Source organism: Prionailurus bengalensis, chromosome B1 (assembly GCF_016509475.1).
Source record: "Prionailurus bengalensis isolate Pbe53 chromosome B1, Fcat_Pben_1.1_paternal_pri, whole genome shotgun sequence".
Taxonomy (NCBI): Eukaryota; Metazoa; Chordata; class Mammalia; order Carnivora; family Felidae; genus Prionailurus; species Prionailurus bengalensis.
In genome coordinates, this window is record NC_057344.1 from 146052437 (window position 1) to 146340794 (window position 288358).

At 39.8% G+C, this 288358-nt stretch overlaps 5 protein-coding genes and 1 pseudogene across 6 annotated transcripts; 1 reads left to right on the forward strand and 5 right to left on the reverse strand.

The window, feature by feature from the left end:
* Positions 1–19511: 19511 nt before the first annotated feature.
* Positions 19512–40106, reverse strand: EREG (epiregulin). The gene is made up of 5 exons (XM_043572475.1): positions 39519–40106; positions 25956–26042; positions 23358–23481; positions 22588–22737; positions 19512–20373 (listed from the first exon to the last, which is right to left on the reverse strand). The coding sequence occupies exons 1-5, from the start codon at positions 39565–39567 to the stop codon at positions 20292–20294; spliced, it is 492 nt and encodes a 163-aa protein (XP_043428410.1). The 5' UTR covers positions 39568–40106; the 3' UTR covers positions 19512–20291.
* Positions 40107–69264: 29158 nt separating this feature from the next.
* On the reverse strand, positions 69265–79051 carry EPGN (epithelial mitogen). The gene is made up of 5 exons (XM_043572476.1): positions 78916–79051; positions 78238–78327; positions 75414–75534; positions 74523–74675; positions 69265–72891 (listed from the first exon to the last, which is right to left on the reverse strand). The coding sequence occupies exons 1-5, from the start codon at positions 78956–78958 to the stop codon at positions 72837–72839; spliced, it is 462 nt and encodes a 153-aa protein (XP_043428411.1). The 5' UTR covers positions 78959–79051; the 3' UTR covers positions 69265–72836.
* Positions 79052–84541: 5490 nt separating this feature from the next.
* Positions 84542–232698, reverse strand: MTHFD2L (methylenetetrahydrofolate dehydrogenase (NADP+ dependent) 2 like). Of its 2 annotated transcripts, XM_043572477.1 has the most exons (8): positions 232420–232698; positions 214147–214331; positions 213002–213124; positions 181540–181692; positions 180245–180352; positions 158290–158382; positions 113156–113281; positions 84542–86077 (listed from the first exon to the last, which is right to left on the reverse strand). In XM_043572477.1, exons 1-8 carry the CDS (start codon positions 232560–232562, stop codon positions 85965–85967), a joined length of 1044 nt encoding a protein of 347 aa, XP_043428412.1. In that variant the 5' UTR covers positions 232563–232698; the 3' UTR covers positions 84542–85964. The 2 variants fall into 2 exon arrangements, with proteins under 2 accessions (XP_043428412.1, XP_043428413.1); XM_043572478.1 differs by lacking the exons at positions 84542–86077; positions 113156–113281; positions 158290–158382; ... (2 more) ...; positions 213002–213124; positions 214147–214331 and adding an exon at positions 229930–230577 and having other exon boundaries at positions 232420–232669.
* On the forward strand, positions 113607–115771 carry LOC122467438 (annotated as a pseudogene).
* A 32450-nt stretch (positions 232699–265148) lies between the features above and the next one.
* LOC122478797 (growth-regulated alpha protein-like) lies at positions 265149–267321 on the reverse strand. Its single transcript, XM_043572479.1, has 4 exons — positions 267118–267321; positions 266889–267012; positions 266697–266780; positions 265149–265899 (listed from the first exon to the last, which is right to left on the reverse strand). The coding sequence occupies exons 1-4, from the start codon at positions 267203–267205 to the stop codon at positions 265884–265886; spliced, it is 312 nt and encodes a 103-aa protein (XP_043428414.1). The 5' UTR covers positions 267206–267321; the 3' UTR covers positions 265149–265883.
* A 9689-nt stretch (positions 267322–277010) lies between these two features.
* LOC122478798 (growth-regulated alpha protein-like) lies at positions 277011–279019 on the reverse strand. The gene is made up of 4 exons (XM_043572480.1): positions 278822–279019; positions 278606–278729; positions 278415–278498; positions 277011–277643 (listed from the first exon to the last, which is right to left on the reverse strand). Exons 1-4 carry the CDS (start codon positions 278907–278909, stop codon positions 277628–277630), a joined length of 312 nt encoding a protein of 103 aa, XP_043428415.1. The 5' UTR covers positions 278910–279019; the 3' UTR covers positions 277011–277627.
* Between the last annotated feature and the right edge of the window lie 9339 nt (positions 279020–288358).

Here is a 288358-nt window from a genome sequence, read left to right on the forward strand (position 1 = left end):
TGCAGTCAAGGCGCAAGTTACTCAGGATGTAACTCTTGAGTAAAGTAAGGGCATTTATGGTTTTTCTTCATTTCTCCTCCTTCTTGCCCAGGGCAGTTTTGAAATGAGAAGAGCCCGTGAGCCTGATCTGCAAATCTCCTGTCTTCAGATTGTGTGATAGCCCCAATGCTTCTCTGAAGATGACCAATAATTTCCCTTGAAGAGGAATACAGGACTTAGTCTTTGCTTAAAGGGATGATAAACTAGCATCTGACACTGAAGCCGTTTGGGAGAGGGAGAATCTTTATTAACAGCAGGCATTTGGAGGCTCCTCCTAGTCACTTCTTCAACTTGACATAACCTGAGAAAAAGCCACTTTTATTCTCCTCCGAATTGTCCATGGGAGACTGTTACACGTGCACGCATTTAATTTTATGTTAATTGTATGTTAAATGTTTTCTCATGCCAAGACTTCTTCGCAATATGTCCATTTCAAGCATCGCAGGTGTAAATCACCAGTTCAGATAGAAGCTTTAGGCAAAGTCCTTCCAATGGGGAAATGAAAACATAGATTACCTGGCAAACTGAGGCATTTATATCATCTGTTAAGATTTCAAGTTTCTGTTCTAAGCATTGTTAATGCATTCCTTTGCTTGTGCTTTTTAAGTCCACTGTGTGAGGAAGCTTGAAGTAATAGAAAGTTGTTCATTTAAAATAATAGAAGGAGTGCAATGATCCAACACAGACTAACTCTTGACTTCCTCTTAGCAAAGGAAAAGGCACCTGTCCTTGCGTTTTTTGGCTTGTCCCCGTCGGGAGCTCTGCTGTGGCCTGTCAGTAGGGACATAAGACATTGGAGTAGTCCTGGAAGTTGAAATCTTCGCATTTTATTCATTCCCTGGAATGTAAGTTCCATGAAAACAGGATCTGTGGGTATAAGGTTCATGGATCTAGAAAGCCCAGAGAGAAGCAAGCACAGTAGTCCTCACCAGTGTTCACCAAAGCAAAGGGGATTATCCAGGCCCTTATGCAAGAGAAATTTATTGAACACTAACCAAGTAAAAACGCTTATCGAGCACTCGTGTAGAATACAAAGATAAATAAGATACAGAAGTTAACCTTAAGGAATTTCTAGTTTATTAGAGGAATTAAGAAAGGGTTAAAATAAATGATGATACAAAGCGGAAAATGATAGGCAATATTGAAAGGTATTGATTTTGTAGTTTGTAATTATTTTCAAAATATGTCCATGCCTGTTTAATATGATGTACTGTTTAATATATGTCCATATACTGTTTCAAATATATGTACTGTTTACAGTACATCAAATGATGTACTGTTTAATATACTGTCCATATACTGTTTCAAAATATGTCCATACCTGTTTAATATGATATAATATAATGTACTGCATGCTCAATAAGTGTGAAGAGTTATTATAGTTATAAATACCTTTGTTGTCTCTGAAGAGATCCAATGTTGGAGCCACTGCTTCAAGAGACGTCTTCCTCCTGGATTTCTTCAGCTTTCTAAAGAGAAGACGCAGACAATTTACAAAACCACCATCTTGACCTGGCTGCACATTTAGAATCATCCTCGGAGTTCTTAAAACTCCCAGGGTTCAAGGCAGCACCCAGATCAATAAAGACTAAATCTCCGGTGGGGGCATCCAAGCACCTGTACTTTATAAAGCGCATCAAGTGATTCTGTTGGTTGAGACTATTGTTTCTCATCCTGTCTGCACATAAGCATCCCAAGGAGCTTCCTACCAAATTTCACCCCAAGAGATGTTAATTAATTTGTTTGGAGTAGGACCTATGCGTAGACATATTTTTGAAATCTCTCTTTTTTAAAAGTTTTAATTTAAATTCCACTTAACACACAATATAATATTAGTTTCAGGTGTACAATATAGTGATTCAACCCTTCCACGCATCACCCAGTGGTCATCACCACAAGTGCACTACTTAATGGCCGTCACCTATTTAAGCCATCCCCCACCCACCTCTGCTTTGGTAACTATCAGTTTGTTCTCTATTAAGTCTGTTTCTTGGTTTGTCTCTCTCCCTCTCCACCCCCCCCTGCTCCCCCCCCCCCCGCTTTGCTCATTTGTTTTGTTTCTTAAATTCTGCATATGAGTGAAATCATTGTCTTTCTCTGACTGACTTATTTCACTAAGCACTGTATTCTGTAGCTCCAGCCATGTCATTGCAAATGGCAAGATTTCCTTCTTTTTTACAGCTGAGTAATATTCCATTGTGTGTGTGTGTGTGTGTGTGTGTGTGTGTGTGTGTGTATACCCCCCCCACACACATATATGTATACCATATATGATTTTAGCCATTCTGACAGATGTGAAGTGATATCTCATTGTAGTTTTGATTTATATTTCCCTCATGATCAGTGATGTTAAGCATCTTTTCATGTGTCTGTTAGCCATCTGGATGTCTTCTTTGAAAACAATGTCTATTCATGTCTTCTGCCCATTTTTAATTTGATTATTTGTTTGGGGGTGTTGAGTTTTATAAGTTCTTTATACATTTCGGGTATTAACTCTTTATCAGGTATGTCATTTATAAATATCTTCTCCCATTCCATCAGTTGCCTTTTAGTTTTGTTGATTGTTTCCTTTACTGTGCAGAAGCTTTTTATTTTGATGAAGTCCCAATAGTTTATTTTTGCTTTTATTTCCCTTCCCTCAGGAGGCATATCTACTAAGAAGGTGCTGTGATCAATGTCAAAGAAGTTACTGCTTCTGTTCTCTTCTAGGATTTTTATGGTTTCATGTATTAAATTCAATAGTAATGTGCACCCAGGGTTGATTTGCACAGAGCTAGGGAATAACAAAAAATTATAGCTAATTGCAGAGAAAACATGGTTTTTGTCACTGGCTATTGTCACTGGTCAACTGTAAGAACTAAGTAATATCCAGTTTAAGAGACTACTCTGTTTAACTAATTTTTCCCAGTTTTAAGTGAACATGAGGATGATCAGAGAGGATTTCTATCCCTGAACCTTTGACAGGTTGGGCCTGGGCAGGCAAGAAGACTATCCTGGAATTCTTGGCCCTATGAGCTGGCATGGTCACTCTTAGTCATCCCTCTTTGATGGAAAACGTCCGGGCATGAATAGCGTGCAAGCTTGTGGGATCATTTCAACACAGATGTCACCACCTATACAAACCACCATCTGGGAAGGAAATTTATTTACCCCTCGCACATCTTACATGGATAGGACAAAAAATTGTGTATTTCAACTATCATTTGTTTGTAAATACTCCTGTTGTGTAATTCATGATACAGTTTGGAAATTTCTCGGATTATCAGTTTCTCAGAACTATGGATGTAAGTGGATCCTTCTGATGCATTATATGACCTGTTTATAAAAAGGAAGTATTGCAAAATCGAATGCTCATTGGAAAACTCAGATACCTTCCACAAAAGGCAAAATTACCAACTTTAGGGGTGCCTAAGCTTAGTGGGTTAAGCATCTGACTCTTGGTTTCAGCTCAGGTCATGATCTCATGGTTTGTGAGATCGAGCCCCACGTTGGATTTTATACTGACAGCATGGTGCCTCCTTGGGATTATCTCTCTTCCTCTCTCTCTGTCCCTCTCCTGCTCATTCTCTCTCTCTCCTCTCAAAATAAACAAACAAACAAATATTTTAAAAAATTACCAACTTTAATTTTAAAATTTAAACAATAGTATGCTGGCTTTCCAATCCTGAGAGTCTGTGTGACTTAAATGTAGAACAGTGGACTAAATGCAAGGTGAAGGGAAAGGTGGAATAATTATGGAAAGATGATGCTAAATGATATCCGCAGAAATTCTAGTGCTTTTGGAGAAAAGAAGTGACTCAGCCCTTGGCATTTAACTCATTTAATTTGGATCACTTAATATAAGATTTTTCTTATGCCTTCAAATAATTTCACATTTCCGTTCAAATGAGTCACATGAGGGATAGCCTCGGGCAGTTTATTTTGCTAGAATTTTTAAATTATTTTTATTTTTTTAGTTCAGCTCCACTTGGACAAAATCTGACCACTAACGGTGGATTATGACTACCGAAATCTTCCTTGGAGAACACGATTTTGATGAGAAATGGAATCCAAGGTAGCAGTGCCTTCATTGGGGCTTTTGTTCAACTTTCTTGCATGTCTTCTGAGGATAGCCTCAAATACCAGCACTGTTGCTCTGACAGTGACACATTCCAAACCAGCCTGAGAAAAATGAAAGACGGATGTCATGAGTCGGCTCCTCCTGACCAGCTATGGCCTCCCCTGAGAACAGTCTTTCTTTAGGTAGAAGAGAAGATCGCACACAGGTACTGGCTATCCCTTGGACGTGTTATCCATATAATTCTCACCACGACCCCAGAAGTTGGGAGAGATAATTATACTGACTTTTAAAGAGTAGAAAACAAAAATTATTTGAAATGACTACTATATATGCTTTTTAAATTTTTCATCGCATTAAGTTTATAGATGTGAGTATGTAATTTGAAAACAATTTACATCTATATTTTAGACGATTCATCGTACTCAGATCCTCAGATGAGCCCATACCAAGCAAACTACTTGTCAGCTAAGTGAATTACAGGCTTTGGGGGAAAAAAAAATTAGACGTAGGAAGAAAGAAAATCTGTGAAATACTGGACTCAAATACAGATCTACAATGTAAATCAAACCTACTTGGATAAAGGGATCACAAATCATGTGTCGTATATTCTACTACTTTGAAAAGCTACCTTGTCCATTGATATCCCACCATCTCTCTTCTTGAATGCATTTTTCATTTCCAAAGCTGGGCACAATTTAGGGTCTTGCTACTCATCCGAGCTGACAATCTAAACCCCTTCATCTGGAAGAAGAGAATAAAGAGATTAGCAATCGAGGTCCTTATTATAGCTGTTGAGCAGTGGCTCCTATAAAACGTGCTCGTGCAGGAGGACACTGCTGGTGGCGTGGCTTGGCTCTCAGGACAGCACAACATCTTTCACGTGGCCTTAAGGTTCTACTTCATCTGCCCACTTCACCATTCTGATACCCCACCATCCGCCTCCCTCCAGTCTAGACTCTGATCGCACAGCCAACCTTTTCAATGTGATGTTGTAGGCAAGTAGGAGATTATGAAGATTATAGGGTGTTCTTTGACTCACTGGGAGAGGTGGGGAGGAAACAGGACTTGCCATTTGACTGTAATACATGTTGATTTAATCCCTTTTTTAAATAGTGCTTAGAGCTCTCATGAGCTCACAGGGAAACATTTAATGAAAACCAGGATTTTTCTTCTAGTTCGTGGAAGAACTATGCATAGCTCTTAGACTAGCAAAGGTAGCTGGGAATGTCCGCGGCACAGAGATATTATGTACCTTTCACGCTAATTTCCATGCGAGTTTATGTGAGTTCTTTCTTGGATCAATTTTTTTAGTGTAATATCATATATGCCTATTGTAGAAATCTGTAAACTATGTAAATGACTTTTTACAAAATTCATATTCCCACACTCCAGAGATAATCAATAGCCACCTGATTTTTACTTATTTCCCTCCTTTCTCTCTCTTCCCCTTCCTCTTCCCCCATTTTCTTTTTCTCGCTTTCTCAAAAGTGGCATGGCATCAAATAAGTAGTGAGGAAATAAGCGATCTGATCTCCCTTCAAGAAAGAGTGTCCTGATTAGCTGGAGGGCGTGCAGCCCTCAGACAGAAGCCTCTTTGACGTCTGCCACAGTGCTGGACAGGGACACTGTCCACAGGCAGGTCTGGCCAAGGCTATGCACCGCAATGGGTACTAGGGCCTGCCCTTTTGGCCTCATGTGGGACTCCTCTACAAGCAATCTCGGAACCAGAGCCCCTTGTTGGCCTGGCTGAGACTCTCTCGGCATTGAACCACAGGCTGAGGATCTCCTCTTCTCTAGTCTTTCTTCCCTCTCGGGAGAGATGCCAGACCCACAGTGCCATCTGAAGTCTCTCCCCAGTTCCCCTAGTCCCTCTCCTTTGTCTTTCAAAGACATTATCCTGCCCCCAAATCTTTTCTTCCCAGAAAACCCAGTCAACACAGTTTTATGCCTTCATTCTCTTGCTTAACATTAAATTGTGAGTCCTTCCCAATGACATTAGAATATTTTCAGAAACAGCATTTTCATTTTATGGGTTCATTGTATAGATAGATAAAATGTTCCCAACTTTTTGCAATCCTAAATTCAATGATATGACAAGCATCCTTGTTCAGATTCTCTACATGAATTTGAGGACTATTTCTTCAGAATGGATTCCTCAAAGTGTAATTACCAGCGTAAGCTTGCTAAGTTGTGCAAAACAGATTTTCAAAAGGACAGTATGAACACACCTTCTGACCAGTGTATTTCCCATTAATTGAAACTTTATGTGGTACCTAAGGTTGTGCTCTTTAAAATAGCATTTCAGTTAATAACTTTATCAGTAACTCTCTGTTCACATTCCTGGTTTTTAATCCCTCCAGCTCCTGTTTTCATGGGTTTTCTTATAACCTTACATGAAGCACTGAACTTCCTCTTGCCCATTCCTGATCTCCAGCCTCTAAAGTGAAAGAACAAGCCCTCTGGGGAGCACTGAGTCTTTTCTACTCCCACTCGATGACAGGGCACCAGAGAAACAGGTCAATATGATGTTCTGCAAACTCAGGGATTCCAAGGAGACCCAATGCCTCACTAAGAGGAAATGCTTCATCTATCATCTTCCACCAGCTCAGCAGGATCTGGAAAAGTTGTGCATTTCTCTGCTTTCTCCTGCTCAGGAGCACTTCTAACAAAAGATTAATGAAGCAATGCTCGGGGCCTGGGTGGCTCAGTCAGTTGAGTGTCTGACTCTTGATTTAGGCTCAGGTTACAATCTCATGGTCATGGGACTGAGCCCCGCATCGGGCTCCCTGCTGAGCATGGAACCTGCTTGAGATTCTCTCTCTCTCTCCCTCTCTCTCTCTGTCCTCCCACTCCCTCTCAAAAGAAAGAAAGACAGAGAAAGAAAGAAAGAAAGAAAGAAAGAAAGAAAGAAAGGCTGAAAATTTACCAGAAACCCAAAGTACAAAAGCACAGCTGACTTAATTATATGGATGAGAAAAACAATTCACCCCAGAGGTACAATTAATCCTTATAGTAGCCTTTTGAGGTGGATTACTATAAAGATGAAGAAATGGAGGCACAGAGAGGTTTGGTGACATGGCCAAGTTCGCAGGTTAAGTAAGACGCCCAAGGTACCAGAGCCTTGCCTGGATCTCAGTTAGTCTGGATTGTGAGCATGTTCCCTTAATCCCTTTACTGAAATGACATGAGAGGACTCTTCCTGTAATTTATAAACCTGGTGATAGAACAAGGATTCATAAATTCATACTGATTAAAAATAAATAAATAAAGCTTTAGGAAAAGCTCTTCCTTACTATGGAATGCCAAATAATAAATGTAGAAGCAATGACAGGTTGGAAAAATCATCAGTGGATGCTAAAACTAGTGGTGAGATTTTGATGAGAAATAGTGCATTTTTTTAAATGTTTATTCATATTTGAGAGACAGAGAGAGACAGAGCATGGCAGGGAAGGGGCAGAGAGGGGGAGACACAGAATCGGAAACAGGCTCCAGGCTCCGAGCTGTCAGCACAGAGCCCGACGCGGGGCTCGAACTCACAGACTGTGAGATCATGACCTGAGCTGAAGTCGGATGCTCAACCGACTGAGCCCAAACATAGCCCATAGCATTAACATAGCCCAAACGTATCTCCCACAAACTAGTTATTAATTAGGAAGGGAAAAATAGTACCTGCAGTAGAGAAATCTACAGGATAAATGGTACCTTAACTAAGTGATCAAAGTTAATACCACAAACATTGAGATAAGTTAATATCCTGTGGTTCCTAATATAATGTACCACGAGAAACACACTACTGCTTCCGGCATATTCCTTCTGAAGATACGTAACTTGAATTTAATCATGAACCAACACCAGAAAATTCTAAAATGAAGGACATTTTAGAAAATAGCTATACCGTCCTCTTTACAAAGTCAAGATCAAGAAGCTGAGGAACTGTTCCAAATTAAAGGAAATTAAAGAGACTTGAAAACAAAATGCAGTATACGATCCTGTATTAAATTCTGGACCAAAACGACTAAAAAGAGAAAGAAAGAACCATAGGAGGCATTATTAGGACAATTGACAAATCTGAATATGGAAGGAATATCAGGCAATAGTATGTAGATATTAAATTTCTTGATTTTGATAACTTGACTGTGGTTATGTAAAGAATATCCTTATTCTTAGGAAATAAATACTGAAATATTTAGAGGCAGAGGCGCAAGCTATCTGGGACTTTTCTCATGCTGTTCAGAGAGAAGAAACGATGGCAGAAGGGGAATGGAAAGCTTTCAGGTTAACTCATGACTGAACCACTTGCCAAAGTCTTCTATTGACATTAAGAAATTTATCATCTTGGGGCGCCTGGGTGGCGCAGTCGGTTGAGCGTCCGACTTCAGCCAGGTCACGATCTCGCAGTCCGGGAGTTCGAGCCCCCCATCAGGCTCTGGGCTGATGGCTCAGAGCCTGGAGCCTGTTTCCGATTCTGTGTCTCCCTCTCTCTCTGCCCCTCCCCCGTTCATGCTCTGTCTCTCTCTGTCTCAAAAATAAATAAACGTTGGAAAAAAAAAATTTTTTTTAAATAAAAAAAATAAAAAAAAAAGAAATTTATCATCTGAAATTAAAAAATAACTGTTGAGGCTTGTATTAAAGGAAAACTTTATAAGTATCTAACTTGATTCCAGTAATCTCACTTTTGCATATTTATTCTAAAGAAATAACCATGGAGAGGCACAATGGCTTTGTCACAGAGATACTCATCAAAATTGGTATACAATTTTGGAAAATTATAAACAACGTACACATCTAATAATAGCTTTGTTTTAAGATTATACAGTCACTGAAATGCTATTTAATATTTACTGACTTGTAAAAATGCCATTATTAAGTGGTAAAAACAAGATGCAAGATGGCATACACAGAGTGACTCGATTTCTGCATGTAGATGTACATACACATACACCCACAACCCCAGGCCCATAAAAGACTTCAAAACTATAAATTAAAACGCTACTGTGGTCATTTTAAGGTGTACAGAAAAAGGTAACTTTTAAACTTATTTTTACTTGAATTTTACAGTACTGTGAAAATTTGCTAAAAACAAATAAGTTACTTTGTAATTAAAAACAATAATTATAGGGGCGCCTGGGTGGCGCAGTCGGTTAAGCATCGGACTTCAGCCAGGTCACGATCTCATGGTCCGTGAGTTCGAGCCCCACGTCAGGCTCTGGGCTGATGGCTCGGAACCTGGAGCCTGTTTCCGATTCTGTGTCTCCCTCTGTCTCTGCCCCTCCCCCGTTCATGCTCTGTCTCTCTCTGTCCCAAAAATAAATAAAAAAAGTTGAAAAAAAAATTAAAAAAATAAACCAATAATTATAAAGACAAAGAAAGAGTACATCTTTTAAAAAGAGATAACCACAAATTTTAATAAAACCCCTGTTCTTTTCACATACCGCCCTACTATATTCCATAGGTTCTTTCCAACTACACAAGGCCCTGCTGCTGAATTTGGTGAGTGACATTCAGAACATGACTCCTAAACTCCTCCTTTAGTGGAACATGAAAGGAGGTCATTGAAAGGAAGTGGGCACTGGTTGACCCATTAACTGAACCCAGACAATCGTAGGTTCCTCACACCCTTCCCTGTCCTGGGAATGTACATTCTGCCCACAATTTACAAGGATGAGAGAACAAGACGTTGTTGAAACCATCTGGACTGAATATGCAAGTAAACCTATTTAAGACATCTCTATACACTTTTAAGATTCAGGCAGATGAGGGGCACTTGGGTGGTAGTTGAGCATCCAACTCTTGATTTGGGATCGGGTCATGAGGCCAGTGTCGTGGGATCAAGCCCTATGTGGGACTCCACACTCAGTGTGGAGCCTGTTTAATGTTTCTCTCCCTCTCTCTCTCTCTCTCTTTCTCCCTCCTTCTGCCCCTCTCCTCTACTTGTGCTCTCTCTCTCTCTCTGTCTGAAAAAAAAAAAAAAGAAAAAAAAGATTCTGGCAGGTGATGGTGGAGAACTACTCAATACATGTCTGCCCAAGACGAGCCCCATATGTAAGTTCCCTTGCCGATTAAACCTGCTACCTACGAGTCTGGAATGGTCTACCTCTCTTCCTTCAGTCTGTCCTTGCCCTTCGTGTATAGGGGCCAGTTTTCAAACCAACATGGGGAAATTCTTTTACCATTGTTGTAAACTGATATAGGTAGGGCTGTTACAAAGGGGGCAATGTCTATTGAATTTGTTTCCTGATGAAAAAATCGAGCTTGAAGCCAAATGTTGCACATTCAGACAAGAAAACGCACTATGACTCATGACGATCTGTGAAAAAGCCACACTTTCATTATATGCTAAATTTTCATTTTCTCAATGTCAAGGACTTTTAAAATAACTCGATTGTTTCTCTTGTGATGTGATTTCCAAAGTTAGTTTCTTTCATGTTTCGGAGGACCTAAATTTCAGATGGAATGGACCTAGATTCAGAAAATATATCTGTGATATTTAAGGTTTTGTTTCTTTGTCATTCGACTCTAGATGTATTTATTTGTAATTTTATCTGCACATTGCTACACAAACTATCCACATTTTGTGTATGTGCACATGTGTTTGAGTGTACCTAAAAAGGCAGACACTGTCTGTTACAGTCTTGGTTTGGGGCTGTTTTCCAATCTAGGTTGGTCCTAAGAAGGAATCACTCCTTACATTATTATATCAGTGGCACATGTTGAGCCCTTCTACTAAGTACCACAGAATGACAAGTGGCCAGGAAACAAATATACATTAAACATAGAAATACTAGAGATTGGGTCCCAATTTCTGAAATAGTATTATAGAGACAATGGTCAATCAGAGAGCCTGAAGCACAGATTAAGAAGGCAGAAACATGGCATTTTATTTCAACTACAAACCCTTGCCAGGTTTCCCAGTCTGTGACATCAAGGAGAGCAAATTGTTACCTCTGAGAAGTCATCTATGATTTGTAGCCATTAATTCCAAACCTCCTACTTAAGATTCTTCAATTACATGATCCTACCAACAGATCAGGAGCTATCGTGTACACTGGGGAAGGAACAAACTCTCAATAGAGCTACCGTGCATGTTCTCCAGTTCAACCTTCTGTTCCATAGCCCAACCCATGCTCTAGAAAGAGGCCCTACCCAATGATTAGGGGCCAATTTCTATTCCCACAGCCAGATTCTCCTCCTGTAATCTAGACTTCATCTTATGTAAGCACATGACTCACATGCACGGGTCCGTTTCCTGGAATTTGGGGTGGGAGCCAACTCTCAGTTATCTGCAGCATGAAATCCATCAGTGATTCCCAACTTCCATTTTAACCAGTAACGTTAACCTCTTCTATGATCTCCATGTTCTTTTACTACTGATTTTAATGAACACAGAAAAGGCCAGAGAGAAAAGCATAGGGTCTGGTAAATCAAAAGGCCGTATGATCATTGAACAGTTGGGCACTTGCCATTTCCATTCTGTTTCACAGCCCAGATTCTAGATAAGCATTTTCTACCAGCAGCCATGGCCAACTCTTTCCATCTAGTGCAATCTGGCCTCTATCTTCACCATCCTCTGAAAACACTTTTTTAGCCTTCATGACATTCAGAAGTCAAAACCAGTGGCCTTTTTCCTCCTTCTCAGTTTTTTTCTAGGTTCTTTTGTACTGGACAGTGTTGACTATTGCTGTAAATCTTGGCTTTTTATTCTTCTGATCTTCATGTCACTGTGTCTCTTAGTTTTGCTCTTTTGGTTGTAACCATCAGCAAGTCCTGTTGATACGAAGTACGTTCTAAATACAGCTGGAGGTCAACCACTTCTCATCACCTCCACTACTGACATCCTTGTCCTAGCCACGCTATCATTTAAGCAGGTGACAAAAATTACCCTCTACCTTATCTTCCAGGTTTGCCTTGCCTCTCTAGTCTATTTTCCACAGAGCAGACTGACTGGTCTTGTAGACATGCAAGTTATGTCACCACCCCATCCCTTACCCTTTAATGACTTACTGCATTTTTTTTTCAACGTTTATTTATTTTTTGGGACCGAGAGAGACAGAGCATGAACGGGGGAGGGGCAGAGAGAGAGGGAGACACAGAATCGGAAACAGGCTCCAGGCTCTGAGCCATCAGCCCAGAGCCTGACGCGGGGCTCGAACTCACAGACCGCGAGATCGTGACCTGGCTGAAGTCGGACGCTTAACCAACTGCACCACCCAGGTGCCCCAACCCTCACTCCTTTCAAGTGCTTAACTTGAAACGTTTCTCTGGCTTCAGCTATAGTTCCTGTGATGGGAGTTCCTACCGTCGCATCTTTAGTGCAGCCCATACAGCCAAGCTCTCCACTGGGGAGGCAGCTCTCAGTGGCTGGAAATTTGGCCTGAGACTCAGGAGAGCTGGCCTCGAGTGTAAGTTCTGTGACTTCGCTCGCTTTGTGACTCGGAGCAAGCCACAACCTTTCGGGAGACCAAATTCTCTCGTAGGTAATAATTTATTCCTCTCTACCTTCCATCTCAGATAGTGCTTTAAAACGAAGAGTTAGTAAAAGTGAAAGTGTTTTGTCAGTTATAAAACAGTACATACCATTTTGAGGTGCTTTCAAATACTTCAAATATGCCATTTATACATGCCCACCCTGCTGTTTTCGTAGATTCAACATCAAGTAGATTAATTTCCTATTTCCCAAACTGAATGCTGACTTTGTTTTCTTTCATTGGGCACAGGTATCACTAAGCACGTCTCGTTCTCCTGTGATGTGTCTACAATTTTCCTCCTGCTCTCTCTTCTCCCAGACATAATCTTACTCGAAGGTTTCTTCCGTGTGCATCTAGGTAGGCCATTAGAACACCATTCGTTGATCTCTCTATTTCCAGCCTTTCTCTCAGTCTTCTCAAATAATCTCATTCCGATCTTCCCCAAATTGGATTGGATTTCTATTACTGCTCTCACAAATTGCCGCAAATTTAGCAGCTTAAAGCAATGAAATTTATGGTCTTACGGATCCGTAGATCAGAAGTTCAACACGAGCCTCACCTGTCTCGTGTCAAGGTATTGGCACCAGGTAAATATCAAGGTGTCACCCTGCTAGATTCTTCCCTGGGGTTTCTGGGGGAGCATTCATATCCTTGTCTTTTCAAGTCACCTACATTTCTTGGCTTGCAGCTCCCTTCCTTTGTTTTCAAAGCCAGCAACTGTGGGTCAAGTCCTTCTGAGATCACAGCTCTCTAACCACAGATAGGAAGAGTTCCCAGCTTGTAAGAACTCAGAGGATTAGATTCGGCCCACTGGGCTAATCCAATGTCATCTCCCCTTCTCAGGGTCTATAACCTTAATCATATTGCACTGTTCCTTTTGCCATGTAAGATAATATATTCACAGGTTCTGCGGACTAGGACACGTACATCTTTGGGGAATAAGCGGTCTTATTCTGCTTACCACACCAGTTTAATGGTGTCACTCCCCTGACCAAGAGATAATGTAAAGTTTATCTTCCTGGTATGGCTTTGAAGGTCCTTCAAATTAAATTCTTAGCAATCCTAAAATAAAGATCCTGTACTACCGTTAGGATATTCTCCCCGACATACCTTAAACGTGCTATGATTTTCCTAGTGTTTTTGCCGATTATTCTTTCATTTGACACGTCCTACAATCCTTCCCTTGCTATCAAAGTCTCGTCAATTTTCCAGCCCAGATAAAGTCCCACCTCCTCAATAAAAGCTCCCCCACTGATGCCACCTTTTTCTAATGGTTTGATATGATACTGTTTAGTTTATGTGGTGGACTTCTGGGTTTGTTCAGAATTCATTCAATCTTCCTCTGGTAGCAGCACGCTGGTTTTCCTTTGGAAGAAAACTGTTTCCTATTAGATTAAAAACTCAGTGGTTTCTTGGGGCGCCTGGGTGGCGCAGTCGGTTAAGCGTCCGACTTCAGCCAGGTCATGATCTCGCGGTCCGTGAGTTCGAGCCCCGCGTCAGGCTCTGGGCTGATGGCTCGGAGCCTGGAGCCTGTTTCCGATTCTGTGTCTCCCTCTCTCTCTGCCCCTCCCCCGTTCATGCTCTGTCTCTCTCTGTCCCAAAAATAAATAAAAAACGTTGAAAAAAAAATTAAAAAAAAAAAACAAAAAACAAAAAACTCAGTGGTTTCTCAAGTAAAATGAATTGCCCTCCTGGTCAAGGGATGAGCTCATGATTCCAGCTAATCTCTCTAGAGCACAGACACCCAAAAAGTAAAAATGCTTGGAGTTCACACTTTCTAGAAGCAGCACATTGCTCACAAAATCATCAGAACTTCCTCAGCATTTTGGCTTTTACTTTAATTCCGCCAAATTCCCCACATCCTTCCTACACGTTTTTCCTTGGGTAAGCCAGAATCATTTTCTGTTTCATAAAAATCAAACTCTAACTGCTAAAGCCTTACTGTTCTTTAAATGTACTCGTAACTCCAAATTCTCTTTTTCATAAAACTACAGTATATTTTACATGTCTCTCAAACACTCCCCAATCCCTTGTATATTACTACACACAGAAATTCCTTTCCATAAATATTGGTTGACTACTTCATAAAGTACTGATTTTTTTTTCAGAATGTGAATTGCTCCTGGTAGCAAGTTGAGAACAAGGAACATTACATGTCTTTCCTTGATATCAATCCTGCCTTTTCCAGAAGGGGAAATGGAAAATCATTTCTCCCTCCTGATAGATGGATTGAAAGGGTCACAACTCCACTGACTGTGTTTTTTATGTATATTTCCTATATCCCCAATGTATTCTATTATGTGGTCACATGGTCCCCACCTATTTAGCATGTAATGACCCATTCCCTAAACGAGCCTAAGCTGTGCTTATTTTTTTAATAGGTACATTGCACTTCAGGCTCATATGAAGTGTTTGGAAGACTTTTCCCAAATATTTCTCTGAAATTCAGATAAGTTGAATGGACTCTCTGTGTTTGGTTTCATATGATGAGTGGTTACCATTAGTTGGAGACCAGACAGGATATTGAAAAGATCCCCATGTTTTATGTCTCCTTCTTAAGAAATCCATGTTAGAACCTAATGAACAGTGCTAATGTTTTATAATGTTCTGTGGCCATTTGGGGAGATATATGTTCTAGATTTGACCAAAGTCAATTTCAGGGACTATAATCTTCTCCTTTTGAAAATTGTGATAATCTAACTCTGGTTCCCTGGAACTTTTTTTTTTTTTTTGCATAATCTCTTCAAAATCAATGATTTTGACATTGTTCTAAAAAGTTTAGAGTAATCCCTCTGAAATCTCTTTCAGCACCTCAGCACCTCCAGAAGATCATACCAGGTTTTTGACCCAAGGTAGGATGTGATTGAATTGAACTGAGATGGGAAAATTTTAGAAGCAACAGTGTTTTAGGGGAATATCAGTTACTAAACATGTTCCTTTTGAATGTCCAATGGATATCCAAGTGGAAATGTTACATAGACAGTTGGATGAAGAAGTCTAAGACTCAGAGGAAGTATCAAGGCTGGGAATAATTATATACAGATGATAATTAAAGACACAGACTTTATGAAATAAAGTAGTGAGTGGCTGTATACAGAAAAAAAGTTCCAAGATTGAAATCAGGGGGCATGCCAGATCAGTGATGGGGAACAGGAGATATTAAGGAAGATCCAGCCTGAGACTGAGCAGCAGGTGAAAAGCCAGTTGAATGTCGTGTCCTAGAAGCCAAGTGAAAAAAGTATTTCGAGGAGTTCTTTTTCTTAACTCTCTGGGTTCTCAGACTTTGAACAGGGTCAATCTGAGGGGTCGGTGAGATCTCAGACTTTGAACAGGGTCAATCAATGTGAGGGTTCTGTGAGATTCATTTTACAAAAATTTTTGTTTCTCCCAAGAATATTCTAAACCACCTCTGAGACTTCACTCACCTGATGGCTCTGCTGCCTCTGACATGGCCAGAGTTGCTGTGGAATGGGGAATCAGGAGACCTTATTACTCATGCCAACTCTACTTTTTCCTACCACTGTGACTCTGAACAAATTACGTTTTATCTCCCTATGAAATGGTCCTAGCTATGCCTCCCTACCCTATCCATAGGCCAATGAAATGATCCAAGGAGCTAATAGGGGGGTAGAGTATTCTGTGGGTTGTTGAAGTATGTACAAGGATACCATCACTGTAACTGGGGTCCAGCAGGACCAATATTTCTTGCTCTGAAGGCCCAGGGAAGCCAAGTCTCTTGGTTGGCGGATGCTAAGGGAATCATGAAACACATTCTGGCTCACGTGTCCTTTCATAAATTACTTCTCAGTAGGGTATCTTTTCCTTTTAGAAATACCTTTTTAAAAATAGTCTTTAAATATATTCTTTAAAAAGATAATAACAGCTGGGGCGCCTGGGTGTCTCAGTCGGTTGAGCGCCTGACTTTGGCTCAGGTCATGATGTCACTGTTGGTGAGTTCAAGCCCCCTCAGAGCCTGCTTCAGATCCACTGTCCCTCAGATCCTCTGTCCCCCTCCCTCTCTGCCCCTCCTCGGCTTGCACTCTCTCTCAGAAAAAAAAAAAAAACTAAAAAAATAATAACCACTAAAATTTTATAATTAATGCAACTCCTTTTATTTCAAAAATCTTCATTGTGGTAGGCCATAAGTGCAATAAATTTATAAGCTGCTTTCCCAAACTAAGACCTTTATCTTTCTATATTTAGAAGTCTCTATATCTAAACACATTGTAGTTCTATCACTGCTTTTAGGCCCTCCAATTTATTATGGAAAAAAAGAAAAGAGAGAGAGAGACGGTATTTATCAGCGAAACTCCTTTGTGCATGATACTTAATGCATTTTTATTTTTCAGTTGTCTTTTTTTCCAGTTCCCAACAAAAATAAATAACCATTAACAATATCTTGTAAAGTAGCTATATTCTCCTTCAATATCTTAAGGTACACAATTATCAAAGCTGATATTGAACACAAACAAATTGATACAATTCAGTACTCTGATAAAATCCATTGTCAAATAAGTTAAACTGCATGCAATACAACTTTATGGTCCATAGCATCTTCAATATAAACTGCATACCAAAATGGCTCTTCAAACTTAAAAAGTGCAATTACAGAGTGCAAAAACAGCAAAGAGGAAAAATACACTATCTTACACTTAACCTCATCCAGTTTGATTAACGGGTATGCTTTAGATAAAATTACTCTTTTGCTAGAACAGTAAAAAAGTACACTGCTCATGCAAGTTGTTACTCCCCTTCTCCCATGTGCATAAGAATAGAAAAAAAATCAGAAAATATTGAGCAGCCAGTTAAACACATTTTTTCCCTCCAAAGTCTACAGAGTGGATATAGGAGCAAAAATGACCACGTGGATCAGACATGAGCTTTGAAAAATCAGATTATTGAATTCAACAGAAATTAGAAACTGATACATATATCTCTAGCATGAAAATTGGTTCGATGCCTGACAGCACGTATTCTCAGTACTTTGGAGATATATAGAGAAATATGTATCGTGAGAAATCTGTAAAGCAAGAAAGATAGACGAAACATGAGCCCAAATCTTTCCATTGTTGGAAATTTGAGCTGATGACAATCATCATCGATACCTGCTCAGCATCATCCTCATTAAAACAATTACTTCTGACATATTGTCACCCGCAAAAAGCAATCTGGGTCACATCCTTTCATTATTTAATATACATTTATAAACAAAGATTTAACTTTTATAGGGGTTAGTTTTTTAAGCATTCGTAAGCAAAGATTAAAAACACCCCCAAACTACTTACAATTTGTTACTTAGTAAGGACTGAGACGTTTAAGATAAACCAATATAACCCTCTTTGGTAAGCAAAATAAGTGAATTGCTATTGATATCTTGGTAAGTCAGTACATTTTCTTTGACACCGACAAGATCACTTAGAGTAAGCAGACTTCATTTACATCTAGTAGGCGTCAGTAACAATGTGTAGGACTTAAAATGTATTCTTACACAGCACTTTTGATTTCAGCTATATTAAAAGGGAAATGGAAATATCCTTTTAGGTCTGAAAGTTTTATTTCTTTTTTTTAATGTTTATGTATTTATTTTGAGAGAAAGAGAGAGAGAGAGTAGGGCTTAAGTTTTATGTGCTGTTGAATGGGCAACAAATGACTACAATTCTATGAATGAGCTCATGTGTCCATGTGTATTTGCATATGAATTTGTATATTACATAAATATGTTTGCTTATATATATGCTTAAGTTTTATGTGCTGTTGAATGGGCAACAAATGACTACAATTCTATGAATGAGCTCATGTGTCCATGTGTATTTGCATATGAATTTGTATATTACATAAATATGTTTGCTTATATATATGCATATTTTAGCACACACGCACACACACACACACACACACACACACACGTGTTTTTCCTCTAATAGTGAGGGACCAGATCCAACACTTTAGAAAAGAGTCATGTGAGAGCACCATGGTACAAATAAAGGGATACATATGGTGGCAAGTCCTGGCACCTAGCACTTCAGAAGTCAGCTGCTGTTTATTTTCTCTTTGTTGCCCTAGCACCTGCCAGGAAAAAAGGTGGACAAAGAGGAGACCCTGCCTAACAAGGTGTGTGATCCTGAGGGACTCTACCCAAAGGTCTAGTATTCCAAGAGGCAGTGTCCCCTGAGACCTGGAGGGGTTGACAGCTGTGGTTCCTCACGCGGTTGCCCCCAACTACCCTTAGTAACGCAACGAGACCATGGGCTCAAGCACAGGAGGAATCTTCATCTTTTCCAAAAAAATAAACAAAAGACAGCAAGCAGGGCCCTGGTTTCACCTCAGTGTCCAAAAGAAGGCATGGTTAAGTCTCTAAATTTTAAAAGTTTTCAAATGAATTTGTTCATTTGGGAAAATACATTATGGTCTATATTTCTTATTGTTTTCCACTTCCTACATCAGGATATGATTTTACACATTTAATCTTAAATTCTAGAAGGAGCTACTTACTGCATTGTTTTAAATTAAAACTCTGTTGCATAGAAGATGAAATAACCATATTTTCCATCTTTAAACAATATACAGAATTACTGTCTTAGACTTTAAAATAATGATTAGTCCATCAAATTTTGGACTACGATTTAATCTTAGAATTCTTGGGGCGCCTGGGTGGCTCAGTCGGTTAGATGCCCGACTTCAGCTCAGGTCATGATCTCGTGGTTTGTGAGTTCGAGCCCCATGTCGGGCTCTGGGCTGACGGCTCGGAGCCTGGAGCCTGCTTCGGATTCTGTGTCTCCCTCTCTCTCTGCCCCTCCCCTACTCACACTCTGTCTCTCTCTCTCCTTCAAAACTAAACATTAAAAAAAAAATAAAAAAAAAAATCTTAGAATTCTCAAAGTCCCTATGAAAACAAATACTTTTAAAAAGAAGCCCAAATTTTGGCTTCAAGTGTGGATTTTTTTTTCAATTTTCTCATGAACATATGTTTCTCAAGAAACATCGTGAAGCTAGAAAACACCTACTATTTACATAAAAGATGGCATAAAATGAAGTTGTCGATTCCTTTAATGCAAGAAGAATCTGCAGCTGGGTGACTCGTGTCCACAGTTGTGAGCTGGCAGAGGGCACTGTCCACTTGCCCTCCAGGCCAGTCACCATGGAATCAGAGCTGAGGGTAGGGACTGAAGGATACAGCCCTCCTGGGTCTACTTCGTTCCCCGCGTGTAGTGCTTAGCACATGATATAGACTCGCTTCTCCCCAATTCCCATTGCATTAGTGTTTTAATACATGACACAGTGGTGCCACGCCATACATCAAACTGTGATACAGTCAAATCAATTATCGCTCATGTGAGGAGTAGGAAAATATTCACTCGATTTGACCATATATATTTAGGCTTAACAGGAATCTGTCATTTGCTGACCCTTCCTGAGTGATGAACTGGACATCGCTCACTCCTAAGCATTGTGTAGCTGGCAAATGAGCTTTGAAGCTAAAGCATTTGGCCCAGGAAATTATTTCTTACAAAAATAGGACTTCTTTCTATATTATATATTTTGTATACATTATACATTAGCAAATAGTCTGTCAAAAATAAAACAAAAATAAAAAACTTTTCCAAGTATATTAAAAATGCACCATTGTTGACTTAACACATGATCCAACATAAATATTATTAATAAAATAGGAATATTAACATAGTCAGGCACGCTGCGCATCCCTGCCCATAGCTGGACGGCAGCATTCAGACTTGTGGCAAAGCTGGATCCCCTGACGTCACCCTTTCGTATTCCTTCTTTGGTTCTTTACTCTTTTGATTTCTGTACCTAGAAATATTCAGAAATTGAAACTGTTAGCACTGTAGTTAACAGTGAGAAGAACAAAGTATGCTAACAAAACAAACCAACATATGGACTCAAAAGAAACATCAGCACAGTGTTTCCAAAATGACAAAAGTCAACAGATTTAGGTTGGGCAAGAGAAAAAAAAAAGAGGGAGAAGGGGTAGTATTCTGTGGTCAAACAATTTGGGGAGGAAATGATGAAACACAGTTAAAGGACTCTTCAGAGGTTTTAACATGTCCTGAAAATTACAAAATTCCAGGAAAGCATGTGACCATATTTAAGCCTGGGTGTTTTATTCTCTGTCTCTCTTTCTCTTTCTCTCTCATTTCTGTTTCTTTCCTTTCCCTTCTTTCTCTCAATCTCTCCCTCTGTCTTTTCTTCCTTCTTTTTTCTTCCTTCCTTCCTTCTTTGCTTCCCTCCCTCCCTCCCTCCCTTCCCTTTCTTCTTTTTCCCTTCCCTTCCCTCCCCTCCCTTCCTTTCTCCTTCCTTCCTTCCTTCTTTCCTTGGTTCTTTCGTTCCTTCCTTCCTTCTAGAAAACTAGTATGTGAATACCATACTACATCATTACATTCTATCCATCACATTGATACAATGTTATCACCAAAAGCAATTAGAATAACTTATTATTTATCAAGCACTAATTAGTGGCTGACAATGCCCTAAGTGCTGTACATTCATTACTCATTCTATTCTCACATTCTCACATTGCCATTATCATCCTCCTTTTATAGATGATGACAGTGAAATACCAATGGGTTACATAAGGTCAAGTTCTGCCAGCTAGGATTCAGAATCTTCATTCATTCATTCGTTTGTTCAAGCTATCCTCCTAATATTTTGAATCCATTTTCTACCCATTTCGGAGATGGGGCATGTAGCCTTGAGGAAACTGCACGTTTATGCTTAGTGGAGGAATACAATTTGAAAGCTTTTGTTTAGACACAGACACAGTTCTGCCACTTGCCAACTATAGGAGCGGAGGCATGTCAAATGACCTCTCTAGGTCTCATTTCCCCAATCTTTATAAAGGAAAGGATTGTAGTCAAAGATCTTTTAGGGGTATTTCAGTTTTAGTAGAGTTCAGATCTGTGATCATAACTAATTAGGAAGGCGTTTTAATTTGATGAATACTTAGAATCAATCATGGGCAAAATAAATTTAATCTTATAAAAGTAGCACGCTTCCCGACCTTCAAAAGTAGAAGCACATTGCTTTCAGCAAACAAACAGAATGACATCCACTCAGATCTTCACTGAAAAATTTGTACCAGCTCCAAAATAAGAAGGATTTCATGGAGACAGTTCAAGGCAGCTGTTATTAACTAATTCACACTGTTCCCAGACCCTGGTCTTAAACCCCAAAACACAACCAACAGTCTGATACACTGTCAGTAATTTCAAAACTCATTGTATTTTTTTTTTTCTCAGTGATCAGCCTCTGTCAGTATAGTATTATACAACAGGGTGGGGTGTCACTGTTCTGGGAGACGGGAAAAGTAACCTCTTAACAACTGTCTGGAAATTCCTGTCTACAGGTCTGCCTTAAACTTTAAAATCCTAAGCCTCTAGGGTTATTAATTTACAAAGCACATGCTTTATGAAACACAAAATTTAACCTAATAATTGAATACAAATGGTTAAACATAACATTGACATTATGCCTTATGGTTCCTTTAACATGCATGATAATACTCAATGCTGAAAATGGTCCTGTCATTAATGTAGGAGATTTCTATCTGTATATTATAGAAGAAAGAACTGATACTCTAAGCTTGGCTTGTACAGCTTATAGAGACAATAAATAGCAGAGCTAATATTAGAGTCAAATCCATATGATCTGCCACGGAAACTTCTTTTTTGTAAATATCATCAGTGGGGGCGCCTGAGTGGCTCAGTTGGTTAAGCCTCAAACTTTGGCTCAGGTCATGATCTCACAGCTTGTGAGTTCTAGACCCACAAAGGGCTCTGTGCTGACAGCCCAGAGCCTGAAGCCTGCTTCAAATTCTGTGTCTCCAACTCTCTCCGCCCCTCCCCCCTTAGAAATAAATGTTTTAAAAAATTAAAAAAATACGTATCATCTGTGCAGAGTCCATCGTATCCCTCTAAATAACACTTTGTCCATAGTCTTACCCAGTTTTTTAGCCTGCATTGTATAAACATAATACGTAGAAGCAAAGTGCAGAAACCACCGGCTTACCATCTGCAGAAGTAGTATATGGAACCGGCAACGATGACGAGAAACAAGAAAACGAGAATCACAGTCAAAGCGACATATTCTTTGCTCAAGGGCTGTTGGACGGTTAAAAAGAAGTGCTCGCAGCGGACCCCAGTGTAACCCACTTCACACCTACAGGAACATGGGAGAGAAAGATCGGTTATTTAAAAAAGAAATTATCATTAAGAATTCGTTTTGTAAGGAGTCGTCTCACACTGTGATACGGGAAACCAACGAGGGTTGCTGACAGCTGTAAAGAGGAATTCAAAGACTGGCCTCAGAGCCGGGCCCACATTGATATCAGAGCTCCACACAGCTCTCAGCTTAACTGTGGTGCTAAGTGACAGGCTGGCCCAGCTGCCAGGGTGGCTGACAACCCACAAGGGGGTTTGGAAAGTTTTCGTAGGGTGGAGGTGCATTTTGTCTTAATCAGTTCAATCAATCCTTAAAACAGGGGCTGATGTAGAAGTCCAGTGGAAAGACTAAAAGCAGAACCACCTTCATGGTCTATGAGAAGGAGGCATCAAAGCCTACCCGACTCTGTACCCTGGAAATATTGGTACAATTTGAGAGCTACTGTTTCTTCCAGAACTTAAAAAAAAAAACATGCTTAATAACGTTACTAATAGCACATATAACTGCATGCTAATAGTATGTATAAACTACAGCCCCTGGAAACACATCAACTTCAAACAATTTAAAAAAAAAAAAGAGTATACGTCTAAAAAACACTTTTTTTTTTTGCGTATTACCTGCAATAATTTTCACTCATGTCCACCAGGTAGATGCACTGCCCATGCAAACAGAAGCCATTCATGTCAGAGCCACACTTTGTTATTGACACTTGAGCCACACGTGGATTGTCTTCTGTCTGAACTGTGAAGGAAATGGAAAGTTGGGTATATTCCGCTGCCTTCTTCGAAGCATGAATCACCCTTTCATATAGTCATTGCTGAGCTATTGTAGCAAAGCAGGGCAGGTACTAATCAGTCGAGGAGACTTTTCAGGATTAAGTCCCTCTAGTTATCACAGTTCCTAGGCCAGTAAACAAACATTTGACCCCTAAGGAGAAGGACCAACAGACTAAACAAACAAAATAAGACCTAGGCATCTAATTCACAAAGGATAATCTTGAAGGATAGAAAAGGAAAGTTTACGACACACAAAAATCATTACCCTCCAACGTTATTCACTTAACCCAAATGTGTCTGATGTTTTTCAAATCTCAAAATAATTCTGCAGTTCATTACTCCAAACGCAACTGCAAACTGAAACCATTAATTAGTTCAAGAGAGCAAAGTTTTAGAGTGGGTTTTCTTTATTTTATTTATTAACTAACTCACACTGTTCCCATACCCTGGCCCTAACCCTAAAACACAGCCAACAGGCTGATATACCATCAGTAGTTTCAAAACTCATTGTATTTTTTTTCTCAGTAATCAGCCTCTGTCAATACAGTATTGTACGACAGGGTGGGGTGTGAGTGTTTTGGGGGAGTGCAAAAAAGTCAAAGATCTTTTAGGAAGGCATGTTTTGGTGTATACTCCCAAATTTTTGAGGGTACCATCAAAGAAATCAACCAAAGCCTCCCCAACATCTGTAACCATGAGAACTGAACTAGACAAATTTTGACTTCCAAATGCCCGGGGCTGGGCAAACACAACAGTGAAAATAGAAGCCTTTTTAGAAGTAGTGTTGCAACCTGTACGTAAAATTCATTTTAGGATTTTTAGTTACTGAAATGTGAAGGATGCTTATGAAATAATCAAACAATAGCATCCTGATTGTAATACTCCTGCTGAAAGAAATAAACAAGCAAACAATAACAAAAAAAGGGAGGGAGGCAGACCAAACTTCTAAAGAGTCCAGTGATGAAGGAAGAAAAGAGAACAGAAATACTAATCCAAAGGAATGCATACGTCCCAATGTTGATAGCAGGGCTATCTACAATTGCCAAACTATGGAAACAGCCCAAGTGTCCATCGACTGATGAATGGATAAAGATGCGGCATACACACACACACACACACACACACACACACACTGGAGTGTTACTCAGCCATAAAAAAGAATGAAATCTTGCCATTTGCAGCAACGTGGACGGAGCTAGAGGCTATCATGCTAAGTGAAGAAAGTCAGTCAGAGAAAGACAAGTACCATATGAATTCACTCATATGTGGGATTTAAGAAACAAAACAAATGAGCAAAGGGAAAAAAGAGAGAGAGAGAGAGGCAAACCAAGAAACAGACTCTTTATACAGAACGAACTGATAGGAGGTGGGTGGGGGATGGGCAAAATAGGTGGTGGGGATTAAGGAGGGCACTTGTGATGAGCACTGAGTGTTATAGGGAAGTACTGAATCACTATATTGTACACCTGAAACTGATCTTACACTGTATGTCCACTAACTGAAATTTAAATAGAAACTTAAAAAAAAAAAAAAAAACCTAAATAGTGGAGGCATAACAAAAAGGAGGGTAAGAGAGAAGGTAAAATTATTGTGGGAAATACCCTGGTTCCTCAGGATAACCTTCGACTCAATATTCAGACTGAGTCTAAAGTAGAGCTCTCTTGAACCACATCCAGAGTCCTCAGGGGTCCCCGAGGAAAATAGACTATGCATGACTTCTCTCTGTGTTCCTATGCCTATGCACAGTGTTTGGCATGTATTAAGTACTCCATAAATATTTTCTGAATGAACGTTGTAACTGAAAGAAAGGACATCATTTGTTCCTTTTACAAAAAAATAACAAAATATATTGATTATCTACTGTGTACCAGGTTAAATTTGCCTACTTTGCCTGGGATCTAATCTCTAACAATGGTTTCACAGCAAAGTTCTAGGGAATGGCCAAAGGGCATCTGATTTTCCTTGTCCTATCTCTTTAAGATCTACTCATTCCAGAGAACTAGATGCCCACTCCCTCTCCCACCAGTTATTCTTTTATATCGTTTTTCCAGATCTAGTTCATAAATAAGGTGCTAAAAAAATTATCAGTATTATTATTTAAAAGTTTATTTATTTTTGAGAGAGAGAGAGAGAACACAAGTGAAGGACGGACAGAGAGAGAGAGGGTGAGAGAGAATCCCAAGCAGGCTCAGTGCTGTCAGCACAGAGCCCGACTCAGGGCTGGATCCCATGAACCAGGCGATCATGACCTGAGCTGAAAGCAAGAGTCAGACGCTCAAGTGACTGAGCCACTCAGCAACCCCCCCCCACAATTATTTTGTTAACACAGAAGCTGTTCCTCTCCCCTTTCTCTACACTGTCACATATTTGTAGTCTTTGAGTTCATTTCTGTTAAGAATGTGTGACCTTCCGGGGCAGCACTGGCAAAGCCGGGCTCACCTAAAGCTGTACAGTTATCTTCGGATTCTCCTGGGATGCATGAAGGAATCACGGTGGTGCCGAAAACTGCTTGGAGAAGATGGCAACCTAATAACGGGGGGAAACCAAATATATAAACAGTGCTTCAAAAAAAGAAAGCTTGATCAGAGTTTCATGTAACCACACTACTTATAGGGTTGTTTTAATGATTTCAAGAATTTGATCCATTGAAACCATAAAAGAAACTGATTTGTAAAAACAGGAAATAATTGAAAATCAATGAGCCCCCAGCTCTCGGTCTAGGGGTAAAAACCTTGGCATGACATTCCTAATTTCAGATTTGCCCTGTTCCCAGGGTCAAAGACCTGATTTTGAAATTTGATTTCCTAGAAGCTTAGCAACAGAAATTGTAGAGACTTTCCACTATTTTGCTCCATGATGTGTTTGGAGCAATGCTCCAAGATAGAGCTTATTACACACGCATACACACACACACACACACACACACACACACACAAAGGCTTAACTGACAATCAGTTTCTATTTACAGTAACAACTAAACAGGACTCTCAACCATCGATATGTTCCTTTGTTGATTTAAGTGCCCAGCTTACTGTTTGCATTGTATTATGCACAAAAGTAGATTTTAATTAATAAAATGTAATCTAAGTAAAGCCAGAATCTATCTTATCTAACGTGGGAGCGAACATACACGCTAGATGAACCACTGAGCCCTAGAATCCAGTTTCTGTCAGCCCAGTAAAAGTTTGAACAAGGCATTTCATCGTGTGTCCCCACTTGATAGGCCAATGTTCGAAAACAGGCTCTGGAATGACTTAAGTAGTTTCTGAATTCCATAGAAAGTGTGAGAAGAGTCCTTTCCATTGCACAGATGTTTACTGAAGAGGGTTTAGCTGCTTCTGTCAGGACTCAGGCATTTGCACTTCACCCCTCTTTCTAGGCTAGACGAGTAACTTATATAGTAAATACTAATGGTGGTGATGCAGTTGTGGATAGCAGTTAACATTTCTTGAGCATGTACTATATGCAGGCGTGGCTCTTGTCCTCTTTATCTATATTATCTCATTTAATCCACCCAGTGACTCTTTGAAGAAGCTACTACTGTTATCCCCACTAAGCCTATGATAAAACTGAGACTTAAGGAGTTTAAGTAACTTTCCCAAGGGTACATAGCAATGTTGTTAATGGGCCACATTATAGAACCTGGAAAGGGGCAATGATACAGACATCACACAGACAAACCAGGGTAAATATGATTGAAGCAGAGTATTTTACTGCTCTAGGGAGGCAACCAAGTGTGATGGAAAGGCAATCCTGGGGGAAAACTTGGGTTATGTGATTTTGGACAAATTAATTAGTTTCTCCGGCTCTAGATTTCCCCCACCTTACAGAGTTTGGGGGCGAATTAAATTAAATGATCTTTTTCCAAAATGCCTAACACACCAGAGACTCTCACAAATGTTCCAGGATACTCAGGGTCTAGCCTCTAGTTTTAGCAGTATGTGTGCGTAGTGCCCTCTCCTGGTCTATAACAAGATTACAAATCTCTTTGTAATTTGATATTTTAAAGTATGATTTAATCCAAGTAATAAAAGATCTTATCTTATTTTTTTTCTCGATCAGAGGAGACATGGATATGTTAAACATACTGCATATTATTGCTAAAAACTACATTACACATCTGCATCATAGCTTCTAATTTCATAAGTTTCAAACTAGACCCTTAGAACAATCCTATGAAGTAGTTAGTAGCCCCCCCAAATTTAACATCAGGGAAGTTAAATTAAATGTCTTGTCCAAGACCGATTACATAGTAAGCGTAGAAAATAAGAGTTGGAATCTATGTTTGGACAGCAAGTCTCATAATCTTCCAATGATTTGACAATGCCTTTTTTGAAAAGTTTAGAACTATCTCCTTCCCACCCCATATTTCTCCTACAATATAAATAACTGCTTCAGTTGCTCATAAAGGAAAAAAAATCATCTTTCTTAAATAACAAAAAACTCCTAAAGTCTGGATTTCATTGTCATTTGAACAGAGATAGAAAAAGATAATTTGTTCCACACAGATTTTTAATATTTATTTTTGGGAGAGAGAGAGAGAGAGAGAGAGAGAGAGAGAATGCACTCGTGAGGGAGGGGCAGAGAGAGAGGGACAGAGGATCCAAATGGGCTCTGTGCTGAGGGGCTGGAACTCGGGATCCCTGAGATCATGACCTGAGCTGAAGTCAGACGTTTAACCGACTGAACCACCCAGGTGCCCCTCTCTATATATCTCTTTATGAAGAATGAGCCATCATCTAGGCCAGCTTTGTTCCACTTCTCAATATAATTTGGCCATGCATTTTCCTATGGCAGAATTAAACCCTTTAACTTATACAGTCCGCTCAACACAAACAGGAGCTCTAGCTGTGTGTTTTTACATTCTTGGTGCCGGTCTTCCTCCATGCTTCTTCATCTGAGGAAGGCTTTGGAGAAAACGTTACCAGTGCTCCTACCAAGAACTTCGCCCGTCAGCCCCATCCACCGTGCAAACACACATTGGAAGCTCATTTCTCTATCCTTTGTGGAAATCAGAAACTAGCCTTTCCTGTTTGGATCTGCTTACACCTGCAATCTGCAACTATTATAGAATTCAGCTAATTGTTTTGGGGTGTTGCTTCTTAGTCTTTTTTTTTTTTTAAGGTTTTTAGTAGTTGTTAGTTTTTCCACTGTTGGAAACTTTGTTCCACCTGGTCAGGCCACAGGTGACATATTTGTCCTTGTGAATTAAAGAATGTTCAGTGCAGGGCGTGTCTCCACAAAAACTGGGCTCTGGTAACCTGTGACGCTCCCTTGGACATCGTCCACCGCTCGGGATGGTTTCTGCGAGACTAGCTCTCGCTGCATGAATTGAACATCCGGGTCTTTTACAGACGAACTGGTAAATAATTTTAAATGCTTTCCTCAAATGAAAGACTGCAGCTCCATCATGGATGTACATAGCCAAGAAAATAGCAAAATTGGTTCTAAAGCTGTGTCCCTCTGCATAGCTCTGTTTCTTTGAAAGAATGATTCTCGAGCTTCTGTCAAGTTCGTCTCTGCTCCAGGCCCTTGCAAACTCGAGTAGGTGGAGCTGATCAAAATATTTAAAAAGGGAACCCATGGAGAAGTCTGATATCCACCACCTTGTCACCCTTAGGAAACACTACTCATTACTTCAAAGTCAGACAGGGAAGGAATAGACGCTAAAGTCATATACATACATTTCCTTATCTTACAGGGTTATTCCCTGCCGTTAGTGTTATTTGAACAATGATGGTCTATGATTCTATTGCAAATATTGTATTTGAGTTTTTGATTCTTGACCATGGGTCTCTGCTAAGAAAATAATTCACTAGGATATTAAGGATTTTGGATAGTGTCAGTGTGTCCAGAAAACAGATCTGGTGACAAGCCGTACGTCGGTAACTGAAGTATAGAGGAACTGCGTGCAAGGTGGGATGGGGCAGACGATCTGTAAACTCAAAACGGTCTCTTGGCACTCTGTTTCAAGAAATGCAAGGAAAGTCAAATTTCCATCAGAGGCTATTATTTCTGTCAAATTTCCCAAATGAGTTTTAGGAATTTGATGCACACCTGCTCCTCTCTGTACCTTCACCTTTCAGAGATTGTGTTTCAATGAAATCTCGAAGGTGCCAGCAGGAAGTGGTGTAGGTGATTCACAGGATACAAATCACCTCTACTCAGTGAGTCAGGGCCGAGCCCACATCCTTACACAATATTGGGGCACCGTGCGTGGGAGAAGAAGTTTGAGGATCATTATCTGAATGGGGGTAGCACGAAATGCCATGGGCCCTGAGGCGCTAAGAAGTGCTTGCCCAACAGTCAGGAGGAACGCCAGATGTAGAAAATGTCTTTCTTACTGCATGGGGTTTCCTTCACCTTGCTTCCTTACGGCTACACCGAGGGGCTCAATTAAAAGGAGGCTGGGATTTGGGGATTGGCTGACCAAGCCGATACTGCAAAGTCAAGGGCAATTCTCCAGGAGAAAATGGCTTTCCTGAATAGCAATGAAGCAAAGAAAAATGACCCCAAATAAAATGAGGTAGGTTACAGAATGAAAGAAATCATCTTATTTTCCCAATTTAACCTTTCATAATATTTAGACCAGAACGGTAAACTCATAATGAATCATGATATTTGCCCATCCCAAGCAGGTATCAAAATCCGCTTTGTTCACGCTTTTGGTGTGGTCACGTGCCTACCCTGCTCACGGACTGTTAGTTTTGTACCTTCTTCCATGGCAGTCTATAATTTTAGAATTTGTCTGTAACATGGTAGGCTTGTTAGGTCTTGTATAATTTCAAAGAGTGAAAATGCTTTCACCATTTCCAGATGCCTTGTTGTTTAAAATTAAAATTTACTATTAGATAAGGTGTGGCTTCACCTTGGCTAAAATAACTATAAACTCTTTATCATGTCAGATCCCAAAAAGAACTCTGTCAGTATTTTTGAACATAGTCTCCTTCCCAGAGAACTACATGAAAAGAGAGAGAGACAGAGGGAATATAAACCTTGCCTTTTTCCAGAAATCATTCTCTTCCTACAGCTTTTCAGTGCTAACCTCATAACTAAGCTTCATTAAAAAATAAATGTAGGGGTGCCTGGGTGGCTCAATCGGTGGGGTGTTCGACTCCAGCTCAGGTCATGATCTCGCCATTCATGAGTTCGAGCCCTGCGCTGGGCTCTGTGCTGACAGCTCAGAGCCTGGAGCCTGCTTCAGATCTGTGTCTCCCTCTCTCTCTGCCCCTCCCCTGCTCTCACTCTATCTTTCTCAAAAATAAATAAACATAAAAAAATAATAAATGTAAAAACCAACTATAACTGTTCAAATAAACAGGATGAAACCAGAAGTTGATACATAATAACAAGTTACAAATAAGTATTTTTTTTAAGTTTATTTATGAGAGAGAGAGAGAGAGAGAGAGAGGAGGGGAGAAAGGGGGAGAGAGAGAAAGAATCCTAAGTAGGCTCCATGCTGTCAGCACAGAGCTCAATGTGGGGTTCAATGTCATGAACTGTGAGATCATGACCCGAGCCAAAACCAAGAGTCAGGAACTTAACCGACTGAGCCACCCAGGTGCCCCAAATTAGTATCTCTTTTAATTTTGAGTCTTAAAAGGTCGCCATAGGATCTTCCTTGCCAAATGCAAGAAAAGATTTATTAGGCCATGCTTTTTAATTCATAGGCATGAAATAACACTCGTTAATTCTAGTAGTAATTCCTAAATCATACTTCAATGTTCTCATATATTTTAGTCATCATACAATACCATACTTAAAGCTATTCAGTTGAGAAGCAGTGAGTTAAAATGTGAAGGTATAGTTTACTTCACCCTAAAAATGGATTTAAAGATGAATATCTTATTCACAATGGAAGTATTCTCATAATGCAGGAGAATGCATATCAACTCTTGTGGAAAAGGTACAATTTATACTAACCTGGGTGTTTGGAATTTTTTGATGAAGAGCTCTAAATGTGGGACTTGCATTCCTTAAAAGCCAAAGTTTTGGGGTGCCTGGGTGGCTCAGTCGGTTAAGCGGCCGACTTTGGCTGAGGTCACGATCTCGCGGTCCGTGAGTTCGAGCCCCGTGTCGGGCTCTGTGCTGACAGCTCAGAGCCTGGAGCCTGTTTCTGATTCTGTGTCTCCCTCTCTCTCTGACCCTCCCCCGTTCATGCTCTGTCTCTCTCTGTCTCAAAAATAAATAAACGTTAAAAAAAATTTTTTTTAAAAAGCCAAAGTTTCATCTCTAGAGTATTCCAAATCTCCTATTGAAACTATTTTTTTTCTTTAAGTTGTTACGTGGGAAGTATTTTTATGACCCTGTCTGCCTCTACTCCCTTTCATCTTACTTCTCACACCTATCCCTACTGATCCAATTCAGAAATGTAAATTACTATCACATTACTGTCTCAGAAGAAAGACCTCGGAAAGGAACAACCGTCTGTACTCTATAACTGTTCGCCATGAGCCTTCTTTTCATTATGGCCATATTATGGCCTGAAGCTTTGAATGCTTAACGGCGTTTTTAGAAGCACATTGGCTATCATAGCATTCATTCTTTATAGATGCCTACTGGCAAAAATGAATTTGCCAAAACACAGAGCTTTTATAAGTGACCATCAAGAAAGAAAGGAGAGAACAAATACATAAAAGGTAATTTTTAAAGCCTCAAAGTTAATTATACTTCATGCACAGGAACTGTGTAATGTAAGCAGCACATAGAAGCTGCTAAGAAATTTTATTTTGTGAAAATACATTTTTTTTTTTTGGTTAACTTGGGGGACTTCAACTTCAGTGAAAAGCCCATTTGCATCGGTAGTGTGATAGGAAGGTGGAAAGGGCTTAGTTATACTCTATAAATGGAAAAGCAGGGGGTAGCTTACTTACTTTTAGTAACCATATATGTCAAATTCCATAAATATTGAGATTTTTCTCTATGCAAGAGATTGGACAAAATGCTGACAGGAAAATTAATGCAAAAGACATAGTTTCTGTCCTCAACAGAGTTAATAGGCTAGAGACCTGGTGGGGAGAAGCAAGGAGAGAAGTGAGAGGTGATGCCAAGTTCCTGAAAATACCAAGGATGGTGATGCCATTAAAAGAGTAGAAAACATAGGCAGGGCAACAGTTTGTGGTGGCATTTGCAGCTAGGGGGCATGAAGGGGAGACACAATGAATAAAGGAATTTGAGATCGTATTTCATATATTACCTGTTTTTATTTATGAGGCATTTGGGAATACAGTTCTTTTTTTAAAGTTTGTTTATTTATTTTGAAAGAGAGAGAGAGAGAGGGAGGGAGAGGGAACACGAGCAAGAGAGGGGCAGAGAGAGAGAGAGATTGAGAATCCAAGCTGGCTCCACACTGTCAGCACAGAGCCCAAACCCATGAACCACAAGATCATGACCTGAGCCAAAGAGTCAGAGTCTGATACTCAACTGACTGAGCCACCCATGTGCCCTGGGAATATAGTTCTTAGATAAAAGAATAAGAATGGATTTGTGGAGTCTATTTGAAAGTCATATGTGGAAATACGACCTTTAAAGGCATAGGAGTGATTCAGACGTTCCAAGGTAAATCACATGGAATGGAAAATAATAGCACTTTGGGAAATGGGTGATGAGGAATGGATAGAAATGGCCAAGAAAACTGGAGAAAAAAAATAAGTTCAGTGTTGTGGGATCCAAGAGAGCACTGAGTTTTAAAAGGAGGCATGGGGTGGTCCGCAACACAGTGATTGTAGAAAGTCATTCATCATGATGAATGGCTCCATCGTAAATAAGATTCACCTTTATTCAACGCAACTCGTGCTAAATCAGCAATAAAAATTGCTAACTGGATTTTTTTTTAAACACCAGCATTGATTTTGTATTTGCACCTACCATTAATATTAATTTTACTTGTCTTGGCAACTCGAGCACTAATTCAAACTGTGAATTATGAGTGGCAATGTGTTATAGCAATGGAAAATACATTAAGCTTGTGGTTCTCAACCTGGAGTAATATTGTCACCTGGGGAACATTTGGCAATGTCTGGAGACATTGTTGTCACAACTGCGTAGGTGCTACTGACATCTAGTGGGTAGAGACCAGAGTTGCTGCTCAACTCCCTGCAATACACAGGAGAGCCCACAACAAAGAATTAGCTAGTCCATACTGTAAATAGAGCCAAGGCTGAAAAAAACCCCTGCACTAGACCTGTTAGGTATGGAGTCCACCTCTAGCTCAGATAATACTTTTATCCCACTGTAGCTCCTGCAACTGAGTTTCCTTATCTCTGAAAACAGAGACCTAAGGAGTGGAGTGGACTGGGGAGGGGGTGGGAGGAGATGGACCTTTTAGATTACTCTAAGGTTCCTTTCATTTCTAAAACAATACTTCTCTTTCTCTTACTAACTATCCATCATCCAGTCATATACTGCTCAGTCCCTCTCTCTTGTTCTCCCTCTCTCTCTCTCTCTCTCTCTCTCATACACACACACACACACACACACACACACAGTGCAGATATACTTAAATTTTATTAGGTATACCGTCAGTGAACACAGACTATATTAAGTGTTAGAAATGAGAAAAATAGGGAAGAAAAAATACTAAACTTTATTATTAAACACACTGAATTTTCAAAAACTATTGCATAGTCTCCAAATATTTTGCTTCTCAGACACATTTTCAAAAGACAGCTTCGAGTTCGACACATAGTGATGAGAACTTTGAATAAAGTACCATCCTAATCGTCCATCCAACAAACCTGTACTGAGTGTTGAAAATAAGTCAGTCATGAAGTGGATGGTCAAAGAGGAACACGGTACCAGTAAGGCGACTTGGGGCTGACACAGACTTACAATGGGACTTAAAAAGGGCAGGACCCAGGATGGGCGTGGTGCAAAGGAGGCAGAGGTAGGTGGCACATTTATTTTGGAGTGGTGGGAGAAAGGAGGAGGGGGGTAACTGAGAAGGTTTGATACTTCTCTCCAGTCTTTTTTTTTTAAGTTTATTTATTTGTTTTGAGAGAGAAAAAGAGAATATGAGCGAGGGAGGGACAGAGAGAGGGGGAGAGAGAGAATTCCAAGCAGACTCCGTGCCACCAGCACGGAGCCCGACATGGCACACGAACCATGAGATCACGACCTGAGCCCAAATCAAGAGCTGGAGGCTTAACGGACTGAGCTGCCCAGGTGCCCCACTTCTCTTCAGTCTTAAAAGGTGAGTAAAGCTTTCGCCAAAAGGGAAGTGTGAGCTGGGGCACAGTAGAGGGCACAGCATATTCAAGCATGGAACCTTACACACTGGGTTACTCACTTCTTTTTAAGTCTGTTTTCTCACTTGAAAACTGGGAATATTAATACATTTCCCAGCCTAAAGGGAGTTATTGTAAGGATGCAACGAGGCTTTTTCTAAGAAAGCACTTGATGATGGTGATAATGGTGATAACAGCTCTAATTTTAAAAGTGCTTTTTATTATTTTATAATATCATCAGAGTAATTAGATTTGTATACAATTACCTGACAACATAGCTGCTATGATCTCCATTTTACAGATGAGAAAACTGAGGCTCAGAGAGGAATAAATCTTTCTGAAAGTATGAAATAAAGGAACAGAGGTATGGAAACTGTCTTCCATACACAATGTCTCTTGACTCAAAACTATAATATTTGACATATGTAAACATGTGTGTGTTTATATATAAGTATGAGAGGGGGGCTTTTTCCCCTCCTTGGGGGAAAGTTATGTTTATATTCAGGAGATATATATATATATATACACATATATATATGTGTGTGTGTATACATATATATATATCAGAATATATATCAGATATATATATCATATATATCAGAATATATATCAGATATATATCAGATATATATATCATATATATATCAGATATATAACATATATATATATTTATATCAGATATATATATATCAGAATATAACTCAGTTATATTCAGGAGGAGTTATATTTAACTCACTTTCATGCCTCAAATTTAAAATTCAGGATTTTGGGGCGCCTGGGTGGCTCAGTCGGTTGAGTGTCTGACTTGGGCTCAGGTCATGATCTCGCAGTCTGTGAGTTCGAGCCCCGCGTCGGGCTCTGTGCTGACAGCTCAGAGCCTGGAGCCTGCTTCATTCGGATTCTGTGTCTCCCTCTCTGTCTCTCTGCCCCTCCCCTGCTCATGCTGTCTCTCTCTCTCTCTCTCTCTCTCTCTGTCAAAAATAAATAAACATTAAAAAAAATTTTTTTAATTCAGGATTTTGACCTAAGAAATTAAGGGTTAACATTTTTTTCCATGACAATTATCAAAGCATCTTGTATATTGTAAATAGTAGCCTGGTTAACGAAATCATGACTTTAACCTAGAATGTCACTGAATCTTCATTGGCCCTATCATTAGACACCCAATTTTACATAAACCGTATCACCAGAGGACACGGAGTCTGTTACGTTACTTCATTTTTTGCAAAGGTTCCAGAATTGCCATGCCAAGGTGATGGCTGCGAGGATCATTCTCCCTAAGAATCCCTCCTATTACAGCTTTGGGGAATCTTCCCATTCTCGTCCAAAGCAATGGTCCCCACGGCAGTTGCAGCCATGTTACTTAGGCAATTTGCGTAGGCCAATACCCAGAGCGAAGACTGACAGGTGTGGAAACCACACCTTCACTTCCAGTCTCTGTGAAGGGGATTTCTTCCATGTCATTTGCATCTCTCAGCTTATCATGAACTAGGAAATGGAAGATTCTTGGGCAAAAAATGGACAGAAGGCATTCAAGTTCATTTTTTCCAAAACGAGTTGGTGCGTATTGTACTTTTTTCTTCCAAGGAAGTATGTTTATTTTCTCACTGTTGGCAGAGATGTGCTATAGATTAGATTAGATTCCATCTTAGTTCCTTACTGGTATTATGTTAAATTCACTATAATATAAAAAGATACCGGGAATGAAAAAAGGCATAAGTATGCTTCTCCTTACCTATACGTCTAGGTACATGCAGAAATAAGGCCTCAGTTGATTGGTATAATGACTCCTTGGGAATAAAAGTCATTTCCTAGAAATTGCATTCATTAAAGATGCTGAATGTCGGGTAAGTAAAAATTCAACATATTTTAGCACCACTTAAGAAAACAGTGACATGTTTTCTGGGCTTGATTTTGAGTGACACCTTACAGATACCATCTTTGTACATATGCTTGTCCCGATAACGGATTCTAAGACTTGGGGCAGCCTCCAGACTACTCTGAAACATCTTTATTAGAACCTGTGATTTTTATTATGCTCCTGATGATCCTGAGACCCTCTGGCTCCTCCCACATCGCTCCCCAAAGACCATGCCATTGACTATCATCTCTAAGTCCTTGTAAGGTATTTGACTTCACTTAGGGTTAGTCTCTTCATTTGTCACAGGGCTAATCACACCTACCTCACAGAGTGATTTTAAGGAATAAATGAGATGATTGTGCATAAAGCACTCGACACACAACGTGGTAGCATTTGGTAACTGTCCGTATCTTTCCCAACTCCTGGATTTGGGCCCCCGTGCTGAACCACACACCCCAATTACCCAAATTGTTTATATGGTAAGATGATGGAGGAAGGCAGACAGGTGATGCCAATACTCAGGCAGTTCAGAAACTCTCAGGGTCAACAGGAAAGATCCGAGACGAGCCAATGTCTCACTGAGACGTGTGCTGCTTATATTTTCAGGAAAGAATGCTTATTCTGCTCAATTCTCTGTCGTTGTGCAGTGAAGTAGGACTAAACTATCTTAGAGATGGCATTCGGGAACATGCTCAAAAGCGCATCTGGGTATCAGTGAAAATGCCGGATTTTAGATTAAGAGCCTTTCTAAACATTAGCTGCAGAACTCAAGATAAAAATTTCTCCTCTTTGTTCTGGGCCAATCACAAGATTAGAAATGATAGTTCAGCTCTAAAACGGCAGATTACTTATAAATGTGTTATCTAGTTTGGGGAATCTCAACCATGTACTTAGTATTGAGTAAGCTAAAAGTGCTGACAAATCCAGGTGTGACCTTCGTCAGTTGAGCCCTGCTTTTCTACAGGAACTTGGGTCACACTTTCCGGGTATATAAAGCAAGAACATCAATATCAAATACTTATAAAATTTAAAAGTAACCAATTGATTGTATGAATGTGTAGCAGTTTAAATCTGCACGTGTTGGAGGCAGAGGATGAAACTGAAGGCATCTATATTTTTTCCACAGTCATACACATACTTTCCACCAAAAAAAGCAGGAACAAAATATTTGCTGAAGTCTGAACTAATCTTTGGAAGAACAGGCATTTGGGAAAAGTATTTCTAGGTAATCTTTCATTGGGGGTGGGAGTCCATTTCAAAAATACCAGGTGGCCTTGTCTTTTGTTACATATGCTTTAGAATAAGACTATCGGACTTGCATACCTGATTAGAGTTTAGAGATATGACAGAGAACTTCAAACAGGAACTTTCCTAGTGGCAGAGAAATATCTAAACAAACTGGGAAAACAGAAACTGACCTAGCTCATTTGGAAATGGGCTTGGCGGCTGATGAAATAGGTGAACTATAATTAAGTAATGCAATAAAGGAGTTAAACACTTTCATGACAACAAAAACACACACAACACACTCTCTAGGTGGGTAGTCACCAGGTTATTCATAGGCTCTTGCTGTCTCAAATTAGAATATTCAATGAGTGGCCCAGAACAGACACTTGCATTGTTCCCAGGCAGCCCTACAGGCGGAAAGAAAAAAAAGCACGGAGCCTTTCTGACCTCTAGGTTCATTTCTAGCTCTAGGAAGACAGTTCCCCTTTCCAATTGTATTTTTTTCACAGACCCTTCAAAGCAAAGATAGCCAAGCCAAATCATTTACTGAGAATCTTCTAGCAAATCACTCTTAGCACAGTTTTGGCAGAAACCACAGACCCAGTTTCTACTTCAGTTCCTAAACTTGTACAAGTAACTTCCAACTATGCATAGTATGCATGTCATTAGGTCTCCCAAGCCCTGAGATAAGGCGTGTCGAAATAATAATTTAACTGTCACATCCTGCATAGGTAGAGTTAATTTGTTAGGGGAATTTGCCCCATTGCAACCCCAGAAGGAATGTGCGGCTGGCAACTTTTATTTCCTTATTAAGGTTTTCCTATACACCTCCAAATCCCTCTTGAAATTTAAGGAATTAGAGAGAAACGATATATTTTTTTTTCAAACCAGAAAGTTTACAAAGGATCCCCTTCGCCCCCTCCCCCCCCCCCCCATCCGCAAGAACTAAATCATCTCAAATAGACAGGCATCCAACTCATCAATTTCAGGCTATGGGGTGCAATAAACAGCAAGAGAAAATTGCCTGACCGGTCTCCCGCAGTGCAGGCTGGGGGGCGTGGGGGTCCAAGGGCTGGAAACAGCTCCAGGACCCGCCCATGTCCCTCCAGCTTCTCGGACGCCAGACCACGTTTTAATTCCGTGGCGCCTGGAGCTCCAGCAAAGCTGCCACCTGCGTGCACCAGCGCCCCCGTGAACAACCAGACATGACAGAGAAAACCGAGGGCGAGACCGGAGGAAAAGCGCTTCTCTCCAAAAGGTCTCTTTTGCCCGGGTCCGGTCTCTACTCCCGCCCTTTGACCCGGTCCCCACCCGCCCCCCTCCAACAAGAAAGAACAGAACTTGAAATGTTAACAGTGCTTTCCCGGCCTCTGGATTTCCAGAACCGGCAACGTTTCTAAAGAAAGAAACAAAAACTTTGCAACGTCGTCTGTGGTCTGTTAGCGAGCTGCATTAATTCAGGCATAACATTTGTGGCAATGGTTAATTCATCGATGAAAGGCGTTTTTAACACCGATATCCCCCTTTCCCATCCCACCCCAATCGGTCCCCGGCTTGAGGACAAGACGGACTCGCGGAACCGCAGACGTCATTTTAAACGGGGTGCACTTCACCCTGGGGGGGGGAGGGGAGGGGGGAGCTCCGGGCTTCAGCGAGCCCCGCGGAGGGGAGGCGCGGGCGGGGTCTTACCCAGGCACAGCAGCAGCGCGGGGACGCGGCCCCCGCGTCGCGCCTCCATTGTCCTTCCCGCGGGGAGCAGGGAGCGGCGGCGCGGGCGCTCGGGCAGGGCAGCGGGCGGCGGCGCGGGGAGAGCGCGGGGCTGCGGCTGGAGCGCGTCGGGGAGCCCGGAGCGGTCGCGCGCCACGGCCGCGTCTCTCTGCCACCCGGTCTGTCCGGCAAGTGAGCTCAGCCGGCCGGCGCTGCCACCTTTATAGTTGTGGGGAGGGCCCTCGGGCCGGAGGACACACTAGCGGGGTGAGGTAGAAAGAGTCCAGAGTTTCATAACAGGTCCGGGGGAGGAGCGGCCGGAGACTGTCCGGATGTCATCCTGTCATCCTCCCTTTCTGAGCACCTGAGAGTGCTTGAGGAATTTAAAAAAAAAAAAAAAAAAAAAAAGCCCTTCTGCTTAGCCGGGGACTACTCCCCAAACTTTTCCATCCCCATCTCCGACCTCTGCGGGAGGAGGTGGGGAGCGTGGACCAGATGGATCGGTTTGCTCGGTGGGGTCACCTGCCCAGGAGCGGATGGTGTTAGCCGCTTGGGTGACAGGCCTAACTTGAATCAAAGTCAGTCTTCCAGCCAGGACTGGCGTTGGTCCAGCGTGCGCTTTTGGAGAGCCGCGCGTGCCAGTGAGTGACTTGTGGTCATCCCTGAGGTTTGTCAGTGGCTCAAGAGTCCTCCTGGCCTGTATTCGCCACTGCCCGGAAGCGCCTTTCGTGTCCCCACTCTCCTTCCCTGCAGCTCCGCTTCCAGCGTGGTGCCGGCATTTACAGCTTCCAAGTCTAGTCATGAACAGAAACCCTAAATGATCCGATCTCTGTCCAGTTTGCTGTCCATCAGGCTGCCGCTTTTGATTTTGCTTCAGCAGATTGCGCCTTAATCCTCTCACTTCCCTCTACAAACTCTGCGTGAGCCACAGACCTGCCGCAGTGTGGACCAAACCAGTCTTTTCAAACTCGGCTTCCCGCTGGTATACCAGACGAATTGTCTCTCAGCTCTGCTGGGCTGCAAAACTCTCCTCCTGCCTCTGCTGATGGGGTCACAGTTTGGGGCAATGACGGCCTTTTACTGGAGCTGGCCAAGTCCTTCTCCTCTTGCTGTTTCTCCAGAAGGGCCTGGACTTCTTGAGCCAACGGGGATCTCTTTTCGCTCTGATCTCTCATAGCTTGTATTGTTTTTCTTCCCCCGGAGGTTCATAGAATTCTAGATCTCATACTTCACACGTGGTGAAACTACTTTGTGTTGGGTTTTTGGTTTGTTTTCTTGTTTGTGAGTGTTATGTTTAGATCTGTATGAATACATAAATTGTCTTACTTTTCCTTGTATTTCCCTGTAGGGCATAAGAAGTGAGTCAATTTAGCGGTGATGAAAACATATTTGAATAGAAAATGGAATCTGCTGGATGGTGAGAGCCCCTTACCTTTCTACGGTTTTTTTTTTGTTTTGTTTTCTTGTTGTTCCTTTCCTTTTCTGTTTTGTTTGTTTGTTCGTTTTGACTTTTTTCTTCCTCACCCCAAGGGGTGCCTGGTAAGGTCCAGAACTCTCCTGTTGGCAACAACTCCTTCATCCCCCAGGAATGAAGCTCACGGGTCTTGCATTTAGGCTGTCTGCATGTGAATCCCTGGACAAGTTCTTTAATCTCCCTCAGTTTCCTCATATGTAAAACAAGGATAATAATAGTATCTAACTCATAGGAAGATAATGAAAGTGCTTCCCACAGTGCCTAGCACAGAGTTCACATGTGTTAAAAATACTTACGATTGCACGTAAATACTGATGCATAGCATGATAGTACTTGGACAGTATTCATGACTTAAATGAATTAATGACCAGCAGGATAGAGATAAGATTTGGGGTTCCTAAGTCTAGCTTCTGAATCTACCCAGAAACGAGCAGTAAGTGACCTCTCACCTAACTGGTCTTTGGTAAAAGAACTCGTGGAACCAAGAAAAGATGATCCTGGCGGGGCGCCTGGGTGGCGCAGTCGGTTAAGTGTCCGACTTCAGCCAGGTCAGGATCTCGCGGTCCGCGAGTTCGAGCCCCGCGTCAGGCTCTGGGCTGATGGCTCGGAGCCTGGAGCCTGTTTCCGATTCTGTGTCTCCCTCTCTCTCTGCCCCTCCCCCGTTCATGCTCTGTCTCTCTGTCCCCAAAATAAAATAAACGTTGAAAAAAAAATTAAAAAAAAAAAAAAAAAAGATGATCCTGGCAATGCGTTAGTTTCATGGAGCGTTGAGAGCGATCCCAAGTTCGGTAAATTAGAATTTGGAAAAGGGACCACTGGCTACATAATGCCTTTTAAAGTTTTCCACCTGGTCTCTGGAAAAGAAATAGCTCTAGTGTCTAAAAAACTAGAGCAAAACTTGAAAGAATGGGGTGTCACCTGGAAATGTTTCCTTATTCTGCACACAGATGCTGTCAGATACTTGCAAGGAGTGACAGGAAGAGGAATTTTATTAGTCCTGATTAATGTCCTGTTTCATCAAATACAGTGTTGCGCTTTGCGCTCAAAAGAAGGACGGGGTGGGAACGCGTTGGGGAGAATGGGGTCATGCTGCAACAGTCAACTCTGTGGCATTGACATGTGGGGAGGAATTTTTTCACTTTGTAGCTGCTGCCTTGCAAGCATGAGATATCATCGTGAAAAAATCCCTGTGCGTATCCCAAAATTTTCCATGGCAGCGAGCTCTTCTCTGCGCTGATTTCACACGGCGTGAAGAAATCTCTTCTTTATTGCTTCTATGTTTACTCAATTTTCTAGCCATTAGTTTTTGAGAATGACTCCGTCATGACACATCAGGGAATATCTGCCACTGCCTCCGCAAAACAGTCTTCTTCTTTTTTTTTTTTTTTAAATAATTGGGAACAATTTTCATTAATCGTTCATTTAAATATATATACATGGTATGAAGTACAATCATGATTCCTCTTAAAGGCACAAGACATATTTGAAGATGGAACAGTTTGGGAAGACAATACTCAAGTCATAGGGAGTTTTTTAGCTAGGAGGTTACTTACAGACATCAGATCAGCAATTCTCAATCTGAGAGTCCTCGTGATTGTTTTTCCAAGGGGTTGGTAAATCTAAATACCATCTATAGACTAAATATATAATATATCTATCTAAAGCTGTTTTAATGTATTGAGGTTCTATTGTGATTTTTAAAATACATTCATTTTATTTTTTTTTTAATTTTTTTTTTCAACGTTTATTTATTTTTGGGACACAGAGAGACAGAGCATGAACGGGGGAGGGGCAGAGAGAGAGGGAGACACAGAATCGGAAACAGGCTCCAGGCTCTGAGCCATCAGCCCAGAGCCCGACGCGGGGCTCGAACTCATGCACCGCGAGATCGTGACCTGGCTGAAATCGGACGCTTAACCGACTGCGCCACCCAGGCGCCCCAAATACATTCATTTTAAATTGATCCTGAGTTCAAGGTGGCTTGATGCCATATGTTTTTCAGTTGACACATAACAATCATGTAACTGCCATCAGGCGGGGAATATGTTACAATAATAATGTCTGTACATGAGAAGGGGATCCTTTTAGAAGAAGTGAGGACATCTGGACTGGCATATACATACAGGCCCAAACTGGTGTTAGGACTACAGACTGCAGCCAGGGCGAGTCCTGGGCCCAAACAGAGAGCCAAACGTCTAGCCTCAGACAAGAACTTGGAAAATTCGCAATTCTTTGATCTCTTGCTTTTTCCTTCAGGTTAGGGCTGTCTGGGACTGCAACTGGCACTTGTTTATTATGAGATCACTGCTTTTCAAACTGACAACTAAGGATACCTACTCTGGTGAATTAGCTTTTATATAACACAGGATGTTTAAAGTTGTTTATTAGCTAGTCCTTCGCAAAAACCACTGGGATGGGACGGTATCGGATTGCTTTTCTACAGGGAAAGCATTGACAAATACAGGAAAAGTGTCCAAGATCTGATTGTTAAGTTTAATACTTAAAATTGGAGGCATCGAACATGAATTCTGTTCTGTCGGATGCCAATTTTTGGAAAAACCCATTTTATTCGAAACTTAATCATCTGGGGCCTTTTTAACAAGTTCCATTTAAATGAAGAATTTATGTTTTTTAACGATAAGTATTTAAATATATGTTTAAATTAAATAATATAAAGTACAGAAAAAGCACAAATTTCCGAGCAAAATTCTGGACTCCCTATTTCCCCATAACCTTCACAAGACAGTGACTGCTTTGCTTTTCTCCTTAACCAAAAATCAACGGACTACAGTGCTATTTAGGGACGTGTCTCATTTGTTTTTGTGTTCAGCAAATATTTACTGAACGTCTCTGTAATGGTATTATTACATTATTACATGATATAGGTAGATAGAGATACAGAGATATATCCCTAAATCCAAAGAACTTTTAATCGACTTAAGAGATAAAAGAGAGAAAAGGAGGAACATATATTGAATGTAGTGATATTCTTTTTTATTTAAATAGCCTCTATCATAGGCTTTTAAAAAAAGTGTCTTTTTCCTCTGGATTAATCCATTCTTAATACACAAGTAGTGTAAGAATTCAAAATGGAAAGTTCCCTTGTTTATGTTTCATTGTATAATTAAAGAAGTAGAAAAACTTAGATATTAAGGCATTTGGGTGGCTCAGTCAGCTAAGCATCCAACTTCAGCTCAGGTCATGATTTTGCAGTTTGTGAGTTTGAGCCCCATGTCAGGCTCTGTGCTGACAGCTCAGAGCCTGGAGCCTGCTTTGGATTCTGTGTGTGTGTGTCTCTCTCTTTGCCCCTCCCCCTCTCAGAAGAGGGGCTCTGTCTCTCTCTCAAGAATAAATAAACATTAAAAAAAATAGATGTTGGGGCGCCTGGGTGGCTCAGTCGGTTAAGCGTCCAACTTCGGCTCAGGTCATGATCTCACGGTCCGTGAGTTCGAGCCCCGCGTTGGGCTCTGTGCTGACAGCTCAGAGCCTGGAGCCTGCTTCAGATTCTGTGTCTCCCTCTCTCTCTGACCCTCCCCCGTTTATGCTCTGTCTTTCTCTGTCTCAAAAATAAACATTAAAAAAAAAAGAAAATTAAAAAAAAATAGATGTTGAGAACATTTTAAAGTCTACTAAATAGTAAATTATATTTTCTCATTGACCAGATAATTTGAGGTTTTTCTTAAATTAAAAGTGATTTTGCATTTGCAACTACATGGATGGAACTGGAGGGTATTATGCTAAGTGAAATTAGTCAGAGAAAGACAAATATTATGTGACTTCACTCATATGAGGACTTTAAGAGAAAAAACAGATGAACATAAGGGAAGGGAAACAAAAATCATATAAAAACAGGGAGGGGGACAAAACAGAAGAGACTCATAAATATGGAGAACAGAGGGTTACTGGAGGGGGGGTGGGAGGGGGGATGGGCTAAATGGGTAAGGGGCATTAAGGAATCTACTCCTGAAATCACTGTTGCCCTATATGCTAACTAATTTGGATGTAAATTAAAAAAAATGTAATTAGGGGCGCCTGGGTGGCTCAGTCGGTTGAGCATCCGACCTCAGCTCAGGTCATGATCTCACGGTCCGTGAGTTCGAGCCCCGCAGCAGGCTCTGTGCTGACAGCTCAGAGCCTGGAGCCTGTTTCAGATTCTGTGTCTCCCTCTCTCTGACCCTCTCCCATTCATGCTCTGTCTCTCTCTGTCTCAAAAATAAATAAACGTTAAAAAAAATGTGATTAAAATATTTTTTTAAATGTGGAAAAAAAAAAGAAAAAAAATTAAAAATGATTCTGGAGCACCTGGCTGGCTCAGTCAGTAGAGCATGCGACTCTCTTGATCTTGGGGTTGTGAGTTCAAGCCCACGTTGGGTGAAGAGATTACATAAAAATAAAATTTAAAAACAAGTGATTCCAACATATTTGAAAATGTGCATGTCTTTTAAATGTTGAATGGGTGGTGTGTATGGCTAATTAACTGATTAGGTGAGTAGAGTCACTAAAAACAATATCTTCTGTTTGTGTTTTAACTTAGATTCAGAACTATAGGTGGAAAGGAACATGAAAGGAGTTCATATTTGCTCTTAAATCTAAATGAGATGTGCCTAATAATGTTACTAATAATAGCAACAAATATTCGTATCTAACATTTCTAATTCACTAGGGAGCTTAAAATACATTTGCTTACTTATTCCTCAAAATAACCCTATATTTTATTCCATTTTACAGATGAGACTAAGGCAAAAAAAATATTAAGAATTAGTCCAAGGCCCTTCAGCTTATAAACAACAGAGACAGGATTCAAATGAGACTGACTCTAGCCAGCACTAAACTTCACCACACATTACGTTGGTTTTACCTGTAGCTAGTGCACCGAAACTGCAGGGTTTGCTCTATGTGCGATGCTCTCATATATTTTCATTAAAATCGACGTTTCTGGGGGGCACCTGGCTGGCTCAGTCAGTTAAGAGTCTGACTTTAGCTCAGGTCATGATCTCGCGGTTCGTGAGTTCAAGCCCCGCATTGGGCTCTGTGCTGACAGCAGAGAGCCTGCTTTGGATCCTCTGTCTCTCTCTCTCTCTCTTTCGCTCTCTGCCCCTTCCTGACTGCCTCTCTCTCTCTATCTCAAAATAAGTAAATAAACTTAAAAAAAATCCACATTTCTGGGGTTCTCTAGTCTCAGATTACTTACAAAGAGTATTCATATCCCTTTGTGGATAGTTTTGATACTCTTCCATTAGGAATAACGTTCTATGTTGTCATTTTCCCTTGAGAAGAAAATCATGTGTACCAGTCTCCCAGCGTCCAATGCCAAAGCATTTGTTAGTCTTACTTTTTTATTGTTCATTGTGCTTATGAAAAACATTTTATTCTAAAAATGTCACATTAAAATGCCATCCGGGAATCTCATCAACAGAATCCTCTGAAAAGTCGTTCAATAATCACAGAATGTAAAAAGTTCCAGATACTGTTTGATCTTAGGAACCGGCTGTTTCTGAGGCTGCTACTTCTCCTTCTCGTTTTTGCCCCAAGTTGTGCCCTAATAATAGATCTTCCCCTCCCATCACTTATGCATGCCCACAGAGCATTAATTACACACGTAGTGATGATGAATTAGAAATGCAGCTATCCTATTTAAAGCACTGCTGTTTCATGTTTGACTAACACCTAGTTGCAGGGAATGATACGTTGTCTACAGCCAGGCTGCTATTCCCCTTCAACTTTTTAGCGTCAAAATGTTAACTTTCGTAGTCGTTGGTTCAACAATCAGTTTATATTTGGTCATTCAACAAACATTTTATGTCTCTTATGACCACAGATCAGCCTTTAAGGAACTTTGCATTGTACTGCTAAGCCATTTGTGTGATTATTGCATGATTACATACAGATTTACATGGTTTTATGAGTTCTAATGTTAATGTTCATTGCAGATGTGGAAAGAAAGACGAAATATACACGAGAGACATTTTAGCTTGAAACTCTCTTGTCTTTCCATCTCCCAAAGACACCTGAATTACGTTCTAAATTGAAGTCTCCATAAACATTACCTAGGATGGCCGAATTTATGCAGACCCTGGGGGTAAACATATCTAGGAGGCAGAGTGGAATGCCTCAAAAGTCCTGGGAGTGTTTTATGATTGGTACTTTTTTCTCTGTTTAGCACTACCACTAACAGACAAGTAAAAATTGCTAGTAATAATAAAACAATAGCTATTAAAGTCTTTGATTTTATTGTATTGTATGTCACTGGGAATATTTGACTTAGAAAATATCACCAATAAAACTACACATAAATAAGATTATATACTATCTTGCAATGCACCTTTTCTATAAAGAATTATTTATGTAAATCGTTAATATTTTGCTGTTTGGCTGGCTAGACACACATTCTCACCCATGGCTGTACTTGAAAATCATTTGGTCAGGTTCAGAAAAAGTAGATGCTAAGGCCTTATCTTCTCAGAGATTCCGATTCATTTGGTTTTGGAAGGGCCTCAAATAAGTGTATTTTTACAAACAGCCTGATGCTTTAACTAAAACATGGAAAGAGAGAAATAATACCAAAGCACATATTTTAGACCCAAGTTCTCGTCCTGACTGAAAATAAACTGTTGAGTGGTCTTGTATAGGTAATTTAACTATTCTGGGCCAGACTCTTCTCATCCTTAAAATGCAAGTTTGAACTTCAGGATCTCTAATGGAATGGCTTTCTATGACCTCTGAAATACGGTACTAAGATGTAACCACAGTTTTATTATCTCTGGATTATATGTGCCTTTTAGCATTGAGCAATTTTAGGCAAGTGTGCAAAGGCATTGGCTTAAATATCCTAGAGTGATAGCAGAGATAATGCCCTCAGGATATGCAAAAGTAGTTCATCTTATAAACAGGCTTCTCCAGTTTTCTAAAATCGTGTCTCAATCTCCCCTGGATCTTTGCTTAGGCCTTGTTTTCCTTTTATTAAAAAAATTTCTTCCTCCCTTTGCTCACAACTTAAGAATCGTGAGCTCCACCAAAACAAAACCAAAACAAAAAAGAGTGGGAATTTAGAAACTAGAAAATCTAGACTATATTCATATAATTTCACTGATATGTGGAATTTAAGAAACAAAACAGATGAACATAGGAGAAGAGGGGAAAAAAGAGAGAAGGAAGCAAACGATAAGAGACTCTTAACTATAGAGGACAAACTGAGGATTGCTGGAGGGAGGTGGGTAGGGAATGGGCTAAATGGGCGATGGGCATTAAGGAGGACTCTTGTTGGGATGAGCACTGGGTGTTATAAGTTATTGATGACTCACTAAATTCTACTCCTGAAACCAACCTTACACTATACATTAACTAACTAGAATTCAAATAAAAACTTGAAATAAAAAAGTTTGTAAGTAGTTTTCAAAACAATAAAAAATAAAGGGGACTGTATTGTGTTATGACCCAAACCCTATATAGAGAAAGTTTCACCCTTTCTGTTGGAAAAAAAAACCCCGTAAAACTTGGAGCCAGTTCTTCCTGTCTTTCGCTCATCTCAGTATCTTCACGGGACTCAAATGAGATAATGTTGAATAAAATCGTGGTATTAATTGTTAATTTTAATAAATATCAGACATGTATTTAGTGCCAGGATATATAGCAAAGTCACACGAGCTTAAAGGACGGCCACGCCAGTGCTGCATTCCCAAAGCAGAAAGAAGTGGGAGTTACAGAGACAACGCAGATGCGTGGGTGAGACAGTAGGAATGGAGGAAGAGATTTGGCAATAATGAGGTCACTGGTAACCTTTCAGGAGAAAGTTCAGTAGAATGGCGAGGACAGAAGTCAATACCAAATATTGCTCTCGGAAATGTGTTGTCTGTGAGTCTCAACATGGGAATACTTACAGCCTCTCATAAGTCGTCAGAACTAAGCGTAAAAGCCGTGCGGTAGAGATGAATCATTCTTCCACGTGGGCCTTTCTTTAATCCCCACGGTATTCCAATGAATGAGACAGAGAAGCTGCTGCTAGTGGGTTTCACTCTGACACACATTTCTTATCTTTTCCTTATTGATTTTGGACGGAAACATCCCAAATAATTTTTCTTTCAATATTCCGTAGCTCTAAGAAGCTCTCCTTATACATTGCAATAGGCAGATTAGGGACCAAGCGATGTTCTGCGATGCTGAGATTCTATACTTGTTATCTCACTCACTCCTTATTTAAATTTATGGGTCTCGCTTCTTATTTACTTTTTTCCCCACCTATCCCTATTCCACTATTTGTGTGTGGGGGGGGGGAGAAATATACAACGGATATTTTACATACAAATATATTTATATGCATATAGAGTATTCTGTTTTATCTTCAGTAGGGGCAATAGTTGCCTCTAGAGAAACAGACATATGTCAACATCCTCAGTCTTTTTATGATGCTGTGGAATATAAACTGATTTGGATTTCAGAATGACGTAAGATCAGAAAAATGATGACATGAAAGGAATATCAGTTTTATGACTCTTGGATGATACCCTGAAGTTACTGTGTCTGTTGGGCCATAAATCTAGACTCTGAATCCTTCAGAACTGCTGTCATCTCACCAAGCCACTCTACAAATTCCCTGGAAAAGGATTAATTTTCCTTCCTCTAAAGATACCTCCTAACACATACCTATTTGTGAAATCCGGTTATCTTTCTACCTTTGTACTAGAGGAAAGAGTATTTCAGATCTTCTCTTCTTGGCTTACTGCAGCTTCTGTGTGCCTAAGAGTTTATGAAAAATGAAGTTAAATAAAACCCAAAATCTCACCAGAAGAAAACCTGACTTGTGTGGGTTGTTTTTTTTTTTTTTTAATTTTTAGATTTGTTTTAACGTTTATTTCTGAGAGAGAGAGAGCGAGAGAGCACAAACAGGGGGAGGGGCAGAGAAAGAGGGAGACACAGAATCTGAAGCAGGCTCCAGGCTCTGAGCTGTCAGCACAGAGCCTTAGGCGGGGCTTGAACCCACCAACTGTGAGCTCATGACCTGAGCTGAAGTCGGTCACTTAACTGACTGAGCCACCCAGGAGCCCCGAAACCCAGAGTTCTACATGAATCTTGAGCCAATTTCCTAGGGGCCTGCTGTACTCCTCCTAGACGACAGAGTGTGTCTTTGGATTTGGAAAGCATATCACCCACATAATAGTGAGGTTCCAAAAGGAATGGCTGCAAACAGCCCTTCTCTCTGCAACTACCCTGTGCTGCTAGTCCCCTGGTTGACATTATGGCACCCAAAGATGAAACCTTCTGGCCTTTGTTACAATATCTGTGGTACCACAAACATTGTGGTACATGCATTTGCTTCTTTGCTTCATGCATTTGCTTCTTTGCTTCTCCCACTAAAAAATAAATTCTATGAGCAAAGGATCAACAATTATGCTTATGGAGTAATTCACATGCCAGGTCATGCTCTAAACACAAAGTTAAAAATTTTAGAACATTGCCTGGCATGTATAAGTTACTCAGTAAATATTGACTACTGTTATTCTTAGTGGTGATTCAAAAATTGTATTCTCTTTTTTAATTTTATTTATGTATTTTTTAATGTTTATTTATTTTTGAGCAAGAGAGACAGAGTGAGAGCGGGGCGTGGGGCAGAGAGAGGGGGAGATACAGAATCTGAAGCAGGCTTCAGGCTCTGTGCTGTCAGCACAGAGCCCGACGTAGGGCTCAAACTCATGAACCACGAGATCGTGATCGGAGACGAAGTCAGACACTTAACCGACTGAGCCACCCAGGCCTCCCTTTTCTATTTTATTTTTAAGTAATCTCTCCACCCAATGTGGGGCTCAAACCTACAACCCCGAGATCAAGAGTCTATGCTCTACTGACTGAGCTATTCAGGCCCCCATAAAATGTGTATTCGCAATACCAAATTCTAATACTCTTGAAATCAAAATGATGTCTAAGTTGTGTTTGGATAACTTGTTGTCTCTAGTTTAGTGTCTTGCATACGGTAGGGACCAAATACATACTTGCTGAATGAATTTGTTGATTACCAAAGCTGAATTCCACATTATACATTATAGGAAGAGAAGGAAATTATGTTGGGACTCAGTTGTCCTATATTTGGTAGTGATCAGCCATTACGATGTTAATAATTATTGCCATTGCAATTCCTATTATATTAATGATGGGCATATTATCTCAGCTAGCTCCTGGACCAGTTTTGTTAGACACCTGTGAATCAGATTTAGGGCTGATGGTAAGGAAGACCTGACCATTAAACAGGCTTCTTAACAATACCTCTCTGCTTTCATCTGTACCCCTCACAATGCCATATGATGGGTTAGGTGTGAACAACCAAAAGCCTATTGATCCGAAGAAATACTGCAAGCAATCTTCAGAGTCTGCTGCCTGTTGAAGACTCTGTGACATCTTGAATCACGCTGAGAACGGGTCAGAGACGAGATGAGCTGTTTTCAGAAAACACTACAGCTTAAGGAGCCAAGGGACCGCTTCTATTGGCACCCCACCAATTAGGAGGTCCACCGACACAAGGTCGTGTGTCCCATATTAAAAAGACCTGTTGACATTTGGACGTCCCCTACTATGAAAATTCACAGAGGAATGATTCTGAGACCGAAAAGATGAACATATCTTCAATGTTATTAAGAGAAGTGGCATCACTAACTCCATGGATTAACCAACTTATTGTTATTGCCACTTTTTACATTTTCCCCTACTTATAACTGGAAGCAATAGGATCACCATGTTTAAAAGATATTGTGGGTCTTCAGTAAGCATGTTTAGAACTGCGCTGGGCTCACTGTAAGAATTCTGTCAAGTTTAGCCACTTGGTGTGTAGCAACTTGGAAACTGTAAAGGGTGCACAGTTTTTATTGTTTTTAAAAAGACCGAGATGGGATAAAAGGCTAATGTGATGCAGTAAACCCATGGTATTTGACTGGTTAATAATTTAAGCGTGACTGCTAATGTTCAGTCCCAAAGGTAGGAACTCGGAGTAATTTGTAATTTTACCTATTCATGAATTTCAATTGCTAGTACTGTTGGTCTTGCATGCGAGATGAATCTTTTCTCTGGAGAGTGTGCCCCAAAACACTGCCCTCAGCATCTGACACCTCCTGTAATTACATAGTCATTACCTCTTTTTCTAATAAGCACTATAAGGACAAGGATGATGCCTGTCTTATTTCTAGAGCCTAACACAATGTTAAAAATAGCTGGGGCGTCTGGGTGGCTCAATTGGTTGAGCGTCCAACTTGGCTCAGGTCATGATCTCCCAGTTTGTGGGTTCGAGCCCTGCGTCAGGCTCTGTGCTGACAGCTCGGAGCCTGGAGCCTGCTTCAGATTCTGTGTCTCCCTCTCTCTCTGCCCCTCCCCGGCTCATGCTCTGTCTGCCTCTTTCTCAAAAATAAAAACATTAGAAAAAAATTTTAAAGTAGCTACAAATTATGGCACATGGCAGCTTCTATGCTAAGAGCTTATATAATTGACATCAATTAGTATCTCATCCAATACAACATCTCTTCAAAGTTGGCACTATTATTGCAACAGATTATTGTTCAAAAATGTTCACTCCCCTACCCCCATTTTCATGTGTAGAAGGTACTTTCCTTTTGATTGTGGGTGCAGCCATATGACTTGCTGGGACAAATGGGATGGAAGCAGATGTGATTCAAGCTGAGGCTCAAGAAGCAGGCTCACAGATGTACTTGCTCCCTGGCCATCTCTGCCATTATCACGACAAACAATTCCTGGTCTAGCCACTGGTCCCAGGAGAAGGGTGACAGACATGTGGAACAGAGAGCCAAGTCTCCAGCCAAAACCACTCAGGATCATCCCACCTCCCGACAAATTCCAGATATTAGGGAGCCCATCCCAAATCAATAGAACTTCCCGGCACCCCATAGAGGCACTGTAGCCTACAAATTTTAGTAAGTTTTATTTTTATTTTCACTTAGGTCAAAATTGTTTTAATTTTACCTGAGACTTCTTTGACTTGTGTGTCATTTAGAAGTGTGTTATGGGGCACCTGGGTGGCTCAGTTGCTTAAGCATCCATCTTCAGCTCAGGTCATGATCTCATGGTCTGTGAATTCGAGCCCAGCATCAGGTTCTGTGCTGACAGCTCAGAGCCTGGAGCCTGTTTGAGATTCTGTGTCTCCCTCACTCTGCTCCTCCCCAGCTCACACTCTGTTTTTCTCTCTCTCACAAACATTAGGGGCGCCTGGGTGGCTCAGTCGGTTAAGCGTCCGACTTCAGCTCAGGTCACGATCTCGCAGTCCGTGAGTTCGAGCCCCATGTCGGGCTCTGGGCTGATGGCTCAGAGCCTGGAGCCTGCCTCCGATTCTGTGTCTCCCTCCTTCTGCTCCTCCCCTGCTCTCTCTCTCTCTCTCTAAGAAATAAATAAATATTAAAAAAAAATCTAAAAAAACCTGCAGGTTAACTAATATTGGCTACAAATACTCATTACATTTTTTTCCTTTACATTTAAACCTTAGTCACAGACCACATGATTTTATTGCTGGCTTTAAAATATAACAATTTTTACAGACAATTATTTTACATCTACAGGGTCACTATTTTTGCATACCTTTACCATCTCTGCCAGTTAAACTAATTGTGTTGGTTTTGTCAGTTTTGAGTGAGAATAATTTTGCACTATCAAGATAAAAAAACGATATCATTTGAAACAGAATAGATCATGATGCGTGTCATGGGCTGAATTTTGTCTCTCCAAAATTTGTTGCGTTGACATCCTAACCCTCAGGACCCCAGCATGTGACTATTTGGAAATAAAGTCTTTCAAGAGGTGATTAAGATGAGGCCCTTAGGGTGGGCCCCAATCCAATCTGGCTGGAAGCCTTACAGGAAGAGGAAGTTTGGAAACAGGGAGAGACATCAGATATAGCCATGGGCACAGAGAACATGTGAGGACATGGCAGGAAGGCAAGCCCAGGTCAGAGACCTCAGAAGAAACCAAACCTGCCAATACCTTGATCTTGGATCTACAGAACTATGAGAAAGGAAATCTCTTCTGTTCAGCTACCCAATCTGTGGTATTCTGTTATGGCAGCCTTAACACACAAATACAGATTTGATTCCTACAAACCACTAAGAGGAAGGTACAACTATAATTTTTTATTTATTGTTATTTTATAGAGAAAAGGAAACAAAACAAAACAACTAAAGCACAGGAGCCAGAGTTTGAACACAGCAGGAAAGGATCAGAACCTTGTCTTTGACCTCCAAGCTTTCTTCCCCCTGGTACACTATGCAATGCTATTAAAATAATATTTATATTATACATATTTATTTTATTGTCTCATTGAGTATATTGTTATGGGAGGAAAAAACATATAAGTTATGGGAAGAAAAAAAACAAGAAAAGCAACAGAGAAAAAAATGCAGCTTTGGAACATCCATAAGAAAAATATTTCCACTGAGCAGATAAAAACCATGACGATACATTGCCATAAACTTGCATTGCTTAGAGTAATAATCAAAGTTCACACAGATAACATGGAAGGCCTCAGGGCCTGTGTGGAGGCAACAGAATGACTGGAGGCATGTTGTCAGCACTCAAGAAAAATTACAGAAGATAAGTAAACTTTTGTATGAATGAACACCTTTTTGAAATAGAAAAAAAAGACAATATGCTTAAAACACGTAGGGGACATAGAGCACAGAATTGAGAAACAAAAGTAAATTAATACTTGTATTATATATATATAATATTATAATATATTATAATATATAATATATAATATATTATAATATTATATAATATATATGTTATATTATATTATATTTATATAATATATATTATATGTATATAATGTATATTATATATGTATATAATATATATTATAAATATATATAATATATATTATAAATATATATAATATATATTATATATATAATATATATAAATATATATAATATATAAAAATATATATAATATATATAAATATATATTATATTTATATAATATATATAATATATATTATATATAATTATATATTATATATTATATATTATATATTATATATTATATATAATAATTATATATTATTATATATTATATTATATATTATTATATATTATAATTATATATTATTATATATATTATATATACACACAATATATATAATATATTGTGTGTATATATAATATATATAATATATAATTATATATAATATAATATATTGTTTGTATATATAATATATAATATATTATAATATATTATAATATATTATAATATATAACATATAATATATATAATATTATATATATTATATACTATATATACACACAATATATATAATATATATCATATTATATATATATTATATATAATATTATATATATATAATACTTGTGTATATAAACAAAATTAAAATAATTACTGAGCTGAAAATCTTCATTTGTTTAAATTTTACATTAATGATAAAGAGTAGAGACACTATGGTATTTTGAATTAACCTCTCCACAGAGAATCACTAGAAAAACTGGAGCAAAATGAAAGAAGGCATTTATCTGAAGGCATCAGACAGCTGGCCAGGCAGTAAGGAATTGATCCCCACTTATGAGGGAGGGTGGTGAGCCCCACTTTGGACTGCTCTTCCCTCTGGATGATTCCCGACACAGAAAATAGAGGATGAGGGACTGAACGGGGCTATTGTCTTGCTTAGAAGTACAGGAACAAAAATTAGATTTTAGAACCAAAAAGGAGGTTCCTTGTTACCACATGTCCAGACTTTCATTTGAGACTTGAAGAGTTACATCCTACTAGTAAAGAAAGAACCAGAAATACACCAGGTCTCATATTTTACAGTCAAAGAAACCAGTACACAGAGAGGTTAAATAATTTGCCAAAGGTCCTACAATTACTAGTAGCAGAACTGGTATTTGAACCTGGGTAGTTGGGCTCCAGAGGTCATGCTTTTTATTATCATATTACAGAATTAAGTCTGCATAATATTGATACCCAAATCCAACAACGACAGCAGAAATGAAACTTGAGACCAATTTCATATAAAAATTTTGATACAATAATCTCAAAACAACCCAGAAAACAAAATTCAGCAGCACATTAAAAGAATGTTATAAGACTGGTCACCTGGGTGGCTCAGTCGGTTAAGTGTCTGACTTCAGCCCAGGTCATGATCTCACAGTTTGTGAGTTCAAGCCCCACATCGGGCTCTATGCTGACAGCTCAGAGCCTGGAGCCTGCTCTGGATTCTGTCTCCCTCTCTCTCTGTCCCTCCCCAGCTTTTACGCACTCTCTCTCTCTCAAAAGTAAACAAATAAACATTAAAAAAAAATTTTAAAGAATGCTATAAGAGAAGCAGGTGTGATTCAGACTAACAGTGCAAAGAGGATTTACCATGAAGAAAAGTATCAATTCAATTCAAAATATTAATACAATAAGGGCAAAATCTCAATAATATCCGTAGGTATTGAAAGTTATTTTTATAAAACATAATATCCATTTTTATTTTGAAAATACTCTTAATAAAACATAAATAAAAATATGTTTTAATTATACATAGATGAACTCAAGAGTCCCTATCATGTTAATGGAAAACACAAGATATATTCATACTAAAGTTGTAAATGAGACAAATTATTACTGGCTAGTATAATTATCAGTATTAGATCAGAGAAAGAAATAAGAGGCAAAATATTTGAATAGTGTGAGGTAAATTATCATTACTAATAGAATAAATTCTTTTATAGTTTTAAAAAACAAGAGAATTGCCTTATAAATTATTGTGATCAAAGAGACCTTTTAGTAAGATGGCTGACACAAATATGATATACAAAATTGTATGGCCTTTCTATATAGAATCAACAAACAGAATATGAAATGGGAGAAGATCCAAGTTATAGTAATACCAGTATGATTTTTAATGTTTATGAATAACTTTAACAAGAAATGTGCAAGAGCTCTGTGAACAAAATATGAAAATGCTATTATTAGATATAACAGAAGACTTGAATCAATTGGAAGATGCACCCTAATCTTGGATAGAAATACTCAAGATCTTAAATACATAAATTCTCTCTAAAATAAGGCCATGCATTTGATACAATCACAACAAAGTAACAATATTGCAATTTTTAAAAGAGACTAAGTAAATCAATGACAGGAAACAGAATCCAAAGACAGGAAGCACTGTGGGAGTAGTCTAGAATATTAAGGTAACATTGCAGATCAGTGCATAAGAACAGAGATTACTCAATAAATATTGAGAAATCCAAAAAGGCATTTAAATAATAAATAACTTTATTTACTTACTCCTTGCACTAAAACAAGTTTTAGATGGATTAAGTTTTAAGCCATAAGAGTCCTAGAGAGCACCAGGAAAGCTTTTCTTTTCTTTTCTTTTTTCTTTCCTTTTCTTTTCTTTTCTTTTCTTTTCTTTTCTTTCCTTTTTTCTTTTTCTTTTTCTTTTCCCTGGTTGTTTTGTTTTGTAACCTCCAAGTGAAGGCTGCATTAAGTATGAAAAAGGAAACAGAAATCATAAGATAAAAGATGGATAAATTCAACAACATGTAATGTTACAGGTATCAAAAAGCGCCATAAATATTTTAAAGACAAACGACAAATATTTGCAAGATATGTCTAAAACAAAGGGCTGCTTTTCTATAAATGGTGCCTATTACTGACTAATGGTGTGGGCCCTTGGGCTGATAAAGAAATGGAAATAATAATATATTTTAAATATAGGAAGAGATGTGCCTTTGAACTAGCAATCCCACTTTTAAGAACCAGCAACTTCATTTCCAGGAACTTATCCTTCCATATTTTCCATATGCTTCCATTTCTGTAACCAGGTGTGCATTCAAGGATGGTCCTTGCAGCCCTATTTGTTGTGATGAAACTAGAGGCAATGTAAATATTCATCGAGTAAAGACTAGTTAATTAATATGGTGAAGCTCTGGAATAAATGATGTAGGCTTAGATGTACTTGCATGAAAAAATCTGCAAAGATATAGCGTTAGATAAAAAACAAAAACTAGTATATATAGTATGGTTTGGTTAACTTGTAACCTAGAGATCCAAAATGTTTGTTTTAAAAACTATACTTGTTAAAATATTTACTGCAGCAAACTATTCACTTATGCTTGTCATAGAAAACTAATGTGAAATAAACCCATTATGTAGGATATCATTGAATTTCTGTAATCTCAGTTATACCCAAGTGGTTTGAGTACACTTTTTAGAAAACATTAACATCTTTTGTGGCTGAGTGTCTTTATTTTGTTCTATTAAATGGGGTAGAGTTCCATGGGAACATTGATTTTACCTAATTTCATTTCATTTCATTTCATTCCATTGTATAATAATCTGTTTCTCTGATGGGAAATTTGCTGGAATTCTGATTGGCTTCTTTAGACAATCTATCTTCTTTTCTTGGCAAATTTGAAGAGTTTTTGGTCTTTCATGTTCTGTAGCAATTGTGATTTGTTTAGGTGTGGATTTGTTTTCACTCATTATCTAAAGAGCAGGCATACATCTTCAATGTGAAGGTTCATGTCCTGCTTTGGCTTTGGAAGCCTTTAGCCATTATTTCTTGAATATTTTCTCTGACCTAGGCTTTCTTTCTGGATCTCATATTAGACTTATTTTGAAAGTTTTCATGCTTTACACATCTTTTTTTTCTCTGTGCTACATTCTAGATGATTTCTTCCAATCCTCCCTCCGCTTCGCTGATTCTCTTTGATGTGCCCAAACTACTGATTACTCTAGCTACAGGATTGTTTTTAATCTCAAAGACTGTATTTAAGATTTTCACTTGTCTAATTTTTCAATTCCTGGATCTTATTTTATGATTTCTTTTATTTCTTTGAACAATTTAAGCTACGTATTTTAAAAAGCCTTTTAGATCACACATCCTCTACTTAGGTATTAATTCTACATTTCGTGGTTCTGTGAACTCTCTTCTCTGATATTCTTCATATGTTTTATAGTTTTGCTGCATGAGGTCATCTTAATGGAAAATATGTTCTCTAGAAGGCCATCATATACAACTGGCTATGAGACCTCTTTGTAAGGCATTATGATGAACTCTGCTTAGGTACAATTAGGGCCCTAGGTTTTTAGTCTTTCTCTTTTGCCTTACACTCAATTTCTCGGCTTGGGATTCCCATACTATATGAGCAATGTGATTTCAGGCCCCTGTACCTTTATTTAGTATATATTCAAGCTCTGTTTTCTTGAAATCAATTCTGTTTCTACTCACAGCCTAAATTGGGTATTTTTCCATCGACCAAGATCCTGGCTGTCTGGTGGAACTTGTCTAGTCCTTGTACATAAATTGAGCAAAGCTTTTCTAGCTCAGGGCTCTAAACATTTACCCAGAAGATCTTAACATCCGAGGCCCTAAAACATATATCTATTATAGATGCTTATCCTTTTCTTCCCCTATAGCTTCAACTTCTGCTCCATGGCTCTGAGATCACTCTCTTTTTGATACATAATGATAACCATTTCTTTCTACTGAGTTCAGTGATGCAACAGCAATTTCTGACACTGAACTCATTTTCCAGGTTAAAATATAAGCATAACATGATGCATTTGTGATGATACCGGAAACCATAGGAAAATAACTTTACAAAGTTATGCTTTGAACCCCAGTGATGGCATCAGATTCTGCCGCTGTGCTAAGTGAGAAATATGACAGATCTGTAATGCATACTTTTGTTGTGACAGAGTTGTATTAATGGTAAATGATCATTCTCACTGAGGGGATATTATTGAAGTTCAACTTGTCTCACTTTGTACTTCAAAGTTTTCAAAGTACTTCAAAATAGAACTGATTGTTGAATAGTCACCTGTATTTTTGAAATGATTTGACTTGGATAACATGATATGCAATGAAGGAGAAATTACCAAGATGAATAGGCTGAAAGGCAACAATTCGACACAAAAGAAAGTGTAGAACATTCTCAGTGCCGCACCACGGGATTTGACATCGATTTACATGTCAGCACATTTTCAGATCTATTCTGAAAAGGAAATTTTCCCCTCATTTATTGTGGTGAAAGTGACACTAATCACATTTTATTTGGCCTGACAGTCCCACATTAATAAGAATTAGCATATGAAAAACTTTACATAGATGACACATAGGAAAAGTCATGATACATAATTTTTACCTCAATAAGATTTGTTTCCTGTTTTATTCATGCTGCTGCTCAACAAGTTAGAACAAATGTACTCATGTAATTTTGAAGCCAAAAAAATAAATCCTGTGGTTAAATTTTACATAAACATCTCTTTCCACATCCTTTGAACAAGAGGTTTTAAAAGCAATCTGTTTGAGGGGTACCTGGGTGGCTTAGTCGGTTAAGCACTTAAGCATCTGACTCTTGACCTCAGCTCAGATCAGGATCTCGTGGTTCATGGGATTGAGTCCTGTGTCGGGCTCTGTGCTGACAGTGTGGAGTTTGATAGGGATTCTCTTTCTCCCTCTCTCTCTCCCCTCCTCCTACAAATACATTTAAAAAGGAAAACATTAAAAACACTAAAACATTAAAAAAGAGCAACCTGTTTGAAAATCTTTGATGCTAAACCTTTCAAATTTGTTCCTATTTTCTAAGAACATAAAGAAAACATGACAGAGTTAGAAGCAATAGTCTCCTTGCAAAGAAAACGCTTTTATTTTCTGTTTTTCATCTCTGCTATCAAAGATCTCCAGGATGCCTGGGTGGCTCCGTCAGTTAAGTGTCTGACTCTTGATTTCAGCTCAGGTCATGATTTCATGGTTCTTAAGATTGAGTCCCATGTAGGGGCGCCTGGGTGGCTCAGTTGGTTAAGCGGCCGACTTCGGTTCAGGTCATGATCTCACAACTCGTGAGTTCGAGCCCCGCGTCGGGCTCTGTGCTGACAGCTCAGAGCCTGGAGCCTGTTTCAGATTCTGTGTCTCCCTCTCTCTGACCCTCCCCCGTTCATGCTCTGTCTCTCTCTATCTCAGAAATAAATAAACATTAAAAAAAATTTAAAAAAAAGATTGAGTCCCATGTCAATTGGGATTCTCTCTCTCCCTATCTCTCTGGCCCTCTCCTGCTCTCTTTTTTCTCTATCCATCTCAAAATCAATAAACTTAAAGAAAAAATATCTCTAACAGTGTGTTTCTATGACTAAGTGGGACTGGGGAGGGGTACGTACAGTACCATGAAAAGTATCGATTGCTAGGCACTGCCTCCTGGAATTCTGATTCTCTTAGTCTGTGTTGGAGTCCCCAGATCTGCATTTTAATGAATGTCTCTTCCACATGATTCCTGTGCTCACTAAAGTTTGAAACAAAAATACTAATTGGAAGGGATACATGCACTTTAATGTCTATAGCAGCATTATCAATAATAGCCAAATTATGGAAGAGCCCAAATGCCCATAAACTGATGAATGGATAAGGAAGAAGCGGAATACACACACACACACACACACACACACACACACACACACTGGAATGTGACTCATATAAAAGAATGAAATCTTGCCATTTGCAATGATGTGGTCGGAGCTAGAGTGTAATATGTTAAACAAAATAGAGAAAAACAAATACCATACGATTTCATTCATATGTGGAATTCAAGAAACAAAACAGATAAACATAGTGAGGGGGAAAAAAAAGAGGCAAACCAGAAAACAAACCCTTAACTGTAGAGAACAAACTGAGGGTTGCTGGAGGGGAGGTGCACAGGGGGAAGGATTAAATGGGTGATGGATACTAAGGAGGGCACTTATTGTGATGAGCACTGGGTGTTGTATATTGTGCACCTGAAACTAATATTATACTGTATGTTAACTAACCGAATTTAAATAAAAACTTGAAAAAGAAAAAAACAAAAAGACAAAATATATCATCCTGCAATTTAAAACTCATACACTATAGGGGCACCTGGGGGGCTCAGTTGGTTAAGCGTCCACCTTTGGCTCAGGTCATGATCTTATGGGTTTGTGGTTTCGAGCCCCAGTCGGGGTCTCCGCTGACAGCAGGGAGCCTGCTTTGGATCCTCTGTTTCCCTTTCTGCCCCTCTCTGCCTCTCTGCTCGTCCCCTGCTCACGCTTGCTCTCTTTATCTCTCAAGAAATAAATAACAATAAATAAATATTTAAAACTAATTAAGTAAATGAATAAATAAAATTTATATGTTCTATGCTAGATCTGCAAAATTGAATTAGGAAAATACCAAGAACATTTTTTTCAGGGGGAAACGGTACCAAGGAAGTGATTAAAATGTGAATGAATATAAAGAAGTATGTGTGAACCACAGGGATTTTGATAATGAATCAACCTTAACATATCTGATGGGAATAATTTACTGATGGATTAGGTAAAAAAAAAAATACACAAATTACTAGAATTTTTAATTTACTTGAATTCAAGTAATATGATTCCTAGAATATTATTGGCAGAAATTAACTCATAAAGTAAATGGTTGAAATTACACAATCAAATTTATTATTCATGAAAGCATTTATATTAGGTGATTGAGCAGTCTTAAAAATTTTATTTGTCAAATAAGCCAGCTTTTAAACTTAATGTTATTAAGATAAGCCATGAATTCACTTCCTCTTTTTAGTTTTTTAAAAAATTCATTGTTGGAATATTCTTTTTTTTTTTAATTTTTTTTTCAACGTTTATTTATTTTTGGGACAGAGAGAGACAGAGCATGAACGGGTGAAGGGCAGAGAGAGAGGGAGACACAGAATGGGAAACAGGCTCCAGGCTCTGAGCCATCAGCCCAGAGCCCGACGCGGGGCTCGAACTCACGGACTGCGAGATCGTGACCTGGCTGAAGTCGGACGCTTAACCGACTGCGCCACCCAGGCGCCCCATTGTTGCAATATTCTTACTTTTTAATCATTATGGTTAATGGAGAAAGCAAGTATTCAATTTTAGGTTTGAAAATTGATAGGCACCTTTGGTCCTCTGTACTGCATATGAATAGAACAAGTTTTCAGAGTCTTCTTATTTTATTGCTTCTTAATTAATTTTTATTTTCTTACACACTTGTTGAAAACAAAAATATTAAAAGCACTGTAATTTTATTTATTTATTTATTTGTTTATTTATTTATTTTCCAAAGGTTATTTATTTTTGAGAGAGACAGAGACACGCAAGTGGGGGAGGGGCAGAGAAAGGAGAGAGAGAATCCCAAGCAGACTCTGCACTATCAGCACAGAGCCCGATGGGGGACATGAACTCACGAAACTGTGAGATCGTGACCTGAGCCAAAATCAAGAGTTGGACGCTTAACCGACTGAGCCACCCAGGCACCCCTAAAACTACTGTAATTTTAATAAATGTCAGCATTTACCCGCACCCATCAGTCACATGTAGAGAAGCACGAAGCAAACACTTTAAGACAAGGGGAGTCCAACTACAGTGCACAGTGGCTTTGAGGTGGGACATCCCATCAGAAATTCTGCATAATCATCTTTATCCATACATGTAAACATTGCATGTTTTTCCCAATCAATACCAAGGATACCAGAAAACTCTTTAAAATGTCTTCAGTTGTTTCACCATAAAGAGTTCACAAATGTGTATCTTTACAAACATCATCCACAAATTTCACAACAATGTGCAGCAATTAAATTCTCTGCTTCCATCCAATCTTAAGATTAAACAAAATTGGATTGAGCTCAATCTTTTAATCGTTTGCTTACTATTAAAATGTGAGCTGTTTTATGAAGGTACCTTCATCGGCTTGGCCTGTTTGTGGCTGCATGAGCAATGCGGGGGCTCCATAAAATATTCTCTGGTTATATCCGATTTACTGTTCAATGTGGCTCTGAAATTGACTTTGAAGGCAACGTTAAACAATTGTAATTTGGTCCTCTGACTGGGTTTTCTATTCTACCTAGTTAAGACTTCTTTCTTTGAAGCTGTGAAATAAATGGAGGATTTTTTTCAAGTACGCATCATGGTTTTGAAACACACAGTAAGGGGCACCTGGTGGCCCAGTCAGTGGAGCATCCGACTTGAGCTGGGGTCATGATCTCAAGGTTCAAGAGTTAGAGCCCCACATTGGGTCCTCTGTTGTCACCTCAGAGCCTGCTTGGGATCCTCTGTCCCTTTCTCTCTCTGCCCCTCCCCATTCATGCTCTCTCTCTCAAAAATAAAAAATAAAAATAAAATACACAGCAAGATGGATGATTTTGTGCATTTGTATCTTTCGGTTTTCTTTTTCTTTTTTTTAAAAAGTTTTTTTTAACTGTTTATTTTTGAGCGAGCAAGCAAGAGAGAGAGAGCTGGGGAGGGGCAGAGAGAGAGAGAGAGGGAGACACAGAATCCGAAGCAGGCTCTAGGCTCTGAGCTGTCAGCACAGAGCCTGACATGGGGCTTGAGCCCAGGAACCATGAGATCTGACCTGAACCAAAGTTGGGTGTTTGATTGAGCCACCCAGGCGCCTCTCTCTTTGGTTTTTCTCACCAAAGAAACACCAATATTTTGGATCATTTGCAGCTTCACGGCAACAAGGCTGACCTTCGGTTGAGCATCTAAGTGTCTCTTACACTTTGTAGATGTGCTGCTCCCGCTTGCCACTGTTGGTTCACAGTTTGTGATTGACAGCCTGCTCTCAATGGCTTCACTTTCAAGTTCAATGCAGGAGGCAAACTTTTTTTTTTTTCTTTATGCATCATTTGAAGCCTTTTTTTTTTTTTTTAATTTTTTTTTCTCAACGTTTATTTATTTTTGGGACAGAGAGAGACAGAGCATGAACGGGGGAGGGGCAGTGAGAGAGGGAGACACAGAATCGGAAACAGGCTCCAGGCTCTGAGCCATCAGCCCAGAGCCTGACGCGGGGCTCGAACTCCCAGACCGCGAGATCGTGACCTGGCTGAAGTCGGCACTTAACCGACTGCGCCACCCAGGCGCCCCCATTTGAAGCCTTTTGAACAAAAGCAACAGTCTCCTCAGAGGGTGAAAAAAAAAAAGAGGAAGAGAATAAATCACTATGAAAGGAAGGAAAATCAGAACTCTTTTCCCATTAGTACTACAGTAAGTCAGTAATGTTTGGGGGAAAGCCATCTTAGTGTTAATTTAACATTAGTGTTAATTTAAGAAGAGTCATGAGGTCGTCTATCCATTTAGAGCCCAGCAAAGGAAGGAACAAATGTTGTGATACCAAGTTTGTCTGAGAGAACTTGGATCCATAGTAACATGGGCCCTTGGAATTATGCCCTTTTTAAAAAAAAATTTTTTTTAATGTTTATTTATTTTTGAGAGAGAGAGACAGAGTGTGAGTGGGTGAGAGTCAGAGAGAGAGAGACACACACAGAATCTGAAGCAGATTCCAGACTCCGAGCTGTCAGCACAGAGCCCGATGGAGGGCTCAAACTCACAAACCACATATCATGACCTGAGCCAAAGTCGGACGCTTAACTGACTGAGCCACCCAGGCACCCCTGAATTATGTCCTTGCCACTGCTGTAAAATTTTACTTGGGGAAATGAGAGCTTTTGTAATTCTCCTTTAGTGCCTAATATAATCAGAATACTTCGCGTGCCTGATAATTATAATTCAGTTTTAGTTTGAGAGACAAAAGTTGTGGTATTTCAAGGTAGTTCTGTTTGAAAGCGTATTTTGAAAACATCCATTTGTTCCAACATAAACGGACAATTCGACCATTATAAGGATTCTGTGTTTGCTCATGCATGATTTCAGCTAATAGAACTGCTAGGTGAGCGGTCCCTGGGTGGCTCAGTCAGTTAAGTGACTGACTTTGGTTTTGGCTCAGGTCGTGATCTTGCCGTTCTTGAGTCCGAACCCGGAGTCAGGCTCTTTGCTGATAGGGTGGCCCCAGCTTGGGATTCTCTCTCCCTCTCTCTCTGCCCCTCCGCACTCATGCACTCTCACACGCGTGCTCTCTCCCTCTCTCTCTCAAAATAAGTAAACTTAAAAAGAAAAGAACTGCTAGATGAAGCCACAAAGCCGCTGCGCGAGCTGCATGGGCTGCTCAAAATACACACACGGGCCTGGATCGCAAACATCAACCGGCTACCTTGGTTCACGTTTGTGTCACAAGCTACCCTCATCCACATCTGCTGGTACAATTCTCTGTCCCGTTTGTATAACGCTTCCTCCATCATTTGACAATGATTCACCATCCACTCTCCTGACACCCACTTCCGCAAGCAACGGCTTATGTTCTTCAAGAGAGAGCGCCCTATATACTGAGGCGTTGATTTCTTAACCATTTAAAATGTAGGAACTGCGCTGTGGGTTTTGGTGGATTTCTTTTTTTTTTTTCACGTGTCACTGACAGTTTTCGAGCGTCATACCCCTAACCTCAGTTTTCCTGTGAGCACTATGGTTTTTGTTGCTCAATTTTACAGTGTGAGGATTTTTAGGAAGGCATTTGTCCCATTATAATAAAACCAACCGTAATGAGTAACAATACAAGCTTCAACAGAAGTTACAAATATTAAGTAATTATAAGTAATATTTATTGAATGAGCTCCGTGTCCTAGATTTTTACATATATTAGCCATCTAGTTGAACTTAGTCTTAAAATGACCCTAGGGAGGTGTAGTTGTTATCCCCAGTTTATAATAAGATTTAGTGCAGCTCAATAATTTATTCCCCATCACAGAACCAATAAACAGTTGGGATTCAAAGCCCAGCTCTCTTAGGTTGCAGATCCTGCTTCAAACTACAGGGCCAAGCGACAGCCATGGTCTAAGTCGTGTGCCTAGGGAATAAGGCCTTGAAGTTGGCCAGCCTTGGGGTCAAATCCAGGTTCACCACTTACTAGCTGCATAGTATTAAGCAAGTTACGTCAGCTTTCTAAATTCAGTTTTCTAATCTGAAAAATGGAAGGCGATCATAACAAAAGAGCTAATATTTATTGAGCACTTACTATTTCTCCCAAAACACTTTAGGAGATAAGTATCGTCCCCTTTCTACAAAGGACAAAACTCAGGCGTAGAAAAGTTAAAGAATCTGATCACAGTGGCACAGCTAGTAAGGGGGTGGAGCTGGGGGGTAAGCCTCAGTCTGTTTTCCCGAACCACTCTTCACCGTAACCCCCAACAAAACCTTCCTCCTGGCTGCTGTCTCTGAGGGTTAATAGGGAGGCTGTAAATAAATGACTCAACACTGTGCCCAGTCTAAGGCATGAATTTAGCGAATGAAGTCAGTTATTATTACCACTGGCAGTTAGGCAGGAGCAAAAATCATTATAAAACAAGGTAAAATGTAAACGCTGCTTGGTTTGGGACGCGAAAACGTTGGGGGAGGCGGGGTGTAAATATCCAGGGAGTTCAAAGCAGGAAAATGGGGTATCTGTGACTAGGCAGACAGAGATGGAGAGATAATACATGTAGAGCAAACGGCAGAGACCCTAACTAACATAGATAGGAACTGTGAGTCTGTTCCGGGAACAGAGGGCAGCTGAGGGATGGTCTGTGTAAGGAATGCTGGAAGGGTAGATGAGAAAGAGAGACCACCTGAGTGTCCCTAGGGAGGGCCTCCCACTGCCAGGAGAGGAGTCTCGGCCAAACATGGGGCACGCTGGGGAGTCAGTTTGGTCTTTGAGCAGGGAGGTAACATAAGCAGGGTTGAGCTCCGAGGAAACAAATCCGATTAGGATTACAGCAGAGAATGACCGAGGGCGTGGGCAGGGCAGAGTGTCTGAGTCATCAGACGCCTCCCCTGCCAGCTTCCAGGTGAGTGTGGGTTCTCCTGACGAGCACATTCCTGGGCGACCTGGCCTCTCGTGTTCCTTTATGGCTTGTTCAGTGTGCGGTGCAACAAGGCCCTCTGCAGGCAGCCTGCCGGCTAGACTCAGAGGAACTGAGATGAGGCAGGATCTTACAATTCACCCAGTCGAAGAACCAAGGTTGTAGACCGTGGAGGCCCATAGAAACCCTGACGAAGCAGCACTGTGACAGAAGCAGGCTAGGTGTGGAGAGCACACTTCTGACCAAAGCAATGGAAGCGTGGGGGACCAGCGCTCTGTATCCTCTGTGTTCCAAAAGCAGCTTAAAAAGCTAGTTTCTTTTTATAGGAAAATATCTTGTTCTCTAAATGTAATCTTGTTTTAAAGGAAACACCATGAAGGTCAAAGGAAATGAATCTGCAGGCTGAATCTGCCGTAGGGGCTGCGTGTTTTTCACATACCACTTTCAACCAGGGACGCGATGGAGAGATGGTCCTTAGAGTCTAACAGACAAGAATATCATGTGTGGAGGTTCCCAACAGAGTGAAATAAGCAGGCAGCTGGACCAGATCACAGGTCGTTCAAGTGTCCATCCCCCGCGGAGGGTTTTTTAGTGGTGCTTCCAATTTTTGCTCCTCGCTTAGACCGCTGCCATTGGCCATCTTTCTTCAAAATGTTTGTGGGACTCGGGGTAGGGTTGTGTGCGTGACATGGCGGGAAGGAAGTTGATGAGATTTGTCTGTGGATGGGAAAACCACTCAGTCCCCATCCCCTCACCAAACCAAGCCAGGTGTACCCCAGTTAGGGGACCGGTACCAGAGAACCCTTGTTCACAGCCTGGGGTCAAGTGTTTGCAAGTAACCTCTTCATCCCCTGAGTCCTGAAGATAAACCAGGGTCTATTTACAGTCCACAGTCTCTCCCTGGAACGTACATTCATCTGTCAGCGGGCACTTAAAGGCTGTTCTGGCCCCACCCTCAGGATGGTATGCATATCTTAATAATCAGCAGATGACAGCAGGGAATTTTTGTGGTTGATCCATGACCAAGGTTATTATTTCATACATTCTAAAGAAAGGAGCTTTTTTTCATTTGCGTGCAAACCACTTGGGTATTATCTCTAAGCTCATCAAGAAGCCAACTATTAACATTAAGATTTTCCATAACATTTAAGGAAGCATTCTCAGAGTTTAGATGAGGGACTTGAGCGTAAGACCTACCTGGCTCAGTTCTAGGCTCTGCCACCGAAAGGCTAAAGTGACCTTGAAAAAGCAATAGCCTTTTCTCCGAGCCTCAATTCCATACAGGTGTGGATTAATTAAAATAATGCTAATAATGCTTTTCAAGCATTGTAAGTGCTCATAAGTGATCGCTGTATTACACCATTTAACTTGATTTGTGAGGAGACTTAGTATTGAATCAAAATTTTCGGGCAATTTTAAAGATCTGTAGATGCCATTCTTTCCAAAAAGATGTAAAGCCTCATTACCATCCTCTTAAAGATCAAAAGCACTGCTAGTTTGATACCTGCTTGACTGCGGTCCTAACCAAATTTCAATCTAAGTGATTTATGCTCCAATAATATCCGAGACACAAGAATTATAAAGAAAGGTCATGAGATATAGTAGCGATAAGACCTGACGAAACAATGCGATTCCCCCTCGTTACCGTATAATCATATTCCTCATCTTTATGGGATGTTTCTTTGGAGGCTGTGGGTGTTGCCCACAATTTGGAATCTCCATCATGTTTAGTGAAGTAGAAGGGTAGTACTCGTTTATTCACGTGGATATTCTCCAGGGGGCCTAGCCTTTGAATCCCGAGGAAATGAATGGCTTAGGCTCTCGTAGTCTGAACTGTGCATTCCTGAATTGAATAATTAACAGAAATTTGCAGCTGAATTTGGAAGATCTGCTTCTGACCGTGCTACTGAATAGGGCCGCACCGAGGCTTGGACAGAAATGTGGACTCACCCAGGTTAGCAGTGCCAGTCTCTGACAAATTAAATTTCAACACCTCCGGTTCATCTTGGCAGATGCTCGTAACCTGATGTCATGCAGCCATGATGTAAGCCAGAAAGAGTGGTATTTTGCAATAGAGAGATTCTGGTAACCCTTCCCATGAATGTGGGTTGCAGGATATCAATATTTACATCACACTACAGAGAGTTTGTTACATTTTGCAACGCAAGAAGTTAGGTGGCTTACTCATGGTCTTCTGCAGAGACAAACTGCCCTTATGCCCAACATCAAAAGCTTAGATTGCTGATGTTTGCCTTGTTATTTTCTGAAGACACTTTCTCAATTACATATAATGAATGGAAATCTCCTTGACATCACCAAAATGGACATTTCCGAATTAAAGGATTAGATTTGTATTGTGGCCAGAAACACTAAAAGATAATCTATGTTATAATTTCATCTACTTCCGGGATTATAAAAAACATAACATACAAAAAAGTAATTTGGGATGGGGCACCTGGCTGGCTGAGACAGGAGAGCATGTGACTCTTGATCTCGGGGTCGTGAGTTCAAACCCCATGTTGGGTATAGAGATTACTTTAAAAAAAAAAGTAATTTGGGGAAAGAAGATACAATAACAAGTAATTATACTTTTCTCTGTGAATTTACTGGCTCACATATGTTTGAAATTATGGTGTTTGCCCTCACCCTTATCATGCTCCGAATGTCAATTAATGAAGCACTTATGAATATTGATGACTTAAGGACGTGTTCTCAGAGATTGAAGGGTAGATATCTAAAGAAGACAAAATGGGAAATGAATGAAATCGGTGAACCCCTTATCCTGCTTGATTTAGTCCAAGGTGCCAGAAACATGTTTTCCTTTCTTTCCTGAATGATCCACACCAACTAATAATTCATGACTGATAGCTGGAAACGTAATCTTGATGCCAAGGGCTTCCCTGGCAGGCTTTTCTCAGGATCTTGCACAGGAAAAAAACAGAAGATAAAGAAGTTTGCAGAACATCTTGTATTTATATGCATTGTCTCACATGTGTAAATATTGCCACAGGAATGCCAGAGATTCCTCTCTGCAAAATGAATTCTAGGCTTCAGGGGACCAGACGATTACTTTGTATGACAGACCACCAACAGATGGCTTCTCATAAGCCACATTCTAAATGTCTGTATGGTCTCACGGGGGGGATTTTATACTGTTAATGCACACTCTTCCACACTGAAAAACTCAGAATCCCTATTGGTTTCTGTTTTGGTTTGGCAATCTGGACATTTTAATTCTCTGTCTGGTGTTTCTTAGTTTCAATTATATTGTGTTTACAGTTTAGAAATATTTATAGACAGCAGATATTTATAACTTTTTAGGTTATCACCTCTCCAGACTCCAGCATTAGTTCCTCTTTCCTTTCATCAAGAGGCAGTCCTTAATTAAGCTTTATTGTCTCTTCCTGGACTCTCCCCAGCGTTTTAACACCTTTTTGAAAAGCTCGGGAAGATCATAGCTTTCTAGGTGCGGTCGCTGGAGTCACTGGGAGGAAACTTCACCTCCCCACTTTTTGGTATGATGTAACCTTTGCATACTTTGTGAGGACAAGCAGAAAATGCTGACGTGTAATTCATCGGCATTAAATTCCTTATGAAGGAAAAACAAAGCTGGCGAAATGCCTTCTACTCAAAGGAAAGCAGAATGTAAAGTTTTGTTTAGGAGCGAATGGAAAAGTCATTACAGAAGTGAAAGTCTTGTTACCATTGTAGGAACATTCACGTTTGATCCTCCTTTAACCCATCTTGTGATCAGAATTGTTTTGCTTATCTACATCGCAATGGAGAAAAAATAAGGTCCATAGTATTAGACTGAATCCGAGAGAAAATTGGTAGATATTCTTCTTCTTCAATTCCATGTTTCACTTCCTCTAAAGACAAAATTTTAAACGATTGTTTTGCAAACCAAACACTCAAATAGACACCTAAGATGATATCCGGTGGTGTGTTTTGGGGTTCGATGGGGCGTGGGGGACAGAGGTGGTGTTGAGAATAATTCCACTTGTGGGACAAATATGGAAAACTTTCTCTTGACCCCCAGTCAAACTCTAAAAACTAGCAGGGCCTTGTAGAAGATACAACCAAAGCCTGAAGAAATTAAAGGACCTGCACGAGGATAATTCTACTGATGTGGAAGAGGTATGATTAAAGAGGAAGGGACCCTAATTCCCAAGTGGGGATTTCTATCATTGTTCATTTTCTCTCGCTATGTGCAAATCTGCTATCAAGCGTTCAGAAATGGCGGAGAAAGTTTCCACAGGTCGTCGGCTGGTGAAACAATTCCTATGTCCGATTCTTCAGTTTCTATTTTAGGGCCGATGGTAGAATTTTATTTATTAGTAGAATTCTAGAATTTCAGGCCAAATGGATAGTCACCAGGTAATTCCACTAACAATAGGAAGAGGTGATGAACATAAACATTAGGGGACCACTGAGTCCGACACAAGGTTTTATAATCCATGCAGAAACAGAAATGTTTCACCTACTCAGGGCTCAATATCCAGATAGCTTTTAGTCATCAAAAACTCTTCAACTCATTCCACATTTCACAGATACAGGCTACACAGTGTTGTCACGAGCTGGGTATGATTTATGTTTGCCTTGGACATTCCATTTTCTTTTCCCTGGTTTAGGCTTCAGGCACACGCTTGCATCGCTGGAGGTGCCATAACACTGACCTCATCCTAGCATTAGACACCATGAAAGCAGCATGTTTGGGACTAGGTCCGTAGCGCAGTGATCTAAACTGCCTGTGGTAGGCAGCACGTGAAGAACCCAAGCTTGGCATTGCTTTGGCTTGCTGCAAGGTTGGTAATTATTCCCATGAAAATTCACATCTGACGTGGTCAGAAGCATGAAGCTCAGTCTTTCTGCAGTAAGAACAATAACCACACAACAGCAACAAACCCAGAGTAGGACTATGAACTTGACTTCTGTCACAGTAGCTTGTTCGCTCGATTCCCATGGCACCCTAACGATGGCAAAGTCTGAAGACCAACGTTGAAGTTTATTCTCTCATTTCATCACGATCCCAACTTCCTTTATTTTCGAGTCCAGTCAGGTTGGGAAGTTTTGTTGTTTCATTGGAAGATTTCGATTTGGGGCCCACTGATTTTTATACACGCCTCACGAAAATTTCTTACGAAGGCCTCACAGTGGTCTTCCTCCAGAACAGATGTTGTAAGGTGATTTCAATTTTAGACACCTAAAAGAGAACATTGGTTTCCGTGTGAATTGGACGGCTGCTCGTATGGTTTATTGAGAATGATATATATGCTATGGTACAACAGTTGCTCTTGGTTCTCCACCCAGGTCCCCTTTCCCCACTGGTGGGCCCATCCCCCATTGGCTATGCATGTTAACTGGCTCAGAGCCAGATCCTTCTCCAGAGGATTGCCCTTGGCTAACAGAGCACCTAGCCTGAAGATCCCTGGGAGATTCCAAGCTCTCACCTCCTTTCCCACCAGGAGCATACTGCTACCCATGCTTGATGACACAGGGCACTAAAACCAAGATCCCTCACCTTCTTGGGAAAGGTCTACTGTGCCATCCATATCCTAGATCTCCCTGTGGAATCCAGCTGAGGCCACGTCTTTGCTCACTGTCTTCCTTTGCTCTGGTTTTTCTTACTCCATTACAGGGTTCACCTTTAGAGCACTCCCTCAGCCAATGACTTGCACAAGAATCCCCATCTTAGGTTTTGCTTCTAAGGAACTTGACCTCAGACAGCTGTCTTGTTAGCATTAAAAGGCCTGACTTCCTTCCCCCCCCCCCCCCTCATTCTTGGTCTCTTAGGCAATTGATGTAACAGATTTTATCTCAATTTATCTACAATTGACATAACAGAGGTTATTCTAAGATACAGTTATTAAGCAAGCAAACCTTTTCTTATTTTGCACACTCATCTTGGTCATTTTAAAAACGACAACTTACTTAGTAGGCTACAACAAAGGAAATGTGTTTGCGCTTTTTCCTTTAATGTATCTCACATTATTTCTTGACTTTATCCAAGTTACATGGATTTCAGAAAAAATCACCAGTGTGGAGAAAATAGAAATTAGAACACACAAGTAACTTATACTTGTGGATCAAGCTTATTGTTTTAGGTTTTTAGCAGTAGACAGAATCTCCTGTATAAACACTCAGCGGATGTCTGAAAAGAAAGTGGCCCATGTTTGTCATCCATTTTCATTCATTTAGTACTCATTTCTAGAACTGTTCGTTCAACACATATTTGCTGGGTGTCTACTGTGTGCCAGACATGGTATTTATCACTGATACATAACTGTGAACAAGATACACTTAATCTCTACTCTTGTGGGGCTTGCTGTCCTCCTTACTCATAACTTCGACGTAGGCAGAGAGAGACGAGGTTGAAGGGAAACCGTAAATTGGAGCTATTCTATTGCAATTTCAGGTAGATTTTTACTGCTTGTCTATGTTTATAAGAAAAAGCACCAGGGGCGCCTGGGTGGAGCAGTCGGTTAAGCGTCCGACTTCAGCCAGGTCACGATCTCGCGGTCCGGGAGTTCGAGCCCCGCGTCGGGCTCTGGGCTGATGGCTCGGAGCCTGGAGCCTGTTTCTGATTCTGTGTCTCCCTCTCTCTCTGCCCCTCCCCCGTTCATGCTCTGTCTCTCTCTGTACCAAAAATAAACGTTGAAAAAAAAAATTAAAAAAAAAAAAAAAGCACCAAAACAAATCTATGTAGGAAGTTGCCAAATTTGCCGCCATTTTTCACTAAAAAATTCTACATGTCAGTGTTTGGTACGATGTAGGGACTCCATAAATATTCATTAAGTGAACAAGTGCCCAGTGACTTAATATTTTTTTTCATACCTCTTTGTTATGTAGCAGTAAAAAATAGCAAGAAAACCACTTAATAATAATCCAACACCAATCCCAATTGCAATGTATTTTTCATAAGAATCCACAGCATATGAAGTTAAGGTCAAGTGTTCACACCTTTCTCCAGTATAACCAGTAAAACACCTTTAAAGAAAAAAAAAAGAAAAGAATGCATAATTTGAAAACTCAGAGTGATAGAAATTCAAAGAAATGGCCAATTTCAAAGAATGACACATTTCAATAAAAAGTAAGTAATTTAAAGAGGAAAACACCAAATGGAAGCCAACTGCTAAATGTATCGAAGAAGCTATGTATTTTACAATAATCAATTCATTAAAGCCCCGTAGTAATGTAACTCCCCTCATTGGTAGAAGGGAAAGGTAGCTGCTTGCATGAGTTGATCCAGAAAATTATTAACCTACTCTTTCGTAGGAGATTGCCCAGAAACCAATGATCATAAAAATAGTACTTAATTGTTCTAGAAGTTTATATTCCTGAAGTGTTTTTGCTATAGTCTATTTCATCTCATCCTGTAATCAACCCCGTGATTAACTCAGAATCCTCTTCGCAGGTTGCTAAAACACACGTTTGCATTCAGGAGTCTTGAGGTAGGGCATAAGCTTCTGCATTTCTGACAAGCTCCCAGGTTACACAGAAGCTGCTAATGTGGGAACTGTATTTTTGAGTAATGTGGGTTAGGTAGTTTGGAAAAAGACTCCTTAGATATTCAAATATAGTGAGTCATGTTCAGATGATGTACCCTTTTTGCAAGATAAGAGAGAGGTGTGTGGAAATGTACTAGGTGAAACACATAGAAACACTAGGTGAAACACAAATGCATCTCCTCCCATCTCTAGGACTTGGAAAGTTCTTTGCAATTACCTGCAGATGGCTTTTTCCAGCTCATGGTGGAATGCACAAACACCATTGATGCAGTAACTATTGTGGTCTTCCAGGCAAGGATGTGAGAACTTCAAGGCTATGGGCCCTTCTGTGTAGTCAGCTAGGAGAAGGACATACAATATGAACAGATGAAGGGGGTCACACTTTTATAGTAGGTTTGTTACACACGTGTAAAGAGACCTTTAATTTGAAGAATATTCTTTGGGTGCTCTGCCATTTAAACTATTGGCTGATTCCAACAGCAGGCTATATTCACAAAGGTTAGGTTAATATCATTTGGACACATCACTAATTAATTAGGGGATGGAGGTGGATTGATTGTTCTATTCTCTAGAAGCTACGTAATAAGGTAGAGATACAAGGTGGCCAAAAGGTGGCAGCATTGATTCTCATTTTAGCAGGCTGTGTTGAGCAAGTCTCCCCAAAAGTATGCCCAAATACGAATAAACGTAGAAGATCGCACCCAATTTTTCATTCTCCCCTTTACACCCGAGAGTCTGCACTTAGGAAACTTGGATTTACAGAGCTAATGAACTTGATTTCTCTTCATTCCCCCAAAGAAGACGAGAATTGCCTGCTTCTTCTTCTGTGGACTACCACTGAGAAGGTAACTGCAAAAGGAAGCACTTCAGTGCCGCATTTCAGAAGAGGCATTGTTATGACCTATACAAGAACCAGAAACAAGTTATGGCTCAAGCTGCACCTAGTTGAGACAACATCTTTGAATATTAATTGGCAATCTTACTCAGTTAAAGATACATTACGAGACAGTGGGAAATGCCCTAGAAACAGAATGAGAAAATCTGGGTTTTGACTTCTAACACTGTGCAAACGACCACATCTGGCAAAACTTTTGTGCTCAAGTGTCCAGAAGCCTCTGCATGGGAAGCTTCCTCTTGGGAAGCTGTGTTTTGGCAAAACGAATACATTTCAGGATGTTTACTCCTCATTCCCTGATATACTGAAGACATATACCTATGCCACCCTTGGGGTATATTCAGTGGGGATGACCCTTGGTTAAAGCTGCATAATTGGGTCCTTTCTGGTAAAAATTTAATTACCGATCTTTAAATTTGTCCCAGGCAGAATCAGTAGTGTTTTATGAATAAACATACGTCCCCGTCTTTAGTTATCATGTTACATCATATTTGCCTTTGCTAAGTAGATTCACAGAATCCTACTTACTTGTTTTAAGGGGAAAAAATCTAAAAAGGCATGTATTTTTTATATTGAAAATACTAAATCTTAGGTACTAAGCCACCAATAAGACACTGTGCCACATAACTCCATGTCGATTAAGAACACACAATATTACCTTAAAATTTGCCTTTGTCTTGTTGAGTGTGGAGTTGTGAATCTAGCGTCTCATTTTAATAATTAACTCTCAGCCCGTGAGAATTTCCCATGATAAACGGGGCTAGGTTCTTCCTGCTACAAGACTAAATTAATCAAATTAGCCAAGCCTGAACCAGGATTTGCTAGGAAATGTGAGAACTGGAAGATACCTCCAAAGAAAGAATGTGCCAGAGAGACTCCTCTTTCCTCTAAAAAGAATATTAGTTTTAAGTTTATGAAAAATTTCCTAAGATACTGGATGCAGATATTTGGAGTAAATTTAAAAATGGAAAAACTGAGGTTCTCTATCAAGAAAGCAAAGGACAACTGTAGAGATGATATACTTGATCCCCTGTTTTCCATTATTATTATCTGTAACTTGGAAATCTTGCCTTGCATTTCATTGTTAAGGACGTAAGAAGGTGGTGCTGTGTGCACTGTTCCCAAGTCAATCACTGAAAGGAAAGTCTACTTGAATTTTCTACCGTATTATCTTCCAATGAAGATCTTTTCCTCTTTGCTCAGAGGCTCAGAAGACATGAAGACGTTGGCTAAAAATGATCCTAAAGCTCACACGGAGTTTGTTTTGCAAACGGATAGACATTTAAAACTCAAACTGGCAGAATATTTTAAGTAGATGTTTTAATTTAAAATTATTGGTAAAATGAGGCATGTTGAAATATTACTATCTTTCATATTCAGAAACAAAGTATCTGACATGATCTTCTTTTATTTGCCTGGCTCTGAGCATAAGCTATGGCGTTTCCTGTGTCCTGTCACATCACCAATCTTCACAAGAGGGGGTGGTGATTTGGGTGAGAATCATAACCACCCGGTACACAGGTCTTGGCAGGTAACAAACCTTCCAAGTTCACCTCTGAGAGTTCAAACAGGTTAGAAAAAAATACTGATGCTCGCTCAACAGCAGCCAGAAGCTATTCTAATAATAACAGTAATAGCAATAATACAGGAAAAGAAACACACCATCACCATAACAACAAAAATTGGGTACACGTGATTAGGAAACAGAGCATATGTTAAAACAACAACAAAAATCCCCCAAAACAAAACAAGAAAAATGATCTTTCCGAAGATGGATTAAGTCTTCGCCTTGTCCTAATTTCTTCGGCTGCAAAGTCATAGTCACAGATTAAAATATGATACCAAAATATCAGTCATCACAAATGCCCATATGGGGACAAACTGCCTCGGGACACAACTGGATTATTGGGGACCAAGCTGGAGTCAAGCAGAAGGCAATTTTTAAAAGGCATGTCTTTGCTCGCACTTTTACCTGTCACGTCTATTTCACAGCATCCTGCTTAAAGAGTTGAATGTCTAATAATAAAATGCACATTAAAAGATTTCCAGTGTTGCTTTTGATCACAATCCGAATTTCTCTCAAAAGGTAAAAAAAAAAAAAAAAAAAAAAAAAATCACTGAAAATACAAAAGTGTGAAGAAAATACCTTCTGTTTTGTTAACTGTCCAGTTGCTTTGTTGGGTTGTGTTTGAAGGTGTTCCAGTCACGGCTGCCTCTTCAGTCAATGCTGTCATTGCTATATGAAGGGGTGGGGGGGGTGGGGGGGGGGGGGGTGGGGGGGTGGGAGGGAAAGGATGTTTAGCAGGTGAGCCTCCTTCTATGTGCAAGCAACAGATGGAAAGTTATGGACAAGCAACAGATCAAAAGTGATTCTTACTCTGCTTATTCTCACTTTTGTTCTTTTCCCCATCGATGTACATTTGAAAAGCATAACCTGATTAGGGCAGTTTCCCGACAGTTTCTCATCCATACCTACTTCCCCGACTACCTTCTCATTCCAGAAAATAGAAATACATTCATTTTTAAGAGCACGTGGATTCATTTATATACTAATTCAATCGCAAGGATGCTATGGCATAGTGGTTAAAATGTATCAACTGCTCTTCGGTTACAGAAAGCAAGCATACAGGTCTCAAAAAAGGGGGTAGCATAATCTGTTAGGAGTCTGTATTACATAATAAAACTCAATTAATTCACAGGTGGCTTGTGCTGTTCTTTGTCGTGACGAACGGCGGTTAAAAGCCAACTTCTCACTAAAACAGAACAAATCCTATTCATAGTTTACATTGATACAAAATTAACAAGACAAAAACAAACTTCCTACCTTTGAATAAGAGATAGACTGATATTGGCACTCCGAAAGCCATTTCCAGCTGTTGTTAAACAGTATCTTTCTTATCCTCCCAGACTGACGGGTGGAAGGTTTTTATTGAGCTCTCCCGAGTCTTTCTTGCATTTATATTTCATGAAGCGTCACCTGCCGTTCTTACCAATCAAAAAAATATGTACTTTTGGCAGGAGCTGTAGGTAAAGCCCTCGAGGCGCTCACACACTTATTTAGGATACCTGCGTTATCTAGCAATGTGATCAAGTTTTCTTTTGAAACACTGGTTTCCTGTTACCTGTGGGCATAATCGTGTATGTAAAAGTACTTAAAACAACAAAAAAGAATCTAAATTCAGGAAAGGCCCCATTGCTGTGAACAGAATTGTACCGAGCTCCAAAGTTACTAGGAATTTACATAGGATTCCAACAAGGGGGAGTTCTGATAATTTGCAAACCAGGAAACAGCATAACCTGTAAATGAATCAAACATCTCTGAAACTGCAGTCAGTTACACCACCTCTCAGTACAGACTGTGTTCTATTGCAAATCAAGATATTTTGTAATTTAGCCACGGGGGGGGGGGGGGGCGGGGATTAAATTTGTGTTAAAAACAGAGGATTAATATTCCATTTTATTTTTTGCTACTCCATGTTGCTATTTTCAAGCTCTGTAAGGACAATTATTTTTAATAGCATAACATTTGCTTTTATGTCATTCTGCCATTTAAGATTTTTTGAATAAATGGAATGTGCTACCCATCTCCTTAGGACTACAATGCTCCAATTTGTGTTCCAATGATTAGGCTAGATAGAGCCAGTAAAGTACCAAGATGGTGGTGATGATGATGTCTCCACTAAGATAAACTATTTAGGTTTTGAATTTTTTTTTTAACGTTTATTTATTTTTGAGACAGACAGAGCATGAACGGGGGAGGGGCAGAGAGAGAGGGAGACACAGAATCTGAAACAGGCTCCAGGCTCTGAGCCATCAGCACAGAGCCTGACGCGGGGCTTGAACTCACGAACCGCGAGATCATGACCTGAGCCAAAGTCGGACACTTAACCGACTGAGCCACCCAGGCGCCCCAAAATATTTAGGTTTTGTATGTCTAGTGAATAAAAAATTGTATTTGTTTTTTTATTTTTGAGAGAGAGAGAGAGAGAGAGAGAGAGAGAGAAGAGTGTGAGTTGGGGAGAAGGGCAGAGGAAGAGACAGAATCCTGAGCAGACTCCACACTCTGTAGAGACCGAGGCGGGGGCTCAATCCCACGACCCTGGGATGGAGACATGAGCCGTTGGACGCTCAATTGACTGAGCCACCCAGGTGCCCCCAATGAATAGAAAGTGTTAAATTCTACACAACATTCAAATTGTTCTCACTGTTAATCTAGCTGTAATTATGAAAGTGCCATTTTAACGGCCGACACATGTGATTATTGCTATTAGATTTTGTGACTGTAAGAGCTTCCCATAAATTTTCACCTGCCCCAGATTATTATGAAGAACTTATGTAAATGTGTTGTACTGTGGTGGTGTTGTGCTTTTTCGCCAGGAATTTCAATTGCTCATGTTTTCGGTATCTTGAAAACCCGTTTAAGATAGGTTACCACTTGTATCGTGTCCATCCAGCAAATTTGGTTTACCAGAACAGATCTCTTTCGCTATTGAAATATGAGTTTGGCTTTAGAAATCACACAAGAATGAGCTTGTTGAACTCATTATAACTTGGGCAATCACCACAGGAGTCATCATTTTAAAGTTAAAAGAAGATACAGCACTTGGCTCACTTCAAATGGGCCTGCATTTTGTATTTCTACTTTTGTGGGTTTTTTTTTTTTTAACGTGATTATTAAGATAATTTCCGGATAAATGTTTTTCCCGGGACAATACTATTTGAGTTATAAATCAAATAAGCATGCTCTGCACCTCTGGCATGAATTTAAGATGAAAACATTTACAAGGGGTTAAAGAAGCCATTAGAACCAATAGCAGTTTTTGGAGGGAGATGCTAGGCCCAATGTGAAATATCTTTATTTGTAAGGTTGGGATATAGGACTATAGCCATGTTGGTTATAACTGTTAACTGGAGTTTGCATAGAGCTTTGTGTTTTGCAGGGTTTTCACGCACATCTCGAGTATTTCTTCAGTGGTCCTGGTCCCAACAAATTCAGTGCCTAACATATAATATGTACCTAATGACTCCATCTTGAGTGAATAAAATAATAAACAGTAGGCCTTCTATCTAGTCCCTTGTGACAACTGAGGAATGGAGACCCGAAAGAATTAAGTGACTTACCAAAGGACATGTCCTAGAGTCAGGACTGGGATCCATGTTCAGATTCCAGATCACATGTCCTTTCTATTTTCCCAGCCGTGTTCTCTGGTAGGAATCTGTAGACTGATCCCAGAGAAATTCTCTGAATTATGTCCTAAAATCAAACCTGAAATAAGTTACCTCTATCCTAAGAATCTAAATATGAAATGAACTGTGACTTTCATTCACATTTGGGCTGAGAGGCATGGACCATGCTCTTTCCTGATGTTTCCCTGCTCTGGTGAATCAGGCCATATAACACAGGCCTACCACTTTATTGAAGGCTCATAGCAGAAAATAGCTCTAGTCACCTCACGTGGATCTTTCCTCCAGGACTCCTACTGATGGATCCCACTTACACTCTCTTCAGGAGAGTCTCCTGCCTTGGCTTCTTCAGTCTCCTCACAAAAAGTCCTTTCCCCAATCCTGAAGAATGGGGAGATGGGTATTGTAAGGTGGCCTCACTGATGCCTTCATTCATTCTCGACACACAGTGGATCAGGTTGGAAAGAGAAAGGGGAAAGAAGGCTAAGCACTTCAGCACCCCACCGTCAATTTTCCCTCCTTCCATTTTTTCGGTCTTTTTAATTTATTCATCTCTCTTCTCTTGTCGTACCATCTCTGAAAGTGTCTTCTCTTCCCCGCCCTTCCTTTCTTTCCCCTCCCTTCCCCTCCCTTCCTTCCCTACTCCTCCCTTTCCCTCCCTTCCTTTTGTTTCTTTCCCTCTCCTTTCTTTTCTTTTCTTTCTTTCTTCTTTCTTTCTTTCTTTCTTTCTTTCTTTCTTTCTTTCTCTTTCACTAACTCCACCAAAATCTGTTGCTAGACATTGGCAGGAAATGCTCATCAGGCCATTGTTTTCTCTCTCTCTCAACTCATTCTGTTGATTCTCATGGAGGCAGTTGTCATTCATTCAATCATTCATTTATTCATTCATAAAATATTGAATGCCCACAACATCCATGGCCCTGGGCTGGGTGTGATGTTAGCAAGAAAATTGGACAAATCGTTCATGGACTCTCACCTCAAGGACCTAAAGGGAGTTAAGGAAGGCACAGACATAACTACAGGACTGGGTAAGAACTGATAAGTGCCATGACTGTGTGCAGAAATGGCTATGAGAGTTCAGGGATGGGATTGAGGCAAATTCTCAAGGCAGTTTCATGGACAAGTTTCATGTGAAATTTAAATATCAAGTGAGATTTAGATGTGTAATAAGAGAGAAGATTCCAGGTGGGGGAGGGCACTGACGGAGGCAACATGGTGGAATGAAAAGAGTGAGCTCTGGCTCCCATCATGCCAGGCCTTGCTTCGAATTCCAATTCCACATCTACTCTCCATTTAGCCCTGGCCAAGGCTTTTTAATAACTCCAAGGGTCAACTTCCCCATGTATAAAATAGAGATTGTCAATAACAACAACAACAAAAGTAAAGCATTTAGCACATGATGGTGCTCTCTTAAGGAGAGCTTTTATTACCAAACAACAGTAGAAAGACACAAGCTATGTATAATGGTCAAGAAGATCAGAGTTTAGTGATGAACACACTTCACGAAGTCCTGAATTTTCATCACTAGTCATGAGTTCTTATTCTCTTCCCAGACTGATGTTAAGTCAGGGCTTCTATTTCTGGATTCTGTCATCACCTCACACTCAACATGTCTTAAAGTGAACATATCTCTTCTCCAGCATCAGCTCCCCTTTACAACTTCCTCGTGTTAACCAAAGAAATCATCTTCCACGCTCTAATTACAATTCTCCTAACTTATGAAACATGGTCTGAATTATCCAGGCTGTCTCTAATCTATCTCTGCATACTTATCCAGCTGTATTTCCACCACTCTCTTAACCTCTCTAACACACACTTTTCATTTTAGTCTGACTGTGACTCTTACTTTCACACACACACACACACACACACACACACACACACACATATATATATGTATATATCTGCTAAACCCCTTCTCACCTCTATCTTTGTATTACTATTCAACCCCCCTTAATTCTTCAGGGTCCTTTTTACAGATAGTTGCAGAAGGAAGTTACTTCTCCAAAGCCCCTCTACATGGCTAACATATGTCTACCTTTTATGCACCCCAAATATCCATAAATAAGATCATGGTACAAATGAACCAACTTCATCTCCTTTATGTGTTGACAAAGGCTTCCTTCTTGACTGAACTTGAATCAGTTGCCTGTGAGTCCTCTTCTCAACCAGGCCTGCTGAGCCCAGTTGTAGCAAAGGATCCTGCTAAGTGAGTTTATAGAGAACCCCCCCCCCAACCCTATATATTATCAAGTTCCCCATGTTCCACCCTTGATATCTGGCCTGCCTTTAGCAAGAATCCTGGTAAGCTAGTTTAGCAAGAATCCCCCCACCCTTGAAATCTAGTCAAGTTTCTCTTATAGTAATTTTGTACCTACTGATCCCTCTGCTCATTGGATATAGACCCATAGCTACCTTTGCTGTATTTGGAGTTCAGTTCAATCTTCTCTGCTGCAATAGTCTTTTTTCTTTCAGTGTTTATTTATTTATTTTGAGGGGTGGGGAGGAAGCACAAGTGGAGGAGAGGTAGGGAGAAGGAGAGGCAGAATCCCAGGCCCACTCTGCACTATCAGCACAGAGCCTGATGTAGGGCTTGAACTCACGAACCGTGAGATCATGACCTGAGCCGAGATCAAGAGTTGGATGCTTAACTGACTGAGCCACCCAGGCGCCCCACAATAGTCTTGATCCCATAACAATAGTCTTAGATAAAGTCTTCCTTACTATTTTTAACAGATGTCAGAATAATTTTTCTTTTACAGTATTTTAGTCTCTAGAAAGTCTCACTCCTGGATTTTAGCCCAACCAAAGGGTAAAAACCTTCCAAAATTAATTCCTCTTGCACTTTGAGGGTTTGGGGTGGTACTCTCAAAACCACAGACTTCACCTTTTCCCATGTACATGTATTTTGGGTCATTTTGTCTGTTTGGGGGAATTTGGGGTCCATATGAATAAAACAGGCCCTTTCTGAAATGTTTGCTTGGGAGCTTTGAAATTAAACTTCTTTTGGGGTTATCAGGCCAAGACTGGTCTGGACCGATGGTAGAATGGGCTATAGACCCTTTTCTTGCATGTTTAAAAAACTTGTGCATTTCCCCAGCATGCTGCAAAGAAATAGGTAATAATTCTACTCCTGAAACCAATATTACACTGTATGTCAACTAACTGGAATATAAATAAAACCTTGAAACTACAAAAAAAAAATAGGTAACAAATATATGAACAAAAAAAACTTATAAATGTCTTAAGGAAAAAGAAGACAGGTATTCTTCAAATCGCTTTTATTATACAGTTGAAATATTAATTATAAGCCTCTAGTCTATTTTCACACAATTGATCAGGAGCACACACTGATAAAGCATGCACTGGGCAAGAATCATGGTTGGTACATTAACACACTGGGATAAGGCATGAAAACAATACAATTATGTGCTTAGGGTAGTTTCAAAATCGCCTTCAACTGACATTCAGTGTTATTTCCTAATTTAAATTGTGTTAGAAATATGGTATCTACTTTGAAAACCAAATGCTGTAACAGAAGAGGGAAGAACTGTGGGCAAGAGAGTGGTAGATTTCTAGTTATAGGCTAAGGTTTAGCTTTGGCATATTGTGTCATATTTTCCTATTACTTTCTGAATCTGTGAACAGCCATTTGTTCTTTAATGACGTCCTTGCTCATACTATATCCTATTTTTCTAATATTTGTTTTCTATGTCTGTTTTGGGATTTTTTCCATTATTCCTCAAGGAAGAGATTATCCAAATATTTCTCTGGAAGGAGAAAGAAATTACACCTTAACCTAACTTATTCCTATTAGGCTTTTACTATCGCAAGCAGTCATTTACAGTTTGAAATGATCATGCCTTTTTAAAAAAAATTTTTTTAAATGTTTATTTATTTTTGAGAGAGACAGAACATGAGCCGGGAGGGGCAGAGAGAGAGGGAGACACAGAATCTGAAGCAGGCTCCAGGCTCTGAGCTGTCAGCACAGAGCCTGACGCGGGGCTCAAACCCACCAACCGTGAGATCATGACCTGAGCCAAAGTCAGACACTTAGCCAACTAAGCCACCCAGGCACCCCTGATCATTACCTTTCCAAGTAGCACTGCGTATTTTGCTTTCTTCGTTTATTTTTCTTTCCTTGAATAGAGTGTCATTTCTCATTAAGGTACCTCATAGGATCCATTTATGAGATATACAAGATCAAGATTTTATTTTTACTGTTTTATCTTTCTTTTACAAGTAAGCTCTTTTTCAGCATATGAGGCACATAAAATATATAAAAATTGAGCATGCTTATGTCCAAACCTAAATTACAATTTATGAGGGCACCCATTTGGCTGACAAGACATTTGTTGAAAACATACTTTGTGTGATATTTGTGTCAAAAATATATTCATTTATTATGAGCCCTTTATTGTTTAATATTATGAACAAATAGTATTCACAAAATAAACCGTTGTTACCAAAGTTTTCATTGGAATTATTTTGTTTTATCCTAAAACTCAAAATCTGTTAGCAGGAAATGCATAAAGTCATATGAATCATCTGGTCCAGTATGATTCCATCCATGAAAAAATAAATACAATGTAGAAATAAATAGCTTTGTAGTAAAATATAAAGGTGTTTACACCCTTTGTCAAATAAATAAATAGCATGACTTCAGTTTGCTTCATTCTTTCAGGTGAATTAGTAAATGAGTTTTTTAGCTGCCAGAAGGGTGTTCTTCAGAAGCATTGCCACTGTCATGGGTCCGACGCCTCCTGGAACTGGAGTGATATAGCTAGCCTTCTTCTTAACAGCTGATGGAGAAAACAGAAAGCCATCTTTATTTTTAAGTTTTTTTTTTTTTTCTGAGAATACGGTATTTTTAAACATACTGAACTATTAAAAGACAAACTGAGATACATAAAAAATTTTTTTCAGATTTTATTTTTTGGTGGTGGGGGGCACCTAGGTGGCTCAGTCGGTAAAGAATCCAACTCTTGATTTTGGCTGGGGTCATGATCTCAAGGTTGGTGGGACTGAGCCCTGCATCAGGCTCTGTGCTGACAGCATGGAGCCTACTTGAGATCCTCTCTCTCTCTCTCTCTCTTTGCCCCTCCCCGACTAGCATGTTGCTCTCTCTCTCTTAAAAAATAAATAAACATGATAAAAAGATTTTATTTAAAATTTTTAAAGTAATCTCTACATTCAGCGTGAGGGCTCGACCTTACAACCCTGCGATCAAGAGTCATACCCTACCAAGTGAGCCAGCCAGACACCCCTAAAATTTTTAAAGTTTATTGGAGTATTTACCAATTCGAATTGGACAACAACAAACTGGAAGTGGTCAGGAGTGCTCCACCAACAAGGAGCTAGCTAGAGATTTGTAACAGAAGAGGCAGAAACAAAGCAAGGTCATTATTGATTGGCTACAACTTAAAGCCTAATCGGTGTTGGTGACTGGTCGTTCTTAGGTTTTGATTTTGTAACCTGGAGGCATTTATAGGCTTAGATTTTGGTTTGCTTACACACGCTGCCATGGCATTAGAGCCATATGAGTCTAACAGCCTCCTTGTTTAACTAATTAAACAGAATAGAGTGGATTTTTCTGCATTACACATATCACTCTAACAACGTCGAAACATTTTTAGAATGAAGTAGGCTAGAAACACTCACACACTTAGATAAACAATCCTGTGTGTGATGTCTAATCATCCTAAGACTGTAGGTTGAATTTCCATGCAGTTGGTTTGACATGATAAAAATCCATAATCCATGATTGACCCAACTACCTGTAATTCTCATTAACTACTCCTAAAATACATGCTATTGGTCACAAAGGGGGAAGAGGACATAGACAGTTCAGCACACGCCATTTGTTAAATTGGAAAATTCCTGTTGTAACAACAGCATCATTTATGTGTGGATAATACATTCCAGTGCAAGTCTAATAAAAATCATCAAACATATCTGAACTACTGAGCATATACACATAGTCCTGTTCTAAGGTATGCAGACTTCTATTCAGTGAATAGACTCAAAGAAAATGACAGAGAACTTTCAGCAAGTTTTATTTAAGAATGTTTTCACACCCACATTATTACACATGAATGGCTCCATACTTTGACCTGCTGGTTTAGTGCTTCACCATGTGAATATGAACAATGAAGTTTTCCCAGATAACTTACAAAATTAGCATAGACAATGCTTCTTCAACGCACACTCTGGCATTCTTAATCACAAGTTATTTAAGATATATTGCCTTTTACAAGTTTGCTCGTATGTGCTTCCATATGAATCAAAAGTAACAGATCTTAAGTATTACTTACTATTATAGTATTAGACTTTGTAGACCTTAAGTATTATTTTTGTACAATTTATATTGCCTTCTTGAAATAGGGTTTGTAAAATTTACATTTATCTTACTTGAAGTTAGTAGTACACAAGCAAAGGAATAATATTCTTTTACTTGAAGAAAAGTCCAAATAGGCTTAAAGACATCACAAAAAGAAAAATAGTCTAGCTAGTATGTATTATCAACCTTCTCATGGTATGTAACCAAGAGGAGATAAGAATACTTATGATTTGGAAAGTAGTAGATTAGTTTTCCAAAAAGCCTCTCTACACATGAACGTGCCATTTCCCTCACCACACTTCTATCCAACGTCAAACACTCGGCTAGGTCAACAGCCATTTCACAAATAGCCGTGAATTATCAATACTTTCTTCTTGCACTCTAGCTATTCCTTCCAACTGGAATATTCTTCTACTTTATCCATATAAGAAAAATCCTTATTATTCTTTAAAAGCCAATACAATGTTACCTGTGCATGATTTTTCTCAAAAACTTCCCCCTCCAACGTTGACTTCAAAGCCCCACCATCTGGGTTCCCAGTAACCTTATACATTACTCCGTTATGGAACTTAACACACTGTGGTGTCTGTCCCCTCAACTAGACCCTAGCACCTGGAAGGGAGAAACCAAGCCTTGACAGCTGTTGCTGTCGCCATTGTTTTCAATCTCAAGAGTCTCTCCATGCACAGATTAGCCATTTGGTAAATTTTGTTAAGGTGAACTCAATAGCCCTTGAAATTTAAAATCTAAAATCAATTTGCAGGAATGTGTCAGAGGATGCAAACAATTTAGTTCATGCTAATTTACTAAAAAACTCAAGCTACTAATTTGCTTGATCATGACAAACTCCATTTTTTTACTATTTTTTAAAGTTTATTTGTTTATTTTGAGAGAGGGAGAAAAAGAATGAGTGGGGGGAGGGTGAGAGAGAGAGGGTGAGAGAGAGAATCCCAAGCAAGGTCCGCACCGTCAGCGTGGAGCCCGATGCAGGGCTTGAACTCACAAACTGTGAGATCATGACCTGAGCTGAAATCAAGAGTTGGATGCTTAACTGACAGAGCTACCCAGTCACCCTTACTTTGTGATAAGGTGACCTAGTAGCATGACCAGTGCCTTCCAGGACCTTTTCGATAGACTAGGAAAAGCCATGCCTTTAAAATATCAGCAGATCTCTAGAAGAAATGTACTACATTACCTCTATTTACACTGATTGTATAGAAAATCATGTATTTGTAAAGTACTAACTTTGAAACATTAATGGTTAAAAATAAAAGACTACTGAATGATGTGGTAAATGAAGAATCAAGTATAAACTAAATCTTCAATGGAAAACAAAATGGTTCATTTCACAATCAACAAGTGGATAAAATTCATTGTGTCAGGGAATCTGCTGTGGGTAAATAGTCATTTTTATATAATTTGGTTTTCAACTTGGAAAGGTAAAGCAGCTTGGAATTATGTGTATATAAAAAATAGTAATAACCCTCAGCTATTGAGTAATACTGAGTAATACTCTCAGTTGAGTACCTACTTCTTGCCAAAAACTTTATATATATTATTTGAATAATTCACATTGAATTATTACTTCATTTTAATAGATGGAGAAAGTATGTCTCCCCGAAGTTAAAGTGACTTACCACTCCCTTGTATGGTAGAGACATTATTTACAGCTAGGTTTGAAACATTCCATGATGCCATCATTCCACCCCATAACCCCGTGCAACTGCATTACCATGACCCGAATAAATATAAATATCCCAAGAAAGACTCAGGTGCCAAAAATGAACTCAGTTTTCTCAAAGGGGGAGGAGGATCGTCTGAGAAAAGAAACAAAGCGGAAAGTCCGAATAAAACATTTTCCTGCATATTTCCTGTGAGTCCTCACAGCTCGTCGTCTTTGAATTACGTCCAGCACATCAAATTACACAGCTGGCTTAGCAGTCTGAACTGCTTTCTTCCTGGGCGTCAGATCAGATAAACCACGGGTCTGCTCAGGTATCATGACACTCCTCTTCCAAATTATGTTTTTCACAATATGCTTACCATTGCATTCTTCTGCTCCAAAAAGTGAGGTTTGGAATGTTGGGAGAGGGAAGGGGAATGAGCTGTTGCGCAAAATAATACCTGCTGGAAATCTGGAGCTTATGTCTGCTTTTTTTTTTTTTTTACAAGTTTTCCTGGTAAAAACTAACACACACATATTTTGTCCTGCCTATTACTTCATAGAAATACACTATGTGATGGGTAGTGGGCCTTCACCTGATATGGGCTAGGGGTTCTCTGGACGTTCATAAGCATTCAGTTGCATCAGCTCTGTACATTACTCACTAAGCAAAGGATTATGATATCACTATGAACACACACCTGACTATCCAAGTCCTTGCTTCAAATATTTTTTATCTCTGAAATAAAGTGGATGAATATGAAAATGAAGTCGGTATAGTCACGAGAGGCCAACTGTGAGGAGTTTGATTGAAAAAAAAAAACATCTTGGGTGTTTATCCCTTTTGATTTGATTTTCATGAGAATCTACATCTGAGAAAGAAATATAACTGTATCTGCTGTTGGCTAGTGTTAATGTATTGTCTATTTACATAACAACCAGGATACGGAAATACTGATTTCTCAAGAAAGGTAGGGAATTTTCATTGGCAAATGCCAGTGGGTACAGATGCCAATGCTTAAAAGCATTTCTATAGTCTAATGATTTTGCATGACTATTGCAGAGCTGTCCTACACAACATATTTATGAAGTCTCAGAAGTGGCTTCTGAGCTAAAATTAGTCATGTGAGAAAGAGTTAAACTCAATACGTTTGATGCTCTGAAAAGCATCTTCCCCAATCATGTCTGCAAGAGAGTAAGTTAACAAGCATTACATCACCAGAATAATCTCTCATTGGCTGGTCTTTCCCTGAGGGCAGACAAAGGTTTGCACTTGCTCATAGAAGATGATGCTTTTAAAGATTAATCCTATTCTGTGCGGGGGGGGGGGGGGGGGGGGGGGGGGGGGGGGGGGGTCGGGGGGAGTGGACGTTCTATATGCTCTATTGAAAAGAATTATAGAAGCACTTTAAGGCAGTAATTTCCTTCAGAGACTTATTTACTCTGTGTTTAGGTGTGAGGGAGTATGTGTGTATGTTAAGGGAAATGCCAAATATTCTGGATGTATGAGAACAAGGTTCAGGCTCCCCCTCTGCTATCCAAAAGTAGAGCATTCCTATGAAAACTTTCATAAGTCAAAATGGTATGAAGCTGAGGCAGATACTATTAATTTGTATGGAAAAAAATGTGAGCATTCCCAGACCTAAAAACAAACAAATGAACAAACAAACACACCTCTCTGGCTTTTCTGACACCTTAGGACATATTTTGCTAACAGGTGCACAAAATAAATGAAGATAAGCATAGATGCTCACAGACACAGTTCAAAGCTATGGCGGCTGGATGTTGCATTGTTCCCGAGGAAGGAGCTTGGTGGGGCCGCTCTCCCAGCTCAGGGTGCACACTGCCTCTGTAATGCTCACTGCAAAACAAATGCTGAACGTTTTTCGTTTTGCCCTTTTTTTTTTTTTCCAGAAAAGCTAAAATCCTTGTTGGATTTCTTTCACTTAGGAAAAACAGATACTAACGTAGGTTTTTTTGTAAAAGCAAAGTGGCAACATGAACATTCAACCAGCGGGGGAGCATGCATTAGATCTTGATCAGTATCCGGATTTTCATGAGAGGCTCAGGGATGGCAAAACCAGGTTGAGATTCAATTTTGTGAAGTTAACACTATTTCAGAGTTACTGAAACTGTTGGACAATGGAGGCAAATAAAACAATCATCAAATCCTATTGTTATCTGCATGGAATTTGCTCTGGGGAATGAGATTCAGATGGAAATGAGTTGGTCCTGGTTAAAGCAAGTATCTGAAAATAAAGACTATTTTGAAGAAAGGCAACAATTAGCATGACAATCTATTTGAATGACCTCCCTATAAACTTCAGACACTGCAAAGGAAATGCTATAGATTTCCTTGAGGATGATTTAGAATATTAGAGAGTCCACATTCAGTTGTATAGCAAGAAAAGAGATGACCATTTAAAATCAGTTATTTGAGTTGCAAGATTTGCCTCTGTACATACTACTCTCTTTCTTTGACATACCCTTTCTGCATTTCCTCACCTGATGAATATTTATTCTTCCCTTGCAGATTTAGTTAAATGTCACTTCCTCTGTGGTGCTCATTAACTCCCCAGGCTGAGTTCACTCATCGATCCATGAAACTTAGCAGTGATTTTCAATTCGCAGTCACAACATATGCTGGAGTCTCCTGAGAAAAGCAGTCAAACTACATCCACTTTCTCCCACCTCATGATGTTAGGGCACACCACTAAGAATCATTGCTGAAGTGAGAGAGATTTCTAATAGTGGTTGTGTGAGGGAGAGGGTGTCATACATGTTAACAGCAGCAAAGAGAAAGTTTAAAACATGGTTGAAATTCATTGCTTCATTAAGGATACTTCACTTGGGGACCTCCAGGTCTCCCAGTCAGGCCCCAGGCAAACCCTGATGTGCAAATGCTTGAATCACAGTTGCTAATGCCCCATCCATCAAAGCAAGTTACAGGGTCAAACTCAGATTTGAAAGTCTGGGGATAAGGATGTTGGTAAAGTTGCGTCACCGAAGAGATGGATATATGGGGACAGAAGAAATGTTTACTCATTTTCTTATAATCTACTGTAGTAGTCTTTGGGTTTAGAAATGAAATCTCTAACCTGCTGCCAGATTTATTCTTTAAAACATAGAGTAGATCATTTCAGCTTTGGAACATTTGATGAATCTTCACCATCTCCAGGATAAAGTATAAATTCTTTGTTGTGGCTGTTAAGGTCCTTTATGATCTGGCCCTACATCTGTGTCTTGCATTATTTCTGAATACTTGCATATTTTCCTAACTTATTCACTGTTCCCACACTGGCTACAGATTGGCCCAGATAGAATCACCACAAATGTTTCTGGAGAAAGATGGCAGCCATAGTCACTGTCCCTTGGAACTTACAGTGTAACTGGGTGAGAGATATTAAAAATATAATCACCTAAATGATCACTGAACTATGGCTATGAAATGTACTACAAATGTGAATGTTAGGAGGGAGGACCTGAGCACTACACGCATTTGTGGTATTTATCTATGCCAAGTCCAGAAACATGAAGGATAAATCAATGTTTCCATGGGAAATGGAGAGGTGGGGAGTAGACAGTGTTCTTGGCAGGGGGGAACCATGTCTGTGACAAAGGTGGAAAGAAGCCTCCCTCGGGTTGGAAACGTGGCAAGAAGGCCAGGGGGGCTGACATGTAGAGTGAAGAGGAAGAGTCCTGCTCATGTAGAACCTAGAATAAAATGTTAATAATTTTAGATATTAACCTAAGAGCAATGGTTAAAGTACTTTTAAAATTTGAGGAAAAAATACATTCTGAGGCAAGATAAGATCAGATGGGGAAACTGTCTGTTTTGTATTGGCACATTTCTCAAATGAGTTTATCATCAGGGGTGGAGGAAAGGGAGATAAACAAAAAGTAGGAACATCGACTAAAATGTGTAGGATGGTAATAAATGCTGGTTGTATGCGAGTGACTCAAGGAGGGAACAGGAATCAGATATGGGCATCAGAGAAAGATTTGTAAAGTGACAGAAGAGCTTCAAGATCTGATGGATGCCAGCGTGTTAAGAAAAAGGAGAGAATACAATGCGGACATAAGGGAATAGTAAAAGCAAAGGAGGTTTGATCCGACAATGAACTTGATGCAAAGGAGGAGCTGACAGAAGTTCGTCACGATGGAAGTACATGAGGAAAACAGAGTAGATGAGGCAGGGGAGGTGGACACGGGCTACATGACCCAGAGGTGAGGAGTCAGGACACTTAGGTTGGGTGATGACAGCTGTAGTTATTGTGTCCAGATGAATAAGCTTTTAGGAAAGACCGTGAATGAACACACTTCTATATGTAGGAATAGCCAGTTCTGCAAAATGAGAAGTCGGGAGTGAAAAATGTATACAATTTAATAGTTTTTAAATCAGGTAACTAAACTATGGAGACATTCATGTTGTATTTTCATAAAGTTTTAGGTCCCTGAATGTCATTAAATTATTATCCAAGACATCTTTTTTTGTTTTTGTTTTTGAAAGAGAGAGAGAGAGAGAGAGAGAGAATGGGAAAGAGGGAATGGCAGAGGGAGAGGGAGAGAGAATCTAAAGCAGCCTCCACATCCAGCACGGAGCCCAACATGGGCTGGATTTCAAGACTACAAGATCATGACCCAAGCTGAAATCAAGAGTCAGGCACTTAACCGACTGAGCCACCCACGCGCCTCCTCCCCCCAAGAAATCCTTTTGTAGTCTGAGATCTGGAATTTGACCTGTTGTGTTCCTTTTTCTCCACCATGTGGATGACTGCTTTTTTTTCAGTTACTGGCTTCAGATTTCTAAAGCAAAGAATTAAGATCGGCGCGCTTGACATCTTTTCCATTATTCTTACTTGAAGACAACTACGCTTCAAGGTCAGGACTAGAGCCAGAACTATGGAACAGAGGTTGTTTCATGTTTCCAATTTGAGGGGATGACAGGGATGATGGAAGAAACTAGGTGCCCAGTCCAAGGTGTGGAAAGATTACTCACGAAGGATACGAGTAGCAACTTAAGAGACATCAAAATGCCCTTTAACAACTTAGGTAAGAATAAAAGAAAATGTATGGGATCGTTAATCTTTGGTACCAGCAATGCATGCCTCATGACAGTGTGTCTCTGGCTTGTATGTTTATTTCCCCTGGAAACTTTACGTTCTCAGGTTCCTAGCGTCTGGACTTAATAATCCAAACTCTCACCTAAGATACTTTGTTAGGAAGACTCAATAATTCTTTGGCAGATAGTGAATTTCTGCTTCAGCACATTATATACTACTCCAAAGGTTCCAACTAATAGAGTTTCAGAGATACCTACACTATTAATTTTGCTATTATGGCTTGGAAATTGTATATTCTGGCAAAGCCAAAGAATATATTTGTGCTTTATAAATGTATTTTTGGATGGAGGATGAGAAACCGGTGTCTCAGGTTCCTGCAATATTGTTTTATCTCTCTTTGTATTTTGTCCAGTTCTCTGTCATTCTTAAGGAAGTACTCTACGGCCATGTCAGATTTGCAACAATGCCACAAATAATTTAAAACAATTTTTTTTAATGTTTATTTATTTTTGAGAGAGAGAGCATGAGTGGTGGAGGGGGAAGAGAGAGAGGGAGACACAGAATCCGAAACCGGCTCCAGGCTCTGAGCTGTCAGCACAGAGACTGACACGGGGTTTGAACTCATAAATTGCAAGACCACGACCTGAGCCAAAGTTGGATGCTCAACCGACTGGGCCACCCAGGAGCCCCTGCCACAAATAATTTTTAAAACCAACTTCCTTCCCCAAAAGGAAAAGGAATGATTCCTTATGTGTGGCAAGACGGCAGATGGAAATTTTCTTGTTTCTCTCATATGAATTTCACCAGTCTAGTATACATGGGTAATTGTCTAAATTAAATGCTTAGAGAATTTTCCCATGCTTCTAAATGCAGGCCATTTAGACATGACCTCTATACACATCCACTATAATGAAGTGGAGACAAGCTTCAGGAAAATGAAGTACATGAATAACAACCAGAAAAACCTGACTGGCATAGGACTGGAAAAATAGTATGACTCAGGCGGTAATATGGAAAACACTCCACTTTCTCATACAGTTGATATAAAAATGACACTTAAGAGCATTTGATGGTGAACCAGAGAGAGTAAAGGGCTCCTTGACAAGTGAATGGCTCACCATTGAACTCTTGCAAGGCAACAAGGAATCAGATGCCCCAAAGGTAATTTACTATGCTTCCTCTTGCATTTATCTGGTTGGCTGATTCTGGGGTTTCTACAAGATTTCTACATGTATGAGGACATTCATTATCACAGCACCCTTTGGGGCACTAATGGGATGGACAGGATTAATGTCCTGATGGATTACAAGAGAAAGAGACACTGATCCACATTTCTATACAAAGTGCATTGGCTTCAGTAGTTTGGTGGGCTGCATTTAGATCAATGCATCCCTCACCTATTTATAACGCTATCTGTATGTGTAGGGTGGCTAAGCCTTTTTTTCCTTTACTTTTCTCCTTACATTAAATCAAATCTCTATATACCCAGCGACCTGTCTCATAGATGTGAATACCAAAAAGTACTGCTCAGACCACCCAGAAGGCATTCGATGGGACCAAATAGCAAATCAATCACCAAATGAAAATTTGAAATTGCTTTCTGTGAACTCTGTCTATGACCCATCAGTGGAACCTCCTTTCTGACCATGGAGGGTGTCAGCTACCATTGCCAATTTCCATTTTGGTAGGCCAGAGTAAGGATCACTGCCATGTATGTTTCTAGTACTCTACCAAAAAGACTAACAATATGTCCTTTTCATGACTTCTTTAAAAGAAACATAATCGTCACTTACTCCTGTCATTCTTCCCAGTCCTTTTTCTTCAAACCACTGAACATTCCTATCATACAGTGACACATCTGTAAACTAGATGGGTTGTTTGGAGCATCCTCCAAATCTCCTGGCAAGGCCTTAATGTTGGTATCCTGCCATAATCAACCCAAGATAGTAGGAGATAAAATATCCTTCCATCGATATTTGTATTGTAATATGGGGTCCTGACAAGCAACTACAAAAAAAAAAAAATCTCATCATTAGGTGTAAAAGAAGAGAGACTTACAGAATCACTGGGCACTTCTCTTGTTCCTGTGGATGTCCTTTTTATGTTTTGACTTTATTCTCTATAAAGGTAGGTTGCTCGATGTCAAATACAACCTTCTAAAAAGATCTTTAAAGCTGACCTGATTTCAAAGATCCAGACTTCGCAATGAGCATTGTGTCGTAAATTGTAAGCATGTTGTGAGCCACAGTGGGGGCAGCTGGCTCACTGATAGAGATCTCACAGTGACCATTACTACTTGTTTTATGAAATGAGCTGCATGGGCACTATGACCACAGCATTAGTAACAGTCTCTCTCAAAGAAGCTTTTGCAAATTTCCATCAACTTTTTCGAAATGATTGGAAGAAATCACCTCTGGGTTAAAGTGTTAGGCCTTCCCTTATACTTGAGCTGGATTTGGGGGCTACCTTGTAATTACCTACCACAAAGTTGATATCTTGAGTCAGATTGACCATATTGTTATGAACTGAATGTGTGGGTACCTCCAAAATTTCTATGTTAAAATCCTAATCTAGGATGCGATGGAATTAGGAGGTGGGACTTTGGGAGGTGATTAAGTCATGAGGGTGGAGCCCTCAAGAATGGAACTCATGATTTTTTTTTTTTAATTTTTTTTCAACGTTTTTATTTATTTTTGGGACAGAGAGAGACAGAGTCAGACGCTTAACCGACTGCGCCACCCAGGCGCCCCATGGAACTCATGCTTTTATTGAAAAGACTCCACAGAGCTCTCTCACTCGTTGCACCAGATGAGGATACAATGAGAAGTTAGCTGTCCGTAACCCAGGAGAGGGTCCTCATCCGAATCCGACTATGGTGGCACTGTGATCTTGGACTTACTCCATCCAGAACTACAAGAAAATAAATGCTATTGTTTCAGCCACCCAGTCTGTGGTAATTTGTTATGGCAGACTGAACTAACATACGTATCATCAAATTAAATGATTAACACTGAAAATCGTGTTGGTAACTTTTTTTTACAATAGTAATAATAATAATAATAATAATAAAGTGATCAAGTTGTTCAAAACTAGTGCCATTTCCTTAGAAACTGGCAATACTCTCTGACTTTCCCATCTCGTATAACACACACTTGGTAGTAAGTAGTGCCAAACCATTTCCAAAAGATGCTTACTTTAAAATAAAACAGATGAGGGGCGCCTGGGTGGCTCAGTCGGTTGGGCGGCCGGCTTCGGCTCAGGTCATGATTTCACGGTCCGTGAGTTCGAGCCCCGCGTCGGGCTCTGTGCTGACCGCTCAGAGCCTGGAGCCTGTTTCAGATTCTGTGTCTCCCTCTCTCTGACCCTCCCCCATTCATGCTCTGTCTCTCTCTGTCTCAAAAATAAATAAAAGTTAAAAAAAATTAAAATAAAATAAAACAGATGAACATAGGCGAAGGAAAAAAAAGAGAGAGGGAGGCAAACCATAGAGACGCTTAACTACAGGGAACAAAATGAGGGCAGCTGGAGGGGAGGTGGGTAGGAGATGGGTTAGATGGATGGTGGGTATAAAGGAGGGCACTCACGATGAGCACTGAGTGCCAGAAGTAAGTGACAATTTACTAAATCCCACTCCTGAAACTAATATTGCACTGTATATTAACCTACTGGAATTTAAATAAAAACTTGAGACATCACTTTTTTTTTAAATTTTTTTTAATCTTTATTTTTGAGAGAGAGAGACAGGGTGCGAGCGGAGGAGGAACAGAGAGAGAGGGAGACGCAGAATCTGAAGCAGGCTCCAGGCTCTGAGCCGACAGCACAAAGCCCGATGTGGAGCTCGAACTCATGGATTGTGAGATCATGACCTGAGCTGAAGTTGGACGCTTAACCGACCTGAGCCGCTCAGGTGTCCCAAAAGAACCTCACTTTAACATGTAATCTGGAGAATATAAATTCCATGAGAGCAGGAACTTTATATTGTGCATGGCTATATCCCCAGTACCTTGAAGATACGTTGAATGAGAAATGTGTGTTGAGTAAATCCACGAATGTCTCAGTGGACGTATTATTACTAGATCTGGATTGTTGTAGGTTAATAATATGTTTGATGCCACCTCAAGTGGCAGCTTTTGTTCCCATTAAGGCAACTTTAAGGAATTACTCCTGTAATGTAATTGTAACACTAGAGATTTATAAGTACAGAGGATGATCATACATGTGACCCGTGGTATGACTAAGAAGGAGAAAACCTGCTGTGGGATGGAGATACAAAAGGAATACAGGGCAAGAAGCTTACCTTACAGAGGCATACAAGGCAGGAGGGAACAACCAAGTGAAAGTACAAGGTAGTACAGAAGCAAGAACAAAATGAACAAGGCAGGTAAGACCTTCCATGGGAGTTTGGAGAAGATGGGGATAAGCATGAGTGCCTTCAAGTTGATTCATATGATATTGAGGTGAAGAACAGACTTGACCAGAAGAGAGTGGAGGTCAGAAAAGCAGTGAGGAGCAGGATGGTAACTGCAACGCGAAGTTAGGTGCTTCTGGATTAGTACCAAAGTGAGACTGGAGAGAAAAGGCAAACAATGAGCATACACACAAACACACACACATACTGTCTTCTGCCAGGGACCATACTCAGCAAGCTACATACATTAGCTCATGTGAGGTGATTATTTCGCATAATCTTCATAACAACTTTATAAGATAGGCATTATTATCTGTTTTTCAGATGATAAAATCAAGTCTCAGAGAGGTGAAGGGATTTGCCTAAGATCATAATTGTTTTATGCAACAGAACTAGGATTCATCCCTAAGTCAGCCTGACTCCAAATTGAAATCGTTTTAAGAAAGATTGGACACAATCTACGAAGAGCACGGACAGAAAAGGTAACCCTCAGGGTTCAAAGGTGAAATACTATGCATACACAAGAGATCTGTGGTAAAAGAAGGGAAAATGTAGATTAAAAGCTGTTTTAAAAGCACTCCAAGGTTTTAGTTCCACATCTAGTAGTTTCTTAGAAAATGGTACTATATAATTCTAGACCCCCGTTTGTCCTCATATTTTGACTACGGGGTTGGAAGTTTGAGGAATAATTCTGACCAGATAGAGTCCCAAATTACAGACTCCCTTTTGTGGTAGGAGGGATTTCCTGTCAAGTAGAGATGCTTGGAAAAATGCAAAGTAAGCCTCCAGCTGCTTGGGGCACAATTCACAATTGTTTACAGGGTCATACTTCCCTACTTCAACAATGTTGAGCTACTTTTGAGTACAAAAGACCTTTTGCAATTTTTCTTCTTTGCCTTTGATCCGCTCTTTCTCACCTGGAGAGAGCCCCTTCTTCTCCCTCTGCCCCCTCTCCACCTTATATACGCACACTTAGGTGAAATTCATTCATCTTTTCAGACTCATCTCAAAAGGGTTCTAGAACTGGCACCTTCGCTCTTGCTCATTTGAAAACTCTTGGAGTCATAATTGATTCTTCTCTTTCTTTTATATCTAATCATTCAGCCAATCATTCCGACCCTTCCTTTAAATTATATCTACCATCTAACCACCTGTTAACATTTTCACCCATTACCACGCTGGTCCACACCCCATCTTGGATAATTTCTTTCTTGGATAATTACAATAGTCTCTTAACAGGTATCCTATTTATATCCCAGTCTCTCTAAGGTCTACTTGATATTCAGTAGCCTTGCTACTTTACTTTACTTTACTGTAAAATCCAAATTCCTTTCCATGGCCTCTAAGGACCTACATGATATGGCATCCCTGCTGCTACCTCTTGGACTTTATTCCCCCTGATTCGTCCCCTTATTTACTCTGTTCCAGTTACAATGGTCTTATGGCAGCTCATGAAAGCCATTAGGCATGCTGATCCTCTAAATCTTCACACTTTCTGCTCTGCGTGGGGGGATATTCCTCTCCCATAAATCCACAGCTCCCTCTGTCACTTTGTTCAGGTTGGCAGCGAGTCTTCCCTGAACACCCTCTTTAGCGACCTTACTCTATTAATTCTCTAGCCCCCCTTATCTGGTTTTATTTTTGTAACACCAAACACTGCTTAATATATTACATGGATGTGTACGCATTTGTTTATTATCTGTCTTCTCCAACCTGATGTAAGCTACCTGCGGGTTAGGACTTTGCCTATTTAGATTATCGTTGCATCTCAAATGCCTGTCACAATGCCTGACACATAATATCCCTTCAACCCCTACTGCATCCCAGCCTCAGCCCTGCTCTGGCTTCCAGGAATTCCTGAGAGGGCCATGGGTGGCTCCTTCCCTTCTCACTGTGCTCGTCAGTGCTATTTGCAAAGGGCTCTTGTGAGGGGCCAGAGAAGCCCCTCAGACTGTACAGTGCTGGGAATCATGGGACAAGAACAAAAAATCATTGGCAGGAAATGTAGGCTCAGCTGTTGGGACCCCTGCAAGGCTGGGGTGTACCATTCTTGATGTAGTTTAAGAAAAGAGCAGGTTGTAAGATGGACAGATGAACCAGCCCAAGATCTGGGCCTTCTCCTTTTCCTTAATGTCCAGGGCAAGTCAGGTTAGGAGCTCCCTTTCCCTCCCTCCCTAGGACCATCCTCTCCCCATCCACACATTTCTCCCAAAGTTTGAGCACGGACTCTCATGAAAACTGTTCCCTCCAGTAGTTCAATGAGCTGGTGTTGGTCCTGTGTCATTCCTCTACTGCCTACAGGGTGGGATAAGCTAGCTCCAGGAGGACACTTGGCCACACTGCTCTCCCAGCCTATCCATGGGAGGGTGCACACAGAACCCCATGGGAGGCTCCAAAGAGCAAGCAGGGCACTGAGGAGCAGAGAGCAAACAAATAACACTGGGAGGGGAAGGCCCTACCCATGCCCTAGTCCCCACTGTGTCCCAGCCTGAACTTAAGATCCCCCGCACTGTCGTTTTTTTTTTTTTAATTTTTAAAATTGAGATATCATTTATATAAAACATTGTGTAAGTTTAAAATGTACAACAGATTAATTCGATACATTTATATACTGCAATATGATTACCATCATAGCTTTATTTAATACCTGTATCACACCACATAATTATCATTTCTTTTTTGTGGGAAAATACTTAAGATCTAGTATTGTAGCAATTTTGAAGTATATAATATAGTATTGTTGACTAGATTCACTATGATGTGCGTGAGTTCCAGAACTTATTCATTTTCTAGTTGCAAGTTTGTACCCTTTAACAGCATCTTCCCAGCTTCCCCCCACCCCCGCCCCCAGCCCCCGGTAACTACCATTCTACTCTGTTTCTACAAATTTGGCTTTTTCAGATTCCACGTATAAGTAATACCACACAGCATTTGTCTTTGTCTGACTTATCTCAATAAGCATAACGCCCTCAAGGTCCATCCATGTCGTCACAAATGGCAGGATTTCCCTCTTGCTCATGGCTGAAAATATTCAATTGAATATATATATATGCCACATCTTCTTTACCCTTTCATCTACTGATTGACACTTTTGTTTCCGTATCTTGGCTATTGTGAATAATGCTGCAACAAACATGATTACATAGATCTCTTTTTGATATCTTGTTCTCATTTCCTTTGGATGTATACCCAGAAGTGGGATTGCTGGATCATAAAATCAACATGCAGAGGGGCACCTGGGTGGTTCAGTCGGTTAAACCTCTGACTTCGGCTCAGGTTATGATCTCATGGTTCATGAGTTCAAGCCCTACATTGGGCTCTCTGCTGTCAGCACAGAGCCTGCTTCAGATCCTCTGTCTCTCTGTTTCTCTGCTCCTCCCCCCCTTGTGCACGTGCATGCTCTCTCTCTCTCAAAAATAAAAATAAAACATTAAAAACAATTAAGAGAAATAACATCAACATAAAGAAATTGGTGTTATTTCTATACACTAACAGTAAAATATATGAAAAAAAATAAAGAAAACGATCCCATTTGCAACAGCATCAAAAGCAATAAAATACTTAGGAATAAATTTAACTCAGGAAATGAAGAATCTTTACAATGGAAATTACATGGCTTTGAAGAAGAAAATTGAAGAGGACACACGCAAAAAATGGAAAGATATCCCATGTTCATGGACTGGGAGAATTAATAGTGTTAAATTATCCATATTACCCAAAGCCATTTATAGATTCAGTGGCATTTGTCATAGAAATGGAAAAAAAAAATGTATGAGGCCACTAAAGACATTGAATAGTCAATAGCAATACCGAGAAAAAAGAACAAAGCTAGAAGCATCACACTTCCTGATTTCAAACTATACCAGAAAGCTAGAGTAATTAAGACATTATGGTACTGGCATAAAAACAGACACATAGAACCAATGGAACCAAGTAGAAAGCATAGAAATAAACCCCTGAATGCAAGGTCAACCATTATTTGACAAGGGAGCCAAGAACACTTAGTGGGGAAAGGATACTTTGTTCAGTAAATAGTGTTGGGAGAACTAACTACATGTAGAAAAATGAAATTGAACCCATATCCAATACTACTTATAAAAATTAAGTCCAAATTAATGAACTTAAATATAAAAACCAACACTATAAAATTTCTAGAAGAAAACATAGGGGAAAAGTTCCTTGATATTGGTCTTAGGAATGATTTTTTTTTTTTGATATGACACCAAAAGCAAAGAAAACAAAAGCAAAAATCAACAAGCAGGACTACTTCAAGCAAAAAAGGCATCTGCACAGCAAAAGAAACAGTCAACAAAATGAGAAGGCAACATACAGAATAGGAGAAAATATTTGTAAATCATATATCACATAAGGGGTTATTACCCCCAAATACCTTATCAAAAATACTTGAGGAATTCAAACAACTTATTACAAAAAACAAACAATCCAATTAAAAAATGGACAGAGGACATAAAAAGACATTTTTCCAAAGAACACATCCAAATGACCAACCAGTACATGGAAAGATGCTCAACATCACTAGTTATCAGCGAAAATACCAGGCTGGGCATACACACAAAAACTTTAGTACTCGAACCAGGAGACATGCAGAGTCTATGTGGGCCCTGAGCCCAGGAACAGCAGATGGGACTTTCTAATAGGCTTTCCCCTAGTTCCTGCAGGTTTCACTAGAGCTTACTTAAAGTACCACTGCCCTCACTACTGGAGTCTCTCTGGGGTATGCCTGGCCAAGGCCCTTGGTCTCTAGCTGAGCCCCACAGCAGCAGCAATAGCTCCATTTCTTAGGGTTGGGGACCCTGGGTCCACTGCAGATGCCCACCCTGAGGCCTTCAGCCCTACCTCTCGTTCAAACGACCCAATTTAGTCAAGGCTGGCCTGTCTCTGCTATTACCCTATCTATCTGGGATCTTAGTATCACCCGCTCTGACCTACCCTGGGACACTTTGGGAACCCTTGCTCAAGAAGCAGGTCACCTGGGGCCAGTTTGTGCCACAGCAAGACCAGAAGGGGCAGAAGGAAGCTCAGGGACCACCTAGCTGGCTCCCTTCCCAGCAGACCCCAAGTAGACCTCATGCTCTCCTGCCGTGTCTCACTTTGTGGGTTTCTCTTTCTTTTCTGGTCATAGCAGGTGGTAACTTGCATGTCTTTCCTATTCAGGATGAGTTGCAGATGGTGGCTGAGTCAAGGCAGGTATCTAGATCTTCTCCCCTAGCTATGTTTCCAAGTCGTGAACATATTGTATGACATACATTTCAGTAAAAAAGTATGACTCAAAGAATTTGAAGGGCTATACTGAAAACATCAGTAATGACCAGGAGATCAAAAGTAAGGTCAGTAAAGAGACATGAAAGTGGAAACCACAAAGGGACCTGATATAATTTTCAATATTGCATGAAGTCGTCAAAAAGTGTCTTGTCTTTACCGATGATTGAATAATAAAAATGAGTTTAATTAGAACTGAAGACATTTTGGTGAGATTGTACTATCTACACTTTGCAACAAAACAAAACAAAACAACAACAAAATATATATATATATATATATATATATATATATATATATATTTCGAGAGTGCAAGCAAGCAGGGGAGGGGCAGGAGAGGGAGAGAGAGAGTCTTAAGTAGGCTCCACACTTAGTGTATATATTTCATATACAGAGTTCAGAGTTAGTATTGTAAGATCTGACCCAAGACATGACTTCACTGACATGAGGCATCCACTGACCCCACAGGAAAGAGTTAATACGTGGATCATGTTTTGAAACTGACTAAAAAAGCAATGAGGTATTCACAACTAAAAGAATTCAGGGTAGACTGAATGGTATGTAGATGCTGGATGAGGAAATCTCTATGTGTTTTTGTCTCTGTCTCTGTCTCTCTTTTGTCAAGAGACTAGTCTTCAAGTTCTTATGCACAGAATGGATCATTATTCATCCAAGTATGACTTCCCATCTAGAGCCTGTGGATTCCACATTCTTTTTGCTCCCACATAGAGTAGCCATGTGGCTATATTCAGGTCAATAGGATGCTCGCAGAAGTGATGCATACAACTTTCAGTTCAATTTTCTTAAAGGTAAAGTCACATGCCCTCGTCTCTCTTTTACCTTTCGATGGAAGAAAACATGGATGAGCAGGCAATTCAATTTCAACTGTGTGGATAAGAAGAGGGTTCAGGTGGAACAGTGTTATGGGCTGAATTGTGACTCCCCCAAATTCATATGTTGAAGTCCTAACCATCAGTCCCTCAGAATGTCACCATATTTGGAGATAGGGTCTTTACAGAGGTAATTAAGAGGAGGCCATTAGAGTGGACCCTAATCCAAGACGACTAGTGTCCTTACAGGAAGAGACAATTTGAACACAGACATGTACAGAGGAAAGACAAAGTGAAGACAGGGAGAAGTTGGCCATCTACAAGTCAAGGAGAGAGAAGCCGCAGATGAAATAACCCTGGGGACACTTTGATCTCTGACTTCTAGCCTCCAGATTTGTGAGAAATAAATTTCTGTTTAAGCCATGCAGTGTTTGGAACTTACTTATGGCAGTTTTATCAAACGAACACAAACAGCAAGATGGATGAAAACAGTCTCCCTGAATGAAGAAGGGCTGTCTAACTCCATAGACTTTTGTAGAAGACAGCTAAGCTATCTTGGAGCTCAGGTATTTTGCCATTCCTTTGTTACAGCAGCCTCATCTATCATCTGGTATAATACTGAGAGAGGGGAAAAATAGAAACAACTGATCATTTAACAAAGAGACAGAGTGAGGCAAATTATGATATATTCACTAAACATAACCAGGAACCAGGACTTATGGGTGGAAAATGGCTGATAAAAATCTAAGGGTATAAGACATATTCCTCAAGCAACATAAAATACGCAGACGCAAAACATCTGGAAGCAACTATAGTTTAAAAAAAATTGCTTGTGTTAGAGTAGGCCCTCTTTTCCATATAATGTGGCTTCTTTACTTTTATAATTTAAATTGGTTTCATCAACACTGGAATGTACCTTTAGACTTAGCTCTGTGATTTCTATGTAGTCCTATACCTGTAGGGCAGCAGAGAGGATCACTCTTGGACATCAGCCCCACCTATTCGGACTCTGAGAAAAGAGCCTACCTGTTGTTCCTGCCTCTCTCCTTCCTTCTTCAGCAGTTCTTTCCAGCATCATTCTATTCCCTGTTTTGGTACAGACCAGTGAGTGGAGAGGTGTGGTCAGGAATGGAAGACAGGGAGGAGAGATGGTAAAGAACAAGGAGCAGACAATTCAGTCCCTTTCATTCCATTGCAATCCCTGAAGAATTCATCATAAAACTGAAGCAAAGCTATTAAAAGCTTCAGAAGACTACAGAAACATCTGCGTGGTAGCTAGGAGGTGCAAATGGGGCCCGAGAACTCGCCAATGTGAACCAGGTTAGCCTGGATTAACAGCACGGGAAGTCATTAATTAGATTGTTCAGTTCACCAAATCCATTCAGAGAACTGCTGTCATAAAAGCAGCACAATTATGAGCTTGTCCAAGACTACAGACTACTTTCCAGTCAGAAGAAGCAATTTACAACTCATACCACATAATCTCTTGTTTCCATCTTATGAGGACACAGTCTTACTTGTTAGAAATGTATGAAGTTTCTCTCAAAGCTACTAATAGAAAATGACCAGGGGAAAGTAGACAGGTTCCACTGTTGTTATTATTTTTTTTAATCTGTATAGGAAATCTAAATTTTTCAGATAAATTACTTGTTGCATGATTGTTAGTTATTACAAAGAATTCTTAGACATACGAAATAATTTTTATCACAGATGCTTTTTAAAATACTGGTCTTCTTCTACTGCTTTAAATTAGAAGGGAGAGACATATTCAGGTAATGGAAGGGGAAAGGTGGTACCTGTCAGAGGCTGGAAGCAATGATGTACCATCTTGAATTCTATGACCGAGGATCAATTCAAACCAAAATAGCATTTCAATTCAGTAATAACTTTAAGGCCCCATTAACTCCTCAAGGGACCCAGAGAGGAATGGTATTGAAGAAAGGTCCTAACTTGGATCTATTATCAAGAAAAGCACCAGTGTGGATTCCCTAGGAAAGGTGCTAAGCCAAGCATACCTGCAACCCTCAACAACATACCTGGGTAGTAATCCTGAGACACTATAATCAAACACAATTGAACAGTCACATAGTAGAGGCGATCACGGCATTGGATCTGAATTTGAACTCTATGACCACTAATTTCCCTAGACATAGAGATAAATATGGGCAGTGCTCACTTTTCACAGTAGCAGAAAAAAAAACAAAAACATACAAATGACTGTGCAAGCTGAAACAGCGCAGAGCAATTTTAATAATCATTGGAGGATATTACATTTGTTCAGTAACCTTTAAAAATGTTGGTGAAAACATTAAAAATTCTCTCTCTATGGTTTATAAACGTATAGGGAATTGAAAATAGTAAAACATTCATTTAGTATGTGATAATTTATTTAAAACATTAAAGACATTGAGTATTAAAGCCTTTTATTTATTTGTAAAAACTTATCAAGAGTAGTTTGAACAATTTTTGTGTTCTTCTGGTCACATACCATGCAGTATACGGTGAGCATCTTTCCTATGCCTTGGTGAATTTCAGATTCCTTTCCAAATTTGGATCAGCTTCTAACATTTTGTATTTGCATGTTAATGCCATTAAATATATCTGAGAGTTCTTTTATTTATTTTATTTATTTATTTTAAATGTTTGATTATTTTTGAGAGAGAGACAGAGCACGAGCAGGAGAAGGGCAGAGAGAGAAAGAATCTGAAGCAGGCTCCAGGCTCTGAACTGTCAGCACAGAGCCAGACGTGGGGCTTGAACCCACAAACTGTGAGATCATGACTGGAGCCAAGGTCAGACGCTTAACCCACTGAGCCATCCGGGCACCGCTCTGAGAGTTCTTTTTATGTGAAGTTTTATGCCAGGGTCACTTCCTCTGGGACACTGTTGTCCTTTTAGCAGCAACTACTTTTCTCATTTACATGGAGAACTTCACCTTTGCTAAGTTCCTCTGGCTCCATATCCAGAATCTGTCAGCATTATCACTTTTTATATCTTTGCTGGCAATTCCCTCTGTTTGTGATCTACTTTTATAAAATGTCATGTGGTTTATTAGTGGGAAAAAAGGAGTCAATAGAACTACACACTTCACTGAACTGAGTAAGATGTCCCATGAACAATCACCAACAGATTTAGGAGAAGTGATGTCATTGGCCGCAGATCACTGTGCATATTTGTTATTTGCATAATGATTTCTACATTGAAGAGCTGGCAGAAAAGTTTGCACTTAATGCAGTTATAGGTAATATAGCAAACTAACTGAAATTCAAACCACTCTGTTGCAGGATTGGTGTTATTTAACTAAACCATGGTAACTGATATCTGTGCATATCAGAACCACATAGAGTGAGGACAAACACTGATACTCTTGTCTAGACACTTTTAAAACTTGCTATTGTATATATCCTAGGGGGAACATAAAAGAAATAACTTCATGTCTTAAAAGGAAGTATTGGGGCACCTGGGTGGCTCAGTCGGTTAAGCATCTGACTCTTGGTTTCAGCTTGGGTCATGATCTCATGATTCGTGAAATTGAGCCTCTCTGACAGCACAGAGCCCGCTTGGGGTTCTCTCTCCCTCCCTGTCTCTGTCTCTCTGTCTCTCTCTCTCACAAACACACACACAAAATAAACTTTAAAAAAAGAAAAATGAAAGTATTAACATAGTTAAATACAGAATAGTGAAGACAAAGCAGGGTAGAAATTCCAAATGCCTGGCTATGAACACACAGTGTCCCATTATGTGTCATCTCTGGGCAAAGATGCCCAGGCTTTGTGTGCCTCTGTTAAATGGGGGATAATAACAATACCTTATACGGCTACCTTATAGGGCTATCATAAGAATTAAATGAATAATTTAGGGGTATAAATTTAGGGGTATAAAAGGCTGAGAATGGTAACCACCTCTCAAACGCCAACTACTATTATCACTGAATAAAGAATAATTCCAAATGACCTGAGAAGAGGGTTTCCCCATGTAAGAAAGCCTTTCCTACCTTCCTTACTCTCTGCATAATTTTCTACTAGATTTGCCTGCCTCCTCTCTAAGAATATTGGCAATTTTGTGACCAAGGTGGAAGGGAGTTGTTGGAGGAATGGTGGAGGGAGGGACAATTATTTCCCTCTAGGCCACCAGCTCAGGAAGGGCCATTTGACTCTATTCTGGGCTCAGGAGAAGGAGAATGAAGAAAGAAGGAAGCAGAGAAAAAAGTGAGAACAGGAAACCCTAGAAGATGAAGGAAGACGTAGTCTGGAGACAACTGTATTTACACCAAAACCAAAACCTGACATTAGCAACAAAAAGAAATATTTAGGATGATTTATGTCTCCTTCCATCAAGAACTATAGTAAAGGGTGATGCAAGCCTCATGCTGTATCTGATACAAAATAGCACTCAGAGGAGAGGCGTCTGATTCAAAATTGAGGCCAAAACATCTAATAATAAAGATTACACGTAGGCATCCATATTTTCTTAGAAAGAAAATAGATACAAACGACTCCTGGTTTCACAAATCACTGAATTTGCAAATATTTACATATTTCTAATATTTCTCAAATGGGGTCCATGAATGAAATTATTCTTTAAAAATCATTCCCACCAACGGCCACCCTGTTTCCTTTATTCGAAAGCTGAAAATGTCTGCAAGGACAATTTACTTTAACATTTGACTTTACCTACACCCATTTGTTTATCTTGGCTATACAGTAAGAGGGAAATGTTCACCGATACTCACAAAGCAGCCACACTTTCCCTCTGGCAACCTGAAGCCACGGCTGCCTACAAGTTTTACGGCATAACCCAAGTTGGAGTTCCTCCCTTGCAGCCGAGGGATCATCCCTCACCTCAGGTTAAGTCCCGATGAAGAACCTGAAGAGCAACATGTCAAAACCTATCATTTGCATGTTCCTCCGGGTGGCTGAGTCACGGCCTCACTGGCAAGGTCTTCTTTACCAAGTCCAGGTCTTCCTTAGGGCCCTGGTTCTGTGATCCAGGGGGTGAGCAAGGGTAATATTATCAATAAGATGGGCGTGGCCTTATGACAGAAGCAGAAAAGCCTGACCTACCCAAAGTTTCTGTGTTTCTACATAACCGTTTGGTAGCACTCAGCTGGATGTCCAAGATGCAGCACACACAAGGGCTGGAAGGAGCCACTCCTGTCACTGCTACCATTTAACCGATAACACCACTGACGGCCAGGGAGGCTGCAAAGTTCCTGGGTTACGATGCAGGTCTAAAACACCTCTCTGTCTCCCAGCCCAATGCACTTGCCTGTTTATCTTACGTCTTTGTTTCTCTTTGTCATTTCCCTTTTTTATTTCATTATATACCTAGATATGCATAACTGCAGTTCAGTTTAACAGATTCCTCCAAATGGAATGGTACGCGATCTGAAGTGCATATTCGTGTGTGACTAAACATACGCGCACACTCCCAAAAGCTCATTTTTAGTGTTTTTATAATACCCCACAAGCAAAAAACATTCTTAGCTAAACATAAGAATGCGTGGAAATGCTTTGAGACCAATGAACAATTATACGAGAGAAGGGTCTCAAAGGATGTGTTGCACTGCTGGGTAAGTTTGCTCTACGAGCAGAGTCAAGGTTGCGAACTGCAAACATCTCTACTTTTCTTGCCTCGAGCTGGCTATCACGTTCTGTCTGTGCCATCTGGGTGCACCAGAAGCGTACGGTGATTTTGCAATAAACACGTGGTAACTGTAATGTCACCAAGAAGCAGAATGACAGTGCAAAAATAAAGAGAAAAAACGAGGTCAGGTTTTAAAACGAAATGTATCCTTACCCTTTGAAGTTGAGAAATTCACATAAATTATTGATATCTGATATTACCGATTGAACATGACAAGTGAAATAAAGAAATGAGGTCACTTCCTGAGGAGTTCAGCACGTACACGTAACACGCACATGTACACAGACAGCCAGCCGTGGTTACCCGCAGGGATCCCCCTGCTGACCTGAATCTCCATCACTGGCAGGGACCTTGCGAATGACCGCCTACAAGAGCAGTGTGCTGTCGGTACCTTGCTCTTATTCACCATTCTGTCCCCAGAATGTATTGCTGCACTTGTGTCCTCAGGTTTTCCTTTCTTTCTTTCTTTCTTTCTTTCTTTCTTTCTTTCTTTCTTTCTTAGCACCAGGCTCAGATTGCCTACGTGCTACAACCTGCAATCTCACAAACATGGGACCAATACCCTAGAACACTTGGGTGCCTGCATGTTAGGTTTCATTCAACACCATGCTAGGACTTCGGTAAATCATTGCCTGATGACCAGATTCCAAGAGGAAATGTACAATTGGAATTATTTTAAAAATCACATCATCTAGGGGTGCCTGGGTGGCTCAGTCGGTTAAGCGTCTGACTTCGGCTCAGGTCATGATCACACGGTCTGTGAGTTGGAGCCCCGAGTTGGGCTTGTGCTGACAGCTGAGAGCCTGGAACCTGCTTGGATTCTGTGTCTCCCTCTCTCTCTGCCCCTCCCCCACTCACACTCTGTCTCTCTCAAAAATAAACATTAAAATTTTTTTTTAAAAATCCTGTCATCTATTATTCCTTTTAGTTTATCTATAAAGACACACCTATGGCTGATAAAGTTCTTGACATGGCCCTGCTTTTTTGGCCAAATGATTAATCTAATATATATGTATATATTAGATTTCTAATATGAAAATACCTCCATTTACTAAATTTATATCTTATTGGACAACTAAGGATTCCTAGATTATACTGAAAATCTGAATGCATCAAGTATCTGACAAAGATATGGAAGTAAAATTGGATTAGGGGTCAGGTATCTAAAACTATCTGTGTAGGGGCTCAGTAGAGATAAGGCATTGAGTTACAACTGTTTTTTGTTACTACATATTTGCTGCCTTATCCCCTTCAATGGCCATAGAAATGTTATCCTAGTTCCTCTTCCTCATCCTCTTTAAAATACAAGTGAGGAATGTTGACTTGAATTATCCAGGTAACTCTCCAGATCTGAAATATAGTTAGGATTAGCAAACACACCCCAAGATGCCTTCTGGCTTTAAGAGTGAATGGCTGAAATTTTGGAAAAAGCCTAAATGTCCATCAACTGATGAATGGATAAAGAAATTGTGGTTTATATACACAATGGAGTACTACAGGGCAATGAGAAAGAATGAAATATGGCCTTTTGTAGCAACGTGGACGGAACTGGAGAGTGTGATGCTAAGTGAAATAAGCCATACAGAGAAAGACAGATACCATATGTTTTCACTCTTATGTGGATCCTGAGAAACTTAACAGAAACCCATGGGGGAAGGGGAAGGAAAAAAAAGAAAAAAAGACTGGGAGAGAGCCAAAGCATAACAGACTCTGAAAAACTGAGAACAAACTGAGGGCTGATGGGGGGGTGGGAGGGAGGGGAGGGTAGGTGATGGGCATTGAAGAGGGAATCTTTTGGGATGAGCACTGGGTGTTGTATGGAAACCAATTTGACAATAAATTTCATATAATAAAAAAATAAAAAATAAATAAAATGTGCCTCAAAAAACAAAAAAGAGTGAATGGCTGAATATATAGCATGGATAGCAAAGTACAGAGACACTCCAAAAAAAGTAAAAATAATGCCTGGTACAGAAGGCCAGCTGCATTCTTTCACTAAAAACCTGCAAAACCTGTACTATAAGGAACTTAATCTTTTTTTTTTTAATGTTTATTTATTTTTGAGAGAGAGACAGAGCATGAGTGGGTGAGGGACAGAGAGAGAGGGAGCACAGAATCTGAAGTGGGCTCCAGGCTCCAAGCTGTCAGCACAGAAGCCAACATGGGGCTCAAACTTGCGAACTGAACCGGGAGATGGTGACCTGAGCAGAAGTCTGATGCTGAACCGAATGAGCCACCCAAGTGCCCCTAATATAAAACTAAATATTAATGGTGTAATTGTATTTTCCTCCCAAGAAGTGAGAGAAGGAAAGAAGGAAGAAGGGAAGAAAGACAGGCAGGGAGGATAGGAAGGAGGGAGGGAAGAGGGAGGGAAAAAGGGAGGGAAGGAAGGAGGAAGGAAGGAAGGAAGGAAGGAAGGAAGGAAGGAAGGAAGGTAGGAAGGCAGGAAGGCAGGAAGGCAGGAAGGCAGGCAGGAAGGAAGGAAGGAAGGAAATATGGAAGTGACTAAACTTTTGCCTCAGAGGAAACAGGTGTAATGATTATCAACTTAATAATGCTTGCATCAAATACAAGTTTCTCTTTCTACCATAAAAACACGCAAAGTAGAATCTTTCATTTTCTTCACTTATCAAAAGAGGTAGTTTATTACCTTCAAAGTCCACATCTCCAACCAGTTTTGTCTTTCCTGTCACTGGGTCATGGACATAGTTGATACCCACGTCAATTACAGCAGCACCTTCTTTAACCATATCAGATGTGATCAACTTAGGAATACCTGAAAGCAAAACACAGTTGTAAAACACTCTGGAAAATATTTAAACTTTGTCCTTGAGCATACCAAAGGTTTATACAGCTAATGTTTTGTTGTCATGGCTTTAAAAAAATATACAACAGACACTGTTTCTAGGAAGAGACCAACGGCACTTGATCATTTCCGATGAAGCAGAAGAATAAAGGCAGCACATGGGGGCTTCTGTGCTTAAAATCCTACCTGGATTTACCCTTTCACCTCAGAGATTGCTATCAGATTTCTCCAGATGGATATCCACTAGAGTCGCATCCTTGTATATTTCACATACTATAAATAGCATAGGGACATCATGGCTATGAAACAGGCTCCTGTTGAGGTTGGGTGGAATGAAAACTACTTGGAAATTGGAGGTAGAGACAAAGAAGGGTGAGGTGGGGTGGGGGTGGGTTGGATAAAAAGAAAAAAATGAAGTGAAAATAATTTAAATGCTCAGGGTGGTGGTAAACTTTAAAGTGCCACACACATAGTGGTATCCTATCAACTCCAAACATGAAGTGTTATTTTGAGCTTTCTTCTTATTTTTTCTTTGCTTCTTTGATTCATTATGTCTGTATATGACTTGGAAAGGTATAAGATATACTAAACTCTACTATTTCTCCATTGCAGTTGGAAAGATCGCTCTACAGAGAGCTTACATCACCATGCATTTTCTATAATTATTTTCAAACTTTATTTCAAGTACAACAGCACCAGCTAACAATGGTTAATGTTCCAGTTATTTTTGTTAATAATTAAAAACCATTCCTAAGCTTAGTGACTTAAAATATTTTATTATTACATTTCGTGGTTCTGTGGGATGACTGAGCTCAGCTGGATGGATCTTCACTGGAGTCTTTCACATAGTTGGACTCAGACAGTGGCTGAGGCTGGAGTCACCTCAAAATGTGACTAGGCTGGTTGTCCAAGATGGCTCACTCACATGGCTATAGTTGTTGCTCATAGTTGGCGGAGCTCAGTTGGGGCTGTCAACTGGGGCATACAGGCATGGACTCTCCTGTGGCTTGGGCTTCCCACAGCCTAGCGTCTGGCTTCCAAGAGTCAGTGCTCCAAGAGACAGGAAGCAGAAGTTGCCGGTCACTTAAGCCTAGAACCTGGGAGCTGGCACAATATCATTTCTGTCATATTCTATCAGTCAAGCAGTGACAGAATCTAGTTAGATTTAAGAGGACAGACAGAAACTCCATTTCTCAGTGGGAGGAAAATAAAAGATTTTGTGGCCATCTTCAGTCTATCACAATGCTTCTGGTGGACACCGTGTCTTGCAGGTGATTTACTCATTTTCACATTCTACATCCTTTGCATGAAAAGGACTCAGTGTTGTGTTGTCAGAGGCTTTCTTCTACCTAAATTATCCACTTACGCATTCCAGATGGCATATGATTTTTAGTACAATTAAGATTTTAATGGCTATAAAGAAACAGTCAGTGCTAAAATAGATGTAGCTACCTGATACATTCCTTAGTCACATAATAATATAACCAATGAGGCATCAATGTTTGAGATATGTTTTTTTCTCATGCTTTCCTACTCTAGCCCATAGAACTTCTTTTTATCAGTTCTAGCATAGACATTGAGTATTGTTCTACAGATAGTAATAAAATCCCATTTTTTTCTTGGAATCCAATAGAAAAAGAAAACCTAGCCTTTTGGCTCCCTGAGCAGTGCCATGGCAATCTGAAGAACAAGCACCTTAAGAAAGGCAGCATAAAGGGAGCCAAGAAGAAAGTGATTGATCCATTTTATAAGAAAGGTGGGTATAATGTGAAAGCGCCAGCTGTGTTCAATATAAAAAATATTGGAAAAACACTAGTTATAAGAACTCAAAGAACCAAAATAGGATCTGATGGCCTCAATGGTCATGTTTTTGAAGTGAGCCTTGCTGGTCTGCAGAATGATGAAACTGGATTTAGAAAAATTCAATCTAATTACTGAGGATTTTAGGGCCCAAACTGCCTGACTAATTTCCATAGCATGGATCTTACCCGTGACAAAATGTATTCCATGGTAAAAAAAAAAAAAAAGGCAGACTATGATTGAAGCCCATGTTGATGTCAAGATTACTGATGGTTATTTGCTTCATCTACTTTGTGTTGGTTTTACTAAAAACTGAGACAATCAGATTCGGAAGACCTCTTATGCTCAGCACCAACAGGTCCACCAAATTCAGAAAAAGATGACAGAGATCATGACCCGAGAGGTGCAGACAAATGACTTGAAAGAAATGGCCAATAAATTGATTGCAGATAGCATCAGAAAAGACATAGCATCAGAAAAGCCTTATCAATCTATTTATCCACTCCATGATATCTTTGTCAGAAAAGTCAAAGTGCTGAAGAAGCTCAAGTTTGAATTGGGAAAGCTCATGGAGCTTCATGGGGAAGGTAGTAGTTCTGGCAAAGCTGCTGAGGACGAGACCAGTGCTATATTGAACGAGCTGATGGATATGAGTCTTAAACAGTCCAAGAGCTGTTCAAAATTCAGACATTTAGTGGTGACAAAAAGTCTTATGTGTGATGTTTAATTATCGATCATTCTTTTTAAATAATCTAAGCTTGGTGAATTCGATGTTCCGATGTGAACTTCTCTGAGTTGTTGTTTGGATTTTATCCATTGCTCTTAGTTACTAAAGAGCTCTGAAAGGGTAGTGATCTATTTTAAGCTGTAGTGATCCGGATGCAAGGTTTATAGATGGTTAATAAAATCTTTTCTTTTTTTAGAAAAGCCATAAGTTGATTATAGATAGCTGCAGAAAATATTTTTAAGATGAAAATGTTGATGAAATAATTACTAAAATCCAGCTTTTGAGAAAGATCCAGATTTCTCTCTCGATTGTAATAGTTCATTACATTTGCTCTGAGAATATCAGACTGGCACTAACAAATGCACAATTTTCAAAATAGAGATAAATGTGAGCTTGATTTTAATTGTTAGGAAAATTAAATAATAGAAAAACCTTAAATATGTGTTTATTTTTTTCTGATGATGACATCACATATGTCCACTGTAGAAAATCTAGAAAAAATCTAAAAGTTTAAGATAAAAATAAAAATCACTATAATCATGCCATTCAAAGATAATAAGTATATTTTTATTGTATTTCTTTCTAGGATTTCAAAATATTTGTATATTAGATATAAAATATGATACCTATAACTTTGCTTATATTGTGACTATAAATCCTACCATTTTGCCATTAAAGTTAAATTATGAACATTTTTCCATTTTATCAATTATTTGAAATTTAAAACCTACATGAAATAATTTATCACATGGATTATCATAATAAGTTATGCAGTCCTGAACTCTAATATTTTGCTATCATAATTAAAGGTGGTGATGACCACTTATGTTCAGAAAACTACAGATGGTTTCTTAGTTGCAGCATCAAATTTGACAAAGTTTTTCACTGAACCCTTATTTACACGATGGAAAACTGTGGGTTGGATGAAAGCTCCAATTGGTACAATCCTGGATAGTTAAATAACGTATTCCAAAACTATTGGTCAATGCATCTGTAGGAAGGTCTGCAGAGGTCTTCCATGAAAAGTATTTGTCAGTACCATTTTCCAAATTTTTAATAAAGAACTTGGAAGAACACACTGTCACTGTTACGGTTATTTTATCTTTGTTTTCCTCCAGGTCTATTTTCTGCCTTTCTCTGCTCTCGTCTATGCCAGCGGCAGGGCTAATCCTTAAAGAGGTCTTGTGTGCTACCTATATCTCCTGGAACCCTGTGACAGCCTTGAGGACAAGCTCAAGCTAGCCTACTGGAGGATATAAATCCTGTGGAGGGAAGCTGAGTCATTTCAGCTGAGGCCATCCTACAGGAGTCAGACTCTAGCTAACCACCAGCTGAAGGCAGATGCTTGAGCAAGCCCAGTCAAGATCAGAAGAAACAAGCCACGGTCACTGTAACTGACCAGCTGAACCCAAATTCATGGGAAATAAAAAAAAAAGGGGGGATTCTTTAAGGTGATTGAGTTAGTTTTGTTTTTGTTTTTCTTAACACAGCAATAGCTGCATAGCCCTATATTTGTAAATGAACAAAATTGGAAAGAATAGGTAATAGGTAGCCCACTTTGGAATGATGGACTATACAAGTTGCAAGAAAAATTTAAAAGGGGATAAATGTATAATTCTGACCAGGTGCTTTACTTGACTAAAAGCTCATTAAAAACTATTAGGCTACTCTAAGACAAACAGTGTCCAGATATAAGGATATAATGTTTTCCTCTATATTTTTAGCAGACTCTCTCTGGAGTCATTGGTTACATCCAGGGGCTGGTCTAGAGAAGGATAATTAGAATGTATCTAGAACTCATGCCATATGGAGCAAGTGCTATCAGACTAGTTGGTTTAATTGCTTACTACCAGTCTGCAACAGGGTAAAAAAGCTTCTGCACAATGTAAAACAACTATATCACTAAACACATTGTTTGATTCAGGTAGCTTTATTTATTCATAGCAATGTTTTTTTCAGTGAAGTATGTTGACTTATGTTCTGGTGCAGCGCCTTATCTTGTTGTGGACCTAAGGTTCCCAGAGGTAAGAAAGAGTCATGGACTAATACTGGTCCACACACTGAATACCTCTGAAATAGAATGGTTGAATAAACTCAGGTTGCCTATCTAAGGAAAAACAAAACAAACAAAAACAACTGAAAACGAAAGCAGAACCCAATAATCATGGTCGTGTTGTCAATATGTTAAATGAAGAGTAGATTTACTCTACATGTTTGCAGAAAGAAAAATGAAAGAATGAGGGAACAAAGGAAATAACTTTCAGCTCATAATAGAGAATATTTTAAGAATAAGAAAACACTACAGAAAAAGAAACTGTATACTGCCCTTATTCCTCACTAGAAATATTTACTATAGGGTAAAGGAAGAATTAATTAATTAATGTCTTCCATTTCTATGATTTAAACATTGTCTTTTTGTGTCATCAAATTAAATGTTCTTTTCTTTCGTCTCTCAACTAATTCATTTCTGATCCTTGCAGACTTCTAAAAAATTTTTTTAACGTTTATTTATTTTTTGGGGGGGGGGCAGGGAGAGGGCATGCGGTGGAGGGGCAGAGAGGGAGACAAAGAACTCGAAGCATGCTCCAGACTCTGTGCTTGAGCCAAGAGCCCCATGCCAGGCTCGAATGAACTCATGAACTGCAAAATCATGACCTGAGTCAAAGTTGGCCACTTAACCCACTGAGCCACCCAAGCAACACTGATCCTTGTACTCTTCTGACCCTATCATAGAAATAATACAGATTTTACTCAATGCTGGAATTATAACAAATGGACATTCGAAATCTGTTTTAGATATCTTAAATACTCTAAGTCATCCATCTACATTGTTGTCTTGTAGAGGCAAATGATTGGAAGTATAAAGTTGTCCATTAATTACATTTTTAAAGGCACTGAAAAGAAATTTCTTAGACATGATATATTTAGTTCTCCAAGTATACAAATACAATATATTTACATTCTTACTGTTTGATAACAGTGAAGTAGAATTAAAATCCATTTAAATATTTAGTAAATATTTAAATATCAGTAGGTTTTTAATGCCATTAGTATGTGGAGTCAGATCGTTCTTTTTTTTTTTACATTTTGTTAAATTTGCAAATGAACAGTGATTTCAACTATTTCCTATGAGATTTATTTATTTACTTATTTCTTACATTTTGCCAAGATAATTCCATGGAAACCTATCCTTAAATCTTATATAATTTGAAGGCTCAAGCATTATATGTGAGAACCGAAACCATCCACACCCACATAGCTTACTGTATACATTAATATGACTTTACTATTCCACTGTTTTCATCAACATGACTTTATTATTCTAGAAAACCCTTGCTCAGAAAGGTAGAAGCTACATATAATTTCACTGTCTCTGGAAGTTACTAAAAAACTCATTTAAATTATCATCAAGTTGTTTGACTTTTCCATGGGTAGTCTCAAACGGCTGTTTGTTCTCCAAGACTCTTGAAACCCCTTGCTTCAAAACCCTCTCCCTGTTGTACCCACCAATCCCTGTTATGCTCCTTACCCAATCCTGAGCAAGTCTCTGCATTAAAAAACTTGCTTTAAAACAAATTTTCAACCTCTAAGCATCTCAGCTTTGCTTCTATGCCACAAGACCCTACTCAGATAAATAGGCTCTTGGGGTGGGGGTGGGGGCGGGAATCACTGATTTGAGGAATTTGATGATTTCTGTGGCATAAATACTCCTCTATGGCATAAATATCCCTACCACGACTGACTTCAAGATAGCAAGTGACATCACTGAACGCAGAGGTAGAAAGAGATGCTCAGAATCAACCTTCACAGGTTGGCTGATGGTAGAGAGCTCTGGTGCACATGGCTCCTAAAAGACTGCCAAGACAGTGTTTTCCCATGCTTCTGTAATCATAAGCTCAGGTTTGTCTTATCAATGGGCTGTTTGGGTGTTCAGGGAGAGCCAGTATTCAACAACATTGCGGATCCATGAAGATTTCCTCTGTTACCACTCTTAACATTCAAGACCTCAACTCAGAAACCACAGGTGCCTCTGTGGCCCCTTGAGTCTCTTGCTATGATAGAAAACTGTTTGTCTCTCTAACAAGAATGATAAGGTAAGTCTAGTAATAAGTCTGAAATTTGGTTTATTTTCTTAAAGCTCCCCAAATGCTGAATTTATTTCATTTTTTTTATGAATAAGGAACCCTTTTTAGGAATCCTTTGATTACCCAGTTAAAAATCTTTTATCCTTAGTGGAAATTGGTCTTATTACTTGCAATACAATTTGTCTATATCTGTTATTTATTGTTGTATGTCTATATAGGAGAGGTTCACAGGAGAGGTGTGAGTAACCTGGACAAATCCATTCTTCAAACTGACCCTGAGGCCTGAAAAATTCAAAATATGTCTTTTGAACTTTGGAAAATCCTATGGAAAAACTTTGCCTCAGGTCACTAAGCACAATTTTATAGGAACTTTCCTCAGTCTTGTTTCATCTGTGAAATCTCCTGAAACCTTTCTCTCTGGGGAGAATGGCCTATTGGTCAGGTTTGCAGCTGGAGATGGGCCAGCCATTAGACTTGGGGGGCTAAGACATGAGGTATATAAGTAGTACTTTCAACTGACCAGTCCCAGACTCTCCTGGATTTGCCTCAGTCTAAACCCAATACCATCTTCCCCATTTGATGTACACTCCTGCTTCTTACACATGTTTACACCATATCCCAAATTCTTTAAAACAAAATTTTTTAACGTTTATTTATTATTGAGAAGTAGAGAGAGACAGAGCATTAGCATGGGAGGGGCAGAGAGAAGGGGAGACACAGAATCTGAAGCAGGCTCCAGGCTCTGAGCTGTCAGCACAGAGCCCAACATGGGGCTCGAACTCACAAACCATGAGATCATGACCTGAGCTGAAGTCAGACACTTAACTGACAGAGCCACCCAGGCACCCCAACCATATCCCAAATTCTTATACTTACCTTTCTAGATGGCATCATTTCACCAAGGATAATTTAGAATTATAATAGCCATTCTGAAGAACTTTTGAGGTGAATAAAAGTGTTCATTGGAGAGATGTCTTAGAACATACAGGGAATACAATTCCACACATCCAGTGGTCTGCATTTTTTTTAAATTTTTAATGTTTTATTTATTTATGAGACAGAGACAGAGCATGAGCAGGGGAGGGGCAGAGAGAGAGGGAGACACAGAATCCAAAGCAGGATCCAGGCTCCGAGCTGTTGCAGAGCCCGACACGGGGCTCGAACTCACAAACCGCGAGATCATGACCTGAGCCAAACTCTTAACTGACTGAGCCACCCAGGCGCCCCTGATCTGCATTTTTTAATGTTTTGAGGAAGTATCCAAAAGTATTCAGATTCCAAAACTGTTCCCTTAAAAGATGTCTTCACCATGACAAACAAAATGGAAAAACCTAAAAATGGTCTCTCTTCTAGATTCCTTCAAATCTCAGCACAATCCTAATAGCCTTCATCCTATTATTCCTCTTTCCTCAGCTATTTCCCCCATTTTCTTCTGACTTATTCCTTTCACTCCTGGCTGGCCAGAAACCCCCAAAATGCAGTTGCCTTGAAAAGTTAAATCCCCCTCAGAACAGGGAAAACTACTTTGTTTTAAGATCTAGTCTTATTCTGAGCTGAAAGTCAATGTTAAAGATTTTCCAAAACCTAGTCAGCTAACATTTGCAGAGGATTTAATAATAGTTTTAGGAACAAATAATTCAGTACTCCCAAATATATATCAAACAGTATATATATTCACATACAAAAGAAGTGGAGGGGCGCCTGGGTGGCTCAGTTGGTTAAGCATCCGACTTCAGCTCAGGTCATGATCTCACGGTCCGGGAGTTCGAGCCCCGCGTCGGGCTCTGTGCTGACAGCTCAGAGCCTGGAGCCTGTTTCGGATTCTGTGTCTCCCTTTCTCTCTGACCCTCCCCTGTTCATGCTCTGTCTCTCTCTGTCTCAAAAATAAATAAATGTTAAAAAAAATTAAAACAAAAAGAAGTGGATAGAAAGGTAGAATTCAAAACTCTAAATCGCATAAGAAATCAAAGGAAATTAGATAAATTGTATATATTTGACAAGGTCTTCTGGAAACTATCCCTAAAATTATTCCTGTGAACATAGACTGGATTCTTACCCAGTCTTATAAGTAAAGAAAGGATCTGTCCATTGGGGAATTCAGTGACAAGCTCTTTGTCTTTAGACAGAATTCAGAAGTAACTCCTGATGCAGATGTAGGGAGCTCTCTGTTAACTTTTTGTGAATAACCTTAAGCTTGAAATAGGAGATTTAAACACAGGAAAAACCACAGTGGGAAACAGCCCCAATGCCAGACTTCCAGCACCTTTCTGAATATTTTGGAAGGGCTGAAGAACAAAACCAGAATAAGACTTGGAATAAATTTATAGCCTTACAAGGAAAACAATCAGACACTTCCAATCATTAAACACAAAGAGGGAGTCGCTTGGTAAAGACATCTGTAGAGACGATAAACAGAAAAAAAAAAAAAACATTGACAAGAAAAGAAAAAAGAAGAGAAGAGAAAAAGAAATCTTAAAGAAAGGAAACAATGTACTTGGTTATTTGAGGAAGAGGAGGAGGAGGAATCAAATTCCCAATCTCCCATTTTCCCTCAAATTCGCAAGGAGAAAGTTCTCACGAATGTTAAGGGACAATCTTTTGCTTGATTTGAGCACTACTTTCTGCCATTTTTATTCAACGTCTCCCTTGGAGTAAATGAGTTACTCAGGTGGTGAGTGTCTACTAATCCTCAGACATTCGGCACGTCCTGGCCCAGAGCAGGGGTACAATCTTTCCTCTGTGACAGCACACCTCTAACTTGATAAGGAGGGATGCAGTCTGAATATGGACTTTCCGGCAGATTAATGACATTTTGATGGTCTCTTTTTTAAAACCCCTGAAAACTCCCTATTCATAATGCGGCCACAGTTCACTTGACTATTGACTTAGATTTACTGGTACCTGTGTGTCTAACTCAAACCCAAACTGAAGATCTCAAAGAGGTGCCACAGTTTTCGTGGATGACACTTCTATGACATTGGCACGATTAATGAGGCTGAGCCCACCAAGGTTCACACTGACCTCTTTAAATCTCTATCTAAATTTACATAATACTCCTTAAAAAATTTTTTTAACATTTACTCATTTTTGAGAGAGAGAGAGAGAGAAAGAGAGAGAGAGAGAGAGAGAGAGAGAGAGAGAGAGAGAGAATGAGCAGGGGAGGGGCAGAAAGAAAGTGGGAGACAGAATCTGAAGCAGGCTCCAGGCTCTTAGTTGTCAGCACAGAGCCCAACACCGGGCTCAATCAAACCCACAAGCCAGGAGATCATGACTTGAGCTGAAGTCGGACCCTTAACCAACTGAGCCACCCAGGCACTCCACATAATACTCTCTTAAAGCACAAGCTAAAGTAATAAAGTAAGTGAATAAACAATTAACTAATAGAGAATGGACTGATTTTTTTTTTATTAAATTTTTTTTTCAATGTTTATTTATTTTTGGGACAGAGAGAGACAGAGCATGAACGGGCGAGGGGCAGAGAGAGAGGGAAACACAGAATCGGAAACAGGCTCCAGGCTCTGAGCCATCAGCCCAGAGCCCGACGCGGGGCTCGAACTCACGGACCGCGAGATCGTGACCTGGCTGAAGTCGGACGCTTAACCGACTGCGCCACCCAGGCGCCCCTGGACTGATTTTTAAAATATTCATTCTCCTAGTTAAAAATCCCAGTGGGTGAGGATATAGATTCATTCAGGATTTTAGAGTCACAAGTAGAATATTCATCCCCTGGTCCCTGTAGTAGCAAACTCAAATTCTATTTTGTCTTTGTGCTTCCTCAGGCAATATATTTTAGTTTTAGATCTGTATTGTGTTTTCTTGAGAGTCCCTTTAGATCACAATAATCAATACTTATTCGTCTTCTTCTGAAATTATCAACACTATACCTATCTGGGCCATTATGCCCAGGGTTTACTAAAGCACCTCACTTTTCATTAAGTTCTCAACCAGGGCCTAAAGAATTCAAAACTTCCCTGGAATTCTGCTCTTTTATTCAGATGAAGATTCAGGGCAGTACATATATGTCAGAAGGTATGAGTCAGAAGCTGAATTTGAAGTTTCTAACAGTTCAAAGTACTTTTACATTACGCTGGTCCATCAGTGCATGTATTCCTGAAGTCCATACGACAGAAGAAACATTGTAAGTACAATAAACCAGCTATTGGAATTTACAGAAGCATTTGCTGTCGTGACCTCCCACCTTGATACTTAGTAGTTTTCAAAACTCATATGGGCCGGTCTGAGTTCCTGAGGAAACATTTCAATTCTCTATTCTGGGGTATTTAGTAAAAAATGAAATTTAATTGTTATGTACTTAAAATGTCATCATTAAAAAATTCTAGCTTTCAAATATAATTACACGCCAAAGCCCAAGGCAGGTTTGGAAGCCTGCCAATTAATCCCAAGCCAGTCAATCCATCTATGAATAGATTTCTGACAGAAAACAAGACCTATTAGTAATACAAATTTTCAGAAATAACTGGGAAAATTATTTTAGGGGGAAGTATTCCCATCAGAAAATTTAGTGAGAGGATTTCTGATTTATCTAAGATTTCTCAGTTGTGGGTAGAAAATCTCCTTGATTGATAAGTAGACTAACCCATGGGTTATCTACACAAGATCATGATATTTCAAAAGTTAGGGCTTTCTTATTAGGTGACCGCAAATCTGTTATTGTGTATTCCTTATATGACAGACATGAAAGAAATCACCAGTGTTATCTTACCAAACTATAATGACTAAACATAACATCTTACAAACAATGCCAATACCTAAAGCACACACAGAGCATACCAGTATACTCTAGGAGCTAAGTTCACCCTGATATGAAAGTGTAAACATTACCCTTTGTGCAAGTCTGAGGCTATATCCTTATTAATTAGAACCCCAGCTGGGTATTTTTGGATGCCTATTTGACAATCTCAGAATCGAGTTCGCATGAGTTAAAAAAAAAAAAAAAATCCTTTCCTTAGGAATCCTATCATGGTCATCTTCAAGTCTTTATAAAATGGCTCAGTCAAGGCACCCTGATAAAAGGAAGCACCATATTTACACATCCATTTAATTAGTAGAGTTCAAAGGGCTGTGCAAACATTATCTAATTAAACTTCACAACAATTCAGTGAAGCAAGAGAAGGTTTACCCATTATCCTCATTCACAGAAGAGAGATTTTGAGGTGCTGAGAGGCCAAATGATTTCTTAGTTTCACAATGATGAGTCAGAGGTGAGGCTGGGAACAAAACCAGAACTCTTTTTCAGATATAAAAGTAACACCATGGAAATGCTTATTCAGGTGGATTACTCCTTCAGCTGGAAGCTGTCCTACTACATGAATAACAAGAGTAATTGCAGTGGAATTTGTATGAATGTATATGTTTCTTTGTAGATTAGAAAAACTTTCTTCAGCATTATTTGCTTTGGAGACAGTCCTATGGTGGCTAAATGCATCCTTACTAAATAGAACCTATAATACTAGTAAGAGGACTTCAGTATCTTCCCCCCAGAAGTCCCCCTGTTATGTCTAGGAATCCTCAAGAAGTATTTATAAACTAGTGACTCAGTGGCAATGGCCACAGAGTATATCTTCTTTTTCTCTGGTTTCTTTGTTTCCTATTGGATGTTTGTTTGGCTATGACGCCTATCATTAGAATACCGTCCATAACAAGAACAATTTCTGGATGCTTGCAAAGCTTCTTGGGATGCCAGAACAGTGCCAGATTCCTTACAGCACTGAGGGGCCACCAGGGCCCTGCTCTGTGCCATACTTGATCATTTAGGAGGATGGAATCCCTTTGTTCCCAGAAATTCACAGGATCACTCTTGAGTAGTTCCATTAGCTTCTGCCTTGGATCTTTTCTCTGCAAAATCCAGTGAACCTGTGAGGGCTGGATGCATGCGTCTCTTCCTTTCACCAACCGAACCTTGTTCCCTTCAAATAGACATTGGTGCATCCGGGGCATGAGCAGGGACTGGAGAGCAGTGGGGGTAATAGGCGAGGGTCTACATTACTAACCACCATGCTGTGGACAGAGTATTAAAGTCAAATGAAATAGGCTTCAAACATTTGTAATCCTTTCTTTAAAGGAAAAATGTTTACGAAGCTCAGTATGTAAAATGATCAAAGCGAGGAGAGATGTACCAGTTGAAAAGAGCAGATGGAGGGAGGGGCTCTACCGCCAGCCAACAGCCCCTTAGGTTTCCCAGAGTCAAATGTGAAAACCAGTGAGTACAATTCCTTTGCTTTAAGGACGTAGCTCCTGAAGGCCGCATGGTCTAGATAAGGCATACAAATGACCCGACATTCAGGAAACACAAACCATTTTTTCACAATCCCTCTAATTCCCTTTGTCTGTAGCGCTAATCTTCCCTTCTCCTGTCTTGTTATGTACTCGTCTCCGCCTGTCAGTAGCCAATATTGTGGCTGGACGAGCCCTTGTAGATTTTATTATGACTGTAAGACACCCTCAGCAATAACCATCATGCAACTTCGAGAAAAAGAAAAGTGTATTATTTGTAAGAGCTGGAAATTGCATAGCACACCAGGGGGCACACGCTGAGATCACGGGCAGGGAGAGAATGCACAGGCCTGGCATTCTGCTTTTATTGTGATCAACGGTAGGGGCCTAGGGTTTCCTGGGCTCACTCTTTATCGGAAGTTAATTTGCGTTATTGTTATAAGTTATTGTGAAGTTAAAACACAAGAGTGGGAATTCAAAGTTCTGGAAGAGAAAATGTAAACAGCCCAAATGCTCAGTTATCAAGGTCAACCAAGATCTCTAAAACAAAGAACTCTGGCAGGGAGAGGCAGCCTGGCTCTTTATCTAGTAGCTGGCGAGGTGTTTACTTGAGATAGCCATCTTTGAAATGGATGCCTCTTTGAATCAAAGCTCTTGGGCCTAACTTATTCGGCACTTGTATTACAAAAAGAAAAGCCAACTACCTATCAGGGCTTCTGCTACACACGTCCTTTGAGCCTTCCAGCAGCAGCTGAGACAATCTGTGCTTATTGATTCAGAGAAGTGATGCAGACAAGAAAGGGAACAGAGAAGAACTTCCTCTCTGGCTCCTGGATTTCAAAAGACTAACACTTAGGGAGGACAGAGGGACTCAAGCTAGAAAACGAAAGGGCCAAATATAAAGTCAGGATAGTTGGAAGAGGTGATGAGAGCTTAGATTTAAGAGGTTCCAAGGGAAAGGAATGTGCCTTGGGCCGTGTCTTGGGCGGTTGGCAAAAAACCCAGTATTGGTTTGGGATGTCCAAGAACAAACGAATCTTTTCCTCATAGTCTGGGTAGCGGGTGAGAAGGTGTCATGGCCCCAAATTCTTAAATGGATGCAAGAGGAGCCTAGGAAGATGCCTTAGAAACTTTTTAAGAGTTTCCTAGAGCAAAGTTATAAAGCCACTGGAAACAAAAGGACCAGCCTATGTGTAGACAGTTGGCCAAGGACCAGATGAGATGAAGGACAGCTCACCGGCCACATATCCCAATTAGGTAAACTGCATTTCTTCCTCATCTACCACACAAGGTACTGCTCTAGAAATCTTGCTGCTAGACAAATGTTGATAAAGAGAATATTAAATGTGGCAGATGGTACAATATGTCAAATTACTATTTTACTACTATATATTTAGGATTACCCACGACAAAAATACTAGCCACGGCAAATTTTAAGCGCTTGTCAAGTTTCCTCTGTTGCTTGGCCAATATCTAAGACTCAGGTTCAAATCCCAGGCTGTACAGATAAAACCTTAGGGAACCTTGGAGAAGTGCCTATTTCAGTCTCAGTTTCTCTATCTACATATCTAGAATAATAACAACTTCATAAAAGTGGCTAGAGAAGTAAATGAAATGATGTATATAAAGTACTTAGCACATGGCCTGACATATTAGAAAATACCCAATACATGCTCAGGAAATGCCAAAGTTATTCACAGATTATCCTGGACAAAAAAAAAAAAAATTGGAAGAGGAGAAAGCTACTGTATATGCACATGTTATGTTTAATGTGGTATTGACAGAGCAGGCAGTTAGTTAGACATGAGCTGGGGGCCAGGACAGTGATCAATAGGTTACATTTTAGAAGCCTGGGGGGCACACCATCATACCTTAAATGCTTGGGTACACCACACCTTGACCTTGTGGCTTCCAAGACCCCAGGGCTAAGAGATCAAGAGCCACAGGTGCAAAAAAAAATATGCGCTCTCTTCTTCCACCTCTGCCAAGGTAACCCTTAGACTCATTATAATGCATTTGCATTGTGATTTCAGCCCCCACCCAAGGCTGTCATGACAGTTGCTGTACAAACCTTGTAGGGTCAGAAACTCTGCCCTCCAACCTGTAGGAGGGGTCCCCCAAGTGATTAGAAGCAGCCTCCATTACAGATGCCCCATCCCTGACCTGAGACCCTGTTCACTTAAAAGGAAAGGACCCCTATAGCCTCAGAGAAGTTGCCACCCCAAGTGGGCATGAGCAGTGGTGGGGCGGAGAGAGGGACAGAGAGAAAGAATCCCAAGCAGGCTCCACGCTGCCAGCCCAGAGCTAGACTTGAACCCACAAACCGTGAGATCATGACCTGAGCCAAAACCAACAGTCAGACGCTTAACCCACTGAACCACACAGGCACACGGGACTCTCCTCCTTGAGAGTGTACAGTCCCTAATAAACTGCTTTGTGCTTGCTACTTTCCTCCTGGCTGTCTTTATTTGAGTGCAAATCCTCACGTAAATCTTTCCTGGGGAATCCAAGGACAGAAAGATCCATTCACACAACACAGCCTATCTCACTGGTAAGAGTATTTTTCAAACTGTGAGTGGTGACCCATTAATGAGTCATGAAACAATCCAGGGGCAATCAGCCTTTTTTTTTTTTTTTTTGAAAAAAAGGAATAGCATAGCATGATGTGGCACTGCATCAATCAAAGAGCAAAACACGCAGTAAGGGTAAGTAATCCATCATAAAAATTTGTCTTATTTTATATATACGTATGTAAGTATATATTAAGTCATGAAATGTATTATATATTGCATTAAAGGCCCTGATTCTTTATCACCATTCCCCCTGTATTCGAACTCCTTACCATGTGACTTTGCAGTTGCTTCATTTAAGAGGTGAAGTCTATTTTTCACGCTCTGGACCTAAGCCTGGCCAAGGGAATCAATCTGACCAATAGAATGAGATAGAATTGACAATGTGCCAGTTCAAAACCTAGCCTCGAAGGTCTTCGTATTGCCACTTGTGCTTTGGCAACCCTGCAATCACTGTGAGGTCACATCTGGGCCTGTTTGCTGGTCCTAGGTTAAGGAGGAGACACGCATGGAACAGCTACAACACGTCACTCCAGCCCAGAGTAGAGTGGAGCCTTCAGGAGACTTGACGACACATAAGTAAGCCAGTCAACCTAGAAATACACAAATGAATCAATCTGAGATCAGATGAGCCTCGTCCAGCAGACCAGGCTCCCAGCAAACCACAGACTTGTGAGTGAAAATAATGACTGTTGTCTTAAGCCACTGAGTTTTGGCATGACTGTTCTGCAGCAATAGTGTGAACTAAAACAAATAAATTGGTCGTAATTAAAATGCTTGAAAGACACAGATTAGAAATGGATGCATATTCTATCAATTATAATGGGCACTGAATTTTTTTTCCAATGGCTCAGGTCATGATCTCACGGTTGGTAGGTTTGAGCCTGCATAGGGCTCTGCACTGACAGCATGCAGCCTGCTTGGGATTTTTTTCTCTCCCTCTCTCTCTGTCCCTCCCCCACTCATGTGCTCTCTCTCCAAATAAACAAATAAACTTCAAAATTCTTTTAGGGGTGCCTGGGTGGCTCAGTCGTTTGAGCATCCGACTTCGGCTCAGGTCATGATCTCCCAGTTTGTGAATTTGAGCCCTACATCGGGCCCTGTGCTGACAGCTCAGAGCCTGCTTCAGGTTATGTGTCTCCTTCTCTCTCTACCCCTCCCCACCACGCTCTGTCTCTCTCTCTCTCTCTCAAAAAAAAAAAATAATAATAAATAAACATTAAAAAAAATTTTTTAAGTGGTCAGAAGGCAGTCTTTGCCTTATTCTTGATCATATGGGGGAATGCATTCATGCTTTTACTGGAAAGTATGATGTTGGCTGTAAGGTTTTGATAAATGCTATTTACCAGGTTGAGGAAGTCCCCTTCTCACTCTGCTCAGAGGTTTTTTGTGTAATGAATGATGGATTTGGTCAAATGTGATTTTTAAGAATATTGAGATGATGATGATGATGATGATGATGATGATGATGATTGTTTGGTTTTAGTTTGTTAAAATGGTGAATTACATGGATTGATTTTCTAATGTGAGACCAATCTTGCACTTTTCTGTGGTAAACAAAACTCAATTTGGTCACGATGTATTATACCCTTTAATATATTACATTAAATTTGGATAAGTTTTGTTCAGAATATTTGCATCTATATTCATGAAAGTTATTGGTCTGTAATTTTCTTGTGATATATTTGTCTAGTTTGGTGTCAGAGTAATGGTGGCCAATTGGAAAGTGTTCCTTATTTTTCAGTTTTCTGGAAGAGTTGGTATAGAGTCGAAATGGTAATATTTGTTCCTTAAATGCTAAGTAAAATTCACCAGTGAAACCATTTGGACATCAAGATTTCTTTGTGGGAGGAACTTTATAAATGTAATCCTTTTGATAAATATACAGCTATTTTAGGTTCTAGATTTCTTTTTGTTTGTTTGTTTTAATATTTTTTTTTAATTTATTTTGAGGGAGAGAGAGACTGAGCTGGGGGAGGGACAGAGAGGGAGAGAGAAATCCCAAGCAGTCTCTGTACTGTCAGCATATAGCCCTATGCAGGGCTTGAACCCACAAACCATGAGATCATGACCTTAGCTGATGGATGCTCAACTGATTGAACCACCAAGGTGCCTTAGATTTCTTCTTGAGTAAGTTTTGGTATCTCATGTCTTTCAAAAAATTGGTCCATTTCATCTAACTTGTTAAATTCATTGGCATATATTTTGTCATCATACTCCTTTGTTATCCTTTTAACATCTGTAGAATTTATAATTATATTAACTCTCTTATTTCTAATATTGGTCATTTATATTTTCTATTTTTTCCCCCTAATCAGTCTGGCTAGAGGTATGTCAACTACCTAGATTTTCTATGTGTTCTACCCAACACACTGTGAATCTTGAGTTTTTCCAGTCTGGATAGGAGAAATAGGTACTACTCCTGGTCCTATGTAGGTGCTGGGCACTATTCTCTCTATTCCTTTCAGGTGGTACCTTCTCTGCCATGGATAGTTTCCTTATATACATGCACCCTGAGTACTTAAGAGTGACCCTCTGAAATCCAGGTTCTCTCTCTGTGCAGCCTCTCCTCTTTAGTATTGTGTCCTGTGAACCTCAGTCGTGATGGTCTTCCCAGACTCTCAGCTCGTTCTCCTCTGCTCAGAGAGTCCAGCATGCTTTGCCGGGGCCACCCCCATCCCATCCCATGGCACAGCCTTGAAACCCTCATGCCAGTCAGATGGGGCAATCAAAGAGCTCACCTCATTTGTTTCCTGTGTCTCAGGGATCACTTTTCTAAGTTGCTGAATGTCTAGTGAATGTAAATTGTTTTTTCATATATCTTGTCATCTTTGTTTTTGTTTTTGTATTTCAGTTGTCTCAGGCAAGAAACAACCCCTGTTCCCACGTCTTGGTCAGAAGCAGAGTCTCATGATTATATGACTATAGGTGAATACATTTTTATAAGGAAGGTTCACACCAATACCTATAAACCTAGATTATTCCTTTCAAGTGTCATCCACTGTGTGTATGCACACCATTTTATTTATCTATTCCTCTACTGGTAAACACTTGTGCCATTTTCAGTTGTTCGCTATTAAAATAAACAACAGGAAACATTTATGTATGTATAGACAGATTTCCCTTTAGACATAAAAAAACGAGATATCTAGGTCATACGCAAATGCACATTTTGAGATTTACTGGTATTTTCACATTACCTTCTGGAGTGACTGAAGTGAAACATACCTTCAGCAGTGTATACAAGTATATGCTTTCCTACATTCTTGCCAACAATTAACATCATCGGATTTTTTTATTCTTTGCCAATCTGATGTGTGAAAAAGTGTCTCATCTTGTTTGGGTCTGCATTTGTCTGCATTAGTGACACTGAGCAATTTTCATGTTTACTGACCATTTAAACATCTTCTATAAATCACCTTTTTAAAATGTCCATTTATTTATATTGAGAGAGAGAGCATGCACATAGGTGGGCAAGCAGAGGGGAGGCACAGAGAAAGAGGGAGAGAATGAATCCCAAGCAGGCTCTGGGCTATCAGTGCAGAGATGGATGCAGGGCGTGAGCCCATGAACTGTGAGATCATGACCTGAGTTGGATCCTTGCCTAACTGAGCCATCCAGGTGCCCCTAAATCACCCTTTTTAAAACTAGGCTTTTGTATGTTCCATAATCATTAATTTTTTTTTAATGTTTATTTATTTTTGAGAGAGACAGATACAGAGTGTGAGCAGGGGAGGGGCAGAGAGAGAGGGAGACACAGAACCTGAAGCACGCTCCAGGCTCTGAGCTGTCAGCACAGAGCCCCATGCAGGGCTCTAACTGATGAACTACAAGATTAAGACCTGAGCCGAAGTCGGCGTTTAACCCACTGAGCTACCCAGGTGCCCCCATAATCATTTTAAAAAATTATTTATGAGATTGTTCCTTGCCATGGTAAATCCTTCTGTCACCATGGGCTACAGGGGGGCTTTCTGAGAGACCTGAGCTCACTGGCCCCATGCACTACATTGTCTTCTCATAAGACTCAGGGTAATGCAATTTCTGGCCAGGAAACAAGGGCAGGATCATGGCATTCCCCAGTGTATTCGGATGGAAGCTGGTAATAAAATCAGGTACAACTCTAAGAGGAGACATGGGAACGGTCTATAAGCTGGGTCTATAAGGAATCACACAAGAAATGGCACATGTATTTGTGCTGTATAAGGTCCCTTGCTCCTATCATATCACTCTGTAACATCACGTCTACCTGGATGATAGAACATGCTTTATTGGGAATACGATTTTCCTCTATTTCTATGCTTTTGCAATACTAGATTGGTTTAGTGATAAACACGTGAGGGCTTTTGTTTGGATAATAAATAAAATTTAAAATGTATTTGCATATGCTGGATATAATGCAAGTATTTTGTTACAATATAATGCTTGTATTTTAACTTCGTTTAATGGGCACCTTGTTCTATAGGTTTTAAAAATTTAATGTGTTGAATTGTGTCAAGATTTTGCTGATTTTCACTTCTGTTTGTATCTGTGTGTCTGTGTGTATCTTTTCCAAGGAAGTTTTACCTGCTCTTAACTCATGAAGATATTTTCCTGTTAAATTCTCCAGTAACTTATTTTATTTATTATTATTACTTTATTCTCCTATTCCATCCGTAATTAATTTTTACATATAGTGTAGGATAAGAATCTAATTGGAATTTTTTTTCCTAAATGGGAAGTCAATTGTTCTAACACTATTATATTGAATTATTTCCCTCAGTGTTTAATGACCATACCTTATTTCATACATGTATATGTGTGTGTTTCTGGGTTTTTAAATTTCCTCTCCTCTTCTCCTTTCCCTTTCTTCTCTTCCCACAAATCAGTTTGTATAAGACACAATTATGTATTCTTTAAAGAATAGAAATTTTCTCAAAATCATTTACTACTTATATTTTTTAATATGAAGAACTCTACCATTTCTATTTTTTAAATATTTAATAGCTTAATCAGAGTTCCTACTCCTTGAGTTAGTTTTGGCCATTTTTCCCCCTTGGGTTTAAAAATAGTATCTAGGTTTTAAATTTAGTGGCATAAATTTATTTATATATTTTTTTTATTATAAAATGTTTCACAATCTCATAGTTACACACAATGAAACATTTTCTGATGTTATTTTCTGTGCCATTTCTCTCTCTCTCTCTCTCTCTCTCTCTTTTTTCTTTTCTTGCCCCTAACTTTGCTCCTAATGACTACTTTACATATGTCCATGAAAATTTTGGTGTATTCTAGTACAGATTATAAATTTATTTTAGTCAGTCTTCCTCTCTTGGTATCATACCCAGTTTGTGGGCTCCACTAATTGTCAATTGATTGCTCCATTGTCTCAAGAATACCTTGGGGGAATGAATTGCTCTACAGTCTGATTCAGTTAGATTTAAACTTCTTTACAGGGATAGTCTTTGAGGCCAGTCTTTTGTTCTACTGGCAGGAGGTGTTCTCTTTGCTTTATTTTTCCTTGTTTTTCTCCATTAAACATAGAGCTGATCTGTGGTTTAACAAGTTGCTCTGAAGGACTATCAGCCTCCTCTCAAGTTGTCTGCCACCAAAATCTCCACAATTTTTAACAGTGCCTTTAGGCTTGAACTTCCTTACAATCACTCCAGATAAAGTCATTTCCCTTAGAAAGAACTATGTTGCTCTCTGTTCTTACAGCCTGACTTTCCCCCTAGACAAAATCTCTGAGCCACTCCTCCAGACCTGAGGATGGGGACAGTGAGTTTCAAAGAAGAGCCAGACACTCTGAAGATCTGAACTGATGTGGTTTTCTTGGTCCCATACTTTTACTCACCCTTCACAATCTCTCTCCACGCAAATCCTGTAATATTGTTGATTGGAAATTTTATTTCCAACTTATCAACCACGTTAAATTGAATGATTAATGTTATTTTATACAGTCAGCACTCAGACAGACATATTTTTAGAGGAGAGCTCACTTTTACATCTTATCTTCTACTACTGTCTGGGAGACTCATTCTAAAGGAGATAAACTTTCTGAGTCCTTATATACCTGGAAATTTCTTTATTTCACTATCACTTCTGAGTGATAGTTTGGCTAGGTACAAATTTCTAAATTAAAACATTTATTTCTCCTAAAATTTTTGAAGATATTACTCTATGGTTTTCTGTAATCCAAAGCCATTGATAAGTAATCAGTCTTCAGTCAGATCCTTGTTCATTTGTAGCTACTCTCTTTTACCCTTGTAAATCTTAGCATTGGTAATGTACTGAAGTTTTTAAAATTTTTTTTTAACATTTATTTTATTTTTGAGACAGAGAGAGGAGGGTCAGAGAAAGAGGGAGACACAGAATTTGAAACAGGCTCCAGGCTCTGAGCTGTCAGCAAGAGCCTGACGCGGGGCTTGAACTCACGGACCGCGAGATCATGACCTGAGCCGAAGTCGGCCGCTTAACCGACTGAGCCACCCAGGCGTCCTGGTAATGTACTGAAGTTTTAATACTACGTGTCTAAGTATAAATATTGTGCTTTAATATTTCTCATCACTTAGCAAATTTTTTCAAACTCCTATTTGTCTATAGTTTCATAAAATTATCAATCTTCCTTTGAGATGTTGTCTACATTATGCCTACTGTCCTTTCCTTGAGGAGTTTCTTAATTTATCAGCCATACTCCAAGCCATATTTTCTAGCTCTTTAATTCTTTGTGTTAAATTGTGGGATAAGTTCATTTTATTATCCCAGCGGGTTCATTTTTCTGCTATGTTTGTTGTATTCAGTCTTCTTTTATAGTTTTATTTTTAATTTCAATAACTATATTTTTATCTTCAGTGTTTCTAATCATTAATTTTTTACAATTATCTGTTCTTGTTGCATAATCCCATATTCTTGTTTTTAAAGTTTCATTCTCCTCTCATGGCTATAATCTCTTATCTTGCTAATGGCATCAAAAGTGCTTATTCTGTGGGTGCCTGGGTGGTTCAGTCAATTAAACCTCTGACTTTGGCTCAGGTCATGATCTCACAGTTTGTGAGTTTGAGCCCCATGTCAGCACAGAGCCTGCTTCAGTCCTCTGTCTCCCTCTCTCTCTGCCCTTCCCCTGCTCCTGCTCTCTCTCTGTCTCTCAAAAATAAAATAAATACATTAAAAAATAAAAAAGTGCTTATTTTGAAGTCCTTTTTTGGTTGTGCTCATATGCCTATTTTCCTTACTGTCAGCTTTTCTGTTCACCAAGTTTGCTGTCTGTCCATATTGTCTTTGTGAAGTGCCTAGGCAGTCATTTTCCATGGGATATCTCCTCCGAGGGCCTCCTAGGGCATCTCTTACAGCAAGTCTGTGGTGGCCTCTGCATAGGCTCTATTGGCAGTCTGACTCCCCTGCAAGCCTGGCACTCAAGGCTGCACTCTTCAAGTTCCATTTCCAGACTTGCTCCTGCTAAGGCTCAGCTCCAGACTCCCATATCTATACAAGCTGTGCTACAAGAGACCCAAGCTAAATGGCAGGAGGTACTGCTATCCTAAGCTCAGCTGAGAGAGTAGAAAGTAGGTGGCATCTTTCCCAGCACGCAGTTTTACACAAGTTGCACACATGTGGCCCTGAGTTATGTACACAACTTGTGTGGGCATAAGATGCCAGCGCCTTTTCCCCAGCATTCACCTGGGTCCCAACCCTTTCTTGCCTATGGACTGACTTCATAGCTCAGACTGCTCTGAACTTTATTTGTTCCCCATTGCTTGTTTCTTTTAGGGAAATATACTTACTCCAGTCTACAGAGATCTCTCTTTCTTGTTTTCTAGAAAAACTATGTTTATTAATTTGAAAAAATGTTTTGCTCTGATGTTTGAGCTTGTAGCAGATAGGATAGGGTGACTTTCAGCATGTACTCAATGCACCATTATTGACCAGAAAATCATACAAATAATTTCTTTACATAAAATGTTCTATATTATCTAGGGCACCTGGGTGACTCAGTCGGTTAAGCGTCCAACTCTTGGTTTCAGCTCAGGTCATGATTTCATGGTTTTGTGAGTTTCAGCCCCGCATTGGGCCCTGTGCTGACAGGGAAGAGCCTGCTTGGGATTCTCTGTCTCTCTCTGTCTCTCTCTCTGCCTCTCCCCCACTCACGCTGTCTCTGTCTCTGTCTCTCTCAAAATGAATAAACTTTTTAAAAATTTCTATATTATCAACAATATAATATATACCGCATCTATAACATATAAGTCATAAAATATGCAGAAATATAAGTTCCCATACATACAGAAAAATCTTACCTAATGGAGAAGTAGGTTTTAAAATGAAAAAAAATTTTTAAGGGTACTATGCTGGAAAACAATCTACTGCCTCTCAGTGAATCCAACATGACTGGTTTTCTCTCCAGTACTTGATCAGATCAGTTTCTCTGGTTGATAACAGAGGTGACGGCTGGCTCAGGTTTAGGGGACATATTGAATGAAAAATAAACCATATCTTTCATCTCAAAACTCACATATAATGCAGCATGATGCCTGAGTTCTAAGAGACAGATAGGAACTGAGATTGTACGAAGGCAGAGCGTATTCATATTTCTATTTTATGTTCACTCTTAGGCATAACCTAATTAAATAGAATGCCAAGTACTATAGCCTGCATTATTTAAAATACTATTTCTCACTCATATTTTTTAGTCTTTCTGTTGCTTTAAAAATTTATATAGGTTAAGTGCAAGTACTATGCAATTCACCTTACCATATGTTTGTTGTGCTATATTAGCGATCTCATGTATTTCAAAGGAAATACTTGAGCATTTACTATGGGGTGTCAGTGCGCATAGTTTCAACCATTAGGGAGATCGCATGAGTTGTGGTAACTGGACAACCCAAGAACGTAAGCACTCCCCCCAGATATCTGACTTATATTCAGGAGAGTACTTTCTTGCATAGCAGCACCTAAACCATTTTTAACCAACCAAAATCAAAGTCGAGAAGCACAACATCAACAAAAAAACCTGCAGAAAATTCTAAACAGCCAGGGCACTGAATTAAAGTCAGGAATTCTTAGATCTGGGACGTGGTACATAAGAATGTATATGTATGCATGTAGGAGTATGACCCAAGATAAACATATGACTATTTGGATATCACATGCAAAATACGAGTTATGAATATCTACTCCCTAAGAACACTTTGGATATAAATATTTCATAAAATATTCACTAATTAATTATTCCCAGCATATAATACACTTATTCGCCTGTCATTCATCTACTTGACAGGCACTTATTGATGGTTTGTTATGCATTATGCTCTGTATGGATGCTCATCATTCAAAAATTAAGAAAAATACATGGTCTGTTTTTAGGGGTTCATGATCAAACAAGAGACTCAGGCAAGTGTAACAGAATATGGCACTGTGATGTAGAAATGTGCAGGATGTGGAGGAAAATCAATCAGGGAGGGAACCTCTACCCTCGCCTGTGGTAGTGAAGGTTTATTTTCCAGTGCACCGTGATGATTCTGAGATGCCTTGAAGTGTGTAAGGCAAAAGGGTGAGAAAAGCTGTTCTAAAGAGAGGTACCCAGCTCTACAAACAAATATGAACTTCCAATGAACTTCATAGGTTTAAGGAAATGGAAAAGAGTTTAAGATTGTTAGTCTAGGGTGTGTGTTTAAGGCAGTGACTGGAGATGATGCCTCAGTTTGAATACGACCACCACATGATACAGAAGATATTTTATTTCCCACTGTGCACTTAGGAGAAGAGAAAGGCTGATTCTCATTCAACTGATCCCATTCCAGTTCAGGCATATCCTGAATTAGCAAGAGACTTGTTTCTCCATTGAAATTACCAGAAGTAGTAATTACTAGTTTCATGAAACATTCAATTCTTGGGGGAGGGGAAAAACTATGGCTGGGTGTATCCAACGATCCAGAGGGATAAGCATGACCGAGTCCCTGTGGAGAGGACTGAGGAGCCTCTGAGGGACAACCCACCCAGGTATGCACATTAGAATCATCTGGGGAGCTTTAAACATCCTCACTGATAGGCTGCTGTCAGAATTTCTGTGGGTGCAGCATAGGTATCAGCACTTTGAAGTTCCTCAGTTGGTTCAAATATGTGGCCAAGGTTGAGATCCTGCTCTAAAGAAAGAAGTCAGGTGTTCAGATGGGCTTATGCCAGCATAGTATTTATTGTTAGGGGAGAGATGAGTCTAAGTAGATCTTCGTGTTCTTAATTCAGATCGGTTCTACATTCTCCCACAGAGTCCATTCAGGGCCACTGGAGAGGGAGAAGCCACAAATAAACAATGGCAAGGGCTTTTTCCTTAAAAATCCCACAGTAGGCATGTCTGGGAGGCTCAGTCAGTTAAGTCTCTGATTTCAGCTCAGGTCACAATCTCACAGTTTGTGAGTTCAAGCCCTGAATCAGGCTCTGCGCTGACAGCTCAGAGCCTGAAGCCTGCTTCAGATTCTCTCTCTCTCTCTCTCTCTCTCTCTCTCTTCCTGCCCCTCCCCTACTCACACTCTGTCTCTGTCTCTCTCTCAAAAATAAATAAACATTAAAAAAACTGTATGGTAAGTTTTGTGCCCTCTCAGAAAGAGTGCTGCGAAGAGGCATTCTTTTCCATTTTGCAATAGAACATCACGTACTTCTCCCTTGAGGGCTCCAGCATACCTAGGATGAGATGTGCAGTCAAGAGACCATGTCTGGCCATGGTGGCAGGAAATATGGAATCTCATACCATATGAACGTGTTGTGGGAAGAGGGTGATAAGGGGGTTGAAGCAGAAGAGAACACTGTGTAAAAACTGATTGGATGTGTTCGGTAGTATAAAAACCCAAAAGAGACTCAAAACAATGGCAAAAGTGTGAGGCATAATCAAAAAGAATTACACATGGCATCTCTAAAGCTTTAGTACTACAGGGAAAATATCTACATAGGAAATATTTTCATTATTTCAACAGATATTTGCTGAATAGCCACGATGTGCCAGGTACTATAGTAGGTGAAGGAGATAAGGTAATAGACAAGACAGACAAAACTCTGTTCCCTAATAGAACTGACATTTTCATAGAGAGAATAGCTAATAAATACATAGATACATAATACAATGTCTGCTGATGATAAGTGCAGGAAACAAAACTAAAAGATTGCTATTTTTAGACAGGTGTCTCTAAACATATGCCATTTGAACAGAGACATGGATGGAAAGGGTGTTACTAGGCAAATTAGTGGTTTGAGAAACTTTTTGGTTTCAAGACTACTTTCCATTCTTAGAAATTACTGAAGACCCCAAAGAGTTTTGCTTATACAACTTACATCCATTGATTGTACCACATAAGCAATTTAAACTGATAGATTATTTAAATATTTCTTTAATTCTTCGAGAAAAAAAGACAATAATAAACCTATTACATGTTAAAATAAGCAATAAAATTTATTTAAAATAACTATATATCCTAAAACTAAAAAAAATAAATAAATTAGTGAGAAGAGAGGCACTGTTTTATAATTTTGATAATCTTTTAACGTCCAGCTTAGTAGAAGACGGCTGGATTCTCATATCTGCTTCTGTATTTGGCCCCACACCCATACATAGTTGGAAAAGGGAGAAGTGTTGTATTAGCCTTTTAAGATGATTGTGGTTGTCTTTCTTTGAATGTATGGCAAAACATGACAAGGAATAATTTCTCAAAGATCAGTTTCAATGTGGAACTGAAGCCATTTCAATAAGCTCTCCATACTCTGTAATATTGAAGTCCAATAGTGGTCTATCTTGCATTTTGAATGAATTTAGTGACATCATGCATTGCTTATTTGGAAGACATTATTTCATGGAGTTAGACAGATCTTCCAAATGTTGTCACCTATTATTATACAATAAAAATATCCTATCTGTTAATATCACCATTGATCTCATGAGAAGAAAATGTTATATTGGGAAGCTGTCAAGCTTACAGCAGAAACACTCTTTTTTGCCACATTTTGATTTCTATCAAACTATCGCCTAACCTAAAGGGCTAGTACATAACTACCATAACTACTATAACTGCCCCGGGTGCCTTTTGTACCCCCTGTTAGTCTTTGCTTTGATATCTCCCTTCCCACTAACAAGAGCAGACCGTTGATTCATTTCCTGCAAAGCTTTCCATAGAAGGGTCTCTCTCTATCAGTAGGCACAGACCTCCCCACCCCATCCATCTTTCTGGTCTAAAGTTCATATCACTTCCCAACAGATTGGAAAGACTGTGTTGATAAATATAACTAATGATCGCACCCTTCACTGGAGACCCCACCCACCCCCGACAAATAAGGAGTGGCCTTAATCATATAATCATGTAACAACAGTTGAAACAAATAGTAACAAGATTGTTCTGTCACGCCTATCAACAAACTGAATGGTGTCACTTTTAATTCTGGTCCTCCATGAAGCATAAAAACACTATCATTAAACAGTGACCAAGGCCAAACCTCAGAGAGCCCACTGCCATAGAGGAGCTTGGGGTGTAGGCCAAAGTCAGTAAAGGATGGGCACTTTGAGAAAATGAAGAAAGCTCTCTGTTCTCTTAGGGATTTAATGGGTGGCTCTGTTACCCTGCCTACAGCTTTGTTTTCGGAGAATTGCTAGTTGTTTATTACATGCTTTGTGATGTAAGGACCAAACAAAAAATAGGGGTAACGTGTTCATATTTGTTTAGAAACACTAAAAATATGCAGAGCGTGGTGTTCTGAAAAGGTCTGAGATGAAAGCAAGGAAATCACATGGATCGTTTTTTAATTAAAATAAAAAATGCTCATTAAAAACAAACAAGATGACACTACATACCAAAAAAGGGCCAATGTTCATTTTAAAGAATGAACAAAATCCACAAAAGTGGGTTTGAGAAAGCTTCAAGACTTTGTGGGAAAGTTCCTGTGCTGCCATAACAGCCCCCTCCCCAGGCAGTCTACCAGGAGCGCGAGGAGACATTCGGCTGACAATTGCAAGTTCGAGAGTCACTGACAGAGCCCCTGTCTCCAGGGGACGCGAATGCACTGTGTGGAACAGACTTGTAAAACTGAAACACACTGCAATAAAAATGTACCAGATGGGGCGCCTGGGTGGCTCAGCCAGTTGGGCATCTGACTTTGGCTCAGGTTGTGATCTCGAGGTTCGTGAGTTTGAGCCTCACATCGGGCTCTGTGCTGACAGCACAGAGCCTACTTCAGATCCTCTTTCTAGACGCTCTCTCTGCCCCTCCCCTCTTCACCCTCACTCGCTTTCTCTCTCAAAATTAACTAATAAACATTTAAAAATATATATATACCAGATGTACTAGCTGAAGGTGGTAAAGGGAAAGAAAACTGCAAGGGTCTTTCTTGCCAATTATTAACAAACCCTTGAAAAGCATATGCCAGTCAAATAGCCATTTCCTCTGGGATGTCCTCTGGGGCTACACTGATCTTGATAGTAGGTCAAGTCCCTGTCTATATATGGATCTGTGGCCCTGCATTTCCTCACCAATTTTCAAATTTTGCCATTACATTTGCATGTTGTTACTTGATTAATATCTATTTAAACTATAAGCTCCGTGAAGGTAGAAACTAAGTAGTTTCGTTGTGCAACCAGCACCTAACAGTTCCTGGCACTACTAGGCACTCAATAAATGTGTTGGGTTGATAAAGGGAGGGAGGTAGAGTGTAGCTTTACACCAGCTTGATGTGTCCATCCTTGGAGGTGGCACATTAATCTAATTGGGAGAAAGACAAAAGGGAAAGAGTCCCATTGGAAAATAGGAGAATTATCAAGGCTTCTGTCCTGTATACCTGAACTTGGTAAAGAGGAGTTAATAGGAGAAGGCAATTGAATACAGTTCAGTAATCACATATCGGACATCTTCAGATAACAGATAAATCCTCAGAATTCAAAGTATTTTTTTAATGTTTGTTTGTTTGTTTGTTTAGTTATTTATTTATTTATTTTGAGAGAGGTAGAGAGCTAGCAGGGGAGAGACAGAGAAAGAGGGGGACAGAGAATCCCAAGCAGGTTCCACACTGTTAACGGAGAGCGCCAGGCAGGGCTCAAACTCAGGAACCATGAGATCATGAGCTGAGCTGAAACCAAGAGGCGGACGCTTAACCGAGTGAGCCATCCAGGCGCCCCTCGAAGTATTCTTTATGAGATAAATTTCTTTTCTCTTGGTAGTCGGGAGGAAAGAGCCTCCAAGAGGACAGTAAACATTGAAAAGTTTCTCTCATTTGTGCCTTATCATTTAATTGGCTTGGCTGGCACTGCAGGGCTATAGAGAAGGAACAAGAAGGTGAAACAGCTCGAAGTGTCTCTGCAGGTCTTGGGAGTGTCTTACCGGGCTGCGACAGCAAGGACAGCAGGAGGGGAAAGAGAAATGAGTGGAAATTCCAGGAGTTTCAAATCCCAAATCCCGGGGGGAAATGTGGATGTATGCTAGTTACTCCGCTCCATGTGGCATAACAGGACTCAGTAAGGTCTGAGTAATTCTTCATGTGGGAAAACAGAATGATATTGACAACTCGACATTGGGAACTAGTAGTTACCCTGCAGGTAGTCAGCTTGGCCATCTGGTCTGCACAAGCATGCCATCTGACTCATTGGAAAGAACTTAGACCCTGGAGGCAAACAGATCTCCACCTTGACAACTATAAATTGTGTGATCTTACACTAATGGTAAGATTATATTCCACATTTACAAAAATAAGCACCATAACACTTCCTACCCCTTGGCCTAGGTTTGCTGTAAAAGTAAAATTAAGTAGAGGAAAGCACAGAGCATGCTGCCTGGCATACAGTAGCATTCAATGAATGACAACTGCCTTTGGCTTCTCAGCTTTCTAATGAAAATCTCAAACACAATACGAATCTTGTGTTATACACAGCTTTACTAACAATAAATGACTGTAAGTGACCTTCTTTCTATGTAAATAAAACATCTGTCTTTTTTTTATGAGTCACTTCAAACCTCTTATTTTTTTCTCCAAAAAAAAAAAATCAAGGTATAATTAATTTTCAAAAATAAATGTCATTGCTAATCTCCTTTTGGCAATTCTAGCCATTCAATTTAGTTTCTGAGTATCTCTAGCCATTACGGTTGGGTAAAAAACAAATTCTGCTGAAAGGATCACACATAAATGAACTAAAATTGCCCTGATTTGACCTGTTTTAGCCACTATTGTATTGGGACAATGATCTCCGCTAATTTTAGGAAACCAATGTCATAATTAGTGAATCATTATTTTTTGTCTCTTTGAGGTTGGGGGGAAGCTTTCTTTTCTTTACATAATTATTCTAAGATTAGCAATATACCAACCAGTTTCCATCTAGAGTTTATAGGCCAGAATCCCTAATGAGGTACATTTGATGATAAGAAAAGATAAGCATTGGGTGTTATATGTAAGTGATGAATCACTGAATTCTACTCCTGAAATCAATACTGCACTGAATGTTAACTAACTAGAATTTAAATAAAAATTTGAAGAAAAAAAGGGAACTATGTAATGAATATGCAAAAATAAATAATGGGTAAAAAAAAATCTTGACTTGATAAATTAATTCCTTGGCCATCAGAGTCATACAAAAAATGTACCAGGAGGTTAAGTTTTTCCAGTGGAAACACATCTTTTACTAGAAACAAATATGGGTCTTTGACAAAAAAAAAAAAAAAAGAAGAAGATGAGGGGATAATGTTGCCGTTTTTAAACAGATTATTAATTTCTAAAGAATGTTAGCATCACTCCACGAGAGTACGTTCTTCATCATGACCACCCATGAAAGGGACATATATGGCAGGGCTGCGTTTCACAAAAGCAGAACTAGAAAAAAGATGTAGTGATACTCCACTCAGCTGAGGAAAATGCCAAGGTTTTTTTTTTTGTTTTTTTGTTTTTTTGTTTTTTTGCTATCTGAATACATGAATGTGAAATGTTATTTACTCCAGAGACTTATAGAATTATAGCCCCCACTCTGCAGGCTTTGCAAATTCAAACACATGCTCGATTTTTGCCTGCCTTAAGTTCGTCCCTTTGGTTCTAGTAAAAAAGTGTTACTAATAAAACGTGGAGTGTGACCAACATAATGACAAAGTCTCGAGAAACTGCTCTGCATGCTGGATGCCTGCTCTTGCAATTACTGTAGCACCTGCATGTAAGATAAAGCAAATAAACAAGGAAGGTAAAAGCATGCCCCACTTCCCCAAATCATGGCAGGAACAGCCAAAAGCAGAATGGAGAATCAAGATTGGAAGCTCTAGAGTAAGATGTGGTTCGCAGTCTTGGTTCATATGACCACGGACAAATCAATTCACTTGCAGTCTCAACTTTTTGCATCTATTCTACAAGGATAGTAACCTTACTCACCTGCTAGGGATGTTGTGAGATTCAAATAATATAATGTTTCAGAAATGCGTAAGAAGTAGTTGCCATTATTAATATTAAAATAAATATTATGAACACTGGGGCGCTGGGCTGGTTCAGTCAGTGGAGTACGTGACACTTGATCTTGGGGTTGTAAGTTCAAGCCCCGTGTTGGGTGTAGAGATTGTGACTAAAATCTCAAAGGGGTGCCTGGGTGGCTCAGTCGGTTAAGCGGCCGACTTCGGCTCAGGTCATGATCTCGCAGTCCGTGAGTTCAAGCCCCGCAGTGGGCTCTGTGCTGACAGCTCAGAGCCTGGAGCCTGTTTCAGATTCTGTCTCCCTCTCTCTGACCCTCCCCCGTTCATGCTCTGTCTCTCTCTGTCTCAAAAATAAATAGATGTAAAAAAAAAAATTTTTTAAAAAAGAAAAAAGTAAAATGAAATAAAAATTATAAACACTGATTTTTAAATAAATAAAATGATGAAATGCCTATACTGAAAACTTTCCATTCAAAGATTATTTTAAATTTATTTTTGATAATCACTACATTAAAAAAAAAATCTCAGAGTGCCTGGGTGGCTCAGTCAGTTAAGTGAAGGACTCCAGCTCAGGTCATGATTTCAGGGTTCATGAGTTTGAGCCCCACACTGGGCTCTCTGCTGTCAGCACTGAGCCCGCTTCAGATCCTCTGTCTCCCTCTCTCTCTGCCCCTCTCTTGTTCTTGTGCACTTTCAATCTCTCTCTCTCTCAAAAATAAATAAACATTAAAAAATATCATAGGGGTGCATGGGTGGCTCAGTTCATTGAGCATCCGACTTCAGCTCAGGTCATGATCTCATGGTTTGTGGGTTTGAGCCCCGTGTCAGGGTCTGTGTTGACAGCTCAGAGCCTGGAGCCTGCTTCATATTCTGTGTCTCCCTCTCTCTCTGCCCCTCCCCCACTCATGCTCTGTCTCTCTTCAAAAATAAATAAACATTAAAATTTTTTTTTTAAATATCATAATACTCAGAAACATGAGAATGTGTTAATTATTTAATGTTATAGAAAAAAAATCTGTGAATATCCTTGTACATCTTTTTAAGAAACATCAGGAACTAGCTAGTGCTAGAGATAAATCTGATAAATTTGAAACTTAAATAGGTTTTCCTAATGTTTAAAATATTTATATAAGGGGAATGGGATGCCTGGGTGGCTCAGTGGGTTAAGTGTCTGACTCTTGATTTGAGCTCAGATTGTGATCTCATGGTGGTGAGATCAAGGTGGGTGTAGGGTTTTATGCTGAGCGTAGAGCCTGCCTGGGATTCTCTCCCTGTCTCTCTGCCCCTCCCCAATTTGTGTGTGCACACACTCTCTCCCTCAAAATAAATAAACATTTTTAAAAATAATAGAATATTTATACAAGGGCAAAAAAATATGAGTAAATGTGCCCACATTTATTGCAAAGCTTGCTAGAGTTAAAAATCTGGATCTGCCCTCAGCTGACTATAGAAGAAGGAGGTATTGATGATATGTGAGTAGCCCCGGGGTCATGAGGCAAGGAGAACTTCAGCAGCAGGGAATGTTCAAGACAGAAGGTAGGAAATACAAGGAGGGCAGGGAGAGCTTTTCCGTTCCTATCTCTTTCCCTCATATTCTTGCCCCACTCTGTTCTCTTGGTGCTAATTGAAACTTAGATGACTTCTTTCTACTATATATTTGAAAATGAATTTAAAAGCCACAGTCACCCTCAGTTTCAGCATCCCCAGCTCTTTCCATTTCCTATTTCTCTTTTTTTAATACGCCTTATTGAGATATAATTTATACCTCATACCATTCATCCAGTCACATCTCTTTTCATTTCTTCTTTTCTCCCACGAAAAGCCACTTAATGAGCATATGTGGCACTTTGTAGGAGATGAGCCATTTCAGTTTAGCAAACTGCTCCTCCGTTCCTCCACAGTAAAAGGTCAACAGCCTCAGAAGACAAACGGACAGCCGGCAGAATCTTGCCAGGAACAGGTAAGATTCTCAATCATGTCAATATTTTTTTATTTCCTTCATAATTATAAAATCGATATGTCTTGAGGATAATTTACATGGAGAATTCAGAGAAAGCTGAAAAAGGAATCCACATTTATCTATCACTTATTAACCATTCGCCAGAAGTAACTACTCCATTCAAATTGTACTTTTTCTTCCCTCTTTGTTTTTCTGTCAGTGTGTGTGTGTGTGTGTGTGTGTGTGTGTGTTCCTATTTGGATTTCTATCATAGATGCAATCTAATATAATTATTTTCAAGTATAATTGCCCGTAAGAATTCCCTTTTATAACTAGACCGTCATTCAGAGTAAGTATTCCCATGTTGTTGGATGCTTAGGCTGTTTCCAACTTTTGGCTGTCAGAGATGAATCTGTGATGGAGATCTTTGAATATCATCTCAGTAAGCCTCCTTACAATTCTCTTTAGGATAAATTCCTACATGCAGTGTTTTGGAAGCTGAGATAATGTCCATTCACAAGCTTCTATCCAAAACAAGTTTTTAACTCTACTTATTGGTATTTGAAGAAATTTACCCCAGTTTACTATCTAGTGCCCATGGTAAACGAGTGGCATTTTCTGAGTTCTTTCCCAGCCACTCAGTATTCCTTTGCAGAGCTTCCACAAAAGTCGGAAAATTTATAAGAGGGGGGAAATGCCTTCAAATCTTTTCTTATTCAAAAAAAGTAAGTTTGGGGTGATATCTTAGTGACCTAAAATAACTCATGGTACTCTTAGTATACAAGAGGCAATCTTCATTCATTTTGACATGGAATACCACATTATTTCACCACAAATATCCTCACCAACTATCCTGGGAAGAATGTATATTATAATGTATCCCTTGTTGTGTGTGTGTGTCTATGTGTTGTGTGTGTGCGTGTGTGTGTGTGTGTGTGTGTGTGTGTGTGTGTTATAGAGACAAGAAACCATCCTGGTTATTTTAAAAATAAGTGTTAAGTATGAATTATGTAACGCAATAGAAACTCAATAGAAGTATTATTGAAATGCACCTGCCTTTTTCTTGCAGTGTGATATCTGATCCCTGATATTGATGACTACCTTGATTTAATGGGCACATGTAAGGATATTAAGGCTGAATTACCTGCAATCGGCACACTCAGAGAAGCACTATGCGTATTTGAATTCGTTCCAAGCACAGGCATAAAGCCCACATTCATGCATAGTACTCATTAATCCTCAGGTTTTGTAACAAGGGTAAGTCATTCTAAACTAAGCAATTATTAATTAGCCAAGTCAGAAATAAATTTGGGGTAAATGCACTTAGGTGTGGGATGAAGAGCCAGGGCCAGAAACTTTTCTCTGACCATATAAATGGGTAAAAAGAAAGGACTTTCATAGAAAGCTGCCTGAGGAGATCTATGCCAACAGAGTGCTTCCTTACTTCTTATCGCTCCCCTTCGGAAACGAAGCCACACCTAAAGCAGGTAGCCAAGCGCACAGTCAGGTCACCCATTTCAAACACCGCCTCTGTGTGGAGTATTACACGAGTGTTGATATGTGACATTTTGATCCCGGAATTTTTTTTTCCAATTTTCGCTTTTCCTGGATGAGGTGAATGGATGTTATTGCAAAGCCACAACGAATAATGACCGACTGTAGATCTAATGAAATCATTTCACTTTCTGCCAGTCAACACATGTTTGGAGGAGACATCCCACAATACCACACAGTCGGAATCTACCACAGGAATGATGACTTCACCAAAGAAGGGCTCATATTGTTACCCACACTAGAAGGGAAAGCTGCAATATTTTCTTGTTCTTTCACTGCAGACAGTCATCGTTTCTCAGTTGTCTCTCTGCCTCCTCCCTGCCTTACCTTTGAATTCTGCAGGTGCAAGCTCTGAGTCAAGGGTGCTGATGGAATGCCATATTAAGCCTTCGGGAAGTGGAACAGCCCCAAACAAGGTATTACGGAGAATCTAAGGCTGCATGGACCTGACAGAGATCATCTGCTTCTATGAAGGCCCTCCTCGACTTCTAGGAAAAAGGCTTTCAACCAAGCACCTGAATTCTAAAGGAGGAAGCTTATTCATTCCACAGCGAGTTTTCTAGTCCCCAGTGCAAAGCTCTTCACTAGGTACAAAAACTACAAAGGTAAATAAGACACGGTCCTGGCTAATGGAGGTCACAATACAGCAGGAGTCACTTTCAATGCTGTCCCTGTAATTCTCACTATTCTGCCCTCATCACTTATCTCATCGAGGTCCTCTGTATTTCCATTCCCCTTCTTCTCTTTTATTACATTTTACACTTCAAAACTTGTGCCCCCCCCCCCCCATCTTCAACTCCTCCCAAACCTGCTTCCTCTCCATGTACGCTCCCTCATCAATGGTCACACCGTATGCCCAGGATACGAAGACAGAAAAACTTTCTCGTCTACCTTCTGTTTCTCTGTCTCACTTTCAGCTACTGCTGTATTAGTTTAGGGCCACGTCAGTGCTACTTCCAGCCTCGTCCCTGCCCAGAGGCTACCAGAGTAACCATTCTAGAATTTAAATATGATTATGTTACTCCAATACCTACAACTATTTAAAAGTTGCCCCCCGCCGGTAGGATAAAATCCAAATCCCTTCATGTATTCTGCTCTCTGGCCTTTCCTAAATACTCAGCTTCATCATTCACCACTCGCAGACAGACATCTATCATTTTGACAGGCATCTAATATTTTCTTTGATATGTGCATAGTTGTTTTTCAGCTCTAAGCTCCCAGAGGTCGCCTTCTCTTATATTCTGCCCAGTGACTTTCTGTTCATGCTGTGGCTGGGGCCCAGTTCTACCCGTTCATCTTCAAAACCAGTGAAGCAGGGCTCATTCCTCCTCAGTGGTGCTCTCTCTCTGTCGCTCTTGGTCTGGGTCTCAGTCTTGGTCTCTTCCTCTATATCTGTCTCTGTCTTTCCCTCTCTCTGTGTGTCTCCATCCTTCTTGGTCTCTGTCTCTCTATCTCTCTGCCTCAGTCTCTATCTCTCTTGGGTCTCTGTTTCTCTCTCTCTCTTTCTCCATTTCCCTTTTTCCAGATGATGGATAGACAGACACACACACACACACACACACACACACACACACACACCTCTAATATTATGTTAGTGAACCGTACTTTACTAATTTGTTTGTACATCTTTTCCTCTGCTAGACTCCGAACTTCTCAAGAGCTGGAATTATATTTTATGCATCTTTGTTTCCCAGCACCTGATGTAGGGCCTAATATATGCAGTGGCAAAATATGTGTTGATATATCAGACTTACATACCACAGCACTGTTTATAATAGCAATAAATTAGAAGTAACATGCATATCTATCAACAGAAAATGGATACTCAGTCAACTGAGTATCACACAGATAGTGCTACCTCTAGAACATAACACTAATAGCATAACATTAAATAATAATTAATAAATAACATTAATCAGAACAAAACAAGTTGCAGAAACGTACAGCATGTAGAAATTAAAAAACATCTCTAAGCCAAAACATAAGAGACTCTTAAAAACTGAGAACAAACTGAGGGTCGATGGGGGGTGGGAGGGAGGGGAGGGTGGGTGATGGGTATTGAGGAGGGCACCTTTTGGGATGAGCACTGGGTGTTGTATGGAAACCAATTTGACAATAAACTTCATATATTGGAAAAAAAATAAAAAAAATTAAAAACATCTCTAATGATATTCAGGTTTGAAAATCTGGTTGGTAGGTGTTAACGTTGTTCTTCTGCTCACTTTGATGTGCATTTTTAAATGATGCGCATTTTTAATACTTCATAATGTAAATTTTTTTAAAGACCTGGCCATGAAAACCTAACAGAGATAATGCCAATGGCTAGAGACATTATCTTGAAAGGATTCTTCCTCCCTGTGATCCACATAGATGCAACCCAGTAGAATTAGCTCTAAATGACATTATCATTTAACAATTCAAGATATATTTCAAAGAAAATCTCTATTTCTCCATAATAAAGATAGATCTTTGATCTAATTGCTCTTCACTGAAGTACCCTTAGATATTGCTGCTCAACACTTGTTTTGCTCAAGAAAATCAGGAAGTAGAAAAACATGTAAAGGAAAGAACCTCCAAAGAAAGATCAATCTCTGCTTCCCACATACTGATATCAGCTAAAAACACTTGGTGACGAAAAGATCATAACCCCTTTTGTCACAAGTCTGTGCAATCACAAGTTGAGAAAAAAAATTATAAGGGCCTCAGGAAAAATGAAGAAAAAGAAATAAAGCCTTGGGATGCTTCTTAGGTGCTCAATTTGGGGGGAAGGGCATTTTTGCTTATTTGAAGATAACACGGGTCAAGGAAAAATTTACAAGGTCATACGCACCTTTTACAGTCTACGTGTCAAAGTAACGGCAACTTGACCTTTTGGTGCTGCATGACAAATTTTCATTTAAAGCATATTGTAATTTTAGTCAGAGGGTCACCACACAAAGTCAGACTGAAGGGAACGGAAACTACATTTCTTTAGCACCACTTACGTGCTGGGCACTTAATTCTTATGGGACTCTGTACCATTGGTATTATTACTTCCATCTTACAATAGTTTCAAATGAAGCCCAGAGAATTAAACGTGATTTTTAAATTCGAACTGGGTGAAACTGGATTTGAACCCAGGTCCTCCTGACTTTAAAGGCCATGCTTCTATGCACATCCTGCTTCCGATTCTTGTCCCTTCCCCCTTACGCCACACCCTGCCATCCTCCTGTGTGCATCCCTAAGGCCTGGTGGCATACTGATGTGTAATGGCCGATAGGCCTACAGAAGGGGTTACAAATAATACACGTCTATTACTTTTGTGTGTGGTAAGGCTGTTTAACAACGCCCATGAAAGGCATAAAATATCACTTGGTATTACATGCACATATGTAGTTTCTGTTATACACAAAGCTTTAAATATTAGTTTTGTTTTTGAAAATACAAGTAACCATTCGTTAGCAAATAAAGCACTTAAGACCAATATAATAGATATTACAGGTTCCTTGTGCAAATAATCACAGGTGCTCACAAAGGTGTTCACAGTTGTTTACTACAATGTTCATAATAGTAAAAACTGGGAATAATCTAAATGTCCCCCATCAAGAACTGAATAAATAAATTATACCCAGCAGCATAGAATACTATGAAGCCATAAGAAATCACGTTTCAGAAGAATGCATTTTATGAGGAAACAGGTACCCAGTGTGGAGCTGTAAAATGCAAATGGTACAGGCAGGGTGAAAGAACTATGTAACTATTTACATTTGCATGCAAATATAAAATAGTGGAAGGCCAAACACCAGACTGTTAACTGTGGTTGACTTTGGCTTATGGTACATGTTTGCTAGGTTCTCACGGTAGGGATGTATTACTGACGTCAGGAAAACAGTCAATAGTCAAGCACCCTCTCACACTGTGAGGAAGCTTCTGTATTGTGCATCAGGGAGGCTCTGGGGATGGCTTGGTGGACAAAACGCCAGCTTTCACCAACTATGACACTCTGTATCCAGAAGTTAACGTGCAAGTGGCATTGATGGTGTGGGCTAGAATGGGAGAGGGAGACTGAAAGGGTGGGCAGAGGTCTGAGAGAATAAGCCCCTTCAGCTAAGTGTCTCTCCTTCCCTAACCTCTCCCAAAGTCACACTGTACCACAAGAGAAAGGCCATGAGGGACTCATCCGGGGAGAACAGAATGCACAGCTATGAGCAAAAGGCAGTATCCCAAGAAGCCATAAATCTTAAGTAAAAATAAATCTTTTATGAAGTTGGTCTCTTCTCTGTAAGTCACTTCATTCATTAATTTATGTTTATGATGACCAGTCGACTTTGATACTATGGTAGTATCAAAAGTAACCAAAAGTCTTTTCCCTTAGTTATATCAGAGTTGTAGCTTGCTAATCAACTGATTTCTTATTTCCGAATCACTGTTTAAATTCATATGCAATGGCCCGAGAAGGACCAACAGATAACATATTAGCATATGACATGTATTGGGCATTTGCAATATGTTAGGCACTGTGCCATGTTCCTTCCCCGGCCTGGCTGGCTTCACAATACAGTGTTAGAAACCATAATTCTTTACACCAACGATCTGAGGCTCAGACACATGCGGTGACTTAACCAAGGTTACACACTTAGCAAGTGGCAGAGCTGGGATTTAAATTCTGAAAATTCTTACTCTATACCATTGAAGATAACTGACAAGATTGAGATAGATGACGCATTTAGGAAGGCAGGAAGGACTTCTAAGTGGGGGAACTGAGGCTACAGGGGCAATATGGAGAATAAGAAATAGCATATGGAGGAGCGCCTGGGTGGCTGAACTGGTTGAGCGTCCGACCCCTGATTTCAGCTCAGGTCCTGATCCTGTGGTTGTGGGATTGAGCTGAGCATGGAGGCTGTTTGAGATTGTCTCTCTGTCTCTGTCTCTCTGACTGTCTCTCTCTCCATCTGCCACTCTCCCCTGCTTATGCGCGTGCTCTCTCATTCTCTCTCTCTTTCTCTCAAATGGAATAAATAAACAAACAAGCAGGGGCGCCTGGGTGGCCCAGTCTGTTAAGTGTCCGACTTTGGCTCATGTCATCATCTCACGGCTCATGCCGGGTTCTCTATCTCATGGTTCGTGGGTTTGAGCCCCACATCCGGCTCTGTGCTGACAGCTCAGAGCCTGGAGCCTGCTTCAGATTCTGTGTCTCCCTCTCTCTCTGCCCCTCGCTCACTCGTGCTCTGTCCCTCTTTCTCTCTCAAAAATAAACATTAAAATTTAAAATAAATAAATAAACAAACAAACACACAAACAAATAAGATATGGAAAGAACACTAGCATTAGTGAAACCATGAAATGTGTTGGCATCCACTCAGAAAGCGCCCAGGGCTGTAAGGAGGCAAGTCCCACTCCTGAGTTGCATGAGCGGTGGATATGGTGGAACAGAGAGTTTCCATGCCCCACCCCTTGGAATTTCTCAGTGTCCTGGCATCCAGAAAATTACTAACCCTGCTCCAAGGAAGAAGAAATCCACCAGAGGGAAAACTCTATTGAGAACCTAAGATGATGTTTGATGGGAGTGTATCCAAAACTTGATGATATGATGGGAAAAGTCGTGAAAAGAAATTGGTTGGTCACCTTTATTTTATGACGAGTAAGTATGCGTACTCCAAATTACTCTACTGAATTGCCTATTTATCCTGTTTTATATTACAGTGTCTGTCATTAAAAGTGTTGCAATAGAGACGCTAGAGTTACGACTGTGAAGGTTCATTCATCACGCTGGAGGGGATGGCTTAGTGGACAAAACGCCAGCTTTCACCAACTATGACACTCTGTATCCAGAGGTTAATATGCAAGTGGCATTGACTCAGCAGCTTGTCTTCTGAATGAGGCTAGTTCAGTTTACTCACATGGGTGGAGGGTCTTCTGGACCATGTCTGGAAAAAACCTGCCTATCCTGCTTGAATAATGAAGATTCCTAGAACTTTTATAGACTTAGGGTTTCCCCCAGTCTCCTGGAAGCGTGAGATACAAATGAGTCAAAGGATCTTCTAACACACTCTTAACATCGGTGCCCTGTCCTGGCTGGCTTTCCCTTCTTTATCACTAGCCTTGCAGAGCCAATGAGGCCTTCCCTTAAACCATTTCTTTCCATTCAACGGTTTAACAGTCTTACTATATTTTAGATGTCTACGACAGTCTCTTTACTGTCTTCACCCTGCTCAGAATTTCTTAATCTTAATCTTTCAAATCAAATCAATCCAAACATCCACTTATGACACAAACTGCTCTTGTATGGACAAATCTTTCACCTTTATGACTTTATCAATTTACTTTACGATGACAAACTAGGAATGTTTAGTAGTTACAAAAGTCATGCTACCACTGTGTGATGCAATCAATAACTAGAGAGATGATTCATTCCACCTTTATAAAATTATATTCTTAAAAATTCATCAGCTAAATTTGTATCAGTTTGACAAAGTCCATGCTCCAGTTGTAATTTCAAAATGAATACGGCACACACTCATTGAGTACCCACTATGTGTCAGATTTTGTCTGAAGCACTTATATACCAAGTTAAAAAAAAAAAAATACCAGTCCCATCCCTGCTAGAGTCTAGAGTCTAGTGAAGGTGACAGACAACCATAAACAGGTGATAAGTGCCATAAACATGGTACAGTAAAGTGCCCTAGAAACAGATTCATTCTCTCTGTGAACCTGGAGAGTAGTTTTGAGGAGGGACCTGAAGCTTCTTAGTTCAGAATGCATAGTTTGACAGGATCTGATTTTCAGATTTGAGCTTTGAAATTAAATGTCCAATGTGCGGAGAGGTGTTTAAAAAGTAAGTGATTCATCGTTAAACCTATAAGGATAGGACTACGGGAATTTGAGAAGCTAGAGGGGTGAGATTAATATTAACATAAGCTAATTTTATTCATGCCTCCGGATCTTTACACAATGATTTCCTTTTTTACTTTTTTCTTCTGCAAGCCCATTCCAAGATTTCATCACTCACTACATTCTTTTCTGTCATCCCTCAGACATTGTCGAAAGACATTATCGATCTCTCTGATACATCACACACCACTCCTCCTTCTCTTCCTGACTTCTAGATGGGACTGTTTCCATATATGCTGACATTCTAGTTATGACAACAATCCAGCCCTCCCTGTTCCAGCTACCTCTGCCATTAGATCACTATCTTCTTCTTTAATACCCACTGCTAATTGTAGTTGTTTATTTCCCACACATAATGCATGATGTGGTCATTTTTGTAAGATTTCATTCCTATCGTCCGATGATACGGAGTTTCTTTTTTATGTTAATTCATGCTTTCTTTAGAATTTCACTGTAATTTACCAATATCTACATATTTTATCCTTCAATTCACCAGGTGATTATTAAGGACATGGAAATGTAGCAATCTTTAGTTATTTTTGATGAACTCTCAATTTTCTTTCTCCAAACTTCCCACTATCCAAATATTTATTCCTTCAGGACAGCTGCAGGGTTATCTACGGGGCTGTCTTCTAGCATTCTACAAAATGCCTTTGTTTCTAGTTACAGGCATTAGAGCTGGAATACGAGGCAGGCACAAGACCTGTTCACACTATCTTCATCCAAAATGTCCTCCATGACTGGGATGGAGTGTGGTAAACTCCATGGACTGTGGATGGAGTGTGGCTGTCTATAATAGCTGGCACCTGACTGGTGCCCTCTGGTGGTAGCAGGATGCCTTGACTGGGATGGTTGCTAGACAGCCTCAATACTGTCTCCACAGCTACGAGCCTGAGTACCTCCTGGCTCCTCTCTTGTTAATTTTATAGAGGCTTGGTCCTCCTTTCCCTTCCCTTCCTTCACTTCCCTTTTTCTTTTCCCATCTTATTTTTTAACACCTTGTACTCAGTGCTGATTCAGGCCTTTACAAAGGAGCAAACAGTGAGTCTCTAGGAGACACTGACGGATGACGACAGTGATGGTGATAAGGGCTGTGACATAAAGTTTGCTTTATTCACAAGAGAATGTCCGTGGTTCTTGAAAGAGGACCACCCATCTGCCATTTCTCATGGCAAGAAAAACACAAGCATGAATGTACATTGAGGAATTTTTGCCCCACTAGAAAAAATATTCATTCAATATTTTAATTGATAAATAGAAAGTAAGATTGGTTGTGAAACATTCTTTACCAGTTAACATTAGAGTCAAGTAGCACCTTGTAAAGAGAACATAAATTTCACTCTGTCTAAAGTTTGGAATGAATGCGGATGACCAAATTCCTCTCTACTCACTGAATTCTGACTCTTGTAGGTAAAGCCAATGTTTCTAAAAAGAAGTCAATGTGATATTCATAATCTTCTATGCATATATCAGTTGCTGCAGCAGTATTTCACTTAATGTTATCTGTAGTCTGAAACGTTTTATTGCGTCTCTAAATATCTGTCTTACTCCTCTCAATCCTGTTAAAAAGTTCTCATTTAATATTACCTGAATGTAATTTCTCAGAAAAACTGGAAATGTGGTTAGCTGTACCAGCTTACTGGGAACTTCTGGAAAAGGGAATATTTTGGTTTTTTTAATTTTTTTAATGTTTGTTTTATTTTTGACAGAGAGAGACAGAGCATGAGCGGGGGAGGGGCAGAAGGAGAGGGAGACACAGAATCTGAAGCAGGCTCCAGGCTCTGAGCTGTCAGCACAGAGCCCAACGTGGGGCTCGAACTCACGGACCGTGAGATCATGACCTGAGCAGAAGTCGGACGCTCAACTGACTGAGCCACCCAGGCGCCCCTGGAAAAGGGAATATTTCTATGTTTACTCTATCAGGAGGCAAATTACTCTACCTGGAGTGATCACATGTATATTCTGAGTTCCTGAGAAGGGCCTATAACAGAATAAGAAAGTAAACTAAATTTGGGTGAAACTAATTTAAATGACCATTATCCGCTTCATCAAACTGTTTCTTCCGGAACTTTTGCTTTGCTTTCGTAGTTTGTAACTACTCAAAAATTCAGATGTAAAGTCTAGAAAATACCAATAACATCTAATTGATAAAATACAAAAGGCTCTCGTTCAGCCTTGGATAAACAAGAAGATTCACAATTGTCTGCAATGTAGAAATCCTATGTGTATGTGGCAAGAGGAAAGGTAGAAGCAAAGGGTAGAATCATTTTTGTACGTTTGAATAGAAAATGAGGAAAAATCCTACATCCAGTAAATGAAAATCCAATAACTGTCCTCTGTTCCTACTCTTGCTCCTCTCGAATACTCCTTGACATAGTGTAAGCGCTCTTCTAAAAACATAAGCCAGGCCATGTCAACCTCCTGCTCTCAGCCTTTCTTGGCTTATATCAAAGTCCTTCCAAGGGTCCCACAGGAGCTAGCCCTGGCTATCTTATCAAGAGCATTTCCTACCAGCCTCCCCATAACTCATTCACATTTAGAATCAACCATGTCTATGAAGGAACTGGCAACCTGCACATTTGTTCTTGTGCTTAACCTGTCATTCCAAAGGCTACTTGGGTTTTCCATAATGAAGTGACAAATGTTAACGTAGGCGCAACAAACCACTATAATAATTGCTGAGAGACAGAATCCAGTCGATGGAAGTTAGTCATACATATACTGAACTCTCCCAAGAAGCTGTTTTTACAGACATGTCAGCAATTAGGGCAGGAATTACTCTGCTGATGACATTCCACCAAATAACAGCCACCAAAGACTTACCCGCAGCTACTATGATAACATCTGCCAGCTGCGTATGGATCTTCAATTGTTCTTTGGGAGTGTATCTGTGAGCTATTGTCACGGTTGCATCACCTGGAATGGAGAAGAGCTCCCATTAATAGTTACTGAGCTTTTTCAAAAGTTATGGATGCTATCATTCTAGGGGAGATTCAGTTATATCCTAAGAGTAGGAAAATTGCTTTCAAATGATTACAACACTTTAAGAATAAAAGCTAGATAAGAAAACCTAGATGACCGAAAATATTATACCCTCCAATTAACCAGTGGAAAATCAAGTAAGACCAAATGAGAGTATGTGCTGACCATCAAAAGAGAGATCTAAGTAAGGTCCTAGAAACCCAGCACGTGAAAGTTCTGTATTGAGGTTAATATGTAAATACGTGGGATACTTGTTGGCTTGATAATTAGGTATATAAGCTCTGAAAACAGCAAGTAAGTGCATCCAAGATGGGGCAATGCATTGTGGGAGCACAGCTGAGAGATTAATTCTGCCTCCTCCTGAGGAGGTGTCAAGGAAGGGTTCCTAAAGGAGGCAATATACTTTAGGTCTCAAAGTATGAGCCGGGGTGTACCAATTCAAGAAAGAAGAAAAGGGCGTTCCAAGCCAACAGAAGAACAGGAAAACTACGGACCAACTTTGAAATTATGTGTTTAGGAAATAATGAAGAGGCTTTAGGTATAACAGGAAATATTCATACATGCTTTAACGACGTGGTGTATGAATAAGAGAGGTTACCGGCCTGACGGCTTCCAGTGCTTTAAGTGTGAGCCAAGGAAGAGAAATGAAAGAAAGTCAAGGATGAGAGTAGTCAGAAAAGGACTTCCAGTCAGAGCGTGGCTGTGTGAGACAGTACCTTGTCTCTTCTCCTAGATAACCTACAAGTGCTACACATTTAACAACAACAACAAAAACTATATAACCTCCATTTTTAGCAAAACCAGAAAGACATATTTTCCATAGATTCCAAAAAATATGTGCGAGTTACCCAGAAGCAGTGGAAGTTAATATATACACACAGGAAGAAAGGCAGCGAAGAAATGCAGAGAATAACAAGATGGCCAGTAGCAGCAGATCTCTGAAAATGACCGCAAAAATACACTGTTCGAAGGCGCAGGGTCCACGTCAAAAATACAAAATATATCTCTTATCTGTAGCAGAGAAGATAGAAATAGAGGCAGAAGAGGCCCGCTCGGACCCAGGATGGTTCACACTGCCTCGTAACTGAAAGACTCAAGTGGAGGGGCCGTTTTAACGGGAAGCGGTTTGACTTTGTGTAAGTGGTGGAGAAGGGATCTGAAGGCTGCCCAGCACCTCCTCCCCAGTCCCCAGCAGAAGTACCCGACCCACAGGAGGTCCAAGAGCTCTAACTCACTCAATGATAAGTAAGCAAAAAATATTTTACACAGAATTAGTAAAAGAATGCTATGTAAAAGTCAGCCCAGGGAAATTTTGAGGGTGACGGAGCTGTTCTGCTTCTAGTGGAGTTCCATGACTGTATGCATTTATCTAAATTCATGGCACTGTACACCGAAAAGAGTGAACTTTGCTATACTTTTTAAGTAAATAAATGAATTTATTTTATTTTATTTTATTTTATTTTATTTTATTTTATTTTTCAACGTTTATTTATTTTTGGGACAGAGAGAGACAGAGCATGAACGGGGGAGGGGCAGAGAGAGAGAGGGAGACACAGAATCGGAAACAGGCTCCAGGCTCTGAGCCATCAGCCCAGAGCCCGACGCAGGGCTCGAACTCCCGGACCGCGAGATCGTGACCTGGCTGAAGTCGGACGCTTAACCGACTGCGCCACCCAGGCGCCCCTAAAAGAATATATTTTAAAAATGGCAGCGCCCCCCCCCCCACAAAAACAGAAGGAGTTTTTTTTTTTTTCAAGAATTTTGCAAAGTACCGGTGGGCCCGGGGGGCTCAGACAGTTAAGTGCCTGACTCTTGATTTTGGCTCAGGTCATGATCTCAAGGTTAGTGAGATCAAGCCCCATGGTAGGCACTGTGCTGACAGTGAGGAGCCTTCTTCGGATTCTCTCTTTCTTTCTCTGCCCCTCCCCTGCTTGTGCTCTCCCTCTCTCTCTCTCAAAATAAATAAATAAACCTTTTTTTAAAAAAAAATAATTTACCAACATACCAATACACTCAACAACAAAAAGTGTCGCAATGGAAAAGTTGAACGTTATGACCAAACATTATGCCAAAAATTTAAAAATTAAGAATGTAAAGTCACAGGACCTGGGGAAAAAGAAGACTTTGAATCCATACAAATTGACCATAATGGTCAACATTGAGAAAAATTTCAGTAAAGTAGCTGGATTGTAAACATCAAAGAAGAAGAGTATTACGAGCAAAAATTCAAATTTGTATCTTCAACTCCAGAAAACAGAAGAGCAACATTTGCAAGAGACTCATGCAAAAAAAAAAAAAGAAAAAACAAAAAAAATGGGAGTCATAGTCAAATCATTCTCCAAGAATAAAGGTTACAATTTTGAAATTGTAAGAACTCAGGGAATACTGTTCCCTTGTGTTTTTCCTAAAGAACTTGTTAAATGATTAACTTTAATGAATCAATATCATATATCTAAGGAAAACAGCAAAAGGACTATTAGAAAGTTTGGAATATATTTAATCATAAAAGTAAGACTAAAAAACATGAGAGCTGGGTGATGGACAAAATGTAAATCCTATTTGCTCTAAATATGAAAAAAATGGTATAACTAACAAAATTGGAACGGGAAGGGCAAAGATGAGAAAGTGTGCTGATTGCGAACTAGATTAACATAACATTAATTACGTTATCTAATGACTAGGATCAAAAAACATTTAAAACTGATCAATCGGGGCGCCTGGGTGGTGCAGTCGGTTAAGCGTCCGACTTCAGCCAGGTCACGATCTCGCAGTCCGTGAGTTCCAGCCCCGCGTCAGGCTCTGGGCTGATGGCTCAGAGCCTGGAGCCTGTTTCCCATTCTGTGTCTCCCTCTCTCTCTGCCCCTCCCCCGTTCATGCTCTGTCTCTCTCTGTCCCCAAAATAAATAAACGTTGAAAAAAAAATTAAAAAAAAAAAACTGATCAATCAAATAATAGAAGAAGAAAAAGATTTAGAAGTACAAGGTAAAAACATTACAAAGATAATTTTTATTGGCAAATATCAGGTTGGAGACAAAAGAAATGGAATCAGGGAAGAAAAATAAAAGCATTTTATCATTTTTATTTATTTATTTATTTTGAGAGATAGAACTCACGCGCATGCACACCACACACATGTGCAATTGGGGGAGGGGCAGAGAGAGAGACAGAGAATATGAATCCGAGGCAGGCTCCACGCTCACTCTGGAGCCCGACACAGTTGGGGGCTTGATCCCGACCGTGAGATCATGACCTGAGCTAAAGTCAAGTATTGGATGCTCAACTGACTGAGTCAACCAGGAGCCCCCATTTTTTAAATTAGATTATCAATAGATACCATATGAAGAAATAGACAACTAAGAGTACTGCATAAAGTTATAACTATTAGAGTAATGACTAACTTTCCTAAATATCAGAAGAACCATACATAAAAAAGAAAAACAATGTAAAAAATAAGTAAAAGCCATAAAAACAACAAACAGAACAGAAACTAATACACAGTTCAGATCAGATATATTTATCTTCATAACAAATTTTCCTAAGTTATCTATTTAAAAGAATCCTATTTCCAAATTGGCTTGCAAACCAAAAACAAAATCTAACTCTATACTTTATATAAGGCACATCTAAAACAAAGCTGTTTGGATGTCAAAAATAAAAGATAGGCAAATGTGTAGCAGGAAAAGGACAAAAAAAGAGATGATGTTCTTATTGTCAAATAGGGAGAAATTTACCATTGAATGGGACAAAGAAAGTACACATTATAATGCAAAGATGTGATTCAAACGAACTCACAACAATGAGAAATATATAAGTAACATGTAAGAGAAATATAGTTTATACAGCAGAAATTACAAGGGATACAAATCAAAAAAGAAACACATTGTATTTGCTGAATTTAATTCACCTTTCTCAATCCACAACAGATCAAAGATATAAAAAATGCAAATAACATAATTAATGTTATGTACCTTATTGCAATATATCAAATTTTGAAAGCAGAACATACATTTTCTTTTCATGTAGCCAAAGAATATTTTTTAAATGGTATTCTCTTTGGCTACAAAGAGAATTTTAATTAATACCAAAAAATAGGTTGATAAACTTCAGATATTTTCTTTCATCACAAGTCTATAAAGTTATAATTATTGAAAAAGTCAGAAATTAAAAGGTTCTTTCTGGACTCCTGGATGGCTCAGTTGGTTAAACATCCAATTTTTCATTTCGGCTCAGGTCATAATTTCATGGTTTGTGAGTTCGAGTCCCACATCGGGCTCTGCACTGGCAGCAGGGAGTTTGCTTGGGATTCTCCCTCCCTCTTTCTCTCTTTCTCTCTATCTCCCTCTCTCCCTGCCCCTCCTCTGCTTGTGCTCTCTCTCTCTCTCTCTCTCTCTTTCTCAAAATAAACACATAAACATTTAAAAAAAGAAATCAAAAGGTTTTTTTTCAGCGGGATTTTTTTAAACCCTATTTTAAATAATTCTTGGGTCAAAAAGAAAACACAAAACAACAGTGCAGAAATTCTAGAAACATTTATAATGAAATTACTATATATTAGATCCTATAAAATAAAGATAAAACAAAGAACTAAAATGATTAAATCAATAAAAGAAAAGAAGTGAATCAATCACTTAACTTAAAAAAAGTAGATAAGGAACCAAAAAGAAACAAAAGAAATGAGAAGATTAGTAAACATAAAGTCAAGATTTTAATATTAAATAGGTCTGAAAATTGTAATATAAGCAGTGAGAGAATTCAACAAATTGCCAAATAAAAAGTAAATATACAGTAATAAATAGCTTTCATATATAACAAGACATTAGAAGATAAAATGAAAGAAAAGACTCCATTAGAATAGCAATACAAGAAGTAAAATACTCAGAAATAAACTTAACAAGAAATATGCAAAACCTATGTGGTAAAAGAAAATCTCCAGAACAATACCAAGAGACATCAGTAAGACTGAAGAACTAGAAAGATAAACCATGTCTTGTGTAAAAGACTCAATATCCTAGAGATAACAATTCTCCCTACGTTCATTACAAATGGAATACAACTCCAATAAAATCTGGTAGTTTGCATTTTTTTGGAAGAATATAATTTCATCCTAAAGTTAATAAGGAAAAAAGAAAAGTCAATAACCAGGAAAGCTTTAAAAAGGAAGAACAATGAGAGACAGCGGTACTTGATAGCAGTCTTTTTTTTTTTTTTTTTTTTTTAGTGAGAATAGGCTGGGGTTTTTTATTTTTATTTTTTTATTTTTAAGTTTATTTGTTTATCTAGAGAGAGAGAGAGAGAGAGAGAGGGAGAGAAAGGGAGCGCATGAGCAGGGAAGGGGAGAGAGAGAAGGAGAGAGAGAATCCCAAGTTTGCTCCACACTGTCAGTGCAGAGCCTGATGCAGGGCTCAAACCCATGAACCGTGAGATCATGACCTGAGCTGAAATGGAGTGTCAGGTGCTCAACCAACTGAGTCACGCAGGGGCCCCTGTTAGCCGTCTTTCTCCTTTCAGTTCATGACACCACCTTCTGCTCAGCTACACGGAGCAGAATCTGTTTACGAGTTTCCCTTGTGTTTCCTCTTCTCTTTGACTTGCTATAAACCAGTAATAAATAAACCATCTCTACCTTAATACAGCTTCCCTATATGCAGAAAGGTCCTCTCAACCATGGAAGCGTGTCTTCTTGCAGGGGAGCTTCCCAAATCCCCACAAAACCAAAACCAAACAAAAACTTCCCACTTTGTCAGTACTGATGGTTTCAGCAAGGAATTGAGGGATACATAATAATCCACTGAGTTGTATATACGTACAATGAACAACCTGTAAAGTGTCAAGCAGAAGAAAAAAATAATATTAAGATGAATTTCAATAAGCATATAGAAAGATCTTTTAGGTAATTCCACTCCCCCGTCAATAATATCTTGTGAACTTGTTACTCCTAAGTGAGTTGGGCTAGTGATACCCACGGGAAATATCAAACTCATATTTCGACTTGATCAATGAGTTTCTGATTATAACACTATCCACCCAGGGAAAGGCTTTCAGCCTACTATGCAGGAGACCACAGTGTGATAGCAAAAGAGAGATAAATCAAGGGAATTAAATATAAAGGTGTTCAAATCATGCTTCAGTCTCTTCTGCCTTTGCCCCTTGCAGATGAGCACCTTGATACCTGTCCCTGCTCCTGAGAGCTGACTATCCGGCACATGATATGCTAGTTAACCTGTGAAAATTCTTGTCGTTCCTGTTTTCAGTTCTGGTGCCCTATTACTTTTCTCCCGAGAATCCTCTGGCTTGCTGTACCTAATCCTTTCTAACTCCTCAACTCTTCCCTGGGTAGCCAGTACTGACAAGTCGGAGCAGCTACTCTGTAGAATGATGCATATCTCTGACCCTCAGATGACTTTTTCCCACACTCAGTTTTATCCTCTTACGGTGCACATGCTATCAGCCTGGGCGAGGGCCTAATTTTTCTAACTATCACACGGACCCAGATAAAAACGTTTATGAGCAGAGTCTTAAGCAACTTCTCGGTGCCCAGTGCTTTACATCATGTTTGTAAGATAGAGCAAGAATAAAAAACTTAGAACCTATCTCCTAGAATCTGAGAGTTCTGTTAGAACTTAATAATTAACTGCTGGGCAAGATAGGCTTCTTACTATACAAGAGTCCACAGTCAGTCACGAATGGTCTACTGGGAGCTGTCTGAGCAGTTTTCTAGGCTATCATTACACTGTAATTTATGCAAAATTGCAGATTGTGGCGAAGAGTTGCTGGCAACTAACCCAGAGTGCCAATTTGAGGGATAAAAATATTTGCTATTTAAAAAGAAGCTAGAACAAACAGCACAATATGCTTCATAATAGAGTGGCAGTTTTTGCTTAGAACAACTTAAAATGAGGAGTTTCTTTTTGTTGGACATTTCTAGGTCATTCCCTACCTTCATTTATTCAACGATCAAGAAAGAATCCCAGAGCTATGTGAAGCAATGGAGACGCACGATTCCACACTTTCATATGAGAAACAGATATGTAAATCAGAATATGAACACAGCGGGGGAAGTTCCACGCTAAAAGGAGTTTATAAGTTTGTAAGTTACATGTTGGCACAGAGCATCTCTCTCTACTCTGGCTGAGAACAGCATAGGGGAGTACCGCAAATTCTTAGAGAAGACAGATTTTGATGTGAGTAGGAATTTATCTTGTTTCTGTATGCTTTCTCCATCCTTGCCCATCTGTAAATTATTTTCTATAAGAATTTAAGAAAAGCATGTCATTCATTTATCCCAGATGGTTAGAAACTTCTTCCTCGCAAGAGCTGAGGTCTACCTTTTTGCAAGATCTACCATGACTCTAGATCTATCTTGGACAGCACCACAGAACAAGTCTCAACTTCCTTTTCCATGAGACAAGTCTTCAAATACTTGCTTGTACCTGCATCCGCAGACGAAACAAAATGGCAAGTCCAGTAGGAGCTAGAATCTCACAGGTAAGGTTTTGCTTAGTCACTTTCTCTGGATAAGACAAAACGGCATCATTCTCCATGCATTAACTCATACCATGGTCTGTTTTTTTTTTTTTTAAGTGTTTATTTTTGAGAGAGACAAAGACAGAATGCGAGTGGGGAGGGGCAGAGAGAGAAGGAGACACAGAATCCGAAGCAGGCTCCAGGCTCTGAGCTGTTAGCACAGAGCCTGACGCGGGGCTCGAACTCATGAGCTGTGAGATCATGACCTGAGCTGAAGTCGGACGCTCAAACCGACTGAGCCACCCAGGCGCCCCCATGGTCTGGTTTAAAGGAACAATCACGGAGGACATTACAGGCAGGAAAACTCAGCATTCATCACCAGAACAGCACCCAAAGCAAGAAAGAAGCCTGAGTTCTGTTTTTGGACAAAGGTCTCCAGAGGCCCAAAGACTCTGGATTAGAACGTGTGTCTCTTATTCTCTTGTAAACTGCTATTCCATCTCGTAGCATAAAACACACAAACAAAAACCTCTCTACAGGGAAAATCTCTGTGGAAGCTAAATGGACAGAACTTAAATGTATGTGATCAAGATGGCCCTTATGTGAGAATTTACCAAATGTCTATCATTGTTTTACACCTCACGCATGTTATCACACATTTTCATATCATACAGTCTTCACAAAACACTGTGAGGGTATTTTTTATAAGGTAGAAAATAATGTTATTTGCACTTTTCAAATGAGGAAACTGAGGACACACACAAAGTCCAATAGTCTGTCCAAGCTCATACAAACCATATAAGGGTCAGAATTCAAACTAGTTTAGTTTAGCCCAGCTCTAATGCCCCGGCTCTTTTTATTTAAAAAAAAATTTTTTTAACGTTTATTTATTTTTGAGACAGAGAGAGACAGAGCATGAATGGGGGAGGGTCAGAGAGAGAGGGAGACACAGAATCTGAAACAGGCTCCAGGCTCTGAGCTGTCAGCACAGAGCCCAACGCGGGGCTCAAACTCACAGACCACGAGATCATGACCTGAGCCGAAGTCGGATGCTTAACCGACTGAGCCACCCAGGCACCCCAAATGCCCCGGCTCTTAATCATGTCACTCTAGAGCCCCCATCTACACTGGGCACAAACAAAAAAGCATTGCTGAGTTCACAGATGTAAAAGGAGAGCTGGCAACTGCTACATTTTCACTTCAGTCAGCAGAGCACCATTTCTGGACCACTGTCCTGCCTCTTTTAGGAAGCCAGGGAGGGATCTTCGATGACACTCTGCCTTCTGATCCTACCTGGTGTGCACCGGCAGTACTGGTAAGAGACCAGCTAAGGACCGAAAACACACGTGCCTCTATCACAAAATTTAATTTTTACCATTTGTAAAATGATCAAGGGGCCCATTTCCCAGATCTGGAAACAATACTGCATTCTCTGGACTCCTGCATTCCATTTACTGTAAGTTTTCTATTTCAACTTGAGCTGCCTTTTCTGGATTAAATCACTTAAATAATTTCGGATATATTTATAGAGCACTCAGATCTAAGCCCTCCTTTCATGCTTAAAATGGGCCAGGCTTTAAATGTGTTTGTATCTGGTCAAGACCTGCTTGGTCTGATTTGCTGTTGATCAGTCGTTCTGTTACCTTCCAAACACCTTGGGCCATTAGGCAGATGACAACTAAGGAATATGGCTTCACTTTTAATTAGTCAAATGCCCTTTCAAGCTCACTCCTTTTAGACAACTATCTCAAAGTAACTTTGAGAGAAAGTATTAGGGAAGACTCACGGAGTCCTGACAACCAGTGCCTCTAGAGATTTAAAAAAATCTACCCCTGGATTCGGCCAAAAATTATTGAACTGAGGTCATGGACTCATTTTTTCAACAAAGACAATATATAAGTGAAAAACACACATATAATAAAATTCTATGTAGTAATAAATGTCATGAAGAAAGAAATGCAGAGTGAGTACAGAATAATAGCATGCGTACTATTTTGATAAGGTAGTGAGGGACGGCCTTAGGAGATAACATTTGGGCAGAAACTCGAAGGTAGTTAGAAAAATAATTTATTGTAAATAGCTTCAAAAAAGAGCATTCCAGGAAAAAGGAAAACCAAGTCAAAGACCCAGATACAAGAGCATGTATGATGTGTTCTAAGGAAACACAGGGCAGCCATGGCTGGAGGGCAGTGATAGAGGGTTAGAATGGTAGGAACCGAGTAAAAAGATGCAGCCCAGGTCAGGTCCTGTAAGGTCTTGCGTATTGTTTCAAGGAATTTGGATTTTATTCTGATGTTATGTGTTTCTGAATGTTATGGGCACCCATGGGTGATTCAGAACGACTGTGTGAAATATAGACTACGTATCGGAGATAGGACAAGGGTGAATGCAGAGAAACTAGTTTGTAAGTTTAGTAGTGCTCCAAGTGAAAGATAATGGCTGTCTCCACTAGGATCTTTTTGGTGGAGGTGATCATGGGTATATTTTATACAGACTGCTAAAGGATAAGACACAAGGTGTGAGAGACAGAGGTCAAGGGTGGCCTAAGCAACTAGGTTGCATAACAGTGCCACTTCCTAAAACAGGACAGATTATAAGGAGTAAAATTAAGATTGAAGATTTGTATATGGTACATTTGAAATGCCTACTGGTCATCCAAGTGGGCTGACATGTCGAGTAGACAGTGGTTACATGGGTCTAGAAACATGGGAAATACTGATGGTATTTAAAGCATTGGGACTAGAAAGGATGACCTAGAAATGGCTCTGGAACAAGACATGAACCCCGAGTTTATTCCAATGTTTTGAGCAGTTCTCCTCAATCCTGACTACATTAGAATCTCCTATGGAGCTTTCTAAAAAATACTGACACTCTGGTCCAACTCGAAAGATTCTGATTTAATTGTTCTGTGTTGGGCTCAGGCAGCTATATTTTTTAAAGTCCCTAGATAATTCTAGTGGGCAGCTAAGGTTGCGAACCACTGGTTTAGAAATTGGGAAGAACAGAATGACCCATAAACAGAGAATGAAAAGACATGTCTAGTGAAATAAAAGATACACATGCCAATGGTGGCTTTATGCTTAAACAATGAAAGAAATAGTCCTATTAGATGTGGCCATTTCCTGAAATTAGAAAGCATGTTATGAATATTACTCAGTTCATTGTATAGTTTCCTGCGTATAAGACCCCTCAGGAGAAATTATTTTTCAGTCTTAATATCAGAAAATGTTTTATCCTGAGCATGTATTTATTTTTAATCCTAAAGCCATTTAATTGGGTAAGTAGTCTCTCTTTTTTTTTTTTTTTTTTTTCCTGCTAAAGAGCTCTCAAGATGAAATTTGTGACCCAATCATAGAAAGTATAGTTTAGGCTCAAATAAATGAATTCACCAAACATATATTCAGCACTAGTATATGAAAAGCAGTGTGCTTGGTAGTGGTAGTATATCCATGAAGATTTAATGATATGCCTATTTTTAAAATTTTTAAAGAGTGTTTCTTCTTTCTTCTTTTTTTTTTTTTTGAGAGAGAGAGAGAGAGAGAGGAGGGGAGGGGGAGAGAGAGAGGGAGACAAAGACCTAGAAGGAGGCTCCAGGCTTCGAGCTGTCAGTGCAGAGCCTGATGTGGAACTTGAACCCAGGGACCGTAAAATCATGACCTGAACCAAAGTCAGATGCTCAACTGACTGAGCCACCCAGGGACCCCGATATGCCTATTTTTTTTTTTTTTAATTTTTTTTTTTCAACGTTTATTTATTTTTGGGACAGAGAGAGACAGAGCATGAACGGGGGAGGGGCAGAGAGAGAGGGAGACACAGAATGGGAAACAGGCTCCAGGCTCTGAGCCATCAGCCCAGAGCCCAACGCGGGGCTCGAACTCACGGACCGCGAGATCGTGACCTGGCTGAAGTCGGACGCTTAACCGACTGCGCCACCCAGGCGCCCCGATATGCCTATTTTTAATAGCTTTATTCTTGGCCCTGTTTTAGTTCTAGGCCTTGCTTCCTCCTTTTCTTAACTATTTCTCATTTGCATTGTGTTCTATACATTGCTGTGACCCACCTTAAATACTCTTTAGAATAAGCTAACATGTACTCAACACTTAGAATGTATGAATAGTAAACTCTTTATAGGTATTAGCTCATTTAACTCTCCCAAAAACTGTACATACATGTGAGATAAGGGACATGCACGAACATAATGTGCAGTCAGGCAAAATGACCAAAGAGTCAATGCTCATTAACAATAGGTTTTCCTGCTCCGAGAGTCAATCTTCATCAATCAAGACTGCAGCTATGGTGTGAACAACATGGCAGTCATAAATGAAGATAAATGGCTTTGAAGCCTTACATTTCTAGGATTACTTTCTTATGAGTAGGGATGAAATGTTTTGAGTCATCTACGTGAATCAGTTCCCCAGGTGGCCAAATTTCCCATGGTACCAAATTGCCAAGTCATGATTGATAGTAGCATTTCTGACTGTGAAACAGATTTTAAACTACGCAAAGCTAACTAAGGCAATCAGACCCTTTCAATTCCTAGCCAAAATCAGCTGGCCAGCTCAGCCATGAGACAAGGGTGTTAGCATGAGTCAAAGTATTGCTTTTCCTTTCTAGTTGCTTTGGCTAGAAGGAATGTGTGTGTGTTGGTAGGGGAGGATCTGTTTGTTACAGCTTTATGTAAGTTTTGCATTTATGTTGTGCTCTTCAAGATCAACAGTTGAAAATAAACTCGGATCTTACTACAATTGCAGGATTCTGCAAACATGCTTGAAACAGCATATTCAAACACTAAGTATTCCCAAGGTTTCTGTCTGCATTTGAGAGTGAAAAATGCAGACATGTTAAAGAACAATGTGCTGCTTACTGTCATTTCTATTCTTCCTCTCTGTGGAAAAAGGCCAGACCTCTGGGGGTATACTAGTACGAATATAGCAAAAACATAGATATAAATATACACACTTTGTTAGGGAAAAAAAAAAAAACAACTTCCAGAGTGAAATACTAAATATGATTACCTTCTCAAAGATTCACAGTGCTCACTATGTTAAAGGCTATGCTCTGCTATATTACTATATTAAAGTCTCCAAGAAATATCACAGTCAAGTTAGATGTTTGATTTTGTTTAATCCAGATTTCCCAAATTTATTTGACCAACTAACTCCTCTCCTTTAAGAAAAGAATCAAACCCATTTAAGATTTTGCGGTGCATCAGTGTTTCTAAGAATACGTTTTATTAATAGTTGTATTAAAATTTTCATTACAGAGGTGCCTGGCTGGCTCAGTCCGTTAAGCATCCAACTCTGGATTTTGGCTCAGGTCGTGATCTCATGGTTCATGGGATCAAGTCCCCTGTCAGACTCTGCACTGACAGTGAGGAGTCTGCTTGGGACTCTCTCTCTCTCTCTCTCTCTCTCTCTCTCTGCCCCTCCCCAGCTCATGTGCATGCTCTCTCTCTCTCTCTCTCTCAAAATAAATAAATAAACAGACATTTTTAAAAAACGTCTTTCATTACAAATCAAAACCACGATGAGATACACATCACACGTGTCAGAATGGTTAAAATTAATAACACAAGAAACAACAGGGGTTGGAGAGGATGCAGAGAAAGGGGAACCCTCTTGCATCACTGGTGGGACTACAGATTAGTGCAGCCACTCTAGAGAACAGTATGGAAGTTCCTCAAAAAACTAAAAATAGAAATGCCCTATGATCCAGCAATTGCATTAGGTATTTACCCAAAGAAAACAAAAATACAGATTCAAAGAGATACATGTACCCCAATGTTTATAGCAGCAATATCAACAATAGCCAAACTATGGAAAGATCCTAAATATCCACCAACTAATGAATGGATACAGATTTGTATCTATCTATCTATCTATCTATCTATCTATCTATCTATCTATACAATGAAATATTACTTAGCCATCAAAAAGAATGAAATCTTGTCATGTGCAACAACGTGGATGGAGCTAGAATGTATTATGCTAAGCGAAATAGTCAGAGACAAATACCATATGATTTCACTCATTTGTGGAATTTAAGAAACAGAACAGATGAACATATGGGAAGGGGTGGGGGGGGGTAGAGAAAAGAGGGAAACAAACCACAAGAGACTCAACTTGTCTGTTGGGACAAATAGAGAACAAACTGAGGTTGATGAAAGGAGGTTGGTAGGAGATGGGTTACATAGGTGTTGGGTATTAATGAGGGCACTTGTTGTGATGGGCACTGGGTGTTGTATGTAAGTGATGAATCCGTGAATTCGACTCCTGAAACCAATATTGCACTGTAAAATAAAAACAGAAACAAACACAAAAGCAAAGACAAACCTTTCATGACACTCTTGGTCTACAAAGAAAGTAAATTTATCCATTCATTTGTTGAACAAAGACTTTCTAGGCAGCCGTTGTGTTAGGTGCTGGAGATAAAATGGGAAGATACACAGATGTGGTCTTTGCTCTGGTGGGGTCAACAGTCCAGTGAGTGTGGTGAACATTAATCAAATATTGACACGAAGAAATGCTCATCACAAACTGATACATGATGTGAAGGAAGAGTTCTTCAGATTCTCCACAGTGGGGGGTGTGAGACGGTAGGAGAGGCTATCAGAGAAGCCTGATTGAGAGGCTACATCTCAGTTGAGCTGTATATACGTGAGGAGGAGGGAGCACTCCAATCTGCAAGGCTGAAGGATGATAGGTGAGGGGTTAAATCAGAATAAGGAGGGAGGGGGCAAAGAGAAGCAGTGCTGGAAAGTCCAGAGAACCTGAAGAAACGTTCACGATGGGAAATAGAAGAAGACCTCAGAATAAGAAGAGCAACATATTATAAGAACAAAAAATTGGAGAAACGTCCGAGATATTTACTGATCAAACAGAATAGAGCCGACACTCTTTTAAGGATATTTAGTACCTTTGTACGAGAACCCTCTTGGCATTGACTTTATTTTTTTTTTAATCACCGAAGCATCATTTGTATTCATGGTATGAATTATTTATTTTGAAGAGAATGAAGTTTTTTCTTCCACATTTTAGAAATTTTTAATAATTTCAAGTAGAAGATATTTTTGGTTTTGCCTCTTAGGTGGGATTTTTTTGGTCTGAAGGGAAGAATCGTAACAGGAGGGTAGACAATAAAAGGGTATCGAATTCACACAATTAGAAATATAATTAGAAATCATTCACTCCTTCCTACAGCCAAATTTTTCATTATAGAAAGCTCTACCTCTCTTTTGCAGCACTTTGCACAATTATAGGGATTAGTCATCATACCTAACTGTTTCATGGTTGTCTTTCTTACCAGATGGTAAGTTCAAGAGGACAGATCAAGAGCTGGTTTAATCGCCTTCTTATTCCCCACACTTAGTAACAAAGAAACCAGCTCCTCTGTAAGAAGAGGCAGTGTCTGTCAGTTAGCCTGAGGCAGGGGGAAAGTTGGTCTAAAGAAAATGATACATCCTAAATGTTTTCCCTGGAAAAACACTGTGACCTCTTTCAATTAATGCTGTCAGCAATATCCTCTCCTCCCTTCCAGTGACAGGAGATCTCTCTCTTTCCCCTGACTCTTCCCGCTATGATCTGATTCTTGGGGGGAAGAGCATCTTAAATTATATTTTCATATAAACTCCTCTAATTTTATTTTATTTTATTTTATTTTAATTTTTTTTCAACGTTTTTTTATTTATTTTTGGGACAGAGAGAGACAGAGCATGAACGGGGGAGGGGCAGAGAGAGAGGGAGACACAGAATGGGAAACAGGCTCCAGGCTCTGAGCCATCAGCCCAGAGCCCGACGCGGGGCTCGAACTCACGGACCGCGAGATCGTGACCTGGCTGAAGTCGGACGCTTAACCGACTTCTCTCTCTCTCAGGCGCCCCTTTAATTGTTTTTTTTTTTTAATGCTTATTCATTTTTGAGAGAAAGAGTGGGACAGAGTGTAAATGGGGGAGGGGCAGAGAGACAGGGAGACACAGAACCTGAAGCAGGCTCCAGGCTCTGAGCTGTCGGCACAGAGCCTGATCTGGGGCTTGAACCTAGGAACTGTGAGATCATGACCTGAGCCGAAGTTGGACGCTTAACTGACTGAGCCACCCAGGCACCCCTAAACTCGTGTAATTTTAAAATATGAAGGAATTCAGGTGTGGTAAGCACCTATTCACTTCTCTCTCCTACCTCTTCCTTCCCAATATACAGGGATTTTCTTTTTCAGTAAACAACAATGTTTTATTTTAAATTCCTAGCCTGTAATTTTATTGTCTACAATATTAGCACAGTACTTGACACACAGGAAACACTAAATAAACTTTTCTTGGTGGACTGCCCAGTTGCCTCATTATATGCCAAGCCCTGTGCTAAATTTCAGAGCTACAAAAATCCAGAGACAAATATTTGTCATTAAGAAGTTCATGTTTCCCAGGCCACCCGGGTGGTTCAGTGCGTTAAGCATCTGACTCGTGATTTCAATGCAAGTCATGATCTCACAGTTCGTGAGATGGAGCTCCAGGTCAGGCTCCGTGTGGACAATGCAGAGGCTGCTTGGGATCGTCTCTCTCTCCTCTCTCTCTCTCTCTCTCTCTCTCTCTGCCCCTCCTCTTCTTGCACGTGGTCTCTCTCTCTCTCATTCTCTCTCTCAAAAAAAAAATAATAAAATAAACTTCAAACAAAAAAGAAGTTCATGTTTACTACGCGTGTGTAGGAAAGGAGAATAAGTAGATGATCAAGATGCAAGAGGAATAGTATGTGATGGCAGCATATACAACATGCATACAGTCAGAAGATTTGGGCTGCATCTTGTAAGGTGGGGGGGGGCAGGAAAGCAGGTGAGTGGCGGGAAACAGCGTTCCCTACAGAGGGAACAGGCGATATGAGGGCAAGGAGGCATGGAAGAGATGGCATGTTTGGGGACCAGCATGTAGTTCTCTGGAACTTCAGCATCAGGTGCCAGGAAGACACCGACAGGAGGAGTGGCTTGACAGGCAGTGTGGAACAGACCACAATAGCCTTACGAGTGACTGAACAATCAGGCTTACAGACATTAGAAAAGGGACGCTTTGTTCTGGCAATAAAACAAATGTCTCGTACTCTGAAGTCATGGGGAAAGAGAGAAAATGAAAGGGAAAGAGAAAGTGTGGGATGCCACTTTACATTTTAAATAATGTTTAATGTTAGTTGCAAGAGTGTAACTGTCCCAACTGTCCGATATAAGAATACATGATATTTTCCAGGCGCGCCTGGGTGGCTCAGTCGGTTAAGCGTGAGTTTGAGCCCCACGTAGGGCTCTGCACTGACAGCTCAGAGCCCGAGCCTACTTTGGATTCTCTGTGTGTGTGTCTCTCTCTGTGCCCCTCCCCTGCTCATGCTCTGTCTCCCTCTGTCTCTCAAATATAAATAAACGCTAAAACAAAACAAAACAAAAAAAGAACACATGATATTTTCCAAATACAGTGCTTTCCATATAAGAGCTGGCTGAGTTAAGGAGGTATTAAAAATGAAACAGTACTCTCATTATTCAGCTTAGAAAAGGAGACTAGGGGTTACCTGGGTGGCTCAGTGGATGAGGTGTCGACTCCTGATTTCGGCTCAGGTCATGATTTCACAGTTCACAGGACTGAGTCCCACATCAACCTCTGGGCTGACAATGTGGCCTGCTTGGGATCCTCTCTCCACCCCCCCCCCGCCCCTCACCCCCTCACCCCCTCACACTCACTCTCTCTGTTTCTCTCTCTCTCCAAAAATAAACAAACTTTTTTAAAAAAGAAGGGAAGGAGACTAGAAGAAGCATCTTTTTTTCTATGGCTTTCCACTGTGCAAGCACAATGCTGGAATTCAGTCAAGCCTAAACAACACAGAGGCAACACAAGACATAGTATATCTCCAATAGCTTACCATGGGTGTTTCTAACTCAGGGGTAGTGGGACGGGAGGAACAGAGACCGAAATGCCTGCCATTCTCCCTGCCCCAGTTTGACAATGGTTCATTCCACGGAGATAGGGAGCACCTTGCTCTACTCTGCTGCTGACAAGACTTAGAGTCTCACTCTGTGCGGTGTGATCCTTTGTATGACTCCTGCATTCCTAGGCGTTCCTGTTTGGCTCTTCTCTTTGAAACCCGGGAGTGCCTGGCCCAACCTGGCACTGGACTGAGCTTAATGACGCATACCACTCATAGTATGTTCTGGCTGCACCGCCTGGAACATCCACTCCTGTATTACCGCCTGAAAGCACTCCTGTAGGTGAGAGATAACGCTCCCAGTCTGGCAAAAATGTTCATTCTCACAACGAGAGCCAATCGTCCCAAAGGAAGGGCATTCTGTTGGCAAAAGGTCTTGTGGTTTTCTACTCAGGTAGGAGGCGCCTTGCATGACAATTATACCCGAGGCACGGAAAGTCGCAGCACAAGGAAGGCGTGAATTCAAACACTGAACACCAACGCGGAAGCAGTGCTTTGAGAAAACACAGTTTTCTTTCGGAAGAGGAGCCCTAAGGATGCAAACTGTCATCTTCCAGAAACCAGAGAACTAAGTCTTTTCTACCACTGTTCCCCACAGCGTTTCACAGAGAATTGAGAACTGAATGCGTATTGCCTGAATGAAATCAAGAAGATCTCTGGGCCCACAGGACTCTAAGCAGGGCTGATTCTTTCGAAATGCTCTTTGAAAAGGTCCCTGCACCAATGCAGGCACTGAAGTAACACCACAACCTTTCAGTTAAAGGAGAAGCATGTGAGCCCATGCTGTGGGCATTTGGGGGGATCTGTTTGGATGAGATGTCCTACATAAGAATTGAAAATATGCAGAAAGAAATTTACCCTAAAAAATGTTGAAATAAAATCCAGTTCTGCATTCTTTTGGCGACAAGTTAATCATCTTAACACCTGGTCACTAGGGTGCTTTGTTATCTTGAAGGAGTTTCTGTTTTAGCAGAACTGAAGAACTTCTCTCTCACTTCCTCACCGTAAAGCTAAAAATCAAGACGCTGGGTTGAGACCAATGGTAATCAGTTTTCATTCTGAAAGAAGGTGAAACGGGGTAGGTTACTACGCACAAAGAAGTTAAAAGAACACGCAGTGACCTACAGGCGGTCGCAATGGCACTTAAGCATCCTTATAAGTAGTGGAGTTCCTGAGAAGAGATTGTCCATTGTCAGTATCTTTATGCCCCTTCAATTAACCATAGGCTTTCCTAAGCAAATGGAATGTTTGCTTAGAGATGCCAAATTTTATTTTGTGCCATTGAATATTTACAATTTAAAACAACTTGTGTATCATGCACCTCTGTATCTACACCTCCTGTTAGTACCAAGACTATAAGATCCTGAAGGACAGGAACCATCTCTCACCCACTCTCTATAAACTACAGAGCACCTCAGATGCCATGTCCTCTGTGATAACATGTCCTCAGCAGAAGGTAATGTCCCTGCAGCATCCTGCTGTGTTGAGCATCAACACTACCCTCTACCCCAAGATTGTAGCGCATTCTCCATCTAAATATTCCAAGCCATTCTCCGTCTAAATATTCCAAGCCCTTGAGGAATTAAAAGAAGTTTTTTCTCACCAAACAGCTGGGATTTATGTCCCACATGATCAAGACTGAAAGCTAGCCAAGAGTAGACACATATTAATCAAGTTAAATTACAGTATGGCCATTTTTCTTCCAGGACAATTATCGTTGGCTTTAAGACACAAATGAATCATTAGGGTTCTGAATCTCTTCTGGCAAAGAAATACAGTGTGAGCTGAATGCTCAACACTGTGAGTGTCATCAGAACAGCTCTATAGATATGAATTTGCCGAGTTAATCCCCCTTCATTATCTCCATTAGCTAACAATGCACTTGTAGTCACCGCACATAATTACTGCTCTAACAGACAGGGACGTTTGAAATATTAACTTTCCCACAGACTCCAAATCTTCAGTAAGCAGCTCTCAACAATTCATTATATTAATCATATATGTCACCATACTCCTATTAAATATGCATGAGATTAAACAACACCCATGTTGCAAACTGCCCAACATCATTTTTAATACAATTTATTACTTTTTGGATACTGTAATTATAACGGCACCTAGGTGCTGCTATGAGAAATGTAAATTTAACTACCTGGCTTGTAAATAACCGGTATTATAACCAATTCCACTTTTATTCAATTTTTAACATGCATTCAAGTGAGAATATTTTAAAACACAAAGTATAAAATATTTATGAAGTTAGTATGTACTAGGACATACTGATGTCCAATTTAAAATTGCATAAAGAAGGGATAAATTGATTTTCATAGACTTAATTTTATAGACAAATAAGTAATTCAAAATGGAAATTTATCCAGAAAGCAGCATGTAATATATTGATATCTAAGAGAAAAAATGCAATGAACTATATGATTTGGAGTATTATGATGTCATATTTCTAATCAATACTTTATAGACTTTATAAATTCTATGTTTAGGGGCGCCTGGGTGGCGCAGTTGGTTAAGCGTCTGACTTCAGCCAGGTCACGATCTCACGGTCTGTGAGTTCGAGCCCCGCGTCAGGCTCTGGGCTGACGGCTCGGAGCCTGGAGCCTGTTTCTGATTCTGTGTCTCCCTCTCTCTCTGCCCCTCCCCCGTTCATGCTCTGTCTCTCTCTGTCCCCCCAAAAATAAATAAACGTTGAAAAAAAAATTAAAAAAAAAAATTCTATGTTTATACAGATTAGTACAACAAAGACTAGATTTGATCCAAAAACAAAAGGCAAACATAAATCCCACCAGAAAAATACAATAAAATTTCAAATGAAGGTGAAAAATACATTAACCTTGGATCATATTACTCTAAACTCTACAGTTAGTATGGTCACAGATTATTAAATTAAGCACATAATGGAAATAATAGTAATAGCCACAGTCCACATGGACCAAGCAAGCTCTTACTTAATTTATTGTGTCAGGCAATGTAATTAGAGCTTTCCATTCTTACCTCATCTAAAATTCACAATAACCCAGTGAAAGAGATATTAATATTATTTGCACTTTACAGATGTGAAAAGTGGAGACTTGCATGGATTAAATGTCTCATCCAAGGATACAGAGCATATGGCAGGAGAGGGATCTGACTCCAAGTACATCCTCTCAAACCCGGACAGCACCCAGCTCCCAGCTCCCTGCTCCAGATTCACTACTTCTTGAGTGGCCTTGGGCAGGTCACCTGAAGTCTCTAAAGCTCATTTCTTTTAGCTGCAAAATGCAAATACTATTAATATATGCCAAAATTACTGAGAACGAAATAAGACAGTTTATTAGAAAGTACCCTACGAGTCGTGGAAAAACATAACGCTGATTGTTATGTTATTGATGAGATTGGAAAATAAAGTGATGAAAAGGAAGAAAAAAACTCCATGTACCGACACAGACTCAAAATTTTCCAACAAAAATGGTATACCTAGGTAAAAACTTCTGGTTGGTTTACCTTGTTTAACATAGAAACAATTGCATAAAGGCCAATATGAATCAGTATCTTTATTATACCTAAGAGACAGATGGATAAGCACTAGCAGATTAAGTTACAAGTGAATAGTAACACTAGAATTGTAGGCGTTCACCACAAAAAATGATGTTCACACTACTAGATTTGGCCTTTCCAAGAGTTTCTTGAAACCAAGGGTTTTAAACTTACCTGGAGTCATTATCAGGCCCTAATTTACTATGATCCCGATACACATTTTGATTTGTGGCGATATTTAAATGCTTAGGCCCAGGAAGGAAAAGTAATATTCAAAAATCTCATCAATCATCATTTTAGATAAATGATGCAATATCACTGGGCTTCTTTTTCCATAGGGCATTGTGTTTTAAAAAATTATTTCATATGCCTTATGACAACAAAGATCCTAAAAGAAATCTTTAAAAATTTAAGGTCAAGAAAGTAGAATTCACCAAGGTTAACAATGAGAAATAATCTATATATTTGTACATTGAACCCTAAAGATGCAGACTGTGTGTGTGTGTGTGTGTGTGTGTGTGCACGCACACACGTGAGGCAGCAGAAGGCTATCAGCATGTGATTGTTATGTATTTAGTGGCTTTCCACTTTTCTTAATGTTTATATTATCAATTATTTAAAGAAAGTATATAAGGCCAAAATAATAGTAGTAATAGGAACAAAGGGGCCATATATGTCTAGCAATTCTTTTATTCACTTTCAAGGTGCTCATGTCACTGGATGAAGAATAAGGGGAGATTTTATCTGCATAAACCCACAAATATGCCAAATCACATTTTCAAACATCCTTACTTGATGATTTTAAGAATGAAGAAAATTATAAGAGTACACAGAATCTCCAAGGTCCTACCTACCTCCTGGCCGTTCGTGCTCTCCATCAGTGTGTAAAAGCATGGCAATGGGCATCCCTACATTCTTGGATCTTCCAGCTACAACCACATTTTTCCCAAATGTTTCAATCCCTTAAAACACAGAGTTTGATTTAAATGAAGAATCAACAACAAGAAGCAAATTAAGCATGTGAACAGCCAACTGAAACATTCTTTAAAAACTTCTAATTAAATTTGAATTACTGTGTGGCTTGTCTATAATGCGCCCACATTCATTATTTATAAATATTCTTTTTATGCTTCTCGGATTTGTCACTTCCTCTGTAATTGCCCTCATTAAAAAACTACATTTTCAAGTTGCCATTAAATTACTTTTAAAACACAGAGATTCACGTGAAGATTTAGACATGCAAAGACTTACTCTATATTAACTACTAATTATGAAGTAAGCAAAGTACAACAATGGCAAGCTTAACTGGCAATCAGACTTTCAGTGAATCTGGAACAAAATGAGGTGGGAAAAAGCATATTTTTTACAAAGTTCATGCACTTTACCCCCTAGAGAGCTGCTGAACTTTCAGGGACCCGGAAAGGATGAAAGATACAACCTGCAGATACAATGCACTCTACCTCCTTGGGTATGGTTTCTTCATAAATACAATGAAGCAGTTAGAATTAAAGTTTTCACAAGTACTAATGTCCTAAGAGGGTGGTTCTAGGATCTGCTTTCTCTTGGAAATTTCCAGGTTAAATAGTAGGTTAGAAAGGAGAAGATGCTGTCAGAAATGGAAGGGACAGAGATAGAGGTGGGGCAATTAAAAACATAAGGGCAATTTGGTCTTGCTTAACATAGCGGTAAATATCTCTATACACCTCAAGGGCCCAAGAGAGTATCGCTGTATTTAGAGCACAAATTCAAATGCAAATGACTATAGTAAAACCATAGGGCATTAGAGAAGGCGCATATATGTTCATCAAATTTTGTTTCTAAAAGTAAGGACACACAGAACTCATTTTGGAAAGTGTCCACCAAAATACATTAAGTTTACAATTTAAAAGCAGGGAGACAAACCTACTAGTTGAAAAATTCATGCCCAAAAGGGGCAACAACAATTACCTATAACCTGGCACATATCTCTCCTTTTATTTATTTTAGATTTTTTTTAAATTTTTGTCACTTTATAAGTTTCTGTACACTGAAGTTTTATAGCTGATCATTTTCTTTTACTCAGTAGGATGGAGATGTTCCCAGCAAGGCAATGTACATGTGTTCAGCTTGGCATTTAGCACCCCCATCCTATAGACCACAAATTACCAACCTGTTCTTTTGATTATTTCCCAAACAGCACTGGCAGTGGCAGGTATGAGAGAATTCTGGTCAAGGCACAGTCTTCCAATATTGATAATATGAAATCCATCTACATCTTTTTCAGGGGCAATTCCATTGCATACTGTTCGCTCATCCACGTGGTCTGAAAAGCAAATAAAATTGGTCTTAATTTTATTTTTTTTAACGTTTTTTATTTATTTTTGAGACAGAGAGAGATACAGAGCATGAATGGGGGAGGGGCAGAGAGAGAGGGAGACACAGAATCGGAAGCAGGCTCCAGGCTCTGAACCATCAGCCCAGAGCCCGACGCGGGGCTCGAACTCACGGACCGTGAGATGGTGACCTGAGCTGAAGTCGGCCGCTTAACCGACTGAGCCACCCAGGTGCCCCAAATCGGTCTTAATTTTAAAATGGTCAGTTATTTGGAGGTCTGGAAAATGAAATCTGAAGACCTATATTATGATTCAGTACCAGGAAAGGTGTAAAATTCTTACTCAATTCCTTTTTCTTTCCACCAAAATAGTAAGTCAAAATGCTTTTGACTGGTGGTTATAATGAACCAATCATAAGAGTGTATGTGATTACAGGGCCAGAAGTGGCTGGCCTGGTGAAGGGGAAAAAACTGGTATTTCACAAGTTTTATTTTAAAACAATGCCAATGAGATCTGGAAACAGGCCCTAAGTCTTTGCCTCAATAAGTTTACCTACGTATGGTTTAAATCTATGTTTTCCCCATATAAGACACTTATACAATAGGCCTCTATTAAATATTTCTAGCATTACAGATTAAAAGGACTTGTTGGTGCTAAAATAATCATAACATCATGAATGCCTAACTTCCTCCCAAATGACATAATAAAAAACAAATCACACACACACACACACACACACACACACACACACACACACACCTCCTTTCTCTGAAGAACTAGCACATTGATATCCAAAATACCATTTTGGTTTTCCATTTGGAAGGAAAATAACATATTAAGAGTAATAAACGAAGCAAAAGAGATAGAAGATGGCAATCATCATCTCATTTTGAAAAGTAAGAAGTAAAAGTAAATATTAAAATCAGGGGCTCCTCGGTAGCTCAGTCAGTTAAGAATCTGACGTCAGCTCAGGTCATGATCTCACAGCTCTTGGGTTCAAGCCCCACATAGGGCTCTGTGCTGACAACTCACTGCCTAGAGCCTGCTTTGGATTCTGTGTCTCCATTTTTTTTCTGCCACTTCCTCTCTCTCTGTATCCCTCTCTGTCTCTCAAAAATAAATAAACATTAAAACATTATTTAAAAAAATTAAAATCAGAAGGGACCCCACATCCCTTCTAATCAAGACATTTGATAACCCTAACGTATCCCAAGGAATGCACTGTTTCTTCTAGGCCTCCAAATACAACACTATTCCTAAGTTAACTAATACGTGCCTAAACATATGTAGAAAAGCATCAGGTATTTTACAACCAATACTTTCTTTCCTTATAGGAGTAAGGGAAATAGATTTCATGTTTTTTGACTGACTGCTACTTAAAGTCCCCTAAAGTTTCTCCCTTGGAGCCATGACTTGAAGAAACAATCATAAGATTCAATAGCATCAATTTTTTCACAATGGTTGTAAAACATTTTTGACACTAGCCACTTAAAATCCTACCCAAATGAATAGGAAAACTGGTATTATTCACTCTGTGTTTCACCTCTATTTACAATCATGAGGTAATTAAATCATGCCAGGAAAAAAAAAAGTCCTCAAATTATAACCATAACATTACAATAGAACAGCTCAGGGACTGCCTTGAGAGACCGGTCTCTAGAACCACAACACTGTGTGTTGGGTTGTATGTATGTGTGTCCATATACGTGTATGGGTTTATATGTATTTAGCATTTAATTGCCTTTGGACAATGAACAGGAAAAAAAAAAAGAACAAATTATTGGTTTACTTTCCATCCAAGGATTTTTACATGTCTATTTAAAAATACCTCCTTCCACTGCCTCAATGCCTGTTGGCTAAATGTAAGCTCATTAGCATAGTAAATAATCCCTTCCTCGACCTGGTTATATCTTCTTCCTAAAGCCTCCTCTCCAAGCACTCCATCTCTTTCCCAACCACCATTATGACTTCTTCTTCTCTAGTCACACTAAGAAGTGTCCCATTCCCAAGCCCTTAGCATTAACTTTTGCATTTTCGTGCTATTGTTCGTAAAATGCATGATGACCTTTCCATAACTAATTCCTTCCTCCCTATTCTTTCCCACCCTAGTCATTCCTAACAACACATTGATCGATTGCCACCTGTTCCTTCATCACAAATTGAAATGACACATTTTCCTCCTCTGCTCTCCCACAAAGCTGCTATAAACAGTACTTACTGCATGGGGCGCCTGGGTGGCTTGGTCAGTTAAGTGCCCCACTCCTGATTTTGGCTCGGGTAATGATCTCGTGGTTCATGAGATAGAGCCCCACCCACATCAGGCTCTACACTGACAGTGAGAAGCCTCCTTGGGATTCTCTCCCTCCCTTTCTCTCAGCCCCTCCCCTGCTTACATGTGCTGTCTCTCTCAAATGAAAGAAATAAACTTAAAAGAAAAAGTACTTAGCACATTATTTCAGTTAGTTGATAACGTTAGTTATTAATTATCTCTCTGGCTTATGAATGTGAGCCTTAAAGGGCACAGACCTTGTCTTATTAAACCAATTCACCCATAGCTTTCTCCACTCAGTTGATGGCAATTCCATCCTTCTGAACTGCTTGCCAAAAAAGTATGGAGTCATTTTGACTCACAGTCAACATCCACTCCATTGGAAAATCTGTTGAATATTCCTTTATAATGTATCTAGCACCTCATTAGTCTCGCCGTGTCCACTGATACCAGTCTGGTTTGAGTGGCCATTAATTCGCCTGTGAATTCTTATGACAGCGTCCCGATTAATTCCTTGCTTCTACATTTGCATCCATACAATCTATTCACAGATTAGCAACATGATTACACTTCTGAAATGCACATCGTATCACAGGAGTCTTCTTTCCAAGACCCCGCATGACAGGAGTCTTCTTTCCAAGACCCCGCATGATGTGTACTGCTCCAAAACTCTAGTTGTCTGTCTGATCTTATACTGGTTACTCTTCCCTTGTCTTGTTCTTTTGGTGTCACTCTGCATTTCTTGCTATTCTCCAAATATATCAGGCATTTCCCACATTGGTTATAGTTCTTCTGTCTGCCTGGAGGCTTCAAAACAAACAGTCCCTTTGGCCAAAACCCCCCCTTCTTTCAAATCTTTCCATAAATTCTATGTTATATGTAAGGACTATTCTGACCACATTATTTAAAGAAGGCTCCGCTTCTGAGGATGGTGAAGTTGTTTATCTTGGACCAAACTTCTCACAGACAATAACTGTAAACACTGGAAAACACATGTAAAAAAACAATGATCTATAGTTGTAATGTACACCATCGTGCACTGTACCTTGCTGGTGTAATATACAGCATGATCACCATAGTTAATAATATTGTATTTCATATTTGAAAGTTGCCAAGAGAATAGATCTTGCAAGTTCTCATGACACGAAAAAATATTTTGTAACTACATACGGTGACAGACGTTAACCAGACTTACTGTGGTGATCATTTTGCAATATGTACACATATCGAAGCATTGTGTTATATACCTGAAACTCATAGAATGTTACATACCAATGATACCTCAATAAAACTTTTTTAAACAACTACTATTTAAAATGATCCATCTGGGGGCGCCTGGGTGGCGCGGTCGGTTGGGCGTCCGACTTCAGCCAGGTCACGATCTCGCGGTCTGTGAGTTCGGGCCCCGCGTCGGGCTCTGGGCTGATGGCTCAGAGCCTGGAGCCTGTTTCCGATTCTGTGTCTCCCTCTCTCTCTGCCCCTCCCCCGTTCGTGCTCTGTCTCTCTCTGTCCCAAAAATAAATAAACGTTGAAAAAAAAAATTAAAAAAAAAAAAATAATAAAATAAAATGATCCATCTGGAAAACCCTGGAGAGTCACTAGAAGCAGGCAGATTTGGAGGAGAGTGGGCCTCTGCAAGAAAGGGATGCCACTCAAAGAATTCAAAGGACAGCTAGAATTTGGATAATAATCTGCAGTCTTGCCTGCTTAAGGAATCAAAGCACAAAGTTTGTGGCTACCAGAGCAGCTTAAAATTGAAGGGATATAACCAGAAGAGGAGAAAGCCACAGAGCGGAGACTCAAAATATATCTATAAATTCTGCTCAAATCTCTGGCTCCTGAACAATAAAAACAGGAGGAAAAACTCCAAGAAGCCCATCCAAGGCTAAGAGAACTAAACACAAATTGCAGCTGTGGTTCAGCAAAGGCAAAACAAAAAGCTTAAAGTCCTCAGTGTGACAGGCATTTATAAAAACACAAAACCTTACAGCAAATACTATACTTAATAATGAAATATTGGATCTCCCTCCCCTCCCCAAGACAAGAACACAAGGGTGTCCACTCCCACCACTTCTTTCCAGTGTTTTATAGGAGATCCTGGCAAGTGTAATAATATAAGGAAAAGAAAAAAGAGGCCTAAGATTAGAAAAGAAGAATTAAAATGCTCCAGTCACAGATGGCAATGTTATCTATGTAGAATATCTTAAAGAATTTACAATACAACAAAACACAATAACTAATAAAGTGGATTTAGCAAGGCCAGAGAGTGCAAAGTCAAAATTGATACCAAAAAATCAATGGTATTTCTGTATACAAGCAGCAACTATTTGAACATGAAATTTCAAAAATACTGCTTACAGTAGTTTACAAATCATAAAATACTTAGGAGTAAATTTTTTAAATTTGAGGGTGACACCTATCATGAGAACTATAAAACACTGTTGACAGATGACCTAAATAAGCGGAAGGTATATGTTGTGTTCACGGACTGGAAAACTCACTAGTGTTAAGATGTCAGTTCTTCCAAATTGATCCGTATGTTCCATGTAATCTCAATCATAACTCTATGAGAACTTGTGGTAAAGGTTGACTGCTCCTTGAATCCATATGACTATGCACAGGAATATCCAAAGCAATCTTAAAAGTGAATGAAGTTAGGAGACTTACGATCCCTGACTTCAAGACTTGCTACAAAGCTACAGTGGTCAGGACAGTGCGGCACTGGTGTAGGGATAGACAAATACATCAACGGAACAGAATAAAGAGCCCAGCTTCAGATTCACATTTATATAGTCATACGATTTTTTACAAAGATGCCAAAGCAATTCAATGGAGAAAGTAAAAACTTTTCAGTAAAAGCTACTTGAACAACTTGTTAGCTGTATGAGGGGAAAAAGTGAACCACAATCCCTACTTCATACCATACAGAAAAATGAATTACAAATGGATTATAAATCTAAACATAGAAGCCAAAACCGAATAGTTTCTGGGTGAAAACTTTAATTTGTGTGCCAGGTACAGGCAAAGTTTTTCTTAGAATACAAAAGCATAAAGTACAAAAGAAAAAAAAAAACTGATCCATTAGGCTTCAGAAAAATTAAAATGTTATGCCTCTTAAAACACAACATTAACAAAATAAATACCAAGCCAAAGGCTGGGGGAAAATATCTGCAAAATACATACCTGACAAAGAACTCGTATCCAGGTACAGAAAGAACTCTCAAAACTAAATCATGAAAAGATAAATAACTCAGTTTTTAAAAATGAGCGAAATAGGGGCGCCTGGGTGGCGCAGTCGGTTAAGCGTCCGACTTCAGCCAGGTCACGATCTCCCGGTCCGGGAGTTCGAGCCCCGCGTCGGGCTCTGGGCTGATGGCTCACAGCCTGGAGCCAGTTTCCGATTCTGTGTCTCCCTCTCTCTCTGACCCTGCCCCGTTCATGCTCTGTCTCTCTCTGTCCCAAAAATAAATAAATGTTGAAAAAAAAAATTAAAAAAAAAATGAGCGAAATATATAAACAGGCATTTTACAAAGGAAGGTATTCACATGGGCAATATGCATGTGAAAAACACAGACCAGTGGATCCCAGAGGGTGAGGATGAAGGTAAGGACAGGGTTGACTGGGAAGGAATCAGAGAAAACTCTCTCAAGTGATAAAAAACATTCTATATTCTGATAGGGGTTTAAGTTACAAGAGAATTCACATTTTTTTTTTAAACTTACGAAATAGTACACTTATGATGTGTGTGCTTCAAGGCAATATAAATTTCACATAAAAACAAATATTGATCTGCAGTGAATGATATGCACCCTGAAGTTTTAGGGATACGTGTGTGTTCCTACCTGTAAATGTTTCAAAAACAAGATGGAGTGATGAATGAATAAATGGACAGACATGTGACAAAGCAAAATAGCAACATGTTAACGGTTACGGAATCTAGGTTGGGACCATCTGGGTGTGCATGTGCCATTCTTTCAACTCTTCCGTATATTTGAAAATTTTTCATAATAAAATGTTGAAACAACAAACATCCAACCTGGCCCCCAACATCTTGATCCTCTTTACCATGCTCTACTTTTTTTTTTCCTCATAGCACATTAACTTCTAATAAATATGGATGCATATTTATTATGTTTACTTTTTATTGTCTGTTTCTCCTGCTACTCCACAAGGACAGAAAGTTTTGTCTTTCTTTTTTTTTTTTTTTCTACTGTATTCCTAGCACAAAGAACAGTACCCAGAAGAGGAGGGACTCAATACTTGTTGAATCCATGACTATTAGCCCTGAATTACAGATGAAGAGACTAAACCAAACCAGTGGACAACTAGGAACAATTAGAACATGCTGCCATAAGGATTCTTCTGCAACCTCTGACATCCAGCCTTTAAAAATATAATGAGGGGCGCCTGGGTAGCTCAGTCTGACTCTTGATCTCGGCTCAGGTCATGATCTCACGGTTTGTGAGTCTGAGCCCTGCGTTGGGCTCTGTGCTGACAGCCTGCTTGGGATTCTCTCTCCCTCTCTCTCTGCCCTTCCCCCACTTGCACGTCTCTCTGTCTCTCTCAAAATAAATAATTATATATATATATATATATATACATATATATATATATAATGAAAAACCAATTAAAATCATTAAAATCTTTGTCAGTATGTTTACATCTACGTTGTTATGTATCTGGCATTTTATATCTTCAAATATAAATTTGAAGTCAAAGATTCATGTTTGTTTTTGTTGATGTTTTCCTTTTAGAAAAATTAGAAATTTCAGGCAAAGCTTTATGCTCATAGGTTCAAGTCCACACTCTGAACATAAATATAAGGCCCTTGAAAATTCACTCATTTATTCATTCAGTAAATATTTACTGTGCATCCACCATGTGCCTGGTACTGTTCTGAAGATTCATGAAACACAGCGAACCAAAGAGACACAATTCTTACCCTCTGGAGCCTTCTTTCTAATGGAATAAATGTCTGCCTAATCAAATTATTTGGCTATAGTCTCTAAAGGAGTTAATTATTTTGTAGGAGTAAATAAGAGAGATACTTTTGGAAGCGGTGTTTCCTGTTCTCAAGCCAATAAGTAATATTTAAATTACACCCTTTGGGTTCCACATCAAGGTTTCGAGACAGAAAATACTTATCAGGTGCTTACCACTTACTTGCCCAACATCGTTTAAGAGTTGTTTCATCACTGAGGAGTGAGGGGACAAAAAAGGAATGGGAAGTGAGTCTAATCTCGCTGTGCTACTCCACCCCCAAATTTGGGAATTAGTAGAGCTTGGAGGTGGAGTAGGAGGTGTTGTCGAGGCCAGAAAGGGGTGGATCTGGCCCTCCACCCTTCCTTAGCCTCTTTATCCTATAGCCACAGAAACTGCACAGGACATTGCTGGGAAGGCTTACTTCACCGGCTGTGAACAAAAATGTAATGGAGTGGGAACCTACAAATAACACAAAAGTTGCTACGTTTGCCCCTCATAATTCTCTTGAGTGACCTGAAGAGTACATGCAGATCCAAACGTTGCCTTACTCTTCACTAGTGGTATTGAAGACACCCTGGTTTATTAAGCCCTCGGCTTCCTAGGCGCTAGACACAGTGACTTCTGTCTAATATGCCATACTGCCCTCGAAGCAGTGTATATTCCATGGAGGAAGACACTCAGATGAGCAAGCAGGTCTATTCTAATGAGCTTCTCTTACACACAGGGAAAAGAAGAGATGTGTTTTGGGGCCCTTGCCTGCCAACTTCTCAAGGACAGTTCGTCTCCACTGTTTCCTAACTACCTCTTACCCCTGGTGCCCGGCACTGAGTTATGTGCAGATTGGAGAAATGCTGTTTGAACTGGTAAATGAATGAAAAGGGCCAGAGAGCAATCATATAAGCAGATCTTTTCAAAGGCTTTTGACAAAGAAATATTCGGATGTTTCAAAGGGTCTTTTGATTTTGGTAAATTCTTTACCAGTGCTGAATGCGCTCAAAAATAGATGAGGACATCAGGGTAAAGGAAAAAGAAAAAGGTGAAAAGTACAAGCAGTAATTACTCTTGTTCCAAGAAATTCTGGATTTTGAAGATACTCTGGGTGTCTTCAAGTTACATCATATAACCTACTTATGACAGCAATTGCTCAAAAAGAGGGAATTCGATAGATCTCAGGGACCTCTGGAGGGTTTCCACCTGGGAATGAATAGGAAAAGACATACATGGCTACAGGGATCAACCCACCCTACTAATATGTAAATCATATCAAAGTAATTTACTCAGCTTGCAGTATAAACCATTAGCCTTTTTAAAAATCACTGCTTGCTCAATGCTGCCACCATTTGGTTAACATACTCCACTTGTAGGACAATTATCTTCCACTTTGTTCACCTTGCACATAAGTTTGTTGATAAAATGTTACCTATAAGAAAACTTTTTTACGTAAGTGATGAACCACTAAATTCTACTCCTGAAACTAATATTTCACTATACGTTAACTGACTGGGATTTAAATAACAACTTGAAACAACGAAAAAAAAATTTTTTTAAGTGTGGGGAATTTAAAATTTAAATTTTAAATTTAAATCAGAAATCAATATTGTTTGAAATCTCTCTTTTTTCCCTATGAATAAACTTCAAATGCACAAATTGGTTACACCATAATTCATGGCTTGTGACACAATCTCAATATTGATCCAAGCATGGTCCAACTTTAAAAAATTGTTTTTCATAATAAGCTAGGCATATGCAAATCCACTACCCAAAACAAAAATTGTGGCCTTGATAGTAACCTATATTTAAGCACACAGTACATCTATTAACCCATCCCTTTTCCTGCTCCGACCTAATGGAAACTTCACCCCGTGTGCTGGGCTTATCATTCCCTTGACTTCCTTTCCTTGACAGTTTTATTGCATTTATTTGTATTCCCAATAGATTTGTTTTTCTAAACACAGCTTTACGAATACTTGAATATAATAGACCTCACATATTTAAGGTATATAATTTGATAAGTTTTGACATATGTATACGCCTATGAAACCATCACCACAATCAATGAACACATTCGCTACCCTGAAATTTCCTCATGACCCTTCCCTCCCTCTCTTTCCTCTCCCCTCAACTCCAACCACCAGTAACCATTTGCTATGGGCTGAACTGTATTGCCCCAAATTTATATATTGAAACCCCAAACCCTATTGTAATAGTATTTAGAGATGGGGCCTTTGGGAAGTAATTAGGTTTAGATGAGGTCATCTAAAGGTTTAGATGAGGTCATCATCAGGATAAGGCCCTCATGATGGAATGGGTGGCCTTATGAAAAGAGATACCAGAGGCAGTTTGCTCTCTCTCTCTCCACTGTGTGAGGATACAAGGGGGGAAAAGGGGCTGTCTGAAAGCCAAGAAGAGAGTTCTCACCAAATCCAACCATGCTGGCTGGCACTCTGATCTCAGATTTTCAGCCACTAGAATTGTAAGAAAATAAAGCTTCCATGAACATGCATATACAAGTCTTTATTTTTTTATTTTATTTTATTTAAAAAAAAATTTTTTTTCAACGTTTATTTATTTTGGGGACAGAGAGAGACAGAGCATGAACGGGGGAGGGGCAGAGAGAGAGGGAGACACAGAATCGGAAACAGGCTCCAGACTCTGAGCCATCAGCCCAGAGCCCGACGCGGGGCTCAAACTCACGGACCGCGAGATCGTGACCTGGCTGAAGTCGGATGCTTAACCGACTGCGCCACCCAGGCGCCCCTACAAGTCTTTATTTTAATATGTATTTCCTTTTCGTTTAGGTAAATATGTAGACATAGAGTGGCCGCACCATATAATAGGTACATTTAAGACACTGCCAAACTATTTTCAGAGTGAACCATTTTGCATTCCCACCAGCAACACATCCTCACCAATATCTGGTATGGTCAGCAGGCTTTCTAATTTCAGCCACTTTAGCAGGTGTGTAATAGAATCTTCTTACAGTTTTCATTTGAACTTCCCTAATAACCACTTATGCTGAGTATCTGCTCATGTGCTTATTTCTTCTGTGGTGAAGTGTCCATTCAGATCTTTTGACCATTTTTGGTATTTATCCTACTTGAAGTTCTCGACAGTTTGGTGTCGGTCACTAATTTTGGAAAGTTTCAGCCATTATTTCTCCTGCCCTGTTTCTCCCTTTTCTTGGAATTCCAGTTGCGACTGTGATGTACCTTTTGAAAATGTCTTATGGTTCTTGGATGTTCTGGAGGGTTTCCCCACACCCCCTTCTTGTTTATTTCTTTGCATTTCAATTTAAGAAGCTTCTCCTGGCATATTATCAAGTTTACTGATTCTTTTCTTGGCATGTCCAGTCTACAACTGAGCCCATCAAAGCATTCTTTATGTCTGTTAGAGTAGTTTTGATTTCTAGCATTTCTTTTTTGATCATTTCTTAGAGATTCCATTTCTCTGCTTTCATTGCCCATCTGTTCTTGCATGTTAGCTACTTTTTCTACTAGAGCCCTTAGTATATTAATCACAGTTATTTTAAATTCCCTGTCTAGCAATTCTGAAATCTTTGCCATAGGTGAATCTTGTTCTGATGCTTGTTTTGTCTCCTCAGACTGTTTCATTTGCCTTTTGGCATGCCTTGTGATTATTTTGTTGAAAGCCACACCCATGACTAGGAGCCCAGGAGTTTCTCATTCTTATTACACCTTCTGCCTCCAAAAATTCATCCAAATTCCATTTAAAAGTTCCTATCAGTTTACAGCTCCAATAGCTTCTATTCAGTGTGAGTAGATCCTGGTTGTGAGTCTCTGAATTTGCCTCTCTCCAGATTTTGGGATATTGGTTTGCCCTACAAACCTCAGTTCTCTGATGAGTCAAGAAGAGGACTGATCTTCAATTTGTTCAGTTTTTTCTTGTAAGGACAAAAGGACTTACATTATTCTGGCTAGGACTTGGGTTTTATTTAACTGGGTTGTTTTCATTTTCTTGACAGTGATTTTTGAGAGCTCTTCTTTTTAAAAAAATGTTTATTTAGTTTTGAGAGAGAGAAAGAGAGAGAGAAAGAGCATGCACACACACGGGTGAGGGGAGGGGCAGAGAGAGAGGGGACAAACCCAAGCAGGTTCTGCACTGTCAGCACAGAGCCCAACTTGGCGGGCTCAATCTCACAAACCGTGATATCATGACCTGAGCTGAAATCGAGAGTCAATGCTTGGGGTGCCTGGGTGGCTCAGTTGGTTAAAGGACCGACCTCAGCTCAGGTCATGATCTCATGGCTTGCAAGTTCAAGCCCCACATCAGGCTCTGTGCTGACAGCTCAGAGCCTGGAGCCACTTCGGATTTTGTGTCTCCCTCTCTCTCTGTCCCTCCCCTGCTCATGTTCAGTCTCTCCTTCAAAAATAAATAAACATTTTTAAAAATTAAAAAAAGGTGTCTCGCGTCCATGAAATATAGCCAGAACAACACGAAACCATCCTGCATACCTAGAAAACTGATTGGAGGATTAACACAACAATCTGCACAATCTGAACCACAGAATTCAGCAGGTACGCGGTGCAGAGAGGTGAATTTGGGAAGAGGCTGCAGAGGGTAGGGAGCCGCTTTTGTGGGTGGAGAGGACGCAGACTGGGGCAGGGGGAGAATATGGGAAAGGCACCCCTCTCCAAATGCAGCTGGAGGGAAAGTGGAAAATTAGAAATAGCTACAGGGACTAAACTAAAAAGGGAGAAAGGAGAAAGGACAAAGGAGAGGGTTTAAATTCCATTAAGACTGTAAACAAAGGGAGCACAAAGGCTACAACCCCGCAGCTCGATACCTGGTGGTGCTCTGGTGTGAAGGGCGGATCCCCAAGAACAGAGTGGGGTCCAGGAGGTTCTCGGGCCACATGGGGAAAAGCGGTTCCACTGCTGGAAGGACATTTGGTAGAGACTGTTGAAGACACCTGGTCCCAGCAGACCCCTGAAGGCCGCCACATTTGCTGGTGCTGGGGCAAGGTCGTTGAGGGTGAAGCCTGGTGCCAGATGTGTGTTGTAATTTTCCACAATCCCTGAAACGCTGCTGCTACACTATCTCGCGAACTTTTTCTGGGGCGGCTGGTGTCTGGCCGCAGTCTGGGGCACCAGCAGCAGCAGGGTCCAGCAAGCGTTCCTGGGAGCAGCCAACAGTCAGCCATTGCTCATTTGGCCATTGGTTGATGAGACCCTCCTGCAGAGGGGCGGAACAGGTCAAAGCCACAGTCCTTCACAAGGGGCCAGGGAAAACAGCCACATCTGAGACAAAACTCGGGAGAGAGGTACTGCCTGGGGCCTGGTCACGGAGAGTGAAAAAGCATGGAGTGGACGAAAGATGAAGACAGACAACAGGTGCACAATTGCTGACCTGGGAGAACAGACTGGGTAGCTGGGTGGCACCATTTTCACCACTCCTGCGCATGCACGTATGCACCTATGAGCACAGCAACAATCCACCCCAGGAGGCTAGCAACGCCATCTAGTGGAGAGCAGAGCCATTACACTGAGCCCCGCCCAACTGGGCCAACTTGGCTCTTCAGGAACACAAGTCTCACCGCCGGCTTAGTTTATGGACTCTAAAGTGCTACATAGACTGACTTCTAGGGGAAAACCAAGTAATTTCAGTCGTACTTCAATCTGTTAGCAGGTCCATCTATTCAATTTTCTTTCTTTCTTTTTTTCTCTTTTACACTTCTTTTCATTTTGTTGAATACAGAAAGAGAAAAAATTCATTTTTATTTTCAATTTTTATTAAAAATATTTTTCCTTAATTTTTATTACTATATTTTTTACTTTTGTGTAAATTTTTTCAAATTCTATTTTACTTCTGTAATTTTATTTTAGTCTACTTCAGTGTAGTCACTCTTTCAAATTTTCAAACAATTTCCTTTTTTTCTTTCTGTTTCTCTTTTCTCTTTTTCATTTCTCTTCTTTTTCTCAAATACAGAAAGAGAAAAACTTAATTTTTACTCTCAATTTCTATTAAAAATATTTTTCTTTAATTTTTTTACTATATTTTTTGCTTTTATGTAATTTTTTTCAAATTCTACTTTACTTCTGTCAATTTATTTTAGTCTACTACAGTGTATTCACTTTTTAGATTTTCAAACGATTTCCTTTTTGTCTTTTTTATCTTTTTTGTTTCTTTTCTTTTTCTTGAATACAGAAAAAGAAAAAAATTATTATCTATTTTTAATTTTTATTAAAAATATTTTTCTTTAATTGTTTCTACTATATTCTTTACTTTTATGTATATTTTTTCAAATTCTATTTTACTCCCATCATCTCATTTCAGTCTGCCTCAGTGTATTCCTTTTTTTCAAATTCTCCAATGATTTCCGTTTTTTCTCCCCCCCCCTTTTTTTTCTCTATCTGTCAAACCACTTTCAACACCCAGACCAAAACACACCTAAGGTCTAGCATCATTTATTTGATTTGTGTGTGTGTGTGTGTGTGTGTGTGTGTGTGTTTGATTTTTTAATTTTAATATTTTTTAATTTTAATATTTTTTAATTTCAATTTTTCTACCTCATTAATTCATTTTCTCCCTTCAAAATGACAAAACGAAGGAATTCACCCCAAAAGAAAGAGCATGAAGAAACGACAACCAGGGATTTAACCAACACAGATACAAGCAAGATGTCTGCACCAGAATTTAGAATCACAATAATAAGAATACTAGCTGGAGTCGAAAATAGATTAGAATCCCTTTCTGCAGAGATAAAAGAAGTAAAAAATAGCCAGAACAAAATTAAAAATGCTATAACTGAGCTGCAATCACGGATGGATGCAACGGCAGCAAGGATGGACAAAGCAGAACAGAGAATCAGCGATATAGAGGACAAACTTACAGAGAATACAGAAGCAGAAAAAAAAAAGAGGGAGATTAAGGCAAAAGAGCACGATTTAAGAATTAGGGAAATCAGTGACTCATTAAAAAGGAACAACATCAGAATCATAAGGGTCCCAGAAGTGGAAGAGAGAGAAATAGGGGTAGAAAGGTTATGTGATCAAATCAGAGAGGAGAACTTTCCTAACCTGCGGAAAGATACAGACATCAAAATCCAGGAAGCACAGAGGACTCCCATTAGATTCAACAAAAACCGACCATCAACAAGGCATATCATAGTCAAATTCACAAAATACTTAGGCAAGGAGAGAATCATGAAAGCAGCACAGGAAAAAAAGTCCCTAACCTACAAGGGAAGATAGATCAGGTTTGCAGCAGACCTATCCACAGAAACTTGGCAGGCCAGAAAGGAGTGGCAGGATATATTCAATGTGCTGAATCAGAAAAATATGCAGCCAAGAATTCTTTAGCCTGCAAGGCTGTCATTCAAAATAGAAGGAGAGATCAAAAGTTTCCCAGACAAACAAAAATTAAAGGAGTTTGTCACCACTAACCAGCCCTGCAAGAAATTTTAATGGGGACTCTCTGAAGGGGGAAAATATGAAAAAAAAAAAAAAAAAAATATATATATATATATATATATATATATATATATATATATATATATATATATATCTCAAAAGCAACAAAGATTAGAAAGGACCAGAGAACACCACCAGAAACTCCAACTCTACAAGCATGATAATGGCAATAAATTCATATCTTTCAGTATTCATTCTAAACGTCATTGGACTCAATGCTCCAATCAAAAGACCTAGGGTAACAGAATGGATAAGAAAACAAGGTCCATCTATATGCTGTTTACAGGAGACCCACTTTAGACCTAAAGACACCTTCAGATTGAAAATAAGGGGATGGAGAACCATCTATCATGCTAATGGTCAACAAAAGAAAGCCAGAGTAGCCACACTTATATCAGACAATCTAGACTTTAAAATAAAGACTGTATCAAGAGATGCAGAAGCACATTATATCATAATCAAGGGGTCTATCCACCAAGAAGACCTAACAATTATAAACATTTATGTGCCAAATTTGGGGCACCCAAATATATAAATCAATTAATCACAAACATAAAGAAACTCATCGATAGTAATACCATAATAGTAGGAGACTTCAACACCCCACTCACAGCAACGGACAGATCATCTAATCAAAAAACCAACAAGGAAACAATGGCTTTGAATTACACACTGGACCAGATGGACTTAACAGATATATTCAGAACATTTCATCCTAAAGCAGCAGAATATACATTCTTCTCCAGTACACATGGAACGTTCTCCAGAATAGACCATATACTGGGACACAAATCAGCCCTAAGTAAATACAAAAAGACCGAGATCATACCATGCATATTTTCTGACCACAACGCTTTGAAACTCAAAATCAACCACAAGAAAAAATTTGGAAAGGTAACAAATACTTGAAGACTGAAGAACATCCTACTAAAGAATGAATGGGATAACCAAGAAGTTAAAGAGGAAATTAAAAAGTATATGGAAGTCAATGAAAATGATAACACCACAATCCAAAACCTCTGGGATGCAGCAAAGGTGGTCATAAGAGGAAACTATATAGCAATCCAGGCCTTCCTAAAAAAGGAAGAAAGATCTCAGATACACAACCTAAACTTATGCCTTAAGGAGCTGGAAAGAGAACAGCAAATTAAACCCAAAACCAGCAGAAGACAGGAAATAATAAAGATTAGAGCAGAAATTAATGCTATCAACACCAAAAAAAAAAAAAAACAAAACAGTAGAACAGATCAATGAAACCAGAAGCTGGTTCTTTGAAAGAATTAACAAAATTGATAAACCACTAGCCAGTTTGATCAAAAAGAAAAAGTAAAGGACCCAAATAAATAAAATCAAGAATGAAAGAGGAGAGATCACAACCAACACAGCAGAAATAAAAACAATAATAAGAGAATATTATGAGCAATTATATGCCAATAAAATGGACAATCTGGAAGAAATGGACAAATTCCTAGAAACATATACACTACCAAGACTGCAACAGGAAGAAATAGAAAATTTGGACAGACCCAAAACCAATAAGGAAATCAAGTTAGTAATAAAAAATCTGCCAAAAAACAAGAGTCCAGGGCTAGATGGCTTTCCAGGGGAATTCTACCAAACATTTAAGGAAAAGTTAACACCTATTCTCTTGAAGCTGTTCCAAAAAATAGAAATGGAAGGAAAACTTCCAAACTTTTTCTATGAAGCCAACATTACCATGATTCCAAAACCAGACAGAGACCCCACTAAAAAGGAGAACTAGAGACCAATTTCCCTGATGAACATGGATACAAAAATCCTCAACAAGATATTAGCCAGCTGGCTCCAGCAATACATTAAAAAACTTATTCACTACGACCAAGTGGGATTTACACCTGGGATGCAGGGCTGGTTCAATAGCCACAAAACAATTAATGTGATTCATCACATCACTGAAAGAAAGGACAAGAGCCATATGACCCTCTCCATAGATGCAGAGAAAGCATTTGACAAAATACAGCATCCTTTCTTGATAAAATCCCTCAAGAAACTAGGGATAGAAGGAGCATACCTCGAGATCATAAAAGCCATATATGAATGACCCAATGCTAATATCATCCTCAATGGGGAAAAACTGACAGCTTTCCCCCCAAGGTCAGGAACAAGACAGGGATGTCCACTCTCACCACTGTTATTCAACATAGTATTGGAAGTCTTAGCCTCTTCAATCAGACAACACAAAGAAATAAAAGGCAGCCAAATAGGCCAGGAGGAGATCAAACTTCCACCCTTCACAGATGACATGATTGTCTATATGGAAAACCCAAAATATGCCACCAAAAAACTGCTAGAATTGATTCATGAATTCAGCAAAGTTGCAGGATATAAAATCAACGCACAGAAATTGGTTGGATTCCCATACTCGAAAAATGAAGCGACAGAAAGAGAAGTCAAGGAATCAATCCCATTTACAGTTGCACAAAAAACCATAAAATACTTAGGAATAAATCTAACCAAGTAGGTGAAAAATCTTTACGCTGAAACTATAGAAAGCTTATGAAAGAAATTGAAGAAGACACAAAAAAATAAAATGGAAAAAGATTCCATGCTCCTGGATAGGAAGAACAAATATTGTTAAAATGTCAATACTACCCAAAGCAATCTACATATTCAATGCAATCCCTACCAAAATAACACCAGCATTCTTTACAGAGCTAGAACAAATAATCCTAAAATTTGTATGGAACCAGAAAAGACCCTGAATAGCCAAAGCAATCTTGAAAAAGAAAACCAAAGCCAGAGGCATCACAATCCCAGACTTCAAGCTATACTACGAAGCTGTAATCATCAAGACAGTATGGTACTGGCACGAGAACAGACACTCAGATCAATGGAACTGAATAGAGAACCCAGAAATGGACCCACAAACATATGGCCAACTAATCTTTGACAAAGGAAGAAAGAATATCCAATGGAATAAAGACAGTCTCTTCAGCAAGTGGTGCTGGGAAAACTGGACAGCGACATGCAGAAGAATGAACCTGGACCACTTTCTTACACCATACACAAAAATAAACTCAAAGTGGACAAAGGACCTCAATGCAAGACAGGAAGCCATCAAAATCCTCGAGGAGAAAGCAGGCAAAAATCTCTTTGATCTTGGCCGCAGCAACTTCTTACTCAACACGTCTCCGGAGGCAAGGGAAACAAAAGCAAAAATGAACTACTGGGACCTCATCAAAATAAAAAGCTTCTGCATAGCGAAGGAAACAATCAGCGAAACTCAAAGGCAACCACAGAACGGGAGAAGATATTTGCAAATGACATATCAGGTAAAGGGTTAGTATCCAAAATCTATAAAGAACTTATCAACCTCAACACCCAAAAGACAAATAATCCAGTGAAGAAATGGGCAAAAGACATGAATAGACACTTCTCCAAAGAAGACATCCAGACGGCCAACCAACACATGAAAAAATGATCAATGTCACTCATCATCAGGGAAATACAAATCAAAACCACAATGAGATACCACCTTACACCTGTCAGAATGGCTAACATTAACAACTCAGGCAACAACAGATGTTGATGAGGATGCGGAGAAAGAGGATGTCTTTTGCATTGTTGGTGGGAATGCAAGCTGGTGCAGCCACTCTGGAAAACAGTATGGAGGCTCCTCAAAAACCTAAAAATAGAACTACCCTACGACCCAGCAATTGCACTAGTAGGCATTTATCCAAGGGATATGGGTGTGCTGTTTCGAAGGGACACATGCACCCCCATGTTTATAGCAGCATTATCAACAGTAGCCAAAGTATGGAAAGAGCCCAAATGTCCATTGATGGATAAATGGATAAAGAAAATGTGGCATATATATACCATGGAGTATTATGTGGCAATCAAAAAGAATGAAATCTTGCCATTTGCAACTATGTGGATGGAACTGGAGGGTATTATACTAAGTGAAATTAGTCAGTCAGAGAAAGACACAAATCATCAGGACTTCAGTCATATGAGGACTTTAAGAGACAAAACAGATGAACATAAGGGAAGGGAAACAAAAATAATATAAAAACAGGGAGGGGGACAAAACAGAAGAGACTCATAAATATGGAGAACAAACTGAGGGTTACTGGAGGGGTTGTTGGAGAGGGGTGGTCTAAATGGTTAAGGGGCCCTAAGGAATCTACTCCTGAAATCATTGTTGCACTATATGCTAACTAATTTGGATGTAAATTTAAAAAAATAAAAAATAAAATTAAAAAAAAAAACCTAAAAAAAAAAAAAGAGTCAGATGCTTAACAAACTGAGCCACCCAGGTGCCCCAAGAGAGCACTTTATATATTCTGTATATTCATAAGTTAACAGATACATGCTTTGCAAATATTTTCATCTGGTCTATGGCCTATCTTTTCATTCCTTTAACAGAACACAAGTTTTACATTTTGATAAAGTCTAGTTTATTAAGTTCTTGTTTCATATCTGTAAGTAGTCCAATTTTTCAGCACCCAGAATCATACCTTCCTGTGCTACTTTGTCTTCCCACCTTGTCAAAACTCAGATATTGATAGAGGTCTGGACTTTGAATTTCTTTGCTTGATCTGATGATTCCAATAATATACTGCCTTGTTTATTGCAGCTTTATAATTAAGTCTTTTTTTAATTGTTTTTATTAAGGTATAATTGACCTCTAACATTATATTAGTTTCAGGTGTACAACATGATTTGGTATTTGTATATATTACAAAATGATCACCACAACAAATCTAATTAAATCCATCACTATACAGTTACATTTTTTTTTTTTTTCTTGTGATGAGGACTTTGTTTTTGAGAAGGAAAGAGAGAGAGACATTTGGGGAGGGGAAGGTGGAGACAGAGAAAGAATCTTAAGTAGGTTCCACTCCCAGCACAGAGCCCAACGCAGGGTTGGATCTCATGACCTGAGCTGAAATCAAGAGTTAGACACTTAACCAACTGAGTCACCCAGGTACCCCAAGAGATGAAAAGTTTAAGATATACTCTCTTAGTGACTTTCAAATAAGCAATATAGTATTATTAATTTTAGTACATGTTGTACATTATATCCCTATGACTTACTTATTTTATAACTGGAAGTTTGTACCTTTTAAGATTTTTGATTAATCTTCAGATTGGGTGGTGTTAATCTTCCAACTATGTTACTCATTTTCAAAGTTATTTGAACCATTTTTTAATTTTTTTTTAAGTTTACATCAAAGTTAGCTATATTATAGTGCAATAATGATTTCAGGAATAGACTCCTCAGTGCCCCTTACCCATTTAGCCCATCCCCCACCCACAACTCCTCCAGCAACCCTCTGTTTGTTCTCTATATTTAAGAGTCTCTTCTGTTTTGTCCCCCTCCCTGTTTTTATATTCTTTTTGCTTCCTTTCCCTTCTGTTCATCTGTTTTGTCTCTTAAATTCCACATGAGTGAAGTCACGATATTTGTTTTTCTGTGACTAATTTCGTGTTCTGACTATTCTAAGTATTTTGCATATCCATATAAATTTGCCCATCAGTTTGTCAACTGCTACAAAAAAGTATGATGGGATTTTAATTGGGACTGCCATGAATCTACAAATCAATGTAAAGATGACTACGTCTTAACAACATTTAGTCTCCCGATACATGGACGTTGTATGTTGATCCACTTATTCAGCTTTTATTTAATTTATTTTAGGAATGTTCTGCAGTATTCGATGTATAGATTTTTCACATCTTTTGTCAAATTTATGCCTAAAGATTTCATTTTTGGATGTTATCTTAGTGTTTTTATTCCAATACCTGATTTTTGATGCTAATAAATGACAATTGCATTTTGCATATTAATCTTGTATCCTCCAATCTTGCTAAAAATCACATCACTATTAGTTTTCTTTCTCTAGATTCCATTGGATTTTATACATAGACAGTCATATTATCTGCTTTTTATTTTCTTTCTCTTGCCTTATGGTGCTGCTTAGACTCTCCGATACAATGTTAAATAGACATGATAGGACTGGACATCCTTGACATCTTCCTGATCGTAGGAGGTAAATGCTCAGTTTTTCATGATCAACTCTGATGACTGTAAATTTTTCAGATGTGCCCCTTATCACTTTCAGAATGTTCCCTTTACTATTAGTTATATGACAGCTTTTTATCAGGAATCAATGATAGTCTTATCAACTATTTTATCTGTATATAATGAGTTAATCATATGGTTTTTCATGTTTAGTTTGTTAACGTGATTAAATACATCGTTCGATTTTCTTTAAATTTTTTTTTAACGTTTATTTATTTTTGAGACAGAGAGAGACAGAGCATGAACGGGGGAGGGTCAGAGAGAGGGAGACACAGAATCGGAAGCAGGCTCCAGGCTCCGAGCTGTCAGCACAGAGCCCGATGCAGGGCTCGAACTCACGGACAGCAAGATCATGACCTGAGCCAAAGTCGGCCGCTTAACCGACTGAGCCACCCAGGCGCCCCACATCGTTCGATTTTCTAATGTTAAAGCAATGTTGCATTCCTTTATTTCATGATGAATGATCCCTTTTCTATATTGTTGGATTTTGTTAGATTTTGATCATATCTTTTACACTGATGTTCATGAAAGATACTGGTCTATGGTTTTCCTTTTTTGTAATGTCTTTGCCCAGTTTTTGATATCAGGGTAATGGTGGCCTCATATAATGAGCTCAGGAGTACTCCTTCCTTTTTAGCATTTTTTGTTTCCTCAAATATTTGGTAGAATTCACCAGCGAAGCCATCTGAACATGGAGCTTTACTTGTGGAATGGATTTTAAGTACAAAATCAATTTTTTAATAGAATTCTTCATATTACCTACTTCTTGAATGGGCCTTGGTAGTATGTGTCTTTCAAGAAAGTCATTTATTTCATCAAACTTGTCACATCACTTGCCATAAAGTTGTTCAAAATATTCCCTTTTATCCTTTTAATAGCCTTAGAATCTATAGTGGTGTTACCTCTCATTCCTGATACTGGTAATTTGTATCTTTTTTTTTTGCCTTGATCAAACTAGCTTGTGTTTCATTTATTTTCCTCATCATTTCTGTTTTCTATTTTCTTTCTTGTCCTTCCTTTGTCTTTAACTTGCTCTTTTTTCTAGTACATTAAGGTGGAAACTGAGATTATTGATTTGGCACCTTTCGTCTTTTCTAAGATAGGTATATAGTGCTATATATTTCCCCCAACTACTATTTTTTTTTTAATTTTTTTTCAACGTTTATTTATTTTTGGAACAGAGAGAGACAGAGCATGAACGGGGGAGGGGCAGAGAGAGAGGGACACACAGAATCGGAAACAGGCTCCAGGCTCTGAGCCATCAGCCCAGAGCCTGACGTGGGGCTCGAACTCCCAGACCGCGAGATCGTGACCTGGCTGAAGTCGGACGCTTAACCGACTGCGCCACCCAGGCGCCCCTCCCCCAACTACTATTTAGCAGCATAGCATAAATTCTGATATGCTGTGTCTTCATAAAACGTTAAAAAAATGTTCTAACTTCCCTTCAATTTTCTTATCTGATGCATGTGTTACTTAGAAGTGTGTTATTTAGTTTCTAAATATTTGGGAATGTTCCAGATATTTTTCTGTTAGTGATTTTTAATTTAATTCCACTGTGGTCAAGGAAAACACTTTAGGCAACGTGAATCCTTTATATTTGAGATTTGTTTTATGACCTAGAATATGCTATTTTTTTGGTAAATGTTCTACGTCAACTTGAAAAAAAGGTGTGTATTCTGTTGTTTGCTGGGATAGTGTTTTACAAATGTCAATTAGGTCAAATTGGATGATACTCTACTTCAAATCTCCATCCTCACTGATTTCCTGTCTATTTGTTCTTTCAATTATTGACAGAGAGGTACTAAAATGTATGATGATAATTTTGGATTTGTCTATTTTTCTTGTAATTCTATTAGTTTTTACTGAAGGTTTATTTTTAGGTATATAAGTGATTAAGACTTATTTCTTTTTTTAAGTTTATTTTCAGAGAGAGAAAGAGAGAGAGAGAGAGAGAGAGAGAGAGAGAGACCATGAGCAGGGGACGGGCAGAGAGAGAGGGAGAGAGAGAATCCCAAGCAGGCTCCCCATTGTCGGCACAGAGCCCAACGTGGGGCTCGATCCCAAGAACCATAAGATCACCACCTGAACTGAAATCAAGAGTCGGCCACTTAACCAACTGAGCCACCCAGGCACTCCAAGATTATTATTTCCTTTTGATAAACAGATCCCTTTATTACTGGGGAATGACCTTCTTTATCCCTGGTAATATTCATTGCTCTGAAATATACTTTGCCTGATATTGACAAAATCACTCCAACTTTCTTTTAATTAGTGTTAGCATGGCATATCTTTTCCATTGTTTTGCTTGTAACTTCTCTGTGTCTTTAAACTTGAAGTGTGTTTTTTGTATGCAGCATATAGAGCCAACTATATGCTCTTGTAAGTAAGAGCATATAGTTGGCTCTTACTTTTATCCAATCTGACAACCTCTGACATTTTATTGGGTTATTTACAACATTATGTCATTAAACTTATCATCTTCCTATGTGTTTTCATTGTTGTCTTTGCCCCTTTATTCTTCCTTCCTTTGGAATAATTGAATATTTTTAGTGATTCCATTTTATCTCCTTGTTTTATTAGCTACAACTATTGCGTTTTTTAGTGGTTGCTTGTGGTTCTATAGTATATACCTTGAATTTATCTCAATCTACCCTCAAGTAATATATCACTTCCCATATAAGAATCTAACATTAATATCCTACCATTTCTTCTCTCCCAATGTTTGTGTTACTGTTGTAGATTTTACTTATATACGTTACAAATCACATATTCCATGGTTTTTGTTTTTGATTAAACATCAATTATATTCTAAGATGATTTGAATGATAAGAAAAATATCATCTATATTTACTCATGTAGCTACCATTTCCAGGGCTCTTTATTCCTTTGGATAGATACATATTTTCATCTGGTATCATTTCCTACTGTCTGAAGGACTTCCTTTAACATTTTTTGGTAGTATGTGTCTGCTGGTGATTGTTTTCAGCTCTTTCTGGGTTCTCCCCTCCCTAAATTTCTGAAAAAATACTTTGTTTTGCCTTTGTTTTAAAAGATGTTGTTACTGAGGATAGAATTCATGATTGACAGGTTTTCTTTTAATACTTTAAAGACCAAGCTATTCCCTTGTCCTCTAGTTTACATTGTTTCTAGCAATAAATTTGCTTCCTTCTTTGTGTTCCTCTCTATGTAATGTGATTTTTCTCTCTCTTGTTACTTTTGATACTTTTTCTATCATGCTGGTTTTGAACAATTTGATTATGGTGTTCTTTAGTATAGTTTTCTTCCTATTGCATAGGCTTAGACTTTGTTGAACTTCTTAGATGTGTAGGTTTATAGTTGTCATCAAATTTGTGCATATGTATGTGTGTGCTTTATTCTGAAATCTGAGTCACTTATGAAAGGCTATTTAATTCTTATTCGTGTAAAGCTCCATAAGAATCCCACTTCCCAGGGCACCGGTGTGGCTCAGTCAGCTAAGCATCTGACTCTTGGTTTCAGCTCAGGTCATAATCTCACATCAGGATCTATGCTGACAGCACAGAAATTCCTTAGGATTCTCTCTCTCCCCCCCTCTCTCTCTGCCCCTCCTCCACTAGCACTGTCTCTGTCTCCCCCGAATAAATAAACTTAAAAAAAAAAAAAGAATCCCACTTCCCTCCCTCCTATAATTTAAAATCATCTGTAACATCTAGCTTCCATAATAACTGCAATAAAAAAAAAGGAGGGGCCGTGTAGCACAATAGCTTTTAACCATCTCAGCCAAGAAATGGTTCACAAAAGTCACTTCCTCTCACAATCCAGCTGAAGGTAGTCACATGGCCCCAACGTAACTGCTCTGAGAAGCTGGGAAATGATGGGAGCATGTAGATATTGGAGAACTTTTCCTGCCACAGAAAAGGCAACTCTGAAATAGAGAATAACAGAATTAAAATAATTTCAGAGGATGTGGGTTGGGAAGGGTTCTCTGAGGCAGTGTGGCATTTAAGCTAAGACCTGACGGTTGGAAAGAAGTCAGCTCTGGTATGTGTGACATATAATCAATATAGTTAAGAGGTCAGGGGCTAAAGCCATATTCAATTAATAAAATATTCCATGCAGAATTGTTCTGAACACTCAAACACAGAACTGGGCTTTCTTCTCCCTAGAGAAAGAGGGAAAATATTATAACAAAGGTCAAGTCAAAATTTGGAAATCATTTAGAAATAAACAGAATAAAGGGTCCTACAACCATGAAGACATCTAGGGTGATGAAAATTTCCCACTCTGGTCAAGAACATGAAAAATACTATAATAAGTATTCTGCATACATACATTGCATAACCTCTTAAGAAAAGCAATTATGGCAAAGACTTTTTTTCTCCAAATGAGGAATTAAGATTTAGGAAATACATATATCTATATGCTAATTAATTAGGTCAATCTCCCCATTTTGATGCCTACTAATTATTAGAAACGTTGATCTTTGTTAAATCTACACACTAGACTTTAACTCTTCTTACTCACTCCCTCCAGATTCAATCCTTTATTCCAATATTTTATTCTAATATCTCTTTTTAATCCCCTTACATAAACTGGAAGATGTTGATATTCAAAGATGTCACATTCAATAGCTGAAAAATGATTTTAGAAAATGATGGATAAGATGGAATAAGTCTTCTGCTTCTACCTAATCATTTTGTTTTAGAAATAAATTAAAAGTAGACTTTAGAGGGGCACCTGGGTGGCGCAGTCGGTTAAGCGTCCGACTTCAGCCAGGTCACGATCTCGCGGTCCGGGAGTTCGAGCCCCGCGTCGGGCTCTGGGCTGATGGCTCAGAGCCTGGAGCCTGTTTCTGATTCTGTGTCTCCCTCTCTCTCTGCCCCTCCCCCGTTCATGCTCTGTCTCTCTCTGTCCCAAAAATAAATGTTGAAAAAAAAAAATTAAAAAAAAAAAAGTAGACTTTAGAAAGCAAGAAAACACGAGATGAGCAAGCATCTCCCTTGGTCTGTGCCTTGAAATCTCCATTGTAGGACAGTGATGGCAGCTGAAAGGACAACATCATTGCTTCTGCCGGCATTGTTCTGCTACTTACTACCTCCCTGATCACATAAATTACTCAGTTCTTTTACTATCCTTCACTACAAACCACAGATTGAAAGGCATAGCACCTACCGGTAAGAGTTGTTGTAAGCATTATACAAGTTACCATATATAAAGCACTTTATAGTTTCTCTTTTGTTGCTTTAGTTAGAAAAAATTGCTTCCGAATTTTTACAGATCATTATTATACCTTTTTTTTTAACACTATAGGCTGATACATACTCTACAAATGACATAACTTTTAATATAATATCACTTTAATAGATATAACTCAATAAAAGCTAAGAGCAAATAATACATGACTAGGAGAAAAAATACATAGAACGTGAATAGCAGACATCTTTCTGGCTTGACAAAATGACCACTTATTGATACTAATAGACTCTGATCACAGTCAGGATGGGAGTAGGGAAGCATTGCATGTGGTTGTTTTTATTTCTCTGTGGTTTGAGGGTCAACTACAGGAAAAACAGCCAGGCTGCGTGACCAAGGACACACGGTTATATCCTGAATACTTCCAATCCTGACCCAAGTTGCAGAGCTCCTGAACATGAACAGAGGCTTAGCTTGAAACAAACTTATCACCATCAAATAGGGAAGAATTCTATCCCATTTCTTTGGTTTTTATCTAAGTGAGAGGCACGGAAACTATCTGTACATTCTGAGTCATCCCATGCAAAGTTGTCCTGCAACATCAGAATTATAATTCTAATTCAGAATTTCTTTTACTCAAGATATTTCCCTAATTGTGAATAATAATTCCCAATTTCTAATCATGAGACAACTTGGAATCCAAATTATTAACCAAATGATATAAAATGCAAGGCATGATCAACTCGAATCACCTCATCTTTTTCATTTGCTCATTGTTTCACTGGTTCCTTCTAATAATTGTATTAAGACCGGGACAGGAGACATTAGCTCAACCTACTTCCACACAGCCAACCTACTGCCATGACACAAAGAGTTCCATTTCTTCTGTAAAACATGAAAGCTGATGCTCAGAGCTCACAGAACAAATCAGAAAGTAGTTTAACTATGCCTGCCACTACCAGTTGACCTTCATGATAAGTCTTTCCCAATCTGTTTTTGCTAGTTCTTTCACAGTAAATAATGTGATGTAATTAAAACAGTATAAACATGACAACAGAGTGTGAGAAGAAAACAGCTGTTATTTCTATAAAAACTAAATCGAGGGGCGCCTGGGTGGCGCAGTCGGTTAAGCGTCCGACTTCAGCCAGGTCACGATCTCGCGGTCCGTGAGTTCGAGCCCCGCGTCGGGCTCTGGGCTGATGGCTCGGAGCCTGGAGCCTGCTTCCAATTCTGTGTCTCCCTCTCTCTCTGCCCCTCCCCCGTTCATGCTCTGTCTCTCTCTGTCCCAAAAATAAATAAACGTTGAAAAAAAAAAAATTTAAAAAAAAAAAACAAAAAAAAACTAAATCGAACGTTCTGGAAAGGCTCTTGAGAACTAAAATAAATTAGTAAGGATTTAGATGTGAACAGGACAATCATGAAGATTGGGAGATTTTTTTAAACATTTATTTACTTATTTTGAGAGAGAGCTCATACATGCACATAGGTTGGGGGGAGGCGATGGGCAGAGAGAGGGAGGGGGAATTCCAAGCAGGCTCCACTCTGTCAGCACGAAGCCTGATGTGGGGCTTGATCCCACAAACAGTGAGATCATGATCTGAGCCGAAATCAAGAGTCAAGGGCTTAACCAACTGAGCCACCCAGGCACCCTGGGAGCTATTTTAAAAAGCAGTAAGAATTTTCACTAAGATAGTTTCACCTCAAACTGAAAATCGAAGGCAATGATTCATAGGTATTATTAATACCAGAAGATGATTCAAAATTCCAATCAGTAAGTTCCAAAGATCTGTGGACCCACAACAAAAGACTGATGAATAACCGAGTATTTAAATGATTTATGTTATAAAACAGTATTTAAGGTAAATATGCATTGTTCTATAATTTTCTACTTTAACCAATTTTTTCTATTCATCAACACACCATATGTCCCAGTATAAGGTAGGTTAAGTAATATAGACGAGTCTTCTCATATGTAAAATAAAGAAAACAATTCCTACTCATAAGGCTGCTTTGAGGAGTAGATAAAATTATCCGTATAAAGGAATACTTGCCACATAGTATGATACATTACTCACTAGCTACCACCAATTTGCTGGTGAGGGTAACACGATGGTTAAAAGTAATGGCACGAGGAACCAGTCTTCCTTCCATCCCAGCTCAATTACTTATCAACCCGGTGACCTTAGGGGAAGCTACTTAAGCTTTCTGTGCCTCAAATCTTAACACCAGTGAAATGTCCATAATAAGAGCTCCGACTACCCAGGATTAGTATCAGGATTCAATGAAGTAATAAATGTAAAGTTCCTGAGACATAATAAATAAATGTTTAATGTAATAAATTTTAGCCATTCTTATTTTGTATATTATTGGCTCTTCGGCAACATAGAGAATTGTTCTTTCTTAGAGCATCAAGATATTTGTTATTACCACAGTCCCTTTGGTGCTATGCTTCTCACTCTTTAGAAGGAACACAAGACGCAAGCAATTTTACTACAGACAGACCAACAGTGCCATCTAGTGGCAATTTTCTAATAAATTCGCCAACAGAAAGGTTGCCCAAAACAGGTAAAAATTTCTACAGATATGAATTTAATTTTTTTAATTTGTTTATTTTTGAGAGAGAGAGAGATAGATAAAGGTTGTGGGCGCAGGGTAAGGGCAGAAAGAGAGGGGGACAGAGAATTCCAAGCTGGCTCTGCTTTGATAGCAGAGTGGGGTTCGAACTCCTGAACCGTGGTATCATGACCTGAGCAGAAGTCGGATGCTCAACTGACTGAGACGCCCAGGCGCCCCTGCATTTAATTTTTAAAACAAACTAAATCTAATGTTTTAGATTTGTAAATTTGTAAATTTTTGATGTGTTTTTTAATAATTATTTGAATTCAGTACAACTACAGCTGGGAGAAATTTTTTAAAAACTACAAACCACAAGAAGAGTGCTTGGCAATTATGGTACAAAGAAGACTGTTTTTTGTTTTTGTTTTTGTTTTTTTTTTAATATGAGCCAAACAATTGGGCTTAAACCCACTGCCAAATTTTTTTGTACAGATTTGCAATGCTAATAAATCCGTATGAGAATTAGAAATGTGAATTTTTGGTACAATTCAAATAGCACGATAGTTATATACCAAGGAATTAAGTTATATTGTTGGATAAAGTATAATCAATACCACACAAGGATCTCATGCAATAGCACCATTCACTTTTTACTTTCTGCAAGTCAAAACTTATAGAAGAACTCAAAACTACTGTAATCTAGGGGCACCTGGGTGGCTCAGTCAGTTAAGCATCTGACACCGGCTCAGGTCATGATCTCATGGTTCGTGGGTTCGAGCCCCCTGACAGGCTCTGTGCTGACAGCTCAGAGCCTGGAGCCTGCTTTAGATTCTGTGTCTCCCTCTCTCTCTGCTCCTCCCCCACTCACACTCTGTCTCTCTCTCAAAAATAAATAAACATTTAAAAAAATTAAAAAAAAAAACCTTCTGTAATCTATCCTATATGGCAGTCCTCACTTCACTCAGTTGAAATACACATGAATTTCACAGCCACAATTTACTTAAATAGCACCAATCGTCCAATAGCACAGTTCAAAGTTCAGTTATCATGGTAAATTAACTGTGAGTAATTATGTAAGAACTGCTGGCCCTCTGGTTCACAAATCACCATGTAAATAAAGATGAGCATCATGTTCCCTGAGCAACACATTTGACACTTCTTTAAAAGTCCGTTGATGATTGATCACTGCACATTTGTTATTTGGGTCAAACATCAACAGCAAATCATACTTCTTCCTGGTCTCCCGGTGGTCAACTTACAAGACATTTCACAAAAGTAGTAATCAACAGAGGGAATTAACCTGTAAAGGTGACAGGGCAGCAAAAAAATAAAATGTGGTGACACTGGAAGTGAAATGAGATGTGAACAGAAGGTCTGAAAATGGCAACAGCAAAGCAAAAATAACAGAAACCTGTGCCCCCAGCAAGGGAAGAGCTATGATTAAGTGCTCCGGTAGGACTCTGATTGAATGGAAATGGGTTGTGCAGGAATGAGGTGACCCTGGAATGTTGACTCTGGGCCCTTCCGAACAATGTGGATATGCAGCCACAGAAGCTCTGATGAAGGTGGACTGTCTCCCGTACATGAAGAAGGTTCTTATGACAAAACGATGACAACATCCCAGAGGAAGTGGCACCAGCATAAACCATCCCATAAAAGAAACTCTCAGAGAGATTTCAGAACCGTGGAAAAACTACGAACCATAAGAAGACTGCTTGGCAAATGATTACAAAGGACGAAATGGAAACTGATCCAAACTTAGAGAGGAATATGCAGTTGAATTCACCAAGGCCCAGGAAAGACGCTTGCTCCATATTGTAAGTTACATGATGAGAAGGCAAGCTCCCGTGCAAGCTCCTCTGAACAAGTTTTTTGCAAAGAAATAACACTTGAATTCTCGATGTTTCTAATGTTTTAATTTATAGTGTGCTGAACAAATATTAGCTTCCCTCTTTTTTGTGTGTTCCATTTCCCTATATGTGTATGAACCACAGAAAGAGAGTTTTTAATGTTTTGGGAGAACATTTTAAAGGTCAGAGAACGAGGGGCGCCTGGTTGGCTCAGTCGGGTAAGTGTCCAACTTCAGCTGAGGTCATGATCTCACGGTTTATGAGTTTGAGCCCCACATCGGGCTCTGTGCTGACAGCTCATCCTGGAGCTTGCTTCAGATTCTGTGTCTCCCTCTCTCTCTGCCCTTCCCCCACTCACACTCTGTCTCTCTGTGTCTCTCAAAAATGAATAAACATTAAAAAAATTTTGTTTAAGGGGCGCCTGGGTGGCTCAGTCGGTTAAGCGTCCGACTTCAGCTCAGGTCATGACCTCACAGTTCGTGAGTTCGAGCCCCGCGTCAGGCTCTATGCTGACAGTTCAAAGCCTGGAGTCTGCTTCAGATTCTGTGTCTCCCTCCTTCGCTACCCCTCCCCCACTCTCTCTCTCTCTTTCAAAAATAAATAAACATTAAAAAATATTTCTTTTAATTTTTGTTTAAAAAAATAAAAAAATAAAGGTCAGAGAATGACTGTTGTTTTTCCCATTGGGTTTTTGAGGTTGCTTTGCCTGGTTTCAGCATGCACGGTCATTGTCACGGTCTTGGGGCTATTGTACAAAGTAAGGACTATGTGTAATTTTTTCCTACATTTTTCCTTTACAAGTTTCAGTCATTGCAAGCAGAAGTCATCCAGGCTTTGCCAACAATTACCTGCTAGCGTAAGAGCTAGTCCCTTCGTGAACGTATTTCCTAAACTACTTGCAGTGCCGTGATAGAATGTTGAAAGACGCCCTTTTTCCTCACCAAAGCAGACATATACAAGAGCCTTAGGTACCTGGTAGTGGTAACTGAACCAATATACCACTGACTCGTGGGTCCATATTCAATTGATCAGTTATATCCAAAAGTTCTTCCTGAGAAACATCCTTTGGTTTTAGAATGATCTCACTACGGATCCCTGGAAGAACAACAAACACAGAGAGAGTCATTTGACCAGCAAAGATGTGGTTTTTCAACAACGGTGTCTTACACGGTGCGTAAAAAGTTTCCTCTGCGCCTTACCTCATTGGAAGCAAAGGACCTTCTACAAAAATGATGTTCAAACCACCACTAAAAGGGATGTCTCAAAGAGTACAGATGTTTTCTCATGATTCACACTCAATTTTTGGCCCAGTATCTTATTGCATTTATTTGTGATAAGCTACTGTTAGGGGATGTGAATCTAGTAAATATGTTAATACCCCTCACCACCATTATTAGGCCAAGTTCAGCAGAGCGAACTGGCCAGGTTTATTATCTGATTAAAGCAAGTATAATAAAAATAGGCCTTTTTTAAAAAAAAAATTGAAATACAGCTGACACACAATGTTACACCAGTCTCAGGTATACAACATGGTGATTCGACAAGTATGTTCATTTTGCTAGCTAGGCTAATCACAAGTGTAGCTACAATGGTCACCATACAATGCTATTACAATATTACTGACTACATTCCCTATGCTATACCTAAAAATGGGCCCTTTAATGTTTATTTCGTTTTGAGAGAGCGCCAGTGGGGAGGGGCAGACAGAGGGGGACAGAGGATCTGGAGTGGGCTCTGTGCTGACAGGCTGACGGCACAGAGCCCGATGTGGGCCTCGAATTCACAAACTGCGAGATCATGACCTGAGCCAAAGTCAGACGCTCAACCGACCGAGCCACCAAGGCACCCCTAAAAATGGGCTCTTTAAATGTGCAGTGTTCCTCTGACATATCACCATAGGATCTGAAATCACATCAAATTAATTCAGTAAGAAAGCTGGAGAAAAACATTAAGAAATGAATATAAACTTGGGTAACTCATCTCTAATAGTAATGGTAATAATGATAAATGTTATTCAAATGGCACTTGTTTGGCAATTCTCACTGACAATTATTGCACTTTGAAGGAACATAAGAAGACATGACTTATTAACAAGAACAACTAAAACGCATCCCCACCTACAGCAGACGCAGCTCTGATCTTCTTCCTGACGTACGTGTGGCTTGCTGGGTTATCACCCACTAAAATGATACTGAGGTGAGGTCTTCTGTTCCCAAGGGAAATCCATGATTCCACACCTCTCTGTATTTCTTTCTGGATTTGTTTGGCCATTTCAGTTCCTGAGATAATGATGGCATCATGTCTGTGGAAAACAAAGAATAAATATAGCACTAAAAAGACAGTAAGGAACATTCAACCGCATAATCTTAAGTTACAAGAGTGAACAACACATCTGTGATTCTCCAAATGAGCAACCTTAAATCAACCCCCAGAAAAGCAGAAAGAAATACATATATTGAAAAGGCTTTCTTGCTCTCCGTGATCTCAAACTTCAAAGTGGTGAATTAATGTTGCTCTTACTGTGTGTTTGTTTTTTTAAGGTACCTGATAAAGTATAAGATGGTTCTTTCTTCCTGCTCCCCCTGTCCTTTCACTATTGAAAGGCCTGGCGGAAGCAGATCTGTATGTAGCACATGATTATTACACAAAACCCCAAATGCAGGTCAATGAATATCGTGAAGAATGGAAAAGGAGGCGGGGGAAGAAGCAGAAGAGAAAAAAGAGAAAAGGAAACCTTACAGCACCTGAATTCTTTCTAGTACCTGTACACTTTTTATTTTCTAATGAGAGCAGGCAACATGAATATCAACCAACACAAAAAAAAATGCAAATTTCCTGCCCCTTTCAAATAAGTCAACTGTCCTTTCTAAGAGGACATATATATACAGGGGGAGGGGGGGCAGGGGGACAATGAACTAGATCAAGAATACTCCTTTTCAATCGGGCACCAGTGGTCCAACGTGTCTATCCAAGTTTGCACCATTTTGACGTGAACATTGTTCTATTAAGAAGTGATGCTGCCTGTTGGTGGGAATGCAAATTGGTGCAGCCACTCTGGAAAGCAGTGTGGAGGTTCCTCAGAAAATTAAAAATAGACCTACCCTATGACCCAGCAATAGCACTGGTAGGAATTTACCCAAGGGATACAGGAGTACTGATGCATAGGGGCACTTGTACCCCAATGTTTATAGCAGCACTCTCAACAATAGCCAAATTATGGAAAGAGCCTAAACTGATCAATGGATAAAGAGCATCAACTGATGAATGGATAAAGAAATTGTGGTTTGTATACACAATGGAGTACTACAGGGCAATGAGAAAGAACGAAATATGGCCCTTTGTAGCAACGTGGATGGAACTGGAGAGTGTGATGCTAAGTGAAATAAGCCATACAGAGAAAGACAGATACCATATGTTTTCACTCTTAGGTGGCTCCTGAGAAACTTAACAGAAACCCATGGAGGAGGGGAAGGAAAAAAAAAAAAAAAAAAGAGGTTAGAGTGGGAGAGAGCCAAAGCATAAGAGACTCTTAAAAACTGAGAACAAACTGAGGGTTGATGGGGGGTGGGAGGGCGGGGAGGGTGGGTGATGGGTATTGAGGAAGGCACCTTTTTTTTTTTTTTTTTTTAATTTTTTTTTTCAACGTTTATTTATTTTTGGGACAGAGAGAGACAGAGCATGAACGGGGGAGGGGCAGAGAGAGAGGGAGACACAGAATCGGAAACAGGCTCCAGGCTCTGAGCCATCAGCCCAGAGCCTGACGCGGGGCTTGAACTCACGGACCGCGAGATCGTGACCTGGCTGAAGTCGGACGCTTAACCGACTGCGCCACCCAGGCGCCCCGAGGAAGGCACCTTTTGGGATGAGCACTGGGTGTTGTATGGAAACCAATTTGACAATAAATTTCATATACTGAAAAAAATAAAAATAAAAAAAATTACCTTTTTTGCACCAAAAAAAAAAAAAAAAGAAGTGATGCTGCAATGTGATCTATGGATACATACACCAAAGTTGCCTGGGAAGTTTGCTCAAGTTGCAGATTCCCCAACCCATGATTGAGAACACCCTGGAAATCTGCATGTCTGACAAGTTCCCACAGGTATTCATGTGCATGACCATGTTCGAAAACTACCTGCTCAATTCAATACAAAAGTATATTTTAAAAATAATCATTACCATAGGTAAACAATTAATTGAGCAAATAAACAGATTAGAGAATACAATTACAACTAGACTTTATAGCTGTAAGTAAACTCAACTTTTGATTCTGACTTGTCTACGTTTCACCAAAAACTTGATAGCTTTCAAGACAAGGAAAATCGTGGCAAATTTATTGATCAGTCTTGCTCCACTTGCTCCACTGTCCTAATTTTATAATAGCTGTATTGAAGTATAACTGACAGGGACGCCTGGGTGGCTCAGTCAGTTAGGCATATGACTCTTGGTTACGCTCACGTCATGATCTCACGGTTCATGGGTTCGAGCCCTGCATTGGCTCTGCACGAGCAGCACGGAAGCTACTTGGGATTCTCTCTCTCTCTCTCTCTCTCTCTCTCTGCCCTTTCCCTGCTCTCTCTCCCTCTCAAAATAAATAAGTAAATTTTAAAAATAATAAAGAAGTATAACTGACATAAAATATATTGTACATATTTAAAGTGTGCAATTTGATGTTGTAATATATGTATATACCTAGGAAACTATCACCATGATCAAGCAAATGAAACTCCTGTAAGAATTCTGGTACTCTTTTCTAAATCTCACCATTCCCCCTGTCCTGGCCATGTTCCTCCTCAATCAACAGGCAACCACTGGTCTGCTTCCTGTCACTATATCTTAGTTTGTATCATCACAAATTTTGTACAAATGGAATCATGCACAACATACTCTTTTTTATCCAGCTACTCTCACTCAGCATAATTAAGATTCATTCATGTTGTTGCATGTATCCATAGTTCATTTCTTTTTATTGTTGAGTAGTTTTCCATTGTATGGATATACCAAAATTTGTTTATCCATCCAATTATTGATGGATATTTGGGTTGTTTCCAGCTTTTACTCATGGCAAATAAAGCTGTTATAGACATTCATGTACAAGTCATTGTATGCACAATGAGCAAATACCTAGGAGTAGAATGGCTGGGTCATACAGCAGGTATATCCAAGTCCTTTATCAGAAAAGTGATTTGAAATATTTTCTCCTACTTTGTGCTTTGCCTTTTCATTCTCTTAACTGTGTCTTTCGAAGATCAGCTCTCAATTTTGATGTATTTCCATCAGTTTTCCTTTTCCTTTTATGGTGAGGCATATAAGAAATCTTCGCCTAACTTAAGGTCACAAAGGTTTTCTTCAACGTCTCCTTCTAGTTTTATGTGTTCAGGTTATACATTTAGTTCTGTGATTTAGGTTTACTCTTAGTTTGATGGAACTTTATTTATATCAGTATATTGTCAAAGTTTTTTTAATGTGTGTGTATAGAGATAATCATATGACCACATGATTTTTTTTTTTTTTTTGGTTTTAGTCTGTTAATATGATGAATTATATTGATTGATTTTCAAATGTTAAGCCAATCTTGCATTCCTGGGATAAGCCTCACTTGGTCACGATGTGCTTATCCTTTCCAGATATTCAGGATTTTATCTAAAATTTTGTTAAATTTTTTGCTTCTATGTGCATGACAGGTATTTATTTATAGTTTTCTTTTCTTGTAACGTCTTTGTATGATTTTGGTATCAGGGTGATGCTGCCTTTATAAAATGAGTTAGGATATATCCCATCCTCTTCAAATTTCCAGAAGAGTTTCTGCAGAATTGGTATTATTTCTTCCTTAAATGTTTGGTAAATTTCACCCATGAAGCCATCTGGTCCTGGAGCTTTTATTCTGTTAAAGTTTAAGATCAAGTTTAAATGAAGTTAAGATGGGGCGCCTGGGTGGCGCAGTCGGTTAAGCGTCCGACTTCAGCCAGGTCACGATCTCACGGTCCGTGAGTTCGAGCCCCGCGTCGGGCTCTGGGCTGATGGCTCAGAGCCTGGAGCCTGTTTCCGATTCTGTGACTCCCTCTCTCTCTGCCCCTCCCCCGTTCATGCTCTGTCTCTCTCTGTCCCAAAAATAAATAAACGTTGAAAAAAAAATTTAAAAAAAAATAAAAAAAAATAAATGAAGTTAAGATAACATACTTACTTCTGAGTTTAAATGTTATCTTTCAAGATTAGGTAACAAACTTTTTTCACTATTTACTATGAACTTCTAGTGCTCATTTTTTATTAATTCATTTAAGTGATCTTTTAATTCTAAGAGAACGAGGAACTCTTCTATTATAAAATACTAAAGGCTGCAGTAATTCCAGAATGACTCATTTCTAAGAGTCATAAAAATAATAAGTCAATAAATAAATCAATAAATACTTTCCATAAATTAAACTGTGCCAACATATTCACTTAGGGTAAAATACCTAAGCTTATCTGCTGATACACTAGAATTCACTCTTGTAACAAAGAACATGCATTTGTATTTTAAATTACAAAATCACCTGAGCCCTATGTTACATTTTATAGTATATGAATAGAAACTGCTGCTGCTGACATGTTTTATTAGTTGATTCTCTGTTACAACGATTCGTTCATAGGTTACCGTGAAACTGGCAATCACTGAACATAATCCACGATAATTATGGCTTAGATATTACAAAGCTGTGTGACTCTGAGAGTGTCAGAGTTGACCGTGGCATAAATGGACTCATGACTTCCAAAGGCAGACAATCTATATACAGATTAAACTTGACTGCACCACGTTGGGGTCTGAGAGAAGACAGGGCTTACTTTACAGCACAGATGTGCTAAGTGAGTTTGCTAACTATAGCTGACACGTTATAGCCTCGTCTAGTTGGTATTTATGGGTAAATACTCAGAAGACTGCCACCCAATTATAAAAGGAACTTTGAGGATTTTTCAGTAGCAGCTGGCTCTGCCTATTGGTTCCCTCAATCCCTGCAGAGCCTGGGCAAGCCTGGATTTGTGGGAGATATGATATAAGGATAAATGAGGCAAGCAGGAATTAGTGGAGACTCAAAGGAAGGATGCCCCTATCAGCCTATATGCTGGAAGAACTGGTAAACACACACATTACCTAGCTCAGTGCAAAAACAAATGAGACCTTTCAGCACGCACACTGTTGAAACATGTTAAATATCAATACTAGTGTGAATTTCAGCCATAGAAGCCCACAGCTCCTAAGAGTTTCCCTGGCTCAAGTCAATCTCTACCATCCATCATCTGCACCGCAGCCAGAGTGATTTTCCAAATCTAATCATGCCACTTCCTTGGTTAAAACGCCTCACTTACAAGCCCAATGTTTATTGACTTAATAAATACACACTGAAAACCTTATATCTGCCAGGCACTATTCTAGACACTGAAAATATAAATAACAGTGTACAAAACAAACTGCCCACTTTTACGGGAACTACAATCCAGTTGAAGAAGACATAATAAGCACATTTTTTTAAAAGGCGAATATTTATATCATGTGTGAAAAACAGAGGGAAAGGGCATATCTGGGGGCCAGAGCTGTCATATTATACAGATGGGTTAAGGTGTGTCTTAATTCTGATTAATCTGGTGATATTTCATCATAAATGAAGGAAATGGGTGGCTCAGTCGGTTAAGTGACCAACTCTTGGTTCCAGCTCAGGTCATGATCTCACAGTTTGTGAGTTCGAGCCCCACATCTGGCTCTGCACTGACAGTGTGAAGCCTGCTTGGGATTCTCTCTCTCTCTCTCACTCTCTCTGCTCCTCCTGCTCTCTTTTTCTCTCAAAATAAATAAACTTAAATTAAAAAAAAAAAATGAAGGTGAGCCAGAAGTGGCCGTAGCAGGGATAGAAACCGCAGCTGAGGCAATCACCGCGCCTGCTGTCAACCCGGGTATAAAGCATCACCAGGAGCCCACCCAATGAGGATGCCTCCTCCATTCCCAGGGGGCTTTAGGGAGCCCTGAGGGGCAAAGCGGCAGGGACACCTCTCTCCAGATGCTGCCAGAGGGCATGGGAATGGAGCTCAGAGGCTGCGAGGAGTGCCTGCTGGAGGAGAGCAGATTTTTCTTTTAAGAACTCTGTACACCCATTGTGGGGCTTGAACCCACAACCCTGAGATCAAGAATCACATGCTCGGGGGTAGGAGTTAAGATGGTGGAGAAGTAGGGGGACCAGGATTTCCCTCGTCCCTCAAACACAGCTGTATTGAGGTTAGAACACTGGGAACGCCCTGGAAATCAATCTGCGGAGTGGCAGAAGGATCTCCACAGGTGGAGGGAGACAGCTTGGCAGAACAGAAGGGCATGTACGTGACATGGGCGAGATAAAATAGCACAGGCACGGAGGAGCGGAACCCCTTCTGCGGAGAGGCAAAAGGGAGCGCAAGAGAAGCTGTGGTCTGCGGTCTAGTGTCAGGACAAGAGGAAACCCTCTCCGGACCGGGTACTGGGGAACGAGAAATACAGTGCATTTCTCCTTTGCAAACTTGTGACAAATGCTGACTTTCTAGGAGTGAAGCCGCTGCCGTGTGTGAACGCCTGGGGAGCAGGGAGCTGGCCCCAGGGTGCGGTAGCGATCTCAGGGGCGCACTGGGAGAGGGCAGTCCCCTCCCTTGAGTACTGTGGGAAGAGGGTTTATTGCCCCTCCCCCCCCCCCCCAAGGACAAAAGACCCTGCAGGAGCCAGCCAGAGGTGGAGTGGCGCTACCCCAGGATCGGTCCACGCAGAGCGGGATCCAAGACATCAGGTTTTGAATCCCGGCCGAGAACCTAGGCGGCGGGGGAGACTGGAGCAGGACAGGCTGACCGCCCAGGCTACTCTGTGAGGGCTGCCTGGGCAGCGTGCTTTGAGACACCCATCTGGGGAGGAGAGATTGGGGTGTCCCCATCTATCGCCACCCCGCCAACACAGTGGGGCTTCAGGAAACAGGACAGCGGCCCCCAGTGGAAGCGGGATGTGCTTACACCAAACCCCACCCCTCCGAGCCTGGCAACTGCTTATCTACCAGACTGAGACTGACACTGAGTAACCCAGATGGCCTCTCTACCGCCAACCCCCACCCCCCCCAACCAGCACAGTCACCGGTCCCCGGCACGTCCCCGGACCAACAGACAACTGTTTTGTGTTTTTGCCTGTTAGTCTCTCTTTTCTTTTTCTCTATCTCGTTTCTTTCCTTCTCTTCTTTTTTCACTTCTTTTTCTTTCTACCTTTTTCTTGTTTTCCCTTTGGAATCAGGTTCATAGTCTCTGATTTGATTTTTGGTCAATTCTTAGTATATATATATTTTTTTCGCTCTTTATCTGTTTTATTTCTTTTTGTTTGTTTAATCAGGCATTTTTACTCTATACTTTTTACACCTTTTCTGTATCTCCTTCTTTATTTTCCTTTCACTCTCTCTGGATTAAGCCTTACAGTTTCTTTGATTCTTTGCTTGGTGTCTTTTTCTTTTTTCACCCCTTTCATTTTTCTCTTTGTATTGGATCGGGTCTCCTGCCCTTTCCTTTTTTCCAGGTTATTTCAACGAACACATCAAAGCACACCTGATTGAAGCTCCAAACATTCCACTACCATGAGCAAAGAGAAGCTTTGCAGAGGACTGATCAGTGGGATAGAGCAGCCAAATACGCAACAACAGAGAGGATGTGACACATTCCAAAAACACCTCCTGAAGGGCCAGGCCCTGGACAGTGTGTGACCCATTTTTAATATAGTAGTGTTCACATGTACAGGATACATAACCAGCTATTAAAACACGTAAAGACAAAAACCTACCCAAAATGATGAAACGGAAGAATTCTCCTCAAAAGAAATTCCAGAAAGAAATGACAGCCAGAGAATTGCTCAAAACAGATATAAACAATATATCTGAACAAGAATTTAGGATAACGGTCATAAGACTAATAGCATAAGACTAAAAGCATAGAAGACAGCACAGAATCTATTGCTGCAGAGATCAAAGACCTAAGAAATAGTCACAATGATTTTTTTTAAAATGCTATAAATGGTATGCAAAATAAACTAAATACAGTGACAGCGAGGATGGGAGAAGCAGAGGAGAGAAAAGGCAAAGAAGTCAAACGTTCACTCTTCGCAGATGACATGGTACTCTATATGGAAAATCCGAAAGACTCCACCCAAAAACTGCCAGAACTGACATAGGAATTCCGCCAAGTTGTAGGATATAAAATCAATGTACAGAAATCGATTGCATTTCTGTACAATAATGAAGCAACAGAAAGAGATATCAAGGAATCGATCCCATTTACAATTGTGCCAAGAACCATAAAATACCCAGGAATAAACCTAACCAGAGAGGTAAAAGAAATACATGCTGAAAACTATAGAAAGCATATGAAAGAAACTGAAGAAGACACAAAGAAATGGAAAAACATTCCATGCTCTTGGATAGGAAGAACAAATATTGTTAAACTGTCAATACTACGCAAAGCAGTCTACACATTCAATGCAATCCCAATGAAAACAGCACCAGCATTTTTTACAGAGCTAGAACAAACAATCCTAAAATTTACATGGAACCACAAAAGACTCCAAATAGCCAAAGTAATGGTAAAAAGAAAACCAATCCGGAAGTATCACAATCCCAGACGTTAGCCTGTACTACAAAGCTGTAATCATCAAGACAGTATGGTATTGGCACAAAAACAGACACACAGACCAATGGAATGGAATAGAAGACTCAGAAATAGACCCACAAATATATGGCCAACTAATGTTTGACAAAGCAGGGAAGAGTATCCAGTGGGAAAAAGACAGTCTCTTCAGCAAATGGTGCTGGGAGAACTGGACAGCAACATGCAGAAGAATGAAACTGGACCACTTCCTTATACTACACACAAAAATAAATTCAAAATGGCTGAAAGACCTAAATGTGAGACAGGAAACCATCAAAATCCTACAGGAGAAAATAGGCAGCAACCTCTTTGACCTCAGCCGCAGCAACTTCTTATTTGACATGTTGCCAAAGGCAAGGGAAATAAAAGCAAAAATGAACTATTAGGACCTCATCAAGATAAAAAGCTTCTGCACAGCAAAGGAAACAATCAACAAAACTAAAAGACAACTGACAGAATGGGAGAAGATATTTGTAAGTGACATATCAAATAAAGGGTTAGTTTCCAAAATCTATAAAGAATTTACCAAACTGAACACTGAAAAACAAATAACCCAGTGAAGAAATGGGCAGAAGACATGAATAGACACTTTTCCAAAGAAAACATCCAGATGGCAAACAGACACATGAAAAGATGCTCAATATCACCTATCATCAGGGAAATAAAATTGAACCCACATGCAGAGTAGCTAAAATTAACAACTCAGGAAACAGATATTGGCAAGGGTATAGAGAAAGGGGAACCCTCTTGCACTGTTGGTGGGAATGCAAACTGGTGCAGCCACTCTGGAAAACAGTATGGAGGGTCCTCAAAAAATTAAAAATAGAATTACCCTATGACCCAACAATAACACTACTAGGAATTTATCCAAAGGATATGGGAGTGCTAATTTGAAGGGGCACATGCACCCCAATATTTATAGCAGCACTGTCAACAATAGCCAAATTATGGAAAGACCCCAAATGTCCATCAACTGATGAATGGGTAACAAAGATGTGGCTTATATATGCAATGGAATACTACTCAGCAATGAAAAAGAATGACATCTTGCCATTTGCAACAACATGAATGGAACTGGAGGCTATTATGCTAAGCAAAATAAGTCAGTCAAAGAAAGACCGGTATCATATGAGTTCACTCAGATGTGACATTAGAGAAACTTAACAGAAGACCATGGGGGAAGGAAAGGAAAAATAAGATACAAATAGAGAGGGAAGCAAACCATAAGAGACTCTTAAATACAGAGAACAAACTGAGGGTTGATGGGGGTGGGGAAAACGGATGATGGGCATTGAGGAGGGCACTTGTTGGAATGAGCACTGGATGTTGTATGTAAGTGATGACTCACAGGAATCTACTCCTGAAGCCAAGACTACACAGTATGCTAATTTGACAATCAATCAATCAATCAATCAATAAGAAGGAAATGAGGGACTATGTCATGTGGCTATGTGTACAAAATACTTCTAGGCCAAGGGGAGTGCAAAGCAAGTACAAGGGACTCTAGGCAGGAGCATGACTAGCATGTCTGATGAATGCCAAGGCCAATGGCTACAGTGGAGACAAGTGGGCCAGGCCAGGACATAAAATCAGAGAAGTCACGGAACTTGAGATCACATAAGGTCCTGCAGACTTTTGAAGGGGTATTGGCTTTTACTGAGCTAGAAAGCCATTTGTTGATTCTGAGGAGTGCTATGACCCGATTTTCATGATTCAATAGCTGGTTAAATGTGGAAAACAGACTCTGGAAGCAAGGGGCTTAGAGTCATGCAGCTATAGACCAAAAAAAGTAAGAATTTGCAGCAAGAAGATACGGGGAGAGCACAGCTCTGCAGATACTTTCATTTCAGACTTCTAGTCTCCGAGAGTCTGAGGATCCATCCTGTTGCTTCAAACCATCTAGTCTGTGGTACTTTGTTTACAGTGGCCTTAGTAAACAAATACATGCATAATCCTAATTTAAAATATTCAAATTTGTGGGAAGAATCTTTTGATGGAGCTGTTTTTCATCGAATAGATTTATATTTTGGAATGCAATGGCATAGAATTGAGAAGACCTGTATCTACTGTATCTAAACATGACAAGATATTAGAAAAGTCATAAATAGAAACAACTTATTTGATGACATGTAACAAGTATTTGTCAAAGAAAGGTACTCTGAAAGGAGACACTAAAACAGCAACTGTGAAAATATTTAGGCTAAAATATCTTCACATTTCAATATGAAAAAAATCTAGAATTGAGACCATGTTCCATTTAGCAATTTGCTCTGAGCTTGCCAGGTGCTTTGGTATCTGTAGGGAAAGTACTTTCTTGAGAACTAAAAATACTATTGTCTAGAGAAAAAAAATAATAAGGTTTGCAACTTAAAAAAAAAACTGCAGCAAATTTAATTTTAAAATTAAGTGTAAGATCTTTTTTTTCCAGAAAATGATCACTATCGACATATTAAAGATAAGGCTAGGAAACCGATTCAAGTATATGTACCAAGAATTCAGCATGTGGTAAAAGTTAGTAATCACATAATTAACATAAAAAATTAAATATATTATTATAAAATTAAGATCAAAATTTTCAATTGTCTAAATGCATAAGGGTATATAAATTACCACTTAAAATGTGAATTTTGAAGATACTTTTGAACAGGACTCTTTTATAGGTCCTAATATATTTACAAATCAATAAATATTCCAAATATGTCATTTCCACTACTTTAACATCTCTTTTTCCTCCTAAAAATGTGGTTTGGTCAAAAAATGATTTAGCCACATTGCCATTAATACACGCCAAAAGGGCAATTTGACTTAGGTATTTTTCACAAGTTGCACCCTGTCATTGCTTGTTCAGGCAACATTTCCTGAAAAGGTAATGTTGCAAGTGACCCCCAAAGAAGGCAGGACGTAGAGCTCTCTGTTTCACCATTCTCCCCTCATTGCTGGGCTGGTACTAACATGTGACTTCATTAAAGAACAGTAAGTCAGAGTGGGGGGCGTGGTGAGCAATAAGGGCAGGAAAATGCTGTATAAATTACTTCCCCCAAGCCAGAAGTCAGTCCTGGTTCACCATTAATAGTGTAAAAGGAGATTTCAAAATGGAGCAAGCGAGCCTAACTCAGTCTTTTCACAATCGGATGGAAAAGCCACAAGGGAGGAGGAATTTATGCAGGTCCTCATTGGAGGAACTATGAACTTTTTGTCAGTTAGAAGCCCTCTGCCTAGACTTAACTTCCTCCTCACCCAGACACCTGAATTGTTCCATTCTTTACTTTGGAAGAAGCCAATGGGGTTTAACAAGCATCAATCCCTTATTTGCATATTAACCCAACCAATCCAAATTAACCTAGTTTCAATCTCTGTTTTGTATCAAGGACCCAAATAAGAGCTGCACTTGTGACTTTTAGCTTTTTTGTAACTCTGTCCCCTCTTTGTCTTCCTCCAAACAGGAGTCAGATTTCTACCTGAATCTGGGTTTCCCAAACTGCAATTCTAATTGCCCAAATAAATGTCTATTTGCTTACATTTCCAGTGACAGGAGCTAGAATATGGTAGCACAAGTCACTTAACGGCTCTGAAAGGAATGCAATTTCCTCATCTATATAATGGAAATGTTCTCTGTTTAACTTACAGAAAAGGATTTGGCTAAAAGTTGACTGGCTGATTTGCAAAAATTGCTCTTTTAAGTGACACATGGTGCCAATACTCAAGTACCCGGCAGCAATAGGAGACCAAAAAGGCACCATTTAGTGTTGTTTCCAGGAGCCTGTTTACTCACCCATATTTTCCAGGAAGTAAACTGTAACCATCCTAATCTATGGTTACTAGAACTAAATGTAGTATTTAACTAAGGGAAAATAGTAAATAGAAGGGAAAAAAATCACTACTTTTCCTGGATATCAAAATACTCCTTCACAAAATAGTAAAATAACAAATAAAGTCCACCCAAGATCAAGTGTATTTAATTTGTATACTTGGCATCTTGTGTCTGCATCTAGGTTTCAATCTCATTTTCAGCCACAGCTATAATTAGAGCTGCAATGGACTGTTTTATGATCTATAAAGATGAAAAGTCTAGTACAATCGTTAGCAGTTAAAATTTCTCTGGTCATACCATAGCTTAATCGCTGTGTATTTTAGGACTCCACCTGGAGATGTTGAGTTTGAATTAATAGAAATGAAACCCAAGGGAACCAGGCCAAAATTATATATGGAATAAAACCAATCACTAAGTACTAGGGAGCCTTTTGAAGTAAATAAAATGTTTTTAAGTGAATGAATACTTAGGAATGTTAAGTTTATGGTCTTTTACAATCATTTCACTTCACATCCTAAATACTATACTTACACCTTAAAGTTATTTTATCAGAAATTACGCTTTGGTAAGCCAATAAGAACATACCTAAGAGCAAGTTCTTTTCATCATGCATAATTCTGTTATTCAATTTTTCAACTCAACTCTTTCAGGACCCTAATGTGTAAATCAGAACATCAGTAGCTACCTAAACAACATCTATGCTTATTCAGAATCTTAGATGCTAAGTTTTGTAACATAAGAACCCTTGGGCAGTCTGCTCAATCATATGGACAGCTTCTCAGAACAACCTTTTGAATGTTTAATATAAAATACACAAGTTTATAAGGAAACCAGTTTTACTGAAATATTGTTCTCACTTTTTTTTAAGCATTAAATAACAGCATGTAGTGGCAGGTCTAATAACTAGCATAATAACAAAGCAGTAGTGTGTATGATATTTTGAGATCTTTGCATCAACTCTGTAATACTAATGTATCTCCGACTTTTATTGGCAATATCTGAAATACTGCTAATATTACTGTGGTTTGTTGCCAACATTCACAACTGGAGAAAACGCTAAATTTGTTAGAGGTTAGTGATGTCCTATCTAAGTTTATGGATCCCCTAAAATCTATCCAGAAAGTCCCAGGTTAAGAAATACCCTTCATTAGAGGAATCTGACAAGATGATTTTTTTCTGACAAAATATTTTTAAGATTTATATGCAAAATTAGCTTTCCTGATTCACAAAAGTTCTACAACATTTGATAAATGTTTTCAAAAAGAGGAACAACAATAGTGATATGTCAACAATGCCAAATTACTTACAGAGCAAAGCACTGGGTAGACCATTCAGGTTCAAACCCCGTCTTCACCATTTATTTACTGTTAACATGGGCAAGTTATTTAATTTCTCTAAGCTTCAATCACACAATCTACTAATTAGGAATACTAATAGTCTACTTCAGCTGTTATGAGGATAAAAGGATATACTTAAGCAAAAAATCCCAGCACAGAGTAAAGGCTCGCTAAACACTAATAAGAATTTATTTTTCAACAACACACTGGATTACTTAAAGGCAAGATGATATTCATTGCAGGTTTTCATAACCAAAGTGGGGAGGAGACATCTAATTTAAACTATATATACCCTAACTTTAGAATTATGAGTCTTTGGATAGTCTTTTGGTTCTAGGCACACTCTGTAACGTAATTACAGAAGCCTACATAGATCATTTTCGGATCATTAAGTGAACAAACCTCATTGGTATGATGTTCACAAGACCATGACCTGAATCTGAGAATAAACGATTTCCTATGTTCTAAGAACTAGACATTAAACGATAGCAAGATGGTTATGTAAGTTATGACCAACGGACTTAATGTAATAGAATGTAGCCAATAAAATGTTAGTAAAAACAGTAGCAACACAGGAATGCACTGACGTAATGTTAAGTGGAGTAGCTGGATAATACCCAACCCTGAGTTCTCGGACACTAATTTAGGGTTAGATTATGTTCCATTCTGACCACAAAGTTTCCTACCTCTTAGGTATATTTTTCTCTGGTCCAAATTGCACTTCTTAATAGTTAATCTCACTTATTCTCATCATTAATTTATCCCACTCATTTGACATTTCAAATTTCTCCCAAGTGCCTCCCTCCCTATACCTCCCTCTCCAAGCCAAACTATCTTTAAAAACTGTCATCGGCTCTATGGAATTCCATTAAGAGTCTGTGACCATGGAAAATCAAGTGTTGTCGCCTTTTTCCTACTGTTTTTATCATCCCATCAAGGTATTAACATGAAAAAGATAACTTTCGAAAAAGAAAGATTCAGATCATTCAAGAAACTGCTAAATTATCCCTAAAACCATGACTAAGTAACAAGATCTGAGATTAATAGTAGTCTTTTTTCATCTACTGATCCATTTTAATCAGAAAACTTGATTTTGGAGATATTAGAACACATTATCTCTGAGCAGCTGGGATACAGACATAGAGCTCAGATATAAGATAGTAAATGGTGAAATATTTAGGTTCTAAATTTAAAGTGACATTGAGAACTGCTTAGAAATCAATACCGTAGCAACAGCTATCTCATTAAATAGGTAAGGCATTAAGACAGGAAAACCGCACAATCACATTTTCCAACAAAATAGGATTTTGAGAAACTGCTTTTGCTACTCATTGGAACTCTTATCCTAGTTGAAATCAGTCTGTGGAAAATCAGTCTGGGTCCTTCAAGCTTCCCACGAGGGTAAGAGGATCTTTAAATCAAATAATTCTATTGCAGAGATGGAAACACTGAGTAAGTACTAGAGGGGAGAATCTGAATAAAAATGAACAGCCTTACTGATAAACTTGAGTCTGCTTTTCAGTTATTAAATTCAACTCCCCCCTCTACGAGCCATGAATATTCAACTAACATAAGCCAGTATCTTTTACTAGATATATATATATATATATATATATATATATATATATATATATATAAATAAATGCTGGCCTAGCTGCAAAATTTATAAAGCCATTGGCAACGAGACATAAAGAAAGGTGAGGTTTCTGTCAAGAGCTGTAGGCTGGTACACACAATTTTACAAATGCTAAAATAGCATTTTAGCAGGAGGGGGTGCCAAATTTATGATTTTATGATTTTAGGAAATCACTTTGCAATAGGATAAACGCTTAGGATACCCATTTAATTACGAAAATGAGTTCAGGGGGGATGATCTAAAGCAGCATTTGGGAAGTCCCTGTTTCAGGATATCTGCAAATCTGCTTTGACCGTGGCATTAACGTATAAGGTCTGTACCTTCCCCTCCAAATGGGAACCGCTTCTGCCTAGCTCTATACACGGAAAGCACTGGGCCAAAGACTCATGTGGTATTTATAATCCGATAACATGTTGAGTTGTACACTCACACAGAAAGGCAAAATAGTACAAACTTAATCACTAAAATTTTTTTTATTTTTAACTTTTTGGCTGTTTAGGTAATTCATTTCAAGGAACAATAGTGGGCAACAAATAGAAGGGCTTATTTATTTCTTTGACAGTAAATATATTTTCTTCCAATTAATAATATCTAATTTCTCATGAGTTACTAAGAAAAAAAAAACTTACTGTAAATTTTAAAAATAAGAGAAAACTCAAATGATACTTCAAGATTTTATAATTTTCAAATTCTGTCAAAGATTACTTCTTGAAATTCCAATTAAAAAAAACTTCATTAAAAAAGCATTATATGTTCCGCTATCATAGGTATCTAGTCAAAAATATGAAAAAGAATCAAAAATGTTTTTTCATTTTCATTTAAAGCTCCATAGAGCTCAGAAACTAATAAATCTGTTAATTTAGAAGAGTCAATACTGGGGAAGGAGTTTATCAAACTCCAAGATAATTTTCAGTAAAAATAACACTAAGGCTCAAATTTCAAGTCAATAGAAATGATATCAGATATAAAGCACATTCACTACGAAGAACTAGACAACTAATAAGTAGCTATATATTTTAAAAAAGATGACTGAGGATGGGGACAAGTGGGGAGGCAGACAGTGGCGACCTCTGGAAGATGGAATCTCTTCTCTCTGCTGGTCCTAGAAGAGAAAAGAGACACCAATAAGCATCAACACACTGTCCGAATTCCTCCCCACCCGAGACCCAGCAGTCCACAGGTGTTTCTCAACCTGACAGCCAACTTCACCTTCATAGATGGTATTCAGTGCCAAGAGGAAGTCAAAAACACCACCCTATCCTAACTTGATTAGAGCTGCCTTAAGAAAAAGAAAGACTACCCAAAGTACTATTTATAGCTATTATCTATATCAAATGGGGCTTAAAGCAGCTGGGTTGAAAGTCATACTCCTTTTTATTAAGACTAGCTTTCCAAAACTATTGCACTCAACTATTTTAAATTATAAAGAGACAATTAAATATAATCTAAAAGATCTGAATTATCCCTTTGCTTGCACACATTTGTACGAAGCAAGTGGCTACAAGCAGATGTTTGGGTTATAACCGTTGTGACTCTCAATCAACGCCCATGGAGAGGACTGGGGTGATGGGTCCTTTACGCCAAGTTGACAAAGGGAAATTCAACAACTTATATAATTTGGAAAAGATTATCCTCACTCCGCAAAGCAGCTCTAGAACAAATGAAACTCAAAACATGATTACCTAGAGTGACTAGAGTACATAATACCTTCAATTCTGCAATTCAAACAGCATTCTACAGAATCTGCTTTCCCTAGGGAGTGAGTACAGCTGGCAATTCCAAAACAACTGGCAAATCCTTGCAGAGACCATACAGCTTTCATAACCAGAACTCAGAATCAGTTACTTTCTCCTATCTTTGTGGAAGAGCTAATCACTGGAAACACGTCTAAAGTAAACCCAATATGAAATATTCTTTATTATTTTAGTCACTCAAGACTGAGACAAATATATGTATAAAATGATGAGTTAATCAATTAAAATGAAATAAGTAGTAGCTATGGTTCCACATTATTATTACTTTCTTCCAGGTACTGTGCTGCTCACTGGGGATGCAAAAAGATAAGTAAGATACAATCTCTGAGCTCATAGAACTGCCGTGAACGTGCAATACTGGAAGCCCTGAAAGTCTGAAAACTGAATCTCTTGTCGACTCGCTGGCTCTGGGTCAAGGGAATATATTTTTAGATTCTTAAGTCTAAGTCTGCAACTCCAACAAGTAGATGACGGCAACGCGAAGAGGCCGGGGCACCACTGTGTAGAAGAGTTAAAACCACAACACGTTTCGTACGCGCAGTGTACTAGCCGGCAACGGGGTCCAAAGAGATGCAATGATTCTAAGACTGACTACTTCAATGTTAAGATTGAAGAAGTTCAGGAAGCACCACACAGAAAAAGACTGAGAAATCAAGATTATGTTTGATTTTGTGAAATCGCTACGAATTTTAGAGCTGAATGAGACCTCGGAGTTCCCATCAACAAAGGAATTCAGAATCCCAAACACGAGCAAACCATCTGAACAATGCCCACTCCTTTGTTTACAAAACACAACAATAAGCAAACCAAAGGAACCGCTAGAACCGAGCAGACCACCTGTTTTTAGGGCACCTTTCCTGAGGGCCTCCAATGTCTTCCTAAATCACTCCACTGTACCTGCTGCAAAGTAAGCATATTCTTGGCGCCAGAGCCCAAAGCCGACCTCGTCCGAGTTGCCCGACTTGAGATCGACGCGACCAGTCCGCGAGGCCCGCAAGGTCAAGTTCGGAGCCTAGGCAGGCCTCGCCCCCCAGCCCTGCGGAGGCGCGCGGCCGCCCGAGCCTCTGGCCTGACGCGGGAGAGCTCGGCCGGCGCCAGCAGCCCGAGCCTCGCCGCCCCGCCCTCAGCCCGCGGCTCCGCACGCGCGGGCACCCACACCCGAAGACAGCGAGCGTTCGGGGCGCTCGTACCTCACGCCGCTGCTCCGAAAACCCCGGGACGCGCAGCCGGCTGCTCCCGGCGCCCCCAGGGGCAGCACCACGCTCCCGCCGAGCAGCAACACGCGGCCCAGGCGACGGCGGAGCAGGGAAAAGCCGCGGGCCGGCACTGCCATGGCCGCGAATCGCCGGCTTCCGGACGGAGACTCCACCTCCCGCCGCTGCGGTCCTCGCAGCTGCAGGCCGGGCTCCGCCCCCACGCGGCCGGGCCGGAGAGCGGGCCCCTGCGGCAGCCTGTTCCGGGCGCCATGCCGGGGCGGGGCCCGGAGCCAAACTCAGGGCTGGGGGCGGGCCCGAGACACACTGGGAGGCGGGGCCAGGAACCAAGCTCTGAACGGGACGGGGGCGGGGCAGAAGAAACTCCGGGACTGGCAGGAGCTGGGCGAAGACCCTGGACGCGGGCTGTGCGAAGTGGGGGGGGAGGGGGGTGGGGGTGGGGGTGGGGGGCAGTCTCTGAGACTGGTGGCTTGCGATGTGGCTTCTCACCCACCTGACACACCTTTGATCTTCCCATAGCGAGGACACAGGTAAGGCGTCTAAAGTAATCACTCCAAGCAGCATGCCTTCTTTTTCCCTAGCCAGACTTCCGGCCTGCCACCTCCGAGGCTATATGATTTAAAGCCAGAAGGATGTTACTGCTTGTTTCCTACCCCACTTAGTAAGATCTTGGGATATCTGGGAGCTGGAGAGAGAGAAAAAAAAAGGTGTGAGTGTGTGGAGGGAGGAGGGGGACCTGGCTGAAGAAGGCCTGAACTTTAGAATTTCTGTTGTTCTACCTTATCTCCATATTTGGAAGGAAAAAAATCATTTTCCAGAGTTTATGACCAAGTTAACATAGCCTGGGAACCTGCATTGTCTGGTGAATGGACAGCTACTGAGAAAGCAAAAATATCAACTACCTCTGGAAAAGTAAAAATCAGACTGGCCATTCACTATGCTGGGATATGTTAAAAGGTAAATTGAAGCAGACTTTTAAAAATTAAGAGTTTCTTTGAGCAAAAAAATCAGTTTGGACCAGGCAGCATCCAATCTAGCAGATAGAAAGGCACTCTTGGGAGCTGTACAAAATAAAAGACTTTTTTTTTTTTTAGGCTGAAGGGAACAGGAACAAGAAAGTTATACTAGCAAAAAAGTGCGTTCTTTGTTGCAAAGTTACTTTCCTTTAGGGGATGGCAGGGCACAATCAGGCACAATACCTGACTAGGGCTGATCAGGTGATTCCTGGTTGACTGATTTAAGATTCTGTTTCTGGGAGAGAGGAAACTAACGGGGAGGAAGAATTTCCTCTGCCCTTTAAGGTCCTAGTTCTAGCTAGATCAGAATCATATTTTTTTAAATATGAAATGTATTGTCAAATTGGTTTCCATACAACACCCGGTGCTCATCCCAACAGGTGCCCTCCTCAGTGCCCATCACCCACCCACCCCTCCCTCCGACCCCCCATCAACTGTCAGTTTATTCTCAATTTTTAAGAGTTTCTTATGGTTTGGCTTTCTCCCTCTCTAACTTTTTTTTTTCCTTCCCCTCCCCCATGGTCTTCTGTTAAGTTTCTCAGGATCCACATAAGAGTGAAAACTGGTTAGATCAGAATCATATGGACATGAGATAGATTAACAGAGGAAAGTCAAGTTTAATAGCATACATAAGGGGAATCAAAATCAAATTTAATAGCATTCAATGGGGAATCCACACAGACATTGAAATTCCAAAGATAGGCAACATGATGCTTATATGAGTTAAGGAGAGGGGTAGGGGTCTGAGGATACAAAAGGGAGAGATATCATGAACAGGAAAGTGAAAGGAGATGTTTGGAAAACAAAGATACCCTGTTATTCAGATAAGTTTCTCAGGTAAAGAGGAATTTCTATTAATAGCTCTCTTCCTGGTAAAGCAAGCAGTTGAGGGGGAGGTAAAGAACTTTTTCTGACTCTGCTGGGTTTGGATTATTTTTAACTCAAAATAATGTTCATGCCAAAGTGGCCCATCTAAGGGTGGCCTTCCCTTGTCCTCTACAGTGATTAGGTCTCAGTTTGGTGAAGTGGGGCTTAGCATAAGTGACTCCATTTTGGATCTGTTGTCTTGTTTTTTAACAGGTAACAAACACAGATAAGAGACAGATAGAACCAGATGCAAAGGTAAAGGAAACAATATTTCTCCCAAGGTCAGGCTGCAGCTGTGAAGTATCATCACAATCCCTTTGACCACTACATTCTTACTTAAAATCCTTCTTCTCTAAAATCATAACTGTCAGAAAGTGTGCTCTTTAAAATCCTATCAGTAAGAATGAAACATCCTATCCATCCTATTCTGTATGATGTAAGTCAGTTTCACACAAAGAAGCAGCCTTTATTTCCAACGTAGGTGAAAGCTTCAGATGAGGGATTCCTGAACACATTCCACATCGATCTTAACTTTATCAATTCCAAGAAATAGGCCCCTGGATCCCCTTTGCAGTTCCACTTCATGTTGACCCCTTTACACACAGCTTTTTCCTGCCTTGAGCCTCCCAAAATGTTGCTTTATTTAAATTTCACCTAACCTCTACCCTTCCCCAAATCTTATAAGAACCCTATATCTCCCCTTAGTTGATGAGACATTTCTCAGGTTTCCTCTGGTGTGCAGTCTCCTTCATTACAAGGAACCAGTTATTCTGATTTTGTCTTTCTACAGTTTTGTCCCTGCCAGTTGAATCTGATTAGGCTAGGATAGCAGCCTGGAGTGATGATCGAGGGTATTTGCAGCCCAGAAGCGGTTATCAGTCTAGCAAAGGCAATATCGTGTCCCCAGTGTTCAGTAATTTCTTGAAAACTAGTTCATTAAGGTTTATAAGGAATCCTAAATGGACACCACCACATTTCAAAACATAACCACATCAATTCAAAGCTTTCTTTAATCATTTGGCCTTGTCAAGAATATGTAACGGTTTCGTATGGAGATACATTGATCATTTCTTTTCCCCATCCTCTGTGTCTCATGCTAGACTCTAGAAGCTCTCTTTGCACATAAATTTCATGTGCTTCCTACTAATGGAACCTGAATTATTGCACTCAAAATAAACCATGACTGTGACAGGAAGGAAAAAATTGCCTCCACCCTCAAGGTTCTCCAGCAGGACTAAGAATTAAATTTACATGAGACAAATTAACAGGAGAAAAAAACCCACAAAGTTTTATTATGTGTACACGAAGGTCCAGTTACAAAATTGAGACCTGAAGAAATGACCAAAGTAGGGTTTTTGAACACTTTTAGACAAATAGATGATACATTTATTTAAAAATTTTTTCTAACGTCTATTTTTGAGAGAGAGACAGAGCATGAGAGGGGGAGGTGCAGAGAGAGAGGGAGACACAGAATCCAAAGCAGGCTCCAGGCTCCGAGCGGTCAGCACAGAGCCGGACGCAGGGCTCAAACTAAGTACACCAGAAAATGTGTACGGTGGCCTATTGCCAGGCTTTGGGTGACTATAAGTTTTCTGACACCCGTTGGATATCCTTTCAATAATAAAATACCCCTGTAGAACGTTACGCCTACTATTCTTGCAAATGGAGAAGTTAATGTCAGTCTGCTAGGTTGTACCATGAGAAATTTTCCCCATGTTTCTGGATGGTGCCCTGGTCATCAGAAATGTAACTCCCGTGAAAGTTAATCTAGATCATCACTGGACCAGAGTGACATTTTTAGCTGTTTGAGAAATGTGTATATTAATATTGATTTTTATGAATCTGAGGTATCACAGAGGACATGAAATGTTTTTCAACATGATTAGAGGAATTGTTTGAAGAAGAGACTTTTCCCCATAGCACTGAGTATGAAAGATTGTGACCCTATACTCAAAAACAATTGGACTTAGTTTTTAAACTATAAATTAGATTTTCTTATATTTTGCTTTTCTAAGCTAACTTTAGCTGCAAGCATAAGCTTAATTCTGGCCACTACCTCAACAACATTAATCATTAGGGAAATGTAAATCAAAACCACAATGACACAACATCTCACACCCATTAAGATGGCTACTATAAAGAATAAAACCAAACAAAACCAAAAAACAGGTGTTGGTGAGGATGTGAAGAAAGTGGAACCCTTTGGGGGTTCTCTTGGTGGAACTGTAAAATGGTGCAGCCACTATGGAAAATCAGTGATTCCCGGGGTTAAGGGAAGGGGAATGGGGAGTTGCTGTTTAATGATTACATAGTTTCAGTTTTGCAAGATCAAAAGAGTTCTAGAGACTAGTTACATAATAATGTGTTTGTGCTTAACACTACAGAACTATATACAGTAAAACCTTGACTTGCCAGCATAATTCAAGCATAATTCGTTGCAGAAACATGTTTGTAGTCCAAAGCACTTGTATATCAAAGTGAATTTCCCCATAAGAAATAATGGAAACTCAGATGATTCATTCCACAACCCAAAAATATTCATATAAAAATGTTTATACTACTGTAATATAACACAAAATAATAAAGAAAATACAAAACAAAAAGAAAAATAAACAAATTAACCTGCACTTACTTTTGAAAACCTTTGTGTCTGGTGTGAGTGAGGGAGACAAGACAGGAGGGTTATTGTGGAGGAGGACTTTCGCTATCACTGATAGAATCATCGCTATCCATTGGCCCAATGGAATCTTTTTCTGCATGGGCGCCATTGTACATGCTCTCATGGATACTGACTATAGTACAATATTAATAAACTCTTGTCATATACTGTATTTAACGTAACTGCAATAAGGCAGCAGAGAAAAGGGTCTATATCCACAGGCAGCCTAATCTAGAATGAAGCAAAGCATTCCTAAGCTTACTCATTCCTAAGCTTACTCTTATATGGAAAAGTAAGCACCATAGGTGCTTTGAAGTCACAAAAAATACACGAGTGCCAGTTGTGGGCACCTTCCAACATTCTGAAAAATCACTGATTTCTGCCAAACACCATGGCCTGACACAGGAGCGTCTCGGCATCGGCCTGAGACTGAGCATCTGAGCATGGGAGACGATTACCCACAATCCCACAGTAAGAGAGAGAGAAAGAGAAGAACCATTGTCTCAGTTGTGATTATGTGATGTTGGGTGTCACATATCACTCATACTGAAAGACATGGCTCATTTTCAAGTTAAAATTTATTAGAAATGTTTGCTCATCTTGCAGAACAGTCGCAGAACAAGTAACTTGTAATCCAAGGTTTTACTCTACTTATACATGGTTAGGATGACAAATTTTATGTCCTGTATATTTTACCACCATTTAAAATTCCTTTGATGTAAAAATTAGTGACAAATATTTTATTATTAATTTAGGAATTTTTACTTCCAATGGTAGTGAATAAGACTTACTGGGCCACATCCTTAGAAAGATTTTGTATTATCAGTCTTTTAAATTTTAGTCCGTTTTGTGAGCAACAAATAGTATTCACTGAAGTCTTCATTTATATTTTCCTGACCATGAACGTGTGAAACATCTGTTTATTAGCCATTTCAATTTTCTGTTTTCCAGTGGGTTTGTTTTTTATTGATATAGGAATTATTTCTATTTTCAGTATCAGTACTTTTTTGTCACTTGTGTGTGTGACAAGTAGTCACACTTATCAATCTATTCTTTTGTGGTTGGAGTTTAATGTTTATGCAATCTCTCCATAATTTAAGATTATAAAGATGGAGTCCTGTTAATTTACTCTAGAGCTTTCAAAGTGTTGCCTTTCACATTTAAATCCCTAATTAAGTATTACAATGTGCACTGTGAGGTAGCGATAAAATTTCTTTAAAAAATGCACCAGAAGCACTTATTACTAATCCATTCTTTCTTCCTTATCTGCAGTTCCACCTCTTTCTACTATGAGCTTTCTTTTTTTTTTATTTTTTTTTAATTTTTTTTTCAACATTTTTATTTATTTTTGGGACAGAGAGAGACAGAGCATGAACGGGGAAGGGGCAGAGAGAGAGGGAGACACAGAATCAGAAACAGGCTCCAGGCTCCGAGCCATCAGCCCAGAGCCTGACGCGGGGCTTGAACTCACAGACCGCGAGATCGTGACCTGGCTGAAGTCGGACGCTTAACCGACTGCGGCACCCAGGCGCCCCTACCATGAGCTTTCTATATGGACATAGATCTGTCCCTTCTCGCTGGCAGGATGATGTGGCAGAAATCAAGACTAGTGAACTTGAAGCAATAGAAACTATCAAAGGCGAAGTGTATTTTTTAAAAAAGGCTAAAAAATATAACAGTGTATCAGTGAGCCTTGGGACAACTTCAAGACACCAAAGATAATATAATTGGAGTTCCCAAAAGAGAGGGGATGAGGACCAAAAATTTTTTTTAAAGAATTCATGTGAAATATTTTCCAAATTTGGTGAAAAGTACAACAAACTCATCTGAAAAACTCATTGAAGCCAAAGCAGAAGAAACATGAAGAAAACTGTACCAAATTATATCATAATTAAATTGCTCAAAACCAGTGACAAGATGAAAAAAAAAATTTTAAGCAGCCAGGAGGAGAAAAAACATTTTAGGACAGAGGAATGCAGATAAGAGCAGCAGGTTTCTCAACAGTTTAGCACAGTAGTAGGATGTAAAACAACATACCCAAACCCAAGTTAGCAATATGCCATATAATAAGTTTTGAAATCAGAAAGTGTGAGACCTCCGACTTTGTTCTCCTCCTTTTTTTCCCCCAAGATTATTTGCCTATTTAGGGTCTCTGGAGATTCTGTATGGATTTGGGGATGGGTTTTTCTATTTCTGCAAAAAACACTTTAGGACTTTGATAGGCATTTCATTAAATCTAGTAATGTAAATTGCTTGGGTATATTGGCATCTTAGCAATACCAAGTTTTCCAATCCATGAACTCAACATCTTTCCATTGATTTATTTCTTTAATTTCTCTCAGAAACATTTTGTAGCTTTTTAGTGTACAAGTCATCCTTGGTTGGATTTATTACTGTGTATTTTATAAGTTTTGATGCTATTATACATGGAATTACTTTCTTCATTTTCCTTCTGGACTGGTCATTTTTGGCAACTACTTTTGCCATAACAAGTTTCTTTGTCTGGGAATCTCATGTCTTCTGTAAGTGTTCCTGAAACTGTGGAAAGCTAACTTAGTAGATTGTGGGTAGGGTGAAATTTACTCCATCATAAGCTCACAAATTGTCATGATAGGAGAGAAAGAGGGGATATCACTATAGATGCTAAAAACACTAAAATATTAATAAAGTAATAATACAAAAAGCTTTAATGCAGTGTATTTTACTACTAAAATGAAATAGACACGTTTATTGAAAAACACAAATCATCTTAAACTGACCCAAAAAGAAATTTAAAAATTTAATAACTCTATATAGATTTTTAAAAACAAATTAGCAATTAATAACTCTCTGACAAAGAATCTTCAGTCTTAGTGGGTTTCACTGATGATTTCTTTCAAATATTTAAGAAAACAATAATAACAATCCTATGCAAATCTCTCAGAAAATAGAAGAAGGAACACTTTCCAACTCACTTTGTAAGGCCACCATTGCCCTGATATCAAAACATTACAAGGAAAGGCAATGACAGACCAATACCTCTCCACAACATAGTAACAAAAATCTCCAAAAAAATAGCAAATTGAATAGCAATATGTATAAAAGGTAATCTATCCTGATATCCTGATTGAGAGGGGTTTATTCTGGGAACGTAAGTCTGGTTCAACATTCGATTAATGTAATTCACCATAGTAACAGATTAAAGAAGAAGAAACAATGATGATTTCAGTAGATGTAGAAAAAGTATTTAACAGAATTAAACATTTACTCATGATAAAAGTAACTTTCAGAAAACTAGAAATAGAGGGATATTCTTCAAGCTGATAAAGGACATCTATGAATAACCAACCCACAGCTAACATTATACTTCATGATGAAAGATCCCTAAGATTAAGAACAAGGCAAAGATAACTTTTCTCACCATTTCTATTCCATATTGTACTGCTCGTCTGGGTGATGGAAAGGGGTACAAAAGAACTTTGGAGGGTGATGGAAATGTTCTGTATTTTGATCGTGGCATGGCACATGTGTATACAATTGTGAACACTCATCAAATTACATACTTAAAATGAGAACATTTTATTATATGTAAATTATACTGAATCAAAATTGATAAAACACAGAACTTAAACATTTGCTGGTTCTCTTTAGATGTAATCCACATCCCTCTCTCACTAAGAAGCCTCTTTTCTACGAGTATGTATGTATCACTTTGATTTTCTGTTATTCATTTGGCCTCTAGAGGGAACCCATATTTCATGAACTCAGAAGCTTGGCAGTGATTTAAAAAGCACATCATCATACTCTGGTTTGTCTTCAGATCGTATAAAAAGCACATCATCTATGGATATAAATGCACAGAAAAGAATGGTACAAATGAAAATTTTTCATTAGCAGATTTTTAAGAATTTAGTAATGAAATTTCTTAAAACCCTTGTTGGCCATAGTCATATGGAGGATAAACATGTTACTTGTGAAAGAGATGAAGCTTCTTTCATCAGTGTATTTAAATAGTGGACTCAATCTTGACTTTCATGTAGATGGTGTGGGTCAATTAGACATAACCTTGGTATTTTTTTTTAAATAAAGGTTATATTTTTGGTTACAAAAGTTATCCATGCTCATTACAGAAAATGTGATGAGAAATTTTTAAATACCATTATATAAATAAATTAAAATAATAATATATAAATATTATTATATTTTATATATTTTATATCTTATTTTAATATATTTATATATAATTATATATAATTTATAAATATATATAAATAAATTAAAATAATATATAAATATTATATAAGATATATTTATATATTTTATATATTATTTATAATATATTTATATTTTTATATATTATTTATATGTATAATTTATAAATATATTTATATAAATAAATCAAAATAATAATGCATAAATATTATTATATAATATATATTGTATATATTTTCCTTTATTATTATATAAAAATATATAAATAAAATATATAAATAAATTGAAAAATAGAGAAAATTTTTGAATACCAGGTTATACTTTTGGTTACAAAAGTTATCCATGTTCATTACAGAAAATGTGAAAGTTACAGAAAAATTGAAAGAAGAGAAAGAGGAAGAGGAGAAGAATCCATTCAAGTCACTATTGTCATCATAATCACTGCCTGCAGACATGAATACTGTCAACATTTGGGCATATTGCCCCAGAGGTTTTATTTATACATTATTTTTACTTGATTGTAGTCACATATAACAAAATGTTAGAATTTAACTGCTCTTTGATATCTAATGAAGCATAAATTACCTTTTTGTAATGTAGAACGTTCACAATTAATTAATTATGCCCCTTTGAAGTGCTTTTAATAGTACTCAACTAGAAAAGTTACAATAAAATGTTATTAACATTTAGTAGTCACATTAAATTGTCCATATTTCTTTGGCTGTTCTCTCTTATGCAGGAAATCTACTTGAATAGTCGTTACAACTGGAAAGAGCTGGGCAGTGGATGGCAGAATTTTTTTTCCTTATCCTAAATAATCTCCACCCAAGTTGGTAGAGGAGAAAAATGTAATCTATGGGCAGTAAAAAGTCTCAGATGAAAAGAACGTATTTAAAAAATAATTTACCTGGTGGTCTTATGGTATATTCCCAAAGGGAAAAGAAACTACACATACATTCCAATTCAGCTTTACCTTGTCACATAACAATGTATTCGTGTTTAGGTAGAGGGGACAATGAAATAGATGGTAAACAGTGAGTTTTGAGCCTTGTTTGTGGAATTACCTGTACTTTTATTTTTATTTTTTTTTAATTTTTTAAAAAAATGTTTATTTATTTTGACAGAGAGAGACAGAGCATGAGTGGGGGAGGGGCAGAGAGAGAGGGAGACATAGAGTCCGAAGCAGGCTCCAGGCTCCCAGCTGTCAGCACAGAGCCCGAGGCGGGGCTGGAACTCACAGACCAAGAGATCATGACCTGAGCCCAAGTCTGACGCTCAACCTACTGAGCCACCCAGGCACCCCTGCCTGTACTTTATTAAAATCCACTTGGCACAGATGAATTGTATGTAGATTTTAACTGACGCAAGTGATAAAGGGAAGAGAGTTAATGTGAATGTTAACAATTATACTTAAACAGTATTTACTAATATTTATTGAAGACATAATATTTCTGGTACTGTAGGTATCTTATTACATGAATCACCTTTTCTTTATTTAATCGTTACAACAACTTTATAAAGATTTACAGGGAGTAACTATTTTCTTTCTCATTTTACTGAGACAGAATCTGAGGCTCTTAGAAGTCAAATAACATTTTTAAAGTCACACAGAGGGGTGCCTGGGTGGCTCGGTCGGTTGAGCTTCCGGCTTTGGCTCAGGTCATGATCTCACAATTTGTGGGTTCAAGCCCCGCATCCGACTCTGTACTGACGGCTCAGAGCCTGGAGCCTGCTTTGATTTCTGTGTCTCCCTCTCTCTCTGCTCCTCCCCGCTCATGCTCTCTCTCTCTCTCCTTCAAAAATAAATAAAAACATTTAAAAAAATTTAAAAAAAAAGTCACACAGCTAATACATGCCAAAGTTGGGGTTTGCACATAGGTATATGTTGCTATAATAGTCCTATCCTTAACCCATGCCCTCTTCTTTCCAGGAACTTCACATATATGACCCTTTCAAAGCAGGACTTCTTTTTTCCACTTAAAGTACCTGATTGCCATCATCATGTTGTGTTCAAAAAAACCTCAGCCTAAAGAATTAATTTAAGGGGTGCCTGGGTGGCTCAGTCGGTTAAGCATCTCAGGTCATGATCTCACGGTTCGTGAGTTTGAGCCCCCGTGTCGGGCTCTGTGCTGACAGCTCAGAGTCTGGAGCCTGCTTCAGATTCTGGGTCTCCCTGTCTCTCTCTGCCCCTCCCCTGCTCATTCTCTCTCTCTCTCTCCCTCCCTCTCTCTCTCTCTCTCTCTCAAAAATGAATAAACTTAAAAAAAATTAAGAAAACAAAAAGAATTAATTTAAAAGAACGAATATTCAGCCCCTGAAAAGAACTCCAAAGGGCAATTTCATTCCTAATACAAACCACAAATGAGGTTCTTGGTTTAAATCTACTACTTTATTAAATAACAAGGTAAGGAGTGGTTTGCTCTTGTACTTATGATTGTTATTATTTCATCTATTGTCTCCAGGCTATTATATTCTGATAGCTATAACATTATTAGTATACACAAGTAATTGTAGTATATCAATTGGTTCTATGAGACACCTTTGGGGTAGAAATGAAACCCTTTCTTAGCATCTAAAACTAGAAGAGAACAAACCACATCCCCGTGATGCTCTTTACTGAAGGCCTTTAAACTGATATGATGTGGAAATGAGTAATTTTGGGAATCATACCTGAAAGCACCTAACGGTGAAGACAGTGTTGCATTTACTTATGAATATATAAATACAGTGATTTAAGATGTAATTAAATAATTATTCAGCACATACTAGACACCTATATCAATAAGCTGGCAGTTGATTAAATTGTCCGTGGTCATTGTTAAAAATGGATTAAACATCCATTCTAGATTTTTTAAACTTAAAAAAAATTGTTTTAAGTTTATTTATTTATTTTGAGAGAAAGACAGAGAGAGTGAGCAGGGGAGGGGCAGAGAGAGAAGGAGTGAAAGAATCCCAAGCAGGCTCCCCACTTCTTCAGTGTGAAGCCCGATGCGTGGCTTAAACTCACGAAACCGTGAGATCACGACCTGAGCTGAAACCAAGAGCCAGATGTTTAACCAACTGGGCCACCCAGGTGCCCCTAGATTTTTAAGACTTCTAATAAAAAAAGATCACACACTTACTGTGATGATGTCTAAAAAGCTCAAAAAAAAAAAAAAACCACTAAAAAACATAAAGGAAAGAAGAAAAGTGAAATGAAAAATGAGTGGTGTTTGGGATAAGACACCAGTATATAATATAATAGGATTACAAATGCATTGGAAGATGTAGCTTAGTATGTGAGTCAAAAAGACTGCCAACTGAATGCCACAAATAGGCAACCACTAAGCATACATGGAAAAGATGACCATCTACAAGCCAAGGAGAAAGGCTTCAGAAGAAAACCCTAAGGATACCTTGACCATGGCCCTCTAGCCTCCAGAACTATGAGAAAAACAAATTGCTGTTGTTCAAGCCACTAATACTCAACCTAGGCTCAGTGATATTGCCTGCATGTGATGAGCAGCCACTGAAGAATCTCAAGTAGAAAAACCACTTTTTAAGGTCTGCTCTGTAGAACAATCACTTCGCAGTGAGTAAGATTGACCGGGGAGACTAGTTAGGAAGTTACATCAATGGTCCAGTGACAGCTAATGAGGGGCATATTTAAGGCAATTTCACAGGGAAGGGAGAGGAGGAAGTAAGGGAGTAGACATTACAGGGTCCAGAGCCCTGTTGGATGCAAAGCAGAGAGAGAGGGTCAATCTGTGATGAAACTGAGGCCCCTGGCTTAGGCAGCTCAGTGAATTTGCTTAATAAAGCAAAACAGAGAAACAGAGGAGCAGTGGGTTCCCCATGTGAACTCTGGGAGAGCTAACTAAATCACAGTGGTTACATGTTAATACTGGCAGCAAGGAGAAAATACAGGAGATAGGCATCAATCCAGATTAAGATCAAAGCATTTGATGACCCAGTGAGGGGAGGTGCATAGAGCTGGCACGGAGTAGCAGTCAGGATGTCTTAGATGGCCTGGTGAATTACCATGTCATGGAGAAGAAATGCACCTCACCCAGAAATACACAGAGGGTCTCTTTGTGGAGGGAAGTCTCCACATTCCACAGAGGCAGGTGCAATCAGGGTGTAGCTGGCCTTGCTAACTGAAGCAGAAATAATGAAAGAAAAAGGAGATAACAGCCCTGGCGTCATGCCTTAGCTCTGCCCTTAACAGGCCTGATAACCTTGAGCAAATCAGTGGACTTCCCTTTGCCACATTTCCTCTCACTAGCAAGTCAGGGTGAAAATGAAATGATTGTTATTATGACACTTCATTAGCTAACTGATACTTTGAGGGCTCAGAATAAGCCTCCTGGAAGAGGTGATTTATAAACTAAGAGCTGAAGGGTAAGTGAAAAATGAACCAGATGGAAGGGCTAGGAGGTGTGGAGGTGAAAGATGTTCTAGTTAGAGGGAACAGCATCTGTAAGACCCTGAGCCCAAACAGAAAGTGGTATTTTCAGAGAACCAGGAAGTGATTTGATGTAACTAGAGTATAGAGTTTCATCAGGACGAAGTGAGAAAACAGAAATTGCAAGCAGTTAAGTAATTTGTTCAAGTTCACATAGCAATGAGTCTGATCTGTGAATGGAGCCTGCCTGCACCAGGACTTGCATTTAAACTTTTTTAAAACTATTATTAATCCTGTACAACCTCCCTGCAACACTATACAAAGAGGAGACGACCATTCCCAAGGGTAATACAGCCTTAATATTTATGAGTGTGTTTAGAAAGTTACAGAATGAATATTCACTGAGCTTAAATAGAAAGATCCAGGGGCGCCTGGGTGGCGCAGTCGGTTAGGCGTCCGACTTCAGCCAGGTCACGATCTCGCGGTCCGTGAGTTCGAGCCCCGCGTCGGGCTCTGGGCTGATGGCTGGGAGCCTGGAGCCTGTTTCCGATTCTGTGTCTCCCTCTCTCTCTGCCCCTCCCCCGTTCATGCTCTGTCTCGCTCTGTCCCAAAAATAAATAAAAACGTTAAAAAAAAAAATTAAAAAAAAAAATAGAAAGATCCAAGTGAGAATGTTAGAACAAGTGTCATTAGGTATACAGAATGAGACCACAAAAGCAAGTAAGCTAAAATTAGAGAGAGTCTACTAACCCGTTTTTCCACTCCAGTCCTCCAAAAAAAATATAGAAACCATCTCAAGATAGATTTGTGACTAACACAAGATTTTGATGACTGACCTTCTATTGTAAATAATTGCATTTATTTTACAAACCAAACAAAACCCAGATCCGGATCAATTCGGTTTTATAATGGACTTAGCAGTTGGGTTAATTGTTATATACTATCCAGAGACTGGACTGGACTGGTTTGTCTATGCCTTTTCCCTGGGGCATTGATCCACAGAAGATTATACGTATTGATTACAGAATCTTCTCTTTGTTCTCCGTGTTCTCATGTTTTGCTATGAAGCAGTAAATTGTGGAATTCTTTCTGTTTGTCCTGCATGTGATTTGTTGGGATTCCTGAATCTGATGCTTGTTGTCTGATGCATGTTGTCTGATGACCACGGAGGTACATCCCTCAGATCTTCTTCCAATAGAGGGAAGCTGCCGGAGGAGCTCAGTTGATGTCCCAGGGTGGCATCTGATTTAACGATGCACCATCTCAGTGTTGTTTTTGTACACTTCTCTGCTGGCCTCCCCTGCACCTCCCAAATGCATACTTGTACTTCAACCCTGGTCTCAGAGTCTGCCCTCATTATCCCATTTCTACCCAATGATTTGTCAACTGAGCTTGAAGTTGGACTTCCAGCAACACTTCTTGAAGTTAAAAGATTTCATCCAAAGGGGGGAGAAAAGAAAGGAAATTTTGCTCAGAATCTCTCTTAGCTGAAATACCTTTGTTTTGGTCTGCGTAAGACCACTGATGGCCGTTTTAGTCACTTACATGTTCAGTAGGGTTAATTATAAGAGGACATGCCACATTACATGAAAGGTATAGTCACAATTCTTTCAGATCTGTAGCAGAGCTTTTGTTTCAATATTACCTACTTGGTGGGTCCATCGGTTGAGCATCTAACTCTTGATTTCAGCTCAGGTCATAATCTCAGGGTCATAGGATCAAGCCCTGTGCCGTGCTCCACAGTGAGCACTGAGCACAGAGCCCACTAAAGATTCTCCCTCTTTCACTCTCTGCACCCCCCCACTCCCCCACTTGCTCACACGCTCTCTCTCTGAAAATAAATAAATAAATAAGCAAATAAATAACTAAATATCAGTCCTACTTAAGAAGACTTTGTCTCAGGATACCTTGGCAAGCAGCGTAACTGTCTTCAATCTTTTTTAATACTATATCCACAGGAGTCAAGCATCTTTCCGTGCAACTCTGAAAGGAGACCATTTGGATTACTAAAACTGGGAGCACTGCATTTTAAAAATTGGTTCATTTAAAATTCTGAAGTGATTTAATGTTATTTATTGGCTTTTAAAAATAATTATAAAATACATGAGCTTCCAACCAAATTTGTCTCAGACGTTGCACCAACCATATATTGAGGATACAGTGTTTTGTCTGGACTGTCACAATTTTCTACCATTCACTATGAGTAATGTCAGTTAAAATGTTAAGACAGAACCCTTTCAGCAATAAGCCATCAGAAAGCACTTATTACTATGTATGTAATATGTACATAATACATGTAGTTCTATGCACAAGTTTCCGTGGTAGGCTTGCTAACCTACACGTGGATCTCCCAAGCTGCCACCATAAACTATCCTTCATACATTGTTTAGCAGTCTTATTTGGTCTATTTCTGTTTGCTTGTTTGTTCTGCCTCCAGAATCTCACTAAGATCTAGTTTATTACTGAGTAGGGAGAGCCTATGTTGTCCAAATCACAAAGAAAGTGTCCTGTGTTCCTATTTAAGCTCCCATTTAAAGTAATGCTGAAGCGGGGCGCCTGGGTGGCTCAGTCGGTTAAGCGTCTGACTTTGGCTCAAGTCATGATCTCGCGGTCCATGAGTTCGAGCCCTGCGTCAAGCTCTGTGCTGACATCTCAGAGCCTGGAGCCTGTTTCAGATTCTGTGTCTCCCTCTCTCTGACCCTCCCCTGTTCATGCTCTGTCTCTCCCTGTCTCAAAAATAAATAAAATGTTAAAATAAAATAAAATAAAGCAATGCTGAAGCCTCCGCTGCTGTGTACAGACCACAGGGCTCCACCTACATCACCAGAGTCCTCAGAAGTTCATTAAGCTCACACATGACCAGCTCACCATAGTTTGAACTCAGAGCGGAAATTCCAGGATTTAAAAAAAAATGTATTCAATAATCACGGTTTAAAATGAAACTCTTGGGGCACCGCGGTGGCTCAGTCCGTTAGGCATCTGACTTCAGCGCAGGTCATGATCTCACGGGTTCGTGGGTTCGAGCCCCACAAGGGCTGACAGCTCAGAACCTGGAGCCTGCTTCAGATTCTGCGACTCCCTCTCTCTCCGCCCCTCCCCCACTTGCACTCTGTCTCTGTCTGTCTCTCAAAAATGAATAAACGTTAAAAAAATTTTTTAAATCAAAAAAACAAAAAAGGAAAGAAAGAAACTCTTAAGAAATTATTATTTGGGGTGCCTGAGTGGCTCAGTTGGTTGGACGTCCGGTCAGGTCATGATCTCATGGTTCGTGGATTCAGACTGTCATTGGGCTCTGTGCTGACAGCTTACAGCCTGGGGTCTGCTTCCGATTCTGTCTCCCTCTCTGCCCCTCTCCCCCTCACACTCTGTCTTTCTCTGTCTCTCAAAAACTGAAAAATAAATGTTACATTTATAATAAATATATATATTTATATGTATTTAAAAAAGAATTTATTAATAGCAAGTGACTTCCTTGACCTCAAAAAGCTATAAAACGTCCACAATAAGTATTACACTTAGTGATGAAATGTTTAAGAAGTTTGTTGGAAAAAAACCAAAAGTACTTGTTATCATCACTTCTATATACAAGCTTGTACTGAAAATTTTAACCAGTGCAGTAAGGCTAGAAAAAAAAAAAAAACAAAAAACATAAACATTTATAATGAATGGGGAAAAAACTGCCATTTGAAGCAGATGACATAATTGTTTATGTGAAAGATGGAAAATAATTAAAAGGTACATAATTAGAAGACTGATGGGCATAAAAATAATACACAAAACTCAGGAAATGTGATCTTATAGACCCTGCTTAAACTAAATAGCACCTGGATGCAAGTCTCTAGAAATAAGATTAACATGTAATGTGCAAGATGAAAACTTAAAATGTTACTTAAAGTCTTCAATTTATGGTATGCCTGGGTGGCTCAGTGGGTCAAGTGTCTGACTCTTGATTTTGGCTCAGGTCATGATCTCACGGTTGGAGAGTTCGAGGCCTGCGTCAGGCTCCTGGCTGTCAGAGCATCTGCACTGCTTGGGATTCTCTCTCTCTCTCTCTCTCTCTCTCTCTCCCTCTCTTCCTCTCTCTCTCTTTCTCTCTCCCCCTCCCCTAGTCATGTGCATGCTCTTACTCTCAAAATAAATAAATAAACTGTAAAAAAAAGACTTCAATTTGTAAACTCTCCTAAGTTCTCAAAATGGAAGATTTGTTCTTTTAAAGATGCATCAACTACCCCTACCCAAAATGATTTATAAATTCAATTGCACTTTCACTCAAAATTCCCAAATCTACAAGCTGATTCTAAGGTATGTATGAATACGTTAAGAAGGGCTAAGACACTCCTCAAGTAGAACAATGTTAGGGAACGTGCCTTTCCGCTTATCAAGAACTTACAATGCTATAGTAATTAAGCCAGTGTGGCACTGCTATACGTATGAACAGATGGACGAAACGATGAGGAAAAAAATAGAGTCTAGAAACAAACCTGCATATGTTATCTTGATTTATGGCAGAGATTGGAAAATGACGGACTTTTCTTAAATGGTGCTGGCACAACTGGTTATCCATATGTGAAAGATAAAAGTGAATATCTACCTCATGTTGTGGAGAAAACTCATGTCTGAGTTCTAAGCATAGAAGACAAACTATCCAACTTTTAGAAGGCAATACAGAGTATTTTTATGATTTTGAGAAGACTAGACATCAGAAAAACATTATACTATAGAAAAGTTTTTTTTTTTTTTAATTTTTTTTTTCAACGTTTATTTATTTTTGGGACAGAGAGAGACAGAGCCACCCAGGCACCCCTAGAAAAGTTATTTTAAGAAAGACCACAGGGGCACCTGGGTGGCGCAGTCGGTTAAGCGTCCGACTTCAGCCAGGTCACGATCTCGCGGTCTGGGAGTTCGAGCCCCGCGTCGGGCTCTGGGCTGATGGCTCAGAGCCTGGAGCCTGTTTCCCATTCTGTGTCTCCCTCTCTCTCTGCCCCTCCCCCGTTCATGCTCTGTCTCTCTCTGTCCCAAAAATAAATAAACATTAAAAAAAAAAAAAGAAACACCACAGATACTTTTTGTCGCATATATAAATGACAAATGATTAGTACACAAAACATGTTTTTAGAAGCTTTTATGAAATAACAAATAGCATAATAGTACAAATGGGGAAAAGATAGAATTTCACATAAGGCAAAATGCAAATGGCTCATAATCGTGTAAAAAGATATTCGCTCTCATTTGTAATAAGGGAAAGGCATGTTAAAATCACCATAAGATACCATTTTATATTGTCAACAATTTTAAAAGTATGACAATTACAAGTGTTGGCCAGTAGAGGGAGGAAGAGGAACATTCATAAATTGCTCATGGGTGGAATAAATCAGTACAACCATTTGGAAAATAGCATTGTTTGATGAAGTTGAAGATGTATATACCCTATGAAGGAATAATTCCCCTCCTACATATTCATTCCAGAGTTTCTCTTACACATGTGTAGCCAGAGAATTGTCCAAAAATGTTGACAGTTGTATTGTTCATACTAGCAAAACTGACCACCCAAATGATCACCCAGCAGTGGACTGGATAGATAAATGTTGCCAAAAAATGGAATAGCAGTCATCTGTAAAAACGAATCAGCCTAGATTAAACTCACAAACATATTTCTGAGTGAGAGAATTAATTCATATTTATACATCATCTCATTTACTCACAATTCAAAACCCAGCAAAACTAAAGAGGATTTTACTCATAGGCGTAAACTTACCAAGATAAATGATGAATGATTGAGACTGAGTTGAGGATGAGGATTAAAGTGGGTGCAGGGTGGGGTCAGTGGTAGGGAAGGAGGGGGATAAGATTTGAGGAATGTACAGAATGCTTCCGGTATCCTGGTGATGTTCCAGGTCTTGGGCTTGGATGTGACCATAGTTGTTCATTTTGCTACTGTTCCTAAAACTGTACATGTCTGTATGTATACACACACACACTTATAGTATACATATGCATACATATATAATATTTCATACTATCTTCTATATTTTATATAAAACATGTATACATGTATTTTTACAAAATGTGTTTTTATTATAATCTTTTGTATCTACGCTATGTTGTACAATTTTAAAAAACCTTTCTAAACCTGCTAAGTTATACTGCATCTTAGTTATATTGCCTGAAACTTCCTTTGGATTTTGTGTCTCCCTTTCTCTCTGCCCCTCTCCTGCTCACACTGGGTCTCTCTCTCTCTTTCAAAAATAAATAAACATTAAAATAATAATAATAATAATAATAATAATAATAATAATGGAATGGGACCTTGAAGAATGCACAGGTTTTTTCATGCACTTAAATGCATAATGCCCAAAGCCTTGGTCTCCTGTATTCTCAGGCTGGCATATTTTTATAAGCATTTCAGCTTTGAAAATTCCATTATAAGGCTCTTATTTTCCCCCTAATGATTCCTACTTACATGATCTTTTTCTTCTGATATAAACTAGCTTATAGTTTAGCTTCAGATATAAACTAACTGGGCATTCTCAATGGGTTTAGGAGAAATAAAAAGTAAGCAGACATTAAAGGCATCCAAATCAGCCAGGAAGAGGTCAAACTTTCACTCTTCACAGATGACATGATACTCTATATGGAAAACCCTAAAGATTCCACCAAAAAACTGCTAGAACTGATTCATGAATTCAACAAAGTTGCAGGATATAAAATCAATGCACAGAAATCGGTTGCATTCCTATACACCAACAATGAAGCAACAAAAAGAGAAATCAAGGAATCGATCCCATTTACAATTGCACCGAAAGCATACAATACCTAGGAATAAATCTAACCAAAGAGGTGAAAAATCTATACACTGAAAACTATAGAAAGCTTATGAAAGAAATTGAAGAAGACACAAAAAAAATGGAAAAAGATTCCATGCTCCTGGATAGGAAGCACAAATATTGTTAAAATGTCGATACTACCCAAAGCAATCTACACATTCAATGAAATCCCTATCAAAATAACACCAACATTCTTCACAGAGCTAAAACAAACAATCCTAAAAATTTGTATGGAACCAGAAAAGACCCCGAATAGCCAAAGCAATCTTGAAAAAGAAAACCAAAGCAGAGGCATAACAATCCCAGACTTCAAGCTATACTACAAAGCGTGATCATCAAGACACTATGGTACTGGCACGAGAACAGACACTCAGACCAATGGACCTGAATAGAGAACCCAGAAATGGACCCACAAATGTATGGCCAACTAATCTTTGACAAAGCAAGAAAGAAGATCCAATGGAATAAAGACAGTCTCTTCAGCAAGTGGTGCTGGGAAAACTGGACGGCGACATGCAGAAGAACGAACCTGGACCACTTTCTTACACCACACACAAAAATAAACTCAAAATGGATGAAAGACCTCAATGTAAGACAGGAAGCCATCAAAATCCTCGAGGAGAAAGCAGGCAAAAATTTCTTTGATCTTGGCTGCAGCAACTTCTTACTCAACACGTCTCCGGAGGCAAGGGAAACAAAAGCAAAAATGAACTACTGGGACCTCATCAAAATAAAAAGCTTCTGCACAGCAAAGGAAACAATCAGCGAAACTAAAAGGCAACGGACAGAATGGGAGAAGATATTTGCAAATGACATATCAGATAAAGGGTTAGTATCCAAAATCTATAAAGAACTTATCAAACTAAACACCCAAAAGACAAATAATCCAGTGAAGAAATGGGCAAAAGACGTGAAGACACTTCTCCAAAGAAGCCATCCAGATGGCCAACTGACACATGAAAAAGTGTTCAACATCACTCATCATCAGGGAAATACAAACCAAACCACAATTAGATACCACCTTGCACCTGTCAGAATGGCTAACATTAACAACTCAGGCAACAACAAATGTTGGTGAGGATGTGAAGAAAGAAGATCTCTTTTGTATTGTTGGTGGTGCAGCCACTCTGGAAAACAGTATGGAGTTTCCTCAAAAAACTAAAAATAAAACTACCCTACAACCTAGCAACTGCACTACTAGGTATTTATCCAAGGGATACAGGTGTGCTGTTTCAAAGGGACACATGCACCCCCATGTTTATAGCAGCATTATCAACAGTAGCCAAAGTATGGAAAGAGCCCAAATGTCCATCGATGAATGAATGGATAAAGAACAAGTGGTATATATATATATATACAATGGAGTATTACTCGGCAATCAAAAAGAATGAAATCTTGCCATTTGCAACTATGTGGATGGAACTAGAGGTTATTATGCTAGATAAAGACAAATATCATGTGACTTCACTCATATGATGACTTTAAGAGACGAAACAGATGAACATAAAGGAAGGGAAACAAAAATAATATAAAAACAGGGAGGGGGACAAAACAGAAGGGACTCATATATATGGAGAACAAACTGAGTGTTACTGGAGGGGTTATGGGAGGGGGGACGGGCTAAATGGGTAAGGGGCACTAAGGAAGCTACTCCTGAAATCATTGTTGTGCTATATGCTAACTAATTTGGATGTAAATCAAAAAAGAATTAAATTAAAAATTAAAAAAAAGTAAACACACATTAATGTCTGAACATACTAACATTCAACCATTGGCTTTCACAGGCATCAGCTAAGTAAGATAGGTAGATCAAAACTCTGAATGAAGATAAAGACAGCCATGATTCCTAACCTTTAGGTTTTAATATTTTAAAGTAAGGTAGCAGGCCACAATATTGGATTAACAATTCAACAGTAATAACAAAATAATTCAGAATAAATCATAAAAGACCAGTTATTTGCCAATATCATATAATAAACACATTATTGAGCTGCTCCTATGGAACTGTGTTATGCATTCTATAACAAACATCTGTTCCTAATTTTTTAATGTTTATTTATTTTTGAGAAAGAAAGGTGTGAGCGAGGGACAGAGAAAGAAGGGGAGAGAGAGAGAGAGAGAGAGAGAGAGAGAGAGAGAGAAGGCCAAGCAGGCTCAGTGCTGCCATCACAGAGCCAGACACGGGGCTCAAACTCACAAACCATGAGATCATGACCTGAGCCGAAACCAAGAATCAGTCACTTTACAGAGTGAGCCTCCTAGGCACCCCAGTTTCTAGACATCTTCAATGTTGAAAAGAAGAACAAATTCTTCTCTACTGTCAAGGTCTTCCAGCTGGACTAAGAGTTAAATTTACATGAGACAGATTAACAAGAAGAAAAAACCCAAAGTTTTATTATGTGCACAGAGAGGTCCTATAATGAAATTGAGACCTAAAGAAATAACCAAACACAGGCAGTGTTTATACCTTTTAGGCAAATAGAGAATAAATCTTTGAGGAATTGACAGAACAAAAAAAACTTAACTTTGGAGTTTCAAGTAGGAAGAAACTCTAAACAGATTTTGAACTTGGGTAGTAAATTAGTAAAAAGTAACAAGGATTGTTTGCACAGCTTTCTTGCCCCTGAAATTCCCATCTCTGGTTATAAAGATATCTCTTCACTTCCTGATACAGGGAGGGTACCTTTCACATGGGAGATTTATCCCTTGTTTTCAGGGTGCACAGAAAGTCCCATCTCTGGTGATAAGGATGTCTCTTCACTTTCTGGTACAGGGAGTGTACCTTTCACATAGGAGATTTATTCCCTGCTCTCAGGGTGGACAGAGAGTCTGAGTGTCCTGACATAGGCTGTCTCCTGAGTAACTTTTATTTAAAATAATCAATATGCCAAAGGGGAAGCCTGCCCTTTGCTCCTACGGTGTCAATAAGAAAACCTATGTAAGCATAAAATGAACTGTTTTATTCTGAAAGTTTATTAGTATGATAATTAAATGTGAGATCTCAGATGAATAGAATAGTTTCACCTGAAACCGACATTAAAATAAATGTCCTAGATTGACTTGCAGTCATATTACTACTATCATCCATTATCAGAGAAGAACAAACCATTGTGGTCAGTATTTCAAGGTAATTAAGTACATTCTGTTCTGCCTTTACATAAACTTCTTGGACACTTGGCAATGTGCAGGTATGTCCTGCTTTAATATTTCACAGTTTTTTGTTTCACTTACAACCAAAAAAAAAAAAAAAAACTCCTTAGATCTGGGCTTCTTTTTTGTGAAATTTGACTTCAGACCTTGGTGGATTCAACATTATAATGTTTCTTTATGCACTGCAATCTGAAGATTAGTTTTTATTGCTTTCTCTTTCCCTGTTCAAGAATGAAAGAAGCTTATCAAAGGGGTAGTTATCAGTTACAAGCCAAAAAGGAAGTATAATCTATTTATTTGGGAGGGAGGGGAAGTGTAGAATGTAATCAGTTTGTTAACAGAGATTGAAACTTTTGTGCTGTATTATTTTGGGGAATGACACTATGCAAATTTGAAGGATCTGTTAAAACAAAACAAAACAAAACAAAACAAAACAAAACAAAACAAAACAAAACCATAGGCGTAAAATGGTATCACTTAGATTAAGGCCCCAAGTCAGTAAGCCAAGACTTACTATCTTACCTAATTGCAGTTTCAACTGAATTCCCCCAGGAATAACCTTTAACCAGTAACATGGAATCTCCTGGTCAACACTAGGAAATTTACAGATAGACCCACTTTCCTTAGGACAGCTTTGTCTAAACAATGCATTCTTTACTAATAATTTTTTCTTTCTTTCTTTCTTTCTTTCTTTCTTTCTTTCTTTCTTTCTTTCTTTCTTTCTTTTTCTTTCTTTCTTTCTTTTTTCTTTCTTTCTTTCTTTCTTTCTTTCTTTCTTTCTTTCTTTCTTTTCCTTCCTTTCTTCCTGTCTGCCTTTCTTTTTCTTCTTTCTTTCTTTTCCTTCCTTTCTTCCTGTCTGCCTTTCTTTTTCTTTCTTTCTTTCTTTCTTTCTTTCTTTCTTTCTTTCCTTTCCTTTCCTTTCCTTTCCTTTCCTTTCCTTTCCTTTCTTTTCCTTTCCTTTCCTTCTTTCTCCCCCTCCTCCCCCTCCTCTTCTTCCTTTTTTTCTCCTTCTCCTCCTCCTCCTTCTCTTTCTTTTTCTTCTTCTTCTTTATGCCCTCTCTCTGCCATTTTTGTTGTTGTTTAGCTCAATGGAGCTCCCCACTACTTACTTGCTAGATGGAATGCTTCTTGATTCATGAATCATCTAAAGAAACCAATTAGAGCTTTGAATTTACTTGGTTGAATTTTGTTTTTTTAGCAGATCCAATGCCATTTTCAGCTGATGATGATTTAGAGAATATTGTAATGAGAAAGTCTGTGCATCTTTTTAATTTTTTTTTTTTAACGTTTATTTATTTTTGAGACAGAGAGAGACAGAGCATGAACGGGAGAGGGTCAGAGAGAGAGGGAGACACAGAATCTGAAACAGGCTCCAGGCTCTGAGCTGTCAGTACAGAGCCCGACGCGGGGCTCGAACCCACGAACCGCGAGATCATGACCTGAGCCTAAGTTGGATGCTTAACCGACTGAGCCACCCAGGCGCCCCTGTGCATCTTTTTAAAAATCATGTTTGCATAAAGCAAGAAATTAATTTGCTTTAATGTATCTTTGCCTTTTATGTCTACTTGCCCAATCGTATTTCAGGTCTTATTAGAATCTGCCATCACTTGATAAATTAATAATTCTTGTCCTATTAAGAGCAGTATGTTAAGCTTCAAAGTTCTCAACACTGAATTACTAACCATGGTTTATGATCTCAAATTCTATTCATTGTTTTGTTAAATGGTCTTGGTTATGTCATATTTAATACCTTTTTTCTGCATAAAGAAGTCAAACCCTTTAACTAAATAATACAGTTATTGATACAGTGTCACTTTATGCATAACCTCAATAATCACAATATCTCATTTGTCCTCACAAGGGTCGGTATCATTGAATTGTGTCTATAAAGACGAATAAAACCGGGGCGCCTGGGTGGCACAGTCGGTTAAGCGTCCGACTTCAGCCAGGTCACGATCTCGCAGTCCGTGAGTTCGACGCCCTCGCCGTCCGTGAGTTCGAGCCCCGCGTAGGGCTCTGGGCTGATGGCTCAGAGCCTGGAACCTGTTTCCGATTCTGTGTCTCCCTCTCTCTCTGCCCCTCCCCCGTTCATGCTCTGTCTTTCTCTGTCCCAAAAATAAATAAACGTTGAAAAAGACGAATAAAACCTCAGCATACAGAGAAAAAGCTGATTAATATTATAGACAGAATCATGCTCCAAGAAGCACAGCTTTTTGACAGGGATTATTTATTTATTATTTATTTATTAGGGAAAAGTCTCAACATTCAATAAGATGGAATGAGTCTGTAACATTGAACTGATTGCTGGGATCTTGAAATTTATGCTAAATAAAAAGCTACCACAATGAATCAGAAACACTTTTCAGACATAACCTTGAGTCTCAGTTCTCTATGTCAAAGTAGTGGGGACTAGGGGCGCCTGGGTGGCGCAGTCAGTTAAGCGTCCGACTTCAGCCAGGTCACGATCTCGCGGCCCGTGAGTTCGAGCCCCGCGTCGGGCTCTGGGCTGATGGCTCAGAGCCTGGAGCCTGTTTCCGATTCTGTGTCTCCCTCTCTCTCTGCCCCTCGCCCGTTCATGCTCTGTCTCTCTCTGTCCCAAAAATAAATAAACGTTGAAAAAAAAAATTGAAAAAAAAAAAAGTAGTGGGGACTATATTGTAGGTTATTAGCATTTGTGGCCACCTTGATGATAAGAACATACATACACAAATATAAGATAAAAAAAGGTGTGAAGAATCAGAATAAAGGGGTAGTTTCTGACATAGAATTACAGTTTAGGATTTAATGGAATTAAAATTAGTTATTATGGACTTTGCCAATGTCATGGTAGTTAAGTTTGCAGGGATCTTTACTTTTTTTTTTTAATTTTTTTCAAATGTTAATTTTTTTTTTTTTTTGAGAGAGAGAGAGAAAGAGAGAGAGAGAGAGAGAATGAATGGGGGAGGGGCACAGACAGAGGGAGACAAGGAATCCAAAGCAGCCTCCAGGCTCTGAGCTGACAGCACAGACCCAGATATGTGGCTCAAACCCACAAACTGTGGGATCGTGACCTGAGTGAAAGTTGAACACCTAATCAACTGAGCCACCTAGGTGCCCCAAGGATTTTTACTTTCAAATATGGGTCTTTAATTTGAGAACTTTGACTCAATGCCAGATTGATATGATGGTATATTTCGTTTGAAATGAATTCCCAACTCTTAATTTTCTAAGATGATCAAATTCTCGGGTTTTTCTAACAACCTATTACATTACCATGGTCTTCCAGCTGCTGTGAGACCTATGTAAGTTTCTAAGTCACATCAAATACTCCATTAAAAACAAAATTTTTTTTTAAACGTTTTATTTATTTTTGAGACAGAGAGAGACAGAGCATGAACGGGGAGGAGCAGAGAGAGAGGGAGACACAGAATCGGAAGCAGGCTCCAAGCTCTGAGCCGTCAGCACAGAGCCTGCCACGGGGCTCCAACACACAGACCGCGAGATCGTGACCTGAGCTGAAGTCGGACGCTTAACCCACTGCGCCACCCAGGCACCCCTCAAATACTCCATTTTGAACTGTGTCATATATTTCAAAAATAATGGTTTATTAAGAAGCATATACTGAACTGATAGTAACAACCATTTGTTGAGTATTGTCTTATGCTAGTACTACTTACGCAATTTCAGTGTATTCAATGCTGCATGGATCGTTTTTACTGTACAGATGAGGAAATTGAAATTCAGATGAGGTAAGTAATTTGGCAAGAAGAAGACGAGTTTTGTTTTTTTTTTTTCAAGTCTGTTTGGCCACAGCGCCCATAATTTTCCTTCAGTCCACACTGCAGTGGCACATTGTGAGGGACCCGAGGGGAATCTGCAGAAGTGGAGGGAAACTGGTTCTACCACCATGTGCTCGTAGACAAGGCTAAAGTCAGAGTCAACCCACAGGCCTCTTTGATGGTCATGTGAGCTGGACTAATACTCAAAAATCTTGGTTTTCCTCCTTGTTTTGTATTTAGATAGCTCTGTGGGAGGCACTGAGTTGGGTGGTCTGTGCACTTGTATGTTTTGTGGGCCAAAGATCGGACTTCTCTGAGCTCTAACTGGCTACAAGTCCAGGTTCATTTGATCTGTTCATGACTGCCTGGGCCAGCCTCATTTTCTTTTTCAGAGGACTGCTAAAAGTAAAAGGTATAATCCCAGTCACCTGTGGCTATCACTCTGAAGGCAGAGGATAAAACATTTCCATGGGGATACCCCGAGCACAGGTATGAAGCTAAGGTCGGGGAGGCAGGCTGGTGAACTTTTGCCTCAGGCTCTGCTTTATGGAAAAATTAAGGTAAGAAAGGACTCTCATCTTCTAATTTTTCTGTTCCAGCAGAGAAAACATTGCCCTGTCTTGGTATTACAGGACCTCCACCTCTCCTATCCTTCACAGCCTGTTGGTTTCTGGAAGTCTCTAGAGAGAGCTCATAAGAACTCACAAATAAGTAATCATATTCACAGAGCGGGATCATTCATCATTCTTCTTTTTCTGCCTCTGGCTTCTTTGCCCAGGAAACCTCAGGGACTGCTGCCATCACTGTTTCCTGATGGCCTCTCAAAGTCAAAGGTCCTACTGGCTCTCACTGTTCTAAGACTGACCTGGAGGAAGAACATCTTTCCCGCCCTCATCACCCTGTGACCATCCTCTCAAATACTCTGCCCTCCACTTTCTGTCTTGAGGTTCCCAATGGAAGGCTGTCTTGTACTCCAAAGTCTCAACATCATGTGGACAACTTAATGTGATACCTTTCCTTACCATTTCTGTTTGCTCTCTGAATGCATTCGTATCTGTGAGAGTGCCAACCGAGAAAAGGAGGTGAAACCGAAAAAGAAACAAAGGCTTTTATCTGGAGTCTCAGAATTGCAAATCTGGAAGCACGGATTCCAGTGTAACCAGAAAAGTATTGCACCTGAGCGGAGAGAGCAAAGAGTTTTTATGACAGAGAGGAAGAAGGATGGGCAGTTATACGACTTGAATAAGGGAGGAGAAGGAAAAAAGAGCCATGACTGCTTCTAACACATTAAGCCATCTTTGTTTACACTCTGACAGACTAAATATATCCGTGTGGTCTAATGAGACCACTCTCGGTATGCACTAATCACTCTGCTGGCAGAAAGTCCATCCTGGCAGTTTTATGGTCTGGCCGCCAAATGCCCTGCCGGTTTTATGAGCAACTGCTTGCAAAACAATCATCCCGACTGGCCCAGTTTCAAAGTTAATTTGGTGCAGTTCAGAAGTTCATTAGAAAGGAAAAGGAAGCTTTGAAATGGGGTTGCTCGGGTCCAGAAATTTTATCCGGTCTCACAAGAGCAAGCCAGAAGACTTGGTTAATGCAGAGCCAGACCCTCGTCTTGTTCTTCCAGTCATTCATGTCTTCCCTCCAGTTGTGTGATAAATATATTCCGGTTCACTTTGAAGCTTTCCAATAGTAGCAGTCTGGAGAAAAGACTCAAATCTCCTTCTGTTTAATTTAGAACATTAACTGTAATTGCATTTATTGAACATCAGGCAAGTGTTGGTACCATTTTGGTTCCTCCCACAATCTCCAACGCCGCTTCTTTTTTTTTTTTTTTTAACGTTTATTCATTTTTTTTTTTTTTTGAGACAGAGACAGAGCATGAGCATGAATGGGGGAAGGTCAGAGAGAGAGGGAGACACAGAATCAGAAGCAGGCTCCAGGCTCAGAGCTGTCAGCACAGAGCCCAACGTGGGGCTCGAACTCACGGACCACGAGATCATGACCTGAGCTGAAGTCGGACGCCCAACCGACTGAGCCACCCAGGCGCCCCAACTCCCCTTCTATAATATGTGCATTTTGTTAGCTTAATGAAAAGTGCTTTGAACCCTGAAATTCAAGTGTCCTGTGGAAGGCTGAATAATCATTCCCCAAGGATATCTATATCCTAATCCCCAGGACCTGTGAATACTTTTACCTTCCATTGTAAAATAAACTTTGCCGATGTGATTACATTAAGGGTCTTGCAGTGGGAAGATTATTCTAGATTATCCTGTGTGGACCTGATATGATCACCAGGATTCTTATAAAAGGGATGTGGCATAAGTCAGACTCAGACAGCAAGGGATGTGGCAAAGCACAAGGACAGGAAGAAAGAGATTGAAGAGGCTATCCTGATCACTTGGAAGATGCAGGAAGATGGCCATGAGCTGGGAAATGTTGATGGCCTCCGGAAGGTGGAAAGATTAAGGCAATGGATTCTCTCCTGGAGTTTTCAGAAGGAACCAGCACTGAAGGCCACCTTGACTTTAGCCCAGTGGAACTAATTTCTGTCTTCTGACCTCCAGAAGTGTAAGAGAGTAAGTTTGTGTTTAAGCTATGACATTTGTGATAATTTGTTACAACAGCAACAGAAAACTGATGCACTGCCTCCACTCTCAGTCAGACTGCTCCCCCTTTTTTCCAGAAATTCAGGAGCCACTGTCATCTTGATGTGGTTGGAAGTGTTGGGATTTGGAGCTAATGGCCAAGAAAATTCTTGAGATGTCTGGTGCAAAAAAGTGGTTTAATTAAAGCGCGGGCCAGGACCGTGGGCAGACACAGCTACACTGAGATTGTGAGGGGTGGTTGATTTTATACTTAGGAGTCTTTAGGATATGAAAGTCCTTTTTGGAAACTTCCCCCCAAAGGACTTTCATATGCTAAAGACTGTCAGGATCCCGGAGGCCTAGCTATTGTCAAGATTGTTTTTCCTTCTAGCAAAGCATTAACATTGAGACAGTTGGGAGTTCCTGGAAGAAATCATTCTCTGCCTACCTCAAGTATCTGTCAACGTGCTGTGAGTTGTAAGGAAATTAATTTTATCTACATTTCTTTCTGCCTTTGTTTCCCACATCAATCTCTTAGGCACTGCTTAGCTCTTTACTCAAATTATTAATGCTCAATTCTAGTAACAATTACAAAAAGGAGATTCTATTATCATACCCCTTTTATGAAAGGGGAAATGAAGTTTAGATTAATCAAGAAATTTCACCTCAAGTCTCATAGAAGGCATTAGAACTGGAAAACTACAGCCAGAACAGTCTTAATTCTTCATAGCCTGTGTTCTTTCTTTTCTTTTCTTTTTTAATATTTAATTTTAAGTAATCTCTACACCCAACGTGGGCCTTGGACTCACAGCCGGCAAGATCAAGAGTCACACACTCCGCTGACTGAGCCCGCCAGGCGCCCCTTCATAGTTTGTGTTTTTAATCACCATGTGAGCTAACTGCACCTCTTTTTTCCTGCTTTTCCATTCACCAAGTTCGCAAGGCCTATGTTGAGTTTTTCATATTGATATTTAAAAATTTTTATCCTGAGTGTATAAAGAGATGTTCTGGATCAGACAGATTTCGTATTGATTACCTCCCAGTGAATAAATGTCACTTCCTGCTTGCCTCAGGCCTCACTCTTGGGGGGTGATGTGATGAAAGCCAAGCCAGTTGTCCTATTCTAGGAGCGAGACACTCCATAAGCCAGGGAAGAGAGTGGAGGGGGGGAGGGGAGATACAATTGTCCCTGCTTATAAAAGGGAATGAGGACTTTGTCCCACTGCCCTCCTGAAAGGGTTTCCTTGGAAACACAATAGGTCTAAATCCCAATCATAACCCTTTGTCATATAAGTAAATCTTTCCAAGAACCAGATTGCCCCTTTGTCTCCACTATTAAGACCTATGTGTATCTCTAAATTCTGTGGGTTTATCTCTTTTGACATGTAAATACCTAGGGAGATAGTATTCCAGTCTCCCCAGAACCCTGAGGCTTAGCCTGACACCTAGCCCTGGATATAACCATTGAGTCATCCTTCAGATTAGAAAAATTGTGTTATCCCTGAGGACCAGAGCCATTAACTAGACAAATGACAGATTTAATACTCATGGGACGTGAGGAGGCTAGGACTTTTACAAGAACACTGAGAAATCCAAAGAAGTTTTATTTCCCACAGCCTAAAATATATTGCCCTTGACTTAGAGTTAAAGGAAGGAGTCCCTGCTGACATTTATAGAGCTACCAGAATGGTTTGTGTTTACCTCTACGAAACTTAAAAAATTGCTGTTCCATGTTATCTCATTCTGAGCCAAGTACAATTGGAGTAAAGAAGAGGCTATTCTACTTAATTTTCAAGGGAGGACACAGAGGCTCAGAGTAGCTGTTGCTTGTCTATGGTTACCCAGCTGCTTAAGACAAGTGTGGGCATGTGCCCACACTTTTCCTCCTGCGGAAGGTTACAAACGTGCCCAGGAACAGGTCCAGTGAGACAAGCACAAATCTTCCTGGGCCTTCCCCTCAGGAGAACAAACTCTCCTCCCTTTCAGATTGAGAATACGTTATTTTCCAGGTGGTTTATATGGCTCCATATCAGGAGATAACAGTCTTTGTTTCTACTGTGGAAGCTGGTTGTATTCCTGTTGTCTTGGGGCCATTTAAATTCAAATTTACAGGTTTAGCAACATTTCAACCATCACCAGACTTGTGAAGCCATTGGAACAGCATTACACTGGCTGATTCTCTCCGTGAAGGTTATAAAATAAAGACCTTCTCATTTAGACCTTTAGACAGATGACACTCAGCCAACTCACTTTTTTCTTTTTTGTTCCCATTACACGAATAATGATTGAGTTCGAAGATAGAGTGCAATTTACAATTTAGCTCCCAGCTTCACGAAGAGAGAAAAGAATGCGTAATTGAAAAACCTTTTAAGATCATTTAAATGAGAGTGCTTTTGAAAATATGGGTAAACATTTGAAAAATTTTAAAGAGCTAGAACTAAAGAACAGTTGGTTATACTGAAACAAAATCAGTATTTTATGTAAAAGAGATTTTTTTTCAATATATGAAATTTATTGTCAAATTGGTTTCCATACAACACCCAGTGCTCATCCCAAAAGGTGCCCTCCTCAATACCCATCACCCACCCTCCCCTCCCTCCCACCCCCCATCAACCCTCAGTTTGTTCTCAGTTTTTAAGAGTCTCTTATGCTTTGGCTCTCTTCCACTCTAACCTTTTTTTTTTTCTTCCCCTCCCCCATCGGTTTCTGTTAAGTTTCTCTGGATCCACATAAGAGTGAAACCATATGGTATCTGTCTTTCTCTGTATGGCTTATTTCACTTAGCATAAGTCTCCAGTTACATCCATGTTGCTACAAAGGGCCATATTTCATTCTTTCTCATTGCCACGTAGTATTCCATTGTGTATATAAACCACATCTTCTTTATCCATTCATCAGTTGATGGACATTTAGGCTCTTTCCATAATTTGGCTATTGTTGAAAGTGCTGCTATGAACATTGGGGTACAAGTGCCCCTATGCATCAGTACTCCTGTATCCCTTGGGTAAATTCCTAGCAGTGCTATTGCTGGGTCATAGGGTAGGTCTATTTGAGGAACCTCCACACTGTTTTCCAGAGTGGCTGCAAGTAAACAGAGATTCTAAAGATGGGGAGGCACTGCAAGGACTTTGAAAAAAATATGGAAGGAGCGCCCACTAGTGGCAGTCTCTACGTGGGTGTGCCCTACAGTCCGTTATAAATTTCCAGGGCTTGCCTATTCAGGAGGAATAACAGATCAAGAAGAAAAAAACAAACCTAAGCAAGAAACTTTTGTAAAAAGCTTTATTTTCATGCAATTTGTAAAAATACACCAATAAATATTTAAACTTCTCTATCCCAAGACATAGAGAAACACTACATAATTACCAGTAAACAAGGCATTATGCCTTACAAGGAAGACATAAAATGTCCAAGGGATATTTAAAAACATTGTGGAGTTTTCAAAGCTTCAACATCAGAAGTGTTGACCACGTACTGTAAAACTCTCTCAATAAATAACAACTGGCATTCTTCTGAGCAGTACAAAAATAAATGCACACATACATTCCACAACCTTAACAGTGACCTGTGTGCTTGGATCCCAAACTATTTATCTCCAGCCTTTATCATAGGGAATGACAGGGCGTGGTTCCCCCCCTCCCCCCGATACATAATATAGTTTAATGAATGAAGAACATTTAAGACTCATCACTTACAAATTAAAAGGAACTGAACTAACTTTAGCATAAAAGTGACCTTTAAAAATAATAGTACAGCAAATTACCAAATTCATATCTTTAAATATTAGCTAGAACATTACTATGCTAGCTTTGAAAAATAAATAAATAAATAAATAAACAAATAAATACATATGTTGAAAATAGACGAATACTCCTAGGGAACAGTCAAATAGATTGAACACAGTCCAGATGGTCCCTGGAGGCTTTGGTTTCTTTTCTTTCTATCCCATTCCACTGAGGCTGCCACAGTAAGCCATGAACTTCTGCCTTCTCTCTCTAGCTCAGTTGTTGCTGCCCCTGTGATTAAAAAAGAAAGAAAGAAAGAAAAAGAAATGGTTGCCATTAATAGGACTCCATAAGTTGACTGCATAGTCCTGTGACATGTGGTTGCCACGTGGTTACCACCTACACCACTGTGATGGGTGGCAGGAAAATGCCGGGCTCCTGGATGGTGTTTAATTAGGAATAAGGTGCTGTCTGTGATCACAATTGTATTATTAGCTTCAAAAAGCTAGAAGGTAATGTCACAGTGGGCTAAAAAAGTACTTTCAGGACATCATTTAAGCCCCAAGGCAGACCTCCTTAGGTAGCTATTTTTATTTCTTTTATATTACGGAGACTTGAACAGATTAAGTACTTTCCCTGGGGACACAGGAATAATCAGAGGTGGGGCCTAGGTTACAGTTAGGGCAGGGATTCACAGTAAAGTCCTTGCTCTTCACGATTAAGCTTCAGCGGCCCATGTTGCCCAAAACTAAGGGTGCCACTTTTCAGAGCAGAAGCTCACCAGGGATGGAGCTGAATACTGTGTGTTCCTCAATGGGTGGGAAGCATTTGAACATCACTGGCCAAATCCAATTCAGCTTTTAGGAACCCACATGCACCCACACTCATTTGCGTGGGGACAGAGGGCACTGGAAATATCCCTCTGGCATAGGAGAGGCTTAATGACCTTAATAGCAAAGGTCATTGTGAATGAATAATTTTGTTTTTCAGCGAAACCTAGGTTTCCTTGATCAAACTTCCCAGACGCATTTGCCAGGATCCGTGACCAAGGGCTCTAGCGGCACGCGTCAACAGAAAGCATAACTCACTTGCTTAGCATCTTTTCGATGATTCTCTTGACCACGGGGGCTTCGGGGTTGAGACAGGCTTCGTGTCCGTTCTTGAGAGTGGCTCTGCGGAGACAAAGCAGAGTCCCCGTTGGCGGGAGGCCGGGCCGCGGGATGAGGGGCATGGGGGCGGGGGGGACGGCCAGAACCGCGGCAGCGCGGGGCGTCACTTACATGACTTCGGTGTGGGCGCAGTGGGGGCCCGACGGCGTCACCTTGACGCTCTGGATGTTCTTGGGGTGAATGCCCTGCACGGTCTGCAGGCACTGGCAGCGCAGCTCGGTGACGACGGGCGCCGCTGCGGGGAGAGCAGGCTGGGTGAGCGGGCGGGCCCGGGGCGCGCACCCCTCCCCCTCCCCCACTCGCACCCTCACCCCGTCCCCCCGCGGGCTCCGGGCCTCACCTGCGGCGCGCCGGGCGGCGGGGACCAGGAACAGGAGCAGCAGCGCGGCGCCGAGGAGCCGGGGAGCGCGGGGCGCGGTGCGGGCCATGGGGCTCAGCTCGGGGAGTCGCGGCGGCGGTGGCTGGAGCTGGACGGCTGGCGGGAGGGCTGGCGGAGCGGACTCTGTGGCTCCCCGAGCCGGGAGAACCGCTTTTATCCCCGGTGGACTCGGCGCGGCGCAGGGCGCAGTGGGGGGGGGGGGGGTGGGCAGGGAAATTCCCGGCGCCCCGGGTCATTCCCGGGTGCGGAAGGTTCGCGCGGCCCCGCCCCCGGGGTGGAGGGGGACCCGCGTGCCAGGCCTCCCGGGTGTCCCGGCGACTCGGGCGTGTTCCCTTTCCGCCCAGTCCCCAAAGAGGGCGTGAGTGGCCTTGCTTGAGTCTGTGCCATTTACGCGAGACCGGCGTCTGTCTTGACGAATGTTAGTTATCCGGGTGGGGGAATAACGCCCGGAGAAGGGGTGACATGATTTTCTACTTGCTACTTAACGCATAAATGTGTTTTGGTTTGATTAGTTTGCTTCCGTCTGCATAAGGAGACTCTGTTAAAATACATTTGTCATCTCACAGCAGACATAAGAACGTTCGTTCGCCGGTTCCATTTTACATTCACAAACAAATCATACTTTGTGTCATATCCTGAAGGGGTGAAGGGATGAGGGGATGACCGGTGTCAAGAGGTCAATTTAATGTTTAACTTAGGACTGAGTGTCTTATCCCTACTTATCTTCCTTCCTCTGCAATTCTGGAACTTCCAGAGTTGGAGTAAATCCATGAACACCACCTTTTTGGTGTAGACGGTGTGAATTAGTCCGTGAAGTATAACGCTGGTGGTCATATCCGAGCTGTTGGGGGGTGGAGGGAAGGCTGCGTTGGGCTCCTGGGGTCCAAGGGTCGGAGGGACCAGGAGCTGATGCCTAGTGGGAGTAGCACCCTGTGCTCACCTGAACAGCAAAAAGAGGTGTTCCTGTGAAATACTTAAGCGCTAGATCACCACTCCAATGGCACTTCCTTGTTTTATGTTCCCAAATCTCATTTCCTTTCCCTGTTGTGTGGACTTGCCTGCCTCCGGGGATTTGAAATGCTCTCTGGAGAAGTAACTGCAGTCCTATTTTAGTTCTGACGGATTTCTAATCAATCAGACCTTTCAAGCCGGTAACTCGACTGTGTCGTTCAGCAGCTCATTTCTCACCTCAGTGTAAATGACTTTTGTTGTTGCTGGATTACATGTAGGTTTCAGATGGCTTCGGTGTGATTCCAGGTGCAGGTCTGTGAGGAGCGTGGGGTTACCCGGTGGATGGGTGTGGAAGGGAAGCAGGAGGAAAGAGGACTTGCTCTCGAGCTGCAAAGTGGCACCGAGCAGCCCTCTGCTTCACAATGGCAGGGTAGGAATTTCATTTAAACCGTCTCTGCCTTAGTTTCTCACCTGCAAAATGGACGTCAGAGATAGTATCTACTTCAGCAGATTGTTAGGAGGAATAAGTGTGTGAACATTTATAAAACGCCAGTACATGCAATGCATACACTATAAATCATTTTTAAATAAACGTAATTTAAATTGCTGTTTCTGCATTCTTAAGCTGGAACTCACCTGGGGATAAAATCCCTGTACAAAGAGAAAAAAAAAAATTTAAAAGAAAAAACACCTCCTTCAACCAACATAAAAGTTTTGTACTATTTTTTTTTCTTAAGAGAAAACTCAGAATGAGTTTTTTGCTGTCTAGTTTAATTGATCAGTAATTTTATAGTTCTAGTTTTATAGTAATTTTATAGTTCTAATTTCAACTACAAAGTGCAAATAAAACAATATATTCTATCTTATTAGAAAAGATTATGAGGGTGCCTGGGTGGCTCAGTAGGTTAAACATCTGACTCTAGTTGAGATCCTGTCCAGGTCATGATCTCACTCTTGGTGGGTTTGAGTCCTGTGCTGTGGGGTTGAGTCTGTGCTCACAGCTCAGAGCCTGAAGCCTGCTTCAGATTCTGTATCTCTCTCCCTCTCTCTCTCTCTCTCTCTCTCTCTGTCCCTCCCCTGCTCATGCTTTGTCTCTCTCTCCCTCTCTCTCTCTCAAAAATAAACATTTTTTTAAAAATTAAAAAAAGGAGATTATGAATTACTAAATTATAAATAATGATTTGTCTTTACATTTTTTTAAGTAATCAGAACAGTCCTTTGTGGGAAGGGGCAAGAAATATAACTTAAAAAAAAATAAGTGGAAAATGAAAGATGACCTAAAGTTTATAAAATATGAATAACTTAGCAATAATTGAGAATTTGTGTAGGTACTACTGTTATTATCCTTATTTTTCTCGGATTCTTATTTTTTTATTTTTTTAATGTTTATTTATTTTTGAGAGAGAGAGAGAGACAGTGTGTGTGTTGGGGGGAGGGGGGTTGGGGGAAGGTCAGAGAGGAAGGGAGACAAAGAATCTGAAGCAGTCCCCGGAGTCTGACGTGTGGCTCCAACTCATAAACTTCCAGATCATGACCTGAGTCAGTCACCCAGAGCCACTCAGTCGCCCCTTTCTAGGATTCCTAATTGAAAATACTATGGATTTTCTTTCTTTCTTTTTCTTTTTTCTTTTCTTTTCTTTTTTTTTTTTTAGATAATCAGTAGCTCAGAATTATAATAGCTGAAGAGATTGCTATTCTTTCCATTATTCTTCAGTATCTCCAGTAATTTACATATGTTTACGTGCTTATAAGATCAACATAAAGTATTACGGTAAATAACACCTTAATCTAATAGTCAATGTCCTCAATCTTTTGCATATATGAAACCCACTTAATCTTCTCAACTTCCCCACAAAGTAGTTACCAGCTTTGTCTCCACAGCTTTTCTCCACAAGGAAACAGGGAATTTAGGTAATTGGCCAAGGTCTCACAGTTAATAAAATTCACAATTTGAGCTCTAGCCAGCGCTGCTTTTAACCACTACATGTTAAGAAAAAAAAAAAAAAAAAAGAAAAGAAAAGGAAAGAAAAGAAAAGAAAAGAAAAGAAACTTTTTTCTAAGAAAAGTAATAGATAATTCAGGAGAGCAGGTTTGTTTTGGTTTTGGTTTGTTTAAGTATGTTTGTTATTCTCGCGGTTAAATAGTTCAATGCCACATTTCCTAAAGCTTAAAAATAGCGAACTGCTCAAAAGTCTCCAGTGTTTTATTTCACTAACAGCAAGAAGTTTCTTTTGTGGAATGAATAGGATATACTTAGATTCAATAAAATCTACATCTGTCTATCTATCTATCTATCTGATTTTCCTCATCAATGGATTATGCCTCCAAAATCAAGTCAGTGGGATGAACACTCTACACTGAGATTTTCCCAGAAGGGAACTGGGCATTTTAGTTATTTGCTGAAATAAGGATCATGGTTTTCTGCCTGACCCAGTTTGCGTACTTTATCATGATTTAATAATGGAAATATTTTGCCTTCGGCATTAACAGGAAGCTACCCAGAACTTTACTCTCTTTATAATTAAAAAAAAAAAAAAAAAAAGAAAGAAAGAAAAAAAAAAAAAGAAAAATATTCTCCTAATGCTTTCCAGATCCAATCCAAAGTATGGACATATGCAAATACTCAGGGTGAATGAATAGGGCATCAAAAAATTTATAGTAGTGGCCAAAGGGATGAAACATTTCAAGAAGCAGCCTCATATTTATAGAATTATCTATAATTTTATGTCTAAGACTTGCTTGATAATCATCACTTGCTAACAAAATAAAGTACATAAGAAAGGGCTTTTTTCTACCTTAATATATCAACTCTCATAATTCAATCCCTAGAAGCCCCGTATTTATTTTTCAGAAAACTTAAAAAGCAATGACGTTCTGAAGCCTAAAAAACAATCCCCTTCTTTGTTTTTGCAAGTGTCTCCCCCAGATATTTACTCATTTTATGAGCTGAATGACAGATTTCTATGCCCAAACTTTAAACTAATGCAATCACCAATCTTAAAAGAAGAGAGCATCCTTAAAATAAAATGGGTTATTAAATCCCATTTACAGCCACCATATTTACTGTCTTCTTGTTCGATTGACACTATCTGATCTGCCTTTACAATCCAGACTTGGCGCCGTCTCCTGAGATGAGGGAGCCATCGGAATGGGCAGTGCAGGACTGCTGTCCCCACTGTGGCCCTGGGAAATTGTGACACCACAAATGCCACGTGTTGCGTTTACCGCTTCTGGTAGAATGACTCCGGCTCTGAGGGGAGAAGAATGAAAATGTCCGAATGTGGCATTAAATCGCTCAATCCACCCACTTCTTCAGTCCGAAGCGTGTCGTCCAGCGTTCATGTCATAAACCCGATCCAGTCTCTAGTACGGTGGTCATTTCTACCCATCTTGAGCTCCTTCCTTCTTCTGGTTATGGAATCTTGGTTTTCTCTTGGGGACCATCCCTTCTTCCTCCCAGCCTGGGTAGTTCAGGGAGGGGGACCCTGCTCCAAAGTTCCAGGAGTGTGCTGGAGACCCAAAGTACCATTGGTTGGTCTTTCCAGTCTGGGTCTAACCCTCAGGCAAGTTCTAACAGGTGCAGGGTGGGCAAGGGACCTAAGCCTGGCCAAGTCAGAAAAATGTCCTGGAGTCCTTGTTGTCAGGAAATGGTGGGAAAATCAGCCCTTGCTTCCTGTGGGGTTCCACCTGCTGGAACAGAAGCTTGAAGCTTTGTCAGTGCTTGAGGGGAGCCTGCCTGAAGTGAAGCAAGCACAGAGAAAAGCAACCTAATGTGGAGTGAGGCTAATTACCGGTGAGAATTTTTGAACTGCAACATGCAGTTTTAAAGCATCCACACATCAGTCGTTTACTTATATAGGCCCAATGATTCTCCTTTTCTTTTTTAATTAAAACTTTCTTTTTTTTGGTTTTTATATATGTTTTAAAGTTTATTTATTTTTGAAAGAGATAGAGTGCGAGTGTGAAGGAGGCAGAGAGAGGGAGGCACAGAATCTAAAGCAGGCTTCAGGCTCTGAGCTGTCAGCGGAACAGCTGTGTCAGCTCTGAGCTGTCACTTGAACTTGTGAATGGGACATTATGACCTGAGCCAAAGTCGGACGCTTAACCGACTGAGCCACTCAGCCACCCCATTTTTTTTTAATTTTTTATTTGTATTTTTTAAAATTTATGTATTTGAGAGAGAGAGAGAAAGAGAGAGAGAGAGAGAGACAGAGAGAGAGAAGCTCAAGCAGGCTCCATGCTCAGCTCGGAGGCCAATGTAGGACTCAATCCCACAACCCTGGGATTATGACCTGAGCCAAAATCAGGAGTCAGCATTCAACAGACTAAACCACCCGAGTGCCCCCTCTCCTTTTTATGAAGCCATCTTAAACCGGGTTTTGGTTACTGACTCCACTTACTGTTAGTTACCTTTCTAACCAGGAAGGCGGTTCAACTCGAATTGAATTCCTTTCTTTCTCCCTTTGTTTCAACATTGTCATCGATCATTTACTCAGCATTTATAAGGTGGGAATAAAGTTTGGCCAGGGATCCGGAGAGGAATAGGACTCAGCTACCCTCTGACTCTCCATGCAATAGGGGAAATGAGTGGACAAATAGAAGATTTTAGAAAAGGGGCACCTGGGTGGCTCAGTCAGTTGGGCATCTGACTTCGGCTCAGGTCATGATCTCGCAGTCTGTGAGTTCTAGCCCGCGTCAGGCTCTGTGCTGACAGCTCAGAGCCTGGAGTCTGCTTTGGATTCTGTGTCTCCCTCTCTGCCCCTTCCCCACTCACACTCTGTCTCTCTCTCAAAATAAAATAAAAATATTAAAAAAAAAAAGAGAGATTTTAGAAAAGCCTGTGAAAACCATGGCAAACCATTCCCAAGATGCTGGTGTGAGGACTACCTGATCTAACACTTAAAGAGTGGGTTTATGAAACTTGTCAGAGAGGTTCCTGAAAGAGGTGACCATTGATGTGACTCTCGGGATGAGGAATTTTCCAGGGAAATGGGGGACACTGATGGGCAGAAGACATTCAGGAGAAGGCCAGATGAGCAGAGGCATAGAAATGGGATGGAACATGGTGACTACTACTGGGAGCAGCAAACGGTTTGTGTAGCTGGAACTCACTCTGTGAACAGAGACTGGAGAGAGGCTGAGGCAGGAAGAGGTTGCAGGCCTCTGACACTGGAGACCATGTGCTGGAAGGACCCTGTTTGTTAGTCAGGATCCAGTTTGGATGGTATCTAACTGGGAGGCCTCTGTAGGCATTTCAAGGTGTTTCCATGGCCCTGTTGCCCAGACCACACTGTGACCTTCATTGGCTATCTACCATAGGGTGGTTGAGGTATAACCTAAGATTCAGGATATGTGCAAAAAACTGAGGGCATGGTAGATATTAAATTAGAAGACATTTACTTGGGGTGCCTGGGTGGCTCAGTCAGTTAAGCTTCTGACTCATGATTTGCACTCAAGTCATGATCTCACGGTTTGTGAGTTGGAGCCCCATGTCGGGCTCGGTGCTGACAGTATGAAGCCTGCTTGAGATTCTCTCTCTCCCTCTCTCTTTGTCCCTTCCTGTCTGTCTCTCTCTCTCTCTCCCTCAAAACAAATAAATAAACTTAAAAAAAGTAAAATAAAAGACATCTGTTAGGCACATGCAAGATACAAGGAACTGTGGTCCATCTTGCAAAAAATGTATAGTGGATAAAACTGAAACTCCAAATATGAAATTCTTCTTCAGTACTAACCTGCCAACTATCTTCTGCAACACAGCTAGTCTTTCCTTCTGTTCCTGTGGTAAGGCCAACCTGACGATTTTAACCATGTATAATTACTTAAGTTCATTTCAGTTAACTCTAAAAAACATCCAATATATTAGATTTGGGCATTATTCCAAGGCTTTAAAAATAATATATTTCAATATAATGTTTGTATTTCCATTAAGATTTTTGAAAAACTTTTGAGAAATAGTAATGAGTAATTAAATTATATTACATGCAGTACGAATCAAAGAAATATAGAAATGCCAAAATTACAAAAGGATGTGTGAAGAAAAAAATATAGAAATTGAGGAAATGTCTTCAGGCAAATATTGTTTATCATACTTGGTTATAACAGGCATGAAAACAGCGTGATGACCCTGCTTTGCTGTTTCCTGTATTATGGAAGTGAAATTTGGGAAGTTGAGATGAGCTATAAACCACAACAAACGTATTACACGTAGTGTGTGTGGATACATGGTCAGCCAGGGGACATGACAAACGTAGAAATTTTGATGATCAGAGAATGTCCTCTGTAACATTTCAACATTTTGAAATGTGTTATTACATTCTTTATGGCTCATATATGGTCTTTATTACAAAATGTTCCCTGTGTGTTGAAAAAATATATGTGACTTACGCAGTTTTTGGGTGAAGCATCTGTATACCATGCTCCGGCCAAGTTGGGGGATCATGTTGCTTTGCTCTTCTGTACTGTTACTGATTCTTTACTGCTGTGACCTCCTAAGTCCTGAAAAGAGGCCTGTTAGAATCTTTAACTATGATAATCATTTCATCAATTGCCCCTTTTAGTTTCTCTCTTAATATAATTTGATTAAATATCAAGTTCTTGAAATTTAGAATTGTTTGTTTCTTGTAGAAGTACCCCCTTTTTATTTTGAATCGGTCTTTTTTTTATCTCTAAGACTCCTTCTTTCCTTAAGTCCTAATATCTTCTCACCTAATGCATTGATTTTTTTTTTTTCTTTTTAAGAGAGAGAGAGCATGAGCAGGGGAGAGGAGGAGAGAGAATCTTAAGCAGGTTCAAGGCACATCGTGGAGCCCAATGCAGGGCTCGCTCCCATGACCCTGGGATCATGACCTGAGCCTAAATCAAGTCAGATGCTCAACTGACTGAGCCACCAGGTGCCCCATTGGATTAGTAATTTGTATTAATAATAGATTAATAGTCATTAGCAAGTAATACATTAGTATATCCATACTGTTTCTTTCAGTTAATTTTAGCATGATATAACACTCTTATTCTTTTAATTTCAAGTTATCTAGGTCTTAATATTTAAAGTATGTCTCTTTTAAGAGGCATAGATTTTTTGGTCTTATTTATACAGTCTTTGTACGAAAAAAAGTTGATCTCTGACTTTTAATTAGAGTGTTTATTCCATTTAAATTTACTATAATTCTTAATATAGTTGGATCTAAGTCTCCTCTCCTGCTATTCTATTTGTCCTATTTTTTTTTAAAAATCAACTTTCGATTTAAGAGTAATTTTAGATTAAAAAAAAAATTGTATAGATAGTACAGAGAGTTCCTGTAGACTTTTTGCCCAGTATCTCCTAATGTTGATATCTTACATAATTATAATACACTTATCAAAACTAAGAAATTAACACTGGTACATTGCTGTTGGCTGAACTCCAGTCTTTTATTCAGATTTCACCAATTTCCACTGGTGTCATTCTCCTATCCTGGGATCCAAGTTAGCACAACTCACTGGATTTAGTCATCACATCTCTTTTGTGTCCTCTAATCTATGACAGAGTCTCAGTATTGCCTTGATTTTCATGACTTTGACAGATCTGAAGAATACTTTTTTTTTTTTTTTTTTTTAGTGTTTATTTATTTTTGAGACAGAGAGAGACATAGCACAAGCAGGGGAGGGGCAGAGAGAGAGAGGGAGACACAGAATCTGAAGCAGGCTCCAAGCTTTGAGCTGTCAGGACAGAGCCCGACGTGGGGCTTGAACTCACCAACCCGAGAGATCATGACCTAAACCGAAGTCAGACACTCAACTGACTGAGCCACCCAGGTGCCCCTGTGAAGAAAACTTCTTAAGTATTTTGTGGAATGTTTCTGGATGGGGATTTTTATGATGATTTTCTCATGATCATGCTAGGGTTATGGGTTTGGGGGAAGAACATGGTGGAAACGAAGTGCCCTTCTTACCATATCACATAGGGGGTATACATGATATTCATATGATACTAAGAGTGATAACCTTCATCACTTGGTTAAGGTGGAATCTGCCAGATTCTCCAGTCTAATGTTTTTTCCTTTTCCTAACCTGTTCTTTGGAAGGAACTCACAAAGCCCAGCCCACACTCACATGGGGAGGGGATTTAAACCCACCTTTAGGAGGAGACTTTTTATTGTCAGACTTGACAATAAAGAAGATTTTTTCCTTTTCCCCGTCTGCCATCTGCTGTTTTGTCTCTTTATTCCTTAATTTCTGTATTCTTTTGTATTATTCAGATATTTTCTCTTATTCCACTTTATCTTTTTTTCAGATTTTTAAATCTAAACTTTTCGTTTCCCTTTTAGTGGTTACCCTAAAAATTGCAATATACATTCCTGCCATGTTACAATGTTCCTTCAGCTTACACTTTCTGCAACAATTGAAGACATCTCTTGTAGTCTAAATCCATTTCTTTCCCCACCTATCCTGTTATTTTTGTCATGTATTTTACCTTACGGCATGGATTTATCTCCATAGATCATTATTATTATTAAATAACACAAATTACTCAAGTTCTTAGGAAAAAATCCACCTTTCTACCATTTGGTCCCAGCCTCATTAAAAGGGAAAGAATTGCATAATTGTCTGAAAACCCACTCACCCAAAGTATTTAATAAGAGCTCTTATTACAATGTTTGTAAAAAACCAAAAGTTTATAAAGGCACTAATTTTTAATAATGAATCAGTGTGAAAAGCAGCCATATTTTATGTAAAACTAGGTTTCTCAAGCTGGTTGGGGAGGGTAGCGTGTCAAATATTCTTTAAGTAATAGAAATGTAAGGGAAGTAATGGCCAGGAGCAGGCATAAAGTTAGGTGTGACCTATAGTCTGTGTAATGGTACGATACCTTGGGCACCCCCAGTAGGAACCAAGGATCAAGAAGAATAAAACAAAACCTAAGCACGTGATTTTTTGCAAAACGTTTATTTTCATGTCATTTGTAAAAACATAACAGTAGTTTTAACATCTCTGTTCCAAGACAGAGCAACACTGCGTAATCAACATGAAACAAGGCATTATGCCCTACAAGCAAGACATAAAATGTCCAAGGGAAGCTTCAACATAAAAATGTTGACTATAGAATGTGAAATAATTTCCATAAATGACAACTGCCATTCTTTTAAACAAGTACAAAAATAGATGTATACACACTAACTTCTTCAGCTCCCTTCCCCCCCTCCCCCCCACACCCAGTGCTGTGCCCTGGCACCTGATGGAGTCTCCCAATACACAGTGGTTTAATGAGACCTTAAAAACCCATCATCTTCAAATTAAATAACAATCAGGACGGAGTTACGTCCGATTCAACACAGTCAGATCCTTAAATACTAATATGTAAAATATTAAAATACAAGCTTTGGAAAATAAATAAATACAAACAAATAAATAGAGAACTCGTAATAGTCAAACACATTAAGGCCTTTCTAGGTGCCTGCAGAAGCCAGCTGTTCTCTCTTCATTTTCAGTTCCTAGAAGGGCCTTTCAGGAACCACCAGCAGCCAGCTTCTTACTGGTCTCCAGGTCAGTTGGTGCTGCCCCTATGATTGGAAAAGGGTTACTGTTACAGGTGCTAAGGAAAAACTGCTCCTCTCTCACACTGGCCCCTAGGGCTAGAGGGAGTTTTGCTGTAGCCCCTGGCCCAGCCCTGCACCCACAGAAGGTCCCACAGTACCCGCTGCCCCCTACTGCAGAGAACTTGCTCTTTACTGGCTGTGGACTGAACTATTATTGACTTGAAAGAGCTAAAACCTAGCGCTCAAAGACTCATCCTGGGTTAAAAGTTTACATGCAAGACCTCACTTGAACCTCATACATCCCATGAAATTGTTATTATTCTCTATGTCCATTTTGCTGAGACTCAAAAGGATTAGAAAACTTTCACAGGGATCCTAGACTTGAACTTAGGAGGATCACGCTGCAAAGTCCTTGCTCTTCACGACTAAGCTTCAGCGGCTCATGTTGCCCAAAACCAAGGGTGCCACTTTTCAGAGCAGAAGCTCACCAGGGATGGAGCTGAATACTGTGTGTTCCTCAATGGGTGGGAAGCATTTGAACATCACTGGCCAAATCCAATTCAGCTTTTAGGAACCCACATGCACCCACACTCATTTGCGTGGGGAGAGAGGGCACTGGAAATATCTTTCTGGCATAGGAGAGGCTTAATGACCCTAATAGCAAAGGTCATTGTGAATGAATAATTTTGTTTTTCAGCGAAACCTAGGTTTCCTTGATCAAACTTCCCGGATGCATTTGCCAGGATCCGTGACCAAGGACTCTAGCGGCACGCGTGAACAGAAAGCATAACTCACTTGCTTAGCATCTTTTCGATGATTCTCTTGACCATGGGGGCTTCGGGGTTGAGACAGGCTTCGTGTCCGTTCTTGAGAGTGGCTCTGCGGAGACAAGACAGAGTCCCGGTTGGCGGGAGGCCGGGCCGCGGGGTGGGGGGTACGGGGGCGGGGGGACGGCCAGGACGGCGGCAGCGCGGGGCGTCACTTACATGACTTCGGTGTGGGCGCAGTGGGGGCCCGACGGCGTCACCTTGACGCTCTGGATGTTCTTGAGGTGAATGCCCTGCACGGTCTGCAGGCACTGGCAGCGCAGCTCGGTGACGACGGGCGCCGCTGCGGGGAGAGCAGGCCGGGTGAGCGGGCGGGCCCGGGGCGCGCACCCCTCCCCCACCCTCACCCCGTCCCCCGCGGGCTCCGGGCCTCACCTGCGGCGCGCCGGGCGGCGGGGACCAGGAGCAGGAGCAGCAGCGCGGCGCCGAGGAGCCGGGGAGCGCGGGGCGCGGTGCGGGCCATGGGGCTCAGCTCGGGGAGTCGCGGCGGCGGTGGCTGGAGCTGGACGGCTGGCGGGAGGGCTGGCGGAGCGGACTCTGTGGCTCCCCGAGCCGGGAGAACCGCTTTTATCCCCTGTCGACTCGGCGCGGCGCGGCGCAGGGCGCAGTGGGGGGGCAGGGAAATTCCCGGCGCCCCGGGTCATTCCCGGGTGCGGAAGGTTCGCGCGGCCCCGCCCCAGGGGTGGAGGGGGACCCGCCCGCGGGTGCCGGCGACTCAGAGACCGTTGTCAGCCCCAATGCGCAAAGGGGGCGTGAGTGGCCGCCCCGCGGCGGCTGCCACCGCGGGGGGAGGGTGCGGCGACCGTGGGCGCCCAGAGATCCCCGGTCGCAGGACCGGGAAGGTCGGACCCGTTAGTTAGACCCGTTAGAGGAGAGAATTGATTCTCAAAGACGCTTCAGTCGCTGGAACTGGAAGAGTTGAGGCGGAAATGGCAGCGTCTCTAATCTATCCTTTGGCTTTAAATTGGGCTTTCCGGGTGTTTTTCATCTCTGGAATAAATACACTCTTTAAAAATGTCTGTCGTCTCAGATTGTATGTGAGAATGTTTGTCTTGTGTCTGTAGTGTGGTCAGCTCTGGTAGGTCACACTTGGTACCACGTTTTTGCCCAGTGGGCATGGGGGTAGGGTAAGGGAATGGACCGTGGCGCAGGGTGATTTAATTCAGCGTTTATTTTTAGGTACAGTTTGCAATGTCTCATATTCCTTGTCTTCGAAATTCTGGGACTTCCTACACTCTAGTAATTCCTGGAGCCGCGCTGTTTGTTGTCTAGGAGACGGTGTTTTCATTCATGGCAGTGGTTCCAGAGCTGCGAAGGCCGTGCTGGGATCAGGGGGCCCTCCTCTGTAAACAGTCCGGGGAGAGAAAGGATCATGGACACAAGAAATCGGGTACCTAGCGACTCTCACCTTTACTTCTCTAGGTAGCAAACAGATGTGTTTCCAAATGTGTGAATACTAGATTACTAGCATGTTCTACTCCGTGTCACCTCCTCCTGAATATGCCTGCCTCCTGAGAGTGATTCTCTTGAGAAACAGCTAAGCTATCAATTACTTTAGTTCTCTAAGAATGCCAGCCCATAAAGCATTTCAGTCCGTGTAGCTTGAGGACTTCTCACTGAGTAATTCACTTTTCTTCATCAGTTTCAATATCCCTTTTTGGATTAAACTGGGTAGTTTAAATTGATTCTCCAGGGTAGTGCAGATCTCGGGGATGTGTGAGCTATTCTGCCGGTGCCGGGAGAAGAGCTGGATGTGGAGGATGCTGGTCTGTCTCTGGCACAGAGACAGTCTGGTGAGGCTGTGAAGGCTGGAGCCTCAGCGACACCACTTACTTGCCCCATGACCCCTGCTTGTGGGTACTTTATTTCATCTCTCTGGGCTCCTGTATTTCCTCTGTACAAGAGAGCAAATAATGCCTGCCTCGCAGGGTTGTTATGAGTATTAAATGTGTTAACATTTACAAAACATCAGCACATGTTGTGTTGCATAAATATTTGTTAAATAAAATAGAATTAGTGTTCTAATACAATCTTACTGTTATGGACTCAGTATGCTCTCCAAAAATTCAGATGTTGAAGTCCTGTACCCCATTGTGATGATATTAGGAGATGGGACGTTTGGGGGGTGACGAAGTCTATATGAGGTCATGAAGGTGGGATCCTCATGATGGTATTAAGCGCTTTTATAAGAGGGGACACCCAGAGGGCTTGATCTCTCTCTCTTTGTCATGTGAGGGTACAGCAAGTCAGCGACTATCTACAAACCAAGAAGAGGGTTCTCACTAGATACTAAATCTGCAGATAAGCATCTTGGACTGGGACTTCCCCGCCTGCAGAACAATGAAAAATAAACGTTTATGATTTAAGCCAGCCAATGTACGGTATTTTGTTTTAGCAGCTTGGACTGTTTAAGACGCTTACCTGAACAAGAACACCCGGTGGTGAATCCTTGTGTAAACAGGAAAAAAACAAAACACAATCCTGTCATTTATCTCTTAAAATTTTCGGCGTCCGAGGTTGTGAAAGGAGGGCACATCTGCATTCTTCAGAGATCCTAGAACAGATTTTTCAAATCCAGTGTTTATTTGCAATTTCAGTTTCCCACGTAAAATGGAAGTAAGAATAAAAATTTTCCCCAATCCTTACACAGGAAAATATTTCAGATGTGACTGTCTCTCTGCCTTGGGCATTAGCAGCTGGCTCCCAAAACAATAGCAAGTATTAGTTGTAATGATTCCCAGACCCAACCCAAAGTATTGACGTTAGCAATCATACAGGAAGAGTAGAATTTCAACTTTCCTACGATAGCAGCCAAGAGGATGAGACAAGAATTATCCCATTGTCTGTGGAATTATCTACAACATGACTCCTACTACCTGTTTAATCAGAATTATTGACTTTCAGGAAGTAAGTAGAAAGGTAACTTTTTTCTTTCATAATGTACCACTTTCCATTATTTCACTCATGACAGGCCCATACTAAGTTTCAGAAAATTTTAAGAGTTTCAGAAAATTTTAAGAGTTCCAGTGTTACAAAGCCCGCCATGATAAACAAATTGCTTCTTGTTTTAAGGGGCGCCTGGGTGGCGCAGTCGGTTAAGCATCCAACTTCAGCCAGGTCACTATCTCTCGGTCCGTGAGTTGGAGCCCCGCGTCGGGCTCTGGGCTGATGGCTCAGAGCCTGGAGCCTGTTTCTGATTCTGTGTCTCCCTCTCTCTCTGCCCCTCCCCCGTTCATGCTCTGTTTCTCTCTGTCCCAAAAATAAATAAACGTTGAAAAAAAAAAATTTAAAGATGTGCTGAATGCTACATGTATTGTGCAAGCTGTAAATCCCTGCAATCACGAACCCAATGAAGTTATCTCTAACCTATGTGTTTCAGTTTACTAAATCCTATTTTACCCTGTCATTGTTTATTGTATCTTTCAGATTTGACGAATTTTTGCAATATGTCTGTAAAATCTTGGGTCGCTCTTCCGTGCTGAGCACTCATCTTGCTAATCAACCAGCAAGAATGAGTGGTTTGCCTTAAGCTTTGCCGGCATAATTGCCACTCCCTGACCCCCCTCCCGTCCCTCCCATTTCCCGAACATCTATAGTTTGTTGTATAATGGTTCTGCTCAGAAAGGAGAAAATTAAGATGCCTAAACATGTCGCTAAACCCTAAGATCATCTATCCTCTTGTCTAAGGGCACTCAGTTGCGCATCTGTGCTAACCTCTTTAAATCTCTACAACATCTGCTTTTTCTGTCTGGCGCCCACTCTTTCTTAGAATCCTAGGTTTCCTTCGGAAATCCTTATCTCTGCCCTTATAAGCCCACATGATTAAAGCGAGGTGACTTCGCTTCTGAGCTCAGGAGGGGGAGCTTTCGACCCTATGGCCGCGTTGGTACCTCCTTCCTGCCTGTGCCCTTCCTTGCCCAGGCCTGTACGGGTTCAGCGTGGAGCCAGTGATTTAAGACTGGCCATCAAGAGAAGATGCTGGTCGTGCTGGAACAAAGGGAATTGAGAAGCTCTTGCTTCTTACCAAAATTGCTAAATAGGTAGGATAGAAACTTGGAGTCTTGCCATTGCTTGGGGGAGCCTGCCTGAGAGTGGAGCCACCACAGAGGAAAGCACGAGCACACTCAGACTCAGAATTACTGGGGACGTTGTGGGAGCACGTGGATCTAGCTTTGCCCAACCTAATCCACTGACTTTCATTGTCATACAGCAGTTGATTTTCTTTCCTTATTGAGCCAATTCGAGTCATGTTGCCATTACTTACAATAAAAGAGCCCTGAAAAATATGTGATCTTTCATATTGCTGCTAAAATTATCAAACACAGATTGATTTCTTCACCATTTAAATCCTTCCCTCCCTTCCTTTCTCCATCTATTCATTTGTAAGGTAGCATTTATGAATTTGGAATCAAATTAGGTCCCAGGAATGCAAAAAAGCATAAGATACAATGTACTACCACCTAAGTTTTAGTCTCCTAGGAGAAGCAGACATATAAATAGAATGCTACGAAGTAGTCTGGTAAATCACATGATAGAGTATGCCCAAGATATGATAGCAGCATATGGAACCCCTAACATTGGTTCTCAACGGCATGGCCTGAATTCTCAGAGAAGATCTTCTGAGATGTCTCTAGGAGAGGTGTCCCCTCCAAGCCAAACCTGACAGGATAGATTTTCCCAGGTGAATGGGGAGATTAAAAGGTGGGGAAAACATTCTAGAAGGAGATGACCAAATGCACCAAGTCATAGAAGCTACAATGAGCATTGTGTCTACTGGAAGTACCTGGCAGTTTATATATCTGGAGTTTCACCAGTGAGGCAGGGAGAGGGGAGAGAAGGAGGCAGAATCCAGTCACTGAAGGCTGTGCATAGGCCCTGCTTGTTGTTCAGAAACCAGTTCGGACGTTACCACCGTTGAAATGCTCTTAAATCCATCCAGAGGTGTTTCCAAGACTCTACGTGTGCAAATTCACCATTTACTAAGTGGCGTGTGTGACGGCAGAGTGTATAGAAATCACAGGACGTGGCCAGACTGGAGGAGGTAGTGAATATGAATCCAGTGGACCTTTACCGAGCACTCATGGTGTATAAGGTGCTACAACAGATTTTACAAGACCTGCAAAATTGGAGAAACGTCAAACTCTTAACTGGACATTATTTAACATCTATCCAATATACTCCCTTATGTATGTTAATTTCTGTTGTTGCTGAGCAAGTAGGGAAGATTCTAATGATCTGAGCAATTTGTAGTTATTTAAAATCATTTCGGGGCGCCTGGGTGGCTCAGTCGGTTAAGCATCCGACTTCAGCTCAGGTCACAATCTCGCGGTCCGTGGGTTCAAGCCCCGCGTCGGGCTCTGGGCTGATGGCTCAGAGCCTGGAGACTGCTTCCGATTCTGTGTCTCCCTCTCTCTCTGCCCCTCCCCTGTTCATGCTCTGTCTCTCTCTGTCTCAAAAATAAATAAACGTTAAAAAAATAATTTAAAATCATTTCAAGTTACACTAAGGGACATTACAAAAATACTGACTTTGGACGAGATTTAAAGGATTTTTAAAAAGTTGCTGTAAATTCGGTTTTCACCTCTAGTTTCTTGAACTTGTTTTCTAAATGTTTATGGAAGTAGTCCTGGTTATGTAAATACTGTAACGCAACAAGAAGAAATGGCGGTATGACAAATTTACAAAAGGGAAGTAAACACAGGAAAGAGGAAACTTCCCCATGGAAATGGCTAATGCTACAAGAAGACATTTTTGGAGCACGAAAACATCATGACTTTGGCTTTATGGAAGTAAAATTGAGGAAGTTGGCAGATGACTGTATAAACCACTAATAAAAGTGTCACCCATAGTGTCACTCTAGCATTATGAAAACAGGGTCAAAAACTTGATTTTTAAATGTTGCCTATTAGAGTACATCTTTCAGTGTTTGTCACTACAATTTGACATATATATATATATACACACACACATATATTTTTTTTTACCAGAAATACTTTAAAAAAATTTTTTTTAACGTTTATTTATTTTTGGGACAGAGAGAGACAGAGCATGAACAGGGGAGGGGCAGAGAGAGAGGGAGACACAGAATCGGAAGCAGGCTCTAGGCTCTGAGCCATCAGCCCAGAGCCCGACTCGGGGCTTAAACTCACGGACCGCGAGATGGTGACCTGAGCTGAAGTCGGATGCTTAACGGACTGAGCCACCCAGGCGCCCCAGAAATACTTTAAGTTTTGTTTCTATTCTTCTTGTCTCTGTGCATGCATTTTTTTTATGGAGATATGCAGAGATGTGCATACGTATACAGGATTGCTCACAAGTAGTTGGAACCTTATTAAACCAACATAAGCAACAAGAACGACAAAACAACAACAACAACAACAACAACAAAAGGTCTTGTGTGCCAGGGTGGTGGTGGTATTTAGTATTTATTTGGTATAAACAGCAGTCCCCAAAGGCCGTCAACTGAGGGCCAGGGCAGGAAATAACAAGTTACTACAGAGGGCTGGCACTGAGAACTAGAAAAGCAGGAATAGAGCTTATACTCTCCGTTTTTCCTGGACCATGCCATCTCTCATTGTGGCTTTTCTCTCTGTGTCTGCTTCATATTTTGTCCATTCTGTGTCCCATGAGCTTAGCCAAACTAAATATTTGTACTCCTTTTAAAGCCTTGAAAATAGTCCTCATAGGATTATTCTGCGAATCAAATCCATTTACATGTGTAAAATGTACCAGAAAATAAATTCTATATAAAATATTGTTAAATAAAGAAAAAAATAAGAAAATAATGAAATAATTAAAATTAAGAATAGGTTTTAAAAGTAAAGTAAGTTGTGCAAAAATTTGATTTCCGTTTTTAATCAGTATTCTTGACTGCTTATATTTAGCAAGTGGGGTCAAGGCGGGTTAATGTTCTTCTGTATCAAGGAGATACTGGGGCGCCTGGGTGGCTCAGTCGGTTAAGCATCTGACTTCGGCTCAGGTCATGATCTTATGGTTCGAGCCCTGCAGCCGGGTCTGCGCATTTGAGTGCAGAGCCTGCTTCAGATCCTCTACCTCCCTCTCTTTCCGCCCTGCCCTCCAGCTCTTTCCCTCTCTCTCTCAAAAATAAATAAACATTAAAAAAAAAAAAAAGGAGAAGGAGAAAAGGTAAAGATGCAGGGAGATGGAGTATGAAGGGAGGTAATTTAGGGATCATCATAGGAAAATGGGAGAAGAGGTCATTTCTTGAGTGGCCAGGGCTAATGACAGGGCTGGGTATTTGAAGTGACAAGGATTTGGGACAATAGTTTGTGAAAGTCCAAAGGTAGTTCGATTTCAGGAACAAAAGTGTTATAAAATAGAAAAGCTCGCCTGGAACTAGAAGGCATTAAATTACACTGATACCAACTCACACGATTTCATTTCTTCAGCAGTATTTTGTAGCTCAGGGCCAAAACAGAGAAAGACAATGGGAGTGAGCAACAATGAGGGATTAACCTGGTAGGAACTATGTAGAGAGAAATCTGCAGATGTGACGAACCACGGAGCAGGCTGAGCTGGAAGGGAAATGAAGCAGAATAAGGTGTGAGAAACTGAAAAAATGATGGTGGGGGGACTTTCGAGGGACTTTTCAGTCCCTCGGCAGAGAAGCCTGAGAGTAGGGGCACCTGGGTGGCTCAGTCGGTTGAGCATCTGACTTCAGCTCAGGTCATGATCTCACTGCTCCTGAGTTTGAGCCTCGAGTCGGGATCTGTGCTAACAGCTGGGAGCCTGGAGCCAGCTTCTGTCTCCATCTCCCTGCCTCTCCACTGCTCACGCTCTGTCTCTCTCTCAAAAACAAATAAACATTTTAAAAATTTAAAAAATTAGTGAATAAGAAAAATTTAAATGGACTGTTTTCAGGGTGCCTGCTTGGCTCAGTCGGAAGAGCTTGTAATTCTTGACCTCAGGGTCATGAGTTCTAGCCCCACGTTGGGTGTAGAGATTACCAAAAAGTAAACTTAAAAAAAAGGTTTATGGGTAAACTTTAAAAAACAAATTAAAAATATAAAGTGTTTTCTAAGAAGGCTTATATAATGAAATACACTCAATAGAATTAACATTAACATGGTCTCCTCAATTGTTTCTTTGGGCAGAAAAAACACTGGCTTTGAGTCAGTGGGCTTCTGAGTCAGACAGTCTTGAGTTTTACTTTTAACTCCACTTTTAAGATCTCTTATTCCTGTTTCCCGATCTATAAAATGAGAATAGGGTGCTTGAGTGGCTCAGTCAGTTAAGTAGCCAACTTCAGCTCAGGTCATCATCATCTCACAGTTCACAGGTTCGAGCCCCACGTCAGGCTCTGTGCTGAGAGCTTGGAGCCTGGAGCCTGCTTCAGATTCTGTGTCTCCCTCTCTCTCTGCCCCTCCCCTGCTCACACTCTGTCTCTCTCTCAAGAAAGTAAATAACATTGAAAAAAATTTTTTTATTTTTTATTTTTTTTTTAAATTTTTTTTTTCAACGTTTTTTATTTATTTTTGGGACAGAGAGAGACAGAGCATGAATGGGGGAGGGGCAGAGAGAGAGGGAGACACAGAATCGGAAACAGGCTCCAGGCTCTGAGCCATCAGCCCAGAGCCTGACGCGGGGCTCGAACTCACAGACGGCGAGATCGTGACCTGGCTGAAGTCGGACGCTTAACCGACTGCGCCACCCAGGCGCCCCGAAAAAAATTTTTTAATAAAATAAAATAAGAATAAGAATATCAATCCCATAGCATTCTTGAAGTAATTAAAAGGATATTACAAAGAGCTCAAGCACAGCATCCAACCCAGAGTTAGGGCCTGAAAAATATTACTCTCCTTATCTTCCCTCCGTGCTTACCCTCTGAATACATATTTCCAAACAGCAGTGGCCACATCCCTGAGCTAACAAGCAACCCACTAAGGGCACCACAGGCAAGCAAGAATTTTTCTTCAACAGAACCACAACCCAACGCTGGGGTCCTAGAGTCAAGAAAGAAACATGTAACACAATGCATATAAGCCACATTTCCAGAAAAATCAAATAGAAAACCCTGCAAAGCTTGTCAACCACTATGTTTATAAGACTATGAAGTATACAGAGTATCTGGTGATTGAGATCTGGTCTTAACTTTCCCTTTAGTGAAAAGAAGAAGAATGAGAAGGAGAAGGAGAAGAGGAAGAAGAAGAAGAAGAAGAAGAAGAAGAAGAAGAAGAAATAAACACAGTATGCAATCATATTGATTCTTTCTTTTTTTTTTTTTTTAACGTTTATTTATTTTTGAGACAGAGACACAGCATGAACGGGGGAGGGGCAGAGAGAGAGGGAAACACAGAATCGGAAGCAGGCTCCAGGCTCTGAGCCATCAGCCCAGAGCCCCACGCGGGGCTCGAACTCGCGGACCGCGAGATCGTGACCTGAGCCAAAGTCGGACACTTAACCGACTGAGCCACCCAGGCGCCCCGATTATTTATTTCTTGACTGAGTCAGACACGAAAAGGGATTTTACCAGTGTCCGGTTTCATGTGGGTGGCCGCAAAGCTTGAAAGCAAAGGACTCACCAAACATAAACAGAGTTAGGACTATCAAGTCTTAATTATCAACAGCCTTGGGTAATTTGTCTTCTACTCTGTGATTCCAAAGCACCATCTCCCAACCTCCCTCAGATCTAACTCCAAACTCTATTGTAATTATTTGTTTGTCCTTCTGATTTGTTCCTCTACAGGATCCAATTTACCACCCCGCCCCCCACCGTAGTATATCTACATTCTAGGAAAATGCCAACCACAATAAATGCTAAAACGTATTTTTCAAATCTTAACCACAAGGAGGAGAACAATGTGATTACTGTAAAAGTTTTGGGTAAGGACTTTTCTTGTTGCCGGGGTGAGCAACTCAACTAACCAAGAATAACACAAAATGGGCTCGTTA

Excerpts from the sequence above, each read along its gene's own strand:
- EREG (XM_043572475.1), bottom strand. The coding sequence starts at position 39,567 with ATGGAGGCGCGACGCGGGGGCCGCGTCCCCGCGCTGCTGCTGTGCCTG. Across the intron at positions 23,482-25,955 it reads AGATAACTGTACAGCTTTAG|TTCAGACAGAAGACAATCCA; the intron begins GTGAGCCCGGCT and ends TTTCCTTCACAG. Across the intron at positions 22,738-23,357 it reads ATGAGTGAAAATTATTGCAG|GTGTGAAGTGGGTTACACTG; the intron begins GTAATACGCAAA and ends ATGTTCCTGTAG.
- EPGN (XM_043572476.1), bottom strand. The coding sequence starts at position 78,958 with ATGGCTTTCGGAGTGCCAATATCAGTCTATCTCTTATTCAAAG. Across the intron at positions 75,535-78,237 it reads GACAGTTAACAAAACAGAAG|CTGACTACACAGAAGGGCCC; the intron begins GTATTTTCTTCA and ends TCCTTCTCCTAG. Across the intron at positions 74,676-75,413 it reads CTGGAAAAAGCCATCTGCAG|GTGTTTTACTGGTTATACTG; the intron begins GTAATTGCAAAG and ends TTTTCTTTAAAG.
- MTHFD2L (XM_043572477.1), bottom strand. The coding sequence starts at position 232,562 with ATGGCAGTGCCGGCCCGCGGCTTTTCCCTGCTCCGCCGTCGCCTGGGC. Across the intron at positions 181,693-213,001 it reads GGTTCAGTTACCACTACCAG|ACCACGTGGATGAGCGAACA; the intron begins GTACCTAAGGCT and ends TTTGCTTTTCAG. Across the intron at positions 158,383-180,244 it reads AGAGCACGAACGGCCAGGAG|GTGATGCAACCGTGACAATA; the intron begins GTAGGTAGGACC and ends TCTCCATTCCAG.
- LOC122478797 (XM_043572479.1), bottom strand. The coding sequence starts at position 267,205 with ATGGCCCGCACCGCGCCCCGCGCTCCCCGGCTCCTCGGCGCCGCGCTG. Across the intron at positions 267,013-267,117 it reads CGCCGCCCGGCGCGCCGCAG|CGGCGCCCGTCGTCACCGAG; the intron begins GTGAGGCCCGGA and ends CTCTCCCCGCAG. Across the intron at positions 266,781-266,888 it reads TGCGCCCACACCGAAGTCAT|AGCCACTCTCAAGAACGGAC; the intron begins GTAAGTGACGCC and ends TTGTCTCCGCAG.
- LOC122478798 (XM_043572480.1), bottom strand. The coding sequence starts at position 278,909 with ATGGCCCGCACCGCGCCCCGCGCTCCCCGGCTCCTCGGCGCCGCGCTG. Across the intron at positions 278,730-278,821 it reads CGCCGCCCGGCGCGCCGCAG|CGGCGCCCGTCGTCACCGAG; the intron begins GTGAGGCCCGGA and ends CTCTCCCCGCAG. Across the intron at positions 278,499-278,605 it reads TGCGCCCACACCGAAGTCAT|AGCCACTCTCAAGAACGGAC; the intron begins GTAAGTGACGCC and ends TTGTCTCCGCAG.